This window comes from Schistocerca gregaria, chromosome 5, assembly GCF_023897955.1.
Source record: "Schistocerca gregaria isolate iqSchGreg1 chromosome 5, iqSchGreg1.2, whole genome shotgun sequence".
Lineage (NCBI taxonomy): Eukaryota > Metazoa > Arthropoda > Insecta > Orthoptera > Acrididae > Schistocerca > Schistocerca gregaria.
Window position 1 is genome coordinate 366,545,729 of NC_064924.1, and position 288,358 is coordinate 366,834,086.

Consider the following 288,358-nt stretch of genomic DNA (forward strand, 5'->3'; position numbering starts at 1 on the left):
CACACGATTGTCTTTTTTGAAACCCATACTGATTCCTACGGAGTAGATTTCTAGTTTCCAGAAAAGTCATTATACTCGAACATAATATGTGTTCCAAAATTCTACAACTGATCGACATTAGAGATATAGGTATATAGGTCTGCACATCTGTTCGAAGTCCCTTCTTGAAAATGGGGATGACCTGCGCCCTTTTCCAATCCTTTGGAACGCTACGCTCTTCTAGAGACCTACGGTACACCACTGCAAGAAGGGGGGCAAGTTCCTTCGCGTACTCTGTGTAAAATCGAACTGGTATCCCATCAGGTCCAGCGGCCTTTCCCCTTTTGAGCGATTTTAATTGTTTCTCTATCCCTCTGTCATCTATTTCAATATCTACCATTTTGTCATCTGTGGACAATCTACAGAAGGAACTACAGTGCAGTCTTCCTCTGTGAAACAGCTTTGAAAAAAGGCATATAGTATTTCAGCCTTTAGTCTGTCATCCTCTGTTTCAGTACCATTTTGGTCACAGAGTGTCTGGACATTTTGTTTGGATCCACCTACCGCTTTGCATAAGACCAAAATTTCTTAGGATTTTCTGCCAAGTCAGTAGATAGAACTTTACTTTCGAATTCATTGAACGCCTCTCGCATAGCCCTCCTCACATTACATTTCGCTTTGCGTTATTTTTGTTTGTCTGCGAGGCGTTGGCTATGTTTATGTTTACTGTGCACTTCCCTTTGCTTCCGCAACAGTTTTCTAAATTGGTTGTTGTACCATGGTGGCTCTTTTCCATCTCTTACGATCTTGCTTGGCACATACTCATCTAATGCATATTGTAAGATGGTTTTGAACTTTGTCCACTGATCCTCAACTCTATCTGTACTTAAAACAAAACTTTTGTGTTGAGCCGTCAGGTACTCTGAAATCTGCTTTTTGTCACTTTTGCTAAACAGAAAAATCTTCCTACCTTTTTTAATATTTCTATTTACGGCTAAAATCATCGATGCAGTAAGCGCTTTATGATTACTGATTCCCTGTTCTGCATTAACTGTTTCAAATAGCTCAGGTCTGTTTGTCACCAGAAGGTCTAATATGTTATCGCCACAAGTCAGTTCTCTGTTTAACTGCTCAAGGTAGTTTTCAAATAAACCACTTAAAAAAATTTCACTGGATTCTTTGCCCCTGCCACCCTTATCAGTGACAAACAGGTCAGCCCTCAAGACTCAAGCAGGAAAAAGCGAAGAAATGTGCCAGAAATAATTAACAACAGTCGATGCATAAGCAATCCCTACCACTGCAACAAGAAAAGTAGAGGTTCAATCAACAAAGGTGTCGATAATCACTATGTAACTATGTAAGTTAAACTCATAAAGAAAGGCACAAACTACGTATACATAACATAATATCAAGAACTAAGATGGAATAATCATTATAAGTTGCAAGAAAACTAGTATTTGGATGCATGTGTTTGAGCTAGGTGTGGTATTGCAAGAAAATCCCTCCATAGCCCACTGCAACTTGTCCTGAAATTAGGCATCATGACGTTGTACTCGGATCATACTTTCATTTCACAGCATGAGAAATTCCATTGCTGTTGTAGGATCAGAAAAGTGTGACGTATGTTCCGAAACATTACTATATAGTTAGTTGTTACGAAGTTCATAATACATGACACGCACTACAGTCACATGTCACTATTAAAATTTTAATTAATTTGACTAGTTACAAATATCCCACATATATGTCTCATAGGAATACATAATAAATTCATGATCTGACTCACACTGCTTTGTTTAGGGGCACATTTGTCATAGTCAACCCTGTGATAGTAGTTAAGCAATGCACTTGATCAGTCTTGGCAATAATTTGCTTATTTTCATGCTAAAGACAGCCCTCAGTTCACTAAGGGATTACAGATAATTTTATCCTGAAATCTAGTATGCACTGATTCATTATACAGACTCATATCACAATTCGTTATCCCTGGGTCATGGAAGTGTGCTGCGGACTGTTTGTAGAAAACCTCTTTTGTAATTCATTACACAGATGTTCAATAATGTTTACAGTGGTTCTTCGTACTTGCGATACATTCAATTAGAGAGTTGTCATTTTTAAATTTCAGTGTCTAGCTTTTTGTTCCCTTTTTTATGTGTACAACAATCCATGGATCATGGCTGATATTTATATATGATTATTAGTATTTTGTTATTTTAGGTGTGGTACTGCACAAGATCACAAAAATCTACCAAAGGAATTTCTTGGATGTCGTAGTAGCACTAAAAAATCTCAGATCGTTTGTGTTAGCGTTACCCATGACAGTGGCCAGTTTGTCTGAAAGTTGGAATACTAGTCAAAGGTACAACAAAGCACAAGCTAAATATTTTATGGTCAACTATGACTGTTTCTTCCTATGCTTGTGCTGTTATATTATGTGCTCAGCATTAACATACTTTGCTTGTTGAAAGCTATTTTTATGTTACTGTAGTATGTGGAAGATACATCTTGTTGCACATGATAATCATTAACAACTTCAGGCAGAGGTGATCGACATAAAAGTTGTGGCATAGGACCATCAAAGCATGCAGACACCCCATTCTCACATGAAAACATAATGGGCTCTATTTCAAATACATCTGGTTTTGAACCAAAATTTCACCCATCGGAGTAGCATAAGTTTCCACATAGGAATGTAAGATCTTATAAATCGAAATCATTTTGGCTTACCAGTGGCTAAATTACGAAGAAAAGAGTGGCAGCGTTTTCTGCTGACTGCATTCAGTTCATCCACTTAGTGAACAGTAGAAGACCACCGAACAAGATGGCTTTTCTTAAATGTTTCTGTAACTGGAAAAATGCTACGGAAAAGTCCAAGATACATGAGGACTTTTTTATCGAGTCTCTCAAAATTATTCAGTAATGTGAAAATGGCTCACCTGTGATTGCCCAAGTTGCACGAGATCTGCTGACTGATCAGGAGGAAGCTAGAACTGCTTTACTAATAATTATCAGTTCACACAGGTTCCTGGGTCTAACAGGAAATACACTGAAAGGTCATGAAATGATCTCTGGGAACATCATGACATTCCTTGATGAGAGGAAGAATGATGTACCAGAACTGAAGATATGGCTGAAATGCAGTGACATTTGGTTGGCACCAGCGATACAAAATGAAGTACTGGAAATTGTGGCTCACGTGATCCAGCAATAAATTGGGCAGCAAATAAATTCTCCATTTTATGGAATTATAGCAGAATCAATAACAGGTGTGGCCAGTCAGCAGCAGTTTACTCTTTGTGTATATCATGTTGATCCTGAGATGCTCAAAATAAAATAACTTTTCCTGAGTTTATATAATCAAACAGACTCCAAGGCACAATTGCTAGCAACGACCATTAAACATCCTTCTATGACTGTCACTAGAAATTGAAATTCTATGCACCCAATGTTTTGAGAATGAAGTTAATATATCTGAGCGGAACAAAAATGTGAAGGAAATCCTTCTTCAAGACCAGCCAAAGAGTTGTTACATCCACTGCAGCAATCATTGTTTGGATCTGGTACCGCAGGAAGTTTCAAAAAACTGTGATCCATTGTGTGATATACGGGTAAGTGTGAAATATATCTCAAATATAATTCTAGAATCCACAGAAAGGAAGGAAAGTGTATGCAGACATTGTACTAACATCTGGTGTCAATGTGTCGAACCCAAACCCAAAAGCTCAATGGCTGATTCCAATGTGTCCTACGTGATGTACTGTAAGAGTAAAATCTTTGACACATTTCAGCAAAAACTATCAACAAGTCCAGAAAACTGTGACCAAAATAGTGAATGTACCGAGACCACTGAGAGACGAAACAAATTCAGTCCTGCAGGGCTTCGCAAAGTGGCTCAAAAAGTTTGAAATTATTTTTTATTTAACAGTAGCAGCTGTTGTTTGGACTGTGTGAGAAACTGGCCATATCCCTACAGAACTGAAATTTTAATGCAGCTGAAGTGAAACATTCTGTAAAGGTTCTAAAAATACCTGTTGAAAATCTTAGGACTATGGTAGCATTTGATATGCTGTTAGAGAAGTCCAAAGATTATTCTAAAAATCTAAATGTGAAAGACCCAAATATCACACGACTAAGAAAAATATCAGCAAAATTGCAACACACAGAAACACCATCTGTTCCCAATTATCTCACGAACGAAAATTTATGAAAGATATGTTTGAAATTCTTGATCTCCTTCTGAATGAGATTGATCAAAGGTTCAACGACGAGGATCTAAAGTGACTATCCCATCTAGAAACAAACACACAAACACACACACACACACACACACACACACACACACACACACACACACACACACACAGATATATATCCTCCATCTACACAACATTTGGGCGAATTGTTTGGACTACATACAACAGACTTTAATCTGTACAGGCTTCACGCACAGCTCGAAATGCTGCAAACCATTATGACTGGTATACAGCTATGTAATGTATACTCTATTGGAAGAAAACTTATTGCTGAACCTGGTAGAGCTAAGGCACTCTTTCAGGAAATTTTGGCTCATCAATCTGATTCTGACCATTATAGTATCATCAGCATTCTCTGAGAAATCATTCAGCACCTTGAGATGACTTAAAACTTGCCTCAGATCAACAATGACTCAGTTGAGACTCACCCATCTACTCCTCTTCCATATTCATGGAGATAAGGCTGGAAAATTAATCTTATGGAAGTTATGAAAGAATATTTCCTGAAATGTTGAAAGGAAAACTACACTTGGAAATCGTACAAAATTTTTTTCAGTCTAAATAAAAACAAAACAAATGCCTTCTTTTTCCAACAAATTATGTTTCCTTTTTTCATTAAGATGTGGTGCAGAGTATTTGTAGAATAGTAATAATAACAAAAGGTTTCTCTCTGGCCGATTGATATTGCAGTCTACAGTACATATCAATTCCTTTTCGTAAACGGTCTTGAAAGAATGTAGGACCATTGTCTTCCCAGATAAAGGATTTCTTTCTAAAAATTAAAGCAAAGAAAGTGTTTCCAAGGGAAGAGTCCATATTATTATTAATGAGTTATTTCTCTCTCTCGGTAAGTATGTATTCATAATGGTTTTGCTGAAAGATGAAATAAGTAAATGGTAAGTAAATAAGTATATGTTTTTATGATGGATGGATTACACTAGACTCTTGCTAATCTGGCCATTCCTTGTGCATATGGGTGCTGGATTAGCAAAAGTGCTGGATTTTGGAGTGTGTCTTAAAATTAGTGTAAACACATAAGGATTATATTTTATGAAGTGCCAAGGTACATTCATTTTCATGACAAACTTAGTCCATGAGTGAGTACACATACATTAGTATCAGTTATCATGGAAGACTTCCCAAATTTTTAGTTGTCCAAATGACGATACGCGATGGCAGTATGTTGCATCACACAACAGCTTTACAAGCATTACGTCAGTACTACTTGTTTATTACAATTGTTGTATAATGGACTTTAGGAAGATGTCTGCAGCTTCAGCACCAGCAGCGTATGATATCTTCATGTTCTCTCCTCCTATGTTCTCTTCATCACTTTCATCCTAACTTTCCTGTACACTTTTGACTATCTCTTCATCTGTTTGGTCATAAATTGATGCTCGTCCAGCATTGTACTCAGTAGCAATGAATTTCTGTGAAGAACCTTAGTTCAGCTTATCTCTAATTTCAAGTTCCTGTTTTAAATCGAGCATAAGTTGTTTCCTTTTAGAAGCCATGAACCAAAGCGTAAAGAAAGCCACAATTTCAAAATGGATTACTGAGAGTCCGGGCTACTGAGGGTTGGATTATCAAGAGTTTAGTGTATATGCAAAGTTACTTTTCTGTACATCTTTCATTTTATACGCCTTTGTGGTGGGTGGATTACATATCCACTTACTTTTGTGTAAGTTCTTATTACTTGTAGTTTATTTTATCTGTGTAGTTGTACAAGACAGGACCATGCTCCTTGCTCTATTTGTTTCTTATAGATTGTTTTCTTGTTTTATAGACAATCTGACGATGCTCCAAAAAGGTAAAATGCTTTATTGACATTAAATAAATCTGCAACCAAGAGACAATAATGAGATACGTAAGTTCTAGGAAACTGGTAAAATTATAAGTACCCTCTGCCATTCACTTCACAGTAGTTTGCAGAGTATAGATGTAGATGCACTCCAATCTCAACTATGCTTTTACAAAGATGACAGTTCATTGACTGAACCAAAACAGTATGTAGAACTACCTAGCAGGAGGTTTTTTTTTTAGGTTCTCCCCCCTAATATACAACCAATAGGGACTTTGTATATCATTAACCATAAAATACTTTCCGTGTAAAACAGCTCTTCTGGTATCACATCTAGTAATTGTTTATAGGACTACAGAAGGTTCTCAGCAATATCGTTTTTCATTTGCATATAAGATATTAAGTTATATTTCACGTTGTCCTGATGCTGGCTCTCTCAAAATGCATAGTTTTAGTGTAGAGAACAATACGTCAACTTCAAATGAACAGGAACGTCAATTAAAAATATTTTGAAGGTTTGTAAGGATAATTAGGTTTTTTCCTTGTGTTTTTATGCACTCTTGAGAATAGTTTATTGCAGAAGAAACCAATAAAACATTCTCTCTCTTTCCTCCCTTTTTTAACAGTTGTAGCAACAGCAGTGCAAACATCTATGTTAACAGGAACATACTGAGAAATGGTACCTGAAGCATTCAGCGTTATTTAAAGTAATAAACAATGACACTCATTTTTAAAAATATGTCCACTTTTGGCCAAATTTATTGCTTACATAATTTTTCATATACAAATAGCACTATGGTCATATATACAAAAGAGTAGTTTTATGGTACATATTAAATAAAATTGTAGTTGGTAATTCCACAATTTTGGCATAACTTAACATAAGTTATTCCTTTTAAAAAATGAAAAACATAAATACTTTAACTTAGAACTCTAAATAGTACCACAAGTTTATTCTTTTGCATGATATAAAGGCACAGTCCATATATATTCTCCACATGTAATCAACAATGTGAAAATGGAACACAGCAACAAACATGTACATAACTGCAGAAGTCTGCCTTACACATATTTATGTATACATATAAATAAAATAACAAGTTTCATTGAAACTTGGCATTCACATATAATGGTACATAATTTGTAAACTTTTTTAACAGTTAAATTAATTGGCACAGATGCAATGTGAAATGAGCAAGGGAAATCTTGTCCTTTTCTTTGGAAGTACAAATCAACGAATCATTCTAGTGGAAAGAAAAGGAATGTAAACGTCAGAAAAATGATTATGAGCAAACTTCAATATTTCTGAGTCACAGCATTATGTGATGTAAATATGTGTGTCTAAACCTTGCAAAAATGTTTATCAAAACTTTGGCTTCAATATTCAGTCATGAATGTAATCTTTGTGAGAGTTACATCTGTTCTCACATTTTCTGTTGTATTACTGTAACTAACATGACAAGTATAACTAAAAATTACATTTGTACACTTACTAAATCAGGTCAGAAGTGGCTATGATGTGAAACTGACAGGCAAGATGCTGATTAAGAGCCTTTTTTTCCTAAATCATAACCACACCAAAATTGGAAACTCATAAAACAAGTATTTCAAATGTTTTACAACCTAACATGAGCTGCCAACAGAAAACCTCTCCCCCTTCCTCACAAACATTGGGTCACTTCTGCTGCTTCAGTTTCTTTGCTTAAGAATGATAATGTCCACAGCCTCACAAAACCCTTTCAAATAAAAATTGCTGTACTTGTGAAGCTCAATCAAAGAGAAAATATAAAGCTATTTTTTACTACTAGTAATATGTTACAACTATATTCAGAGATAAAACTTTGGTTAGGCCACTGTTAAAAAATAAATTATTTCTTTACACAGCACTTATAGCCTCCTAGCAATCACAGTCTCAACAGCCACTTGCACCTCTGAAAGCAGCTCACACTTATTTTCCGACAGCAGATGCATTTGCAGGTAGTGTTGCAGAGCGTTGCTGTTGGTGTATATATGGCTTAAGTGATGAACGTGTAGATTCTCTGGAAGATAATTAAACAGTCATGTCAACAAAAATTTGACAAAGATAAAACAAAACTAATTTTCACAGGGTATGTGTAAATTCTACCTGTTACACTTACATAAATTCCCAAAAATCAGATATACACAACTGATTTAAATGCTCTCTATTAAACTAAAGAATTTTGTCTGTCAAGTGGATAACATACTAAAAATAAATAAATGAAAGAACATGACATAAGCCACACACAAGAAGTATCTTTTTAGGTCTCTTCTTTAATTGGTAAAGAGGAACATAACTTTGTAATCAGATTTTTAAAAAATCTGTTACACTTTTTAATAAAATGATAAATTTATTCAATTTAATTTTGTCAGTGTATTATATTAGAAAGTAGTCAATAAAATAGTCAAGACATTGCTGCTCCAGGCTGTGCCACTCTGATAGCAGCCCTTCTTAGATTGTGCAATGTGTCAGGAAGGTTTCTGCGACAATGCAAAGCAAATTTACACTGGGTTTAAGCTTTCTCAGTCAGATTCATGAGGTGCGCACAGACTGCTAGCACATCATCATCTTGAAAGACCAACCCAGTACCAAAATACTGACTGCACAGTTGGGGGATAAAGCACAGCCCTCAAAATTATCCTCAACAGCAATGAGAGGTATGCAACATCTACACATGATACATCTGAAAACCAGAATGATCCACAATGCTGTTGAACCATTGGGACTTTGTGCCTGAAATGTGCATTGGTGCCTCAACATATCTTCTACAACTATTGTAGTTATTCGAGAATTTCTGTGTAAATTCTAGAACCACTCAGCCTTCTACCATTTCGAACACACGATATTCTAGATACAAGTGTGGGATGGAAAAATCCTACCTACTGTGCATCACACATTTGTGTGCGTGCAGGTTTAAAATCAGTCGCGGGAAGAAGGTAGATGCAGCAGTCGAATGGCACCGACAAGTACCTGTCGGGCAATCCATAAATGTGTTAGTGACCGTGTATGGAAGAACTATGGAATCTAAATGCAGCTTCGTGCTTATTGTGTCACTGACTATTGTTATGTGAAACAAGAACAGTAGAAAAAGTACTCATATATAGACTCTTGACTCAGCTTTGTTAGAGGCAAGACATTTTTTCAATCTCATTTTCTGAAAGTCATGATGTTGAACCAGACTTTCTTTCGAATGTAAATCAATTTGTTTCTAACATATGACTGTACAAGAGACTTATTGAAGTTACATATTATGTTGAAAGTGATAATTTTTATTGTGCTCGAAAGTCAAATTCATCATTGATTGACGAAATCTAAAGTTCGTATGGCTACTTATTTCACTAGTAGAAAGAGGCTTGAAAGTTCCTGTACCTAACATAATTCAATGGAGAAGAAGTCAACAGAGTTTCCAGCAGCCGGCTATCCAGTAAAGAAGAGCGGCTGTAAACCCCAAGTAAGTCATCTCGTAAAGAAGTGGAATGTGATTTGGGGAAATAAATCAGTATAACCCAGACCCACACCCACAATTTAAGTCGTCAAAACGTTAGAACATGGCGAGCACAGTAAAAATCCTCACTTTCAAAACAGGAATTTTCAGTCAAAAACGAGAAAAGAAGCAACCAAACATAATATGACAAGGGATTTACTCTGAATTATTGGAATATGTTCCAAGTATCTAATGGAGCAAATACATAGAGAAAAAAACAATGAAGACATGAAAAATTCATGATAATAAAACAGCACAGAAGATTTCAACGTATTTGTCTAAAAAGAAATACGCATAGAACGCTTCGCCAAAGAAGATATAGTGTGGGGAGAGTATACAGCTCTCTCACACATCGTGGGGACGCAGATGCTGAAACCAACATGCCGCCGGCACCAGCTGCTAATGGACTGGTGCTGACCTGCCTCCACATCTGCTCACCTATGCAACGAGAATTCTATGCTACGTGAGCGTGAAAGAAAGCTTTATTACTTTAGTACGAAGTGGTACAAGGTACTGCTGAGTGAACTTTATTTGTGTAGTTATCATATTTAAAGTTAGTTTGAAATGCTTACAAGAGCTAAAGCATACAAGAGTATGGAAAATATACAACAGGACAGGGAAACTCAAGACCCAGCTATGGCCATGACTGTTAGCAAAGAACTGGACTGAGTTGGTACATTTAAACAAAGTTCAAAGTGCGACTCTAAGTAGAGAACTAGGCTTAGTTAATTCTCAATTAAATACCCAGAGTGAAGCTTTAAATGCTCAGAGGGAAACTCTGAATATATAAATGAGAAATGTAAGTTAAAATGCATAGGTCGACTCTCAAAGCAAAGAATTTAGTAATCTGCGCAAAGGCATGGGCTTTTTGAAGACTGAGTATGGCGTTGTAACTACTAAACTAGAGAATTTAAAAGTAGATCTAAAGAATTAGTTGATAAACTCTTTGACTACTCACAAAAATCATATGTTTACTGACCTTAGTCAGGAACAGAATGATATCTTTCAGGATGTGCCAAAAAGGTTAGAACTTAACATTGAGAACAAATGTAGTAGTGTAGAATATGAACTTATAGAAAAGTTAGGATCCTTTGAAAAAGTGTACAGTATTAAGTATAATGAGGTAAGGCATGGGTTGCATACTTTGCAAGAGAGTGTAGATAAGCAGAATGAGTTAATGCCAGTCATTCAATCACAAATTACAGGTGTCAATACACGAGCAGATAATGTAGAAAGAAATTTCAAAGAGAAAATAGCTGACTCTTATATTATAAATGTAATTAGTTTGGAGGAACAATTTGGGGAAATTATAGATCGAAAAGTTACCAAGAGAATAACATCCGGGAATGTATCGCCTATTCCTTCTTCTGAACTTAATGATACCAGGAAGGGTATGGACAACCTGTAGAGAGAGATTAAGCTAATCCAAGATAAACCAGGAAAAAGGGTATCTTCACCTAACATTGTATTAACTAGTGAAGCTGTGACTGATTTACAATGGGGAGCTAATTCAGGGTTATCTAGACAATCCCCTAAATTTAAGGTGGACAGAGATGTACATCAGACCCATTTCTTAAAAAGGTTTAACCAAGCATTACCAAAAAATTGGAAAGATTCTAAGAAGATCAAATTTGCTGTGGGGTACCTTCTAGGGGAAGCCTCAGAATGGGGTACAATAAATATTCAGAATTTTTCCTCTTGGGAGGACTTAAAAAAAAAAAAAAAAAAATTATAGAGAAAGGTATTATGGCGAAGCTGTCAAAATGGTTTTTTGCGTGTCAAGAACTTAAGTTCTTAGGGCATATTGTAGGGATAGAGGGAATCAGACCAGGCCCTGAATGCTAAAAGCTATCAAAGAATGTCTGCATCCCAGAAATATAAGACAATTAAAAGGATTTATAAGCATGGCAGGACACTATCAACAGTATGTATGAGGGCAGGAGTTAAATGAACCGAGAAAAAAAGGAAGTACCATGGACTTGGGCTCAAGGTGCAAATGCTGCATTTGAAAATGTTAAAAGAGCGCTTGTTGAGGCACCCATATTACATCATCTAGTTATGGGCGAACCATTTAAAATTTCGACAGGTGCATCTGATTACGGTATGGCTGCTGAACTTCTCCAAGGAGAATGGGATCAGAGTAATGTAGAAAACAGAACCATAGATTTCGCTAGTTGTAGTCTAAATAAGCATGAACTAAATTACACAGCTACCAAAAACAAACAAAAAAGAACTATTGGCGATTTTTTGGAGTATTCAAAAGTATCAAACATCAGTATGGGGATTTGAAATCCATATTTATACAGATCACCAAGCTTTATCCTTTCTGATGAGTACTCGATTACTACACAGTAGGTTGATGCACTGGATGCTTCTCCTACAGGAGTACGATATTAAGATACGATATGTAAAAGGTTCCGAAAGTATAGTACCTGATGCATTATCGAGGCTACCCATAGGAATGAAACGTACAGAAGGGTCCAGCGTTATTTTTGTCATTAATTTTATGTCAGCAGAATATCCGAACAACAGGGTAAAAGAGATGGTTCAAAGAATAACAGAGAATATCCATCATGATCCTTATTTCATAGAAATATTTACTATGTGTATCTAGAACTCGTTACCTTCTAATCAATTGGGAAAATGGAAAATTGTAGATCATAACTTGTTTTGGAGAGAGAGTGTAACATCACAGTGTTGGCGTTTATGTATTCCAAAGGTAATGGAAGACGAACTTATATGATGTGTTTACACAGGGTATGGACAATTCAGAATAAAAAATGCATATCACATATGAATAAATTTTATTATTTCAAGAAACTATGGCATAAAATAGCACCTTTGATTAGAACCTGTGAAACTTGCCAGAACGTAAAAAAAGAGTAATACTCAGGTGAAATACAGAATGTATCCTATTATCCCTAAGTCATTACACAACCTTACAGTAGCAGATTTCTTTGGACCAATTCCACAAGGAAAGGGAGGAGAAACATATATTTTGGTTATCATAGAATGCTGGTCAAAATATGTTAAACTATATCCTATTAAGAGAGCAAACACACAGGCAGTTACACACTGTTTACAACAATACTTTCTAAGAGGAGGTAAACCAAAATGGTTTCTTACAGGTAACTGACCACAATTTGTGACCAACGAATTTAGAGAATTCCTAGCAGGGGGAAAGTATTCGCCAATTATAACCCGCCATCAAATCCATGTAAATGGGTAATGAAGGAAATTGGAAAATTATGTCGTACATACTGCCATGAAAAACATACTTCGTGGGCAATGAAAATTAAGGACTTTGAACTTATCCTAAATGAATTACCCCACTGATTGACTGGGTTGAGCCCTTAAGATGTTATAGGTAAACCTTTTGTAGGAGAACCTTTAATTTAAGTATTTTAATCGGCCTGAACAACCTAGTGTCAATTATAAAGTAAATCAGGAAATAATTTCTAAAAATTTAATTGAAAAGGCGCTACAAACAGTAAGTAAGCATAACAAAAAGGCTGCGGAACCTCAGTACCAAGTCGATGACCTGGTTCTTATAAAACATTTTCCCAGCTTGACTCTGAAGAGACTCCTAAGCTTTTTCAAAAATATGAGTGACCATACTGCGTACAAACGGCAGCCCACCCTAAGATGTTATTTTTAGTAGATCCCACAACCGGTTTAGAAAAGGGGAAATACATTGTAAAGGATGTAAAATAGTATATCCCCCAGGGATGTTAACATTCTGAGTTAATGGGCAGTGCGACGACTGTCAGATCGAGTTGTTTTCGGTGTTTCTACCAAAATAGTTTTCCTGCACTGAATTCCTTTAAAATAAAAAAAAAAAATATCCTATAATCTTACTGCTTTAAAAAACTGAATATGGCCATAAAATAGAGAACAACTTAAGAGAAATCACAAAAAAAAGTGATGTCTAGACAAAATAAATTGAATAGAGTATTATGTTTGTGGAAAAGGTAATATGATGTAACTAGCAGGTGTACTGGCATGAAATGAGCATTTTTTTTCTTTTTTTTTGTGAAAATGAAACACTAATTTTGAACTGAAAAGGAAAAACATTTTATTCAAAGTACTGACCATTGCTTTCTATACATTTTGACCACCTTTCTGGCAATTTGTGGACACCATGCCAATAGAAATGATCGTCTTTTGAAGCAAATTAATCAGACACCCAATTTATGACTTCTTCGTAGGAATCGAAGTGTTCCTCAGCTAATGTGTGTCCCATTGATGAAAACAAATGTCAGTTGGAAGCAGCCAAGTTTGGTGAATACGGCGGGTGAGGTAGCAGCTCCCAGCCAAATGTTTCGATTGTATCCTGAACCAGTCTTGCTTTGTGTGCAGGTGCATTGTCGTCTAAAAAAATTACTTTGCCATGTCTTCTGGTCCATTCTGGCCTTTCTTCGATCAATACATAGTTCAAATTGATCATTTGTTGTCTGTAGCGATTAGTATTCACAGTTTCACCGGTTTTAGAAGCTCATGATACACCACCCTTTCTGATCCCACCAAACACAGAGCATTGTCTTCTCGCTGAATCGATCTGGTTTTGCAGACGATGTTGATGGTTGTCCCAGATTAACCCATGATTTTTCCCATTTAGGATTCTTAAAATAAATCCATTTTTCACTGCCAGTAACAATTCGATGCAAAACTAATTTTCTTCCATGTCTTTGAAGCATAATTTGACGAATGGTTTTTCAATTTTCCAGCTGTCTTTCATTCAATTCATGTGGCACCCATTTTCCACACTTTTGGATCTTTCCCATAGTTTTCAAACAGTCAGAAATTGTTTGTTGTGCAACATTTAGCATTGCTGCCATTTGCTTCTGACTTAAAGTATCATTTTCATCCAATATTGCTTGCAATTCGGCGCCTTCGAACTTTTTTTGGTGGTCTTCCATATTCTTCATTTCTTACATCAAAATCATTATTTCTAAACCATTGAAACCATCTTTTGCATGTTGTTTCTGATAGAGCATGATCACCATATGCCTCGACAAGTATTCGATGCTACTCTGCAGCACTTTTTTTTTTTTTCAAATGAAAACAAAAAATTAATGCTTTCCGCAAATCATCACTTTCTGGTAAAAAATTCGACATTGTTAACACGATGAAAACATATGATGATGTTTGTTCCGTGACTTGATGTATACTAAATATCTTTTGACAGATGTCATACCAACCAAACAAAAAAAAAAAATTAAGGCTCGTTTACAACAAATGTTCCGTATCGACACATTTGTATCTTAACGCTCATTTCATACCGGTACACCTGGTAAGTGAACAATTGTTATACCGAAGTGTATAGCTTCTCTATTTTGTATCAAGTATTTTATATGTTTTACAAGATGTGATATAGATGGGAGGGTTTGTATAAATTTTGAAAGGTGTGGGTATTGTAGCTAAATGCTTGATTTACAAGAACAGATAAATCATGACTAACACAAGACACACATCACACCTTTCAAACAACCCTCAGAAACAAGTGTGCCTGATTCTTCTTAATTTGCCGTTTCCATAGGGTTGCTAGGATTTCCTTCAGGGACCTCAAAGGGTGAAGGAGGGACAAGTCCGTTCTGTAGGAGACGATTTAACACCAAACCTCCTCCGACGTCTCACTCAAGTACCTGAGAGTTAGGGATCCTGGGGAATGGGGGTGGGAAGGGTTTCTTGTCTTTGGGACTATCTTCTTTCTCTTCTTCGATCCTAGCAACCACATCTGTTTTTTCCTTTCTTACTTATCATCTTCAGGACCTGTCTGTCTTTTCCCTCTTTCCATATTCATAAACTTCTATGGCTGAAGTCGTTTCTTATTTCCAAGGTTAATAGTAACCTACATCTTATCTTTAGATAAGAAGGCTGAAGAATAAGAGTACACACACACACACACACACACACACACACACACACACACACACATCCACATATACACAAATATACACTTCTACACAAACATTAAATTATATAAGACAAAGCCTGTCACGCTGTGAGAACCACCAGGTATTGTAAGGGAAAAGTTGTGTACACAGGGAATTATGTGCATATGTATGGGGAATTATGATGGTTCTACATCGAATATACATAAGAAGAGGTGCACATGTGCAACGAACAACTATAAAGTAGTAATGAGTAATGGATAAATAAGAGAGAGACATGAGCAAAGAAAGAAAACAAAAGTAGGAGTAGAATTAGTCAGGTTGATCATTAAGCGTCAGTGCAATAAAAATCTGATGAATTGAAGGATAGCTGAACATAAGTAGTATATATAGACACAGCGTGACAGGCTTTGTCTTATATAATTTAATGTTTGTGTAGAAGTGTATATTTGTGTATATGTGGATGTGTGTTTGTGTACTCTGATTCTTCAGCCTTCTTATCTAAAGATAAGATGTAGGTTACTATTAACCTTGGAAATAAGAAATAACTTCAGCAATAGAAGTATATGAATATGGAAAGAGGGAAAAGACAGACAGGTCCTCAAGAGGAGAAGTTGATAAGTAGGAGGAGGATTTTAGGGAGTGAATGATATATTAAAGAATGAATGCTAAGTTTAAAATAGATTTATAGCTTTACCAGAATATAATTATGGTATACATGGAAATTTATATTAGGATAATGAACCATGAGGCCTACTAAGAAAGGATAAGGGGGGTGTACCCGGCATTCACTAAGTATAAAGGGCAGACAATATTTTGTAAGGGCGTACCTGCCAGAATGGAAAGAGGAAGTGCTCTCATAAGGTCAATCCACAAGTAAGGAATAGGTGCTGCTGATCCTAGGAGAAGGGGACAGTATCGTGACAAATGTCACAAATTTTATAGGAATTTTTGTGGAAAGCGTAAATTCTATGAACAACTAGCAGTATTATGTTTCATGAAGTAAATGAGTGTCAAAAGAACACTTTCACTTCGCCCAGAGTTCCTCCAAGCTACAAATAATGAAAATAGTACATACTAGGAAAAAGCTAGTACAAAAGATAAGAATAGAAAAAAGAAGATTACTCGTGTTCTAAACACCTAAAGTTTACAATTTAAAACAAGAAATTAAAAAAAAGAAAAAGAGTGCTCACAGTTACTAAGTATTAGTAAAGCAGACTAAAAGAACAACTAAATCCTCATGTCTTAATAACAAAATAAAATAAGAAAAGAGTAGAGAAAAAATAAGCAAAATACTGTACAAGAAAGGACAGAGAATTGTTACTCAAAGGAAAGATATGTATATAAACTTGTGTAAGAAATGTATCCTGTTAAGATATGAACTGTTGTTATGAGTGATATTATGTGAATAATGAGTATTTATAAAATATTGAGTGTTCGGTCTGGAGGGGAGGGGGGATATGTAGTGATTTGAGAATTTCTGTGGATATTCTAGAATCACTCAGCCATCTACCATCTCAAACACACAATATTCTAGATACTAGTGTGGGATGGAAAAATCCTACCTACTGTGCATCACGTGTGTGTGTGTGTGTGTGTGTGTGTGTGTGTGTGTGTGTGTGACTCTACAGTGTGTTAGTGAGTGTGTATGGAAGAACCGTGGAATCTATATGCAGCTTTGCACTTAGTGTGTCACTGACTATTGTTATGTGAAACAAGAACAGTTGAAAAAAATACTCATATAGACCCTTGACTCAGTCTTGTTAGAGGCAAGACATCTTTTCAATCTCCTTTTCTGAAAGTCATGGTGTCAAACCAGACTTGCTTTAGAATGTAAATCAATTTGTTTCTAACACACAACTGTACGAGACACTTACTGAAGTTACATATTATGTTGAAAGTGAGTAATTTTATTGTGCTTGAAAGTCAAATACATCACTGATTGACAAAACGTAAAGTTCGTATAGCTACTCATTTCACTAGTAGAAAGAGGGTTGAAAGTTCCGACGGAGAAGAACTCAAGAGTGTTTCCAGCAGCCGGCTATCCAGTAAAGAAGAGTGGCTGCAAACCCCAAGTCAGTCTTCTCAAAGAAGTGGAATGTGGTTTGGGGAAATAAATCAGTATAATCCAGACCCACATTCACACTTTACGTCATCAAAGCATTAGACTATCACAAGGCTTTTCTTCAAAAATCATCAGGTATTAGACAAATCTATCAAATGGTACAAATGGCTCTAAGCACTATGGGACTTAACTTCTGAGGTAATCAGTCCCCTAGAACTTAGATCTACTTAAACCTAACTAACCTAAGCACATCACACACATCCATGCCCGAGGCAGGATTCGAACCTGCGACCGTAGCGGTCACGCGGTTCCAGACTGTAGCGCCTAGACAAATCTATCAGTCATTAGTTAAGAGAACCCAATGCCATTGTTCCACAGATACTATTTCAGGTGTTCTCTTGTCCACCTTCATCATACAGAACGATGCTGGAGAGCTTTGTATTAATGATGGTGCCTAGCAGTGCTTTAAACCTATACTCACATCTGATGATCAAAATTAGTCAAATAAATCAAATAATACGTGACATGTCGCAGTTAACCTGCTCATTTATTACAACAGTTGTTGCATCCCCTATAGATCATGCCTGCATTTTCTATTTACCCCTCTGTCTACACTCATTCTGGGCATTACTGAAAACTGATACAAATGAACAATGTAACAACATACATTTCCACGCACAACAGTGAGGCTTACTAATGATTTCAGGATACAGTATTTTAAAAGTAAAATAAAAAGTCTTGGAATGGAAGGATGAGATGTTGTGTAAAATGTATATTTTCATTATAAATCTCTGTTACTATTTCAAAGTAGTTTTTCTATAAAATTTTGTGCATGAAAAAATTTAAAACACCAGTACAGGATGTGTCTCAGGCCAGATAAAAAAATATGCCATTGTTAAATCTTTCTACAAGGACATGAAAAATTTAAATAACATATCTAATTTCCTTAATGACAACTTTTTCTAAGACTCACAAATAAATACAAAAATACTGTGCATGGCACCAAATGTTGCAATTTGAGTTGCAGCCTTGAAAAGCATGTTGAAACTGAATATGACAGGCACAGACGAGATGTGAAACATGAAATTATGAAACAAAACTACATCATAAAGATAGTACCAAACTCAATGCAATGTTTCTACTAATGGTAATTAGGCTCAAGCAAGCCATATTTATTACTGAAAATGTGCAGTAGTTATAATCAAACTTTTGCTACCTGAGAGGGGCCTCATGAAAAATGAGTGATTGTAGGACAATGAAACTTTGTGAAAACATTTGTAAGAACATGGGAAGAAAAATAACAAATAAGCTATTGAAAGAAACACATTTTAATTTCCACATGAGAAGGAAACAGTTGCTAATTGCATGTCACATTTCCATTTCAGGTTACATATGTTGCTTAATGTGATGACCATGCAGCCATTAGGTTTTTACAGATACCATTTCGCAACTGTGCACAGCACTTTTCAAACAGTGGACCTTGGAATGTTCAACTGATGTGACACAACTTGTGCATTCCATAAAGATTGCACATTGCATCCAGAATTTTTAGCCATTGCAACAGTGGCATCTCCAATGATTTGTAGTGCAATTTGCCACTGGCTTCTCCTAGAAGCAATTCCCCAATCACCAGTTAATTTGAACTTCCTACTGACGTTCTTCAACACCAATGCGAAAAGAGTACATCTCCACATTCCTTCAATGCATTGTTACACACGAAGAGCAGCAGCACTATTGCTGCTGTTTTATCAAATGGCTTTATAAGTAAAAGCCCTGCTCACCTTGTCCAGACTCACATTGGCTACCTGCACTTGTAACACATACTGATGTTCTTATGTTTCAACACTACGTCGTCATACCAGTACCGATGCCTCATGGAAAGTCATGACACTAACACTACTAATTTTCGCACCTCCCGCCTAACTGTCAGAGTACTTGCAGTGGATCCTGATGGAGTTTGGAATTCCTGTGTGAAGGTCTGGATAGATGTCTGCCTGTTATATATTACGACCCTCTTCAATTGTCGGCAGTCTCTGTCAGTCAACAGACGAGGTCAGCCTGTACGCTTTTATGCTGCACACGTCCCTTCATGCTTCCACTGCACTATCACATCAGAAACAGTGTACCTAGGGATGTTTAGGAGTGTGGAAATCTCACGTACAGATGTATGATACAAGCAACACCCAATCACCTGACCCGGTTTCAAGTCTGAGAGTTCCGCAGAGTCCCCATTCTGCTCTCTCACGATATCTAATGCCTACTGAGGTCGCTGATATGAAGTACCTGGTAGTAGGTGGCAGCACAATGCACCTAATATGAAAAAAAGTATTTTTTGGGGGTGTCTGGATACTTTTGATCACATACTGTATACACAGAGCTTGGTCTTTTATGCTTAGTCTTAGGACTTGAATATTTTGACTTCATAGTTTGATTGACACACATCAGCAGACACATACTTATTGTTCTGAAGATGACCAAAAAGGGTGAAACGAGTTAGCAGTATATAAATAAAGTGAAACCACTGCTGTTTTTAATTTGCAAACCTATCATTATCACAGTTGCTAGCTTCAACCAGAATTGATTGGGAGAATGTACACACGACAAAAATATTAGACCACTTACAATTAGGTAATATGAAAACAACTTTTGAAAACATCATTTTGATGGGGCATGACTATTGTTTCCATTACAATTTTATTTGATTTCTTATTGTTCTTTTACATATCGTAATACTGGAATTATAAATAAAATAAAAACTCAAATTATAAATCAAACTTCAGCAGTCTTAATATGACCACAATATCAGAGATTGTGGTAATTACAAAGACACAATTTACTTTTTCTTAAAGTAGGATGATATTTTACTTCTTTTCTGTTTAATGTCTTCTACAATTGTAGCCACTTTATTTGATTTTTGGCTTCTCTACTTCTAATCCTTTTAACTCCATCTAGCACACACTGGGCTAGAGTGATTTCTCCACAATGCCTATGTATAATTCCTTCTTCAAAGCACTTGGTGGCTTCTTCAAGTAGTTGATCAGCAGCTTTTCCTTATTTTTTCTGCAACAAAGTTTTTGTCAACTCATTCAAATCATCAGCTGTTTTAACCTTCAACCTTCCTGTTCTCTTTCCCAATGCTCGTTATGTCAGTCTCCTTCAACATATCTTCATGCTTAATTTTTTCTTCCATGTAGCTTTTATAGATTTGGTGTGCAATTCTGGCCAATAGTAGAAGTTTGTCAATAACAGAAAGCAAGTGTGCCTGATGGCTGTACAATTTCATGTCAGATAAAATATTCAATATTGAATTTTAACCACACCATTCACTCATCTTTACCTTATCATTTGTTATTATCTGACCAGAAAGAGAACATCCTCTTTCTGCCAAAGCAATACCATGAGACAAACAAAGTATTACTTTTACAAGTTTTATCACAGTCGGATATATTAAAAATGTTTGAAGCAATCCTTGAATTAAAAACACAGGACCAGTATTTATCAACTGTCTGGGCAGCTTCAGAGGAGTTTCCACTCATCCAATAGTACAGATTCATCCACATCCAAAGGTAAAGCATTACTTAAAGTTACATGTTTGGCCCTCAGAGGAAATACTTCTAAACTCTCTAACCTTCAGGCAAAGTTTATTAAACAACACACTGCAGCAGTGAGAAGCTGCATTCAGTTTGAGACTTCCTGACAAGTACTTGCCACTTTCAACAAAATAGCATTTCAGGGCTGTATGAAAAGAGGCAGCGTCTCTCTCAATAAGGAACTCACTGGATGCAATATCATTCAAAGACAGAAAGTTTTCTTCCCGACAGAGAATTTTCCAGACTCGTAAACCCTACTCTTCAACTTCATTAGAAGTTCACTTACATGTTCATACAAAAAGTGGATGAAATGTCCTTCTGTTTGAAAGAACTGCAAGTAGGATATATCTTATCAATACAATTTTCATTATGGATATGGGCTGATGAAAATAACAGTTTATAAATGCTGAAAGATCCCAGCTCTCAAGCATTTGCACACAGCGTGACAACTCTTGAAAAACATTACATTTTTAAATCTGCAGTATCCTACGTTGTCTATGGGCTACACCCTTTTGAGAGAAATCATCTAGCATTTGCCTGAATCAAATAAGAAAAACCTACATCTGGATGGTCAGATAGGAATTTAAAACTCACTCCTCTGCAGCTCCTGTCCACTGACTAGACCAACTGAAGTGTGGTGGTGGGGCTGGGTACTTTCTTTGCTGATTATGTTACTCTGGATTTCTCCATTGACAGTGAAGGATTATGTTTCCTGCCATGGAGACCTCATTTTATTTGAGCATGTAGTCATCAATTGTTATCCTAGCCAGAAAGTCATAGCTGGTTCCCATGTTATTCTTTTAAGTGACTGTGGCATGTCATTACCCTCCAAACCTTGCGCCATGTAGAAGGTTCCTAGGCATCCACCAGGTACAGCCTTTTTCAAAGTGCACACTGTATTAAATGAAATCTCCCTGCAAATACTGAATCATTCACTCATACGTGCACAATGCCTTTCGAATATGATGATGCAGACCCACTTAACAGTCATCGAATATAACAAAAAAAATTAACTAGTCTTTTGGTTTTGTAGTTTCCACACCTCCATTTTCACAATCTAAATTAATTTTTGTTAGTGTAGTGGAAATGTGACCTCTACCTTATGACCAGATGAGAGGCAAAGCAGATTTTGGCAAGTCAGAAAGTTAATTAGTAAATCCATCAAAAATGTCTCTAAAATGAAGACAAAATACATCTAGAACATAAATAAATATTATATTGTAACAATAAAAGGCATTCTAAAGCTGTAAAATTAATATTTGCACACTTGCTACATAAAACAGCCACACAAAAATTGTTATAAAATGTAATTTATTATTTTAATTTCTTGCAAGTTTCACTCTCTATGTTGTGTATGTACTTAATGCTTGTAGATTAATCACCTTGGTGAAATTTTGGCTCCATCAATTCCACTATTGGCCTTGTATCCACATTTTTGTATTTTCTTCCCAAGTCGTTGAATCCAAAGTTTCTGGTCTTCCACATTGGAAGCCAGTATTAACAGTTCTTTGGCAGAATTTGGATCATAATGTAGTTTACACGGTGCAATGGCATCCTCCTTTTTCTCGAGATGCTCTTTGTGAACCTTAATGTGACAGCCTGTAACAAGTAAGAAGAGTGTTTTAATAAAACAAAAATGGATACACACTTAGTAGTCTTACATAACACACAAATTACATGTGTAATGCCATCCACATTTAGACTACCCAGTGCACCTTAATTTTCTAAACGTATCACATAATTCACTCATCTTCCGAATTTAAATTGCATACAATTTTTCTGTTGAATTACTATCAGTTGCTACTGCCCACTGATGATTAACATGTTTTCCTTATCTTTGTTCTTCAAAATTACTTCAATCTAATCTGTCATGCAACTGAAGTAGTTTTTGAAGGTTTATGCTGCTATAAAATTGAAAGTGGCTAAAAAGGCAGTAAACAAGAAGATAAAATAAATGAGTACAAGTTCAATATACATTAATTTTAGAATACTGGAAAGTCTGGGTGTAATTGAAACAATGTCAGGAGTAAAGATAACTACTCAGTATATGGACAAGGTGCTGAGCAATGGACATTTTCTTTAAGGGGGTATTACACGACAACCCACTGAATGGTATTGGTCTAGTGCAACAGCCATCTAGCAATAGAACGGGTGAAACTTCCACCATTTACAGACTTAAGACTTACATATGTTTTCCATATATCTATCATTCACATAGTAGCTAGTTACTTGGCTGTTATAACCAAATACTGTCAAAAATTAAAGTACAATAAATTTTCATTAAAATGGTCTATTGCACTTGTTGAGAAATTCATGGATGGAGTACAAGGAGTTGGCCACCAAAAATTCTTTTAAATTATGTTTAAATTGTGCCTTGTCTCAAACTTAACTCTGAATGGTTGTTGGTAACTTATTGAAAAAATGCGTTGCTGAATACTGGACTCCTTTCTGGGCAAGAGTAAATGATTTTAAATATTTATGTATATTGTTCTTATTCCTAATACTGATACTGTGTACTAAGCAGTAGACTGGAAAGAGATGTATTATTTACAACAAACTTCATTAAGGAATAAATATACTGAGAAGCTGTGGTTAGTACACCAAATTCTTTGAATAAGTTTCAACATGATGTTCTTGGATTTACACTACACTTTACTCTTATTATATGCTTCTGTACTCTAAAAATGTTTTCTTGGTTTGTGGAGTTACTCCAAAATATGATACAAATGAGGCAGAATGCTTTATGTGATCCCACAGGGCCTCAGACTAGAGAAAATATAATAAGCCAGAGCTCAGAATTGTAAGTTTGAAAAGGTTAGTCGACATTATTAAAATTGAGTAAGATCAAAGATGATCATTATTAGAAAGTGACTGTTTCAAAATTAATTAATTTCTGAAATGACGAATAGGATGCTTAATAAGAGGTACAAATTAATGAGTGAAAAAATTATTTGTTATCTGAATGGAAATGAGTGAAGAAAATACGCAATTGAGAGTGGAATTTAAGAAAATAACTAAATTAGAACCAAATAAATTCTGCAAACAAGAGAAAAGTTTAAACAACTGTGAGACTAAGCAGATACATCAGAGAATAATTTATAGTTTCTTGCTTCCCAAATTCTTTCAGTCTATAGGAATAAATGGTCTACAAATTTTTCTTATTGCAAATAATGGCATGCCACCACAGCTATGAAAGTACGACACTACAACACACATTATTTTTTTGATTGGCAGCTGAAGAACAATGTAATACGTAAAAACTGTCAAATACTTCCACTGGCAGAATCATCATGGACTTACTTTCCAGATTAATACTAAAAATGTGTGTGAAGAATTTCAAGTCATGGAAAGCAATGTTACAATACAGTATCGAGACTTTACAAAAAAGTGGAAAAATTAGATGATTGAAATCAGAGTTGCCTCTCTACAGGATGATTTTTACATAGTTTTATTTATATTTTACATAGTTTTATTTATATTTTTCCCCAACAGTCTTTTTTGGGGCAGAAACTGAACGTAGAAGCCTCTAATGTATAAAACCACAAGGAAGAAAGTTTTATGTCACACTATTTTTTAAGATATTGCATTTTTTCTTTAATGAGTGGCATTTCCCTTTGTACCTGTTAATAATTTTAACTCCTTGAATGTAAGAAGATTAATTTCCTCAGAAGTTCTCTTCTTATGTACTGTCTTTTCCTTTTGTTGTCTTTTAATGAGAAAGAGCATTTTTCTATGCATGTATAAATTGTTTCATTATTTCAAGATCTGCTATTCCTCCAAAGAAATAACAGCATTGAAAATTTGCTGTTGAGCAATCAATCTGACGTGATCATGTGTATGTACCTCCAATATAAGCTGATCTAGCCGACATTAGAAACAGTGTTATTGCAACAGTTACTCCCGAACATTGATCAAGGATTCAGAACAACTCACGTAGCGACTCAATGTGTGATTGGTGTTCACACTGAACAATTTTAAGAAAAACTGTTTTTGTCTCTCTTTCTTTCATTTGTTGTATTATTTACGATTTTAATGTGAATGTAATATGTGCTATGTGCTACAAAGCCTTAAAACTCATATATTCATCTTGAAACACCCTGTAGACCGCTCAGCTACATTTACATTTTCCAGCCATCTCACTGAACAAAATTTATATGGGTATATACTAGAACCTGTAGAGTTAATATAATCAACTCTCCTTGCTGGCACATCCTTAAATAAATAATGCAATGCTCATAAAAACTCTACTATATTCCAATCTGTGTTTTTAAAGCCTGCTTTAAAGGCATTAGGTGGTGTTTGTAATCCGCATGTACCAATGTTTAAATGCATTGTACTCTGGGATCGTTTTAACTCACTTGTTAACTCTTGCAATATCTTCAAAATTGACATTTGGGCCATCCATTAATAACTGTGTAACTTACTTTATGTTTTGTTTACCCAAACCACTTTTTAGCCCACTTAAAAGGCTTGGGTTGTTATGTGTCCCACAAAAACAAATGTTAAGTATCTCACAGAGACCTTGTTTTTCTTAGCATTCCAAAATCTGAGAACCAAGTACATCTGTTGCTTCTGAGCAAGTGTATTTAAACTCTCATCATAGCACGCAATAATACAGGCACTTTTTTTCACTAAAATATGGAGTAAGACCATGGACAATTGTGCATGCAACTTTGGTATGCTCCGGAAGCAGTTCTGGTGCAGATTTACTGCCAGGAAACATCACTGTGAAAAGAGAAAAAATATCTGCTATGTTGCGCAAAGACTTATGCTGAGTACCAGCATTCAGGCACCATACAATTTCAATTTTTGTTGCTTGATTAGTCTAACAGGTTCCACATGCTATCTGTGGCTAACAATGTCTCTCAACCAGATGCAGTCATTTGCCCTGTTTCAGAGGGAACCTCTCAGCCTGCAAGACATTCTACAGACACAGAGGGTGGGATTATTGGTAGTTGGGAGCTCCAATGTCAGGCATGTTATGGGGCCCCTGGTGGCATGGCTACCAAGGAGGGGAAGAAAGCCAGTATGCACTATGTGTGTGCATACCGGGTGGTGTCATTCCAAACATGGAATGGGTTCTTTTGCGCGTCATGAAGAGCACAAGGGACAGCCAACTGCAGTTGGTGGCTCATGTTGGCATCAATAATGTGTGTCACTTTGGATCAGCAGAGATTATCCATGGCTTCCAGAGGCTATCAGAAGTGGTAAAGGCTGCCAGTCGTGCTTGCAAGATGATAGGAGAGCTCACCATTTGTAGCATAGTCGACAGGACTGATTGCGAACCTCTGATACAGAGCCAAGTGAATGGTATGAATCAGAGGCTCAAACAGTTCTGCGACCATGTGGGGTGCAGATTCCTCAATCAACACCTTTGGGTGATGGGGTTTCAGTGTCCGCTAAACAGTTCAGGAGTTTCTTACAAGAGGAACCTGTTATACAGGTGGTGGGCTGCATGCCATGGACTGGCCAGTTTTTTAGGTTAGAGGGTCTTCAGGAAACACAAAAAAGACTTCAGTTTCGTAAGGTCCATGTCGAACACAGAAAGAACGTAGATTTAGGAACCACTGGTATAACAGTTCTAAATTGTTGTAGCTGTGTTGGGAAAGTACCAGAGCTCCAAGCACTTCTGCTCCAATCGTTATAAGCACTGAAAACTGACTAAAGCCAGAGATAAATTCAGCTGAAATGTTGTCAGAAAGGACAGTGGTGGTGTGTCTGTTGCTGTTAGAAGCAATTTATCTTGTAGTGAAACTGAAGTAGTTAGTTCCTGTGAGTTAGTATGGGTAGAGGTCACTTTGGCAACTGGAATAAAATAATAACTGGATCCTTTCACCAACCTCCCAACTCAAATGATACAATTGCTTGAAGGTTCAAACAAAACTTGAGTAAAATTTCAAACCTGTACCTGTCTCATACAATTATAGTTGGTGGTAACTTCAATTTATCCTCAATAAGTTGAAGAAAATCCATCTTTAAATCCAGAAGTGCGCATAAACACTTTCTCTGAAAATTATTTAGTGCAATTAGTTCAAGAGCCCACTTTAACAGTAGACAGTTGTGAGAACACGCTTTACCTCTTAGCAACTATAATGCTGAGCTAATAATGACCATCAAAACTGACACAGGGATTAGTGAACACAGGGCTGTCGTAGCAAGACTGAATACCAAACTCTCCACAAATAAACGAACGGCATGTCTATTCAAAAAAGCAGATAAGAACTCATTTGCTGCCTTCCTGAAAGACAGTCTCCACTACCAAATTAACAATGTAATTGTAGACCAGGTGTGACTTGAAATCAAAGGAATACTATCAACACCAATAGAGAGATTTATACCAAATAAATTAATAAAAGACAGAGCTGACCCCTACGATACACGAAACAGGTCAGAACATTATTGCAGAAACAACAAAAAAGGCTTGCCAAATTTAAACAAATGCAAAAACCAAAGAATGTTGATCTTTAACAAAAGCTTGAAATTTAGTGCAGACTTCACTGCGAGATGCTTATAACAGTTTCCACACAAAACTCTGTCTCGATATCTGGCAAAAAGCCCAAAGAGATTTTGGTCGTACAGAAAGTATGCCAGCTGCAAGACATGATCAATGCCTTCTCCATCTATGTAACAGCAATGGAAATACTATTGATGACAGTGCTGCTAAAGCAGATATACCAAACACAGCCTTCCAAAGTTCCTTCATCTACATCAACATCTACATCTATACTCCGCAAGCCACCCAACGGTGTGTGGGTACTTTACGTACCACTGTTATTACCTCCCTTTCCTGTTACAGTCGCGTATGATTCGCAGGAAGAATGATTGCCGGAAAGCTTCTGTGCGCGCTCGAATATCTTTAATTTTACATTCTTGATCTCCTCGGGAGGTATAAGTAGGGGGGAAGCAATATATTCGATACCTAATCCAGAAACGCATCCTCTCAAAACCTGGACAGCAAGCCACACCGCGTTGCAGAGCGCCTCTATTGCAGAATCTGCCACTTGAGTTTGCTAAACATCTCCATAACATTATCATGCTTACCAAATAACCCTGTGATGAAATGCGCCGCTCTTCTTTAGATCATCTCTACCTCCTCCGTCAACCCGACCTGGCCCGGATCCCACACTGATGAACAATACTCAAGTATAGGTCGAACGAGTGTTTTGTAAGCCACCTCCCTTGTCGATGGACTACATTTTCTAAGGACTCTCCCAATGAATCCCAACCTGGCACCCGCCTTACCAACAATTAATTTTATATGATCATTCCACTTCAAACGATCTGTACGCACACTCTCAGATATTTTACAGAAGTAACTGCTACCACTGTTTGTTCCTCTAAAACATAATCATACAATAAAGGATCCTTCTTTCTATGTATTCGGAATACATTACATTTGTCCATGTTAAAGGTAAGTTGCCACTCCCTGCACCAAGTGCCTATCCGCTGCAGATCTTCCTGCATTTTGCTGCAATTTTCTAATGATGCAACTTCCCTGTATACCACAGCATCATCCGCGAAAAGTCACATGGAACTTCCAACACTATCTACTAGGTCATTTACATATATTGTGAAAAGCAAAATATATATATTGTGAAATGCAATGGTCCCATAACACTCCCCTGTGGCACGCCAGAGGTTACTTTAACTTCTGTAGACGTCTCTCCATTGAGAACAACATGCTGTGTTCTGTTTGCTAAAAACTCTTCAATCCAGCCACACAGCAGGTCTGAAATTCCGTAGGCTCTTACTTTGTTTGTCAGGTGACAGTGCGGGACTGTATCGAACGCCTTCCGGAAGTCAAGGAAAATGGCATTTGCCTGGAAGACTGTCTCTAATATTTTCTGGGTCTCATGAACAAATAAAGCGAGTTGGGTCTCACACGATTGCTGTTTCCGGAATCCATGTTGATTCCTACAAGTAGATTCTGGGTTTCCAGAAATGACATGATACGCGAGCAAAAAACATGTTCTAAAATTCTACGACAGATCGATGTCAGAAATACAGGCCTATAGTTTTGCGCATCTGCTAGACGAACCTTCTTGAAATCTGGGACTATCTGTGCTCTTTTGCCATCATTTGGAACCTTCCGTTCCTCTAGAGACTTGGGGTACATGGATGTTAGAAGGGGTAAGTTCTTTCGCGTACTCTGTGTAGAATCGAATTGGTATCCCGTCAGGTCCAGTGGACTTTCCTCTGTTGAGTGATTTCAGTTGCTTTTCTATTCCTTGGACACTTATTTCAAAGTCAGCCATTTTTTCGTTTGTGCGAGAAGGAACTGCAGTTCGTTCTTCCTCTGTGAAACGGCTTTGGAAAAAGGTGTTTAGTATTTCAGCTTTACGTGTGTCATCCTGTTTCAATGCCATCATCATCCCAGAGTGTCTGGATATGCTTTTTCGATCCACTTACTGATTTAACATAAGACCAGAACTTCCTAGGATTTTCTGTCAAGTCAGTACATAGAATTTTACTTTCGAATTCACTGAACGTTTCATGCATAGCCCCCTTACGCTAACTTTGACATTGTTTTGCTTCTGTTTGTCTGAGAGGTTTTGGCTGCGTTTAAACTTGCAGTGAAGCTCTCTTTGCTTTCTCAGTAGTTTCCCAACCACGGTGGGTTTTTCCCGTCCCTCCCAGTTTTCACTTGGCAAGTACCTGTCTAAAACGCATTTTACGATTGCCTTGAACTTTTTCCAGAAACACTCAACATTGTCAGTCTGGAACAGAAATTTTCGTTTTGATCTGTTTGGTAGTCTGAAATCTGTCTCCTATTACACTGATAAACAGATAAACCTTCCTCCCTTTTTTTATAATCCTATTTACTTCCACATTCAGGGATGCTGCAACGGCTTTATGATCACTGATTCCCTGTTCTGAGATAACAGAGTCGAAAAGTTCGGGTCTGTTTGTTATCATTAGGTCCAAGATGTTGTCTCCACGAGTCGGTTCTCTGTTTAATTGCTCGAGGGCATTTTCAGATAGTGCACTCAGTACAATGTCACTCGATGCTCTGTTCCTACCACCCGTCCTAAACATCTGAGTGTCCCAGCCTCTATCTGGCAAATTGAAATCTCCACCTAAGACTATAACATGCTGAGGAAATTTACGTGAAATGTATTCCAGATTTTCTCTCAGTTGTTCTGCCACTAATGCTGCTGAGTTGAGAGGTCGGTAAAAGGAGCCAATTATTAATCTAGCTCAGTTGTTGAGTATAACCTCTACCCATAATAATTCACAGGAACTATCCATTTCTATTTCACTACAGGATAAACTACTACTAACAGCAACAAACACGCCACCACCGGTTGCATGCAATCTATCCTTTCTAAACACCGTTTGAGCCTTTGTAAAAATTTCGGCAGAATTTATCTCTGGCTTCAGCCACCTTTCCGTACCTATAACGATTTCAGCTTCAGTGCTTTCTATCAGCACTTGAAGTTCCAGTCCTTTACCAATGCAGCTTCGACAGTTTACAATTACAATACCGGCTACTACTTGGTTCCCGCATGTCCTGACTTTGCCCCGCACTCTTTGAAGCTGTTGCCCTTTCTGTACTTGCCCAAGGCCATCTAACCTAAAAAAAACGCCCAGTCCACGCCACACAATCCCTGCTACCCGTGTAGCCGCCTTTTGGGTGTAGTGGACTCCTGACCTATCCAGCAGAACCCGAAACCCCACCACGAGTCAAGGAAACTACAACCCACACGATCACAGAACCGTCTCAGCCTCTGATTCAGACCCTCCACTCGGCTCTGTACCAAAGGTCTGCAGTTAATCCTGTTGACAATGCTGCAGATGGTGAGCTCTGCTTTCATCCCGCTAGCGAGTCTGGCAGTCTTCACCAAATCAGATAGCCACCGGCAGCCAGAGAGAATTTCCTCCTATCCATAGCAACACACATCATTGGTGCCAACATGAGCGACCACCTGCAGATGGGTGCACCCTGTACCCTTCATGGCATCCAGAAGAACCCTTTCCACATCTGGAATGACTCCGCCCGGTATGCACATGGAGTGCACATTGGTTTTCTTCCCCTCTCTTGCAGCCATGTCCCTAACGGGCCTCATTACGCGCCTGACGTTGGAGCTCCCAACTACCAGTCAGCCCACCCTCTGCAACCATCCGGATCTTGCAGACTGAGGGGGCAACCTCTGGAACAGGACAAGCAGCCATGTCCGGCCGAAGATCAGTATTAGCCGGAGACAGAGACTGAAACTGGTTCGTCAGACAAACTGGAGAGGCCTTCCGTTCAGCCCTCCAGAATGTCTTTCACCCCCTGCCACACCTCGAGATGGCCTCCCAGTCTACCAGGGGTGAGGGGTCAGCCTCAATGTGGGCAGTATCCCGGGCAGCGACAGCCGAAGTCCGATTGGGGGGGGGGGGGGGGGGGGTGTCGGATGAGCTGGCCATCCCCAACAAACCCCCCTCCGGACCCCACAGTGATGCCCATTGGCAACAGCCTCAAGGTGTGTGACCGAAGCCAACACTGCTTGAGGCTGGGAGCAGTCCCTATCCATGCTAAATACTGTTGTGCAAAGAACGGCTGAACTAATTTACAGAGAGCACAAACAAATCAACACAAAGTTTAAATGGTTATTAAAATACAAAATTGCCTAGTAAATGCAGTAATGCTGCTACTTGCGCACTGCTGACACATTGCTCGGCGACAGGAGACTACGCAATTTTACACTATTCAATTACTAAAATTCGATGCTATAACTCTCAAATGCTATAATACGCAAGAAATTTGTGAATTAAGCAATGGAAGTACCCAAAAACATGCAAAGAAATTAAGAATTAAACTACGTAACAAATAAGTGAGCTAAGAGTATACGACTTGCTGCTGGCAGCTGCTTATCCGACAGCGGCAGGGAGCATCAAAGAACACAAAGTATTATCAGAGTATTCTGATGCAATAGCTCCATACTTATCAATCATATACAAAAGTTGCACAGGTCGCACCTGTATTCATAAACGCAATACGTGTAATCCACTAAATTACAGGCCTATGTCATGAAGCCTATGTCATGAATGCCAATATGCAGCAGGATTTTGGAAAATATATTGCGTTTGAACACTATGAATTACCTCTAAAAGAATAGTCTGTAAAACACAACTAGCTCTTTACTCACACAAAGTGTTGAGTGATATTGACAAGGGATTTCGACTTGATTCCATATTTCTAAATTTCCAAAATACTTCTGACACTGTACCTCACAGGTGGCTTATTATCAAATTGTGTCTTATGTAATAGCATCTCAGTTAAGTGATTAGATTCATTATTTGCTGTCAGAGATGTTTAAGTTCACAGTAACTGATGGAAAATTATTGAGTAAAACAGAAACGATTTCTGGAGTTCCCCAAAGCAGCGTTATAGGCCCTATGCTGACATAATCTATATAAATAATTTAGTAAACCATCTGAGCAGTTGTCTTGCATTGTTTGCAAATGATGTTGTCATTTATCACCCAGTCAAGTCATCAGAAGACCAAAGCTAATTGCAAAACAATTTACATAAGATATCTGTATGGTAGCTGTAGGAAATTTGGCCATTGACCCTAAATAATGAAAAATATGAGGTCACCCACACGAGTGCAGAAGGAATCTATTAAACTTCGGGTGCAGGATAAATCAATCAAATATAAAGGCCATAAATTCAACTAAATACCTAGGAATTACAATGATGGACAACTTAAGTTGGAAAGGACGCACAGAAAATGTTGTGGGGAAGGTGAACCAAAGGCTGTGTTTTATTGGTAGAACACTTAGAAGGCGCAACAGATCTAATAAAGAGACCACCAACACTGCCCGTGTCCATCCTCATTTGGAGTACTGCGGCACTGTGCGATATCTTTACCAGATAGCATTAATGGGGTACATGAAGAAAGTTCAAGTAAAGGCACCACATTTTGTACTATCAAGAAACAAGAGAGAGAGTCACAGACATGATGCAAGTTTTGTGGTGGAAATCATTAAACCAAAGATGTTTTTTGCTACAGTGGGATCTTCTCACAAAATCAGAATCACCAACTTTCTCCTCCAAAAACATACTTTGTTGGTGCAACCTCTATAGGGAGAAATGATCATCAAAATAAAATAAGAGAAATCAGAGCTCACACAGAGAGATACAAGAGGTCATTTTCTCCGTGCACTGTCTGAAGAGTGGAATAATAGAGAATTAATGTGAAGGTGGTTCAATGAACCCTCTGCCACACACTGACATGTAATTTGCAGAGTACGCATGTAGATACAAATGTAAATGCAGATAACCACCTTCACATTAATTCTCTACTATTCCACTCTTCAGACAGTGCACGGAGAAAATGACCTCTTGTATCTCTCTGTGTGAGCTCTGATTTCTCTTATTTTATTTTGATGATCATTTCTCCCTATAGAGGTTGGCACCAACAAAATATGTTTTTGGAGGGGAAAGTTGGTGATTCTGATTTTGTGAGAAGATCCCACTGTAGCAAAAAACATCTTTGGTTTAATGATTTCCACCACAAAACTTGCATCATGTCTGTGACTCTCTCTCTTGTTTCTTGATAGTACAAAATGTGGTGCCTTTACTTAATTATAAAAATGGTAAGATTACTCTCAGGTATACAAACACTAAAAACACTGAACTAGTGTACTGTGCATTAATAAAAGTAATACTACAACCTCATAACACAAGCACAAATAAATATTACTGCCACATATTAACTGTAAAATAGACTGAAATCCAGAACTTACTTTTCAACATATGCTGAAAAGAAAATGCTGAAACAAAATAATGAAGCACAGCTTTTATGTCACCTGGTACAAAAAGCTAACAGATGCCTGCTGCATTGTGGGACAAATACTTTGCACCACATGACATCACCTGGCTGCAAGGTTCACATGTACAGAATATTTTTTCACACCTCGGCAAAACCTGTCTTAATGAGCCATGTAATGTGAACTCTGTTTTTAACACTCACCACTAGTAGCGCAGTTCCAACATTTTAGCATGTTTTAAGTGAGATCTGTATGATATTACAAAAATGCATTGTTTTTAAAGCTATGAACTAAAATTCCAGAAAAATGAGAGAAGTTCCTGACTGTTACACGATTTTCCCAGAACTTAACAATTCCCTGATAATTTCCGGTTGCCAGGTTGAGTGGCTACACAGAAATATGAAATACTCCATGTATAGAATAATTAACAATTTTATCAAAAAATGAGAACTTACGTCTGCATTCCAAGGCAGCTGGTGGTCGAAACATGTGCCACAGTGGCTTCTGACAGACTTCGCAATTTGTTGGCATGTGGAACGAGATCTGGATAAACTCATGACCTTTGAGAGAATAGGTCCCCGGCTTATCATCCCTCAATGTAGAGAGCTCCAACTGATTCGTACCACTCTCATCTGGTCTTCTAGCTTCCCCTTCCCCAGCGTAAAGTAGCTTTGGGGAAAACACAGCCAAAATTTAAATGAAAAAATTATATTTCAAGAATGTTAGTGAGAAGTGGTGTATTTAATATCTTACCTGAAAAATTCGTGGAATATCTTTGGCATCTGCTCTAATTACATCGCCCTGTGTTACTGGACGAACGTGGAAAACTTTTCTATGAAGAGAACCAGTCAATGTTAAAAAATGGTTTTTACATCTCACATTAAATACAATAACTTCAAGAAGGACTTACTTAAGATCAAGAACAAGTGCAGGATCCGTGTTCTGCTTATCACTTTCCGAATTATAAAATATTATTTTCTTTGAGGACACTACAACATACTGTTTCTTCCAACCATGTCGCCTTATATTCTGTTTGTTAGGAACAGACAACCAGCCTTCTAACCTTGACTCTGAATAAAAGATAAATAAAAGCATTAGATAAGAGTTACACACAATTACATGAGGATTCAAATAAATTGTTGTTTCTCACCTTGGCCTATTAAGTCATCATCATTGTCAGCACTACTTAATGATGCAGTTTCACTGCTAAGAGATGCTAGCTTAACATGTAGCTGCTCTATCTCAGAGTCTTTGGAATCAAGCTCCATTTGCAGACGGATTTTCAATGTATTTTCTTCCTGAAGTTGAGCTTGTAACTCCTGCATATCCTTTTGCCATTTTGCCACCATCTGGCTGTATTTATCTCGTTCCTATGGTGGGAGGACAACACAGAACAACATTTGACTTTTCTGTAATGAACTGAAATAAAAAAAATTCTAGTTTTGGAATATTTTCTATTTTTAAGTCTTACCTGTGTTAGCTCCTGTTGAAGTTTCCGACATTCTTTCTCTCGCTTCCTGAGATCTGCTGAAGAAACTTTGTTCTTACCACGACCTGCATTGCTCATATCTTTACGATTCATTATTTCTGCTAATTTGTTCACAGCTTGCATTTTCAGTAGCTGTTCTGTTTTTAGTTGTCGGTGTAGCCTTTCCAGTTCTTCACTGTTATTATTGGCCTCATTTGTAACTGTGAACATTATAGTTCTGTTTAAGTATGGCTAAAAATATTATCTAATTGCAATAGGAAATATTGGTAGCTGAAGTGTTGAATTCTATGGCAGTGTATGAAATGGGAGAAACTTACACATCATTCACAAAAAATTTCTTGCTGTTAATTTGTCTTAGGCAGTTATAATGAACTCAACAAATATGTGAACTTTTTCATTGTGTGCATATGCAATTATTATAGAAAAATAATTTCACAAAGAGAAAGATGGATGCAACAAAACCTACTTTCAGAACACAGAACTCTCAATACAGCCTACAGCCCCACCCCCGCCCCCACCTCCAACCCCCTCTTTGCGAAGGAAGGCAGGACAGTGATTGTGAATTCCGAACATTACATTTCAAAGTTGCAAAATTTTCTGCAGCCCAGAATGGAAGGGACTGTAGACAAAGAGGGACTGAGGGACATGTGGTTCCAACAGGATGGGGCTACAGCTCACAAAGGCCGAAATTCAAGTAATGTTTTGAAGGAAATGTTTCCGGTACCTCTGCTCTCTTTGAAGGGTAGTGTGGGATGGCCAGTGCGGTCATCAGACTTTAGCATCTGTAATTTCTTTCTCTGGGAATATCTGATGGAAAAGGTGTTGGAGCATTGGCCCCACACCCTATGAGAGTGGATTACTGAATTGGTGAATGCCATACCTCATGATGCAAGTGAACAGACTGTTCAAAACTTTAGAGATCATTTCCAAAAGTATATTGGTCCTAACATCCACCATCTTGAAGACATTCTTTTTCACACTGGATGAATATAAAATGACACATGTGTAGCATAAGGATGAACCAGGTTATTTTGTGTGGCAAGGATTGTGGATAGGATGCTCCCCCACCCCACCCCTCTCCCCCAACACACACACACACACACACACACACACACACACACACACACACACTTTGTGAATACAAAATAATTACGGCATGAGCGTGGTCAGAGGATTAATTACAGGCATTTGTCTGCAAAAATCTCGGTAATCCCTTCAGCATATTGGGCACAAGATTGCTCAATACTGCAGAACAACCATCCAAAAACAGATTGTGTAGGAGAGACTTTTTAGTGAGGAAAGAATGGCAGTTATTTGGTCACGGTGGCCTCAGTTACTAACCCATATCCTATGGTAGCCCAGACGAATGTCGCCCAGAGTACAGTACTGCCCCACCATTCTGCATACATGGCGCAGTACATGTTTTGAGCGGCCTTTTATTTGGATCATTATGTTATCTGGGCACAAATGTTGATCTGGTGTAACAAAAAACATGTTCATTCGATCAGCTGACATGTTTCCATTGATTCACAGTGCCCACTGGCTGATGGCATCATTGTGTAAACTAGGGAACAGGTAGGAGTCGTCTGCTGTGGAGCCCCAGTCCAGCAATGTGATTGAATGGCGTGCCGCAAAGCTCTTGTGCCCATCGTAATTGTACTCTGTCAATAAGTCGACCACAAATCACTGCCTATCCTGCTTTACTGAGCAGGCAAGCCTCAGACATCCACATTCTATAATGAGATGTGGGTATCAAACAGCTTGTTGCCTCCTTGTGGTTTCATAGTCCTTCAACCACTTTCCATAGATGTTCACAACAGTAGCATGCCAATAGCTGACAACTTTGATGTTTCTGAGATGCTCGTTCCCAGGTGCCAGGCCATAACAATCTTCCCCTTTTCTAAGTAACTTATGTCAGTTGTTTTCTCCATTTACAGTTCATATTGTTGATAGAATGATTCCTCCTCAGTCTCTGCTCCACTTACATACTACTCTTACTATGTCAAATGCCACCCACACACCATCAGGTGGCGGTCAGTCTCCCGATGGGTACTGGTCATAATGTTCAGGTTCACTGGTGTAAGTGAAAACAACAGTAATACGAAGGAAAAAAATTACAGACACAGGGCTCTGTGGTTGTGGACTTCAATTTAGGTGGTAATAAAATTACCATAACCAGGTACTTATGTTTACTGTTGTTATTTATTTAAATGTGCAGCTAGCTTTGAATGTCTAAGCACTTATTTTCAAATGCTCAAGAGCAATTGTGTTTACTTACATCTGTTCAGTAGCTTAAGCGCATATATGAGGGAACTACAAAACTGAATGCTCTGAATTTTTCTGTAAAGATTCACACATATTATTATGTATGTATTCATTGCCCATTCTACAAACACAATGGACACATGTTCCTCCACATCTGAACATGTTTTATGCAACATATGTGTTAAGTTTCTGCTGGCTCAATACTGTGCCACTTCTTCATGTGTTTTTATAAAGAATGCTGTGTTACACAGTCTATCTTCGGACATCCTTAGCATATGAAAAGCTCATCTCAGCTACCACTTCTTCACCACCATGGCATCTCAATATGGTGTTCCTGCAACTCTCGTAGTTCTCTTTTTTTTCCTATCCTCCAGTTATTGGTTTCTTCACTTATTACAAGTTAAAAATTTTTCTTAATACTTTTCTTTAGATAATTAATAGCTTTAACTCATATTTTATACCAAATGTTGGAGCTTTACATCACTATAGAAATACCAGAATTACAGTAGACTGATATAAGTAAAGATGGCATTAAATGCTCCTTTTCTCAGAAATTCGGCATAACTGTAAAGCATCCCCTCCCCAGATGCTAGATGTGAGCATCTATTCCTATATCTGTTCAATCATCCTCACAGAAGATAATTCAGGTACTTTATGTGGTTCACTCACTTGTAGATTAATCCATCTACAGTGGCGGGTGCATCAGTTACATTTTTTTATCCATTACCAGGTTTTCTATCTTCTTTTTAACATGTATTTCTGTTTTCTCGGCAATTTTATCATACTTTCAAATCCTTCTGATTACTTTTGTTTTTCAGTTTCTTATTAATGCTACAAATTCTGCTTAATCAAGTAAAGAATGCCTTTAGGGATCTGTTTTAGCGAAGTCTCTACCAATCTTCTTTACGATGAAGTGACAACACTGGTAATATGGTGTCCTCTTGTCCCTGACCAGCAAAAACATTAAAATTATTTGACAAAGTTTCTTCTACACACATTTCAACTAATATGATTACTTTTGAGAGTTTTTCATATTGTCGAATGATGTTCACTATTAACTGCCACCACATGTTGTCACAGGCCTTTTTGAAATTTAAAAGCAGTATTGCCATAGCTACACAAAATTCCCTAATTTTCTCCTTTTTTTTTATCTCGGAATGAAGAGATGATTCAGTTTGGATCAGTTTTTGCAGAAGACACACTGGTAACCCACTGATAGTTTTTCAGTTATTGAGATCAGTGTATTTCCAAGGGACATAAGTAGGTCCTTCACTCACCATAAAAAAATTAATTTTGTCTTTCATTTCGCTGTGATACTGTCAATGAAATAGCAACTTACACAATACTGGAGATTTTTATGTTCTAGCCTACAGTCGCAGTTTATTTATTTCACTTACTGGATATTGGTTTCACTACACTGTACCATCTTTTGGTTACCATATGATCAAAGATGTCGATAATATGATTAGAACAATAATTCAAGAGCTATTTACAAAATATTAAAAATATTATCATCTATGACAGCAACATATGGTATGTGGTGCACCTTATAATATTCAGATAGCACCTTACCCCTGGCAAACAGTCATCACACTAACTTCACAAGTAGATGTGTCAAACACTAAAAGAAAAGGTCATTATTGAGCTTTAAATAGATGTAAACTGTGGTCAACAGTGACCAAAGTGCCACCTATTTACAGAGTACTCTTTCCTTTCTTTTTCTTGCTACATCTCAAAAAAGTCACATTGTAAAAGATATCTAAAAACAGCAAAAAATTTATTTTAGTATTTCAAACAATGGAAAATCCAGGATGGAATGTAACAATATTATGAAAAGGGAAGTTGCTGCTCGCCACATAGCAGAGATGCTGAGTTGCAGGTAGGCACAACAAAAGAAATGTCACAAATAAGCTTTCTGCCAACAACATCTTTGTCAAAACATACCACCCCCCCCCCCCCCCACACACACACACACACAAACACAAAGGCAAACCTGACTCTCACACATGACTGCAGTTTATGGCAACTAAAGCCACAGTTTTGCTTCAGCTGCCAGAGACTGCAGTCTGTGTGTGTGTTTATATATTTTCGACAAAGGCCTTGTTGGGCAAAAACTTATTTGTGGCAGTCTTTTGTTGTCCCTATCTGTGACAGCATCTCTGCTATATGGTTAGTAGCAACTTTCCTTTTCATAATATTGTTATTTTAGTATTTGACACGCCTACTTGGAAAATGAGAATGACAATTGCATGGCAGGGAAAAGAAGCTGCCTTACATTTAAGGTGTACTATGTACCATATGTTTGCTGTCACAGAGGATAATAGTTTGTAAATAGCTCACTGATTATTGTTCTTACTATATCATCAAATTTTCTGATTATAGGATGGACTCAGGATGGTACTGTGTACCGAAACTGGTAGCCAGAAGGCAAAATAAATAAATGGTGATTATCGATTAAAACAACTTTAAGACCTTAATGCTTAATGATGAGTGAATTTCTTAAGAAACCTAGAAAATGTTGTCCAAGAATCAATAAATAATGTGAAAAATATTTACATTGATTGTTTCATTGGTTTAAAAAAAATCGTAAAAATCAGTTAATTTAAAGGTTGACTGAGGAAAATATTATTGAAACTTCCTGGCAGATTAAAACTGTGTGCCCGACTGAGACTAGAACTCGGGACCTTTGCCTTTCGTGGGCAAGTGCTCTACCTTCTGAGCTACCGAAGCACGTGCTTCGGTAGCTCAGATGGTAGAGCAGTTGGCCACGAAAGGCAAAGGTCCGGAGTTATAGTCTCGGTTGGGCACACAGTTTTAATCTGTCAGGAAGTTTCATATCAGCGCACACTCCGCTGCAGAGTGAAAATCTCATTCTTAAAATATTATTGTTGACTTAACAATTATTGCTGTAAGATCAATGCAGTTTCAGGGTTAAATTTGGTAAAAAGTATACAATATTTTTACAGGACTGCTGAGGTATTTGTTTTCATGAAGACAGACAACCAGCATAGAGTTCATACATTCTCATTATGTGTTAAATACTTTAAGACCACTGTTGATGCAATAATGACACAAGAAACTACAGGGATAAATTGCATACTGAAAACAATTGCAGCGATTCCAAATCAGATGTATCAACAATAAACGTACCTTGTTGCATAATCTTCAGCTGATGATTTAATTCATCTTTTTCTTTCACTAACTGGTCAACAGTCTTCTTATAGTCCATTTCCCTCTCCTTCGCCTGTTTGTAACAAAAGATTCTCTCTTGTGATCTAGCATTGCATTTAAACAAATAAACATGAATAACTTTAAAATTATGCAGTTCATTCTTCAACTTCTGTTCCCAACCATTCCTTATACAATTCTCAAAAATCCCATGCTCAGTCTCTGTCGCTCATGTCTTGTACTCAGGTAACATTCTTTTTTTATTTCATAACTCCTACTCTGCATTTTAATACTACAAGATCTAGTAATGGATCAAAAAATATCATTTGTGAATTACTTACATTATCAACTAAAAAAAATGATATAGTCTGAACCAGAGAGAGGGAGAGAGAGAAAGAGACAGAGAGAGAGAGAGAGAGAGAGAGAGAGAGAGAGAGAGAGAGAGAGAGAGAGAGAGATTCATTTCTTCAGAGAAACTTTTCAATTGCTGTTACAATCCCTCAATTCACAAATTTTCCTAAGTTGCCACCTTTCTTGCAATATCTGTAATTAGTAATTTTACAGATTCATTCTTCCTTGCTCTTTAATCAGCCTACATTTATTACAACAACACAACAATAACTCTGTTCTTCAAAGCAATAAAATGTCTTTGTAAGTTACCACTATGTGCTAGTTGGCTTTGTAAACATAAAGAAATGAATAAATTGTTCATCTGTGTATTGAGAAAAACTCAAAGAACATGACATAACAAATGACACACTATTATTAAAAGCACAAAAATCATAATAATGTAATGTTAAACTAAGAAATTCCAGAATTAAAGCACAACAAAAATAATAATTAATGAATTACAACTAAAAAGTCTTAACAATGAGGAAGGAAAAGAGACTGTTTTTGGGAGAGCAAGGAAAACAAAAACTGAGGTCAGTGAACTATTTAAAAAAAAAATGCTAAATATACATTTTTGAAAATTTTTCCCATTTCTCAACAAATTTCAAGGAGCCCTAACTACAATACCGCAATTTGTACGATCTATTCACGAGCAGCAGCAGGAGAAAAAATATAAAAGATGCAGAAAAATATGAGCATTTGGAGTCTTTCTTTCGGCAGAAGGGCTGAAAGGAAAGGAAGAGGGATGAAGAAAAGCACTGGGGAGATTTACTAGATGGGACGAGAAAGAAAGACTGGTCCCTGCACCAGACCAGATAGAAAAACCTGAGAACTTAAAGGTTGAAGATAGAGTAACAAGAAAGAAAGACAATATGGGATACATATAGTGCAAGAGTCAATAAGAGCAGAAAGCTAAATGCTTTATACATTGTAGGCAGGTGACAGGGGCAGAGAAAAAGACAGGTCAGAAAAATAAAATAATAAAATGGAGCAAAGAAAAGGAATAGTTATGAAAAGAACTGTCGAGACAACATAAATTAAACTTAATTTAGGTCAGGTGGATGCCGACACCCAAGCACATGCCACCTGAGAAGTTCCGAGAAACTGGTGTCAGGAGGGATTATCCAGATGGAATGTGTAAAACATGCACCTACATAATGAATGTCATATTACAGAGCATGCTCTGTGACAGGATTGCCAGTATACATTCTCTGTCTATGCCCATTCATCCTTACTGGTAATTTGGTGCTAGTCACATCAAAATAGAACATTGAACAATGTTCGCATAACAGTTGCTACACGTGTTTTGTTTCACAGTTGGGCTCTCCCTTCGACAGCCTTCCCCCCCCCCCCCCCCCCCAATTGCATGGCTGGTGCAGGTGGTGGCAGAAGGGTGCATCGGGTAAGTCTTACAGCAAAGAGTTTCAGCAGCATAGGGGCCATAGGGTAAATAAATGGGTGCAGAAAAAGCATAGTATCTAACCAGGATACTGGAGACATTGGATGCACAATGAAAAGCTATTCTAAGTGGAGTGTGCAAAATAACAGACATGATGGAGCTTTTTTTTTTTTTTTTGCATCAGTCAACTGTGCTAACCTCTTCATCTCAGAGTAGCACTTGCAACCTACGTCCTCAATTATTTGCTTGACGTATTCCAATCTCTGTCTTCCTCTACAGTTTTTGCCCTCTACAGCTCCCTCTAGTACCATGGAAGTCATTCCCCCATGTCTTAGCAGATGTCCTATCATCCTGTCGCTTCTCCTTATCAGTGTTTTCCACATATTCCTTTCCTCTCCGACTCTGCGTAGAACCTCCACATTCCTTACCTTATCAGTCCACCTAATTTTCAACATTCATCTATAGCACCACATCTCAAATGCTTTGATTCTCTTCTGTTCTGGTTTCCCCACAGTCCATGTTTCACTACCGTGGAATGCTGTACTCCAGACATACATCCTCAGAAATTTCTTCCTCAAATTAAGGCCGGTATTTGATATTAGTAGACTTCTCTTGGCTAGAAATGCCTTTTTTGCCATAGTGAGTCTTCTTTTGATGTCCTCCTTGCTCCGTCCGTCATTGGTTATTTTACTGCCTAGGTAGCAGAATTCCTTAACTTCATTGACTTCGTGACCATCAATCCTGATGTTAAGTTTCTCGCTGTTCTCATTTCTACTACTTCTCATTACCTTCGTCTTTCTCCGATTTACTCTCAAACCATACTGTGTACTCATTAGACTGTTCATTCCGTTCAGCAGATCATTTAAATCTTCTTCACTTTCACACAGGATAGGAATGTCATCAGCGAATCGTATCATTGATATCCTTTCACCTTGTATTTTAATTCCACTCCTGAACCTTTCTTTTATTTCCATCATTGCTTCCTCGACGTACAGATTGAAGAGTAGGGGTGAAAGGCTACAGCCTTGTCTTACACCCTTCTTAATACGAGCACTTCGTTCTTGATCGTCCACTCTTATTATTCTCTCTTGGTTGTTGCACATATTGTATATGACCTGTATCTCCCTATAGCTTACCCCTACTTTTTTCAGAATCTCAAACAGCTTCCACCATTTTATATTGTCAAACGCTTTTTCCAGGTCGACAAATCCTATGAACGTGTCTTGATTTTTCTTCAGTCTTGCTTCCATTATTAGCCGTAACGTCAGAATTGCCTCTCTTGTGCCTTTACTTTTCCTAAAGCCAAACAGATCGTCACCTAGCGCATTCTCAATTTTCTTTTCCAGTCTTCTGTATATTATTCTTGTAAGCAGCTTCGATGCATGAGCTGTTAAGCTGATTGTGAGATAATTCTTGCACTTGTCAGCTCTTGCCGTCTTCGGAATTGTGTGGATGATGCTTTTCCGAAAGTCAGATGGTATGTCGCCAGACTCATATATTCTACACACCAACGTGAATAGTCGTTTTGTTGCCACTTCCCCTAATGATTTTAGAAATTCTGCTGGAATGTTATCTATCCCTTCTGCCTTATTTGACCCCCTATCTCTTCTAAACCGACTCCTGTTTCTTCTTCTGTCACATCAGACAAATCTTCACCCTCATAGAGGCTTTCAATGTATTCTTTCCACCTATCTGCTCTCTCCTCTGCATTTAACAGTGGAATTCCCGTTGCACTCTTAATGTTACCAAAGTTGCTTTTAATGTCACCAAAGGTTGGTTTGACTTTCCTGTATGCTGAGCCTGTCCTTCCGACAATCATATCTTTTTCAATATCTTCACATTTTTCCTGCAGCCATTTCATCTAAGCTTCCCTGCACTTCCTATTTATTTCATTCCTAAGCGACTTGTATTTCTGTATTCCTGATTTTCCCGGAACATGTTTGTACTCCCTCCTTTCATCAATCAACTGAAGTATTTCTTCTGTTACCCACGGTTTCCTCGCAGCTACCTTCTTTGTACCTATGTTTTCCTTCCCAACTTCTGTGATGGCCCTTTTTAGAGATGTCCACTCCTCTTCAACTGTGCTGCCTACTGCGCTATTCCTTATTGCTGTATCTATAGCGTTAGAGATCTTCAAACGTATCTTGTCATTCCTTAGAACTTCCGTATCCCACTTCTTTGCGTATTGATTCTTCCTGACTAATGTCTTGAACTTCAGCCTACTCTACATCACTACTATATTGTGATCTGAGTCTATATCTGCTCCTGGGTACGCCTTACAATCCAGTACCTGATTTCGGAATCTCTGTCTGACCATGATGTAATCTAATTGAAATTTTCCCGTATCTCCCGGCCTTTTCCAAGTATACCTCCTCCTCTTGTGATTCTTGAACAGGGTATTCGCTATTACTAGCTGAAACTTGTTACAGAACTCAATTAGTCTTTCTCCTCTTTCATTCCTTGTTCCAAGCCCATACTCTCCTGTAACCTTTTCTTCTACTCCTTCCCCTACAACTGCATTCTAGTCGCCCATGACTATTAGATTTTCGTCCCCCTTTACATACTGCATTACCCTTTCAATATCCTCATACACTTTCTCTATCTGTTCATCTTCAGCTTGTGACGTCGGCATGTATACCTGAACTATCGTTGTCGGTGTTGGTCTGCTGTCGATTCTGATTAGAACAACCCGGTCACTGACCTGTTCACAGTAACACACCCTCTGCCCTACCTTCCTATTCATAATGAATCCTACACCTGTTATACCATTTTCTGCTGCTGTTGATATTACCTGATAGTCATCTGACCAGAAATCCTTGTCTTCCTTCCACTTCACTTCACTGACCCCTACTATATCTAGATTGATCCTTTGCATTTCCCTTATCAGATTTTCTAGTTTCTCTACCACGTTCAAGCTTCTGACATTCCACGCCCCGACTCGTAGAACATTATCCTTTCATTGATTATTCAATCTCTTTCTCATGGTAACCTCCCCCTTGGCAGTCCCCTCCCGGAGATCCGAATGGGGGACTATTCCGGAATCTTTTGCCAATGGAGAGATCATCATGACACTTCGTCAACTACAGGCCACATGTCCTGCGGACACACGTTACGTGTCTTTAATGCAGTGGTTCCCATTGCCTTCTGCATCCTCATGTCGTTGGTCATTGCTGATTCTTCCACCTTTAGGAGCAATTTCCCACCCCTAGGACAAGAGAGTGCCCTGAACCTCTATCCGCTCCTCCGCCCTCTTTGACAAGTCCGTTGGCAGAATGAGGCTGACTTCTTATGCCGGAAGTCTTCGGCCGCCAATCCTTATTATTTATCAAAATTTAGGCAGTGGCGGGGGTCGAACCTAGGCCCGAAGACGTTTTGATTATGAATCAAAGACACTACCCCTAGACCACGGATCTCATTTTAGGAAGTAATAAACCTATGGATGTAGTTGACTAATACATCGGCCCAAGATAGTACTGAGTAACAAGAGGTGTACTCCTATGTTGTTTTTTTGAAGGTATCAGAAGTACCAGAATTGGATGTGATGGTCCAATAAATCTGCTTTTGCACTAGGCTGGTAGAATAATTACATACAGTGGAGGCTCAGGTGAGAATGGTGGTGTATTGCTGTAAACAGTTTTCATTTCAACAAATATATTTGCCTTGAATCACAAGGCTGAATGGAAGGGAATATTTGACACGGAAAGTATGGCAACTGTCCAAATGTAAGTACTGGTGTTTGTTTGTAAGTTTAATGTGAACTGAAGCATGTAGTTGACAGTGAGAGTGACATCTACATTAAGGAAAGTGGGACAACATTTGGAATAGGCCAATGTGAAATTTAATTGAGAGATTTATTTCGAGATTCCAAACATTTCTACAGGTCTGCCTCCCCATGTGACGATATGGGAAAAAGTCATCAATATTATATTGCAGTACCTGTGTTGTCAACAAGCACACTGCAATGGTCCTTCGGACATGCATGCATGGCTGAAGGAACAGGCACAGCAGCAATTACAGCCATTATGAAATATATTTGCAGTTGCAAATATGTACAATCATCATCTGTATGATGGAGTAATGATAACGAAAATTTTGTGCTGTATTGGAGCTTGAGCCAGGACTCACAGTTGGCGACGACAGATGGAAGTTTGGGTCTGGCTGTGAGTCATTCCCAGATAGCCTAAAGGTAAGGTGGCCACTCACAACATGCATGGAACCCAGGTTAGAGTACTGGTCCAGCACAAAGTTTCACTGTCCGCATTCCATTATACATTTGATGCTTGTCATATCCACAATTGCGAATACATTTCATGAAAGTCATCAATGTATCTATGCAAAACAAGAGACTGACGGCTTACGATCCCAAGAAAGCCCCTGAAAGTGCTCCACGAGAAGGTTGGTATAGGAAGGAGCCATCTCGGTTTGTATGGTCATACCCTGACCTGTTAGTGTTTCTGACCCTTACAGGTAGAGTAGTTGTTGGTAAGTATAAAGTTGATTAAGATGAGTAAGAGGGATGTCACAGGTTTGGAATAGGGTGAGCACTTCCCTTCCCTTCAATCCTTCAGGCAGCAGAAGGAGCCACTGGCTCCAAAAGCCCAAATGTTTCCATGTTCAGTTGGTTGTTTTCTGTTGTCATCATTCGGTGGGTAGATTTTTTTATGTATCCACATTATATTTTTAAATGCTGATTATATTTGCTCACAAGTTGCACTTTAGGTACTCACAAGAACAATGTCATCTGTTTCTTCATTAATTTCATCTTATTATATTCCAAACATAATTCAGTGGACCTTTAGTATTCTTGTAGGGAGTAGTCTGGTACAAGGAAAGTGTTCAATTATAGTTTGGAAATCTGCGGACAAACACTAACAATGTGGAATCCTACTGAAAAAGTATGTTGCAGATTGCTCAGCTCTTTTTCCACTTACTGATTTGCTTGCTACATAAAGATCATTCATCTGAATGATTATCAATTGATGGAATGTTAAAAGTTGCTTTTGAAGACATCACAGCAAATTTCATAAACAAATGGATGTGTAGGACAGTCAATTTAAGAATTTTCATTTTGTTAAACTCAGGCTTGCAATCAACTCCCTATATGAACCTAATAACCCACTTCAATGCTAACAATATTCTTCACAGCTAATGTGAGACAGCTTTAAATGTTACCTCATATAACACAAAGGAGTTAAACTGTGAAAAGTAAACAAAGTGGAAGCACGTCACTGCTGAAGGCTATGGACTTATGGACTGTAAGGCAACAGATGGTCATCAATATGCATCTCCCATGAAAGTGTTTGCACTTATTTGGCGTCTTCTGCTTTCTTATTGCACCACCACTGTATGAGAAGCGAATGCCAATGTGAACAGAAGCATGTACAAGCAACTGGATGTACATGTCCTATAATCCAACACAGAATTGTCAACAAAACTGCTTCTCTTCAAAACATAATTTGCTATATCATCCGGTTCCTAGCATGAAACACTAAGTCATATAATAAGCATACAAAACTACTTTAACATCAGCTGCTACAATTACAACAAAAACATTACACAAAATGTAACCCAGTACTATATTTCGGTTAAATGATTGTTTACTTCCAATCAAATGACTGTGTAAAGCAAGTTTCTACTTCCTTCATTTCACACAGATTGAAATAAACTGGATGTCTAATTCAAGCCCTGACTGTTCTAATTTATGCAACAATATACTGTGGTCTACACTGTAAAAAAAAACTGTGTGCAAAACAAAAGAAAATAAATAAATAAAATAAACATGGCTTTGTTTGTAAATTGTCCTATTTGCCAATGGGCCATTCCGGAATGCAAACTGTGAATTTCTCAACATTTTGTGCTCAGAAAAATAGTGAATTACATCTCCAGTTGCTAAACCAGGTCATTTTCGTAAAAAAGGGTTCAGGAAGACATGAATGAAGCTACAGTATGTCACGTAAGACTTTTGATTCAGTTCACATACAACAGATATGAAATTACCTCTATGCACCAATGTCACAGAATTAATAATTCAACCTTTCTTTTCTATTTTAATTTGGTATTCAATTATCTATTTGCAGAACTTATATTATGAGCCCCTTTCATAATATTGCCATTTCCCTATTTTTTGATAACAGCTACTGCAAATAGTTCTTGCATGCACTGAAATCTCTAACAGAATTTCTGCTTTCTTTCATATGATATTCTCGAGCCTTGTATTATTCGCATTGGCTCACAATAGGACTGTTTTATGTACCTTGGCTGAAAGCAGCTTTTATGAAGTACAAGTCCTGGATGAAAGTGCTATATTCATTACTGAAGCTGTAAGCACACACACCTCCTACCATCACCATTCATTCAAGAGGTGAAGGAATACGGTTACTGCAAGTTGGACAGCAAAACTAAATTTTTTGCATGTATATGTACTGTTCGTGAATTTTTTTTTTCTTTTCTTTTCTTTAACAATGGCTATGATAAATATCAGTTAGAGCCACCAAGGACCATAGTAACACATCTCTCACTCAGTTTCAAAAGAACTGTACATTATTTGCTCCAATGGAAAAAGGAAAAAAAGATTATGGGTTTAATATCCTATTGAAAATAAAGTCATAACACGCGGAGACACATTCAATTATCACAGAAATGGGGAAGGAAAGCAGCTGTCTTCTAACAATTGCATTAATCAACTGACAGAATCCACAGAAAGCCTAAATTATGATGGCTGGTCAGGGATTTCAGCCCAGATCCCCTTTAATGCAAGTGTGGTGCCTTAACCACTGGGCCATTCCCTGCCGAAGTTCCCACATGCCCCCACAGGTTTTGCTGAAATTGTATGTGAATATTTGCAAATGTTCCCAATGAACATTGATACAGTTTTATTTTTACCAATTTAATACTTGCAGAGATATAGTCATTTGTTTGATCCCATAGTGCAGCTATCAACAGTACACCTGTGAGTTTTCAGCAACTTTGAGGCATATCTCCAGAGATATTTTATTGGGAAAAAAAACTAAGCCATCTTGTACAACTTTCTGCACTCTTGTAAGTGAAATAATAATAATAATAATAATAATAATAATAATAATAATAATAATAATAATAATAATAATAAAGATTTCCTGAGTGATTTGCATATAGATAGTTTGAAGCAAAACTGGCCAAAAAAAGATGCTTGAAAAAATGTGAAGTTCAGCTTTGTGTGTCTCCGGAAGTTATTGTGCGATACATCTGAAACTTTGCAATAACGACTTATCAATAAAAGGCCTTAGAATCTAAATTTTCATTCAGCTACTGCTTTACAACAATTTACATACTGAGGGCAAAGTTGATTTTTCTTTATGCCAAACATGCAATTTTTGAACCACTTTTACACAAAATAGTCTTTTGCAGACTTTTTAAAACCATTTTCATTACAAAGACCATATTCTAAACCACCTAACAAACTATATTTGGTTTTCCAATGTGAGCATATAAGGCCCTAAAAAAAGACAAGGTGGAGGCACACTGAAAATGGCACCATATTCCGTTGGTACTCACAGACTGAATCTGACATCTTTTTCTATGTTCAATAATTGTCTACTACTCTCTTTGGAAGATAATGTCAAAAGTCATGACGACTAGGAAATGAGCTTGAGTCAGAAAAACTGCAAGTAAGTAATCTTTGTTTGTTTGTTTTTTATTCCCACATTTCTACAGCATTCAGCTCTAAAAAACTATTTTTATAAAAAATGAAATTGAATAAAAAATCCAACAAAAAGAATATTTTTTCTCTTTTTGCCGCTCTACTAACTTGAGGCAATCACATTTGAAAAGTGTAATTTTTTGGATTTTCTTTTATCAAAGTTTCTTCCCAAAATAATTCCCACAAGTGACGTAAAATGGCCGGCAGTGTAATTTTCCTCATGACATTCTACAGCAAATTAATGAGCCCTGTAAAAAATTCAAGTAGCTTGAAGTAAACATACACTTGAAAGAGACACTCAAAGAGACCTCTTCTAGCTTTGGCCTCTGACACTTATAGAAATGTATCATCAGCTTAGGATCCTTTGTAAAGAAATCCACATCAAGTTGAGAATATGTGGTAAAGAAACACGTCCATGGCTGCTGCTGCACAGCTATCAGGTGTGTCCCCTATGGTAATGAGGATGCCGGTTTCCTCACTTCAAAAGGGACTAGCAGTGGTTAGAGCCACCAAGGACCATAGTAACACATTTATACAATTTTTCATGTTTACTTAACTGCAAACTATGCTAACAGAATTCTATACATTAAACCACAATTAAACTAGTATATCAATAGCATTACACAACAAAAAGACGTACTAATAATTCTCTCTAACATGAATCAATTCCAAAAATTGTCTGGAAGACTGCATTGAACTTCACCAAAATTTACACAATGTGAGAGGTGTAAAACCTGCAGGCTATTCATACAATGTGTGCTGCACTTATTACGCAAAAAACAATTTCACTATCATGATCTCAACTGGCTTAGTAATGCTCAGTTAAATTGTGACGTTTGTAACGAGTTTGATTCTGTAATTATATCAGAAAAACAGGCTGAAATATTTCACGATGTGATACAAAGAAACTTCTTTTTTGGAGTTTTTCTGAGTTATTCAGTCTTCAGCTCACTTCCTAGTCATGAAGACTTTTATGCTGCCTTCCCCAGAGAATATTAAACAATTATAGAACATAATAAAAGGTGTCAGATTTGGTACCAGCAAAATATGGGCCCATTTTCAATCAACTCCAACTTCTTGTTCTTTTTTTAGTGTCTTATATGCTTGCACTGAAAAATCAAATATGGTTTTTAGGTGGTTTAGAACATAGTCTTTCAATGAAAATGGTTTAAAAGAGTTTGCAGAAGATATTTTTTTGTAAGAGCAAGCCAAAATCGCCATTTTTGGCATTTTTTTTAGAAAAATCATCTACCTTGCCCTCAATATGTAAGCTACTGAAAAGCAGTAGGAGGATGAAATTTTATATTCTAAGACCTTGTATTCGTAAGTTATTATGTACAAAGTTTCAAGTTTATCCCAGAATTACTTCTGGAGATATAAAAAACTAAACCTTACTTTCTTTTCTTTATTTTTCTTTATTTCACTGTTGGTGTGTACAGAAGAATTAAAACTAAATCTCTCATAAAAATTTCTATAGAAGCATTTGTGAGTCATTTTTTTACAACCCTAGCCTTTTAACACCTTTTAATTGACCTTCCCTGGTATGATATGATACTATACATTAGGGATATACCTATTTGTTTCTAACATTTCTTTTACTTTCTTTTAAGTTTCCTTTAACACAAATACATCTGCTATAAAGAAATGAAGCTCTTAGAAAACCTCTCTGCAGTTACCTTAAATCCCCAGCAAATCTCATTCCCCAAATTTTCAATTTTTTTAAATCTAATTTTGGATGTCTCATCAATTCCACCTGCACTTCTGTTTATTCTTTCTATCTTAACCGTCCCAAGTTTTAATCTTTTAAAGCTGTATAGAGTTTAATATTGGGTAACCTACTTCATCTACATCAGTATTTGTCTACGTGAATAAACATTCAATCTCCTCAAATCTACACAAGTAACACTTTCAGTTATCCACGTTCATATTTCAGTCTTCATCTTTTACTTTTCTTCACTATTAAAACTAAAAATTGCAAGTTGGAAGCACAGCAAATTTACAGAGTACAAAACACCTTTTTCTTTTTATGTACATCTCTTTAATATAACACACAAAGATAACATGCAAGAGCTCTAATTGCTTGCCCTTCAGTGAAAGGAAGTAGAAGGGAGGAAAAAATTGTGGTAAAAGAATATATGTAGAGAAAATCAGCATACAAAAACTCAGTAATTATATTAAGATCATAAAGGCATACCAAAAAGATGGAAATGGCAAGAAAAATAGGCTACAGACATACCGTATTTAGGGCTATTTCCTTATTAGCAAGTTCAGCTCGGTGCTTTGACATCAGATCTTTATGCTCCAATTCTTTGACAGTCTTCTCTTTCTCTAGATCAGCAACTGTCTCCTCAGCAATCGACCGAGCAAGTGCTTCACTGTCTGCTCGAGCAAGAGCCAATTGCAACTGCCTAGAAAATGAGTCTCTCTCCTCCTCAAGCTCTTGTATTGACCTCTGTTTTTCATCCACCTCCTCCCTTAGTTCCTGTGCCTGTGTCTTGTATAATGTCTAATACATAAAGAAATTTTACAGTAGTTAGAATAGCATCTTACTGATTAAACACAAATTTATTATTATGTTATAAGTATATACTGCAAACAGATATGTGGAAAAATGTATGTAAATATATTAGTCTTACCGAGAAGTATTGTTCTGCTTCAAGTTGGTCTTGCAACTCCTTCATCTGCAAATCGTCCACAGATCGAGCAGCTTTAACTTTGTGCAGCTCTTCTTCAATAGATTTTTTGCCCTCTCTTAACTGTGTTACTTCACGAATAAGCTGAGCTTCCCTTGCACGTAAGTGAGCGACTTCTGATGCCTGCACTCCAAGTTCTGTCTGCAAGACATTCTTCTTCTGCTGCTCCTGTTCTATCTGTCCATGCAGGGCTTTCACCTGAGGAAACCACAATACGATTATAGGAAGGATTGTACAGGAGCTTGTATGACTGCACGTGTATCATATCTTATGGTATCACATTCTAAAGAAATGATATTACCTTTCCTTAGCTACAAGATCGTATCCTTGCACCATAATAAAGAACCATCCTATTTGATGATTAATGTGCATGATGAAAATTTGAAAAAGTAGTAATTTGCAAATTTAGATGAAACTGAAGAGTAATAAGATCTCATGCATGCATGTATTAAACATAAAACAATCAAGACTACATTTAATTAGAAGGAGTATTTATATTACAAGTCCCTGATTTTCAGTTTTATCTGTACCACTAAAAGTACAATGAAAGTATTTTCTTCCTCTGTTTCATCAAAAGCTTCACAGCATTAGAGATATAAATAGGGAACATGCCCACATAAGCTCTACAGTCACACTAAAATAATTACAATGTGAAACAACTTCATAATACAGTAAGTATACAGTAGTACAATACTGTGAACTGTGGCTGTTCCAGTAGATTGAAAATTAACATGCTTCTACAAGAGACAAAAAGCTAAAATAACATTCCAGGACTAAACTAACTGTGGTATAAGCACTGAAATTTCACAGAAAACAAATCCAATGTATGATTAACACAAAAGGACTGGTGTAAATGATATCGTTCCTCAAAAACATTTTACAGACTAATTTTAACACTTCACATCTCAACACAAATGGAAATCAAACTGCTCATATTTTGATAACGGCAGATGCAAAACATAGGCAACTGAATAACTCATAAACTAAGAAGGATCATAGTATCATAAGATTTATGGACAGTCAATAATAGTTTATTTAATACTAAATAGCCAGAGCAAAAATTTAGCAAACAAAAGTACCAATTGGTAGTGCTCATAGGAAGCAAACTTAGTGCTCCGTTTCATTTCAAATTCGCATAAACCAACACATGGAACAGCTGACAAATTGTGAAAACCTTCTCTCAGGAGACCTGTCTAAAAAACCTTTGTATGGTTGATATAAACAATAACACAAAGGAGATGGGTGTGAGGTAATGCTAAACATGAAAATAATTCAAATGAAGGCAAAAAATTTTAATTTCACCATCCACACAAAATTCTAGGAAATAAACTATACACCATTTCTTCACCCAGAAAGAAGAAGGAAATTAACAAAGTAATTGACTCAAATCATGCTCGAATAGTAATCATGGTGCACAAATTAGATGGTGGACAGCAAAAAAGAAACCCAATGAGAGAGAGAGAGAGAGAGAGAGAGAGAGAGAGAGAGAGAGAGAGAGAGAGAGAGAGAGAGATGTGAAAACAAAGATGAAACATGTATTATTTACATTCTTCAATTGACTGGCTAAGCTTAATCAATGATCAAAATCACACAGCACACGCTGCAAATATTCTGGCTCCAATTGTAATCAGTTTAAAGAGTACTGTATGTATATCTTTCTCAACTAGGTTGCAGTTGGTATTTATTTTGAAGCTCTCGATTTCAATGGATTGGAAAAAGGGACCACACCAATCCACTGCATGTATCTGCACTGTTAAAGCAGCAAAAGACAGCTGGTGTTGCTTTGCTAGTGACTGCCACATGACTGATTTTTCCAAGTATTCGAGATATGACTCATGATGATTCTAATGGGTATAAATCTAAAACAGAATAAATGTAGTAGAAAGTTCTTGGAGAATTTCACTATTTTTTGATTAAGGAGATCACTCACTAAAAAGGCAGAAGCACTGAGTTGCCAATAGGTACACACAAGAGACAGAAAACTTCCTAGCTTTCAGGGTTAGTCTTTGATGAGCTAGAGTAAAACACACCCATGTCCACGCACATGCACGCGCACACACCTATACCCTTACACGGTGCTGGCTGGACTAACAGTGCCAATGCGGTATTTCGATATGTGGACTGGTTGTGGTTGGGGTAGTGTCACCTGGGGTAGATAGATGGAGTGAGAGGTGGGAGGCAGGGAAAAGATCTGTGGGGTAGGTGTCTAGCAGCTCAGAGGGAAGCAACTGTTTTGCAGGCTAAGAATGCAGGAGAAAAGGGTGGGAAGTAAAGCACAATTTTAGGGGCTGGTTGGGAATAGTGCACACTGAAGGCGACTTGGGAGGGGGAGGCAGGACAGAGGATAGGGAAATTGTTGGATAGAGGGTGTGTGGACAGTGGGTTACCTGAGGCTGAGGCCAGGATGATTACGAAAGGGGAGGAAGTGTTGTAAGATAACTCCCATCTGATTAGTTCACAGAAGCTGGCGGTGGAGGGAAGGATGCAGATGGCCTGGGTTGTGAAGCGCAAAAGAAGTGTTCCACATCTAGGAATAGTATTTGCCGTAATTTGTCAAGGGACAGACTCTGAGGCAGATTTTTACTCTCAATCAAAAAGACTGCCCCCTTCTACTGCTGTGGTGACAAACATTACACGCTGATTAACTACTAAGCACCTATAAATGAAAAAAATAGGAAGAACCCTTATAAGGTGGAATGTTTTTGGGAAACCTTTTAAAATGAAGTACCCCAAATCCCAAATGAAAATGACAAAGTACGGTCAGGAGATTTTAATGCTCACACTGGAGAAAAGAAAATCTTTTGCAGAATCAACAGACAACTGGGCACATAAAGAACCAACAGAAGTAGTGGCAGATTGATTAGACTGTGCAAAGTTTTCAACTTAAAACTGATGTCTACATATTTAAAAAAAGAGCCCACAGAAAATAAAAAATACATGAAGATCGTCAAATCCATATTTCAGAGTGATCCTAAGTGATCATTGTGTGATATCAAGTACAAACACTAAAGAAGCAACAAATGCCAAGGTAAAGAAAGTTGCAAATATTGGAATGGACCATTACCTGATGGTAGTTTACGGTAAAATTTATTCCCCAACACAAGACTAGGGGTCACAAGAATAAAATATTTAAAACCAACAAAGAGAAATTACAAAATTACAAAGAAATATTCCAGAACAAACTAAACAACACAGAAACTAGTGATTGGAAAAGCAACAGTACCAAAATAATAGATGCTGCGAAGGAAACCGCTCCATTGACAAAGAACGAGAAACATGTATGGTGGACTGAAGACTGTGAAGATACCTTGGAAGACAGATTGAGAGTGTGGAAAAGATGGTATTCTACAACCCGATTGTTTGCAATTCACAAACCAAGGAAACTGAACAACAAAATTTTGAGACTTGCTACCAGATATTTTGAAAAGTCTCTTCCACATGATATTGAAGAAGATTCCAGAATAACAACACAAGAATTTTTTATAGAACTTTCAAAGCTCAATCAATGAAGTATCAATTGCGAAGTCTATGTTTTAAAAGAAAAAAGGTGAACTAGCCAATAATAATAAAGAAAAATGTGAACTATTAGCTGAGTACCGTAATTACTCGAATCTAAGCCGCATTCGAATCTAAGCCGCACTTGAAAAATCAGACTCTAAATCGAGGAAAAAAGTCCCGAATCTAAGCTGCACCTGAAATTTGAGACTCGAAATTCAAGGTGAGAGAAAAGTTTTAGGCCGCACTTCCAAATCGAAACAATGTTAGTCCATTATAATATGAGACACAATTTAGGTCTAACAAATGACGATACAGCTAAAGTAGTTTGATTCGAGTCGTAAGCTTAGCTGTTAAGCTTTACCAGGTAGCCATTGCTATGTGCCAGGGCACTCCGTCCGTATTTATTCGGGTACCCTTCCTTTTTCAGGTGCTTCGTCTGGTTTGAATTGATTGCTTATTTTTCTTTGATCTGATAAGTGCCGTTCTCTTTGTTATAGGTGTTTACATCACTCTGCTCTTTTGATAATGATCAACAAGAACCAAATAACAGACTGCGTATGATAGATGATGATCTGAACGCGAGTTTGGCGAAATTTTTCTCCGTTTGAAAATCTTTGCAGACGTCTCTTTTAGTATATTACATTCTGCACCGAAAGTAGTCATCTTAGATTTAAAAATTTTGTCAATTGCCTTGCTTCATTTCTGACTGTATCACTATTAGGCATAAGAATAATACGAATATAAACATGACATGATTAGTGAATTCTTCCGCGTTTGCTGTTGTCACTCTAGTTTCGTAGTTTATTAGGCAGACAAGATTTAAATGAGATAGCTGCAACATGAAAGAATACATGACAAAATGTTTATATTCATATTATTCTTATGGTGAAGAGAATACTGCATGTGATTCACAATTCATAAAAGTTCCTATTAGAAACCATCTCTTCTCACTGGTAGGAAAAAATTCAGAACGTAGAGTTTCCCATATTGACAAACATCCCAAACAGTCTTTTCAGTCGGATTTTTGTAGTACATTGAAATGCTGCTACGTTCGAAGATGAACAATACGAAATTTGTATTTCCTTCGTTGGATAATATACGAAAATGCAGTGGTCGAAAATCGGGGCGGAGAAAAAAGCTCGTCTTCCACTTTTTTTTAAATTTATTTACTGACGCAGTGGTTTTGGCGCCAGTATTTATCTTTGCACCTGCAAAGCATGCCTGTGTCACGCTACATATATTAGACGGCAGAAGTTAGTTGTGGCGGCACCTACCAACATTTTTCAGAATTTCCGCTTACTTTGCACTCGATTCTAAGCCTCAGGCAGATTTTTGGATTACAAAAACCAGAAAAAAAGTGCGGCTTAGATTCGACTAAATACGGTACTTCAAAGAAGCTCCTCAATTTTGAGAAATAAGTGATACCTTTTAGTCAAAGTAGAATCTGATAATGTTTTTCCAAATTGAAAACCACCAGATAAATCTGAACTTCAGAATATAATTAATGAACTCAAAAATAACTAGGCTTTTGGAAGTATGTGGTAAAAATGCCAGCGGTGGACCGATCAAAACACACCCTTTACACAAGAAAAGAAATAAGTTAGCTTCTACAGGAATCTCTTTAGCGGCTGTTAAGTACAAAATCTTGTCCAACACCCTTCAAAACTGTTTGGAAGAGTAATTAGACCATCAGACCATTGAAGACCAAATGGGATTTAGAAAAGGGCAGTCCTGTGTAGAATAGATTATGATTTTGAAAGCGATCATAAGCAACTATTGACTAGGAAACAAAAATCTTGCCATAATCTTTGTAAATTTCAATAACATCTATGACTTTGTACACACAGAAACTCTCTTCAATATACTACAAGAATTTGGCAGAGCCACAAAGCTTTGGCAATAATTAAAGAAACACTGATAGAAACACAGACCAAAACAAAATACCTTGGAAAACCATTTGAAATAAAAACTGATGAAAGGCAAGGTGAAGGTCTCTCCTCATTGCTCTTCAACTGCACTTTGGAAAAGGTAGTAAGGGAATGGAACAATTAACTTCAAGAGGAAGGAATCACATTGGTAATTAAAAACTCTAAGATGATTTAGCAATATTTTCCAAAAACATCACTACAGCAACTGAGCAAATCAACCTGATGAAAGAGACAGTGGAATAGGCGGGATTACAAATTTCTTTCGAAAAGACAGAATTCATACTGAACATTAAAAAAAGCTCCTAAATTCCTAAGCAAAAGTTATGGTAGAATCGACTGACTAAATTTAAGTAATTGGGGGAAATAATACAGTCTAACATCTAGATAAAGAAGCAAACAAAAGCATAGCCCAGAAAATGGAAATGGGTTGTCAATTATCAAAGGAAAATTACAATAAAGAAATCACTCTCAATACAAACAAAATTCCAACACTACAACACTCATAAGACTCGAGTAACTTTATGCAGTGGAATGTTTACTGCTCAACAAAAAGCGAGAAACTGAAGAGTTGGAAAAAACAGAAAGGAAGCTACAACAGAAAATAGTCAGTCCAAGGAAGGTTGGGAGTATGTGAATGAGATGAAGTGATGGTGAAATCTACACCGAAACTGTAAATCTATCTATGTTCTCAGGAAAGGGAGAATTTGATTTCATGGTCACTTCATTTGAATGAACCCCAGAAAGCCTGTCTAAAAAAATATTTGACCCCTTCAACACTAATCGCAAAATGCAAATCAGTTGGATCAGGGAAGCTGGTTGTAGCAGGAATCAATGTTACAAAAGTAGAAGATCTAGACATATTAACTTTTCACAACCAGATTAGAAAGTTGAGGGGTTTTCAGTAAAAGGTCAAAGAGCACATCACAGATGAAGGAAAAGAACAGAGAGAAACAATGAACATACACTGAAAATATCGAAAATCGGGAACAAAGATAACATCATGACGAAGTCAGAGGAAGAAATAAATCTAACTTTGTTAGTCCCCTCTTACAATGGCACCTAATTTTGTATTCTGTGAAAACTCTCAGCTCAAAGAGAGTGTATTATTGTAATTGTTGTTATTGTTATCATCATCATCATCATCATCATCATCATCATTTTAGGTTTGGCTCTGTTTGTTGTTATGTGTGTCAATGTGTATTAAAGGGCACTGTTCATTTAAAAGTATCATGTTCTATTTTTGCTACAAAATGTAACCTTAGTTCACAGTAAGGGAAGTTACTTCATGTAGTCCACAGATGGCCAAAATCAAGAGAACAGTGAAAGTAGTTTACTCATCTGGACAAAGGCTGGAATTCACAAGGAGGAAGCAGAATAAAAAATCTGCACTGAGTCAGCAAAAAGAGGAATGAAGATTTTAAAGATTTTACTAGTGTAAATAAACAATAGCGAAAAAAAAAACTTTCCCTAATTAAGCAAAAAGCGTTCATTAGGCAGGTCTCAAAGTTTCAATTTCACAGATATAAGTGCGCAATGTAAGAGAAATTTTCTTTCAGTTACATAGCAATAGAAGATAAATATAGTCTACAATAAGGTAACAGATGCTCTAGTATAATATCTGACGAAATATCCTCATGTCAGAACAATTAAATAGTCAAAATACTGTGATATTATGTCCCTCATTAAATTTATACCCCCTGTGTATCAAAAGAGAAACCAAAGAAGTTTCCAACATTAAAGATTGAGAATTGCTATATGGACCTGGAAATTGACTTTTTAACACTAGAAGTAATGGACTGCATTGTACTTCATTGAAGTACCACATGGGTCATTTTTTACCAACAACACGTAACCGCTGTTATATCAGTATCTGGGTGGTGTTTTAGGTGTCACAATGTTAACAATACATTTAGGAAGTCTCTAAAATGTAACGAAAGGATAATTTGGTCTCTAAAATGAACAGCACACTACCAAAGATACATTTTCCGAATTTTTTTTTAATTTTAAATTTTTCAAAAGTGTTTCCTCAAGCTTTCATCAAAAATAATTAAAAGAAGTAAGTAAAACAATGTTACACAGTTTTTCCTTGTAAAAATATTGAAACAGAGTCAAAACATACTGTTCACATGAGTACTGATAGTTTTACTACTTTTACAGACAAATACGGTAAGTTACAAGTATTTGTAAAAGATTCTAAAATGCAGCGTGTGACTAAGGTGCTCTGCATGTTTCCTTGTTTAATGCATTCAAGGAACCAAAAAACAGAACAAATTCACTCTAGAATTATAAAGATTCAGAAATATATCGGGACAAAGAAGTGGACAGAATTGTCTAAACTAGGAAAGAGACAGAGGTGAGACATTGGACAACAGTTTTGGTTCAGCAGTTTTTGCACATATAATTGTTGCACTTTAAACATACATGTAATGTTTTAGTTCCTTTTGTTCTTTGTAGGAAGCCTGAATTTGAAAATGCTTTTCATTTTCAGGTTGGCCAGCACTAGTACCGAGTGCCTGCAAGGGGAGATTGCCTTCTCTCTGCAGCTTGTAGGGGCTAGCAAGCTCATCTGCTACTCAGAGTATAAACTGTCATTGTGAAATCTTGTTGTTGTTGTGGTCTTCAGTCCTGAGACTGGTTTGATGCAGCTCTCCATGCTACCCTATCCTGTGCATGTATCTTCATCTCCCAGTACCTACTGCAATCTACATCCTTCTGAATCTGCTTAGTGTATTCATCTCTTGGTCTCCCTCTACGATTTTTACCCTCCACACTGCCCTTTAATGCTAAATTTGTGATCCCTTGATGCCTCAGAACATGTCCTACCAACTGGTCCCTTCTTCTGGTCAAGCTGTGCCACAAACTTCTCTTCTCCCCAATCCTATTCAATACTTCCTCATTAGTTACGTGATCTATCCACCTTATCTTCAGCATTCTTCTGTAGCACCACATTTCGAAAGCTTCTATTCTCTTCTTGTCCAAAATATTTATCGTCCATGTTTCACTCCCATACATGGCTACACTCCATACAAATACTTTCAGAATTGACTTCCTGACATTTAAATCTATACTCGATGTTAACAAATTTCTCTTCTTCAGAAACACTTTCCTTGCCATTGCCAGTCTACATTTTATATCCTCTCTACTTCGACCATCATCAGTTATTTTGCTCCCCAAATAGCAAAACTCCTTTACTACTTTAAGTGTCTCATTTCCTAACCTAATTCCCTCAGCATCACCTGACTTAATTCGACTACATTCCATTATCCTCGTTTTGCTTTTGTTGATGTTCATCTTATATCCTCCTTTCAAGACACTATCCATTCCGTTCAACTGCTCTTCCAAGTCCTTTGCTCTCTCTGACATAATTACGAGGGTCGGTCAAAAAGTAATGCCTCCCATTTTTTTTCTACTTAAAAAAATTAAGTTAAGTGAAAAATTTCAATTTGGTGCCATTCCTTAAACCTTCTTCTGCAATCCACTGCAGTAGCAACTTTCTGTGTCAACAGGTGGCAGCACAGCAGAAGTTTGTAAGATGGCCGACATCGATGTTCGTTTGAGACAGCGTTGTGTGATTGAATTCTTGAATGCAGAAGGTGAAACGCCCATACGCATTCATGAAAGACTGAAGAAGGTGTATGGTGTTGTGACAGTGGATGTCAACACTGTTAGACGATGGGTTCGTCGTTGTAAGGAAGCTGAAGGGCAAACACCGTTGACTGACGAAAAGCGGAGCGGCAGGCTGGTGAGTGCAGTGACTCCACACAACACTCAGCAAGTTGATGACATCATTCGTGGTGACCGTCGGTTGACTGCAGATGAAGTGTGTCGCATTATTTCTCTTAGTAAAGGCAGTGTGATCACGATTATTAAACAACTGGGGTACTCAAAAGTTTGTGCACGGTGGGTTCCAAGAATGTTAACCGATCAGAATAAAGAGGCAAGGAAAACAATAGCCTCCCAACACTTGCAGCACTTCCGTTTGGAGGGAGATGAGTTTCTGAAAAAAATTGTGACCGGGGACGAAACGTGTGCATTTTTTTGAACCCGAATCAAAGAGGCAGTCAATGGAGTGGCGTCACACAAGCTCGCCGAGGAAGAAAAAATTCAAAACTGTGCGATCGGCAGGGAAAGTTATGGCAACAGTTTTCTGGGATACAGAGGGTGTGATTCTGGTTGATTTTTTGGAGCAGGGATGCACAATAAATTCTGTTCAATATGTCACAACCCTCAAAAAACTTAAAGCACGTCTTCAGCGAGTTCGCCCAACAAAATCAATGGCTTATGTTCTTCTTTTGCATGACAATGCAAGACCACACACCAGTCGTCACACCTCTGACGAGATTGTCAAAATTGGATGGGAAGTTTTGCCTCATCCCCCATACAGCCCTGACCTGGCACCATCAGACTTCCATCTGTTCGGGCCACTAAAAGAAGCTCATCGTCGGATTCATTTTGAAGATGAGGAGGCCGTCAAAACATCCGTGCGTCAATGGCTTAGGAAGCAGAGCTGTGATTTTTACCATGCTGGGATACATGCCCTTGTTCAAAGATGGACCAAAACTGTAGAGATGGGCGGAGATTACATTGAAAAATGACAAAATGATCCTCAATGTTGTGGTTTTCAACCTATGTAATTGCATTTAAATTTCCTGACAATTAAACGTAGAAAAAAAAATAGGAGGCATTACTTTTTGACTGACCCTCGTACAATGTCATCGGCGAACCTCAAAGTTTTTATTTCTTCCCCATGGATTTTAATACCTACTCCGAATTTTTCTTGTGTTTCCTTTGCTGCTTGTTCAATATACAGATTAAATAACATCGGGGAGAGGGTACAACCCTGTCTCACTCCCTTCCCAACTGCTGCTTCCCTTTCATGTCCTTCGACTCTTATAACTGCCACCTGGTTTCTGTACAAATTGTAAATAGCCTTGCACTCCCTGTAATTTACCCCTGCCACCTTAAGAATTTGGAAGAGAGTATTCAAGTCAACATTGTCAAAAGCTTTCTCTAAGTCTACAAATGCTGGAAACGTAGGTTTTCCTTTCCTTAATCTTTCTTCTAAGATGAGTCGTAAGGTCAGTATTGGCTCAGGTGTTCCAGTATTTCTACGGAATCCAAACTGATGTTCCACGATGTCGGCTTCTACCAGTTTTTCCATTCGTCTATAAAGAATTTGTGTTAGTATTTTGCAGCTGTGACTTATTAAACTGATTGTTTGGTAATTTTCACGTCTGTCAACACCTGCTTTATTTGGGATTGGAATTATTATATTCTTCTTCAAGTCTGAGGTATTTCACCCGTCTTGTACATCTTGCTCACCAGATGGTAGAGTTTTGTCAGGACTGGCTTTCCCACGGCCGTCAGTAGTACCAATGGAATGTTGTCTACTCCGGGGGCCTTGTTTCGACACAGGTCTTTCAGTGCTCTGTCAAACTCTTCACGCAGTATCGTATCTCCCATTTCATCTTCATCTACATTCTCTTCCATTTCTATGATATTGTCCTCAAGTACATCGCCCTTGTATAGACCCTCTATATACTCCTACCATCTTTCTCCTTTCCCTTCTATGGTTAGAACTGGGTTTCCATCTTGACTCTTGATATTCATACAAGTGATTCTCTTTTCTCCAAAGGTCTCTTTAATTTTCCTGAAGGCAGCTCTATCTTACCCCTAGTGAGGTAAGCCTCTACATCCTGGAATTCAAGTGTAGGGAAAGGGAGAGAAGGAAACGTAGTAGGTGGATATGGATTGGGGCTAAGAAATGAAAGAGGAAGCCGCCTGGTGGAATTTTGCACAGAGCATAACTTAATCATAGCTAACACTTGGTTTAAGAATCATGAAAGAAGGTTGTATACATGGAAGAACCCTGGAGATACCAAAAGGTATCAGATAGATTACATAATGGTAAGACAGAGATTTAAGAACAAGGTTTTAAATTGTAAGACATTTCCAGGGGCAGATGTGGACTCTCACCTCAATCTATTGGTTATGACCTGTAGGTTAAATCTGAAGAAACTGCAAAAATGTGGGAATTTAAGGACATGGGATCTGGATAAGTTGAAAGAACCAGAGGTTGTACGGAGTTTCAGGGAGAGCATAAGGTAACAATTAACAGGAATGGGGGAAAGAAATACAGTAGAGGAAGAATGGGTAGCTTTGAGGGATGTAGTAGTGAAGGCAGCAGAGGATCAAGTAGGTAAAAAGACGAGGGCTAGTAGAAATCGTTGGGTAACGGAAGAAACATTCAATTTAATTGATGAAAGGAGAAAATATAAAAATGCAGTAAATGAAGCAGGCAAAAAGGAATACAAACGTCTCAAAAATGAGATCGACAGGAAGTGCAAAATGGCTAAGCAGGGATGGCTAGAGGACAAATGTAAGGATGTAGAGGCTTATCTCACTTGGGGTAAGATAGATACTGCCTACAGGAAAATTAAAGAGACCTTTGGAGATAAGAGAACCACTTGTATGAACATCAAGAGCTCAGACGGAAACCCAGTTCTAAGCAATGAAGGGAAAGCAGAAAGGTGGAAGGAGTATATAGAGGGTCTATACAAGGGCGATGTACTTGAGGACAATATTATGGAAACGGAAGAGGATGTAGATGAAGATGAAATGGGAGATACGATACTGCGTGAAGAGTTTGACAGAGCACTGCAAGACCTGAGTTGAAACAAGGCCCCCGGAGTAGACAACATTCCATTGGAACTACTGACGTTCTTGGAAAAGCAAGTCCTGACAAAACTGTACCATCTGGTGAGCAAGATGTATGAAACAGGCGAAATAACCTCAGACTTCAAGAAGAATATAATAATTCCAACCCTAAAGAAAGCAGGTGTTGACAGATGTGAAAATTACCAAACAATCAGTTTAATAAGCCACAGCTGCAAAATACTAACACAAATTCTTTACAGACGAATGGAAAAACTAGTAGAAGCCAACCTCGGGGAAGATCAGTTTGGATTCCGTAGAAATACTGGAACACGTGAGGCAATATTGACCTTACAACTTATCTTAGAAGAAAGATTAAGGAAAGGCAAACCTACGTTTCTAGCATTTGTAGACTTAGAGAAAGCTTTTGACAATGTTGACTGGAATACTCTCTTTCAAATTCTGAAAGTGGCAGGGTTAAAATACAGGGAGCGAAAGGCTATTTACAATTTGTTCAGAAACCAGATGGCAGTTATTAGAGTCGAGGGGCATGAAAGGGAAACAGTGGTTGGGAAGGGAGTAAGATAGGGTTGTAGCAAGGGAAGCAGTGGTTGGGAAGGGAGTAAGATAGGATTGTAGCCTCTCCCCGATGTTATTCAATCTGTATAATAAGCAAGCAGTAAAAGAAAAACAAGAAAAATTTGGAGTAGGTATTAAAATCCATGGAGAAGAAATAAAAACTTTTAGGTTCACCGATGACATTGTAATTCTGTCAGAGACGGCAAAGGACCTGGAAGAGCAGTTGAACGGAACGGACAGTGTCTTGAGAGGAGTATATAAGATGAACATCAACAAAAGCAAAACGAGGATAATGGAATGTAGTAGAATTAAGTCGGGTGATGCTGAGGGAATTAGATTACGAAATAAGACACTTAAAGTAGTAAAGCAGTTTTGCTATTTGGGGAGCAAAATAACTGATGATGGTCGAAGTAGAGAGGATATAAAATGTAGACTGGCAATGGCAAGGAAAGCGTTTCTGAAGAAGAGAAATTTGTTAACATCGAGTATAGATTTAAATGTCAGGAAGTCTTTTCTGAAAGTATTTGTATGGAGTGTAGCCATGTATGGAAGTGAAACATGGACGATAAATAGTTTGGACAAGAAGAGAATAAAAGCTTTCGAAATGTGGTGCTACAGAAGAATGCTGAAGATTAGATGGGTAGATCACATAACTAATGAGGAAGTATTGAATAGGACTGTGGAGAAGAGAAGTTTGTGGCACAACTTGACCAGAAGAAGGGATCGGTTGGTGGGACATGTTCTGAGGCATCAAGGGATCACCAATTTAGTAATGGAGGGCAGCGTGGAGGGTAAAAATCATAGAGGGAGAGCAAGAGATGAATACACTAAGCAGATTCAGAAGGATGTAGGTTGAAGTAGGTACTGGAAGATGAAGAACCTTGCACAGGATAGAGTAGCATGGAGAGCTGCATCAAACCAGTCTCAGGACCGAAGACCACAACAACAAACCTACTCTTGCATTACCTCTATTTGATTTTGTATTTATAACCCTGTATTCACCTGACCCTAAGTCTTGTTCCTCTTGCCACAAAACTTCACTAATTGCCACTATATCTAACTTTAACCTATCCATTTCCCTTTTTAAATTTTCTAACATACCTGCTCAATTAAGGGATCTGACATTCCACACTCCGATCCGCAGAACGCCAGTTTTCTTTCTCCTGATAACGACGTCCTCTTGTGTAGTCCCCACCCGGAGATCCAAATGGGGGACTATTTTACCTCTGGAATATTTTACCCAAGAGGACGCCATCATCATTTAACCATATAGTAAAGCTGCATGCCCTCGGGAAAAATTACGGCTGTAGTTTCCCCTTGCTTTCAGCCATTCGCAGTACCAGAACAGCAAGGCCGTTTTGGTTAGTGTTAGAAGGCCAGTTCAATCAATCATCCAGACTGTTCCCCCTGCAACTACTGAAAAGGCTGCTGCCCCTCTTCAGGAACCACACGTTTGTCTGGCCTCTCAATAGATCCCCCCCCCCCTCCGTTGTGGTTGCACCTATGGTACGGCCATCTGTATCGCTGAGGCACGCAAGCCTCCCCACCAATGGCAAGGTCCATGGTTCACGGGGGGGGGTCTTGTTAAGGATAAGTAACTTAAAAACTCTGTGAACGTTGATCACGGCAAGGCCAGGAAAGTTGTCAAAGACATGCACAGGCCATCAGTAGGTGCCAGCCAGGACACTAGAGTCTCGTCATTTGGCCGACTATATCGACTCCACCTTTAGTATAACTTCACTGTTTCTGAAAGTTTATTTTCAGTATTCTCATTGACCTGACATCTAGCATGCACATTACTTACAATAGGGACTTTTTTGGCCCTTGGTATACTGTGAGAAGATTGTTGCACAACTTGTATAAGTGTGTTGCATACAAGACGTCATTTCCAATTCGCACCACAGGAGGGACCTCTATGAGTGATCTCAGAAAAGTGACAACTAAACTTGTTCCTTTTTGTTTCAGCTCATCCACCAGTTTCGACAGATTTGCACAAAAGCCAGTACTTATCTCATACTTATAAGGTTTATTCGAAATGCGAAATGTACTGTATGAATGGGCACTTGCACTTGCACTTGCCACGGATGCAGCTGCTTGTCAACAGTCATGTTCTTGCCTGTCTTTTGGCAGGCAACACAGTTGTCAGAAAATAGAATCCATATTTCTGAAACACGGCAAAATTTATTAGTTTCCTTGCATTAACTTCTTAAGGACTGCATATTTCTGCAAATCTGTTCCTTGACATGCCGCTTTGAAAGAAGCATTGTCCAAACCCCCATTTTTTCACATTTCAGGTTTTTTTGTCCTAAAATGTCGTAATATACTGCAACATCTTTGAATAACATCGAGGAATGCCCAGAAACTATTTACAGGCTGGAAATCGGTGTTACTGATAACAAATTGTGTTAAACTGTGTATGAGTAAAAAATCAGCCATGTGGTACTTCAGGTATAAGAGGTAAATTTTTCATACTTCTAGGTTGGCTACTGGGGTGATATTTTGGTGAGTTGTACAAACCCATAAATGATTAAAAGTCACAGGAGCATTTGGTCCTACGATGATTATGGAGGAGGCCAGAGTCCTCAACAACCCTCGTGGCTCAAAAATGACCCACATGGTACTCCTAATGTTAAGAAGAAATGTGAGCTTTCTGGTTTCCATTATTCACATAGTCTTCATTTTGTTTTCTTTGTGTAATAAAATTAAACTACTAAGAGAGAACTAAGAAAGAATTTTCAGTTAATAAATCTTCACACGATGTGACAACACATTTGTCCGTTCATTTGCAACAGATATGAAAAATACGAAAAGTGACAATAAACAATAAATAATTTCACAAACAACTCCTACAGACTTTTGTACATTTACTGGTGGAAAGCTTGTTTAGTAATGCTGTAAGCCTTTCAAAGTGACGCCACTTTGGAGAAGCACTGTCTGTATGGGTGGAGAGGCCTGCATGTTTGCAAGAAGCTGAGGGCTATGCTGGCCTATGCTGGCAGCAGACAACTACTGGCAGGGTTTCCTCAGTAGAAGAACTAGATGAAGGGTGTCCCACATCACCCCATCTCTCCCATATACTCTTCCACACCCCTTCCCCAAAACTCCAGATACCCAATGAAAGGTGTGAAGCGACTTCCCTCAGTAATTAGCACCGCACAGAGTTTCATGGTGTTGACCCAAGATACACAAAATGGAGAACACAGAAAACAAAAATTCAGGGACGTCATAATTCCTCATTTGGAATGGGCAACAGAGCAGTCTATGAAGTGAAAACTGTTAATGATAAGTTGGACCAGGTCAAGAGTACGAAACTCCTAAAAGAACAAAAAGAAAAGGAAGGTAAATAACGATTTCCGAAAACATAAATGGAGGGAACTAGAAGGTTTTGAACCTAAGATCTCCAGAAAGAGAGTGTCACAAGGAAAGGGGTACTCAGACCCCTTCTAACTCAAAGAGAATAAAAAAGAGAACAAAAGAGGAGTCTGGTACTATCATTTCTCAGGATAAATGGATCCAGAAAAAGCCAAGGCAGCAAATAGATATCCACTGGTCAACACCACCTCACAGTAGACAGTGTTTGCTCAGATAGCTCTCTTTGAGAAGATTGGGGAGGAACAACTACACAAGTCGAGGGTCCAAATTCAGGAGGGTTTATCTGCACAAAGGTTCTCTAATCTTTGTGAGGGAATGGGAATAGCTGAGTGGCTTGGCAGATGATGCCCATGATATCTCCACGGGAGGAAGGAAAACTGCTGGTGAAGATAGTGGCTGACCTTTTCAAGACTACAAAGGTTCTAATTTTTTGTACCAAAACTTCTTAAGGACACTCTTCCAAAGACCCTGTTCGAGAAAATAAGGGCACAGAACCAAAAGGTCTCAGCAGATGATTGGAAGGTAACCACTGAAAGGTTGTATTTGATGGCCAAACCATTACAGTAGAAGTCGGCAAAAAATCCCTGGTGGCAATGTGAGAACAGATCTGAAACTGTACTTGGGATTCTTGCAGGTTGTCATCAGAATAATCAAAGACATCAGAAGAAATCATGGCAACAGGTTGGAGGGTGCAAATGTTGCAGATAAACTTGCAACACAGTAAATAGGCAACTGCTGCCCTGCGCCATCATCTGGGATGACAGCAAGTGGACGTGGCCCTCAACTAGGAACTCTGTCTATACAAAGGGGGTGTTTCAAGTCTAGGAGCAGCTGGAGGTACATTGATTTACACTAAAAATCTAAACAAGTCCAGAATATGCATTTATGGTAAGAATGGAATTTTTTTCATGGTGATGGAAGACCTCTGTTCCAGAGACTTAATTACCACAAGGAAGAAATAATTTGAGGAAGGAACCACAAGGGAAATTTAATGGTCTCAGTGTATCTTCCTTACAAGGACAGTACTAATTCTTTCCTGGAAGTGAGGGGATTTGTAGATAGCTGCTCACAGCAGAATGAACAACTGCTGGTTGGTTGTGAAGCCAACAGCCACAACCTGATGTGGGGAAGCAGCAACACCAACACCAGAGGTGAGCACATACTTGAATTTCTTCAAGAAAATAGCCTGAAAATCTTGGACAGGGGTAGCAAATTTACTTCCGGGAATAGAAGAAAGGAAGTAGCAACAGACATAACTTTCTGGTCCACTCTAATGGGTAGTTACGTCAAACAATGTCATGTGGCCGTGGAATCTAAACACATGTTTGTTACATTTTGGGTTGAAATGGGTGTTAAACAAACCTTGGTTTACAGGAATCCTAATGAAACAGGCTGGGACCCGTATGGGAAAGACCTAAACTCATGCTCGTCCTAAGTCAGGATCTCGATTAGAAATCCAGCATATTTTGAGGAAATGGCGCACATAAAGTGACATATGACATTATGACTTCATATTTAGAAAACTGCCCAATTACCTAGAAATGCACAAACAGGAATGTATCTTTGTGGAACAAATTTATGAAAGTGCATAGGAAGTAGGTAAGAAGACTGTTCAACCTTGCAACGAAGAAAAGAGACAACCTTGTGATCAATCAAGTGAAGCTGTCTTCCTGCAAGGTATTCTGTGAGCAAGTGGAAGGTATAACTACTTGTGCTAGATTTCATAAGATCCTCACTAGAGTACCAACTAATCCAGCAGGCACTCTGTGGAAGGAGGAAGTGAGTATACAAGAACAGCAAGTGAAATGCTAGACATGCTCCTGACAACACTCTTCCCTCAATGCACTTGACACACTTTCCTCAATCCATTCCCTGGGGGACATTGTTTTACAGGTAATCAAAGGGAAAACTGGGATTCTACCAGAGAATGTGTTGATTTCAAAAAAATCCAATGGGCAGAGGGAAAATTTCAATTGTTCAGGTCACCAGACACAGATGGTATCTTTCCATTTCTACTGCAACAAGCAGGAGACGACTTATTTAGGTTCCTACATAGATGTAGATGTAGAAAATTTCTCGGCACGCGGCCTCTACCCATACTCAATGATTCTAGTCACTGTTCTGTTTCTACTGAAGACTAATCAATGTCTATATATCAGCCACTATTTCTATCTCACTTGATGATTAGAAGGCATGATGAATGTTATGCAGGAACTCCCTAGCCGGACTCGGACTGACTTACAACTTGTAGCTCCCAACATCTCTCTCTCTTGCTGATGGTGCTGCTGCTCCCGGGGGAGCGATTCTCCCAGGAAGTGTAATTGGTTTGAGTGCAGCAAATTTCCTGCTGCGGAAGGATGTCCAAGATACTTCCGGTAACAACTCTCACAAATTATTCTTGTATAGTTAATTATTACAACACAGAATCCATGGTTAGAGCTGAGGCAAAAAACAGATGAAGCTGCTGGTGCCGGCACAAATGGGGAAATCTAGACTAGAGACAGCAGTATCTCTAGGGAAGTTGGCAACAGTATTCCAGGCAGATACATCCACTATCAGAGAGTGCGCAAAGGAGAATTTGCACAGGTGCTGCAAGGATCACAGCATCTACATTTATTCAGACAGCCAAGCAGCTCTGGAATCTCAACCCCTGCAACAAGATCAAAGACTGTTGCAGAATGCCTTGGGAGACTAGAAGAAAGCAACATGTAAATCTAATCACCCAGAGATTAGTAACACTGAATAAGCTGATAGGCTGGCAAGGGCAGGCGCAAAGACTCCAATTATTTGACCATAACCTATCCTAACCATCATTAAGGCAATGATAAAATCAAAACTATCTAGCTGGATCAGGAGGCATAATATTGGACTACAGTCCAAAACAAAAACATGACAAGCTACTAATACCAAAGCTACATTTCAATAGGAATTCTGTAATCTTGATTGTGAACAGAAAACAAGACTGACCTCATGGTAGGACTCTTGACTGGCCATCAGAATTTTACAAAACACCAACATACAGTAAACACAGCAGGTATAGAGGAAGAAGCCTGTAAATGTAGTCTATGTGATGAGGAGGATGAAACTGCACCACATTAAACAAGCTGGAGTGGCTGGAGGTAGTGGTCATGTGTGCCTGAGGCGTGCTTGCTAACGTGTATATATATATATATATATATATATATATATATATATATATATATATATATATATATATTAAAAACAAAGATTCCAAGACTTACCAAGCGGGAAAGCGCCGGCAGACAGGCACATGAACAAAACACACAAACACACACACAGAATTACGAGCTTTCGCAACTGGCAGTTGCTTCGTCAGGAAAGAGGGAAGGAGAGGGAAAAATGAAAGGATGTGGGTTTTAAGGGAGAGGGTAAGGAGTCATTCCAATCCCGGGAGCGGAAAGACTTCCCTTAGGGGAAAAAAAGGACAGGTGTACACTCGCACACACACACACATATCCATCCGCACATACACAGACACAAGCAGACATATTTAAAGGCCTTTAAATATGTCTGCTTGTGTCTGTGTATGTGCGGATGGATATGTGTGTGTGTGTGTGTGTGCGAGTGTACACCTGTCCTTTTTTTCCCCTAAGGGAAGTCTTTCCGCTCCCGGGATTGGAATGACTCCTTACCCTCTCCCTTAAAACCCACATCCTTTCATTTTTCCCTCTCCTTCCCTCTTTCCTGACGAAGCAACTGCCAGTTGCGAAAGCTCGTAATTCTGTGTTTGTGTTTGTGTGTTTTGTTCATGTGCCTGTCTGCCGGCGCTTTCCCGCTTGGTAAGTCTTGGAATCTTTGTTTTTAATATATTTTCCCATGTGGAAGTTTCTTTCTGTTTTATATATATATATATATATATATATATATATATATCAGCGCGTGTGTGTGTGTGTGTGTGTGTGTGTGTGTGTGTGTGTTTTCCTTTCCGAAGAAGGTTTTGACCGAAAGCTCAATGTGTAACTGTCTCTCATTATGCACGCATGCAACTGAATACAGCAGATTATCCCTTTTATAATATTGTTGATTTTCCAGCCTGGACTTTCCACATCTTATCGTCCAAAGTGAAACTCTGAAGAGAAGACAGAGAATATTCATGTTGGTAGAGCCTGATGAAATCGTGTCTAATAAGGAACCAGTAAAGAGTCTCCTATTACTTTTTAAGGGTACCAGTTGGCTTACTAGAATCACAGGGAGCGAAACCACACATATAAACTCTGTTTCACTGCGTGCAACAGTGGGCTTAGATGATTGTTGTTTTCATCCCCCGCCATAACTCAAATCAAATCAAATCAATTCTGTAAAACTGATGTGTCTTTTTCTCAAAACTAATTCCTACTGGGCTGGTCTTTCTTAAAATGTTACATTTGACTGTCAAGGCTCCATCAGTAGAAGTTAATATTTCAAGTATAAATTACCAATGGGTTGTTCCACGAAGAACTCTTAGAAAAATTCTACAAAAGGATCATCTGCAATAAAACTTACCCAGTCCAATGTTGGAAATCATTTAGTTTTCATGAAAACCCTACCATATTGAGGAGTGTTCCTTGTGAAAATACACCACCATACAACTACTACTACCCAACTTCCTATTCTAGTACCAGTGGATTTCTTTCCTTTAAAATATATAAGAAACTTCCACATGGGAAAATATATTAAAAACAAAGATTCCAAGACTTACCAAGTGGGAAAGCGCCAGCAGACAGGCACAATGAACAAAACACACACACAGAATTACTAGCTTTCACAACCGATGGTTGCTTCTTCAGGAAGGAGAGGGAAAGACGAAAGGATGTGGGTTTTAAGGGAGAGGGTAAGGAGTCATTCCAATCCTGGGAGCGGAAAGACTTCCCTTAGGGGGAAAAAAAGGACAGGTGTACACTCGCGCGCGCACACACACACACACACACACACACACACACACACACACACACACACACACACACACACATACATACACAGACACAAGCAGACACAAGCAGACATATTTAAAGGCAAAGAGTAAGGGCAGAGATGTCAGTCGAGGCGGAAGTACAGAGGCAAAGAAGTTGTTGAAAGACAGGTGAGGTATGAGCGGCGGCAACTTGAAATTAGCGGAGGTTGAGGCCTGGCGGATATCGAGAAGAGAGGATATACTGAAGGGCGAGTTCCCATCTCCGGAGTTCGGATAGGTTGGTGTTGCTGGGAAGTGTCCAGATAACTCGGACGGTGTAACACTGTGCCAAGATGTTATGGCCATGCACCAAGGCATGTTTAGTCACAGGGTGATCCTCATTACCAACAAACACTGTCTGCCTGTGTCCATTCATGCGAATGGACAGTTTGTTGCTGGTCATTCCCACATAGAAAGCGTCACAGTGCAGGCAGGTCAGTTGGTAAATCACGTGATCTTGGCACAGTGTTACACCGTCCGAGTTATCTGGACACTTCCCAGCAACACCAACCTATCCGAACTCCGAAGATGGGAACTCGCCCTTCAGTATATCCTCTCTTCTCGATATCCGCCAGGCCTCAACCTCTGCTAACTTCAAGTTGCCGCCGCTCATACCTCACCTGTCTTTCAACAACTTCTTTGCCTCTGTACTTCCGCCTCGACTGACATCTCTGCCCTTACTCTTTGCCTTTAAATATGTCTGCTTGTGTGTGTGTGTGTGTGTGTGTGTGTGTGTGTGTGTGTGTGTGTGTGTGTGTGTGTGTGTGTGTGTGTGCGCGCGCACGAGTGTACACCTGTCCTTTTTTCCCCCCTAAGGGAAGTCTTTCCGCTCCCGGGATTGGAATGACTCCTTACCCTCTCCCTTAAAACCCACATCCTTTCGTCTTTCCCTCTCCTTCCTGAAGAAGCAACCATCGGTTGCGAAAGCTAGTAATTCTGTGTGTGTGTTTTGTTCATTGTGCCTGTCTGCTGGCGCTTTCCCGCTTGGTAAGTCTTGGAATCTTTGTTTTTAATATATAAAATGGCTCTGAGCACTATGGGACTGACTTGCTGTGGTCATCAGTCCCCTAGAACTTAGAACTATTTAAACCTAACTAACCTAAGGACATCATACACATCCATGCCCGAGGCAGGATTTGAACCTGCGACCGTAGCAGTCGCACGGTTCCAGACTGTAGCACCTAGAACCACTCGGCCACTCCGGCCGGCGGATTTCTTTCTTTCTTTCACCAAAATTAGATCTTTTGAAATAAATGTAACATGACTCTTATAGTTCTCACTCTCAAAAGACTACGACTGATTCTTTTTCTTCTGACATGAAATCATTTACCAGGAACTTCAGATTATACAATAATAAATGGGTACATAGAAAACTAAATGTGATTTATAGGTGGTTTTCCAGAAATACTGCTCTCTCTCTCTCTCTCTCTCTCTCTCTCTCTCTCTCTCTCCCCCCCCCCCTCCCCCGACTCCCCTTCACCAGCCCTGCCCCCCCCCCCCCCCCACACACACACATACACACGAACACACACTGCAATAAGTATCTAATTTTCACTCTACTTATGAATGCTGCAGCAAAAATGAACTTAAAATGGTACTGAACCACAAAAAATTTATGATGCTGACGAAGCATCAAAAGGAGCGTTAAGAGAACAATGTTGCATTCAAAATAACTTATACTAGCTTTATTTAACTGGATAGATGAAAAATCTACTCACCAAGCGATGGCAGAACACAGAACACACACGTAAAAGACTGTTGTAATTGGCAAGCTTGCGGAGGCAGTGGTTCCTACTTCAGGCAGAAGTGTTGAAGGGGAAGAGAGAAGGGTGAAGAAAAAGGACTGGATAGGTCTAGCAAAAGGGGTAGATTTGGGGAAAATTACCCAGAATCAGGGATGACTTATCTTATGGAACGAGAAGGAAAGACTGACTGTGTGGGACTGCATCAGATGATATTTGAAAACCTCAAATCTTGCCCAATGCAGTCTCCAGCAATCAGTCTTTCCTTCTCATCCCATAGGGTAGGTCTCCCCTGACCCATGGTTCTGGGTGACTTTCCCGAAATCTACCCCTTTTCCAAGACCTCTCCAATCCTTTTCCTTCACGCTTCTTCCTCCCCCTTCAACCCTTCTGTCTGAAGGAGGAGCCACTAGCTCCGAAAGCTTGCCAATTTGAACAGTCTGTTACGCGAGTGTTCTGCCACCCTTTGTTGAGTAGATTTTTTATCTATCCAATTAAATTACATTAACTTCCTCATTTTTGAGAACTCAAACAAATTTCTATCCCAACTTTACAAATCAGTAATATATCACATATTTTTAGGAACACATTAATACGGTGGAATCCATGTAATCCCGTTGTGCTCAGTAATCTTTGAATGTAGATAATAGAGAAAAGAATAGCAATCAATTGCAAAATCCACCATTTTATTACAGCAGATGTAGATTTCACCCCATGTTTCATTTAGTACTTAATATCGGTTAGTGTAGAGCACAAAGAAGTCTACAATGAACGGAACTTCATGTAAGACTCCTGTACACTCTATACCACCAACCTAATATTGCTTACGAAATGACACTCTGGACTAAATGACACCTGTTATTATATGCAGTGCAGATGACTATGTTGAAATCCAGATATGCTGCAACAAAATGATGGATTTCACGATCAATTGGTACTCATTTCTCCACAGCATACGCATTAACACAGTCATGTATGAAGTGAATTCAATATCAGACTTTGCGGTATCAGGTAAAAAACAGTTTGTGTGTGAGCTCTGTTTCTTGTTCTTCCAGTAAATGTTGCAGTAAACTAATAAGCTTTATGGTGCAGCATGCAAGGATCTGTCAGTTTCACATTTAAATCCTAATGTTGCATGTACATAATTCCATTTCATCACAATTCCAAAATTAATAAAACTACACACTGAAGGACTGTATCATACAACATAATTGTGGTAATAACAACTAAATTGTCATAAAACAAAATAACAATTTATGCAAAGAGAGGCCACTAGAAAACATGTCATTACTAATCAAATAAACACTTACCATGCAAATTCTCATTAAATTCCATATTTCACATATCTGAAGTAGGAACTTGTAGGAGGACATTAAAAATAGCAGTACCCAATAAAAAAATGTCTTTCTACACTACATTGCGCCCTAAGCAATCTAATTGTGACTTCATGCATTTCCAATTGCTACTGAACAACGTTGTTTTTTTTTCCCAGTAGTATATAACCAAGATGTTCACTGTCTAACAAAGATATGTATACATACTTCCTTAAGACAATTAACTTTGAACCATCATCAATAAGAAAAAGAAAATGTCTCTCTATTCTTTAGCAACAGAAGAAAAGGGAAGTGCACAAAAATCTTGACGTTTCTTTTTTAAATTTCTGGTGTGAGGGAGACAAGGGGTATTTTATAAGCTATTGTGTAAGCATAAATAAATGATTCCAAATTATTATGTAAATAAAACTATCACAGATTCCACATGATCATGCTCACAAGAAACACATAGGGATGACAATCAGGAGCAAAATTCACTCATTTTTACTCATCTTGATGCATGGAACACTTCTTTTACCTGAGGTACAGAATATTTTCTGGAACTGATATACAGAGCACCTAAAAGCAGGAAATGTTTGTTGATGAGACAAAAATCTGAATCAGTTTATCACCAGCTCAATTTTCAAATATCACTAGGGTAATTCAGCTATGGAAGTAGAAAGCTGAGTATCTCAGTAATATGAAATACATTTTACAACACTAATAAAGGTAATTAAAAATTTTGCATAGTATACATATAGGAAAATAAGAAATAATAAGAAGAAAACATTTCAATTTGTAACTAAGGAAACCCTGTCACTGAAACAAAATTTTTAGTAGTAACAAAACAACTGAACAACACTGGAGAGAAGAATAAAAGAATGTGGAATAAAAGAAGACACTATTAAGTGAAAAACAAGGATATTATTTTTATATATTTTCCATATAAAATAACTTATTTCAAAATGTTCTCATATGAAATGATTATAATATTGAAATTTAAGTGACAATCAACAGCAAAAAATTAATCTGCTGGCAATCTGCCCCTAGCCTTCCTGAGCTCACAGGCAATATACAGAGTATCCCAAATATTTAGGACCAAATTTATACACTTGGTATATCATAAACTGATTACTATGAGATAAAGAAATCAATATTTAAACTGTTACTGCCATAAAACAGTACACATATTACAGCAAAATACTTAAGCTCAAACTAATTCAAAATGATGAGCATCATCCTCCAGACACACACTACAAGGGTGGACGAAACTCTGCCACACACTCTCACCTACCCATTGCACATTTTATAATGAAGACAAGCATCTACAACTCTACAAACTACTTACTTTCCAGATCCTACAAGGGTGTCATGTAATAATGAAATTATGTACTCCCACAGGAAAAGTTTTTTTACAATCCAATGATGATAGTATCTGTTCTTCAGGTTCTCATGAACATTAATATCACAGCACCAAAGTAGGATGTTGCACCGTACCACGGTGTTGAAACAACAAAATCTCATGGAGATCATGAAGTATAGTTTCTCACAACCGTGACAGCACATCATGAATGAACATAAGGTAACATGAAGCATGCAAGTGAGGTGGCAACAAATAATGTCCTCCTAGTCAATCTTATACAATTCCTGAACGAAAGTCAACAAGGGAAACTTCCTGCTAGTGATCCAAGATGAGCATAATATATGGATACTCAACCACTCCATATATGGCAACTGTAACAGCCAAAAACATCATGGTTGAAAGAGCACTCATCCATGCGCAATGCAAGTTTAGGAAGATTGGCACATGCAGTAGTGTGGTGGATAACTCATCAACAGAGCAGAACTCTGGATTCAAAATTATCTGGATCTATTGCTTAACCATAATCTTTATGACAGGGGTCTAATTGCTGCCCCACCAGTATTTTTCACACTGTACTTGCAGACTGTGCAATTAGCTTTCTTTGGCTTGAACAACCCAGTTTTTCTAACTTTATATCTACTATGATAAGTTTCTCCTACAGATCTTTTATGTACATATTTGTTCAGCTTTCCAGGTACTACAATCTGCTGCACCTTATAAGAAATGGATTTCTGTATGTTATTGTAACAAGTACTGCTCCATCTTCAAATCTAGTCATGAAATGTAGACTGTGGTTAAATCATGGATATACACGACAAATGAAAGTGGTGTGATTTTTCCAGATAACCTCAATGCCAATGCAGTATACAGTTATTTCTTATAAAACACAAGCAATTTACAATCACTTACTCCATACACATAACCCATTCAAGACCTCATACCTCCTGAAATCTTCATATTATCGTGCTGGTTCTTTATCTGTATAATTTTGACCTTAAATGTTTGGAACACCCTGTATAATGAACAAAACAATAGTTATCTACTGGTCAGCCATATCATTTTAACAGCTTTTAAATGGCATGCTGATCATAACAGTGGTATATGAAGGTTATATCATTTTACACAGATTAATGTGACCACAATATGACGTACATTCTTTCATTGGTCTGTGTAAAAGTTTATCCATACTGATTTACTGTACATTTGAGGTGTTAGGTAGTAGAAGTCGACACAAACAAGACTGAACTGTAGATAAGCTTTCATCATTCAAAGTCCCTCTTCAGGGCTAAAACACACACACACACACACACACACACACACACACACACACACACACACACACAGCCCTGCAGACAAAGTGTGTTGAGTGGCAGCAGGGGGCAAAACAAGGAGAGGGGAAGGGATAACTCCAGATGGCACAGGTTGTGAAGCAACAACTGAAACAAAATATCTTATGCTCAGCACTATGCTCTGCATTTGGCCTCACAGGCAGTGCATTTGTTTAGGAGGATATCTGAATGGTTGTAATGTCCACAAACAAGGCTGAAGCGGAGTCTGTATTTGACAGATGTTTTCATATGCAAGCTTCATCTATTACGGTGTAGAATATGCCTGTGATAGTACTGTACTACGATTTCTTGAATGGACACATGGAACAGGTATTGCACCTTGAGTCTCGTAAACAGGTATTACTCATGTATCAAGAGGCTAGGAGTAGGTATGGCAGAAGGATACACTACAATATTTCATAGATTGGGTAGACAGTAGAATACCACATTGTTAAGACACTGGAAGGTTTAAAAAAAGAGGTTCCTCATTTCAGAGCACTATTAAAAGTGGTGGAGGATGATGATAAGCTGTTCCAGTCCAGAGTGATATTAGGTAATACGGAAGGGTACTTCGTTGCTGTTGGTATAGGGAGTGGTTGGAGTACTATGAGCATGTGGAGATATGACAAGGGGGGTCTGTCTGTTGCATAGGTTTGAGGAGCAGCACCTGCTGTGAAGGGACTTTCAACACAATGGGCAAAAGGATTGCTTCTCATTGCAGATGCAATATCAATAGATGGCTGGACTGTATAGGAGAGAGACCTTTTGGTGTGAAATGGATTGTAATTACTGAAATGGCATTACTGTAAGTGATTGTTAAGCCTTATGTGTAGTTATTCTTATGGTTTTATTGGAGAGGTAGTTGTCCTTGTGTCTCACTGAACTGAAGAGGATCACAGCAAACGAACAGAAAGAAAAATATTAAGCCTGTGTAGGAATGAATGTCTTGGGCCTAGGACCAGGGCATGGATATATCATCAATGAGGCTGGCATGAAAGGGATTCAAGATCCTAAGTGACTAGAAGGATTCCTCTAGTTGGCCCACACAAAGTTGTCAGTAAGAGTGGCAAGTGGGTGACCATGGCTGTCCCCCGTATTTGTTTTTATATCTTCCTCGCAAATGTGAGATAGTTGTGTGTCAGGAAATAGCTGGTCATTTTTGTAGGAATTAAGCAGTGGGTTCGGGGTCAATAGGATACTGGAGGGGGGGAGGAGAGGGAGTGTTTAATGGCAATAGGATCACAGGCATGAAGTATGTTAGTATATAAGAAGGTGGCATCAACAGCAAACAGCCAGAAGCTAGGTGGTACGGCAACTAAGAAAATGGTTGACATCCTTGATACATGACATTAGGCTGCAGGCAATGGCCTGGAGGTGCTGATCAACCAAGGTAGAGATCATTTCCATGGGAGCACAGTAAGCAGTTTCAAAGGGGCATCCAAAGTGGATAGAAGCCTGGTGATAAAATGTAATGGGCAGTGAAGAGGCAACTGAGAAAATGGTTGGTATTCTTGATACATTACATTAGGCTGAGGGCAAGAGGCTGGAAGTGTTTGTAAACAATGAAAGAGATCATTTCCATGGGAGCACAGTAACCAGGTTAAAAGGGGCATCCGAGGCAGTTGCAGTTTTTGGATTTAAAATGACAATTTCATAACACATCTGCAAAAATAATTATTGGAAACAGAACATTCATCAGTTTAGACAGATATAGTTGATTACAAGAATGAGGCTCGATACATAGCCCAATACAAGATCAATAGATCTTTTAACAGTTCTAATCTTATCTCAATTTAAAGCATGTGGATAACCAAATTGAAAAACATTCTCTTGAACATTCAGTACTTCAAAGGCCCACTCATACAGACCTGTATTTATAGGCAACTAAAGTACGATCCACGAATGATGGTCGTTCATGCATGTTGAGGCAAAGACAAGGATTGCATTATTGTCATTATTGTGGCAGTACACGCATGTGGTGGCTTTCCACTTGAAGGAACCATATATCCTGCTAATTGTGTTTCTCGCTTGCTTCTGCAGAATTTATCACTTATCACCACTATCAGCGATGACAACTCGCAACAAATGGAATAGAAATTCACTCAACAACTCGCTAAGAGCACGCTTCATGCTCATATTAGCTACGGCATTAATAGCAAAGTATGCACAATGCTACTGAATGCTCACTGGCTTTTGGATAATATGTGATTTGGATTCACAAGCCTAAACTCAACCGGCATCATTTGTGACTCCAACTGTAGTTGCCACCATCTGGCATCAACAACAGGTTTCCTGAAGACCCTGAGTCACGGAGCCCATACCACCTCAGATTCTAATAACATGCAAGCAGAACTGGAACACAAAACTGTGTTCCTGGAGAATGGATATTCCTCTCAGCAGAAATAAAATGCACTACAAACAGCACAACAAGGAAGAAGATGAAACCTTCAAGACAACAGCCTACCTGCCATGCAAGGTGGCCTATAATGATGTATACAATGTTTCAATAAAACAATGTTACCAATGTAACTTGAACATAAACACATAACTGTTATATTTTTCTTACAAGTATTTCACTATCTGTTCTCCACAGCATGGTCCACCAATGCACCATTCAAACTGATATATGCCTGGAGATGTAGAACAATGTTGTAACAAGCAGCTTGACAGACCAGTAATAATATACTGTGGAACTCTTCCATGGTAGCTTCCCGTAATTCAGCCAAGCTGTGTTTATGGTGTTGATACACTTTGTCCTTTAAAACATACCATAAGAAAAAAGTCTGGTGGTGTAAAATTAGGAGACTGAGCTGGCCACTCCACAGACCAACATCGACCAAGCCAATGGTTTGGGAATGTTTCGTTCGGTCACTCTCGTACTTGTGTGACAGAGTGTGGTGGTGGTGGTGATTCATCTTACTGCCACCGAAGGTCATTTACGTCCAGTAGTGCACACAGAAAAGGACGCCCGTGAAATTTCGGCGTCCTAAACACAAGCTTTGTTTTCATTGGTATACATACTCCAGTGCCTACCCAATCCCTTTGCATGCAAAATACTACCAGTAGCATCACATTTATTGTTTAACCTTATGACTGCTAGCACAGAGGGGCCATTTCCTCCACACTTGACTACCATCCTCTGTCTCACTTTCGCATAATTGTCTGTTGCATAATACAAATGCACATTGTTCCATAGACCAACATTCCGCCGTGCTGTCTGGCATACATTAACCAGAATTACAAAGACTACATCAGTCAAAACATTATATGCATAATTAAGAGCCACTAGGCCACACATATATTGAAAATGTTTCTGTGAAAATAGGTCGACTACTAAGAAAACATATAATTAACACGATCTTGCATCCTCCATCAAAAATCTCACCATTTCCGGGATCAGTTGCAGACAACTTAAGAGCTTCAGGAACTCAGGTGGGAGTCTCTGGAGGAAAGGAGGCGTTCTTTTCGTGAATCACTATTGAGGAAATTTAGACACCCAGCGTTTGAGGCTGACTGCAGTACAATTTTACTGCCGCCAGCTTATATTTCGCGGAAAGACCACAAAGATAAGAGAGATTAGGGCTTGTACAGAGGCATATAGGCAGTCATTTTTCCCTCATTCTGTTTGGGAGTGGAACAGGGAGGGAAGATTCTAGTTGTGGTACGAGGTACCCTCCGCCATGCACCGTATGGTGGTATGGTGAATTGTGGAGTATGGATGTAGATGTAGATGTAGATGCACAAGGCAGGTGTTTGTAAGATACCATACACTAGGGAAAAAAAGAATCACAAAACCAAGGAGGAGTTACACGACTTAAATGAAAGTTAGTAAGTGTGTTTTACACCTGAAAGATGATGTCTACTCAAATTTCACACCAGTTGCACAAGAGTGCAATAGTGTGCACTATGGGGATGCAAATCAGGTTTCCTTTAAATACACACCATAACGGTTGTGAGCATTAGTTACCTTTGAGATTGGACATGACGAGTTGCTGTTAGTGAAGAATGTCTTTTAATGTGACAAAGAGGCCATTATCAACACCTCACTGAGTTTGAACGAGGTCATGTAACAGGACTACAAGAAGCTGGATGTTTCTTCTGCAATACTGTAGAAAGGTGTAGCAGGAATGTAGCCACTGTACTTGACGGGTGGCAGTGGTCGTCATGCGAATGTATGGTAAGAAGAAGACCGGGTTCCAGAAAGCCATGTGGCACTACTAAGAGGGATGATCATTATGTTCGGCATGCGGTTCTGGTGCATCATACTGCATCTGCAGCACCAATCTGAGAGGCAGTTGTCACCACAGTGACACAACAAACTATTACAAATCAGTAACTTCAAGGACAGCTCCTAACCAGATACCCTGTATGTATATTCCACTGATCCCAAACTATTGCCATATGCAACTGCAGTGGTATCAAACTAGGTCTCACTGGAGGGCAGGGTGGAGGTCAGCTGTGTTTTATGATGAAAGCTGGTTCTGCCTCGGTGTCAGTGATGGCCATGTATTGGTTAGGAGGAGGTCAGTTGAGGGGCTGCAACCTACCTCTCTGCATGCTAGATACACTGCACCTACATCTAGAGTTATGGTCTGGGGAACAATTTCGTATGATAGTAGGAAGCAGTCCATGTTTAACCCAAGCACCCTGACTGCAAATTTGTATGTCAATCTGCTGATTCGACCTGTTGTACCGCCATTCATGAACAGCATTCCAGGAGGTATTATCCAACAGGATAACACTCACCCACATACCACTGTTGTAATCCGGCATGCTCTACAGAGCGTCAACATGTTGCCCTGACCTGCTCTATCACCAGATATATGTCCAACCGAGCGCATATGGGCCATCACCAAACAACAACTCAAGCGTCATCCAAAAACAGCAATAACCGTCTCTGTATTAACCAACCAAATGTTATTACAGGTATGGAACTCCATCTTAGAAACTGACATCCGGCACCAGCCCAACACAGCACATTTGCATGCTTGGATTCAACATTCTGACAGTTACACCTGTTATTAATGTACCAGATTCCACATTTGCAAGGGTTTATCTCGCACTTACATCAACCTGTGACTTTGTTAATCACTGAAGTATGTTACCCAGACAAATGTATTCCTGAAATTTTATTACTCCATATTAATTATTTTTTTGGCTTTGCAATTCCCCTCCCCCCACTCACCGAAAAATAAATAAATAAATATCACATAGCACATATGGCAAACAATGAGTACTGTTCACTCTCAGCTACCAAATCTGGTTTCATACAACATTGTATTTCTACTGCTTATTCAATGAAACAAAAATTGTGACCTCTACTACAAACTTTTAGAACTCTGTTATCAATTTATCAGTGGAAATAAGACTGTCTGAGGCCCTTATCAATCAGGACAGCAGTTTCCAGTTAGGTAATGCATGGAATCCTGCTATAAAAATACTCTGTATGCTGCATAGCCAGTGTCCTCCAGCCATTTTACCATGTTAAGGTGGTCGGTCTGATATTGATGGTGAACTTTCACCATGGATGGAATTCACAGCAGCCCATAGTTCTGCAGCACTGCACAAGCGGTCTAGCAACACATGCACAGCGAAAACTGGCTGTGCTAGTGGGGTGTTAAACATGGAAGCCCGGAGTACTTACGCCATTGTACACCTGAAGATGGGCAGTGAACTCTGGGTCAAAATACTGTGTCATCAAGTTATTGACATCTTGGCAGTTTACTGGAAATTTATGGGGAACTACATATGCTGGGAAAGTTTTCAGTTTCACTACATTAATTAAGTTTATTAAAGCCAGAAACCCTTTATCATCCAATGAAGACAAGGTACCATTTTTCTAATAACAAATCATTTCTGTTGGCATCTAGTGACACGCAAGCCACACCACTGCTATATGTCTGACATGCTATACGTAATGTTGCCTGTCATGACAGTTGTCGGGCCTTCTGCCTTACTGCAGCTGGTCTACACCCACACAATTTTTCTTTGTGAACATTAAATAGAAAAAAAAAAAAAAAAAATTAAGCCTGAAAACTCAAATACACCAAACAAAAAGGAACAGCGACTACCGAGAGAAATACAACTAAAATCTACATCTGCATCTCCGTCTACTCTCCACAAGCCACCTTATGGTGCATGGTGGAGGGTATCCTGTGTGCGAGCATCACTTCCCCCTTTCCATGTTAGAGGACACAAATGGTTTGCGCAAAGAGCATTTGCTGGTGAGCCTATGTGGGCTTGATCTCTCAAGTTTTAGCAACTTTAGCACCTGTAACACCTAATTAAAGACACGTAACGTGTATCCGCAGGACATGTGGCCTTTAGTTGAATAAGTGTCTTGATGATCTCTCCATTGGCAAAAGATTCCGGAATAGTCCCCCATTCGGATCTCCGGGAGGGGACTGCCAAGGGGGAGGTTACCATGAGAAAAAGATTGAATAATCAATGAAAGGATAATGTTCTACAAGTCGGGGCGTGGTCAAATGAGTATCGGGTAATATCAACAGCAGCAGAAAATGGTATACCAGGTGTAGGATTCGTTATGAATAGGAAGGTAGGGCAGAGGGTGTGTTACTGTGAACAGTTCAGTGAGCGGGTTGTTCTAATCAGAATCGACAGCAGACCAACACCGACAACGATAGTTCAGGTATACATGCCGACGTCGCAAGCTGAAGATGAACAGATAGAGAAAGTGTATGAGGATATTGACAGGGTAATGAGTATGTAAAGGGGGACGAAAATCTAATAGTCATGGGCGACTGGAATGCAGTTGTAGGGGAAGGAGTAGAAGAAAAGGTTACAGGAGAGTATGGGCTTGGAACAAGGAATGAAAGAGGAGAAAGACTAATTGAGTTCTGTAACAAGTTTCAGCTAGTAATAGCGAATACCCTGTTCAAGAATCACAAGAGGAGGAGGTATACTTGGAAAAGGCCGGGAGATACGGGAAAATTTCAATTAGATTACATCATGGTCAGACAGAGATTCCGAAATCAGGTACTGGATTGTAAGGCGTACCCAGGAGCAGATATAGACTCAGATCACAATATAGTAGTGATGTAGAGTAGGCTGAAGTTCAAGACATTAGTCAGGAAGAATCAATACGCAAAGAAGTGGGATATGAAAGTTCTAAGGAATGACAAGATACGTTTGAAGTTCTCTAATGCTATAGATACAGCAATAAGGAATAGCACAGTAGGCAGCACAGTTGAAGAGGAATGGACATCTCTAAAAAGGGCCATCACAGAAGTTGGGAAAGAAAACATAGGTACAAAGAAGGTAGCTACGAAGAAACCATGGGTAACAGAAGAAATACTTCAGTTGATTGATGAAAGGAGGAAGTACAAACATGTTCCGGGAAAATCAGGAATACAGAAATACAAGTCACTGAGGAATGAAATAAATAGGAAGTGCACGGAAGCTAAGACGAAATGGCTGCAGCAAAAATGTGAAGACATAGAAAAAGATATGATTGTCAGAAGGACAGACTCAGCATACAGGAAAGTCAAAACAACCTTTGGTGACATTAAAAGCAACGGTGCAACTGTGCAACGGGAATTCCACTGTTAAATGCAGAGGAGAGAGCAGATAGGTGGAAAAAATACAATGAAAGCCTCTATGAGGGTGAAGATTTGTCTGATGTGACAGAAGAAGAAACAGGAGTCGATTTTGAAGAGATAGGGGATCCAGTATTAGAAGCGGAATTTAAAAGAGCTTTGGAGGACTTACGGTCAAATAAGGCAGAAGGGATAGATAACATTCCAGCAGAATTTCTAAAATCATTAGGGGAAGTGGCAACAAAACGACTATTCACGTTGGTGTGTAGAATATATGAGTCTGGCGACATACCATCTGACTTTCGAAAAAGCATCATCCACACAATTCCGAAGACGGCAAGAGATGACAAGTGCGAGAATTATCGCGCAATCAGCATAACAGCTCATGCATCAAAGCTGCTTACAAGAATAATATACAGAAGGATGGAAAAGAAAATTGAGAATGCGCTAGGTGACGATCAGTTTGACTTTAGGAAAAGTAAAGGCACGAGAGAGGCAATTCTGACGTTACAGCTAATAATGGAAGCAAGGCTGAAGAAAAATCAAGACATGTTCATAGGATTTGTCGATCTGGAAAAAGCGTTCGACAATATAAAATGGTGCAAGCTGTTTGAGATTCTGAAAAAAGTAGGGGTAAGCTATAGGGAGAGGAGGGTCATATACAATATGTACAACAACCAAGAGGGAATAATAAGAGGGGACGATCAAGAATGAAGTGCTCGTATTAAGAAGGGTGTAAGACAAGGCGGTATCCTTTCACCCCTACTCTTCAATCTGTACGTCGAGGAAGCAATAATGGAAATAAAAGAAAGGTTCAGAAGTGGAATTAAAATACAAGGTGAAAGGATATCAATGATATGATTCGCTGATGACATTGCTATCCTGAGTGAAAGTGAAGAAGATTTAAATGATCTGCTGAACGGAATGAACAGTCTAATGAGTACACAGTATGGTTTGAGAGTAAATCGGAGAAAGACGAAGGTAATGAGAAGTAGTAGAAATGAGAACAGCGAGAAACTTAACATCAGGATTGATGGTCACGAAGTCAATGAAGTTAAGGAATTCTGCTACCTAGGCAGTAAAATAACCAATGACGGACGGAGCAAGGAGGACATCAAAAGAAGACTCACTATGGCAAAAAAGGCATTTCTAGCCAAGAGAAGTCTACTAATATCAAATACCGGCCTTAATTTGAGGAAGAAATTTCTGAGGATGTATGTCTGGAGTACAGCATTCCACGGTAGTGAAACATGGACTGTGGGGAAACCAGAACAGAAGAGAATCAAAGCATTTGAGATGTGGTGCTATAGATGAATGTTGAAAATTAGGTGGACCGATAAGGTAAGGAATGAGGAGGTTCTACGCAGAATCGGAGAGGAAAGGAATATGTGGAAAACACTGATAAGGAGAAGGGACAGGATGATAGGACATCTGCTAAGACATGAGGGAATGACATCCATGTTACTAGAGGGAGCTGTAGAGGGCAAAAACTGTAGAGGAAGACAGAGATTGGAATACGTCAAGCAAATAATTGAGGATGTAGGTTGCAAGTGCTATTCTGAGATGAAGAGGTTAGCACAGGGGAGGAATTCGTGGCGGGCCACACCAAACCAGTCAGTAGACTGATGACCCAAAAAAAACTACCTAATATACCTAACACTACTAGATACATTGCATGTGTAAGTGGGATCAGCCAAAGGAGAATCCTGAGAAAACATCACTCCAACGTATTTCACCCTTTCCACATTTTCATTTAATCAACAATTTCATGGCAATGACTTTCAACACTTGTTACAGCTCTCTGAATGGTATCTGTAAAAACTAGCAAGTGATATAGCACTTCTAGGCAACATTTTTGTTTCTGGATGAAGCATCATCAACAAACCATGGACAAACCAATCATTCCAATATGTACCATTGGTCAGCCAAAATCCATGAAGAAAGTAGATATATCATCACCTAGGTTGATAACACAGTGTGGGCTTTTCGGGAAAAGTACTACTGCTCCATGTTTACTGACAGCAGTCTAATTATATAGTAAAGTGTCTACAATTCTTAACAGATATGTCGCCACAGTCATTGGAAGATACCCCACTAGATGTAAGGCAGTCCACGTGGTACTAAAATGACAGATTTACCACAAAATGGCCTGTGCACTTATCGGGCTTAACACCTCTGGACTTTTATTATAAATGGTGAAAATTAAAATATGAGGTCTGTAAAGAAACACGGTAACTTCTAAAGACAAGAAGCCATAAAACAAGGGCACATGCTGCCATAAGTCAAAACGAAATTGTGTGTGCAGTATTTTTTGTCCAAAATTACTTAACGGTTTGTATCAATGCTCAAATTTAACATTTTGTGCACTTGGTAAGACCATCTTACTAATTAACACATCAATCACACCTGTATTACATGATTGCTTATATTTGATATAGAACAGCAGATGCTTTGCACCAATGTTATCTTGTTACAATTTAATAAAGTACCACACACGTTGCATTAATGACGTTCTCTTTGAAGGCTCTTTCCAATGACAGAAAAAGTTACATAGTTTCATGAAAAAAAATTTAGAAGGAAGGAAGGTTGCTGCCATAATTTGGTAGCTATAAATGTTAAAAATTGCTTGCTTATAACAGAAAATTTATCAGATTGTCCACTACAGCTCAGCAAAAACCACACCTCAATGTATTTATGTATTTTGGGTGGTCTGTCTTAGGTGCCTCATCATTTACAGTCAGATGAACATTGATCATGGATGGTTACACACATCAGTTCCTAAATATGTATGTATGTATGTATGTATGTATGTATGTATGTACCAAACCTCCTCCTAAACCACTGGGCTGATTTCAACCTAACTTAGGACACTGTCAGGAGAGGATCGCTGTGGGGTAAGAACCACCTACTTATTAAAGGGATAGGGTTGGGGGTGAAAAACTAGTGTAACTCATGGTGAATAAATTCACAGAATTTCTTCATCCAGTATTTGAAAATGAGAGCACTTTGTAACTTCCAACAGACTCAACACATAATTTCTAACCTTTACGAAACTTTTTCTTGCTGACAAATCCTACTTAACGATGAAAGGAAAAAAGTTTATCAATCACTACATTTTTGTTGTTCATGCAGTAAAACTGTCACATGCAGAATGAAGTTTAAATATATTTTAATTCTCTAAAGTTGCCTATAGCTGGCTACCATACATGGTACACACTATCTGGAAAGAAATACTGTAGGTGTAAGAACCAGCAACTTCCTATTGGGGTGGGGTGATAACATGGAGATAGATGGGAGAGGGGGAGAGGGGGGGGGGGGGGGTTAAGAGAGGCACAAGTAGAATGTGGGAAGGAGGATAGGGACATATTTATGAGGGAGGAGGAGATGGACACAATGCATGGAGGGGGAAATGGACAGCGAAAAGGGGAGAGGTTGGGATGAAAAGAGAGAAGGAAATGGGTGTAGAGAAGAGGAGGAGGAGATGGGCATACTGAGAGGTAGGAGGAGATGGACAGAAAGAGAGAGAAGTGGGGGGAGAAGGCAATAGAAAGAGAGGGAGGTGGAGGAGATGGACAGAGAGGGTGAGGAGAAGAGGGGGGAGAAGAATAAAGACCAATGGAATTGGAATAAATACTTATCCGAGCAACACTAGGTACTCAGCTAGTATCAAATAAGTAATTTGGTCATCTTCAGATTGCCTGGATGTAATCATAAAACAATGTAAAGTGAAGTCTTGTAGTAATCATTAAACTTCTGCACAAAGGTACACTAATAAATACAGCAGGGTTATTACTAATGGCAAAAGATATTCTCACTTTGAGTAAATAATACTCAGAAAAATAAATAATCATTGTGCCTTTAATACAGCACTCTGCAGTTAGCTTTATGCAACATCCACATTGGAAGAGCAACAGTAAATGCAAAGCAAAATTCACCACTGTAGCTAGACCACTTACAGCCACTAGAAAAAGAGGCACAGACAACACAAAGCCCTACAGGACCACATCCTCTTGTATTCAGGAGGTGGGGGGGGGGGCTACTGTGGGAGGCTCCAACTAGAACCCAGAAAGTATTAGGGTGCAATCAGAAGCTCCATACAAAAACCATGTAGGGTTACGAGGATGTGATGACATGCTGTGGTGTTATAAGACTTTTAAATCTTAGACAGTCATAAGGATTTGACACTGGAGGAAAGCTGACCATATAGCACACTACAGGCACAGCAAATTGTCAGCAGTTGAACAGTCTTGGTAAAAATGGCCTTGGGACAGAGGCAAATGATTCAGACTCAATTTGCTGAGAACATTAGTGAGGCTGGTTTTGTGATAGTTGCTCATCTCAAGTAGGTGTTTACCAGGTTTCAGTACTGTGACAATCCCACTTTCTCGCCATCGAGATGGGAACTCTCACTTACACTCACACAAATTGCAAGAACATGTATGGATGAAAATGGCAAGCATGTGACTTTGGTAATTATCTGACAGGTATTTGAGCATTTAGCTATGGATGTGGTCTGGCCCTGAAGCCTTATCAGGGATAAAGCACTGGGAAGTTCCCATTCACTGAATGGAGCATTATATTGCTCCAGGTAACATTTAGTGAAAGGTAAACGAATTCTCTCCACCTGCACTTTGAGGACACGAAATGCAAGCTGAAAATTCTCAGAAACAGAAGCTTGAGCATAACATACAGCAAAAACTTCAGTGACAGCATCTGGGTCAGTGTGGACAACAACATTCAGGGAGACACCAGGTACACTTGTGGAGGACTTGTGTCCACAGAGTATTTGAAACTTTGCCCAAACCTGTGAGGAAGATGTATGCAGTCCAATGGTAATAACATAACATTTCCAGCTGTCCCGGTTCTGTCATTTTATCAAGTGGCAAACATAGGCAAAGAGCCATTGATGGATATTGCTTACGACTTTGGAGAGCTCATTGGTGATTTCTAATGGCCACTGCGATTTTTTAAGCCCACCAAGGCACTGTCTTCAGACATGAGGATTCTGAGGAATCGGGGCTCACTAAGTCTGCTGCTGGTAGACCAGCTGCAGCTGTGAATTGTACAGCTGCATCAATACTTCCATGTGCAGGGTGGTAATAGAGACGGCAGAGGCAAATGCACCCCAGGCAGCATCGGTCGCCCAGATGATTGATGCTGAGGGAGGCACACGATGATCAGAAAATGATCACTGTCTCACAGACCATCATGGGCTCTCCAAGGATGGAGGATGAAGACCATGGCTGCAAATGGAAAGGTCAAGGACTGAATAAGATCCAGATTGGTTGGTTGATTTGCGGGAGGGGACCAAACAGCGAGGTCTTCAGTCCCATAGAATTAGGAAAGGTTGGGGGAGGAAGTCAGCCGTGCCATTTCAAAGGAACCACTCCACCATTTGCCTGAAGCAGTTTATGGAAATCATGGGGAACCTAAATCAGGATGGCTGGACGCGGGTTTGAACTGTCGTCCTGAAAATGAGTTGAGTGTGCCAACTCCTGCACTATTTCACTCAGTGTAAGACCCAGATGCCACACCAAATTGTGTCGAGGTGCCAGTATTCAAGGGACAAAGGTGAGCTCTGCAGGCTAAGTTTAGAAAGCTTTACTGCACCAAGTGGTTGAGGTTCCTCTCCACAAAGAGTTGTGTGCACTTAAGTCACCCGAAATGAAGAAGGGTGGGGGCAGTTGAGAAATCACTGCAGACAATGCATTCTCAGGCACTTCACCATGGAGAGGAAGGTACACACTACAGACAGTAAAATCCAGAGATGCCCTCACATGAACAGCCACAACCTCAAAAGTCACAGAGTGGCATATGTTCGCCGTAGCCTGCATCCAGAATGTACATCCGAACTCCACTCGACACACTGTCATAGTCAGCTCAATTCATAAATAGCCCCGACAGCCATGAAGTGTACAGGTTTGCAATGCTGGGAACCAAGTTTCCCATATGGCAATGCAGAAACCATGGGAAATACATAAGAAATGTCATAGCTCAGCCATGTGGTGAAAAAAACTGCTGCATGCTATCAGTATCCTGTGGGGTTTTAAAGGGACCAAGAGACAGGTCTGCTGCCTGGCAAGGGAACCACTCGAGGTGGATTCAGGTGTTTGCAAGAGCCTGTCTGCCCTAGTTTCAGGGACAGAGGAGGTACAGGAAGTCCTATGACCATCACCCTTTGGCTCCTTTAGCCTCTGGTTGGCATCCAGTTGCAGATCGTCAGAATCCTGTGAGGAGAGTGCCCAGAAGGACACATTCCTGGTGAGACACTGGAGGTTGGCGACCGACACCAATGCTCCCAAAATAGGTATGGAGGAAACAGTAAGACGGGGAGTGGGAGCCCAAACCACCATGAGGTGTAGTCTAGTGGCCCAAGGCCATGAGTCAGAAGCCAGGAAGGGTGAGGGTACCGTTGCTAGAAAGGATGACATAGCAACCATAGCAAACGTCACCATACAAACAGGATACCAATGATCATATTTCTCTTGGCCTCCGGATATGTAAGTCAGTCAAGTGTCTTGTATTCTTGGATTTTCTTTTCTGTTTGGAAGATAAGAGTAGGGAATGGTGCTCCCTGCAGTTAACACAGACATGGGGAGGGGCACAAGGAACGTTCACATGCAACTGGCATCTACAATTCCTGCAGACAGGACTGCTGTTAAATGTGAAGACATGTGCCAAAATCTCATGCTTTTGAAGCATCATAGAGAAAAGGGAACACAGGTTATCACACTGCATCAATACACCATCACCTTCAACTTTCCAGGCAACAAGTTGCCTTCAAAGCCCAAGATGAAGGCCCCAGTATCAATCCAATTGTCCTTTGTTCCCTGCAAAATGCATACCCCGTCACTCTGAACTGGCTAATAACTATGCCATTTGTCTGTAAAAGATGATGGACTCTACCATACTGACGTTGTTATGAGAGGTGATAGCAGGGCATGCCATTTAGTCAGAACTGAACCACTTTTCATTTTCGAAATTGTTGCTACTTCCGAAAACCTGTTCTCAAAGTGTTCAATGAAGGATAATGAATTTGTGGCCAAAAAGAAATCTCCATTGGTGCTAGAGAAAACTAAGCATTGTGCGGAGAATTTCTCCCTTTGTTATTCCCATGGCACAGCCAGGAAAGGAAACATTGTGGGGCCATATCTCTCTGCATTGCGGCAATCCTTTCCTTCAGAAGAACCTACTTGGGCTGTATGGCCACCAGCAAAAGAAAGTTTGAACTGTTTCACTTGCAAGTCACCCATCTTGATGCCACCTACTCCAAACAGGGGTTCTCCTCGCAGTTTCCTCATAGCTATAGCAATGGCTCCTGGTCAAGTAACAGTTGCCCATAGATCATGCACCCCAGCTGTGATGGGCACACTCCCTCGCATATGTGGGTAGTTTCCAGTGCAGATACTATTTGATGACCTACACCTCCCCCTCACCACCAACGCCCCCCCCCCCCCCCAAAAAAAAAAAGACTTGGCTACCGTGTAGTGTTTACGGTGTATTAATTTTGTCACTTCTGTAAAATTTGGAAGAGTAATGGTAGGTCGAATCCAATAATGGGGACCTTACATGGAAGGATAAAAAGTTGTATGAAGTTTGAGAAGAGAAAAAAAAAACAGTGCACAAAATCATAATCAAAATCCAAGCATGAAAACCATCCAATGGAAGTCAAAAGGGAAGAAAGAACATCAAAACGATATACTTGAAGCAGGGAAGGGAACTGACATTACAAGGGCCGGGACCCCAAGTTAACCAAGTAAATACTCATGACAGATGTGAGCTCCCCCTATGGGATTTATAAAGAATGATATAAGGAACAGGCAAAACTCATATATCCCAATAATTTTCAAAACCTTCTTGTTGACTATTTTATGGAGAAGACATATTAAAGTTGACTACCAGTCCACCTTACTGTTTATATTTAATAAGAGTATGTTGCCTTTACACCCTTGAGAGCAGCAATGTGCACTAATTGAAGCAACAGTTCGTACAGACCTCTCTGACATGGGTTACAACGCATTCTGTGCAATGCCAACATAGTAATCAAAATTCTATATCTTCATTTGAAAAGTGTATTTTCTAGCCTGAAATTTTGCAATTACATTTGCAAGCAAAGGAACAAGCAACCATTTCAACACTATGCATTGCAAACAGCACAGTGAGCCCATGTCTGTAGCCCTCTAAAACAGACATGGATGCATTTGAGCTCATCCAAAGACAACTGACAGCTGCAGGGCAGTGCTCACGGAAGGTTATGTTGATACACAAACTGGTTATGTTGATCCCTGCTCCAAGTTTTAGAAGCATTCAACATTGGGCTGAAACTGCTATGACAAACTTTAACCCTGCTCATCAAACTCTCAAGCCCTCTGACACTAGTGTATCATTGGTGGGGTTGACCAAGGACCTTCAGCTACAGATGAGTTCCTGAAACAACTGTTTTCCATCCAAGTTAAGGAGGCAGTGAGCAGAGACAATTTGAGCAATGGACCACATTTATCTACTTCAATGCCTGCCTTTGTTACATGTATTTTGACTTCAGAAAAATTGCCTTGAGTAATCCAGAGCATCTACTGCTTCTCATTTGAGGACAATATATACAGTACATTAAGGATTCGACCACTGAGAAGTTGAATTGGACAAGGAGTTAAATAACATCAAACAGAATTTAGTAGGACTATCAAAAGTGCTATGAAATAACTAACACGAAATACAGTTAAAATTAAGACAGACGTTTTATTACAAGGAAACAGAAAAAGGAGTACATTTTCTATAATGCAGTCATATTAGAAACACACGTACAGACACTTACATAGTGCCAAGGCTCATTCTAAAAATCAACAAAACATTTTTAAATTATAATGGAAAATCTTGCTAGAATATTAATAATAGAAGTGGTATACAATATTTACAGTCTTGTTTATGCGCCCTCTCACCCATTCAACACTTCAACTACACAGTAAATTATCGCAATTACTCCTCCTATTATCAATTATTACAACAAAAGATACTCCAAAGGAATGAGTGAATGAATGCAGTGTATACAGCAATATTGTTATATTCTGTACAGAAGGTACATGATCTCTATGAATAGTTACATAAACAGCAGGAAATTCAACTGCAATATGATAAATGAGGGGTTTCATTGTAAAAGTGGGACCAAAACTAAAGCACAATTCTTCTTTGTTAAACTTCGGGTACGATACTATAAATGACAAACACATTCTTCTAGAATAAAACAGAAAAAGCATTAAGGAACTGAAAGTGAAACTGATTATACATTATAAAAACTGAGTCTGCTGGCACAACTGACTTATGGCAGTAAACCATCTACTTTCAATGGAAAAATGCATAATTTCAAAACTGACATTGCTTAGAGTTCAACTGAGGGATACATGGTGAAAATTACTAGACACAAAGCCTAGATAAAGAAATAACTGTAAGGATCGCAAAACAAACTGAGTGGTAGGCTAGGAATGTAACGAAAATAGAATACAACAATAGAAAATCCAGGATGGAATGTAACAATATTGAAAAGGATAGTTCCTACTCACCATACAGCAGAGATGCCGAGTCGCAAATAGGTACAACAAAGAGACTGTCAGAAAATGAACTTTCGGCCCACAAGGTTATCACCAGAGATATAAAACACACACACACACACACACACACACACACACACACACGCGCGCAGGACCACAGTCTCTGGCTGCTGAGGCTGTGGTCTTAACGTGTGTGTGTGTGTGTGTGTGTGTGTGTGTGTGTGTGTGTGAGAGAGAGAGAGAGAGAGGGAGAGGGGGGGAGAGAATGAGAGAGAGAGAGAGAGAGAGAGAGAGAGAGAGAGAGAGAGAGAGAGAGTTGCATTTGAATGAGTGTGTGTACCTTCTATCTCTGACAAGGGCCTTGTTGGTCGAAAGCTCATTTTCTGAGTCTTTTTGTTATGCCTCTCCATTGTATGGTGAGTAGCTACTATCCTTAATATTTTTACACAAATGAAACATATGAGTGACACGTCTAGACAGGTGAATGGATAGCACATGGACTAAGGACACACTTTACTGGCTTTGAAGTGATACAGATTGAAGTGACAACCTAATGAGAGGTGGGCATTAACAAACATGCAGGAGCTACATGTATGTGTGTAGCTACAAATCATAATGCACAGGAGTCTCAAGGGCCCCTTTTTCCAACAGTTTATGTCAAATGGCTGATAATTATGTAAAAATAACATGAGCAGCAAGGACCAGCCCAAAAATGGTTCTAACAGAACAGAACTGGCAATTACATGTAACCTGAGAACAGATATACTGTACACACCTTTTCAACTTCCTGCCGATATTCTCCCTCCAATTTCTGTAACCTCTGCTGGATCTGTCTGTAGTCAACAGAAAGCATAGACATCTGGCGTTCCTTCTCCTGCCACTGTAAATCTGCCTTCTGCCGAGCACTTTTTTCTTCATTCAGTTTTGCCTGTAAAGCTGAAAGGGCATACAGCAGATCAGTAATTTAGATTTTCGGTTACATAGAATAGAAAATATTACAGCTTAAGTAAAATACAAAGGTAGTTCAAAAAGTATCTGACTTATTTATAAAATCCATCTCTATTCTGCAGCATCTACACACTTCTCCCAACACTGCTGCCCCTGCTGGAAGCATCGCTGGAAAGCCTCTTTTTGTATGTTGTGCTGCTACTCCATTAAATTCTGCATATGTATTCCCTGTTCTGAAACCTAATCCCTTTCAGAGTTTTTTTCCATTTATGGAAAAACCAGGTGTCACCTGATGCTAGGTCAGTGGAATAGGGAAGCTGACAGACCATAGCAATGTTGTGTTTGGCTAAAAAAACTCGGAATTAATTGAGAACAGTTAGCACATGTACTGTCGTGGTGGAGGTGACAAATGCCCACTGCTCACAAGTCCAGCTGTTTGCATCTCACTGCTTCACAAAGACGATGCAGAACCACTTAGTAGTGCTCCATAATGACATTAGTACCTTCTGGGGTGTACTCATGATGGACTATGCCATTGGAATCAAAGAAGCCAGTCAGCGTCACTGTCGTATTGTTGCATATCTGTCTCGCTTTTTAGGATCTCGGGGATGATGGATGCTTCCACTGTGGTAAACTGGAACTTTGTTTCTGGGTCATACCCATAAACCCAGGACTCAGCACTCGTGATCACTGTATTAAGAAAGTTGGGACTACCGTTCGCAGTATGCAGCAGTCCTATGTGACCACTAAAGGATGTTGTTTCCGCTCAGTTTTTAGCAACTTTGACACAAATTTTGCTGAGATCCTCCTGAAGTTCAAATGTTCCTTTAAAATGGAACAAATGGATCCAATACTAATTTCAACCTCATCTGCAAGTGCTCTGATTGTGATTTCTCTGTCCTGCATCACCCGAATCTTTACGTGACCAATAACAACCTCATTTGTGGATGTGAGGGCATACCTGAACGTGCTTCACTCTTCACTGATCAGCAGCCATCTTCAAAGTGGCTGAACAACTCTTTTATTTGTCTAGTCCCCACTGATTTGTCCCAAAATACTTGTCAAACATTGCAGATTGTTTCAGCTTGAGAACTGCCAAGCTTAAAATAAAATTTGGTGCAATAACATTGTTCCACTTTTTCTGTCATTTTGCCCACAACACAAACTCCAATGATTAATACATACATGTGTTTACTTGTTAACAGATAACCAGCAACTGATTGTTTCCGTAGTTAAGGAAAAATCATGCATGTGTGCTATGTACACTAACAGAAAGGGAGTTTGCACCCAAATACCAGTGTCAGTTTCAACAGTTAAAAATAAGGTTGCATACTTTTTGAACAACCCCCCCGTAGTTCAGTGGTGGTAGTCACAAAGCAAGATAAAATTAACAAATAAATATATAAACATTATGATTCCACAGCCCTCAGAATTTGATATACTTTCATCCAGCAAACACTAATGAAACTTACAGCAGGAAAGGAGCACACCGGAATTAAAAGAAGTTACCAGTTCCATGCTTGAGGGTGTGAAGCAGAACAGGATGAGAAGAATTAACATTAGAATGCACAATTTAAATTCTGGAATTAAAAGCATAAAAAAATTAGTGTATGGATAAATTGACGTAGATCACACAATGAATGAATGGAAGGATTTTGTCAGTTGGTTTGATGTTGTACTCCATCTTCTCTTATTGAGTGGCTGAAACTAATTATATCGAAATCTTCTGCAATATACTTGCAAAAATTTGACTGTGCATGATAAAGTAAACATTAACAAGGGTTTGGTGATGATGGAGATAGGGAAATGGAGAACAGAGAAAAACAGAAATGCTGAGAAAAAGAAGTAGATCACAACAGAAGTTATAGGGACTGTTCGAACCGAGGGCATATGAATTGTAGGAAACACACACAAGTTGTGGATCGACTTCCCACAGTGAGGTTCTGAAATTCTGATGCCAGGAGGAATATCAATTCACTTGTTTTCTGAAATACAAACTACGATCTCAGCTATTATGCTGGAGGGCATGTACTAACCATCAGTACAGATTCTTTCACTGTGTTATTCATTTCTAGACACAGTTTTGTTGCTATTATTCCAATGCAAAAAGTTAAACAGAATTTCACACTGGCAATACGTAATGTAATTCACCTTATAAGTAGCCATCCCTTTGATAAAGTAAGTTTTGCAGTCATAAGATTACATTTGGTACAAAGAGAATATGTGACAAAGTTTCTGTGCGTTTGTCATAACAATGTGAACACAACAAAGCAAGGCACAGTTACACCAAAAATGCACATAAGTAAATCTAAAATTCATCAATAATGATGTTCCATGGACAAGTGACTGCTGTCTACTTGTCAAAAATCCATCAAACAAAAATGCAAGACCACAGTGTTATTGATCATGTCACGTATACCCAGATAAATATAAATGGAAGTTTGCGACATACAGCAAAGAAAGAGACAAGACCACTGTTATGCAAGGAAATAAAAATGAATTTTTAATAATTGGTGATACACTATTGAAAAATACTGCTGTCCCCAACTGCAAAATTGATGTGCCACTTGGCTTTAGAATGTAACAACTTGATAAACATTTTAAAATACCAAAAATTCAAAACAAGTGACATTGGAACCAGATTCTATAAAACATAATTACAGGGTGTCATTGTACACATTGGAAGAAATTCATTAAGAAGTACCAGCAAAGAGAAATTACTAGAGACAACCAATGTAATTCATTTCACAAAAAGTGTCTAAGTGAGATCCAAGTTCATACTTGGCAGCATTCCAAAAAGATGGTCTGTAAGTGACAAGCGTATCTCCAAGATAAAATGTGCCACCAAGGAACAGTGTGATTGTCTTGGGCCAGTTTTCATAGACCTGAACAACTTTCTTTGTTAAAACTGACTACGAAAAGACGGGACGCATTTAACTTGATCGGGTCTGTAATATCTGGCAGAATGTTTACAAAAGTCTGCAAAATCATTGGAAACAAGAGAAATTACTACAATCTGATCAAGGTGAAAAACCAAGCTGAAAAATGCAAATACAAGCACTAAATAATAATAACAACAATGATAAAGATAATAATAATGCAGTACAGACTATGCATTCCGAATACAGTCCACAACATGTAAGCCAGTAGAAGGAAAATTACGTGAAAGGACTATATCAGAATATCCAACACTGTGGTAACAAAAAAATCAGTAAAACACAACCACACATATTATGCCTCACTAAACATACTAACTAAAAGTCAGATGGGTAATCTGACAAAGGACTATAACTTATCCCATTATTTTTGTAGATCCAAACCTGCAGGTGGAGAAGCCTTTTCTATTTATTTCTTCATTTATTAATTTATTGACTTTAAAAAAACACGTTAAAGACTGTAAACAACAAAAGTGTGAGACTACCCTTAACTAAAGAAAATTATTTTGAAAGTATTGGTTTTATGACAGGTGACTCAAAAGTGTTTTGTGTACAGATCACCAGATGAAAACATTATCATCTTTACAAGGAAAAAAAATTAACTTACTACATATGAATGTGAAGCGAAATATTGTTATATTTGGAGACTTAAATATTTACATGGCAAAAGTGTCAAAAACAAGACAAGATTCTGAAGAAATGCTAATATAGAAAAAAATGGAGGCAAAAATGTCTGCACCCACAAGAGTGTCAATCTCAAGTCCAACACTTACTGACAATACTATTACTAATATTTGTAGATGTGATTCTGAGTCACATGTAATTCAAACAGAAGTGTCTGATCATCGTGGGTAGCTGATCTGCTCTTGCAGAAATTATGATATACTATCAGAATCAATATTAGAAGGAAACCTACCCAACAAATAAAGTTCAAGAAATCAACTAGGGGTGATGAACTATCCAATCACATATAAAGAAGCAAGTGAACAAACAAACACTCACACCATTGCTGGACATAGTAAACAACTCTTTCAGAGATTGAATTTTCCCCGAACAACTTAAGATATGCAGGGTTGTGCCACTGTACAAGAAAGGAGGTAAGGATGACCTCCAACAATTCAGTGACATCAGGTTTCTGAAAAACCCTGGAAATACGTAAGTATACACTAGTTGTTTATCTGGACAAACAAAGTTCTTGTATCACCTCAGCATGGTTTCAGAAACGGTAAATATATACGAAATCAGCATTTGGCAGTCTGACATTTACATTATTCAGTCCTTAGGTGGAAAACGTTGTATCTGCAATGTTTCTGTAACTCTACAATGCTTTCAACACCACTGCCCATGAAATTCTAATACAAAAATTATGGCACTCCACAGCAAGCAGGAGAGTGAATACAATCATACTTACATAACAAGAAATAATATGTATTGACAGGGAACTCATACCAGTCAGAAACCAAAGCCATTAAATGTGGAGGGCCACAGGGTTCGATAAAGGGGCCATAGCTGTTTACTGCGTTTGTAGTGTTAGAGTTGCTGAAGAGAAAGAGATGAAAATATTGTATGCAGATGACATGACAATACTGAACAGCGACAAAAACATGGAACAGTTAGTGTGAAGAGTGCATACAAGGTGTGTGAGAAATGTAACGAGACTGATTTTTTCTCTACCACAATTTTTTCAAACAATATTGCCGTCTTAAAAGGAAAAATGATCTGTGTCAGTGGAAAACTTGTGCTCTTGATAAAGAATGTTCCCATAGGCCTATTTCAACTTTTCAAAGGTGACGCGCATGGATTCCTCGAGTTTAACACAAAACTTGATGGCATAACATTGCTCTGAATTCCACTGTTCCATTTTCATAACACAACAAAAACACAATTTCACTGATAGTGTTCACAAAAATTGCATGACGTCTATACAGAGCTGAAACTTTTACTGAGCATTTGGAAGGGATCAACATGCCAGTCTACTCAAGTAGAACAACACAGCAGCACCAGATCGCCTGCATTGTTGTCAGTCTCATTACTTTTCTCACACATCTCATATTTCTGCAAACTTCACAGCACAATGGCACATGGAAAATTAGCTGGTTATAAACCTGAAAAGCAGTCTTTGCACATGGATTTAGAGATGGATGACACAAAGCTGGAAGACGAAGAATCCGCTAGATTCTTAGGTACTACTGCGGGTAGTGAGCTGAAATGGAAACAGCATATTCTGTGCAGAGTATACCATGGACTCTGAACTGCACACACAAAAAAAGAGGACTTTTGAAACATATAGAAACTACTTCAAACATCTAGAAATATCTAGACATCTGAACTTTTATATCATTGTAAATATATCTATTGAAATGATGTGGGACAAGTCCTGTATAGGATATGTATATGTGACATGAATTAACATTAATGAGCACATAATTATTTTTAGTCCTATTCGTGCAACTGCACTTAATTTTTTATTTTACTGCCTACCAGTTTTTAAGTAGTTCTGCTTAACATACATTTGATAGAGTTTGTACAGTTTCCAGATAGTACATATGTCTTAAGACCAACCTGTTACAAAGATAAGGACAGAAGAAATCATCAAAACTGTGTCCCAAATAATTATTAAATGGCTGCCTGCAAATAGACACTCATAATTCCAAGGAACCAGGGTAGAATATTCAGTTCTGTACACCAAATGGAGTAACAACAAGGACAAGTGTAACACATGAGCAGGAGTCACTGAACATTTCACAATGTTACACATTTTGCTGTATGTACACTGACAATAAGTGAAACTAAAATGGTTATATTATGAAAACTATTGTGGAAACTATTAAATCATGAGACAGAATTTCTGGCTATCACTTAGCATGAACAGGTGAAATAGTTAACATTGCCAAGAACCACATATAAAAACACACACAATATCATTAGCTGTAGGAACTATTAATTCAGAAGGTTAGTGTCATGTACATTTATATGCGCTTATTAGCAGCAGAATTTTGCCTTGTAAATGTAGGTACTGGCCACTGATACCGTCTTTTAATTTAATAAGCAAATTATGAGCTTTAAGCAGGTAAATTTTGTAACTTGTCTTTTCACATGATTGCTGGTTCCATAAACAAATCGCCACTGTAACATATTTTCACTCACTTGTGGCATAACAATTTAGACGATCATGAACATAAGAGAAATTAGGGCTTGAAGGAAGCACACAGACAGTTGTTCTTCCCTTACTCTATTTGCGAGTGGAACAGAAAATGAAATGACTTTGAGTAGTACATGGCATCATGTGCCATGCATCTTATGGTGACTGAAGGAGTATGTATACAGATGTAGATGTAGTGCAATAAAGTATGTACTACACAACACTGAGTCAATGAGAATAATATCTAATTTTCATCCATTATTATAAAACACATGAAAAATTTCTCCACTATCAAGTCATAGCTTAACATTTCTATGTACCCTAATACACAATTTGTGCATCAGAAAGCTTCTGACAATGAGTATAGTTCTGAGGGGTAAAAGAAATCCGTGAGTTACTCAGGGTGTCTTTCTTCAATTTCAGTCCCTAGTTACCAATCAGGTAGTTAGATGATTTGGATAATTCTGCAGGGAAAGGGCATTCAAAGAAAAATTTTTAAGCAGTACTACTGTTGCTTTAGTTATTCCACCAATAAAATTCTTTAAAGAATCAAACTCCAATGTACGAGAAATATACTTTACAAGTGAGATAATGTGTTAAATATTTTATGTTAAGCATGTAAGTGAGAACAAGTTTAGAAAAGGTTTGAAATTATATATAAGTTAACTGCAACTCACCAAGTGCCCTCATTCTCAAATAATGGATGAATATAGTCTGGGTATCTGTGTGCTGGGAGTTAAACTGCCTCTAGACATACTATTTCTAATTGTGATACTTTGTTAAGGTATTAAACCTTTAACATAAGATTATAAGTCTAAATGAGTAGATTATGGCAGCATTTTAATTTTTTTAATTTGGTAAACAGTTTGATGAAATACTGAATGAAAACCAAATTTTTGTTGCCCCTGGACATCATGACATAGGCAACCTGAAGCTGTGGCCAGATGACCATGCACAGGGTTAGTCATTTAGCAATATAGACATGTATTTAGGATCCATAGACATGATTTTAGGATTCAGGAGTACAGCTGACAGCATAAACAGTTAGGTGCAATATTGCAGTGCCTGTTTGTTTAGAAGTACAATGAAATGTTCCTTTGGACATGCATGCATCCGTGTCCAAAGGAACAGGTGTTATGCAATACATTAAATGTATTTGCAGTTGCAAATACAGTCAACCATCAGATTTTTAATGGAATGACAACAATGAAAATTTGTGCCGGACCAGTACTTGAACCCAGATTTCCTGCTTATGTTGAGCAGTCACCTTACCATTAGGCTACCCAAACATGACTCGAAGCTAGATCCAAATTTCCACATGTCACAAGCCATATGTCTACAATTTGCACTTATACATTCATTATATATACTCCCATACAGGGCAGACATCTTAAGTGAAAGTTGCTTGCCCAGTATTGGTGGATAAATACAATATTGACAACAATGCAGTGCCTGTGTCCTTCAGAGGTATGATTCAATATTTCTTCATACATGCATGCATGCATGCAAGCACTAAGCTTTTGGTTTCCCACAGTTGCAATTGCAAATACATTTCATGTATTTCAAAATGGCTGTAGTCACCGCAGTGCCTCTTCGAAAGGAACACTGCTTCATGCTTCTGAACAACACAGGCACTGCAATATCATATTTAACTGCCAATTCCATACAAGCAACTTTCTAATAAATGACTTCCCCTGTATAGGAATACAATTCTACATAATAACTACTAAGGTAAATTAATTTGCAAGACTAGGCAGTAATGAATAACTTTGGATTCAGTACAAAAGATGATTCATATTCACAATCATAAGAGTGCAAGATATATCAGGTATTCGCCTACAAAATTATTCTGAATTATTGCAGTCATTTCTTGATGGAGAATATTTTTTTACGATCTTTCAAATTTTTTAGGAACTGAGACAATTTCAACGAATACTGTGCATCTCATACAACATTTTCACACGAGTGCACTTGCAGACATATGACTGACGATGTATGGAAGTTTCGGTCTGGCTGTAAGTCATGCTCTCAGAGCCTAATGGTAAGGCAATTGCTTGCGATAAGCAGGAAGTGCATGTTCGAGCCCTGGTCCAGCACACATTTCCACTGTCGTCATTACATTACACAGCTGATCATTGTCCATGTTCACAACTGTGAATACAATTCATGTAAACAGTTTGAAGTGTTTATCTGAGCTATACTTTCAAGATAGAAGCAGTGGCTGTTAAAGTGTGTGTTGTAAATAGCAGACTTAAATGGCAATATAAAACAATATGTCATACCTTTGAATATACAGTCCATTTTTCCTGATGCAATAGGAAAAGACAAAATTACTACATTAATTTTCCATTTTTGCCACTGTTGACAATAAGAGTTCTGTTTTAATTTACTAAAAGTTTACAATTCTACATAATAACTACTAAGGTAAATTAATTTGCAAGACTGGGCAGTAATGAATAACTTTGGATTCAGTACAAAAGATAATTCATATTCACAATCATAAGAGTTCAAGATATATAAGGTATTTGCCTACAAAATTATTCTGAATTATTGCAGTCATTTCTTGATGTAGAATATTTTTTTACGATCTTTCAAATTTTTTAGGAACTGAGACAATTTCAATGAAAACTGCACATCTCATACAACATTTTCTCTGCTATCTGTTACTTCTCCCGTTACTGAATTGACCTTACACCAAAATATTTAGTAATGGCACAGAGATACATACCCCCCACTCCCCCCTCTGTCTCCCCTTTATCACCTCCAACTCCATCTCCAACTCCCTCTCCCTCCCCCTTCCCCCCCCCCCCCCCCCCCCACACTACCCTATTACTTGGAGTATATTAATTTCTAGTATTCCACTCCACATTCATCTTCTTCCTAAAAAGTCTCTTCTGTGCAATCCTCACCCAGATATGAATTACTAAATGTCTACTGGATTTACTTTTCTCTCTTTAATTGAAGGTTTCTATTGCCTGCTCTACCACATATCCCAAAGGTTCTCTTCACAAGTTGAGTGAGTGCATAAAAACAATCTTCATTCCCACAACAGTCTTTGGTGGTGGTGGTAAGTTCCTATGGGACCAAACTGCTTCAGTTGTCAGTTCCTAGGCTTACAAACTACTTACTCTAACTTAAACTAACTTACACTAAGGACAAAACACACACACACACACACACACACACACACACACACACACACACACACACACACACACACCTGCCTGAGGGAGGACTCAAACCTCCAAGGGGGAAAGCCGCACGAACTGTGGTAAGGTGCCTCAGACCATGCGACTACCCACGCGGCAATAGTCTTTCAAGCCCTTGATAGAATAGGAGAGATTCTTTGAAGACTTAGGCCACCATAGTATTTTGTATTCAAAATTTTGGCAATGGATTAGACTACCCAAGAAGCTAGGGCTTCAATCTTATGAAAGAATTTGCTGCAGAATTTCCTCAAAAGCTTAAGTTATATTAAATGATATCCACAAACCATCAGCACATATAGAATGAGTCCAAATCAGAATTCAATTTACTATATCATTCGAGTGGAGAATACATTTATATTCTATGGCACAACTTGAAATATTTTCCCCATATTAAAATGTATCTCAAGTTGTGCTGCTAATTTTCTTATTATATTTTTCAAGAAATGAATATGAAGGCCTGACAGGGCTAATCTCACCTTTGACGACTTCTATGTTTGCTTCCTCTTTGCTCAGAAGACGACTTCGCTCTGTTTCTTCATGTGCTCTAACTTCTTGTTGATACCTGTTCTGAGCTGCTTTAAGTTCTAATTCCAAGGATGCACATTCCTTCTCCAGGCTTGAGATTTTTTCAACCATTTGACGATTGTCATCTGTGAGTTTATTCTCTCTCTGCTGAGCTCGTTCAAGTTCACCATGCATTGACTGCAGACGACCTGAAACAAAACAAAAATTCAGTAATTAATGTATTATAAAAACAAACTGTGGTATTTACACAACCACTCACATTACGTTGATTCAATACGAACTTACTTTCTTTTCAGAAAAGATTTATAGAATCTGGCAGGCTAATGGTACTTCAGTGGCAGCACAAAACACACATATCAATAGAGTTGCATCAAATACATAAATCCTAAAAATACATCACTGATTTTTAAATGGCAAAATTCACAACAACACATAGTTCATCACAAATATAGTGGGATTCTCAATACATATAGGACAACTATAATGAAGAAGAACTAAGCAGTCTACTCATCATGCTACAGCAGCTTTCAGCATAGTGGCAAATTGAAAGCAAGCATATTCATGGCCACATATGCTTCAACATCCAAACTGAACAATAAATTAAAAGTTTGAATTAAGTAACTGAAGTTTCCATTTTTCACATACAAGCCACTGAAGGTCAGAAATGATCAGTGATTAAAGACTTTTCACTGAAATAAAGAAGTTTCACTATGTCCTGTAAGGATACATTTTTAGATGTAGAAGACTGTGTTCTTCATTATCATGGATGCAATACTAATGTAATATGTTGGGTGAAATGCTCTCTGAAACACATCAATAATGAGCTTCAAATAAAAATATTTGATTTATGTTAATTGGTCAGAAACTAAAGTGGTTAGCAAGTAAAGTTAACAAATAGGTACTGTAGCACTCATTATTAAACAATAGGGCTATAATATTAATAGATAGTCACTGGCACAACAGTTTCAGCTAATAGCAGCAGCAAAGAGATTCCACTGTTTCTGATGATGAAACTATCTTTTAATAGCAACTTCTCTAAGTAAAAAAACTGTCTTTCAGACGTGCAGCTTGAGTGCAGCAATAATTCAAAATAAGGGCATTTAAACCAATGATTGGATTTGTTCTTGACAATCTTTGATACTGCTGACATCTTCCCGACTCTTCAACCCTTCCTTAAGGATATCACCAGCTACTAACCTCTTTGAATGTAGTCTCGTCCCTTTGGAGTGCAATATGATTGCAATTTTTGAGATCCTAAGCAGCAAAGGGTGCTCATGCTTTTTCAATGCTCCCGTTTCACAGCCCTCCTGCGGCGTGATGACAAAGGGGTAGGACATTGACACATGCATGAATAAAACAGCAAAGGGTACTCTAAGACACCCCCTCCCAGTTCAGCAAAATCCTTGGTGGCACCAGTCCACATTTATCAAGAATTTTAAGTGTGTTCCTTTACAGAGAAAACTTGTGAAGTAGTTGCAGGCACGCAATCGGCATCGGAGGTGTGTAAAATGGTTGACTACCTGCAGGGGCCTAGGGCTACTTCTCCGGTTTTCTCTGTACAGGCACCTTTTTAAATTCTCAATGAATGTGCATGGGTGCCATGGTGAGTTTTGCTGAACTGTGGAGTCTTAGATCGACCCTTTGTCATTTTATTATGCAGGTGTCGATGTCACACCTCTCCGTGACGCTGTCAAATGAGAGCCTGAAACTGGAACCACGCTGGGAAGTGGTCACTAGAATGTAAATTTGGAGCCACTTCCCACTGAACTGAGTCTGCAAAGCTGGAGAACAAAAACAAAGGTCAATGGCTGAGAAAGACCCTAAAGCTGTGAAGAAGTGTGTCACCTGACCCGCATTCAGAAGGCAGATATTCTCTGAATGAACAGGTCGCTCATTCACCCGATTCCTGGAGCAAGTGGTAGCCGAGCCCCACAGCACATTGTGTGCATTGAAAACCCCCACAAGGAGGAATGGGCATGGAAGTGTCCGGAAGAGTTCTGCCAGTGCATCTGCATCCAAAGCGTCATTAGGGGGAAGGTACATAGAACACACTGTGATATTAAAGGGTGTGACACCTTTCATGGCAATTGTTGGATGGTCATGATAAGAGGGACAGGAGAGGAGTGACATCTGTCATCAATGAACCAGCCATTCAGCCTTTAGCCCTCTCTCCAGTAGTATCGTCCTTCCTGTATGCATGGTAGCCCTGTAATACAGGTGTGTTGGTGACTTGAAGATGCGTTTCTTGTAAGCAGATGCAGAATGGTTTATCCTGGACCAGCAGCTGCAATTCTTCCAGGCATGAGTGATATCCATTCAAATTCCACTGCAACACAGTGAAAGTCCCTGTGGAAGCCATTTGTTAGCAATGGTTGTACTTTCCTTTCTCCCTCGGAGGTGGTGATTTACTGGGGAGGTCAGGGGGAATATTAGCTGGTTCCTTGCTCTCCGGTTCCTCCGACCGGAAGTCCATATCCTCAAAGAGCACAGTCCCCATCACAAAGGGGGAGAGCTTGCTGATCCAAGGTTTGACTACCACTTTCTTGGACTTAGAAATGTTAATCGAAGAACGTTTTTCTTAACTGACGGGAGGAAGCAGTTACCTGGGTTGTGGGGATGCCTTAGTTGGCTTCTGATGTTGGGTAATGGTATGTGGCTTAGGTGGTAAATCTGTTGCTGATGGCTTCAAATGACATTAGTTTGAAGTGGAGCATTTCATGGAGAATTTCCCCCACAGGCACATCGACAAGTGCACGTGCTCGAACTTGTGGTCTGAGTTTGTGTGGAAGCATCACACTCTGTGAATGGCGCCTTAAGGGCTGACGCAAAAGCAGTAGCAAAAACCGGTAGTTGCAAAGCTTTGAAAGCTTTTTCAGCTTCCCCACAGGATACACGTCTCTTTACTTTCAACTCCTAAATTTTCCTTTCCTCATTGTAAACCTCACACCTTCTGCTCCATGCTGGGTGATCATCAGAACAGTTCGCACATTTCGGAGGAAGTGTAAAAGAACTGCCTGATTCGTAGGCTGAGACTCCACAATTGCCACACATAGCCTTCCCATTACATCCCATAGTGGTATAGCCAAATCTTTGACATTTATAGCATCACATTGGGTTAGGGACAAATGAGTGAACCTAAAGATGGATATAGCCTGCCGCGATATATTCAGGTAATTGTGGAGTAACAAACATTACAATAAATGTTGCCCATGTTTCTAATTTGCGACTGACTCTCCTCATACAGTTCTGCACTTCTGTGACACCCATATTTTTCCATTCTCCACGTAACTCCGTGGGGTCCACCTCCATTATATCAGAGCAGGTCACTGAACTGTTCACAGTAACACACCCTCTGCCCTACCTTCCTATTCATAACGAATCCTACACCTGTTATACTATTTTCTGCTGCTGTTGATATTACCCGATACTCATCTGACCAGAAATCCTTGTCTTCCTTCCACTTCATTTCCCTGACCCCTACTATATCTAGATTGAGCCTTTGCATTTCCCTTTTCAGATTTTCTAGTTTCCCTACCACGTTCAAGCTTCTGACATTTCACGCCCCGACTCGTAGAACATTATCCTTTCATTGATTATTCAATCTTTTTCTCATGGTAACCTCCCCCTTGGCAGTCCCCTCCCAGAGATCTGAATGGGGGACTATTCCGGAATCTTTTGCCAATGGAGAGATCATCATGACACTTCTTCAACTACAGGCCACATGTCCTGTGGATAGATGTTACATGTCTTTAATGCACTGGTTTCCATTGCCTTCTACATCCTCATGTCGTTGGTCATTGCTGATTCTTCCACCTTTAGGGGCAATTTCCCACCCCTAGGACAAGAAAGTGCCCTGAACCTCTATCCGCTCCTCCGCCCTCTTTGACAAGGCCGTTGGCAGAAGGCTGACTTGTTATGCCGGAAGTCATCGGCTGCCAATGCTGATTATTTATCAAAATTTAGGCAGTGGCGGGGATCGAACCCGGGACCGAAGACGTTTTGATTATGAACCAAAGATGCTACCCCTAGACCACGGGTAATGAAGTACTCGACTCCAAATGTCCATTTCATGTAGTTCCCTTCGCAATGTTTGCTCCGATACTGGATGACAAGTACCTGCATTTACTGACAGCAGAAATTCATATCCCAAGGCATGGCACTCTTTGCTCGTCCCTGTTGATTTGGATCTTTTTACGAGCACTGCTATTACATAGTGTTATGTGACTGCAAGTGGTACACCATTTCTTGTAAACACACTGGACAGTGCACATTCATACACCAACAAATCAGAGTACTGCATTCATGCTGTGATCATGGTACATTAAAAAAAAAAATAGCTCCTTTTTGCTATTCAGGCACATCTGCACATCCCTCAGAGTCCATACAACCAACTAGCACAGTGAAAGGTAAAGGTCTCACGTTAAAGTCCCACTCTGGAAAACAGTTTTAATCTGCCCAGAATTTCAAGTTTAATTGGTACCAGATCTACACACCATCTACAGTGCTCCAAAGTGACCGGTGTGCTTTTTTAAGGTTTTTTTCAGGGGGGAGGGTGGGGGTCACCAATATCTTTTGCAGCGAGTGTACTTCACCATACACCTTTTTCTTAGGTTATTTAACTGGGACTCAGATTTCTACCTCTTAAATTCACACGATGAAGCAGATCACTTACCTATTAATTGTTAGGTATGAATAAGCAACGAAAAACCTTTCCAAACCAGTACGATACTCAGTTGAGAGGAAAGAAATAAAATAGCATGAAATGGGGAAATAAATCATTTAAACACACACACACACACACACACACACACACACACACACACACACATATATGGAGGGGGGAGGGGGCGGAGAGAGGGAGGGAGAGAGAACCACATGAGGAATCTGAATGATACTGGGCCATGCTAGTGTGGGGTGAAACACCACAGAATGAATAGAATAATTGGTAACTGAAGCAATCCTGATGCTTAAGAAAAAGTGCTAAAATTAATAAATACATACACTGCATACAATGAAGTAAACTATAGGAAATATAAAAACAGTTGAAAATGGAAACAAAAAAGGATACATCCAAGCGCTGGTAAAGAAAATGTTAAAGGATGACACAAGGATAACGGAGTTGTAAAGGTAAAAAATTAATTCATCAAGTAAAAGTTAAGAAAAATGACTGATGTGAAAGCATTCTGCTATATCCTGCTGTTAGTGCATGTGAGTGTGGAAGTGCCAAGTGTAGTGTCATCACAAGTGTACTTAAATCAACCAGCAACTGTGACAATGCGGGCCAGCCAGTAGAGGCCACCTGCAGGAAGCATGCACACGGCACAATCTCTACCGCATCATCTACCAGTGACTTCACCTATGTACACAAAAAGCAGCACTGACTCACCTTCCTGGAGGCTTTACTAGATAGTGATTAACTAGACAGAGATTAACTCTTAACTAGGTGTGCACATACAAGCGAAAATTGCATTTTCTACTGGAATCGACTCTTGTGGAAGCTTGCTGTTGTTATTCCTACAATGATCAGCAGTCCATAGACCTACTAATAATTTGTTATGGCTGTACTGGAGCCAAAATGATTACAGTTGCAAAAGGCAGCACCTTTTGAATGAAATCAGGACTATTAAGCAGAAGAGAATAAATGTTATAAAAAAGCCATTACAACATTTAGATCGAGTATTGATCATAATTTTGCTATAGTACTGTTAATCAGTACGACTTCATAATAGCAGATTCCAGAACAAGATGCAAATTCTCGTTAGTGCATACACATCCAGCTGCAAGTTAATGGGTTTAGAAATGTATTTTGTCTGCTGAGCTAAGCAATCAAGTGAGTCCAGGTCTACATTCGTGACATACAAGCAGCATGTCTTTCTCATGGGCCTTGATGTAAGCCACTGTGACGTCAGGCTCATCGGAGAGGCAATTTGTTGTTATGAAGCACTGCACAGTCTTCCTACAGCTTTTGACACATTTTGCTGTAAGCAGACACTTGTATGAGCACTGTGTTTTATTGTTGTATATCACGTATTACCTTTGCAACTTAAGTTTTATTTATTTATATATTATCTTGTTCATGTTTTATTGCTGCAGTATCGGTCTGCAGTAGCGAGATATAGTAATATCCTTTGTTAGAGTATTGGTTCTTACTAGTCAAAATTACAAAAATTTAACTGAAAACGATAACAATGAAAAATTCACATAATGCTAAAAAATTCACGGTTTTTCCCAGTTTTCTTCCAGATGAAAAAATTCCCAGGTTTTTCCCAGATCTACAGGTTGTCCCACGTTGTATACACCTGAAATAGCATGATCTTTTGAAGTTTCTCGAGCAGCAAGTAAACATGTGGGCCCGACAACAAGCAGACCAGGGCTAGCCCAAGCAGCCGCGACAACCATAAGGCCAGCATCAGTGCTCTCTGTACCCATTTTGTGCTTTCTGTTTTGTCCAAAAAGAATGTTCAGCGTGCCTTAAGTGCTGGGCTACTTGTCATGTTTGCCCGAAGAAAGGCCACATTGTCTCCATTTCTCGAGCGTTAAGGATTGCTCAGGACATGGACATGGACGTAAACTGTGAGACTCCAATGCTTGTGTCTTTTCCAAAGTTGTTTATCGAGTTAAATATTTTTTGGCAAGTGCTCCAGCTACAAATCAACACAGGTGCTGCAGTAACATTATCTATGCGAGTTTAGGTTCACCACTGTTGACACCTCTCAAGCAGAAGATTGTCAGTTATATCAAACTTTGCGCTGTTGGGACAATTTATGGCATCTGCCTCTCACATGTCAGGGGTTCATTCCATTACATTTTTGGTGGTTGCTGATACCAGTGTTTAGAACTTGTTTGGGATGGATTCATTTCAGGCATGTGGATTTTCTATCCTATCACCAACACAGCTCACCTTGTGTCCTATCACGTACCGTATTCTCAATTGGGAATACTGTGTGAGGAGTTTTCACACTTTTTTTTAACCAATAGTATAGGATGTGGTACGAGTTTTTCTGCTCTATTTCTTTGAAATCCAGAGCCCAGACTCAATTTTGTTGCGAACATCTTATTCCTGTCACTCTGACAGATCAAGTGAAAGCTGAATTGGACAGACTTCAATCTCTAGGGACAGTGCAACTTGTTATGGCTAGTGAATGGTCGTCTCCACTGGCTGTAGTTCAGAAGCCATTTGGGAAACTTTGCCTCTGTACCGACTTCAGTACTACTGTCAATGTGCAGTCGATCACGGTTCTGTATCTTCTCCCACTTCAGATGGCCAGTATTTTTCTAAAATTGATTTGTATGAAGTTTATCTGCAGGTTCCTTTGGACAAAGAGTCTCAGCAAGTTTTGGTTTTGAATACTCCTTTTGGTCTCTATCAATATTTGTGCCTTCCTTTTGGTGTGGCTAGTGGCCCTCCTATTTCCCAACAATTTTTAGATCAACTGAACATACCTGTCCTGGGTTGGATTAATTATCAGAATGATATTGTTGTCACGAGCTCTTCAATGTCCACAGGCTTACAATGTAACCTCATGAAACCACAATTATTTCAACCTCCTATTGTTTATTGTGGTTCGAGGTCTCGTGGGATGGGATTTGCCCTCTGCCAGAACACACATCCACTGTTTCTTCTATGCTTCACCCCTCATCCACGAAGGAGCTTCAGGTCTTCCTATGGAAGATAGCCTACTACCATGAATTCCTGCTGGGGGCAGCCACATTCGCCCAGATTGTGAATGTGCTTCTCAAAGGTTGAAACCCAAACTACTCTTGGCCCCTTGTTTAGCCAAATTCTCTCTGGACCAGCAGATAGTTTTGGCAACTGACACTTCACAGTATGGCCTCGGCGCAGACCTAGCACACCAATATGCCAACGGCTCTGAAGAACCTGTTGCTTTCACCTCTAAATCTATCACTACATCCCAGCTGCTTTACTCTCAGGTGGAAAAAGAGGCACTTGCAATATTCTATGCTCTCCAGAAATTTCAAGTTTTTTTGTATGACTCCAAGTTCCATCTTATTACCGCCCATAAACCCTTGATTTCCTTGTTCAACTCTTACACTTCCTTGCCTGAGAAGGCAGCACACCGCAACAATGCTAGGCCCTGTTCTCGTCTTGCTACAATTACAAAATCCATTTTCGACCTACGTCTAAACATGCCAATGCAAATGCCTTTTACTGCCTTGCTGTGGTCCTGATCCCAACTTTGATCATGAAGAATTAATTTGCTGTTTCAGACTTTCCTGAAATAAGAACTGCTTTATTGTTTCACGGGTGTCACTTTGCATAATGCTGTAAAAGCTGCACAATATTTCATTTCTTCAGGTGCTTACTGGCATGTTGCTGAAGACCTACTGTCTTGCTAGAAAAGCACAGGTACCAAGTGTTGGGACTGTAATGCCATTGTAGACAAATCATAGAGCACGGTGACATCCAGTGCCTACTGCTAGAGATACTTTTATTTCATGTTTCTTGAACACAGCCTGCCAATGTTAAAGGACATGTTACCAACATAGGGTAGAAAAATTATCCTCATGGAGTTCTCAGTTTCTTCTGGATGTTCTTTAGCCTTAGTTTGCGCATGTTGAAATGCATTATGGATCTGTTTATCAGAGTACCCATTTTGTACAAACGCAGACCAAAGATTGCTATCCTCTGCCGATAAGCTCCCTGCATCTGACGTAACTCTAGCACTATGAACCAGAGTCCGTAATATGCCACTGCATTGAGATGGGTAATGACAGCTCATACATATAGGTCTTTGTGAGTTGCTTTATGAAACACATTGTGATCCAAGGAACCATCTTCTTTTCTGCGGATCAAGACATATACGAACGGGATGTCTCCATTTTTCACCTCTTCCATGTTGAAACAGATGCTCGGGTGGAGGGAGTTAAGCTGTTCCAGAAATGCAGGAAATGCTGCTGCTCCATGTGGCCAAACTACGAATGTGTCATCCACATATCTCCAACAAACATTTAGGTTTCACCACCACTGAATTAAGTGCTCTTTCCTTGAAGTATTCCATAAAAAGGTCGGCTACTATGGGAGACAAAAGGTTACCCATAGCAACTATGTATATCTGCTCAAAATTTTGCTCATTAAATAAAAAGTAAGGTGAGATGATCACATGTTTGAATAGATGTAAGATGTCCCCTTCCAACTTCATTTCTATAAGTTGTAATGAATCCACCAGAGGTACTCATGTGTACTAAGAGACCACATTGAAACTCACTAATGCGTCAGCTGCTTTCAGGCACAAAATGTTCAGTCATCTTATAAAATCTTCCGAGTTTCGAACGTGACTGGGCAATGTGGCTCGATCAGCGATACTCCCGCCGCCAGTATGGGTCATCTTTCCAGTTGTGTGCGCAGAGCCTGCAGGGGCACCACCTACTGGGCCAATCGGGGAACGGGCGGTAAGCTCTAGCAAGTCGTGTGGAATTTTGCCTTTGGACACCTAGGAGTAACGTCATTTGGGAATATGGTGCACGGTACAGGCGGCGTGAGAGGCAGAAGGAAGAGTACATCTAAAAGGGGCTGTTACCCAGGTAACAGCGCCGTAGCAATTTTCACCAGCATGGAAGCAGTCACATTACTGGGAAGCCGTTTGTGTATTTCGCTTCCTGCATGTCTCCTGGCACTGGTATCTGTGGCAGCTGGCTCCGTCGCAAGAGGGCAAGAGGGTAAGGGCCTTGATTGTGCTGTAAATTGTGGCTGGAATCGACTACTGGGTTCAGTGCTGTTGACTTCGTTTTCTTGGCCAGCCGGTGCTACTCCTACTGAGTCTGTCCTCAAACATGTTAATTTCAACTTGCTTAGTACGCACATAAGATAATAGATTTGTACTTCTTATCTGATGTTCATTAATAGGTTGATTAATTCTACAGATGATGTGCTACAATAAATTATTGTATTTCTAGTTACTTAAGGCAAATTTCAGTCTGCTGTAGATATCCACTAGTTCTGGGATATTTCGTCCCTATTTGTGACCACTGCTGCTCCCTTTTGGGGGTCTATGCCGAGCCTCTATTGGAAACAGCTGAGTGAGCAGGTGTCCACTTCTGGACATAGTTTGTTGAATCCCATGAGGTTGCTTGGTCACATTAAATTTTATATTTAATATCCTACATTGTGTAAATAATTTTTAACTTATTTCACCAAATGTGTAATAGGCCATAAGTGCCGTGGTTTATAAATGTTTAAATTTTGATGTAACTTGCTCTCACCTAAATGGTAAATTTAAAGATGTGTTGATGGTTTTATTTGTTATTTGTCTTGTTTAAATGTGCCAAATAAATGTTCAGTGAAATTGTCGATGGTGATTGTCGGATGTGTCACTTGGTTCAGTCCTATCACCTCACAGCCTATTGTGCCGAGCTTGTGTCGTTGTGTAAAAGGTTGAATTCCATGTTATGCCAACACATCAGTGGTATTTATATTTTCCTACCAAAGGGCTTAGAAGAAACGCCAAATATTTTGGTAGGTAAAGTCTTGGGGCTCCTATATTCTTCACGATGGGGCAAAGCAGGACCCCTTCCTTGTGGATCTTATGCAGCCCACAAAGTTGTGGTTGAGCTGGCACTTGTACCCTTAATCTCTTTTTAAAATGTTCAGTAAACTGGCTAGACTTGAGAAGCGCAGATGTCTTCTGTTGTACACCAGTTGGATCCTTCTGAAGACAACGATATGTCGAGTCCTGCAGTAAATCCATCATCTTGCCGAAGTAAGATGTTGCAGGCAAAAGAACAGTAATGTTTCCCTTGTCAACAGGTGAAATCAGTATTTCTGTGTCTTCTCTTAAAGAATGGAGAGCTTTCCTTTCCTCATTGTTGATGTTCTGCTTGGGTGCAGGCATCCTGGTTAGGGTCCTACAAGCCTCTCCCCTTATTTCTTCAGCAGTCTCACTCTGATGTTTCAAGACACATTGCTCAACGGCACTGATAAATAACCCTCGAGAGGCAAGGTCTTCGAAGTGGGTGCAAAGTTCAGTCCCTTTTCCAACACCAATATCACAGTGTCACTCAGCTGTTTATCTGTGAAATTAAACACATTACTTCTACGTGGTTAATGTTCATGTGATGACTGGGGTGTAAAGCAATGGAACTTTGAAGTTTGACATTCCATGGCCTGTTTCCGTGTCCAGTCTGAAAGCGACCATGTTTTACTGTCCACCCTCTCCCAGGAATTATCTCCCAGCCACGATGAGATATTCAAACGTAGTGAAAGCAAGTTCCTGGAGACTAATTCTCACCTAGTGTAACAGATTCTTTCTCTCACCAACACCATGCTGGCTCACTGTTTGATCCTCGTGGTGGTCGCAGAGTCTATATAATTAGTACACTTGGCAAATGTCGGTATAGTTTGCTGCTCCTAATATCTCAATAAAAAGGCAAGAGAGCACAACAGTCTGTTTCTCTTGTTGAAGAGTTCATCGAACTCACGTATTCTGTTGACTATCACCTTCCAGTAGAGGTACCAGATGTGCTGTTTGAGACTTCCCTGACCTAGTAATTACTTCACTGGTTTATGGGCACTGCATCAGATAATGTTGTAGAAACTGTACAATATTTCACAATACAACTGACTATTAGTAAGCACCTGAAGATGACAAGCAACTGTCATGTTGAAATATTGTACAGCTTCTACAACATTATCTGACACAACAGCCATGAACCAATGAAGCCAGGACTGCTTTGCTTCCATCTTGATATTGAAACCCAGGCTGCAGCCAAGGGTTTCCTAACTACGAGCTCACGCATAGCAGCTGCCATTGCCACCGAAACGGTTCTCTGACAGGTGGTTTGGTTTGTTCAGCAGGGCTAGCCACATAAACCAACAGAATGGGCTTCGGTCACCCTGCAAAATTTGTTTTCCTGATGGTAGTGCCTCTCTGTCTTTAATGGTGTTTTGTTGTCATCCACGGAAGGCCTCTTTTCTAGAGTAGTCATTCCTATCACGTTATGGCCATAGGTTCTGCATCTTCTCCACCAGGGCCACTGGGGAGTTTCACAAACCAAGCTATTGACTAGGAGACCTGTTTTTCGACCAGCGATTGGCTGCAAGATTTTTTGTTTTGTTATGGCTTGTGAGCAGTGTGCCTGACAACATGCAGCTCCCAGAGCGTCTCTGTCCTCTTGGTCCACTTCACACTAACCCTGGGAATGCATTCATGTAGACTTTTCGGGTTCCCTCTTGAATGCCTATTGGCTCTAAGTTGTGGGTGCATTTTCCTAGTTTCCTTACTTTCCCCAGTGTGCGTCGACATTGGCATATGTCACAATTCATATGCTTTTGAGGGTCTTTTTCTATTAAGGGGTTGTCTTGTAGCTTAGTTTCAAATAATGGGCCCCAGTTTGTTTCTCAAACCTTTCAATTTTTTTGTTCCAGTCATGGCCTTCGTCATATTACGGCCCCGCAACTCCGTTCTCAATCAAAGGGTGAGACGAAACAACCAGTGCATATGTTCAATTCCCAAATGAAAATGTTTGTTGCGGATTCTTCGCCAGTTGATGCCATTCTCCATTTTCTGAGCACCTATTCCTTCACACCTACGGGAGAGCAGAGTCCAGGAACGCTGTTGCACAGTCAGCAGATGTGCACGTTCCTCCACCTTCTGCAGCCTGAGCCGCACCTGCTGCGGGTGGGTTCATCCAACTGCTTTGCACCAGTATTGTAGGTGTGGGCGTGAGGGTTCAGTCGTTTGCAGAAATTGATACCAGCCACTGTTGTCTGCTGCCGGGAATGCCATCTCGCTGATGTCCTTGTGGCTGACGGGTTAGTTGCATCCCACTTTGATCAGTTGCACACCTTCTCCCCACCAGAAGCTACCCGTTCCCGGATATGGACTCCATCACCCTCCGCCTCAAGCCAGTTGTCGCCTGCTGTGGAGGCACTCCCATACCATTGGCTGCCTCCTTCACGTGTGGTGCCATGGGGTCACAGCTTCCCAGAGCCATGTTCTGGTCTGTCTCCGGCCTAGGGTCCATTGTCACAGCCTACTGTTCCCGTAGGTCTGCCTCCACTGGGCCCTTCACCATCATTCATCGTCTCAGCTACCGTCACCAGTGGGTCCAGCCCCACATCCTCCACACTAGGACGTGCCTGCTGATGACAACATAGAGACGGCAATGGCACCCTGCTCCCTGGTGCTGTCGTCGGGCACAGCACGGGCCCACTACTGTCGGGTATGCCCATGTCTCCATGCGTTCCGGTCCTATGGTCTGGTGCCTCCGCTGTTGGCATCAGCTGCCACCATTCCGGATCCAATGGATGTATCTCTCATCGGGATGTCGGTAGATCCCCGGCACTCTGGTGCCCTTTTCAAACGGGAGAGGTGTGCTGCATCCTGCTACTAGAGATGTGAGTGTGAATGCATCAAGTGTAGCATTGCCACGTGTGCTTAAATCACCCGCCAACTGTAACAGTACGGGTCAGCCACTAGAGTCCACTTGTAGGAAGCGTGCACACAGTACAGTCTCCACCGAGTCATCTACCCGCAACTCACACCTATATACATGTACTCACACTCATTATGCTCTTTTAGTTTATACTGCTCACATTAGTCATTGTATGTATCACTTATATTGCACCTTCTGTACGATTCTTTTATCTTGTTATGAGTAGACTTATTAGAGGCATATTCCCGTCATTATTGAGAGGTTTATAAATAAAGCCATATTTTTGTTACTTGGATCAGTTTTGTGTTTTACTTGGTTACTCACATTCAAATGGCATAACTGGTGGAACAAACACCTAAATAATACTATTATGTTTTACAGTGTGTTCATAACACTGGGACACAAAATTGTATCACACCAGCCTTGAAAGTTCAGTAAATCATTTCGCTACAGAATTTTCAAATAGCATAATGAAATAATACAGTCTCAAGACGCCTGCTTCACCAGCCTCTCCACTTAGACATCCTCAAGAGAGTTATTTCTGAACACTAGAGATCAAAATTGGCACTCTCAAATTTCTTTGGCCTCAATATTTGCCTGGTCTTATGCTGGTTTTATTTTTGCTCCTTATGAGCCTCTGTCATGACTCAAAGAGTCCCAAGTGAATTTTCCTTCACTAGATCATTTCTTTCAATGAAGGAGCCATCGGTAGTAACATCTAGAGATACTACCTCTGCTTGTGTTAGTCCTGCACTGTTCGCTTCTGTTTTGGCAATAAGTATGAAGTCTCCTTTTATATACTGTGATTGTTTATCTTAAATTATGCTAGAAATATTTCAAGTAAACATACCTTCCAATTCCTGCTGCAAGTCAGAAGCCTGGCAACGAGAACTTCTTTCCTGTGATAGCTGTCCTTCAAGAGTTGCGACCTCTTGCTGTAGATTCTCTCTTTGCAACTGTAGAGATGTTAACTTGCTCTGCAATTCACCTTGCACCTGTTCTGCAGTAGATTTTGCTAATGTCAACTCTGCAACCTGCTTCCGGAGACGAGTATTGCTTTCCTGCATGTCTGTCAACTAAATCAAAAAGGTCACAGTGAGTTGGACATCTTGGAATATTTATCTTTAACTGATTAAATTTGCTTGTGTGTTCACTTGCCTGTTTTTCTAAGACATTTATCTTGTCATTAGTTTGTTGATTATTGTTCATTTCTCTTGTTCGTTTATTCTGCTCATCTTCCAATTTTCGTTTCATTTCCTGGAGAACCACTTCAGTCTTTCTCCGGATATCAGCTTCTGCCTCAGCTTTCCGCAGCAACTAGAGTGGCAAAACAACAGAAACATTTGTTATCTAATTCGATAAACACTACATGTTATTCAATAGAACATTTTTCTACTCTAAAAAGTATGATCAATTTGAATGGATGCATACTTTTATAATATATAAAATGATTTCACCTCTTTGATTTCCTGTTTATGGAGGGTTATCCTCTTCTCCAACTGATCATTCATCTCTTCTATTTCTGCTTTCCTCTGATTCACTTCTTCCAGTTGTATGTACACAGATGCGTGTTTAGCTTCAAGACACTTCACAAGAGAACGCTGGTTTTCTAGTTCTGCCTCCAACTGAGTAACTTGTTCAGCAGATTCCAATATTGTCTTTGCTGTTTCAGCTTCACTCTAAACAAAAGGTACATTATGGTCAATACTCAGATGTATGCCATTTTACACAATGCAGTAGCAGCAGAACATAGAACTACAGTCTCAGGCAAATGAAATAGGTTTCAGTTGTCTGAGATTGCAGACGTGTGTGCAAGTTGTGTTTGTGTGAGTGAATATTTTGTAGTGGATTCTCTCTTTGCAACTGTAGCAATGTATAGTGTCAAAAGATTGTTGATGTTGGGTGAAATACCTCCATACATACTGAATGGAGAAGCAGTGCATTACTTCAAAATAATTCTTATTATGAATCACCATAAACAACCTTAAATACTGCAGTAAATTGTGTGCAAAACAGTAATCCTGGTAAGCCATATCAGTCCATACAGTATTTACGAGACTGCAGCTACCACTCTCACAATGTGATTCCCTTTGCCTTCTGCCCTACACAGCTTAAGCTGTTAGTTTTACCACTGTCAGTGACAATTGTCAGACATATTACAGTTTTCACTTCAGAAACAGACAAGCTTGTTCATACTCTATGAGTAGCATTGTATCATGCTGATGGCTTTCGATACATTTCCTGTAAGCATAACTGGCCCAGTACACATATCGCTCAATATATGTGTAAACTGGTAACTAGCAACTGAATGTCTCTTCAACAGAAACTACACTTACTTGGCAGAATGACATGGCTGCCAAACTATGGAAATGTAGTTGCCATCAAGAAGAGACTTACAGTCGACCACTAATATCCCAACTATATCATTTTCCCTGTTCCACATCAATCACAATGTGGGTCAAAATTGAAATGAAGTACAGCTACTACTGAAGTTCAAAAGATGCTACAGGTAAAATCAGAACTTTAGGCAAAGACTACCTGCTAACTGAAAAAATCATATCTGCCAAATGTATAGTGTGAGTCATAAAATACTTTACAACTTTAAAATGATATATAAATTTATTGAGGTAACTTACAGAATCGGTGGACATGTCATTTTGTAGCAAACAACCTCAAGTTTCATATAAAAGTGTCAAGTTTCATTCTGGTTTGAAGCAGCACTATTTGCAGTGTTGCAAACATCCCACCAGTAATCAATGTCTTCCCAAACCTGTTGCAGTAAATCAGGTGTAACGTGTGCAGTGCAGGTCAGATTTTTTCAGGTTGGCTGAACTGTTTGGTGACACACAGTCTTTAATGAAACCCCAGAGAAAGAAATCCATTGGTGTCAAATCCGAGGAGTGAGGTAGCCATGCAATTGGCCCTTTAGACCCAATCTCCCGACCTGCGAGGAATTATCGAGGAAACCTTGAACTTCTGTGAGGAAACGAAATGGTTCACCGTCTTGCTGGTAGTAAACCATCCCATCTCAGTCACTCTCATCAATCTGTGGAACTGAAAGGTTTTCAAGCAAATTCAGATACACAACACCAGTGACAGTTTTCTGAATGGAGAAGAAAGGACTATACACTTTCAAATTTGCTAAGGGCACTAAACACGTCAACTTTGGGACTGTCATGAAAGTGTTTCATAGTTGCATGTGGACTTTCACTGCACCATATTTACACCAAACAGTTGCTGCAGAGTTTGTTTTATGAAACCAAAACAAACAGCAAGCATGCTCCACACCAGTGAAAGTAGCCATTTTAACAGTGCACTATGCTGGTGCTCCTGGTAGTGGAATGGGGTAATGACGCACTACATGTAAATCGAAGTTCACAGACTGTTTTCTGCAAAATGACACATCTACTGATTCTATACATAATCTCAAAAAATTTCTGCATCATTCCAAATTTGTCAAGTTATTTTTGACTCAACTTTAAAAAAAAAAAAAAAAAAAAAAAAAAAAAAAAAAAAAAAAAAAAAACAAACAAACAAACAAACAAACAAACATCCTACTAAACGTATACCCTTTTCTTAACCGTTTCCAAGTAAACCAATGAAAACTACTAGGAACGGGAAATATGTAGTGTCGTTCTTACTAACTGTGTCAGGACACAGTTCACTTGCGCATGGTGCAGTTGTTTACCTCAGGTCTCAGTCCGACAGTGCTTGTAGTGCACGGTACTACATGTTGCTACATGAACAACGAACACAGTTTTGTGTAGTGAAAATGCCATGGATCTTCACACATGCACAGTATGCTGACATGGTGTTTGTCTATGGTTTGTTCAATGGGAATTCCAGAGCTGCTGTGCGAGAATACCAACAACGGTTTCTGAATCGCAGAGGGCCAGATAGCAGGGTGTTTCACGGATTGCTTGAGCATGGTACATTTCCCAGCGTAAATGTTGTCCTGAATGTCCCGCACAACAAACTCTTAATGGAGTTGAGAACATTCTTTAAGTAGTAGAACACAGCCCTACTATTAGCTCTAGAAGAATTGTTGTCCAACTTGGTATTCTTCAAACATGAGCATGGTCTGTATCCCTTTCATCGGCAGAGTGTACAACATCTGCAAGAAGTAAATGCTGCCGCCTGGCAAAAATTCTGTCAATGGATCATTGCCAATGAATGATTAATTCCACGTATTCTGCTCACTGATGAGTCAACGTTTACCCGCAACAGAATCAACACCACACGCAGCTCTCTTGTATGGGCAAATCAAAATGTGCACGCTACTGTGGAAATGAATTTTCAATGATGGTTCTCAGTCAACGTGTGGTGCAGTATTATTGAAGACCAACTCATCAGTCCAGTTCTTTTAGACAACCACCTTACTGGGAGACAGTATCTTGAGTTACTTCAAAATGTGTTATCACAGTACATGGAGGATATCTCTTTGGCAACACGAGCTCCTATGTACTTTCAGTATGACGGAGCTTCTACCTATTCCGTATGGCCAGTGACACAATATCTCAACACAGCGTATCCTGGTCACTGGGTCGGTCGCCATGGAGTCATTGCTTGGCCACCGAGGTCACCCAATCTTACCCCATTGGATTACTGTTTGTGGGGGTAGCTGAAGAGCGATATCTACAAGTGCAGAGTGGATGCAAGGGAGGAACTTCTCGCTCATATTTTACATGCTTGTGCGCAGGTAAAGGAAGCAAAACTGAACTCTGATTAGAGACACACCACCTGTCTATAAGAGCAGCAACATGCACTGAAGTTGACAGTAGACTGTTTGAACATCTGTGATGAAACGTACACAACTAAACAAACCATAACATAACAGTATCTTAATTTATCATCACCTGCAACTTTCCTGTTCCTAGCTGTTTTCATTGGTTTACCCAGAGACAGTTAAGAAAATGGCATATGTTTATTAGAAGTTTTTTGTTCAGAATCACCAGTAGTATTACCCTCAAAGCATGTACCTTTCCTCCTGATTCACTCTGTATAAACATATAAGGGGTTTAGAGGGAAAAGATCAGACAATAAACATAAATTACTATTGAACACAGAGACTACAATCAAGTACAGATAACATTACATTAACTAATGCTTTTGCACTAAATACAGGCCAAATATAGGTCGACAGACTGGTTTTTTTATGTGTAAGTGGCAGTCAAATGAAAACAACACACTACGTAATACGTCCAATGCAGGTACTGGTAAGGCAGGTATGTGTGCAGATGTGCTCTCAAATGAGAATCAAGAAGGAACAGTGGGAACGTTCACTAAACCTACATCTACATTTATACTCCGCAAGCCACCCAACGGTGTGTGGCGGAGGGTACTTTACGTGCCACTGTCATTACCTCCCTTTCCTGTTCCAGTCGTGTATGGTTCGTGGGACGAACAACTGCCGGAAAGCCACCGTGAACGCTCGAATCTCTCTAATTTTACATTCATTATCTCCTCGGGAGGTATAAGTAGGGGGAAGCAATATATTCGATACCTCATCCAGAATCGCACCCCCTCAAAACCTGGACAGCAAACTACACTGCGATGCAGAGCACTTCTCTTGCAGAGTCTGCCACTTGAGTTTGCTAAACATCTCCGTAACACTATCATGCTTACGAAATAAACCTGTGACGAAACGCGCAACTCTTCTTTGGATCTTCTCTATCTCCTCTGTCAACCCGACCTGGTACGGATTTCACACTGATGAGCAATACTCAAGTGTACGTCGAATGAGTGTTTTGTAAGCCACCTCCTTTGTTGATGGACTACATTTTTTAAATGACTCTCCCAATGAATCTCAATCTGGCACCCGCCTTACCAACAATTAATTTTATATGATCATTCCACTTCAAATCGTTCTGTATACATACTCCCAGATATTTTAGAGAAGTAACTGCTACCACTGTTTGTTACGCTATCATATAATCATACAATAAAGGATCCTTCTTTCTATGTATTCACAATACATTACATTTGTCTATGTTAAGGGTCAGTTGCCACTAGTTGGACCAAGTGCCTATCCGCTGCAGATCTTCCTGCATTTGCAGATCTTCCTGCATTTCACTGCAATTTTCTAATGCTGCAACTTCTCTGCATACTACAGCATCATCTGTGAAAAGCCGCATGGAACTTCCGACACTATCTGCTAGGTCATTTAAATTTATTGTGAAAAGCAATGGTCCCGTAACACTCCCCTGTGGTACGCCAGAGGTTACTTTAATGTATGTAGATGTCTTTCCATTGAGAACAACATGCTGTGTACTGTTTGCTAAAAACTCTTCAATCCAGCCACACAGCAGGTCTGATATTCCGTAGGCTCTCACTTTGTCAGGTGACAGTGCGGGACTGTATCGAACGCCTTCCGGAAGTCAAGGAAAATGGCATTTGCCTGGGGGACTGTCTCTAATATTTTCTGGGTCTCATGAACAAATAAAGCGAGTTGGGTCTCATACGATTGCTGTTTCCGCAATCCATGTTGATTCCTACAGAGTAGATTCTGGGTTTCCAGAAATGACATGATACGCGAGCAAAAAACATGTTCTAAAATTCTACAACAGATCGATGTCAGAGATACAGGCCTATAGTTTTGCGCATCTGCTAGACGACCCTTCTTAAAATCTGGGACTATCTGTGCTCTTTTGCCATTATTTGGAACCGTCCGTTCCTCTAGAGACTTGTGGTACATGGATGTTAGAAGGGGGCAAGTTCTTTCGTGTACTCTGTGTAGAATCGAACTGGTATCCCGTCAGGTCCAGTGGACTTTCCTCTGTTGAGTGATTTCAGTTGCTTTTCTGTTCCTTGGACACTTATTTCGAGGTCAGCCATTTTTTCGTTTGTGCGAGAAGGAACTGCAGTTCGGTCTTCCTCTGTGAAACGGCTTTGGAAAAAGGTGTTTAGAATTTCAGCTTTACGTGTGTCATCCTGTTTCAATGCCATCATCATCCCAGAGTGTCTGGATATGCTTTTTCGATCCACTTACTGATTTAACATAAGACAAGAACTTCCTAGGATTTTCTGTCAAGTTGGTACATAGAATTTTACTTTCGAAATCATTGAATGCTTCACACATAGCCCTCCTTATGCTAACCTTGACATTATTTAGTTTCTGTTTGTCTGAGAGGTTTTGGCTGCGTTTAAACTGGCAGTGAAGCTCTCTTTGCTTTTGCAGTTGTTTCCTAACTTTGTTGCTAAACCACAGTGGGTTTTTCCCGTCCCTCACAGTTTTACTCAGCACGTACCTGTCTAAAACGCCTTTTACAATTGCCTTGAACTTCTTCCATAAACACACAAGATTGTAAGTCTTGGAACAGAAATTTTTGTTTTGATCTGTTAGGTAGTCTGAAATCTGCCTCCTATTACTCATGCTAAACAGATAAACCTTCCTCCTTTTTTTTTATAACCCTATTTACTTCCATATTCACGGATGCTGCAACGGCCTTACGATCACTGATTCCCTGTTCTGTGCTTACAGAGTCAAAAGTTCAGGTCTGTTTGTCATCAGTAGGTCCAATATGCTATCTCCACAAGTCGGTTCTCTGTTTGCACTGCTGTGCCATTCGTCCATTACAGTGCTCAAAGTGAAGTCAGCAGCTTTTGTATGTGCTCAATTTCATGGAGGACAAGAAAGAGGAACAGCAAGGTACAGTGCAGTTTTTAACTGTGGAAAGAGAGTTGGAAAATGAAATTCATTCCTGAATGTCTGCTGTTACGGTGAACACAGTATGTTACACGCACAAGCTTTTGTGTGGAACGAACGTTTTCAAGAAAGTCAGATGTCACTGAATGACAGCACTCAGTCAGGACAGGCTCATTGTGTCATTACCACTTCTGTCACTGCTGTAATAGATGCTGCTATCAGAAGTGACCGATGGCACAAAACATTTGGCTGATGTTGGGCACCAGTCACAGTACCGCTCACTCCATCATGACAGAGCATTTGAAGTTCTGGAAAAGCAGTGTGCAGTGGGTTCCCCACAGCCTGACGAAAGAGCAGAAGTTGAACAGAATCTCAATAGCACTGCAGTGCCTGGAGTGGTATCATGATGAAGACTATAGTTTCCTATCCCATATGGTCATGGGAGATGAAACAACACAGTGTCATCATTCTGAGCCACGGAATAACCATCAGAGAAAACTACGGAAGAACATGGATTCACTATTACTGAAAAAAATATGAAGCTGTGCACGTATCTCCTGAAAATGTGATGATAACCTTTTTCTTCGATTGCAAAGGCCGGCAGCTCACTGACTTTCTGGAGCATGATGCCACAAATAATGCACAGAGGTATGTGAACACACTGCAAAAACTGAAAAAATATCAAGTCCAAATGCCCAGGAATGTTGTTGTAAGGCATCATTCTGTCACAGGATAATGCCCATCCACACGTTGCCATGGTTGTTTTGATTATGCTGCAGAAGATCCACTGGGAAGCCCTTACACATCCTACGTACAGTCCCCATCTCTTCTCTTAAGATTTCTTTTCAGAGCCCAGAAGAAAGACATCCATGACCACTGATTTGATTTGAATGAAGAGATGCACGCCTGGGTACAATCATTGTTCCATAGGACACCACAAATATTTTTCCATGAAGGCACTGATTTCTTGTCTCATAGTGGGATAAATATTTTAACAGTTATGGAAATTACTTTTGAAATAATAAACAGTTTACTTACTGCTTTGCCATATGTCTCATTTTCATTTGACTTCTCCTTATGTTAAAAGGAGCCAACGTTTCTTATATGTGGGTATCTTACCATTCAGTTGAGTGATGCCTTAAACAATGGAACACTACAAATATTAGACACATAGTGCTTAAAAGCTTTGCGAGATTTGGCAGTCAGACTCTGCACTTATACTATAAGACTTCAGTCTTGACTACAATGATCATAAATCTGTAATACTTCTAGAAAGTCCGACATGGAATAACAACTACATGGGAAGGATAGAGCACTACTAACCATATAGAAGAGGTGTTGAGTCTCTGACAGGCACGATGACAAAAATCTGCCAAATCTTTAATCCTTTCTACAGCAGTAAGCCATTTTCAAAAGATAGCCATTAACCTATAAGGAACGCTTTCCTTATATGTTCACAGCAACACTCCCTTAGAAAATGGCTTCATGCGGAAACCCATAAGGATTAAAGAAACATAATAAAGAATCATGGTCAAGCCAAAAATTTATTATAGCTAATAATATTAGTCAGTGGAAGTTCAATATGACAATGTACACAAGTGAAAGAACTACATTTCAATGACAAATTTAATTCTTATTTTATTTTTTTGCATAGTTATGACAAAAAGAGCCAAGAAATAAAAATGTGATAATTCTTATTAAGGAAACTGACTTTTAGCTTGATTGGAAATTTTAAATTAACTAATCTCTTTATCTTTTGAAGAAAAATGAAACTTTCAGTTGCTAATATTTCATATGAAATTTTAGTTACTAAAATGAGCCTACGATTTTGCAAAGGAATTTAACATCTGAATGATAATGAGATTTTTAGAGGCAGAACTCGTGTTCAGACAGGACGAGGATGTACTTCAGAGGAACCATTTCAGAATTTGCCACACTTGATCAAGGAAAAATCTAAATTCAGGTGGTTGGAAATAGACTTGAACCTAGCTCATTCAGTTTATGAGCCCAGTGCTTTAAACATAGCACCACATTACTCCATATATAATTCCACTGCCACTTTAATGATCTCACCGATGCCTCACACTGTATCCACAGCTCACTAACCTCAGTGATATCACGTTTAAAATTTCAAACACACAAGAAAGTTTTTCACACTACCAACAAAAACATACCAAAAGCCTTCAAAATGTCACAGCTGTTTCTCTAGTAGGATGTAGGTTACCTAAATGAATCAAATTTGGAAATCAGTACTCTCCCTAAAATAAAAACACATTAATAAAGCAACTGAATGAGGAAAAACAATTGGTCACAGTACAAGGGAAGCACTCATCATGTGGACTAGGTACATTAAAAGTGTTTACTATTTTAGACGATTTAGCAAACTTATATGCACATCAGCAACCTGCATCTTAAAAACTTTTCTCCTTTCTAATGTGCTTGTCTGCTACTCGATACTTCTTCTTTAAGGATAACCATCTAATCAGAATTTTCTACTGGCATATCCCTCTAATCATACTTTACCAACACCATATACTTGTGATTAATAATGTAAAGAAATTAAGTACTCAGTAACGAGATTTTTTTTTTTTTTTAAAAAGTACTGCCAACTCACCTTGTCAACCTGCACGACACCAACATGGCAACACCATATGAAAAAGGAACAATAAAATCTAATTAAAATCTGCTTTAATTAATATTGCTGAAGTCAGAAGAAACACTAGCAAGTTAACAAATTTTGTCTTCTAGTTTGAAATCTGTCTGATTAATTCAAGAATGAAAACATATGAAACTAAAAACTAGCAACACTCATATTTTTGGTGACCTGGTACACTTAATGTATTTATCTCTCACATATTGTGGTACATAGTTTAGAAGATACAGAATATGAAATATTTTAGTTTTTTAAGAAAACAGTTAAGGCATTTAATAAAAAGTGATTTAGACTTTTTATTCTCTCTTTCTAGGTGGGGGAAGGGGGCAGGAGAACAATTTCACTTTAATTTCCTCCATCTCAGACATAGAACAAGTTAATAACTGTCACAGTAATAACAAATGACACAAACACTAACTGTATAGTCCTTGTATCTGTGACACCACAGAAATGGACACAACATGTTTTAGACAGTGTGTAGCCATTATGATATGTGTTAGCTGGCTTCTTTCAAGAGTTATTTCATAAAGGTAACACAAATTTAAGAAATGATGGATCTATTTTGGATAGAGTCCCTTATTTGGAAACAATTGGCTACTAAAAACAGTAAACAAACAATTTATCAAACATGTCATGTATATAAATATCTTTGATTTGACAATGGTTATTGTGTGCACTGCTGTTTCTTGTATTTAAAATAGAATCATAAATCTCTCAATGGAAAGTCCAGAAATGGAATATCAACAATATTATGATAAGGATAAACTACTACTCACTGTAAAGATGGCATGTTGAGTTGCAGATAGGTACAATGAAAGAACTGTTACACATTGACCTTTCGGCCAAAGTCTTCTTCACACAAGAAAACAAACACACACACACACATTCACACATGTAAGCACAGTTCATACACACATGACCACTATCTTCAGCCACTGCAGCCAGAAATCTGGAAGTGGCATTGGCAGACAGTGGCGAGAGAACGTGAATTGGGAGGAGGTGATAGAACAAAGGGGGCAGACACTGTTAGGGGTTCCAGTTAATTTACAGGGAAGAAAATACACAGCAGAAATGCAGAGAGACAAGTGAAGCAGAAATAAAGTTTTTAATAGGTAGCCTTGGATAAACTTTCTTAGACATACAGAGAAACATGAGACACACACACTTCCCTCCAATATTTCAACAAAGGCTTAATCAGTCTTATATCAAACAATTAAATATTATATGTGGAGATACTAAATCACAGGAACAAATGAAATAGCGCTTCGCATCACTGAAATTTGCATTTATTGTAACACTTTATAACAGACCAAGAAAATGTCACATGTTACACTTGACAGATAATAGCACTAGAACAATAACAAATACCTGATCCAGTTTTCAGCACTTTAGTTATAGTTCAACAGGCAAACACAATTTAAGTTATCCCATAAATATAAATATGCATGTAGGTGTGTTAAAGAACTGGTTATGAAACAGTCACTTATAACATCAAGGCAGGCACACTCCATTTAAAAGGAAAAATAATTATCAAGTTTACACATTGACTAGAACATTAAGGTGAATAACAGGAAAGTGCACCATCCACAACACCTTATGGTGACAGTTAACCTCCAATAAGTTCCTTTCTTTAAAATATGACATTAAGTACAGCTCAACAGTAATAAAGAAAAATTTTAGATTCCACTGATATATATATATGACACACACACACACACACACACACACACACACCGTGTAATCAAAAAGTCAGTATAAATTTGAAAACTTAATAAACCACAGAATAATGTAGATAGAGAGGTAAAAATTGACACACATGCTTGGAATGACATGGGGCATGGGGTTTTATTGTATTGCTAGACACTTGAAAGATCACTTGCGTGCGTCGTTTGGTGATGATCATGTGCTCAGCTGCCACTTTCGTCATGCTTGGCCTCCCTGCTCCCCAGACCTCAGTCCGTGCGATTAATGGCTTCAGGGTTACCTGAAGTCACAAATGTATCGTGATCAACCGACACCTCTAGGGATGCTGAAAGGCAACATCCGACGCCAATGCCTCACCGTAACTCAGGACATGCTTTACAGTGCTGTTGACTACACTATTCCTCGACTACAGCTATTGTTGAGGAATGATGGTGGACATATTGAGCATTTCCTGTAAAGAACATCATCTTTGCTTTGTCTTACTTTGTTATGCTAATTATTGCTATTCTGATCAGATGAAGCGCCATCTGTCGGACATTTTTTGAACATTTGTATTTTTTGGTTCTAATAAAACCCCATATCATTCCAAGCATGTGTGTCAATTTGTACCTCTCTAACTACATTATACCGCGATTTATTCAGTTTTCAAATATATACTGACTTTTTGATCACCCTGTATATATATGAGCATAAGCACGATTAAAACTGGTGGAAAAACACTAAATCAGAAATTGACAAATCTATACTCTAAGGAGCCGCACTCCATCAAAACACCCCAAAAATAGCAACTTACTGTCTGCCTAGAGTAACAAAATTAAGAATAGCATGCTTATAAATTGGGTAGAATAAAGGAATAAATAACACATATACGGCTTCTGACAGCCGACAAATTGTGTTGGGCTATTGAGCAGTGATTAATTTAAGCTAGCCACAACACACACTAACCAGGTTAGCGGTGTATTTAATGACAAGCGTTGAGCAAGAACCCTGGTCAGAAGGTAATGGAACAAGTACTAATTTACAACTAACTACTGCATTGAAACCAACTGATGACAGATTGACCATTACCGATGTGACATACAATGGACAGTCAATAGACTGAACAGTCAGCTGAAACCCAAGTACAATGCTGAGGGGCGAAATGCCCAGCCCAAAGCATGTTTAGGTCTAACACCTAGTTTGAGAACAAAGCAACCATGAAACAACAGGATGATTTGCTGCTTGTAGTACAAATGCCACAGCCCCAATATAGCCTTAACTCAAGACAGGACTAAAGCACACTAGTTTCTCATTCAATTAAAGTTTCCAAAACAATCAAAACTAGCAGGATTCCCTTACACGGCAGACATGGCAACACTTCCGTTCATACCCCAGAATCAACTAGCACAACATAAATCACTGACACATTTCAGATAATATTTTAAAACAACATATATAAATTCCTTTGTTTACCACAAACCTTAATTAGTTAACTGGTTAGGCTCTGTTACTGATGCCACACAAATGAGGTAGCAAGTTAAGGTCCACAATTCCACTGTACCATTTAACATGTGTCGTGATGAGGAAAGAAAGAATCCAGCTAATTAACTGAAAGTAACTACTTGGATTCAGTATTTGACAACACACTTAAAATCAACAGACAAAGGTGAGAGTCAAGTTTACACTCGCAAGCAGCACAGGCAGAACACGAACATTAAATAAACTGCTCGTTGTTCAATCATTTACACACCGACGAAACAAATAATCTTTGCCGAATTATTGCACATGCCGGAATCCAAAGTCGTTTGAAAATGACGCAAATAATCGTCAAAACGTCTCAAAAAGTCCGATGACATCTGTAGGATATGAGTTTCAATGGGCAACCAGACCTCATTCCTTGGATCCACATGCAACCAAAACAGTACACTGGCTGCTATAACCACTTTAACGATGCATCACACCTGACACGAGTCACGCTAAACCATCAACAAAATGGCGTGGCCTCCTGTACGATTCCAGACGTCCACAGTCAGAGTTCCTCCTCCCCCGGCACTCTCCTGAAAACATGGCAGGCAGCCAGCCGCAGCAACTCCACAACTCCCTCTGGCTAGGGCAAGAAAACAGCAGGGCGCGAAGCGAGAATTTCGAAAGGAACGCACTACAGACAAGGAGGAAACACAGCGGGGCGAACCAGCAGTGACATTTCACCAAGGCTCAACAGGTTGATTGACTAATGATGTACTTACAAGTGCTCACACAACATTAATAAGAGGAAACATTTATTTAAGATGGGAACTTAAAGTTGAGCCACTACTGAGCACAATAAAAACAAACAAAAGATAATATGAACATTTGGAGAAAATGTCATGTACTCATCACTAGCCATGAACTATGCTCTTAAAGAAAACGAGAGGGGGGGGGGGGGGGGGGTATAGGGAGACCAAGGAAGAAACAGGAAGTCTCTGTCTTCACATAATCCTTGAAGAAGAGGACGAGGAGATCGGTGTTTAGTATTACAGTGTGTACAGTTACAGTGTCAAAACCTCCTAGCATAATAAAACTGTTTGCTGGATTTGAATAAAGAACACTGCATATTTGTAGACAATGGTCTTACCAACTGAGCTATCCAGGCCTAACTCATGATATGACTTCACAAATTCACTTCTACCAGTATCTCTATCCTACTTTCCAATCTTCATGGAATCTTTCCTGTATACTGTGCTAAAATAGCATTTTCTGAAGAAAGTATATTGCCTAAAAATGACTTTGAGCATACGAGTTATTTCCACAATAAATCTTTCACTCTGCAGCAGAGTGTGCACTATTTTGAAACTTCTTGGATGATTAAAACTGTGTGTCTAGCCAGAAAGCAAACCCAAAAATTTGCCATTCATGGGAGTTGTTCTGACCGCCTTGGCTGTCACGCACAATTCAGAACATTATACTTTTGATAGCAAGTAGGAAGTATACAAATGACTATACATGTAAGTATATCTGGCAAGCTGTTCTGATCAAAATCTGTTTCATAAACTCAGTCTTTAAAAAAGTAGTCGCATTAGTGTTATCCCCTCAACTGTAGATTAGCCAAAAATGTTTCATTTGTAAATTTACTGTATATTTATCTGGAAAGATATCTATATAAAATGTAATGTCACCCTCTATAAATTGTAACAGCAGTATCACATTCAAATGCAAGTTATGAATTGTGTATCGTCACCACAGCTGGGAGGTTGTGATCAACAGTACAGATTTGGTACCCTTTCTTATCTGAACAGTGAAATATTGACAAGTCTAGGATTTGGAATTCGATTCTATTGACCTTAATATGCTTACATGCACCTGTTAATAAGCAGTAGTTCAACCACAGTTTTTAAACATGTATAATTTATATGAAATAATATTCATTCAATTAACCCACATTGAGATATTAAATATTTTAAAATTTGTTATTTATAAAACTCAAAAAAGTTCAATTTCAATTCTGGATTAAAAATGCAGAATTCCCTGAGACTTTATTAAGTTCCTGGAATTCCTTGAGATTTCCCTGATTTTTCCAAGTAAAATGTAATTCCATGACAATTCCAGGTTTCCAAAAACAATCACCACCCTACTTAAAGACAAGAACAAATCTCCAAATTAGTACTTAGCACTTCGTAAGCTCCATGAAGAACAGTTTCATAAGTCTAGCTCAACAACAGTCACCACTAGTGCATTTCACTACCAGAATGAAATGCACTACCTACATTAGTATCCAAGGTATATTCCTTTACACAATGGAAATGTAATTAAAAAGACTCAACATGATTTATATATCAACTCGGTAAGTTCTGTAGATGAGCAGTACATTTGCATCTTACACATAAAACTTTGTCAATTTACTGTTCCTGAACGAGAAAAGAACTGCAGGATGATGGAATCTCATTGAAGAAGTATGTACATGAACAGTTAAGGTGTGATACACTAAGATGTATATTAGGACTATTTCCTTTGCAGAAACAACCAAAACTAATCATCTGTTCACATTAAATATGAAGGCAGGGTTTCACAGCAATATACAGGGTGGTCCATTGATTGTGACTGGGCCAAATATCTCATGAAATAAACGTCAAACGAAAAAACTAAAAAGAACGAAACTTGTCTAGCTTGAAGGGGGAAACCAGATGGCACTATAGTTGGCCTGCTAGCTGGCGCTGCCATAGGTCAAACGGATATCAACTGCACGTTTTAAAATAGGAACCTCCATTTTTTATTACATATTTGTGTAGTACATAAAGAAATATGTATGTTTTAGTTGGACCACTTTTTTCGCTTTGTGATGGATGGCGCTGTCATAGTCACAAACACATAGCTCATAATTTTAGACGAACAGTTGGTAACAGATAGGTTTTTTAAATTCAAATACAGAATGTAGGTATGTTTGAACATTTTATTTCGGTTGTTCCAATGTGATACCTTTGTGAACTTATCATTTCTGAGAACGCATGCTGTTACATCATGATTACCTGTAAATACCACATTAATGCAATAAATGCTCAAAATGATGTCCGTCAACCTCAATGCATTTGGCATTACGTGTAATGACATTCCTCTCAACAGCAAGTAGTTCGCCTTCCGTAATGTTCGCACATGCATTGACAATGCGCTGACGCATGTTGTCACGCGTTGTCGGTGAATCACGCTAGCAAATATCCTTCAACTTTCCCCACAAGAAATGTGGGAACATCAGAACCGGTGAACGTGTGGGCCATGGTTTGGTGCTTCGATGACCAATCTACCCGTCATGAAATATGCTATTCAATACCGCTTCAACCGCACGCGAGCTTTGTGCCGGACATCCATCATGCTGGAAGCATATCACCATTCTGTCATGTAGTAAAACATCTTGTAGTAACATCGGTAGAACATTACGTAGGAATTCAGCATACATTGTACCATTTAGATTGCCATCGATGAAATGGGGATCAATTATCCTTCCTCCCATAATGCCGACCATACATTAATCAGCAAAGGTTGCTGCTGTTCCACTTGTCGCAGCCATCATGGATTTTCTGTTGCCCAATAGTGCATATTATGGCGGTTTACATTACCACTGTTGGTGAATGACGTTTCCGCGCTAAATAGAATGCGTGCAAAAAATCTGTCATCATCCCGTAATTTCTCTTGTGCCCAGTGGCAGAACTGTACATGACGTTCAAAGTCATCACCATGCAATTCCTGGTTCATAGAAATACGGTACAGGTGCAATCGATGTTGATGTAGCATTCTCAACACTGACGTTTTTGAGTTTCTCGATTTTCGCGCAGTTTGTCTGCAACTGATGTGTGGATTAACCGCAACAGTAGCTAAAACACCTAATTGGGCATCATCATTTGTTGCAGGTCATGGTTGACGTTTTACACGTGGCTAAACACTTCCTGTTTCCTAAAATAATGTAATTATCCAACAAACGGTCCGGACACTTGGATGATGTCGTTCAGGATATCGAGCAGCATACATAGCACATGCCCGTTGGGCATTTTGAACACATTAGCCATACATCAACACGATATCGACCTTTTTCGCAATTGGTAAACGGTACATTTTAACACAGGTATCACGAAGCAAATACTGTCCGCACTGGCAGAATGTTACGTGATACCACATATTTATATGTTTGCGACTATTACAGCACCATCTATCACAAAGCGAAAAAAGTGGTCCAACTAAAACATTCATATTTCTTTACGTACTATCGAATATGTAATAAAAAAATTGGGGTTCCTTTTTTTAAAAAAAAAAAGAGTTGATATTGATTTGACCTATGGCAGCGCCATCTAGCAGGCCAACCATAGCGCCACCTGGTTTCCCGCTTCAAGCTAGATAAGTTTAGTTCTTTGTAGTGTTTTCGTTTGACGCTTATTTCGTGAGACATTTGGTCCGGTCACTATTGATGGACCACCCCGTATATTGAAAAAAATTTTCTCATGCTTCCAGTGGCATCAAGTGGTTAAAACACTAACTGCCTTGTGTTTGAGAAACTTTGTGTGTGTGTGTGTGTGTGTGTGTGTGTGTGTGTACGCACATGCATGCTAATTGTGTCCTACAGCTCAACTGCAGGAACTGTTGAGTAATTCAACAATATTCTTTATTCAATAACTTTAATTTAGCCTTAAATATGATAATATGAAGATACTTTGGATGAAATAATATCACTATAAAGTTTAAAAAAAGTCGCAACATATAAAGTAATAACAGGAAACTAACAACTAAAACAGCATCATTTGCCCACATTCAGTCAAACTAACAGGAAGAAGCATCTGTCACTTTAACTTCAACATCACCATCACAGTGTATTAGATCTACTGACCTGTTCCGTCTCAAAACTGTTAACTTTATATTTTTAACGGATAGCCAATATTTATTTTTCCTCTGGAATTATGTAGCTTGGTAGCTGTACTGATTCTCTTGTTCTGCATATGTTGAACATGACCCTTCTAGTTTATTTGGTAGTTCTTTATGAGGTATAACTGGTACAGACTTTAATTCCTGACTAATATCACTGTTCACTTTATGATTTCGAAGCATGTGGCTGATACATAGTGGAAGAACCCCATTTCAGATCATTCACATTGTCTTATTTGGTCAGAAGTTAAAAGACTCCAGCTCAAAGAGCAATGACTTTTTAAAGTTTGAGTAGGGTTTCCGTTCAAATGTTACGTATTAATGTTCAACACATTATGCCACAGAAATGCCTAAATCTTTGAAAATTTATTTCAACATTGTCCAATTTTGTATATTTGAGATGACATGACATGTCTAAATTCACTTACGTATTCAATTATTTTTCAATTTATTAGAATGTTTGATCTTATTAACTCCAATCGTTGAAATGCCATTACCTTTACTTTTATTTGTGGAAACTGTAAAAAACCACATATAGCTGTATCAGGATCACTATATGTACTGCTCTCTGTATTTAATTTTCAATAATACCAATTATGGCCTGATCCTCAACAAACAGTAAAGATGTAAAATTTACAATGTTCGTAGTGAAAGCCTCATTTACTGTTTTTTTTTATGACCATGTCCATACAGATATTGAAAACTGCAATGGACATTCCTAGTAATTGTAGATAATTTAAGGAGTAAAGGTAACAATTCAATGAACTGGAGAGGCACTGAGTCATCGAAAGGCCACCCCTAGAGTTCATGTAGTAAAATGTTGCTGTACTAGTTTGTGTGTGTGCGCTCTTCCTTTCTCTCTCCAATGCTAGGTCAGAAAATTTTGCAGAGAACCAACCTTACCCATGTTAAGTTATTATTATGATGAGGTTGCCAATCTCAAGGATTTTTAAAGCTACTGCCAGCAAAAACCCCCTCCACAGGAGGGAATCTGTGTACTACTCCTCTCAGCATCTAGTGTAATCATATGATCACATGTAATATCATTTTTCAAAGTGTTGTATATCTGAGGTGGAATGTGAAAACCAGCCCTTTACTTACCCCTGTGTATGTGGAAAACCACAGGCACACTGGCCCCCGTCATTAATCCATGACATGGGCACTTTGAGGCAGGCTCATCCAAACTGTGCCCCTGGGGCACTTGCACCCACTATCACCCGAGGCCAGCCCCCAGAGCGAATTCATATGTTGTACCAGTGGCCGAGCCATATAGCTCAGCTAACCACGCGGTGTGCCTGCCGCACCTCGCCAAGCCACTGTACACGCGTTTCGTACAGAAGACAGACCACTACAACAGCAGTGACGAAAAGCATTGATACGACACAAAGTCGTTAGCCAAGAAACATAAGGCTACACTGGATCAACATGGATCATGAACAGCAGCAGCTAAACGATGTCAAAGTTAGCGTAAGGAGGATTATGCGTGAAGTGTTCAGTGAATTCGAAAGTAAAATTCTACGTACCAACTTGACAGAAAATCCTAGGAAGTTCTTGTCTTATGTTAAATCAGTAAGTGGATCGAAAAAGCATATCCAGACACTCTGGGATGATGATGGCATTGAAACAGGATGACACACGTAAAGCTGAAATTCTAAACACCTTTTTCCAAAGCCGTTTCACAGAGGAAGACCGAACTGCAGTTCCTTCTCGCACAAACGAAAAAATGGCTGACCTCGAAATAAGTGTCCAAGGAACAGAAAAGCAACTGAAATCACTCAACAGAGGAAAGTCCACTGGACCTGACGGGATACCAGTTCGATTCTACACAGAGTACACGAAAGAACTTGCCCCCTTCTAACATCCATGTACCACAAGTCTCTAGAGGAACGGACGGTTCCAAATAATGGCAAAAGAGCACAGATAGTCCCAGATTTTAAGAAGGGTCGTCTAGCAGATGCGCAAAACTATAGGCCTGTATCTCTGACATCGATCTGTTGTAGAATTTTAGAACATGTTTTTTGCTCGCGTATCATGTCATTTCTGGAAACCCAGAATCTACTCTGTAGGAATCAACATGGATTGCGGAAACAGCAATCGTATGAGACCCAACTCGCTTTATTTGTTCATGAGACCCAGAAAATATTAGAGACAGTCCCCCAGGCAAATGCCATTTTCCTTGACTTCCGGAAGGCGTTCGATACAGTCCCGCACTGTCACCTGACAAAGTGAGAGCCTACGGAATATCAGACCTGCTGTGTGGCTGGATTGAAGAGTTTTTAGCAAACAGTACACAGCATGTTGTTCTCAATGGAAAGACGTCTACATACATTAAAGTAACCTCTGGCGTACCACAGGGGAGTGTTACGGGACCATTGCTTTTCACAATAAATTTAAATGACCTAGCAGATAGTGTCGGAAGTTCCATGCGGCTTTTCACAGATGATGCTGTAGTATGCAGAGAAGTTGCAGCATTAGAAAATTGCAGTGAAATGCAGGAAGATCTGCAGCGGATAGGCACTTGGTCCAATTAGTGGCAACTGACCCTTAACATAGACAAATGTGATGTATTGTGAATACATAGAAAGAAGGATCCTTTATTGAATGATTATATGATAGCAGAACAAACAGTGATAGCAGTTACTTCTCTAAAATATCTGGGAGTATGTGTACGGAATGATTTGAAGTGGAATGATCATATAAAATTAATTGTTGGTAAGGCAGGTGCCAGGTTGAGATTCATCGGGATAGTCCTCAGAAAATGTAGTCCATCAACAAAGGAAGTGGTTTACAAAACACTCATTCGACCTACAATTGAGTATTGCTCATCAGTGTGGGATCCGTACCAGGTCGGTTTGCAGAGGAGATAGAGAAGATCCAAAGAAGAGTTGCACGTTTCGTCGCAGGGTTATTTCGTAAGCGTGATAGTGTTACGGGGATCCAAAGATCCATAGAAGAGCGGCGCGTTTCGTCACAGGGTTATTTGGTAACTGTGATAGCGTTACGGAGATGTTTAACAAACTCAAGTGGCAAACTCTGCAAGAGAGGCACTCTGCATCGCGGTGTAGCTTGCTGTCCAGGTTTTGAGAGGGTGCGTTTCTGGATGAAGTATCGAATATATTGCTTCCCCCTACCTATACCTCCCGAGGAGATCACGAATTGAAAATTAGAGAGATTAGAGCGTGCATGGAGGCTTTCAGACAGTCGTTCTTCCCGCGAACCATACGAGACTGGAACAGGAAAGAGAGGTAATGACAGTGGCACGTAAAGTGCCCTCCGCCACACACCGTTGGGTGGCTTGCAGAATATTAATGTAGATGTAGATGTAGACAAAAAAAAAGGAGAAGCGTCACATCTGTATTATTTAAACCCAAGTGGGAAATTAATTTCTTCTGTACTGCTGACAAAAAAATCATGCCAAATGTTTAGTATGTCATCAGATCCTCACATATTTAAAACAGTACTCTACTGAATAGCACCTTAATAGGTGACACAAAGATCTGTTCGAAAATTTGTCACAAGTGGACAACAATCAAGGCTTGAAGAACTGAAAGAAAATTTCAAGCAGTATTACAGTGAAGTGTTTCCTATCGTATGACACTCTATTTATAAAGATGATAAATAAAACTATATTTTATAATCTGATATGTGTCTTAGCAGTGTGCAAGTTATCGAGTATCAGGGTTGTCAGTAATTAGGAACAGGTATTTTTGGTTAATTTTTATATTTGGGTTGCATTAAATAGTGCTGTACAGACGTAAGAAAAAGTTTCAAGTGCATTGTTTTTTGCCACTTTCTGAAGAGTCGACACATATGTTCTCTCATGCCATTAAGAGTCATTCTTTTTTTGTGTATGTGTGTTTTGATGGATGGGGAAACATTTGTTGTAATTTGATCTTTGTCCTCAATTAATTAAAATGCAAATATTCCAATAGATAAAGATTTATTTTGCAACCACATTTCACTGATGTTGCTAGCGTCTATGACCACTTTTCAGAGGACTGGGGGAAAACGCACCTAAAACCAATTTTTTTGTTTGTTTTTTATTTGAGTTTCAATGAAAGAAACAATTAATTGTTAAAATGATGAAAGTGTTATAAAAACAGGACTGTGCAAAATTAATTGTAAGGTGTTTCTCTTCTCTTTTTTTTCCTATGGTAGGAGCAAGAAACAGTTGCACAAAGTATGTGCGCAAGTTACAAATGCTCATCAACGATTGCCTGGCCAACTTGGCAGCTTTTATTTGTCCAGCAGATCTCATGGAAAAATTTGAAAAACTAGCTCTTTCGCCTTGAACTGTTGCTCACCCAGTCGAAGATATGGCCTCAGATATGGAGCAGCAATTAAGGGAGAGAGCGGCAAACTTCATTTCGTTTTCTATCGCTCCTGTCGAGTCCATGGACGTTGCGGGCATCTCCCAGCTTGCCATATTCATTTGGGGTGTCGACAACAATCTGAGTGTCACCGAAGAATTTCTCGACCTTATATCATGAAATATACAACCACAAGATTGGATATTTTTCTAGCTGTGGAAAACATATTCGAGTCAATGGATTTAAAATGGGAATGCCTGACCAATGTAACAACAGATGGAGCCCCCTGCGCTATGAGGGATACACACTAGATTCCTGGGTTACCTGAGGTCAAAAATGGCTAAAGTCGGTTCTTCCTTATTCACAGGAGTCCACTGTCTGATACACCAAGAGGCACTATGGGAAGACTGTCAACATAAAGAATGTTATGGGCATAGTTGTTTGAACGGTTAATTATCTTCACTCACATCGACTAACATAACGCAAAATTAAAGAATTTCTGGTTGATATCAAAGCAAGGAAAAAAAATTCCCGATTTTTCCTGGATTTCCCAGTTAAAAATACACTTTCTCCCAGGCGATAACACACTTCTTCCGTGTTAAGTGACAGTATATTTTCCCTGAAAAACTTATCGATCCTTTGAATGGTTATGGGTTTATACACAGGCGTTGAATTTCCCGGCCGGAAAATATCTGTGATGTACAGCAACATGTTCGCTGCGTATTTTCGTATTACGAAAGCATACACTGGAATTCCACCAAACACCACATGTTACTTTCTGAATCATTGAAATCAAGATTGCGATGCACTTTTGTAAGCCAGTTATTGCTCATGTCACGTGATCTCGCCAACCGATGACAGCGGATATTCAGAGCATAGGACAGGTGACGTAGCCAGCCAACAGCAATGTCACTGTTAAGAGGGAATGTTAATAGTTTAAATTAATATACATAGTGTTGCTACAAGAAAAGCAAAGCATTCACATATAATATTGGTCTCTGAGGTTAATAGGCTACAACAGAACCTAAGCTTTCGCATATAATGTTGATCTTTTTTGCGCGTGTTACACTATCAGATACATCACACAAATGTGCCAGTAAATATATTAAAAACAAAGATTCCAAGACTTACCAAGCGGGAAAGCGCCGGCAGACAGGCACATGAACAAAACACACAAACACACACACAGAATTACTAGCTTTCGCAACCAATGGTTGCTTCTTCAGGAAGGAGAGGGAAAGACGAAAGGATGTGGGTTTTAAGGGAGAGGGTAAGGAGTCATTCCAATCCCGGGAGCGGAAAGACTTCCCTTAGGGGAAAAAAGGACAGGTGTACACTCGCACACACACACATATCCATCCGCACATACACAGACACAAGCAGACATCTGTCTATTTTTTTTAAATGTGCCAGTAAAATTTTTAATAATGACATAAATGTCAGGGTTCGAAATTCTTCTAAATGGCTCATCATCAAAGAGTTGCTTTTTAAATGAGAGTCAAATGCTCTGTGATTTAATAAATTCATGGCACATTCTCGCACATAGTTCAACTTACGCAAAAGGATATTTACTTTGAAAGCAACGCTTTTCAAACCACCATTCACAATAGTTTCGCGCGACCTGTTAGAAATAGGTTCATTTCCACAGTTACCAGAGAGCGCAGATAACAGGCGACACCGCACTTGCGCAGCTACCATGGCGTAGGAAGCCCGTATGTACGTACGAGTAAAACCATTGAAAGATCATACATTATGTCATAAAAGAAACAAGACATCAGAGGCTAATCCAAGAGCATCGGAATTTCATGAACCATACTAAAATGCGCACATTTAAAATGCATACTTCAAGTGCACATTTGTATAACCAGATTCCCAGTGAAGTAGGCCTCAACCTTACATTAAGCTTTTGAGTGTGGTTTTCGGGATGTAAATTTTCTTGGAGCACCAGTACTGTATTTCATCATGTTTGGTTCTTTATTATGGCATAATGCCGTATGTGCTCGAAGATGAAAACATGCACTTGAAATGCTGCGAATAGATGAAACCAGCCAGTACTGTGGAATTAAACATTTTGTTTGAAATACATTGACTGCCTCTGCCGAAAAGGTTAATAAAAGTCAAATTTCTTTAGCAAACAGATAAAAATAAGTTCATTGTTCTGCAAGGTGATTAGTGCTTGACTGTCAGAAAGGTGGAAGTAAAATAAAATCTGAAACTAATAACATATTTTAGCCTTCCGTAATTAGTAAATGGCCGGCCGGAGTGGCCAAGCAGTTCTAGGCGCTACAGTCTGGAACCGCGCCACCGGTACGGTCGCAGGTTCGAATCCTGCCTCGAGCGTGGATGTGTGTAATGTCCTTAGGTTAGTTAGGTTTAATTAGTTCTTCCAAGTTCTAGGGGACTGATAACCTTAGCAGTTAAGTCCCATAGTGCTCAGAGCCATTTCAACCATTTTTGAATTAGCGAATGTGTTTTAATTCATTTGATAGCGCCTGGCCACAGATATACGTTTTGTTTCATTTGACGTTAGAGTAAACGAAAGTGAAACAGCAAAATCACTAAATTTACACATGGGTCACGTGGAGACTACCCACTAAACTCAGACTGCTCTGCACATCATCCCCCGATCTACAATATTTGCTAACCGGGTCAATACTATAAAAAAATTGAATTTTCAAAAATATGTTCATCTTGTAGCGCACATCTTCCTGAAAAGTCAAACATAAAACATATCTGTTCGAGGAAATGTAAGACATGTTGTTTGTCTTAAGTGTGTCAAAGTGCAGTGCCACACCTCTTTAGACAGCATTCTTCTATTGCACGTCACTGTATTTCGTTCCATGGAATTTAAACGTGTATATTTAGTAATGGATGTCCGCCACTCGTGGTCTCGCAGTAGCGTTCTCGCTTCCTGAGCGGGGTCTGGGATTTTCACTTGCCTCGAGATGACTGGGTGTTGTTGTCGTCTCATCATCATCATCATCATCATCATCCAACCCCATTACGGTCAGAGGAAGGCAACGGCAAACCATGTCCATTAGGACTTTGCCTAGTAAGACAGTGCGGGTCTTCCGCATTGTTCCCCAATGCTCTGTAAAGACACATAGGACTTCATTTCATTTAGTAATGGATGCCATCAAACTATATTCAGGGCAGTGGAAATTGAAATGTCCTGTGGTGCCTCTCCTGCTCCCATTCGGCTGGTTTCACAGCCTGGCCCTCCAATATTGCAGCAATTTTGTAACACACACCAAATAAACGAGACTGTTTTGGCACAAATAGCCATTTTTATAACAAGACAGAATATAATTCACGAAGTACCAATATCAAATGCTTATTAGGCCTCTACAAGCAATAAGCTTAATGTTAGGAAATAGTTTCACATTTCATTCACACGCACCAGTTTCTCAAGCATGAGATCAAAAAGTAGTATTATGAAATTGATACATACATTTGGAATCGTGTTATTCTTCCATAATTTGTATAATGTGCCCGTTTCTTCTCCTACCACATTCTAACAAACAATCTAGTCATCACCAATTGTGTAGCTATTCCTGTCATGGTAAAAATTTGTTCGCCGATTAATTTCACTAATCCTGCTAGATTCACAGGTTTAGTTAGCCCGCAATTATTCTTTGGTTAGGTGCTGTTACGTATTTGTACAACACATTTTCCGCATTACTTCCAGAATAGAACTTAAGCAGCTGCTAGCCGGGGACTGTACAACTGGTCCTTAGTAGTGTAGCAATCTGGCAAAATAATTTCTGTCAAAATTTCATTTTCTTGGATACACCGAGAAGACGATATGTAATCTTTCTCACCTGTTATTCCTATTAGTCATTTATGTCCATTCTGGTGGTCTGAATCTAAGGATTTCGCTAGTAATTATAATAACGCTGATGATTCGCAAACCCAATCAATCACATAATCAGACGGCAGTTGGCATTCATCCGTTTGGCTTTACTCCGCTCAGCTCGTATAGCCCTGTCCCCTTTGTCCGAGGAAAGTTTATTTCTAGATGTGATGAGGATGTGTTTAAAAATGTTCAAAAACCAACAGGGATGCGTTTCAGAATCATATGAATAATCGATAGACCAACGTGCGCTGGTTACTAAGCGCTTTGTGAAACAAACTTTTTTTCCTCAAGAATATGAATTTGGTCCCCCGTTTTCCCGGTAGCATCTAGCTGCTTGTTGCAACTGCTTGCACAGCCAACCACATTCCTGTAGCCACAAAGGGGACAATCTACTGCTCAAACGCGACTCCCCGCACGAGTCCACTCGTAACTGCTAAAACGAATCTCATGTATACAGTTGTGATTTCACGCTCATCGGAAGCAATTTGTTGTTATGAAACATTGCATAGTCTTCCTAAAGCCTTTGACACATTTTGCTGTTGGCACATGCTTGTATGAGCACTGTCTGTCGTTGTTGTATATAGCACATTTCCTTTGCAATTTAAGTTATTTTCATTTTTTTCTCTCGTTTATGTTTTATTGTTGAAGAGTTATTCTACAGTATGGGAAAGAGTAATATTCTTTGTCAGAGTACTGGTTCTTACCAGAGAATGTTGCAAAAATTTAACTGAAAACTAAAACAAGGAAAAATTCCCAGCTTTTTCCCGGTTTTCTCCCAGACGAAAAAATTCCCGGGTTTTTCCCAGATCTCCCAGTTGTCTTGGGTCCTATACACCCTGAGGACATTCCCTACCATGCCGAAGTAAGATGGCTGAGAAAAGGGAAGGTGCTTGGTCAGTTTTTCTCCTTGAGGGATGAAAGCAATACCTTTTTGGAAATGAAAGGACGTCCAGAAGAATTGCTTCGTGATCCTAAGTGGGTGGAGAATTTGGATTTTTTAGTGACCTAATTGGTCATTTAAACACTCTGAACATTTCACTCCAAGGAGTACAACACTCTGTTACTGATGTAGTGGAAACAATTCAAGAAAATTTAAAAAAGCTTATTTTGTGGGAAAAGCAGTTGCGAGAGGAGAATTGTGGACACTTCACTGCATTAGACAGTGTTAAAGAAGATATGAATTTTTCAGCTTATGTTCAAATCATTTGTGAATTACTAGAGGAGTTTTAAAACAGATTTTTAGAGATGAATGAGCTTCAACCAGCCTTAGATGCATTTGCTCGCCCATTTACCCTTCGGGCAGAGGACATCTCACTAAAGTTTCAACTAGAGCTGATTGACCTGCAATGTGATATCTGCCTGAAGAACCACTTTCAGGGTGTATACATCGACAAGGAAAAAAAATTCCCGGATTTCTCCCAGGTTTCCCGGTAAAAGTCCACTTTGTCCTGGGTGAAAACATACTTTTTCCCTATTAACTGATGATATACTTTCTCTCGGAAATGTATAACTTATCAGTCCTTTGAATGATTATGGTTTTATACTCGGGCATAGAACTACCCGGCGCTTTAGAAAACAAAAGACGGGGGAAAAAACAACTTTTGGAAAAATCTTCGATGTGCCGCATATTTTCGTATTATGAAAGTATAAATTTGAATTCCACCAAACACTGCATGTTACTTTCCGAAGCATTGAAATCGAGATTGCCATACGCTTTTGTAAGCCAGTGATAGCTCATGTCACGTTATCTCGCCAGCCGATGACAGCGGGTATTCAAAGCTTAGAGCACGTGATGTAGTCAGCCAATAGCAACATCACTGTTAAGTAGCGCGAGGACACAAACAGGAAAAGTTAATGGTTTAAATTAATATACATAGTGCCGCTACACGAAACGCAAAGCTTTCACATATAATATTGGTCTATATGATTAATACGTTGCAAGATGTTGGTCTATTATGCACCTGTTACAATTTAAGATATATCACACAAACGTGCCACTAAAATTTTTACTAACGTCATAAATGCCTGATCTTCTGGGCTTGAAAATCCTCTAAATAATTTTTAAGTGACAATCAAACCCTCGGTGATTTATGAAATTCATCTTACATTCTCGCACATAGTTCAACTTGCGTAAAAAGAAATTTACTTTGATGGTAATGCTTTTCAAAGCGCCATTCGGAATATTTTCCCGCGACCTGGTAGAAATACACTCCTGGAAATTGAAATAAGAACACCATGAATTCATTGTCCCAGGAAGGGGAAACTTTATTGACACATTCCTGGGGTCAGATACATCACATGATCACACTGACAGAACCACAGGCACATAGACACAGGCAACAGAGCATGCACAATGTCGGCACTAGTACAGTGTATATCCACCTTTCGCAGCAATGCAGGCTGCTATTCTCCCATGGAGACGATCGTAGAGATGCTGGATGTAGTCCTGTGGAACGGCTTGCCATGCCATTTCCACCTGGCGCCTCAGTTGGACCAGCGTTCGTGCTGGACGTGCAGACCGCGTGAGACGACGCTTCATCCAGTCCCAAACATGCTCAATGGGGGACAGATCCGGAGATCTTGCTGGCCAGGGTAGTTGACTTACACCTTCTAGAGCACGTTGCGTGGCACGGGATACATGCGGACGTGCATTGTCCTGTTGGAACAGCAAGTTCCCTTGCCGGTCTAGGAATGGTAGAATGATGGGTTCGATGACGGTTTGGATGTACCGTGCACTATTCAGTGTCCCCTCGACGATCACCAGAGGTGTACGGCCAGTGTAGGAGATCGCTCCCCACACCATGGTGCCGGGTGTTGGCCCTGTGTGCCTCGGTCGTATGCAGTCCTGATTGTGGCGCTCACCTGCACGGCGCCAAACATGCATACGACCATCATTGGCACCATGGCAGAAGCGACTCTCATCGCTGAAGAAGACACGTCTTCATTCGTCCCTCCATTCACGCCTGTCGCGACACCACTGGAGGTGGGCTGCACGATGTTGGGGCGTGAGCGGAAGACGGCCTAACGGTGTGCGGGACCGTAGCCCAGCTTCATGGAGATGGTTGCGAATGGTAATCGCCGATACCCCAGGAGCAACAGTGTCCCTAATTTGCTGGGAAGTGGCAGTGCGGTCCCCTACGGCACTGCGTAGGATCCTACGGTCTTGGTGTGCATCCGTGCGTCACTGCGGTCCGGTCCCAGGTCGACGGGCACGTGCACCTTCCGCCGACCACTGGCGACAACATCGATGTACTGTGGAGACCTCACGCCCCACGTGTTGAGCAATTCGGCGGTACGTCCACCCGGCCTCCCGCACGCCCACTATATGCCCTCGCTCAAAGTCCGTCAACTGCACATACGGTTCACGTCCACTCTGTCGCGGCATGCTACCAGTGTTAAAGACTGCGATGGAGCTCCGTATGCCACGGCAAACTGGCTGACACTGACGGCGGCGGTGCACAAATGCTGCGCAGCTAGCGCCATTCGATGGTCAACACCGCGGTTCCTGGGGTGTCTGCTGTGCCGTGCGTGTGATCATTGCTTGTACAGCCCTCTCGCAGTGTCCGGAGCAAATATGGTGGGTCTGACACACCGGTGTCAATGTGTTCTTTTTTCCATTTCCAGGAGTGTTGGTTCGTTTCTGCAATTGCTAGAGAGCGCCAGATGACAGGCATCACCATGCTTGCGCAGCTACCATGTCGAAGGGAGACCGGAAGTTCGTATGTGTAAAATATTAGAAGATCTTACATTATGTCATAAAAGAAACAAAACATCAGAGGACACTCCAAAACCATAGGATTTTCTGATCCATACTAAAAAGTGCACACTTAAAGTGCACATTCGTATCTCCACATTTCCAGTGAAGTGGGCCACGACTTGATATTAAGCTTTTAAATGTGGTTTTCGGGCTGTAAATTTTCTTGGAGTACCAGTAATGTGTTATCTCACGTTTGGTTCTTTACTATGGCATAATGCCATAAGTGCTAGAAGTTGAAAACATTTAAAATATATTGTTTGCCTCAGTGTAAAAGATTAATAAAAGAAAATCTCTTTAGCAAGTCGACAAAAATATCATTATTGTTCTGCAAGGCAATTAATGCTTGACTGTCAGAAAGGTGGAAATAAAATAAAATCTGCAACTAATAACACATTTTAGCCTCCCATAATTATGTGAATGTATTTTAATTCAGTTGATAGCTCCCAGACAAAGAAATCTGTTTTGTTTTCATTTGATGTGAGAGCAGTGAACGAAGAGTAAACAGCAAAATCACTGAATGTAAATACGGGTCATGTGGTGACTATCCACTTCCCCACTATAACTCAGACTGCTCTGTGCATCAGCCCTGTATCTACCATATTTCCAAACCGGGGCAATACCCAGCCACTTCCTTGAGCGTTTGAGATAGGTCGTCAAAAATTTTAAAAAATCTAATTTTCAAAAATATGTTCATTTTTTAGTGCACATCTTTCTGAAAAGTCTGATGCATGAAACATATGTGTTGGAGGAAATGTAAGACATGTTATTTGGTCGTAAGTGTGCCAAAGTGCAGTGCCTCGCCTCCTCACACAGCATTCTTCTGTCGCACGTCACTGTATTTCGCTCTGTGGAATTGAAAAGTGTATATTTTGTAATGGATGCCATCAAAGCATATTCTGGACAGTGGAAATTAAAATGTCCTGTGGTGCTCTCCTGCTTACAGTCGGCCAGTTTGATATCCTGTCCCTCTTTTTTTTTAAAAAAAAAAAAAAAAAAAAAAAAAAAAAAAAAAAAAAAAAAAAAAAAACAAGAACTCTCAAGAACTCTTCAGAAAATTTGCACTCTTTATTGCCTATCAGCTAACAACTTGCTGTTTTGTGTGACATAAAATTAAATATAGGATACATAAACCCAGTAAAAACATGAGACAAGCAAGGCAATACACATTTCTTCAATCCTTAGCTCCTAGAATTTTATTCTCTCTAATATTGCCACAGTTTTACATGGCGTGCTTTCCTTTCTTTCGCAGTTTTACATTGCGTGCTTTCCTTTCTGCAAAAGAATCTATTACCTTATCAAAGTTCATCAAACGTTTTGCTACATGAAAAATCAAAAAATCGTTGTCTAATACTGAAAAAGCTGTTAACACAATAGGACCCAAGACTGGTGTCGTTTCCCAATCTGATTACGTCTATTATGTCACTGTCTGCTAGATAAAAAAATAGGACTTTCTAATGCTACAATAATTGTACACACACCAAATAAACGAGACTGTTTTGGCACAAACGGGCTCTTTTGTAATGACAGAATATAATTCACAAAGCATCAATATCAAATGCCTATTAGGCCTACTACAAGCAAAAAGCTTTACGTTAGGAAATAGTTTCACATTTCATTCATACACTCCAGTTTCTCAAGCATGAGATCCAAAAGTAGTAGTACGAAATTTTTATACAAACTTGGAATTGTCATAGTGTTTCATAATTTGTGTGATGTCCCTGTTTCTTCTGCATGCTCGTTCTAACAAACAGTCTTGTTATCACTAATTCTATAACTATTCCTGCCAATGTCAAAGCTTATTCACAGGTTAACTTCACTAACTCTGCCAGAATCACCTGTTTAGTTCCCCGCGGTTATTCTCCGGGTAGGCATTGTTACAACGCTCGTACAGTGCGATTTCTGTGCTTCTTTCAGAATATAACTTAAAGCGGCTGCTAGCTGGGGACTGTACAACTGGCCCTTACTAGTATAGTGATCTAGCCAAAAATTTTCTGTCGAAATTTCATTTTCTTGGATACACCAAGAAGGTAATACGTAATCTTTCTTACCTGTTATTCGTTTATTTCGACTCCTGTAGTCTGAATCTATGGATATTGCTAGTAATTATAACAACGCTCATCATTCGCAAAGCCAATCAACCACACAATCAGACAGTGGTTGGCATTCATCCATTCGGCATTAACTCCGATGAGCTCGTATAGATCCTTTTGTCTATAGAAAAGTTTGTTTCTACATGCAACGAGGATTCCCCTGACAGAGACATCATGTACTTTATGCACACATTCACAGATCAACTTACGATTCATTCATAAATCAACTTAGAATGTGTTCAATAATGTTCGAAAACGGACAGGGATGTATTTCAAAGTCATATGAATAATCGATATGCTAACATGCGCTGGATGCTGTCGCTTTGTGAAACAAGGTTTTTTTCCCCGTAAGAATATGAATTTGCCCCCCCCCCCCCCCCCACTGTCCCCCTCCTAGATCTGGGCCTGCTGCGCATGCATAAATCTAGCAGCATGGGTGCTCCAGTAAAATTTTTCCTGGTATCATCTAACGGCTTGCTGTGACTGCTTACCCAGCCAACAGCCACATTTCTGTAGCCAGAAGTGGGAGAAGGTATTACTCAACTGCGCATGCGCATGATCCTGCTCGTAACTGCTAAACCGAACCTCATGTAAACAGTTGTGACGTCAAGCTCATCGGAGGCAATTTGTTGTTACAAAGCATTGCATAGTCTTTCTAAATCCTTTGACATATTGCTGTTGGCAGATGTTTGTATGAGCACTGTGTTTTGTTGCTGTATATTGCGCATTTCCTTTGCAATTTAAGTTTTATTTTCGTTTTTTCTCTTGTTCGTCTTTTATTGCTGCAGTAGTAGGATACAGTAATATCCTTTGTTAGAGTATCGGTTCTTACCAGTCAAAATTACAAAAATTGAACTGAAAACAAAAACAATTAAAAATTTCCGGAATTCTAAAAAATTCCCGGGTTTTTCTCGGTTTTCTCCCGGATGAAAAAATTCCCGGGTTTTTCCCAGATCTCCCGGTTGTCCTAGGTCGTATACACCCTGACTTTCTTATGCGTAAAACTTTGGACGACTTTTACAGCTGTTTTCTGTGAGAGACGTACCCTCTTTTGCACAAGCATGCAGCCAAAGTTCTGTCAATGTTTGGTTCCACGCATATTTGTGAGTGCTTTTTCTCCCTTTTAAAGCTTGCTAAAACTAAGAAACGTTCACTAATTAGCGATAAAAATTTGACTAATGCTTTGATGTTAGCAGTCTCCCGGAATATTGTACCAAACTTAGACGAAATCATTTCCTTGAGAAAGAAAAACGTATAAAATGCAAATTGTCTTCTTTAAAAATGTTGACTGTATGGATTACAGGTGTTTTATAACCTTAATTCCGTTTTTTAAATAAGTTTTCAAACTTGGTCAATTAAAATTATTGCGTACAAAACAGCAAACTAAGAATCTGATGTCTAAACTCGGAAAAAAGAATACAAAAAGCTGTAGCATGAAGTACAGCAAAAAATATTTTCTTGTAATTACTAACAGTAGAGTTTCATTCTTACAATCACTAACAGTAAGAATGAAACTCTATACCCCTTACGTAAAATGATTTCTAAAATAGAATATTTATGACACTAGTTCATTTAAGAAATTGATATATCTTTCAGAAGATGCCTACTGGGCATATGACGTGTGAGCATGTGCAATACTAATAGAATCAAACTGTGGGTCGGAAAACTACTAAGTTATTCTCAGACTTTTGTTTTGGATATTGTTTTCTAAGACTCTGCATAGTAATTATGCCACACAAACACTAATTTTTACCTAAACAGCAAATGGTTTGCTTGTTTTACCACTCATTGTTCACTTCTACAGAGCTGCACTTCCTCTGTTACTTTGTTTACGTTGGGCCTGAATGCAGGACAGTTTAGCACTGAACAGTGCTGTGTGGTCTCACTCGCTCCACAGGTAATTATCTCGCTCCTATGCCAGCACTAGTGACACAGAGTCACATACGGGATGCTGAATTACACTGCCTTGCACCCACGAAGTTGTGAAATTCTTGGATGAGCCCGCTTTAAGGTGTTCAGCCATCTGGATGCATTACGAATACACGATAGCTCTGGGAAAGCATTCATCCACATGCTAACAAAGTTTTCAGTCTTGTTTATATGCCTTTCAAATATTCAGTGGCTCTACTATTTGGTGGGTTGTTACCTTTAGTCCTTAAATTATAAATATTAATAATAAGTGTAAATAAAATAGAAAGAAACTTCCACATGGGAAAAATATCTTAAAAACCAAGATTCCAAGACTTACCAAGCGGGAAAGTGCCGGTAGATAGGCACAATGAATAAAAACACACACAAACACACACACACACACACACACACACACACACACACACACACACACACACACACACACACACACAGAATTTGAACTTTCGCAAACGGCGGCTGCTTCGTCAGGAAAGAGGGAAGGAAAAGGAAAGATGAAAGGATGTGGGTTTTAAGGGAGAGGGTAAGGAGTCATTCCAATCCCAGGAGCGGAAAGACTTACCTTAGGGGGGAAAAAGGATAGGTATATACTCGCGCAACACACACACACACACACACACACACACACACACACACACACACACACATCCATCCGGATGGATATGTGTGCGCGTGTGTGTGTGTGCGTGAGTGCGCCGCACGAGCGAGTGTATACCTATCCTTTTTTCCCCCTAAGGTAAGTCTTTCTGCTCCCGGGATTGGAATGACTCCTTACCCTCTCCCTTAAAACCCACATCCTTTCATCTTTCCTTTTCCTTCCCTCTTTCCTGACGAAGCAGCCGCCAGTTGCGAAAGCTCAAATTCTGTGTGTGTGTGTGTGTGTGTGTGTGTGTGTGTGTGTGTGTGTGTGTGTGAGTTTTTTATTCATTGTGCCTATCTACCGGCGCTTTCCCGCTTGGTAAGTCTTGGAATCTTTGTTTTTAAGATATTAATAATAAGTGTGATTGAAAGTGGACACCCTCATCTGGACCCTTGGTTGATGTCTGCTGAGGATGAATTCACATAAGGGGACTGAACAGCACAGATTAAGTGCAATGGAATTCCCATATTTTCTGGTGTTTCCCATAATGAGTTTTGTTTCACACTGCCAAATGCCTTCTTATTATCTACAAACACATAATAAGTGGATAAATTACATTTCTTTTAATTATTTTGCTGAGTGAAGAAATACAATTTGAAACTTAGAATCAACAGTTTAGATAATTAAAAAAGTATATATAATACCAGGAAAAGATCACAAAAATAGCCCATTTCTATATTCAATCCATAATGAACTGTTGTAATGTACTATTTCACATCCATATCTGGATAATAAGATACTTGCCAAAATATGTTACAACAAAATTAAATTTAGTGCGGGTGACTCCTCACATCTCAAAAAAACATCTATACACAAGTCACTAAACTACAGGTTCTCCTTACAACTCCTTGAAACGAAGTATTAAGAAGCTGAGTGATTGATACAAATATAATTTTTTATGGTATGAATTCAATTGATTAAATATTTGTGCCTAAGACTGCCCACGTGTAATACAGAGCAAGATCTTCACTTTGGAAATGTATCTCTACGATTTAGAAACAGCCTATTAAAATTGTGGAAGAAATAGAATGATGAAGATTTATAACAGACACCTACAGTCAATTTTCGCAAGAACAAAGAGCTTGATTTTACAAAGACTGTTAAAACTGGCAACAGGAACACTATGAAGTCAAGAACTTTGTTTAGAAATAATTTGCAGCTAATTTCCAGTTCCAAACATCAAACAGCTATATATATCAAGAGCAACTTTTAATGTATCAAATAAAAACTCACCACATCCTGAATTAGCCTTCTGTTGCCAGACAGTAACCTATAAACAAAATGTACAAGATCAGCTTATTTGAGGAACAGGTTATAGATCACAATAGCTCTGCTATTGATATTTTTATACATCTTTATCTTTATTCTCATACTCAATCAAGTAACAGCACATAACTAAACAAGCTGGTTTCACACAACTACACTACAGGTTTCTGAACAACCCAAATGCATTTCTCCACACAACACTTAATCAGTAAATACATATTTTACTGCATTTAAATATATGTTTTATTTACCAATTCAACTAATCCCAGACTTAACTATACTGGACACAAAAAATTACACAGAGGGACTAAACAATGTTTCACCATATAGCCAGAGAGAATGGGTACAACACACAAAAAATGAACAAATTAATCAACAAAACAAAACAAGCAAATTAAGAGAGAACATGCCAAGAATAAATTACCAGCTGCAACAAAAAGTTGAAAGTACACTCCCCCTGGCAGACACAAAACAATTTCTCATCAAACATTCCAAATTAGTGCCACACTGCACAGAAATAAAACCATGTACAAGTGAGCAGTGATAGTAATATAGAATCTTTCAATGCGTGTGGCAACATTGTGTTTGCTCAAATCTAATTTTTGTGTAAAAATTGTGTGGAAACAGGTGATAGTGAAGCATAAAAAGGCGTGGAAAAAATGAAAGTAATTACAAAAGAAAAATAAAGTAATACTAAAGATGAATAATGGGACAAAAACTTAAGTACAGGTCATACACAACAACTACTGTCGTAAAAGTACTTCAAAATTAAAAAGCCATTAGGCAAATTCTTGAGACTACTTCAGATAAGACATGCTGTCAAATGATATAAAAAGCATAAAGACCAAGCCAACCTACACAAATCCACTTTCAAATTACTATAGTTTAAGTGAGCTGTCAAAACAATACAAAAATCCATAAGTCATAGTTTTTAGTCATAAAACAGAAAAACAACAATAGGCTTTGTGTAATATTTTTACAAAAATAGATTGATATCCACAGAAGGCTGAGTTTAAAAACTCAAATTTATTTATACTGTTGGAATTACTGTTGAAGACTCATGCAAACATTTGCAAACAGAAATTCTGAAGCCAGATGTATGTAGAAAATAAACAATTTAATTTTCTTTTTTTAAAATAATACATAGACATTGGAAACTTGGAATACGTAAAAACTTAAATAGGGGCTGGGGAGCGCATTCCATTCTTAATTCATCTGTTTTATTTTTGTCCTTGAGATTAACCCAAGCATGTAACAGTATTTTCTTTTTTACCTATGAATAAATCCGTGAGCGTACATCTACAGAGACAGTCTCGTATTGAAGAACTGCATTATGAAGATGCTATAAAAAAATTCAAACATAATTTGGGAACAAGTATTTCAGAAACGTAAAATTTATTTATTTACTTATCATATCACTACATCACAAAACAAATAATACTACAGTTATCTCAAACTACCATCTACTATCCAGGCCACAAATATGATCTATTGACCCGTCATCACAAAGAACTCTGTTGGATCGCCAGGAAAAGCTCTCTGAGGACATTCTTTAATTACATGGTGACAGCCTGTTTTTCAGTGCCACAGTCTCAACTTAGTAAAGCTATTTTCATACACTTGTGCAAAGAGTAGGTACAGCTTCCAGTGTTGGCTCTTATTCAGTTAAGAACAGACCAGATTTTGTATGGCAATTCCATCCATTCCATTCAATAATCTCTTCATGGTGTGTCGTATAGATTTTCCAGAGAAGGTTGTCTCGAGTTTTAATTTTCTTAATGGATGTTGTTTGTAACTGAGTGTTCTATCAAGAGTGACCCCTAGATTATGTTTGAGCAACCTTCCTTCAAGGTGCAGACTGAGCTTTTTGCCGGCCATCTTACTGTTAAATGTTGAGACTTCTGTTGCTTACAACCATATCTTTAATTACCCTGCACGTCTACTGGATGGTGATACACAAGCAGCAAAATACTTGCAATCAGACAATCGTTGAGATATCCTGGTAAATGTTACAACACAATCAGAGAATGACCGAGTTGACAAATGGTTCTTCCAAGGGCTATCCCTCTGGAAAGCTAAGACACTGAAAGAATTTGTCAGTTGAATACTGAAAGCATTAGTGGAGTAAAATGCTAAGTGCTACATAAGATCTTAGTTGACAACACAATAACGGTCTCAAAACTATAGTACAAATGCAGATTTCTAAATTACTATAGTCTGACTGAAATAAGTTTATGACTACAAAATGGGGACACGTGTGAACAGATTGCCAGAAGACGTACTCTGCCAATTCTGACACAGTTTCATTGCCATATTTATCTTTATAGAGTCAAGTATGCTGCAAGCATGATCACTCTGACACATACACTATGCCATCAAAAGTATCCGGACACCTGGCTAGAAATGAATCACAAGTTCACAGCAGCCTCCATCGGTAACGCTGGAATTCAATATGGCGTTGGCCCTTCCTTAGAACTTAACAACAGCTTCCACTCCAGGTATATTTTCAATCAGGTGCTCGAAGATTTACTGGGGAATGGCAGCCCATTCTTCATGGAGTGCTGCACTGAGGAGAGGTATCGATGTCAGTCGGTGAGGCCTGGCACGAAGTTGGCGTTCCAAAATATCCCAGAGGTGCTCTATAGGATTCAGGTCAGGACTCTGTACAGGCCAGTCCATCATAGGGATGTTACTGTTGTGTAACCATTTTGCCACAGGCCACACATTACAAACATGTGCTCGATCATGTTGAAAGATGCAATCGCCATCTCCAAATCGCTCTTCAACAGTGGGAAGCAAGAAGGTGCTTAAAACATCAATGTAGGCCTGTTCTGTGATATTGCCATGTAAAACAACAAGGGAAGCAAGCCCCCTTCATGAAAACACCGCTGCCTCCGAATTTTACTTTGGCACTACACACGCTGGACGATGACATTCACCAGGCATTCACCATACCAACACCCTGCCATCGGATCGTCACATTGTGTACCGTGATTAGTCACTCCACACAACATTTTTCCACTAATCAATCGTCCAATGTTTATGCTCCTTACACTAAGTGAGATGTCATTTGGCATTTACCAACATGATGTGTGGCTTATGAGACCCGCTCAACCATGAAATCCATGTTTACTCACCTCCTGTCTAACTGTCATAGTACTTGCAGTGGATCCTGATGCAGTTTGGAAGTGCTCTGTGATGATCTGGATAAACATCTGCCTATTAAAAATGGCTCTGAGCGCTATGGGACTTAACATCTCAGGTCATCAGTTCCCTTGAACTTAGAACTACTTAAACCTAACTAACGTAAGGACATCGCACACAGCCATGCCTGAAGCAGAATTCGAACCTGCAACCGTAGCAGTCGCGCGGTTCCAGACTGAAGTGCCTAGAACCACTCCGCCACAACGGTCGGTGCCTATTACACATTAGGACCCTCTTCAATTGTCGGCTGTCTCCATCAGTCAACAGACGATGTCGGCCTGTACACTTTTGTGCTGTATGTCTTTTCACGTTTCCACTTCACTATCACAGCAGAAACAGTGTACAAAAACATAGTACAAAATCTGACAGCCCTAAATTGCTTTAAAATTCCAAATGACCATAGACAAATAAGATGCATTCGTCATGCAGTAAGTCACAAACAATGACTATGAAAATTGATAAATTTTCAGTTTCTCGCCTTAAATAACTATCACAAAACATTAAAGATTATAATCAGTTGGTTTTATTAAACTGAAAAATAACTGAAGACAACTGAGCACAGAATAATGATGGCAGCAAACATAATTTTTATCTTTGTACTTATTTTACATAAATCGCAGATATAAAATTGAAATAGGACTCTCAACACCCTCCTCAATTCAATGACTTTACATTTAACATTAACAAAAATTCAGATAAATCTAACAAGTTTCTCCAAGCTATGAATCTAGGAGCTGATAAACCTTTGGTAAAGATGTCAAATGTAAACTTTCACGGCCGGAACTGTCATGATTAATAAAATTCTTTTCCGGGCTATTATGCCGTGGTCTGATGGATTTCGCATTGTAACCCAACGTTTCGTAGCCATCTGCGGAGGACATCTTCAAGGGGGTTCGTAGCTTCTGTTAACTTCCGAAACACACACTGTCTCACTACTGACTGCAGCAAATTTTTGTTTTCGCGTGCTCCCGCGCATAGGCGTGACGTCACATGTTTTGAATACGCGAGCGCAATTGGCCGTTGTCGGTTGCCGCCGTCCGCTGTTGCTATCATCCCATGGCGGAAGACTGGTACACATCTTCTTCAGCACCGGCATCCAGATGTCATTCAATTTCACGCCCTCCTCCTTCCTATTAAAATTCCTGGGGTGTTTCATAATCTCTATAGCCTCTCTGTAAAGCCTTTCATGATATCCGCTTGTGGCTGCCAGTACTTGAGTTCTATCAAAATAAATGTGGTGGTCTCCTGACTGCAAAGCGTGTTCCGCAACAGCTGATCTATCAATCTCTCCCCTTCTACAATTGCCCTTGTGCTCCTCTAGACTGATGGCGTGGCAATGGGGAGCCCCTTAAGCCCGGTTATAGCTAACTTTTTCATGGAAAAATTCGAGGCGCAGGCTCTAGAAACTGCCAACAAAAAACCGAATATCTGGTTCCGCTACGTAGATGATACGTTTGTGTTGTGGAGGCATGGCAGAGAGGAACTAGGCCGTTTTCACAAACATCTAAACGGTATTAATCCGAAGATTCAGTTTACTATGGAGGAGGAGGCAGAAGGGAGACTAAATTTTCTGGATGTGCTAGTTTACAAGAAACAGGATGGTAGCTTAGGCCATGCAGTTTACCGGAAACCCACGCACACGGATCGTTATCTACACCGGGATTCGAACCACCACCCACAAAAAAAGCGAGGCATAATAAAAACGTTGGCGGATAGAGCGAGGAACATCTGTGAACCTGGGCTACTGGATACGGAACTGGAACACCTCACTGATGCATTACTCAGGAATGGTTACTCGGCTGCTGAGATAAAAAGAGCGTTAAGACCGCAGCGTGAAAATCATAGCAATGCACAAGCGCTTGCAAAATTGAAAGTTTTCCTGCCTTTTATTAAGGACGTCACTGACCGCATAGGGAAAATATTGAAAAAACGGAATATCGCGGTGATTTACAAACCTACCCGGAAGATACAAGAACACCTGAGATTGGCTAAGGATGCTCGTAAACCGCTGGAAAAAGCAGGAATTTACAGGATCCTGTGTAGTTGTGGGGAGGTATATGTGGGTACCACAAAAAGAACGGTCAAAAAACGACTAGAAGAGCACAAGGGCAATTGTAGAAGGGGAGAGATTGATAGATCAGCTGTTGCGGAACACGCTTTGCAGTCAGGAGACCACCACATTTATTTTGATAGAACTCAAGTACTGGCAGCCACAAGCGGATATCATGAAAGGCTTTACAGAGAGGCTATAGAGATTATGAAACACCCCAGGAATTTTAATAGGAAGGAGGAGGGTGTGAAATTGAATGACATCTGGATGCCGGTGCTGAAGAAGATGTGTACCAGTCTTCCGCCATGGGATGATAGCAACAGCGGACGGCGGCAACCGACAACGGCCAATTGCGCTCGCGTATTCAAAACATGTGACGTCACGCCTATGCGCTGGAGCACGCGAAAACAAAAATTTGCTGCAGTCAGTAGTGAGACAGTGTGTGTTTCGGAAGTTAACAGAAGCCACGAACCCCCTTGAAGATGTCCTCCGCAGATGGGGACGAAACGTTGGGTTACAATGCGAAATCCATCAGACCACGGCATAATAGCCCGGAAAAGAATTTTATTAATCTTTGGTAAAGATGTCTGCAATCTGGTTCTCTGAATGTACATTCTCGGCGTTGATTATTTTGCGGTGGTGCAGCTGATGGGCAAAGTTATATTAACATTATTGTTCCTCAACTGACAGTTTTCCCATTTCTTCAGTAATCATATACACAATTGATTATCCTCAAATATACGAACTAGTGGCTGGAGTGGAATTTGAATGACGTCCAGCAAGTATTTAAGCCAGAATATACATATATTGCTACTATTTGGTCACAAACAATAGTATTGGGTCACAAAAAAAACAAGTAGAGATATGCTCTTCTATTTTTTAATCTCTCTATATTCATCTGTTTGTCTCTATATGTGATAGCGGGCAGACTTATTACAAGTCCCGATGAGTTAATACTGTTAAAAAATCTGTCTGTCTCTATAAGTGATAGCGGGTGGACATATGACGAATTCCGCCGAGTTAATATTTTTAAAAAAATGTTTATTCCAATTGTACATTAAAAGGTGTAAATAAAAACTGATCGAGATAGAAAAGTATGTTCGTACATTAATGAGGACCATAGCCAACTTCATAATTCCGCGAAGTGCTGAGAATCCTGAACCAAGAGGATCGAAGCAGACAAGAATAATTTATGTGGGCAGAAGAGGGGCAATGCGGAACCAGTATTGTCATACCAAGCTCTGTGTACAGTGGCAGTAACAAGTAAAATAAGTACATTAAGTTAAATGCTGAATACATCCATTGAATATTGAGGGTATGTTGATATTAGTGCTAGTTAAAGTTAACTCAGGATATGTGTACCTTACAATTTCTTTCAATTATTCTTTCAAAATTTCCCTTTATTTATTTAGGCAGCAAATTTTAATATCACATTTTAGTCCCCCCTCCCGCCACTATTCACGGAGCTAAATATTTTGCCTCTGTAGAAGACAAAGCAACACTAGTCTGTATCTTCATTGCCCAACAGACAGTATTTCCAAACAACTAATAGACAACCAGAGGTAAATCTTGCATATTCCTTTTTATTCCAGTTTGTATCAGCGTAGGCTAGAAGAGCTTCTTGATTCCATTTCCGTTAACGTAGTTTCATGTTGATGGTTCCTTTGATGTATCTCAAAACTCTTTTCAAGCATACCCAGAGTTCTTCCAATGGACTGTTTTGGTATCTGCTTAAGAAACTGACTACAGCACACAAATCAGGCCTTGTTGCTGTCATTGCATACATCAAGCATCCAATCAACCCTGTGCATGACTTGTCAATTCTTTATCCTTCCTTAATTTCCAGTTTAACATCCATAGGTGTTTTGACTGGGTTACAATCTTGCATTTTGAATCACTGTAGCAAACTTCAAATATGATGTTTGGCTCAGATACATTTCTCCTTTATTGCTTAAATCTCGATTCCCAAGTATGATTGTGCCTCTCCTAGTTCCCTTATTGCCAACTTCTTCTTTAACTTAAATTTCGATCTGTCCATTTGCTCTGTATTATTTTCTGCCATCAGAATGTCTTCAACGAAGAGCACAATGTAAATGACAACCTCCTTTAAAATCATATAGTAAACACATTTATCTGCTTCTGATTGAGTGAATCTTACATAGATAAGAAACATATGAACAGAATGATTCCACACTAGTGGTGCTTGCTTGAAGCTGTATAAAGACTTCTATAACCTGCAAACCAAACCAGTTGAGCCTTTCTTCAGCTCTTCAGGAATAATATGTATATTTACTCCTCGAGTAATCCATGAAGAAAAGTACTGGCAACAACTAGTTGTTTCACAATCAGCCCTTGTTGTACTGCAATAACTAGCATTATTCTAATAGTTGCAAGACAAGTCACTGGTGTATACACTTCCTTGTAGTCAAATCCTTTTGTCTGTTATAGACTCAGTTTCATCCAATATATCTTTATATCAGTATTCCTTATCTTCATGAATAGCAAGTTCCTTATAACTTTTCAGTACATCATTGACAAATGATACAGCATTCAGTACAAGAACATCATAGTCATCTAAATATTTAAGTTTCCTCTTCCTGTTCTAATGTCAAGCAGCTTCACTTTCAATTTACTCTTCATCACTGGTCGATTCTGGTATGGGAATTCTTTCATTATCTCCTTCACTTGATTTAACATCGTCTTCGGTGAACACTCCTTCATTAACATCTTTCTGTTTCTTCTCTGATGATTCCTGTACAGATTCTGGAACCCAGCCCACAACTGTTATACGTTCAAGTCAAACCTTCCTTCATATAAAACAATGTTCCTTCCTGTGACAATTTTTCCTTCCTCTGGACACCAAAGTCTGTAGCCATTAAGACAGTAGCCAGTGAAGTAGCACTTCAAAGATTTGTTGTCAAACTTCCCTGTTCTCAATCCCTTTGGTACCAGTACATAAGCGATACATCCACAAACTCTCTGCATACTCAAGTTAGGTTTCTTGTTGTACCACAAAGCTGCAGGAACCTTTCTTCCAAAGCCGCTGTAGAACTTCTGTTTAGTAGGTATACAGCAGTGCGAGCAGTTTCTGACCAGAACGTCTTACTCAATTTACACCAAAGTATCAACTAGAGAGCTTTCTCAATAAGAGTTCTGTTCATTTGTTCCAACATGCCATTTTGCTGAGAATATCTGATTGTGAACTCAAACTGTACTTCTTGTCCAAAAAATTGCTTCAACTCATTTGACATGTTTTCACAACCATTGTCACTCTGCCATCAGCTGATCTTCAAGTTGAAATGAGCTGAAGCCATGGTGCAAAACATCTTCAGATAGCAAGTTACCTCTGAATTCAATTCCAGGCCACAGGCCGCTGGGAAATGTGTGAAGTCATCAATAAATGTGAGAACATACTTCCTTCTGTTGAACAATTCTGGTGAGACTGGCGCACACAGGTCACTATGGATCCACTCAAGAGGTCTGGTGGCATGTTTCCTAGTGTGATTGTATGGCGGCTGTGATTATTTTCCTTCAACACAATCTGAGCATCGTTCTGCAGGGATTGTTGATGTGTACAACTCCATAACATCAACTTGCGACTGAAGGCGTTTAAGCTATCGTAACTCAAATAGCCTAACTTGCAATGCAACAGATTCACATTAGTTTCAGTTGAAGCAGCTGACAACGCATTACGTTGCAAAAAATTTACATTTAGCTGAGATTCATTCCTATTTGCAATGGAAATGTTTTCTTTTCCCTTTCTAATTAAACCTTAAGGTTTTTCAAACAAGATACTAAAACCATGCATTTCCAATTTTCTAAATGAGAGCAAATTATAATGAAGATCAGGCACAGATAATACATCTCTTATCATTATCTGAATTTCCTTTCATCTTACAACACTAGTGACTTTAATTTCCCCTTTTACTTTAGCCTCAAGAAAAATGCCTGACTTAGTTACTTTAACTTTTAATTGGTTGATCCAATTTCTTTAAATTAGTGAGAGAAATCTTACTATTAATCTAGTGTACCTTTGCTCCAGAGTCTAAGAAACAATCTGTGTTGTTCACTAGTTGACCTTCACTTGACGCTGCAAAATAAAAACTATCTTCCTCCATGACATTAGCCACGACCACTGAATTTCTGATTCCTGAGTTCTTGTTTGGTAACTTAACTCTGCAGTTAGCCCTTTTGCAACCCGGCTTTCCACAACGACGGTAAGTATAAAGCTGAAAGGCTTCCCTGAAGTTCCCTGCAGATTTATTGTTTTACTGATGTCTGCTGAACCTTTTTTTCTGATACTGTTAATCTGAAAAGCTGTACGAGGCAGTATATCTACATTTTTGTTTTTTGTCAATGATGTCCTTCCATTTCAACTATACTTCCGCAGCCAATTTTTCATGAAGCTCAGTGTCAAGTATTTCATTGACAGCATTTCGACTACAGTGACTGCTATGTTGTATTTTGTAGCCATAGTTAAAAAGGAGATGGCATATGATGTAGGCTTCTTCGACAGTAGTTCCAGTCAAATGTAAATCTCAAATCAATTTATCAAACTTAATAAAGTGATTAAATAGCATATCATTTATTGCATCAAACTTCATGTCTGTAGTCCTTGGTACACAGCTATGTCGCTTCATCACAGCATCTATCTGAGTAACTAAACCCAAATGGTGCATTAAATTGATGTGGAGATGGGATGCGCCATTTTGTTTCAGCTCCTCTTGCAACTTGCTACGGTACAACGGAGAACAAATTTCAGTGTGTGCCTGTAATGTAGATATATACTTGCAAACATCCAAAAAAATTAATTATGTAACTTTCCAACTTTTTAGGGAGTGGTAATTAAAATTCCCCCCCCCCCCCCCCCCCCCATAAACCATGGACCTAGCCGTTGGTGGGGAGGCTTGCGTGCCTCAGCGATACAGATGGCCGTACCGTAGGTGCAACCACAACGGAGGGGTATCTGTTGAGAGGCCAGACAAACATGTGGTTCCTGAACGGCTGAAAGCAAGGGGAAACTACAGCCGTAATTTTTCCCGAGGACATGCAGCTTTACTGTATGATTAAATGATGATGGTGTCCTCTTGGGTAAAATATTCTGGAGGTAAAATAGTCCCCCATTCGGATCTCCGGGTGGGGACTACTCAGGAGGACGTCGTTATCAGGAGAAAGAAAACTGGCATTCTACGGATCGGAGCGTGGAATGTCAGATCCCTTAATCGGGCAGGTAGGTTAGAAAATTTAAAAAGGGAAATGGATAGGTTGAAGTTAGATATAGTGGGAATTAGTGAAGTTTGCTGGCAGGAGGAACAAGACTTTTCAAGTGAATACAGTGTTATAAATACAAAACCAAATAGGGGTAATGCAGGAGTAGGTTTAATTATGAATAAAAAAGATAGGAGTGCAGGTAAGCTACTACAAATAGCATACTGAACGCATTATTGTGGCCAAGATAGACATGAAGCTCACACCTACTACAGCAGTACAAGTTTATATACCAACTAGCTCTGCAGAGGACAGAGAAATTGATGAAATGTATGATGAGATAAAAGAAATTATTCAGGTAGTGAAGGGAGACGAAAATTTAATAGTCATGGGTGACTGGAATTCGTCAGTAGGAAAAGCGAGAGAAGGAAACATAGTAGGTGATTATGGATTGGGGCTAAGAAATGAAAGAGGAACCATCTGGTAGAATTTTGCACAGAGCATAACTTAATCATAGCTAAAAATTGGTTCAAGAATCATAAAAGAAGGTTAAATACATGGAAGAATCCTGGAGATACTAAAAGGTATCAGATAGATTATATAATGGTAAGACAGAGATTTAGGAACCAGGTTTTAAATTGTAGGACATTTCCAGGGGCAGATGTGGACTCTGACCACAATCTATTGGTTATGACCTGTAGGTTAAAACTGAAGAAACTGCAAAAATGTGGGAATTTAAGGACATGGGATCTGAATAAGCTGAAAGAACCAGAGGTTGTACAGAGTTTCAAGGAGAGAATAAGGGAACAATTGACAGGAATGGGGGAAAGAAACACAGTAGAAGAAGAATGGGTAGCTCTGAGGGATGAAGTAGTGAAGGCAGCAGTGGATAAAGTAGGTAAAAAGACGAGGGCTGCTAGAAATCCTTGGGTAACAGAAGAAATATTGAATTTAATTGATGAAAGGAGAAAATATAAAAATGCAGTAAATGAAGCAGGCAAAAAGGAATACAAATGTCTCAAAAATGAGATCGACAGGAAGTGCAAAATGGCTAAGCAGAGATGGCTAGAAGACAAATGTAAGGATGTAGAAGCTTATCTCACTAGGGGTAAGATAGATACTGCCTACAGGAAAATTAAAGAGACCTTTGCGGAGAAAAGAACCACGTGTATGAATATCAAGAGCTCAGATGGCAACCCAGTTCTAAGCAAAGAAGGGAAGGCAGAAAGGTGGAAGCAGTATATAGAAGGTTTATACAAGGGCGATGTACTTGAGGACAATATTATGGAAATGGAAGAGGATGTAGATGAAGATGAAATGGGAGATACGATACTGCGTGAAGAGTTTGACAGAGCACTGAAAGACCTGAGTCAAAACAAGGCGCCCGGAGTAGACAACATTCCATTAGAACTACTGATGGCCTTGGGAGAGCCAGTCATGACATAACTCTACCAGCTGATAAGCAAGATGTATGAGAAAGGCGAAATACCCTCAGACTTCAAGAAGAATATAATAATTCCAATCCCAAAGAAAGCAGGTGCTGACAGATGTGAAAATTACCGAACTATCAGTTTAATAAGTCACAGCTGCAAAATACTAACGCGAATTCTTTACAGACGAATGGAAAAACTGGTAAATGCGGACCTCGGAGAGGATCAGTTTGGATTCCGTAGAAATGTTGGAACACGTGAGGCAATACTGACCTTACGACTTATCTTAGAAGAAAGATTAAGAAAAGGCAAACCTACGTTTCTAGCATTTGTAGACTTAGAGAAAGCTTTTGACAATGTTGACTGGAATACTCTCTTTCAAATTCTGAAAGTGGCAGGGGTAAAATACAGGGAGCGAAAGGCTATTTACAATTTGTACAGAAACCAGATGGCAGTTATTAGAGTTGAGGGGCATGTGAGGGAAGCAGTGGTTGGGAAAGGAGTGAGACAGGGTTGTAGCCTCTCCCCGATGTTATTCAATCTGTATATTGAGCAAGCAGTAAAGGAAACAAAAGAAAAATTTGGAGTAGGTATTAAAATTCATGGAGAAGAAGTAAAAACTTTGAGATTCGCCGATGACATTGTAATTCTGTCCGAGACAGCAAAGTACTTGGAAGAGCAGTTGAACGGAATGGACAGTGTCTTGAAAGGAGGATATAAGATGAACATCAATAAAAGCAAAACGAGGATAATGGAATGTAGTGAAATTAAATCGGTTGATGCTGAGGGAATTACATTAGGAAATGAGACACTTAAAGTAGTAAAGGAGTTTTGCTATTTAGGAAGTAAAATAACTGATGATGGTCGAAGTAGAGAGGATATAAAATGTAGACTGGCAATGGGCAGGAAAGCGTTTCTGAAGAAGAGAAATTTGTTAACATCGAATATAGATTTATGTATCAGGAAGTTGTTTCTGAAAGTATTTGTATGGAGTGTAGCCATGTATGGAAGTGAAACATGGACGATAACTAGTTTGGACAAGAAGAGAACAGAAGCTTTCGAAATGTGGTGCTACAGAAGAATGCTGAAGATAAGGTGGATAGATCACGTAACTAATGAGGAGGTATTGAATAGGACTGGGGAGAAGAGAAGTTTGTGGCACAACTTGACTAGAAGAAGGGATCGGATAGTAGGACATGTTCTGAGGCATCAAGGGATCACAAATTTAGCATTGGAGGGTAGCGTGGAGGGTAAAAATCGTAGAGGGAGACCAAGAGATGAATACACTAAGCAGATTCAAAAGGATGTAGGTTGCAGTAGGTACTGGGAGATGAAGAAGCTTGCACAGGATAGAGTAGCATGGAGAGCTGCATCAAACCAGTCTCAGGACTGAAGACAACAACAACAACAACAACAACAACAACAACAACAATTAAAATTTTATGACTGCCACTCAATACCATATTATTCTGTTTAGTAAAGGATCCACATCTGCTGAGTGATATTCTAGGATGGGTTCCACCTTTGTAGGCTGACAGCATTTTACCACTGTCCTACAAGTGAACAGAAGTGCTCCATATGCTTTACCAACAATCGAGCCTATGGGATCACTGGATATTGCATCCGTACTAATGATTACATACACATATTTGTATAAATTAAATGACTTAACTTTGGACTAATTAATATTGTAGTTGTAGGACGTAACCTTTGTACATTTTGTGAAGAGCACATATTTACATGTCTGGACATTTAAAGCAAGTTGTTAATCTTTGGACCACTCTAATATTTTATAAACATCTAACTGGTTATTTGTGCAGCTGTATTCAAGTATCAATTCATTATAGATAACTGCATCATCAACCAGAAAGTCTGGAGGTCATATTAATATGTCCGCCGTGTTATTAATATATAACATAGAAAGCAAGAGTCCCAATACACTCTCTCGGGACACACCTGGAATAACTTGTACATCAGTCTATGACTATCCATCGAAGGTAAATAGCCACATCCTTCCTACCAAAAAATCCTTAAGCAGTCACAAAGTTCTCTTAATACCCTTTAAGATCAAACTTTCAATAATATGCATAGGTGTAGTACTGAGTCAGATGCTTCTACCTAATTGCTCAGATTTATGACTTTCGATGAAATTTAAGAAAATCACAAATTTGGTTTCGCATCACCAACGTTCTCGGAATCAATGTTGTTTGACATGCACGAAGCTGTTCTCTTTAAGATATCTCATAATGTTTGAGTTTGAATATATTCTAAGATTTTACAACAGATTTATGTCAATAATACTGGATGATAGTTTTGTGGCTCATTTCTGTTATCTTTCTTGTAGATGCACATCATCTGTGCTTTCTTCTTGTTCAGTTTTGCAAGTTTCTTAATACCACAGTCATTAATATTTATATCACTGATCTTTGCAGAGGTGCAGTACTCCAGTATCTTCCTTTATAAAGGAACATCTGAAATTTGAATTCAGCATTTCTACTTTTGCTTTGTTGTTCTCAATTTCAGTTCCTGCATCTTTCATGACTGTCTGTTTGGCACCTCTGTATGTGAAGCCTGAAGTTTTGTTTTACACCTCTTATGCAGTCTGGTGATGCTGAGGGAATTAGATTAGGAAATGAGACACTTAAAGTAGTAAAGGAGTTTTGCTATTTGGGGAGCAAAATAACTGATGATGGTCGAAGAAGAGAGGATATAAAATGTAGACTAGCAATGGCAAGGAAAGCGTTTCTGACGAAGAGAAATTTGTTAACATCGAGTATAGATTTAAGTGTCAGGAAGATATTTCTGAAAGGATTTGTATGGGATGTAACCATGTATGGAAGTGAAACATGGGCGATAAATAGTTTGGACAAGAAGAGAATATAAGCTATTAAAATAGGGTGCTACAGAAGAATGCTGAAGATTAAATGGGTAGATCACACAACTAATGAGGAAGTACTGAACTGAATAGGGGAGAAGAGGAGTTTGTGGCACAACTTGACAAGAAGAAGGGACCGGTTGGAAGGAAACGTTCTGAGGCATCAGGGGATCACAAATTTAGCATTGCAGGGCAGTGTGGAGGGTACAAATCGTAGAGGGAGACCAAGAGATGCATACACTAAGCAGATTCAGAAGGATGTACGTTGCAGTAAGTGCTGGGAGATGAAGAAGCTTGAACAGGATGGAGTAGCATGGAGAGCTGCTCTCAGGACTAAAGACAACAACAACATGCAGTAGCCATTATTTCTTCAGAAGTTTCTTTACAATTACTGTATGTCATGGATGGTCCCTCCCACCACAAACTGTTCTACTAGACACGTACATATCAAATGCTTGGTCAACTGTTCTTCTAAACTTGAGCCAGTTCCTCAGTATATTTGCATCCAGAGCTAAATGTATCAAGTTACTCCTTGAGATACTCTCTTTCTACCTAGTTTACTGAACGCAGAGTCACGCAAGGAGAATTCAAATGGTCGAACTACTCTCACGATCCCTGCAGCAAATAGTCAAATCCTTGGAAGGCAAAATAAAAAAGGAATTCATGTTAATGGAAAATAACCAAACCATATTTGTTTTGACGATAACATGATATTGTTTGCATCTAATTCAGAAAATTTTTTGGCAAGAAATGGAAGACATGAAAGTAACCTGGAAATAAATTACAAGGAGACTAAAAGATTTTACAATCAACATACTGAAAAGAAATTAGTACAAATCAAAAATGATGTCACGGAAACAACTGATGAGTTTTTTGTTGTTAAATTAGTAAAAGACTAACAAATGGTCAATAAAAAAGATATAAACAAAAGAGTGGAGTGCTCTTGGTAAACTAAATATCATTTACAAAACCATATCATGGACTTATAATGCAAAAACCATTCGAAAACTAAGAGCTGCTCAGTGAGCAATTGAGAAATATGTGTTGGGTATTATTAGGCGAATGAGGGTAGATGGAACAAGGAAGATCTTCATTGGATTCCAAGCAGTAGGAAAAGACAGACAATCAAAGATGGGTAGATGATGTGCAAGAGCGATACAGATATGCACAGCAGAAGACAATAATGCGTGGAAAAGTCTAGATGAGGTCTTTATCCAGCAATGGATGTCAAATGGTGGTTGTTGTTGTTGTTGTTGGTGGTGGTGGTGGTGGTGCTGGTGCTGTGAGTGCTTTCTATTTGTTACAATGTTGCTATTTCTATGATTAAGTGCTGGAAATGGTGTGTGCCATCAGTTAAGTTTAACTTTTTAATTCTGTGGGTTGCATACTAAAACATGTTTAATTCTTAATATTACATATTGTTCAAAAGTAGAGAAAATTTGTTTCTCCCGACATTTTTATTCACGTTAGTGAAAGAAAACTTATTTTACAACATCTTTTGATGTCTTTACTATTTTTATACATACCATGCATAGAAATCTGAACATTTGTTGTAGCACTTCTCTATGCCTTCAGCATACCTGCATGCTGCAAAGTTGCTGAACAAGGCACTAACACCGTGTTTCAGTTTGTTGTCGTTTCCACAGCATTTTTTCACAAAAAAAAAGAAGTTTGACTTTGGAAAACACATGGAGATCACTCAGGGCCTAATCCAGTCTATAAAGCAGATGTTCAAAAACTTTCCCCTTAAATTGCCACAGAAAATCCTTCATCAATTCAGCAGAATGTAAGCAAGCATGTCATGAAGAAGCACAAAGTCACTAGACAACAATTCATGATGTCTGCTTTGAATGGCATGGTGCAGTCTGGTAAGAGTCTGACAGTAGACCACTATGTTTATGGACTCCCCTCCTCTAGGCATAAAGTCAATGAGTAGGAAGCCATTTCAATCCCAGAACACTGTGGCTATAACCTTTTTGGTACCCAGGATTTGTTCAGCTCTTTTTTCTTTCCTTTTGTTGGGGATTGTGAATTATGCCATTCAACTCACTGGCCTTCTCTTCCTGGACTTTTAGGCAAAACACAAGTTTCTTCACCAGTAAAACAGTAGTTCGAAAACTCCTAGTGATTATTATTGTATCGAGAGAAGAATGTCAGCGCAGTTCTCATTTGTTTCTTGTGTTGATAAGTAAAAAGTACGAGAACCCACCTGGCATACTATTTTCAAAAGCACAAATCACCACTAACCACAAATAATGAACTGATCATGAAATTTCAGGCAACAACAATGAAATGCCTGTCTTGTTTAACTTTTAACTTCCTCCACACCCCCCCCCCCCCCCTCAGTTTTTGATTCGAGTTCGTCAGTCACAACTGAATACTGGACTGATCATTCATCATGAATATTCATTAGTCCTGAGTATTCATCATGAATAGTCATTAGTCTGCTACTGCCATTAAAAATGGTACATTTTCCAACTATTGCTTCATTCATCACATTCCAAAAACTTCAGTTATATGTCTGTAAATTTTGATAGGGCAGATGTTTTTGCATTCAAAAGTACTCTATGAAGCACACACTTTATGGGATCATTAATTTTCTCACACTTATTAACAGTAAAGGACCTGTTCACTATTAGCATCATACTGATAACAACGATGACACAGTAGCAAAGGTGGCGGGAGAACAGCGTAGCTTGTCAGATCGAAACATTCTTTACTTCTCTTTTAGAATGACCCTTATACAGTAGATGAAGGTTTTAATAAAATGTATTACTTACTGATAATCCCTTGAGTATGTGAAACCCACAAACGGCAAATGGTTTCCTGCAAAAGTTTTTGGCGTAGCGAAATTTTCTTCTGGACTTTCATCTTTATCTACATCATCAAAATTACTTGTATCATCATCACCCATTAGTTCTGGAACAACTGGTGGAACACCTGCAGAAATATTTAAGAGCTGCTTAAGTGAAGGAAAAACTGCATGCACAGCCATAAATATCAGCATTTCTGCTAAGCATATCTTTTTACAGTATTCTGTGCAACATTTACTAACATCTTTATCAATGTCTTCTAGAACTGTGATATCACTTACACAACCATGAAGTGGATAAGGAAAGTTAACTTTCAGAATCATTCATTGTCAAAAAGATGGAGGGCACTATTATAAAAATAACAACATGGCAATGACATGCCGAATCTCAGAATTTCTGTTGAAGAGGCATATGATATTTCTGTAAAGCACATACTGTAAGCAAGGCCAGCATTGCAGGGTGGGTGTTCAAAAAGTTTCTAGCAGAAATGTGAAACTTATCCTTGGTACGGACAGAAAATATAGATGCACATTGTCATGGACAAAGATTATGCCAAATCTTGCAAACAGTTTGCAATATCAGAGTTTTCTGCGTGAGTTGTGTTAATGATAGAATCCATCAATGTAAGTGCTAATTGTCAATAATTAGACTGCAGGCTTTGGTAAGACCGAAGCGCCTAGAACCACTCTGCCACACTGGCCGGCGGATAATTTAGTAAGTCTGAATAGTAGACCTGCCATTCCTCTCTTTATCATGCACATTTGTACAAGGACTATTAATACCTCAATAATACTACCTAATGTTTCTTTTATTCTAATATCAATGATTAATTAAAACCACTGCAGATCTATTATATTACACTTTTTCTTCTTTCTTTCTTTTTTAAGATCATCACATTGTTGAGCTTTGTTACTATATTGATACAAATGGTCTTGTTGTGTCCTAAGAATGAAACCTGTTTAGTAACAGAGTGACAGCAGTTTTTGTTAATCAATGATATTAGTGTCAATCAGCTATGGTGCTCAACATGGTGAGCATTATCTTCTTGATCATTACTGTAGACCCATAAACTATAAATAAGTTCTGATAAATCTGAGCAGCTCTATATCCTTTTGCACATAAACGTCAGTTTACAGCACACAATTAGCAACTAATATGAGCAATAATTTTCGAAGCCATGAATCAAGTAACTGCTTTGTATGAAATCACTACATTGTGTTGCCTTCACAAAACTTTGTTCTGATCTGCCAACACTTAAATAAAGGCAGTGGTCCTTCCTTTTACAATATACTTAATATTTTTTCTGTCCAAATAAGAAAATTATACTGCTACTTTCAGTGTCTCATTCTGTTGTGCAATTCCCTGATCATCATCTGATTTGATTCAACTACATTCAATTATCATTGTTTTACTTTTGTTGATATCCACTTTGCAACTTCTTTTCAAACATCTTTCTATTCTATTAATTGACTTTCCAAGTCCTTTGCCATCTCTGACAAAAATAGTGTATGAACAGCTTGATTTTTTTTTTAAATTTCTTCTCCCTGAACTTTTATACTTTTCCCAAATTTATTACTTTCCATTACTGCTTAAAAAATATTTCCCATACTGCTGCAACCTCTGAAAATCTTAACTTCACAATATCATCTCCTTCCATGATTGAAATTGTGAACCACCTGGGCATGCAAAGTCTTGGTCACCACTGAGCTATGTCACTTCCCAGAAATGTCAGTCATTGTCCCTCTCTGTACGTAGACACCTCCTGAAAGCCACCTGGTATCATGTGCCAGAACTGTTAATAGTGCACTATATGGTCCAATCCTTATCTGCATATTTCAGCCTTCTCTTTCAACTAAACTTTCATGTAATCCTCCTCTCCAAAATGTAGCTAACACTAAGTGTCGCCTCTGAATCTCTTCATCTCCCAGCATATACATTTCTTAGGATGTACAAGCCAAACAAGCTCAGTGGGGGATACAAACAATCTAACCTCAAACTCAAACCTTTAATCACATTGAACCCTGGCAAAGGAAAGTAGGCTGAATTCATGTTTATTGAAATAAGTATACAGAGTTAGAAGTGCTTAACTGGTGTTGTCTACAAGCCAAAACACAGTTCAATGACTGCCTTTCAGAGTCAATATGAACACACCATTGTAATGAAAGACAGAGAATTGTTGACACACACACACACACCCTCCATAATAAATATAAGAAGACTGTTTCCTTCCAACAACTTGCACATTCTTCCTTTATAGTCCCAACAACATAAGGCACACAGTATGTAGATGTACCCACAACAAAACAAAGATTGACAAAGGAAGAGATATAAGTCAACCTTGAGCTCCATGTTTCTCAGCATGTGACGTAATATTCCTGGTCTACTTCCCGCAGCCCCTGAAGTTCACATTACATCTTGTAACTTGTAGGAACATCAAACATAAGGATCATGATGTTCCTGACAGAAAACTAGTAGCACCAAATAACCAGAGCCTATAGTTATTGGCAAAAATCCATCAACTCACTGTTCTCTACGACAAATATGCTCCTGTACGTACATTCTATGTAAGAAAAACTTCTGCTCCCTAGCTGACAACTGATTACATCAAATGACAGACAGCAACACTGCTGCTCATAGACATTTCAAGGCAAATCCAAAACCCGAATGTTACAACAAAAATATAAAACTGCGAGACTGCGTAAAGCAATGAGTTTGCAATTTCAAAATCAGACAAATTCCTTAATATGTGTACAGCAATATAACACCCACAACTCTGCAGAAAAATCTCCGTAGCTTGGGTGCTGTGGAGGCAAAATCAGAAACTGCTTTCAGGCCTTAACTGATGGACTGAATGAATTTTTCTCAGCATCAGTCAGTCCTCTGCAGCAAAGGACTATCTCCCACAAGAAGTCCCAGACTAAATAACTAACCACAAAATTTTCCTCCTAAAACACGTAACAAAAATACAAATAGAAAAGCACTAATGAGAATTTATACTGTCATGATAGGCAATGTTGGTATCAGGATAGTCATAATCAAGAATGTTTCCAATAGCTTAGTGTTTTCTTAGCAGATGTATTTAATTTTTCTCTCATGACTGGAACATCTCCAATTCCATGGAAAGGACTCATAGTCTGACCTATCTTAAGACCAAAACCTCACAGTAGCCTTGTGATTACCAACCAATCAACACATTACCCATCACATCCAAAGATCAGGATTATATTTTAATAACTAAATCACAGAACACTTAGGCAAATTCAACTTATTACAATAAATATCAGTTTGCATTTTGTAAATGCCATAGTACAAACAGTGCATTACGGTGAATGATGACCACAACTCTCCCTCCTCTCCTCCCTGATCCACAGCCACCCAATGCTGTGTCTGTTGGCAGCCTAGTCCCTGCATGCTTCGCCACAGAGCACTGATCTCTCCCCCAGCCCACCCTCCCTTTACTGATATCCCTTCCCCCTCCCCGCCCTCTCTAGTTTGCTACTTGTGTTCTACGTGGCGGTCCAAGCTGCCAGTGATGGAGGTCATGTGTGCTTGCTTGTATGAATGAATGTGTGTGTGTGTGTGTGTGTGTGTGTGTGTGTGTGTGTATGTGTGCGCGCGCGCGCGTTTGCTAGAGAGAGAGAGAGAGAGAGAATTACATATTGTAAATTACAGCCAATATTATCAAAAGTGTTACCAAATCTTCAAATCTCGGTTCTCAGGTAAGCCAGAGAGAATTGTTTCGACCTTTCTACACAAAGTGATCTTCCCCAAGATCAGCTTGTACCAGTTGTTCCATTCTTTTGTATATAGTTTGTGTTAGTATTTTACAACCACAACACATTAAACTGACAGTTCAGTACACACCATTCAGCATCTGCCATATTTGGTATTGGTGTTCTCACATTTTTCTTAAATTCTGGGGTGCTTTTCCTTCTCATATGTCCTGTAAACCAGATGGAACCATTTTGTCGTGGCTGATTCTCTCAAGGATCATAATCATTCAGATGGAATGTTGTTTACCCAAAGTGTCTTGCCCCAACATATGACGTTTCAGATGTCTGAGAAATTATTCTTGCAGTATCTCAGTATACATCACACTTTCATCCACTTCCTCTTCTCTTTCCATAATAACGGTACAATTTATTTTTCCTTGAACAGCCCCTCTATATACCTCTTCCACTTCCCAGTTGCTGCTTCTCTACTTAGAATAGAACTGCCACTCGAGCTCTTAGTGCACGTTTAACTGCTTCTCTCTTCTCCAAGGGTTTCTTTAATTTTTCTAAACACAGCACCTATCTTTCCTACAGTCATTCATATCTAAAAATCTTTGCATTTGTTCTGTAGCTATTTCTATATTACCAGCTTGCACATCCTGTCAATATCGCTTTCTGGAGATTTATATTTAATTTTGGGTGTTTCATTTGCTGCTTTTTCTCCTTTTTTTTATTCACCAGTCACATTTCATATCTTCTAAATAGTCCAAGGATTTATGCTGAAGATTGTCTTTTGCTCAGTTTCTTCTCTAGTGCCTTCACCTCAAAGTTACTCATTCCACTAGCATCGAATTCCTCTCCCCTTCTTCAATTAGTCAACCCCTATGCTCTCTTTGAAGCTGTCAACCATTTTGATTGTTTCAAATTATCTAGGGCTAACCACCTTCATTACCTACTTCCCCGAAATTTCTTCAGCTTCAGTATACATGTTATAACCAATAAATTATAGGCACAGTGCACACGCATCTCTGGAAAAGTTTTTCAGTTTTCAACCTAAATATATATAAATTTTTGTCTTGCCATTATATAATCCATTTGAAACCACCTTGACTTCAAGTCTCTTGTCATGTATGCAACATACTTCCACTATTCTTAAACCAATTGTTTGCAAAGGTAATTCATACTCTGTGCAAAATACTATCAAGCAGTTTTTCTTTTTGTCTGTTTCTTCCTGCTGCTCTACGACAATATTTTCCACAACATTGAACTTCAATCTATCCAATTTTCTTTTCAAGTTTTTCATAGTATCTAACTTACCTAACAATTAAGGAAGCCAAATACTTCAGTCCCAAATTTAAAATGCCAGTTTATTTTTCATTTATATCTAATGACACCAAGCAGATTAATTCCCACTCAGAGATCTAAAAGTGGGAATATTTAAACTCTACAATATTTTACCTAGAAAGTTGCCATCATCATTAAACCAAATAGTACCATTCCGCATCTTCACGAAATATAGCAACTATATAGTTTCTCCTTAATTTCAGTCATACTGCAGTACCAACAAAGCAAACCTCTTAACAAACATTACAGAACAGAACAGTCAATCATCGTGACTGTTTCCTTTGAAATTTCTAAGAGTACTGTAGCCTCTCTTCAGGAACCATACATTAGTCTGGTCTCTCTAAAGGCACTCCTCCAGTTAACTGCAGTGTAGATACCTTTCCAGTTTGCTGCAGCTATGGGTCAATTATCTGTATTGTTGCAATACCCAAGCCACCCCATCTCATCTAGACCCATGGTTCGTGGGGAAAATTCCCATCAGCCACTAAGAATATCTGAACACATCAAGAAACTAGCCCGCCTCTACCAGTTTAGAGGGTCTTTCCCAAATATGAAATTTTGGTATTAAAGTTTTATCTTACTGCTTAGGCTTAGCTATTTACCTCAAGAGGCAAATAATTCTTTCCAAGAAGGTACTTCAGGTAGATCTCCCTGAAGAAACTATTCCTCAGTTCTTGTCACATTTAGCAACTTTATCTCACCATTTTTCACATACGATCCCACAGAAAGAGTACTACAGGTATGTGCCAAGATCGACTATACTATAAATAAACTTACAGTCTCGTAAATTATCAAATGTCCACTGGTCATTCTGGAAGAATGGATGAGATTTTATTTCTTCAACTCCATTTCTTCCTAGGCGCCTTGTTCTGAAAGAGTGAACAGTGCAATCCATAATACAGAAGGGATAAAACACAGTAGGTTATCTACCTTACATATATTTAAGAAAAGAGGAGGTATAACATATTCATTTCCTCTAATAAAACTGTTTTTGTTATTGTTCCATAAAATTTTGGGCATGCAGTCGTATACATTCAGCTTCTTCTTCTAATACTTTGGCTGAATACTGTCCAGCCATTTTCATGGCACGTATATGTTACTCCTATTTGCCACCTATCAATGTCTGTGGCGCCTTGTGTACCTTTCGCCGCATACGCAGTGGTTTGGTCCTCGAGTTTGAAAGGACGGAGCAACTGCTGGAGCATTAGTCACCTTGGCTTACCCTGAAGATGGTTGGATGGTATTCAGCCGAAATATTAGAAGAAGCTGAATTTATGTGGCTGCATGCCTGAAATTTTATGGAACAGTCTTTATGCCGCGAAAACATTAAAATGTTTTTGTTATTACCTGTCTGTGAGAAAGCCACAAATTAAGGCTTTAGCATCTTGACTAATTTCTACATCTGTTGGAAAATGAAGTGAATTGCGATGATCCATGATCTTGCTGTATGTACCAACAAGGCTATCAGCATAAAATGGAGTGTCTCCAACTAACATTTCATAAAGGAAGACACCCACACTCCACCAATCACACTCACGACCATATACACCTTCTCCACCTTGGGACTGTAGCACCTCTGGTGATATGTAATCAGGAGTACCTACTGCTGTATCTGACCGCACTAGACCATCCTGTGAACAGAAATTATGAGTGGCTGGTCTGGAACTGTAGTCTCACAATGTACATACCAAAAATTTATTACAGTAATAACTAGTAACATTTCTGGGATATATTAAGTCATTTCTTTACTTCACAACAGTAGAAAAAGACTTCACATTAGGGGAAAAAAGAGCACTGACATATGTCCTTCAATTAATCAATTTTTGAAGCATTTTAATATTAGCACTGGCACATTGACTTCAATCAATCAATTAATTTTGAAGCATTTTAAAATTCTTCTGCAATAATGTTAACTAATGTCCACTGGTGGTGTTAATGTCGAACTGATTTGAAATAACAATCCACTGGCATAAAGTATTCATAACAAAGTTATTTTTACATGTGTATTAATTATCTGCTTACATCATCCATCCTCATGCAAGTACCAAAATCTGCTAACTTGAGGTGACCATGCTTGTCCAGGAGCATATTATCTGGTTTCACATCTCTGAAAACAAAGGATATTTCAGAATGTATTTCTGAATAAATGACTACTACACAAAAATATTTCAAAGAACACTCACCTATGAACAAAACCCATTGAGTGAATGGCATCTAAAGCTAAAACAACTTCAGCACAATAAAATTTTGCCCATTTTTCAGGCACATCATAGTTGGACATAAGGTTAACAAGATCACCACCTGTAAACCAATAATCAAAATTAGCACTTATCTCTTGAATTGAGTACATAATGCAAGGTTTGCTGCATGACATACCAGGCATGTAATCCATAACCATGTACAGATATTTAGCATCTTGAAATGCAAAATGCAGCTGCACTATCCATTCGGAGTTAGCATGGGCCATTATATCGCGTTCTTCCCAGAAGAATGCCGAGTCTGACCGTTTAATCTATAAATGGTTAAGAAAAGTACTGCTTTAATATTTATAGTGTATTAAAAACAATATTAAGACAGATTCAATGTAACATGAGAATGCAGTATCTTTGATAACATACCATTTCAAATTTGCTTAATAGCTTCATTGCATACACTTTTTGAGTAGATCTATGCCGTACCTGCAACAATATCAAATCAGTGTTATTATTACATTTATAAAACAATAATACTGTAAAAGTGACCGCCTTTAAGAAAAAGTTGGCCTACAGCATTCAGAACATATTACAACTGAAAGATTACACGTTCATATGAAACACAGAATAACAGGAAAGGGGAATGGATGAAGTGTTTGTTAGTGGGTTTCTTAGAAAACAGAATGTGTCCATTAGGAAACCACTTAAAAGGTTTAGTAAAATATATTTTTGGAAGGAAGGAGACGGATCAGGGTTTAATGCCTTATTGACAAAGTGGTCACTAGAGATGGAGACTATCTGAGGGTACAGCTCCACTATTCAGATAAAATGGAACAGTAAGTGCCTATATTGGCACTAATGGCACCTGCCATGCACTACACACACATATAACGGGCAGGACAATTCAACTAACTTTTCATTGAGAGAAAAGTGTGTGTTCATTACTCATGATTTTGGGATGTATTCGGAAAAAAAGGGATATATCAAAAACCATCTATTGACTGTACAGTATTATTATTATTATTATTATTATTATTATTACTACACAGCAATAAAAAACTATGTCAGCACAATGACATTGATTTACAAATATTTTGTTAATTTTCGAAATGTTTTCGTCAATATGTTAGTTACAAAAATTTTTGTCTTTTCCACATCATCAGAAAATTTTACTCTTGAATGAAATTTTCACTCTGCAGCGGAGTGTGTGATGCTATGAAACTTCCTGGCACATTAAAACTGTATGCCAGACCAAGACTCGAGCTTGGGTTCGGCACACAGTTTTAATCTGCCAGGAAGTTTCAATTTCATTATTGATTATCTACATCCATACTCCGCAAGCCACCTGACGGTGTGTGGCGGAGGGTACTTTGAGTAACTCTATCGGTTCTCCCTTCTATTCCAGCCTCATATTGTTCGTGGAAAGAAAGATTGTCAGTATGCCTCTGTGTGGGCTCTAATCTCTCTGATTTTATCCTCATGGTCTCTTCGTGAGACATATGTAGGAGGGAGCAATATACTGCTTGACTCCTCAGTGAAGGCATGTTCCCAAAACTTGAACAAAAGCATCTCTCCTGAAGAGTCTACCACTGGAGTTTATCTATCATCTCCGTAACGCTTTCGCAATTACTAAATGATCCTGTAATGAAGTGCACTGCTCTCCGTTGGATCTTCTCTATCTCTTCTATCAACCCTATCTGGCACGGATCCCACACTGGTGAGCAATATTCAAGCAGTGGGCAAACAAGTGTAGTGTAGTGTAACCTACTTACTTTGTTTTCCGATTGCATTTCCTTAAGATTCTTCCAACGAATCTCAGTCTGGCATCTGCTTTATCAACGATCAACTTCATATGATCATTCCATTTTAAATCACTCCTAATGCGTACTCCCAGATAATTTATGGAATTAACTGCTTCCAGTTGCTGACCTGCTATTTTGTAGCTAAATGATAAGGGACCTATCTTTCTATGTATTCGCATCACATTACACTTGTCTACATTGAGATTCAATTGCCATTCCGTGCACCATTCGTCAATTCGCTGCAGATCCTCCTGCATTTCAGTACAATTTTCCATTGTTGCAACTTCTCGATACACCACAGCATCATCTGCAAAAAGCCTCAGTGAACTTCCGATGTCATCCACCAGGTCATTTATGTATATTGTGAATAGCAACGGTCCTATGACACTCCCCTGCGGCACACCTGAAATCACTCTCACTTCGGAAGACTTCTCTCCATTGAGAATAACATGCTGCGTTCTGTTGTCTAGGAACTCCTCAATCCAATCACACAATTGATCTGATAGTCCGTATGCTCTTACTTTGTTCATTAAACGACTGTGGGGAACAGTGTCAAACGCCTTGTGGAAGTCAAGAAACACGGCATCTACCTGTGAACCCGTGTCTAAGGCTCTCTGAGTCTCGTGGACGAATAGCGTGAGCTGGGTTTCACACGATCGTCTTTTTCGAAACCCATGCTGATTCCTACAGAGTAGATTTCTAGTCTCCAGAAAAGTCATTATACTCTAACATAATACGTGTTCCAAAATTCTACAACTGATCGACGATAGAGATATAGGTCTACAGTTCTGCACATCTGTTCGACGACCTGTCTTGAAAACAGGAATGACCTTTGCCCTTTTCCTACCCTTTGGAATGCTACGCTCTTCTAGAGATCTAGGGTACCCCATTGCAAGAAGGGGGCAAGTTCCTTCGTGTACTCTGTGTAAAATCGAACTGGTATCCCATCAGGTCCAGCGGCCTTTCCTCTTTTGAGCAATTTTGATTGTTTTTCCATCCCTCTGTCATCTATTTCAATATTTACCATTTTGTCAACTGTGCGACAATCTAGAGAAGGAACTACAGTGCAGTCTGCCTCTGTAAAACAGCTTTGGAAAAAGACATTTAGTCTGTCATCCTCTGTTTCAGTACCATTTTGGTCAAAGAGTGTCTGGACATTTTGCTTTGATCCACCTACCGCTTTGACATAAGACCAAAATTGCTTAGGATTTTCTGTCAACTCAGTACATAAAACTTTACTTTCGAATTCACTGAACACATCTCTCACAGCCCTCCTCACACTACATTTCTATTTCGCATAATTTTTGTTTGTCTGCAAGGCTTTGGCTATGTATATGTTTGATGGCCTTCTTCTTTCTATGGGCACTTCAATCAAAATATTGATCAACTAGTTTTCTTCTTTCTTATGTATCACAAATCAAAAACATTTGCTGGCTTTCAGTCTACTTTTCCAGTTACTTTTGAAAACCTGCCTCAGCCTACCACGTAAAGCCTTTCTTGCCTGCAAAACAGGTCCCCTTTATTTTATGGATTATTGTTCCACTCTGAATCTCAAGTTGTGTGTACAATACATCTGAATTTATCACTGTTCCCAACCGCAATTCTGGAATACCAACTTGCTGCAGTTGTTCTGTGCATTGTTGAAAGAACTGAAGATTACTTTTCCTTTCAGTTTATGGAGTTACAGAAACACTTAGCCTGTCAGGCATGATCCATACTATGCATTGCACATAGAACTTTAATCTTCTCTTTCTAGATGGTTATTAATGGTTCTAAATTTCTGTAAAATTCTTAACTACACCTGTACATCAATTCACCTGTTGCTCAATATTTTTCTCAATGTCTTGAATTTCTTTTTTATCAGTCAGGTGACTGCCTTGTGGTGTAGCAATATGCATTCATGCTCTGTGGCTTTTAATGTGCTTCCATGTTGGCGACAGTGCCATCTGTCATTTTGTGCTTGCTTGCTGTTGCACGTCTAGTATTGCACATACACTCTAGAAGCCTCATGGCTCATATTCCTATAATAGACCTAGATGCATGATATGTCCCATACATCCTCCCACCACCAAGTCCACTGCAGTTGCAAACATCACCTATTCCATCAAAGGTGGGGGTTACCTATGAAAGCTCAGTTGTGTGATCTACAAGCTAAGCTGCAACCATTGTGCACGACAACCAACAAGCTGTTTGTCCACATGAATGGCCACTGACCAACAAACTGTGGCCAAGAGACAGCTGGACCACTCAGTTGCTGAGCATGCTGCCCAACACAATGTTCTTTACGTCAATGATTGCTTCACAGCCTGTGCCATCTGGATCCTTCGTATTAACATCAGATTTTCTGAATTGCACAGGTGGGAACTTTCTCTGCAATATATCCCATGTTCCCATAACTCCCCTACCCTCAATCTCCACTAGTCCCTGTCCTTCACCTACCTAGCTGCTTTCCTGCTCCCACTCCAGCACTACATAGCCTTCTATTTCACCATCACACCCAGTGTCTTTTCTCCCTGCCTTTATCTCTACCTCCCTTTCCATTCCCCTTTCTCCCCCCTCACCCCCTCTAACACCCCAACTGCACCCAGCAGCCTTAACCTGCCTCCAACACATTCCTGCATATTGTCACAAGCAGCACGTTACCGTCCCCCACCTCACCTCCATATACCTATCCCTCCCCACTAGAACCTTCTCCTTACACCCACCATCCAAACTGCTTCTCCCATCATGTGCAGCTGCTCAGTCTGACGTCAGCGCCCGGAGACAGTGGTCATATGTGACAAGTTGTACTTGCACAAATGTATGTGTGTTGTCTCCTCCACAAGAAGGCCTTTTGGCCAAAAGCTCACATCTTTAGCAGTCTTTTTGTTGTGCCTGTTTGCGACTCAACACCTCTTCTATATGGCAAGCAGCAATCTATCCTTTTCATAAGATTGGTCCAACACATGAGAGTATTGGTTACAGTGGGTCAAAATTGAAGACAACTGGCTACTGTGTTACTCAGCCAATCAGAAAAGAGACCTTCTGCACACAGGAGAGGAATTTTGAGCATAAGTTGAAAGGAGTCCATGGTCTCCTCCTGTGACAAAAGATCATGTAGCCCATAACTCTAAGGATTTTCATAAAAGAAATTCTGGTTCTTTCAAGAATATGAATTATTAGTAAAGGTTTATCATCAATTGTGGATGACATCTGTGAAATATTTAATTTTTAAGTAAAAACTGACACTTTCCTTTTGGAGAGTATAAATTCAGCATGGCATGGTGAGCAGTCATAACCAAAAACTTTCAAGATTCTAAAAGAGATCATTGGCATAGTATTTGAACAAGTATTCAAAACTATTACACGCCATATGCTTTTGCACACTGTTCTCCGATGAAAAATGTTGCTCTTTCTGTATGAAGTCTGAGTTAAAACCTTAAATTGGCTACTAAAGTCAGTACTTTCTACGTTATTAGGAAGTCAGAGCATTAACTGCACACTCACATGCGGTGTGTTTTACTTTGGGAAAAGAAATTATTTTATATTTGGAATTAAGTAAAGCTGTTAAGAGTTCAGAACTAGAAGAAGAAAATGATGGACGAGGAACAGTGAAGCAAAGTGAGCAAATGATAGAAAAGCAGTGAGACATAAGAATAAAAGAAGATACATGTGGCGAAAGTCGTTCTTTACTAGATGCTGCTGGGAGGTATAAATCATACAGCCGAAGAAGCAGTGTAACATGAGCTGTTGAGCAATTGGCTGAACGGGGAGGGGAGCTGACAGCATCCATAACAGGCCGGTGCTTGGGTTCTGGTATTGCACCGTGCATTGTTCAAATTCACAGTGACAGTATGTTGGATACTGCAGCCTACAAGTTTTGTTTATTTTGTCTGGTGCTTTCTGGAGTTAAATAAATGTCAGTATAGAAGGGAATGATAATTCAATGGTAGTGAAGCATGGGGAAGTGGTGTGTTGCAATGTGGGTGCAACCTGAACTAGCTCTCTAAGAAAGACACGGGGAGAAGAGATAGAAGAAGGAAATGAGGCTTCTGCTGAAAATGTAAAGCAATTATGTCCAACTGTGAGGGTAGAATTGGAACAGGATGTATCAATTAATACAACTACAAGTGATAGTTTCAATTTTGACAATAATCACCTGATGGACACCAGTTATTCTGAGGTGGCTTCCACTCATCAGATTGATTTATATGAACAGGAAACAATGGAAGAAAATATCAAATATGATTTCTTGCCCATTAAGAAGGAAAAATAGGAAATAGCGTCTGAAAAAAGGAGACTGGAACGCATCCACGAAATGTTTGCCACACTAATGTGCACTAAGGGGGAAAAAAAGAGAGAGAGATATATATTATGATGTCAATAAAAATTTTAAGGATGCAAATTAAAACGTCAATCACAAAACTGATCCACAATCTAGTAAAATAAGTTGCTTGGATAATGAGCTCAAAAGCTTCAAATCTTTCAGATACTGATAAGTTAACCTTTTGACTTAAAGTTGGAAAAAAAGAGTTGCAGGTGATGTTTCATAGCAAAATCAAGGAAGGAATTTCTTGAGTTGACACAAAATGCAAACAGTCCTCAGAAAATGTAAATAGTGAAATCACAGAGGGGAGTAAATTAGTAGCTAATGAAAGCAAATAAAGGATAAATAGAGTAATTGTATACAAAAAGTAGTGTAGAAGGTTAAGGTTGTTGAATCTGTTTGTAGAAGTAAATATGAAGCTTTGAAGAGTAAAATTATTGTTGAAAGTGAGAAATGTGAACCATTTGAAAAGAATGTATCTGCTCATGTGAATGTAGTGGAACCTAATGTGGATCAGCTGACTAGTCAGCTTAATGCAGTAGAAAATAGACTGCATGGAAAAGAGCCACCGTGGTACAACAACCCAGTTAGAAAACTGCTGCGGAAGCAAAGGGAACTTCACAGCAAACATAAACATAGCCAAAGCCCTGCACACAAACAAAATTACGCGAAGCGAAATGTAGTGTGAGGAGGGCTATGCAAGAGGCTTTCAATGAATTCGAAAGTAAAGTTCTATGTACTGACTTGGCAGAAAATCCTAAGAAATTTTGGTCCTATGTCAAAGTGGTAGGTGGATCAAAACAAAATGTCCAGACACTCTGTGACCAAAATGGTACTGAAACAGAGGATGACAGACTAAAGGCCGAAATACTAAATGTCTTCTTCCAAAGCTGTTTCACAGAGGAAGACTGCACTGTGCTTCCTTCTCTAGATTGTCGCACAGTTGACAAAATGGTAGATATCGAAAGAGACGACAGAGGGATAGAGAAACAATTAAAATCGCTCAAAAGAGGAAAGGCCACTGGTCCTGATGGGATACCAGTTCAATTTTACACAGAGTACGCGAAGGAACTTGCCCCCCTTCTTGCAGCAGTGTACCGTAGGTCTCTAGAAGAGCGAAGCGTTCCAAAGGATTGGAAAAGGGCACAGGTGATCCCCGTTTTCAAGAAGGGACGTCGAACAGATGTGCAGAACTATAGACCTATATCTCTAACATCGATCAGTTGTAGAATTTTGGAACACATATTATGTTCGAGTATAATGTCTTTTCTGGAGACTAGAAATCTACTCTGTAGGAATCAGCATGGGTTTCGAAAAAGACGATCGTGTGAAACCCAGCTCACGCTATTCGTCCACGAGACTCAGAGGGCCTTAGACACGGGTTCACAGGTAGATGCCGTGTTTCTTGACTTCCACAAGGCGTTTGACACTGTTCCCCACAGTCGTTTAATGAACAAAGTAAGAGCATACGGACTATCAGATCAATTGTGTGATTGGATTGAGGAGTTCCTAGATAACAGAACGCAGCATGTTATTCTCAATGGAGAGAAGTCTTCCGAAGTAAGAGTGATTTCAGGTGTGCCGCAGGGGAGTGTCATAGGACCGTTGCTATTCACAATATACATAAATGACCTGGTGGATGACATCGGAAGTTCACTGAGGCTTTTTGCAGATGATGCTGTGGTGTATCGAGACGTTGCAACAATGGAAAATTGTATTGAAATGCAGGAGGATCTGCAGCGAATTGACGAATGGTGCACGGAATGGCAATTGAATCTCAATGTAGACAAGTGTAATGTGATGCGAATACATAGAAAGATAGGTCCCTTATCATTTAGCTACAAAATAGCAGGTCAGCAACTGGAAGCAGTTAATTCCATAAATTATCTGGGAGTACGCATTAGGAGTGATTTAAAATGGAATGATCATATAAAGTTGATCGTCGGTAAAGCAGATGGCAGACTGAGATTCATTGGAAGAATCCTAAGGAAATGCAATCCGACAACAAGGGAAGTAGGTTACAGTACACTTGTTCGCCCACTGCTTGAATACTGCTCAGCAGTGTGGGATCCGCACCAGATAGGGTTGATAGAAGAGATAGAGAAGATCCAATGGAGAGCAGCGCACTTCATTACAGTATCATTTAGTAACCGCGAAAGCGTTACAGAGATGATAGATAAACTCCAGTGGAAGACTCTGCATGAGAGACGGTCAGTAGCTTGGTACGGGCTTTTGTTAAAGCTCCGAGAACATACCTTCACCGAAGAGTCAAGCAGTATATTGCTCCCTCCTACGTATATCTCGCGAAGAGACCATGAGGATAAAATCAGAGAGATTAGAGCCCACACAGAAGCATACCGACAATCCTTCTTTCCACATACAATACGAGACTGGAATAGAAGAGAGAACCGATAGAGGTACTCAGGGTACCCTCCGCCACACACCGTCAGGTGGCTTACGGAGTATGGATGTAGATGTAGAACATGACAGTAGATAGTGTAATGTAAAAAAGAACATTAGAACAGATACTAATAATACAGAATGCAATTTTGTCACAGTAATGTGATATGGCTTCTGTGACTAACAGACAATTTTTGATATTGGTCCTGTCAGTAACATTCACCCAAAAGAGTTTTGGGACAGTTTTTCAAATGTTTTGCCTTGATTAAAAACTGACTGACATAAAATTGGATACATTATTTCAGAATTTTTGAGGGAAGCGAGAACATGAACAGTTACTACTACTGACAAGTGTGATACTTTGGAAAAATTTGAGTGTGCTTTTTTCAGAGTATATTGGAGAGGCAGACAAATCCAAATCCAGTGGAAAACAGTTTCTGAATTGGCAAAAATTTCAATCCTAGAAAAGAAAAGTGTAAAGAAGTTTGCTTTAAAATAGATGATAAATCTGTATATTTAACTAATAAAATGGATCCAGAGAAAAATGTAATGGGTCTGGATAGGAAACTACTCATGAACTAGCAAAACAAAATCATTGTAGCTCCTAGGCATGACACTGGAAAGTTTATTGATTATTTAGAAAGGGTAGAAAAATAAAAGCAGAAAGAGAGGCAGGTGAACCAAATTTTGGGAATCAAGAAAATACAGGAAATGCATAACTGTTGAAGTCAAGGGGATACGCATGTATCGGAACAGATATAATAATGGGGAAGGGGTGTGTGGGTGTGGCAAGAAGTTAGCACAATTTTCCAGTACCAAGACAAAGTAACAGACAGTGAGAAACTATTTATAGACTATCAGCGCCAATACATGGCAACACAGACCTACATCCTAAACAGCAGGTGGGGATATGAACTGAAAGTGGAGCAGGATTCCAGAATATGGGGAACTAAACCTATAAATCATTTGTAGAATGGGAAATAGTAACTTGAATCCACTAGCCACACATTTTAAGAACAGGAACTGTGGGACGAAGAGAACATGTAGGTAAAGCAAGTAAAACTACAACCGAGAAAAGCAAAATGAGTGTAGTTAAAACACAAATATTTAATGAAGGTTTGAAAGACTTCCTGAAAGAAAAGTAATGAGACTATTTTTTTTATCTACCAAAGTTTTTTTTTTACCCAAACAACAATACTGTCTCCTTCAAAGTAATTCCCTTCAACAGCTATACACTGGTAGAGTCATTGCTACCAGTCTTGGTAGCAGTGCTGAAAGGCTTCAATTGGTAGGGCCTTTAACATGTCAGTCACATTCTTTTCAATGTTCTCCAGAGTCCCAAAATGATGGTCTTGTAAGACAGTTTCAAGTTTAAAAAAAATGCAAAGATTCAAATCTTGTGAACAGAGGGGCTGTGGAACAACAGATGGCTCTGAGCACTATGGAACTTAACTTGTGAGGTCATCAGTCCCATAGAACTTAGAGCTACTTAAACCTACCTAACCAGAGGACATCACAAACATCCATGCCCGAGGCAGGATTCGAACCTGCGACTATAGCGGTCACGCGGTTCCAGACTGTAGCACCTACAACCACTCGGCCACTCCGGCTGGCTGTGGAACAACAGGAATCCCTTTTGGGGTCAAAAATTCCATGATGGAAGTGGCTGACAGTTTGTCCTGGAGGAACAAATTCTTTGTGCTTGATATCCTTACTGTTAAAAAAGCAAAGCAGCATTGTTTTGATTTTTGATTTGCTCATTCAAGCTTTTTCCAATGAAGTAGATGTCACAGTCTGCAACTTTTCACTTTGTGCTTTGTCTCAGGACTGTACTCAAAAATCCAGTGTTCATTACCTGTGATGACACAAATGAACCATTCATGGTCACTGGCAATGCTCTCAAGATGATCAACTCACATGTTTCTTCAATTGTCCTGCTCAGTTGAGAGATTTTTTTGGCACCATTTTGGCACAAACCTTTTTCATGTGCAAAATGTTCGGCTTTCGGTCAAAATTTGATATACAGTGAAACTGTTTAAGTTTAGCAGGTCACCCATCACCATTATTGTTAATCATTGGTCTGATCTCATTAGAACATACACATGTTTGATGTTTTCATCAGTTTTCAAGGTTGAAGGTCTCTCTGAGTGAGGTTCATCTTCAGCATGTTCTCAGCCTTCCAAACTTAATTTGTGCCAGCAAAAAACTTGTGCTCTTCATAAGGAATGTTTCCCATAGGTCTGTTTCAACTTTTCAAAGGTCTCACTTGTGTATTCTCCAAATTTAATACAAAACTTGGTTGCATAATGTTGCTCTAAATTCTGCTGACCTATTTTTGTAACACACAACAAAAACATAGTTTCACTAATGACACCTTCAGAAACCATGTGATGGCTTGTACATAGCTGAAACAACTCTTGACTGTTCATCAGGAAGGAATGGACCCACCAGTCTACACAAGTAGAACAACACAGCATTGCAAGATCACTCACAATGTTCCCAGTCTCATTACTTTTCCCACATTACTTTTTCATAATTCCTAGGTTAAATGTTGACACACTGATATGTGCAGGTTCTTTTTATTAAGCATAACAGAAAACTGGGTTTTGCTGAGGATTCTATGACTTTGGACATATACAGAAGGAAATTAAGAGTATCATTTCAGGTAAAAAGAAACGGATGCCAGACGAAAAGGACATGATTCCCATAAGACATTGCAGAAAAGATGAATTGTTTGAAACGTATAATGATTTTGGGTATACAATACTAGTGAAACCATGTGAATCAGAAGTCATTCATAATTACATAGACTGTAAAGATAGGTGCACTATGATTAGAAGTTGGGGATAATGGCCTCAAGGGACTTGCATTCTTTGCAATGCCAGGTGACTGATGATTGCCAGATGCCCCAATTACTCGCAATAATACTGTATTCTCTTTTTCTGCTGTCACACTTCCTCTTCTGACATTCTGAACTGCATCTATTCATCTTTAACATTCTTCATACTTAGGAAGGTATGTTTAAGAGAAATGAGCTACACACCATTCGGGATTGTACGAGTGTTGGAACTTAAATAGCGGCAACTATTTATTCACAATCGATACAAAAGAGTTACATGTTTGCACGTGTTACCGTCCTTCAAAGTAGTCACCATGGTTGTGTAGAACCCGTTACCAGCGAAGTGGAAGGTGTAGTATACCGTTAGCAGAGCCTGTTCTGTTGATGGTGCAAATGGAGTGATCTACTGCCTGTCAAATCTCTGGAACAGTTCTGAAGCGAATGCCATGAAGTGGTTCCTTCATCTTCAGAATCAAATCAAAGTCACAAGGACTTAAGTCCGGGGAGTATGGTGGATGGTACAGTACTTCCCAGTCCGATTGACCAAACAGAGCATCCACAGCTTGCGCTGTATGCGCCCACACATTGTAGTGCAAAATGATGGGTGGGTTGCGCAGAAAGTGTTGCCACTTCTTTGGCAAAGCTGGTCGCAGGTGATGATCCAAAAACAAACAGAAATACTGTGCACTGACGGTCTGCCATGGAGGAACGTAATGCATTAGGATAGCACCATCACAGTCGTACATGAGAATCACTATAACTTTAGACCGCTCCATTTGCATCATCAACAGAACAGGCTCTGCTACTGGTATACTACGCCTTCCACATTGCTGGCAATGGGTTCTATGCAGCACTGGTGGCTACTTTGAAAGACAGTAACACGTGCAAACATGTAATTCTTTTATATCGATTGTAAATAAATAGTTGCCGCTATTTAAGTACCAACCCTCGTATATCAGAAAGCATGATGGATTTTGTATAGTAGTAAGTATATGACGAAAAGGTTATCAGTGGGGGAATAAGTATGTCAGAAACACTTGGTGCTGAAGAGTACAAAATGTTGTGGAAACACGTAGCAGTTCTTCAAGTAGGTAACTAAAGACTACTGGGTTTGGATTGAAGTAGAGAGAATGTAGGAAAGACGATGTGGTTATGAAAGTATTTTGAGAAGTATACTGTGCTATTTTGGAAAATATATCGTGAAGAATCTTTTGAGGAAGTAACCAGAGATTTGAAGCAAATGTAAGTCTAGGCTTCCGTAGCCGTTGTCAGTCAATAAAAGAATTATGGGAATGTGACAGCATTGTCGTTCTGTAATATTCTCCGACTTTTCAGCCACTGTTGCAAATGGTCCTCCTAAGCGTGTTTTAGTTAACTGCTGAATGAGAGAAGTTTTGGTTGTTATATACTGGTGGTGAGATTGTTACCACAATCTGATATGGTACTGAGCATGAGGAGGAGGGATTTTACATATCCTGCTGTTTACTTGCTGCCTAGTGCTAGCTGAGGCATTGCAGTATTGTGTGTACCTGTGGCCGCTGTGGCCTTCGTGCACCTGCGTATGTGTATTGCTTCAGATGAGCTACTGTTCTGTAGCACTGTTACTGCTGGCAGCCAAGATGCCAGTCCTCTCTGCTTATGTTGATGAGTCACTTGGCTATTTCTAACACCTCTCTAACCTTATCCCTGAAAGTAAGAGGCTGTTTCGTCAGTATGCATGCTTCTCAGAAGCCCATCGTTTTGCCACATTTGTCTTCGTGTTCTGCCACCACTAACTTGGTGAGTTGTCTTAGTCGGATATGTCTTCCATGTTCAGATATCCATGTGCTGACTCGTCACCACATCTTGCCTACATACACTAGTCCACACTTGCACCCAATTTCATAAATTCCAGCAGCATGTAGCTTGTCAACTGCATCGTTCATTGAGCAAAGAAAACATTTTATTCTGTTGCTGCTCTGAAAACTCGGCCTGATACCTGTTCAGCAGAAAGTTTGCCCATATAGTCAGTGATACCTTCAACATATGTTCTGTCCTTCCTTCTGCTCTTCCCTATTGCCTACATCCTTTGACGCCAGTTTTATCTATCACCTTCATCCGATAACCATTGGCTTTAAAAATGGATCTGAGGTTTTCTAGTTCTGCCTCCAGATGTTCATCGCCAATCCTGTGGCTCCTCTTAGCTAAAATGTTCAGGCAGATTCCATCTGCACAGGGTGGTTGTGGGAGGAGACGTGTAGCTACCTGTCCATGACAGTGGACTTAAGGGGGATCCAATAGCCAAGGTAATCAAATCAACACTGATGATGAAAATTAGAATTAGCTTTGACACAGATAGAAGCATCATCCCTAAAGTCCCACAGGCATTAGGAATATACGGTGTACCAAAGGTCCACAAAGAGGCTTTCTCTTTAAACCCACAGTGAATAACATTAATTCATCGACCAAAAGACTAGTGAAAGAACTGGCTCTGAAGCGCTGACATTTAGTGAGCCACGCAGAGTCTTACAGTAAGGGTTCCACCCATTTTGTAGCACTTTTAATTAACAGAAAAGTGTATTTCGGCTATAAACTTAAGGGTCAGATTTGATGCGAAGTCCTTATTCACAAATAAAGCATTGTCACAAACTGTGAACAACTTAGAGAACGCAAGGCACCCAATTACTGGGATCTACTGTGCCACTGTTTAATGACCATCTCCTTCAGCTGAAAAAGTAAATTCTATGAACAGATAGATGGTGTTGTTAAAGAAACTGCACTCCAATCCACTTCATTATGCTCAGACTGCTGGCTCCAATATGTGGATGACACTGTCGTTAAGTCATCACATGGAGAAGAAGAGTTACAGAACATCTACCAGCATCTCAATCAGCAGCACAGCAAAACTGAATTCACTACAGAGAGAGAAAAGAATAGATTGCTGCCTTTCTCAACATGGAAGCTAACCGAAAGCTTAATGGTAAACTTGACCACAGAGTACATATACTGAAGAGCCAAAGAAATTGGACACCTGCTTAATATCACATAGGGCGCCCACAAACACGCTAGAAGTTATGCAGCACAACGGCATGGACTTGGTTAATGTCTGAAGTACTGCTAGAGGGAATTGTCACGATGAATCCTGCGCTGGCAGGTCGATAGATACACAAACATACACACAAAATTCAAGCTTTCGTAACCAGCGGTTGCTTCTTCAGGAAAGAGGGAAGGAGAGGGAAAGACGAAAGGATGTGGGTTTTAAGGGAGAGGGTAAGGAGTCATTCCAATCCCGGGAGAGGAAAGACTTACCTTATGGGGAAAAAAGGACAGGTGTACACTTGCGCGCGCACACACACACATATCCATCCGCACATACACAGACACAAGCAGACATTTGTAAAGGCTTTACAATTGTCTGCTTTACAATTGTCTGCTTGTGTCTGTGTATGTGCAGATGGATATGTGTGTGTGTGTGCGAGTGTACACCTGTCCTTTTTTTCCCCATAAGGTAAGTCTTTCCGCTCCCGGGATTGGAATGACTCCTTACACTCTCCTTTAAAACCCACATCCTTTCGTCTTTCCCTCTCCTTCCCTCTTTCCTGAAGAAGCAACCGTCGGTTGTGAAAGCTAGAAATTCTGTGTGTGTGTTTGTGTGTTTTATTTATTGTGCCTGTCTACCGGCGCTTTTCCGCTTGGTAAAAAACAAAGATTCCAAGACTTACCAAGCAGGAAAGCGAAGGTAGACAGGCACAATAAATAAAACACACAAACACACACACAGAATTTCTAGCTTTCGCAACCGACGGTTGCTTCTTCAGGAAAGAGGGAAGGAGAGGGAAAGACGAAAGGATGTGGGTTTTAAGGGAGAGGGTAAGGAGTCATTCCAATCCCGGGAGCGGAAAGGCTTACCTTAGGGGAAAAAAGGATAGGTACACACACACACACACACACACACACACACACACACACACACACACACACACACACACACACAAGCAGACATATTTAAAGGCCTTTAAATATGTCTGCTTGTGTCTGTATAAAGTGTTCTGTTTCAATCTCACTCTGTGTCATGTTGTTATGGTCAGCAAGCTGAAGCCTTTGTGTCCTATCTACATTCCACTAAAACCCCTGAAGATGACACCCTCTAAGCAAGTGTACCTTTCTTCCATATTGTGAAAACAGCTTTCTTCCTTCCAGCACCACTATGAACTTTATTTCATCCAGGTGTGTGATATCCTTGTCAATGTGTAAAATTCTTTGACGTTTCGGCCACTGTTGCAAATGGTCTACCTCAGAGTGTGTTTGCCGCTGAATGAGAGAAGTTTTGGTTCTTATGTACTGGTGGAAGAGGCTGTTATTGTAATGTGATAGGGTATTGAGAGTGAGAAGGAGGGATGTTAGTTGTCTTTATTGGTGTTTGAATTACTTCTTTTCATTGGTGGAAATACACATTCTTGATTGATGTTTGCTTAACTGCTTATTGCTGCTGTTCTGCAGTGCTCTTATTACTCATGGCAACAAGATGCTGGAAGTCAGTACCCATCCTCCCTATTCTTGTTGGCAGATCGGTTGGCTTTTCTATCACCTCTCTCTAATCTTCCTTGTGAAGGTAAGAAAGTGTTTCGTCAGTCTGTGGGCTTTTCGAAATTCTTCCTGTTTGCTACTCTCATCCTGATGTTCTGCCACTGCTGACTTTATACGTTGTCTTACCCAGATATATCTTTCATGTTCAGATATTCGTGTGCTGATCGGTCGCCCTGTCTTGCCTACACTAGTCCACACTTGCATCCAGTTTTGTAAACTCCAGCAGCATATGGCTTGTCAGTTGCATCTTTCATTGAGCCAAGAACATCTTTTATTCTGTAGCTGCTTCAGAGAAATCGGTTTGATACATGCTCAACAGAGCATATTGTCCACATGTTCATTTACCCTTTGAACACCCGGCAGCGGGCGATGTTTAGTTCTTTCTTCTGCACTTCCCTAGTGCCTTCATCCTTTGCATCTCTAGTTTCATCTGTAATTTTCATCTCATAACCATTGACTCCAGAAATGGTCCAGAGGTTTTGTAGTTAAGCCTTCAGATGTTCTTCAGGCTAATTCTGTGCACCCTCTTGGTTAAAATGTGCAGGATGGATTTCTTCTGTGTAGCGTGTTGTTGGGAGGAGTTATATAGGTACCTGACCATGCTGCTGGTTTTTTTACACTGCAGTGCCAGAGTAACTGGTGCAGGCATGCGTATTCAAATACAGAGATATGTAAACAGGCAGAATACAACACTGCAGTCGGGGGTGCATATATAAGACAAGAATTGTGTGGCACAGTTGTTAGATCAGTTACTACTGCTAGTCCAATGGCAGCTTATCAAGATTTAAGTGAGTTTTAATATGATGTTACAGTCAGTGCACGTGCATGGGACACAGCATCACCGAGGTAGCAGTGAAGTGGGTGTTTCCCCATATGACCACTTCATGAGTGTACCATGAATATCCGCAATCCAATAAAACATCAAATCTCCGACATCACTGCTGCTGCAAAAACATCCTGCAAGAATGTGACCAACGACAACTGAAGAGAATCATTCAACATGACAAAAGTGCAACGCTTCCACAAATTACTGCAGATTTCAGTGCTGGGCCATCAACAAGTGTGTCTGTGTATGTGCGGATGGATATGTGTGTGTGTGTGTGCGCGAGTGTACACCTGTCCTTTTTTTCCCCTAAGGGAAGTCTTTCCGCTCCCGGGATTGGAATGACTCCTTACCCTCTCCCTTAAAACCCACACCCTTTCATTTTTCCCTCTCCTTCCTTCCTTCCTGACGAAGCAACTGCCAGTTGCGAAAGCTCGTAATTCTGTGTGTGTGTGTTTGTGTGTTTTGTTCATATGCCTGTCTGCCGGCGCTTTCCCGCTTGGTAAGTCTTGGAATCTTTGTTTTTAATATATTTTTCCCATGTGGAAGTTTCTTTTAAAACACACACACACACACAGAATTTCGAGCTTTCGCAACCGGCGGCTGCTTCGTCAGGAAAGAGGGAAGGAAAAGGAAAGATGAAAGGATGTGGGTTTCAAGAGAGAGGGTAAGGAGTCATTTCAATCCCGGGAGCGAAAAGACTTACCTTATGGGGAAAAAAGGATAGGTATATACTCGCGCGCGCAACACACACACACACACACACACACACACACACACACACACACACACATCCACACATATACAAACACAAGCAGACATATTTAAAGGCAAAGAGTTTGGGCAGAGATGTCAGTAGAGGCGGAAGTGCAGAGGCAAAGATGATGTTGAATGACAGGTGAGGTATGAGTGGCGGCAACTTGAAATTAGCGGAGATTGAGGCCTGGTGGATAACGAGAAGAGAGGATATATTGAAGGGCAAGTTCCCCATCTCCGGAGTTCGGATAGGTTGGTGTTGGTGGGAAGTATCCAGATGACCCGGACGGTGTAACACTGTGGCAAGATGTGCTGGCCGTGCACCAAGGCATGTTTAGCCACAGGGTGATTCCCCACTCCACCAAGAGTGTCTTTCCGCCGTCCACCTAACCTTCATAACCTCTTGGTTCATCCCTATGAAATCCACAAACCACCTTCCCTACTCTCTGGCTCCTACCCTTGTAACCGCCCCCGGTGTAAAACCTGTCCTATGCACCCTCCCACCACCACCTACTCCAGTCCTGTAACCCGGAAGGTGTACACCATCAAAGGCAGAGCCACGTGTGAAAGCACCCACGTGATTTACCAACTGACCTGCCTACACTGTGATGCTTTCTATGTGGGAATGACCAGCAACAAACTGTCCATTCGCATTAATGGACACAGGCAGACAGTGTTTGTTGGTAATGAGGATAGGAAAGTACTTGGTTCCTTGCTCAGGATAACTGTTGTTACAATCTATGTAATTGGTTTGTGTGTTGATACACAAGGATGGTAGTACACTATCCGACTAAGCTTACAAAGTCGAACTCTGAAGTTCCATCAGTCACACACCCAATCAAATAGGACTTTCACATCCCCAAATAAGCATTTTGCAGCTGTACTTAAAAATGTTCCTTATAGCTTATTTCATAACCAGTTTCTAGCCTGGGAAACAAATCTCAAACAAAAACAGGAAAGAAGATTATGTTTCACCATCAACAATTGGGGCATTAGAGATGGAGCACAAGCTCAGATTTTCGAAGGATGGGGAAAGAAATCGGCTATGCCTCTCTGAGAGGAACCATTCCAGGATTCACCTAAAATAATATAGGGAAATTACAAGAAACCCAAATCTGGATGGTCAGATGGCAATTTGAACTGCCATTGTTCTGAATACAAACTCCCTGCACCACTTCAGTTGGTCACAATGCTCTATCCACACAAATTGTTCACCTTGAGTATGATTAGTTTTTCAAAGAATTTTATTTTCGCAAACTCAACATCAAACAACTAACATCCTCAATCACTGTAAAATGAACTATTTCATTATCAAATTGAATGGTGTCCTCTGGCATCATCAAACTTGAATTCACAAAACCCAAACAACTAAGAGTATCAGAGATACATGAAATGCTAAAGACTACTTGAAGGCATTTGCAGATTAATGTAAGCTATATACTCAAAAAGAAGCAGCTGTGGTCTTACTGCAAAAACCATAACTTCACCATTAGACAGAAAAATTAACGGAAACCACAGACAGCCTAAAGTAGGAACACCCAACAGGGACTTCAACCTCCTCCTGGATGACTTAAGAACTTTTTACATTCATTACACAATTACAATTATTATCAGTGTTATCTTGTTGTTGTTGCTTTAAGATACAAAACATCTTAGTTCATACATAAAATTAAGTGGTCAATTACCAGATGGAGATGAAGTTGATAATATTCAGAGTCTAATAGACTGGAGTAGAGGAATAGTCAAAAGCTTTTACTCTTTAATGAGTATGCTCAAGCTGCTTAAGTTAAATTTCCTTCGTCATATTACTATGATGAATAAAAAATAAAATGTGATCTACAGCTCATGCTGCATCCGCTACGATATCTTAATAATTCAGATGGCAAAAACACACACACACACACACACACACACACACACACACACACACACACACACACACACACACACCTACGCCCTTGCATGATGTTGGCTAGACTAACAGTGCCAATGCTATTTTTCAGCAGTTGAAAGAAACCACTGGCATTGTTAACTCTAGCCAGCACTCAATTAATTAATTGAATAAATAAATTGTTAAGTATATATCTGCTGCATACTTAACAAACAAGTGTAAGTGTATTCTTTCTTAATTATGTGGGCAATGGTTAAGTACGTATTCTTCACTGAATACAAACAAAAAAAAACCTCCAAACTGCTTATCACAGGCACCACTAATCATGTATGCATGATTCTAATTAATATAAAAGATTAAGTAATAACATTCACATAATTTGCCTGTCATGAACATTTTTAACTCTGTAAATTAGAAGTACACAGCATATGAAGTTCAATTTTTATAAAATGCATTGTTCTTACCAACTGGACTTCACCAAAGGCTCCTCTACCAATGACTTTAATAAGAGAAAAGTCATCTGTCTTCATACGTAACCTACAAATAGTGGCTGCCACAGAATCATCTAGAAGTATCAAAATTACACGAAAATTACAATTATTAAGCAGATAACTAAATAGCAAATACAATGTTATAGTAAACAAGTATATTTCCATTGTTGCTTAAAATGTAATAAACACAACCTGTAACGAAGCAGGTAGTATTTTCTGCCTAACATGTAAATATAACAAATCAACACACAAAACAATGGAATGAATCAACCTAACTGACCTAAAACATAATACTGCAATACACAGCAGCTGATCAATAGCTATAGACAAAACAATGGCAGATCTCAATAGGAAACTGTTGATATCTTGCTTCTCTATAAGAATTAGCTGGTAGGAAAAGAAATGAGAAATCCAATAAAGGAGCAAGAGACACGACTGAATAACAACATATGCACAATTTAAGACACAAATTCGTAAGGTTCACAACTGACTATGAATGAAAGCTAGAAATTCTTTAAATGTACACTAGGGTCATTCCATATCAAATCACCCAATAAAAAATAAATTTTACACCCACCTCCTTAGACTTTCATGAAATTTGGCTCAGATGGTTCTAATACCATCCTAACAAGACCTGCAAAATTTTTTTTGCTGTATCTCTTATAGTTTTTTTTATATAAATTTTTAAAGTTTTTATGTTTTGCGTTTTCCAAACCTTCAGAAATGGTAAATTTAATTTGTATTCAAAACTTTAAAATTGCTTACCTTAAAAACTCTTTTAGATAATATCATGAATTTTTGCAGCAAGTTTATTTATTATACATATTTGAAGATAAAAACGAAACTATTAAAATATATTAATATTTTCTATAAAAAAATATATATGCACTTTTTTTTAAGGGATGTTTTGTTTTATAAGAATTGCAATATCTAGAGTCTCAGACCTGATTGAATGCTCAAATTTGTTTTAATTTACTCTTAAACATATAGGCTACTTGATAAAACAAAAATAATGACTTTTTAACATGTTTATTAATCATAGTAGATTACATTAGAATCATGTATAAAGATAGTGTACTTACGACACTTATGTATAACCCAACAGATTGCTTGAAACATTGAATTTTTTGAGTAATTTTGTCTTTTTAATAAACATTAATGTTGATTCAAACTGTTTTTCCACTTCATCCAAGAGCTTTCAGTTCTTTTGATACAGTCTTTCTTTGAAGAAATACATTCTTCCAGTGTCACTTCATTGAGGTACATCTACTACAGTACATCTACTACACAGACTATGTGCTCCAAAGGCACTATGCAAGAATCTGCTCTTTCAGGAAAATAAAATGATGCAGCTGGTCCTGAAGGATGTAGAAATAGAATTTCTGCATCTTCTTCATAATTGAATATTGTTTTTACCAGTCCAAAGTGCCAGTTACTGTCATAATCTGCAACCACATAGCTATTTATGGATGGTTCAACAGGAACCCAATCAGAAGAAGAATGGAATGAAAAGACTAAGGAGGGTTTTACTCTATCTGTAGTCCTTCTAATTTCAAGGTTGATTGTTGGAAGTGGTTTGAAGTTATGAAAACTTCTTGTTCCAGGAATGGTTCGGGTTGCTGAAAAAGTTTTTCTAGTTTTAACCGTAGCAAATCAGCTTCTTTTTTGTCAATAAAGTGAAAATGAATGTTTTCAGTATTTTTTTCACAAAACTTGAACACATCAATTGCTGTCATTATTTGTTCTTCGCCTGAAAGCTGTAGGCTGGCTTTCCTTAAAATTCTTTTAATAGTTCCTCCTAGGCCATCACAAATTGACTTCCCATAACTTGTTGCAAAAAAAGAGTATTGGGCCTTTAAATTAATGTCTCTCAAGTGTTCAGTCAAATTTTTAAAACTGTTTCTATTTTTGTACTGCCCAGCACAACCATCTGTACAGTAGTGAACTGAGTCAATGTCAGTATGATGTAGTGACAGCCACTTTGTAATTTCTTTTTGTACAAATTTAACAAAACCAGTGTCATGTTCTTGGTCATCACTAATAAAACAGCAGTTGGAAACAAAAACATTGTTTTCCTCATTTCTTAGAAAAACTCCAACTGGGTGCAGAGTACAGCCACCTCTATTCCCGTGGTAACTTTGGATCTCATTTTGTATAACAAACGAATAATTTTCACTAAAATCCGTCGCAATAATTGCTGTTTTGGGTGATGGGTTTTCTTTCAATCTTTTAAAGGCTGCTGACTGGGATTTTGCTATAAAGAAGTGCGGGGTGAGCTTTTCCAATGACCTAACCAATAAAGAAATGTAATCTTCAACACTGAGAGACTGATTGATCATTTTTGCCCTGTCTGTGTTAACCCACTGACTGTTTACAATTTCTTCACTTAGTTTTTCAGTTAAGTACTCAGTGCAGTATTTGCTGGACAGCTGTCGCAATGATGCAGCATGCAGTTTTGGTTTTCCGTGTTGCATACAAGCATCTTAATTAGGTCTTTATAAAATTCTGGTGGATACTGCATACACATACAGTGTGTGTGCTTGAAGCACCAGCAGGGATACACCATTTAGGTCTCAAGAAACAAAATTTTGAAAATCCTACTTCTACCTCGGCATTCTCCCATTTGAAAGAATAATAGAGTTCTCTCAAGTTACACAAAAAAAGTCTCTTTTGCATGTACACATTTTTTTGAACACTTACTTTGCCTTTTGTTCCAGGTAGCACTCTGGAACTTTCATATTTTTCATAAAAATCTGTTACAGGTCTTACTGTATTTTCAGACAGAGTTTTACCTTTTTTTGGACCAGGAGTTTCCAAAATACCCTTTTCAGATTTGAGCTTTCTAGCTTGTCGCACCATGTACTCACTTACATTAAATTCTTTCATCACTTTATTTCGACTCCAAGAATCTGGAGCCAAGGTCAGAATCTGGATTTTTCTAGACCTCCCAACAGATGAAATCTTCTCTTTCATAAGAGAAATCATTACATCAAAATCCTTTGCTTAATCAACCACACTTGCATCTTCTTCGTCATCATCAGAACTTGGTGCATCATATTTTAATGCTTTTGAAACCACCTTTTTTGCAGTCTTTTCAATACTGCTAACCTTCCTTTTAAAATAAGACCCTTTACTTTGTTCAGACAAACCACGAAGCTTTATCGGTGTTAAACCTAAATTATCAAGAGCAATGTTTGTTTGTACAAGGGCTTCATTTCTGGATTCCAATGATTCTAATTCAACCATGACTTCATCATCTGTTTCACTTTCATTGACTTCAACTCTTAATTTTTCCTCACAAAAGTTACGGCATGTTGAGCAAAGCTTTTGTCCAGGTTTTATGCTAATATTTTTTGTCAGTAATTGTTTAGAAAGATCCAACCCTACACTTCTCAACGATTTTTTGATGGCCTTTTTGTATTTTTTTAGTGGGTCTACACATGTTGTTTGATACTTTTCAAAAACATTTAAAAAGTAGTAGCTGCAGTGTGAACATATATTCTTAAATTCACACAGGTTAATTCCAGATCATAAGTGGATCAAATCTTTTTCTTCCTCACTCAATTCAGATACCGGTTGTAACTTTTTTGAAGGTGTGTAGGTTGTTTGGAAACAGACAGATTTTTTAAATAACCCTACGCTACAAGTTTGAATATCTGACATACTGATTTCACTTTTGGTCTGATTGCTGTTCTGGTTACTTTTATAGGATATTGGAAAAGAATCTCTGTAAACTAAGTAACACTACTTACTGAAAGTTCAAATAAACTTAATAAAATACTATCCAATCACTATTTAACACTGTAATAATTTTTTACTTCAAAACACAGGAGTAACAAAACAAAATCCAAGCATACATTGTTACTCCAAGAAGACAAAAACTTATTTTCGGTGTCTAAGACACTTGGTACTTTTTATTTTAAAAACATAATTATTATTATTTTAAAAACTAGATAACTATTAAACAGGTTAAAAAGCCAACATAATTTTTCTTTTATCTAATAGCCTATACAATTAAGAGTATTTTAAAACAAATTTGAGCTTTCTATCAGGTCTGAGACTAAATATTGCAGTTTTTGTAAAACTAAACATCCGTTAGCGACCAAAAAAAAACCTTTTACATTTTTTTTTCATTTGGAAGATTTTAACATGTCTTTATGGTATTTTTTTTAACATTTAGATATAATCACAAACTTATTCCAAAATTTCATACTGATATATTGAGTATTCTTTAATATACAATTTTTTTTAGTTGTGAGGACACCTTTAAGTTACGATTTCCGACTGCTGAAACAATGCCAAATCTAAAAACTTTAAAAATCCATTTAAAAAAAACTATAAGAGATTGAGCAAAAAAATTTTACAAGTGCTTTCAGGATGATAAAAGTAGTAATTGTACGAAGTTTCATCAAAATCTGACATGGTTGGTGTCAAGGCCTGGGTGACTTGACATGGAATGACCCACAAAGAACTTAAATTTTTCCAGCTTTGTGTAGCAATTTCTCATAATTTTCCTTCGCTAAAACCTTCAATCACCAAATTTAGTTCTGCATGTGTGAATTACAACTTAACAATATTCCACACCTCAGTTTCTGTCTCAAACCTCTACTGGCTTATATTCCATGACAGTCATGACAATTGCCACTCTGCAGCCTGCTGTCACTTATGTACATTATGAATGAAATACACGCAACACTGGAGTAATATTCTACAATATTTATTATTTGCTGCATGAACCAGTTTTCAGCTGTTACACCATCATCAGGTACAAAGCTAAGAATAACTGATGACGGCAGAACAGCCAAAAATTTGTTCCTGTAACAAATAATAAATGCTTTAGAATATTACACCAGTGTTGTGTGCTTCATTCATAATTAACAAAACATTCTACCACAAACTGATGGAACAGTGAATCCATGCAATTTTTTTACATTTTATTAAACTTATTAAATTAATGAACATCATTGATATGCTAAGCTAAGGTTAATATCTCACTCACACATTACCAAATGTATTTTATGCTTGAAAAGTTTAAAACTCAACAATAAAAAACAGAAATTACATCAGAATATTACTCACATCTATTCATATATGCTTCTATATTTTTCATTCGTTTGACAGCTGGGTGATCACAGTCCGAAACTAAGGCCTGAACTGTATCCTGAAATTAAATCAATGTAAACATGAAAGAAACTGTGTAAAGCAAAATGGAAAGAAACAGAAATTGGAATGAAAGGTAGCAAGAAACTTAAGAAGTAGTACAGAAGTAATTTAGGTACAAGGGGTGACTGTATGTAGACCTAATTAATAAAGGATTAAGAGTGAGAATCAGGCATCAGAGTTTAACAGAAGGCTTGAAGAATTAAACTTACCAACAAGCAGTCAACATTTGCAACACTACGAGGATCTTGAATCTCCTCTTCCAACTGACGCAGTCGTCGTTTGCGATCTTCATCTTGTATACAGTCCATTGTAGTGCTAAAATATGAAGTGAAGCATGAGTTCACAGATCACATTTTCACAAATTACAGCATCTTACACTAAGACCATGTATCAAAATATAATTAGAGCCACAAACTAGTTTATATAGATAATGTCAGTATATGTACGTAATATGCATCAAAATACTCATCAGAGGCTTGTCCATTATTGTATATACATTTCTGAACTTAATTTTGGTTTTAGTTTTGAGACGAAAAACCTGTTAAATATGCCAAAGCGTGTTTAAATACGAGACGAATGTAAACTCTAGGCTAAATTACAAGCTGTTTTGTCATAACAAGCTTTATCTGGCATTCACATTATCTACTCACCAAGCAGATGCAGAACACACACATTAAGACTGTTGCGATTGGCAAGCTTTCGGAGCCAGTGGCTCCTTCTTCAGGCAGAAGTGTTGAAGGGGAAGGATGAAAGGTGAAGGAAAAGGATTTGAGAGGTCTAGGAAAATGGGTAGATTTTGGGAAAGTCACCCAGAACCGCAGGTCAGAGGAGACTTACACCATTCAGGATGAAAAGCCCACATGGTGTGTCTCCCCTGACCTGTGGTTCTGGTAACTCTCCCAAAATCTACCCCCCCCCCCCTTTTCCTAGACCTCTCCAGTCCTTTTCCTTAACCCTTCTTCCTTTCTCTTCAACCTTTCTGCCTGAAGGAGGAGACAATGGCTCCGAAACCTTGCCAATCACAACAGCCTTTTACGTGTGTGTTCTGCAGCCACTTGGTGAGTAGATTTTTTTTGTCTATTCAGTTAAATAATTTTATTAATAACCGATTGTTTTTGTTGTTACAAAAGTTTAGTTTGCTCTACCTTGCCTACCGACTTCTGTAGATGTGTTATATTTATTGAACGAACTGCATTCCTTGCAGTAGAAAATTGGGTGTATTGTGCTCCCCCCCCCCCCCCCCCCCCCAAAGTTTACAGCAAGCCCATTCCAAAGACATTATTTGCATCATTTTCTATTGCAGCTTCTTTTACTGGATTAATAATGATGCTTGTATCATCAGCAAACAGTGTCAATTTAGCTTCTTGTTTCAGATAAGAAGGGAGGTCATTCACATAAGAACAGAAGGGGAGCCATGGTCAAAACCTGTGGAATATCTAATGTAATTTCATACCAATAAAATAGAAAGAAACTTCCACATGGGAAAAAGTCGAGGCAAAAGTGCAGAGGCAAAGATGATGTTGAATGACAGATGAGGTATGAGTGGCGGCAACTTGAAATTAGCGGAGATTGAGGCCTGGTGGATAACGAGAAGAGAGGATATATTGAAGGGCAAGTTCCCATCTCCGGAGTTTGGATAGGTTGGTGTTGGTGGGAAGTATGCAGATAGGCCAGACGGTGTAACACTGTGCCAAGATGTGCTGGCCGTGCACCAAGGCATGTTTAGCCAGAGGGTGATCCTCATTAACAACAAACACTGTCTGCCTATGTCCATTCATGCGAATGGACAGTTTGTTGCTGGTCATTCCCACATAGAAAGTGTCACAGTGTAGGCAGGTCAGTTGGTAAATCACGTGGGTGCTTTCACATGTGGCTCTGCCTTTGATCGTGTAATTTCATACCAGTTAGATGAAGAGGGAAACTTCCTTAAATCATTTAAACCATATACAGAAACTTTTTGCTTCCTGTTCTGCAAATATGACTTAAGCCACTCATATGCTGTTACATTTATACCATAGAATTGTAATTTCTGTAACTTAATATGGTTCACACAACCAAATGCTTTGGGCAAGTCACAGAAAATTCCTATTTGTGATATTTTACTATTTAAAGACTCTGTTATGTTGGCAGTGCAATTGCATACTGCTGTCTCTCACTTCCCTGATCATTTGTCAGAAGATTATCAAGATATGTGAAAACACTACAATAAACTGGAACTGCTCATTTTTATAGAATTCACACACTGTCAGAATAAAACATGGAAAGTACCTAATGTTGACTGTTGTGACCAAGTGCTGTCGAAACTGAAATCTAATAGACATTTTTACTTAAGTTGGTCTAACAGTCCCTGTTAAGCTATTCATCTATACAGTAGAAGGTGTTGCCTACCAAAAAGTGTTCCAAATTCTGGTTTAACTGTGCTTTACGTAAAACCAAGTTTTTAATGGTTGATGGCAATTTACTGAAAATGTGGACCCTTTTTGGAGAAAGGTAATTGATTTTAAGTCTCAATGTATATTGCTCTTATTTCTAGTATGGATATTACATATTGAGCTATTGGTTGGAAATAGAGACACATTATTTGCAACAAATTTCAATAAAGAATATATATACTGAGAAACAGTGGTTAGAATACTCATTTCCTTGAACAGGCTTCTATATGATGTTGTTGAACTAACACAACAAATGAGTCTTATTACACACTTTTGCCCTCTAAAAAACTTTCAATTGGTTTGACAAGTTACCCTCGAATATGATCCCATATGACATAATAGAATGAAAGTAAGCAAAGTATGGATGCAAGTTTTTTCATATTTCTCTCTCCTACAAATGACATCATTTGCATCGCAAATACAGACTTGTTTAGGCATGTCAGCAATTCTGTGGTATGCACTTCACAAGTGAATTTGTTATCAAGTTGTAACTGTCAGCCTCTTCTATCTGCAGATCTTCATACATTATACATGTGCTGGAAGCTAATGACTTACATGTTCCAAATACAGTGGGTCTTTCCAAAGTCTGATGATGGTGAATTAATTTTAAACTACTTATTAATGTAAGTGGAAGTTTGATTAGAGGTCCTTTCTAATTCTGTACTTTACCTGCTCTTTACTGCAATGTTGGTGTTATCTGCAAACAATATTATCATCTGGCAATGTAATATATGAGAGGTTATAAATGTACACAACAAAAAGCAACAGACCTAAAATGGAGCCTCCAGGAACAGCACATGTAATTAATTACCAATCAGGTGAAGATCGACTGATTACTCCACAGGCTTTTGCAATGTCACAGTTTGTTCCCTATTAGCTAAGAGTTGAAGCATTCAGCAGCACTGCCAGTGACACCATAATATTCTAATTTACTTAAGGGGACATGACCCTGAACGGGCAGCATTTATAGCATTATCTTCATCATCATAGTGCAACTGTTCTATAAATGAGAGATAGCTCAAAATTCTTACACACAATTAGGACCATTAGTCAAAGCTTTTCTCAAAAAATCATTGAGATAATTATTACATTTTGGTACTGACCACAATATTTATAATAGTATAAAAAACGGAACACTATTTCAGTGTGGTACCATTTTCTTTGGAACCACTGACTGCACAGTTTGGAAAAAGTCAGAGTACAGACATTACATAGGCCTAAGTGTTTTATGCCTCCAATTTTCTCCCCCGATGATGCTCTGTGAAAAAGACAAGTAATTTATTTTACTACAAGAAAAATATTTAAAAATGTAACTCAAATATCATCGACATCATCATCCTGTTATAAATTTTTCAAGAAATAATAGGTAAGGGAGGTAGTGGAGGACATTCTAAATATCTGTACCAATTGTTGAGAGTTTAACTTCAGTCATTTAGAAGAAAAGTGTGCCTGAATGATGAAAATTCAAGTTTTTGGTAAATCACAAAAGAAGATTTACAGTTTTATTAACTTACCAATATGCTCTTTTAGAACAGTCAAGCAGCCTACTCCAGTTGTCCTGTTTCCTTATCCTCCAAACTCTCTCTCTCTTCATTCTTTTCTTTATCCTTGACTCCTTGGTAGCAGAAGCAGCTTCTGCAGCTGTCTCTGTTTAAGTTGCTTATCAATAGCAGTTAGAGCTGAAGCCATATTCCAATCTGGATATTAGATTTCTTCATAACACTGATTCTTGAAATTGCACCATCACTGAATGTTATTATTGCATCCATTACACCAATCTTCAGCACTGTCAGACCAACAAATACAGTTTTGGGCATTCTCTCCCATTTATAGCTGTTGAAGCTTTCATTTGCATTCTGAGAGACCATGCATACATTTCCTAAGTAGATTTTAATTTGCCAGATCCCTATATATTGGCCTAATTGCCTCCATTACAGCAAATGGTAAGGGATACTTGTGGGTATATTGTAAGCCTGTAGCACTGCTCAACCAGTACTTGAACACTTTGGACACAAACTATGCTGTGGGATTTCATCTGTTGACACATTGTGAAACCATGTTGCCCAAACAGTGCGGCCCATATTTTCCAAATCTCCTACGTTTCTCCTTATTGCTAGTCCATAATATTGAGTCAAAGAATCAATTTCACTTTTTGTAAGACGATCTGGACCACCTATGTGTTTTCTGTCTAAGAGTTTTTTTCCGCTGGAGTCTTTACACAATTTTCTCAGACGAGCTCCCATTCTTTTTTGTACATGCCCAAGACATTCAAGCTTTTCTATCAGAGTTTCCCCATATGGTCTGTCATCTACAACAGTAGTGTGTCCTTTACAGTCTCCATCCCCAATGTAGCCTATATACCTCACACCACAACTGACCTCTAATCTTCTAAAACTGTTTAGAACTCCTTTTGTTTCCATGTTTTCACTTGGGCCATCAACGTTCTTTACACAAACATGGGTGTCAATAAATTTACTTGAAATACGTTTCAATAAATGTAGCAGTTACAATTCCATTCAGAGAAGTATGAGCTCTCTTCTGCAAAGATTGAGCAAATGCTGTTACAATGTCTGTATTCTCAGACAAGGCTACTGCTTCTTCTGCTGCTCTATTCACTGATGTTCACTTGCAGCACATAAAGCCTTATGTATTTATTCATTGTATCTCTCAACCCTCATTGGAGGTGGAGGCAAATCCATCACTGCATAAACGGTCTGGGCAGCTCTCCTTCCCCTTCCAATACTTCGCATTGCATATGCAAGCTAAACATTTACACCGTAATGTCGACTATCAGTTACTGGCGATGTCATAGTATCACTGTGCATCTTACACGAGTTACAGGCAATCATTAACCAACTTGAAAGACCCTTCCTTGCTGAAATGTCCTCAGAAATGTCAATACTATCTTCACAATTGCAGTACTTACATTTCACAACACTCTTCAAAAGTCTTGACAGCATACTTAGGTTCACAATAACATTTCCGTCATTATTGCTGCTCACAAATCTACTAGGTTTGTTAATATACATTCAGAAACCGAAAGTTTATGTCCAGAAGCACTGCCTGTAGACACTGTTTCCGCAGGTGACTATTGAGGCAACTAATGTGTGTTATTTGGTTGTGTTTGGAACTGGTTGCTGCGAAATTTTCGTTTGGGGCTAAATTTCTTTACTCTTGGCATTTGTAGCACAGGAAACATGCACACAGAAACGAAACAAAACAAAACACAATAACTACATAACCACACGTGTATGAAATTCTGAAATTGTATATTCTCAGATCTTTGTTAACATTAGAACCATAGCCTTCTAGACATGTCTATACTTTGGTTCCAGGAGTCACTGCCTTCTAGAATACACCTGTGTTAACGATCCATAACTAACGATGGAAAAAATGGAAGAACAAAATAATGCATCACGTATTCTGATGTAATTCAAACTGACAGGTGGGCGTGGCCACTGTGCAACATTATGTTCAACCTCAATTTTAGAACGAACGGAAAATGATAATGCCCATAAACTATACATTTTTTATATCAGCATGAAATGCTCTTTTCTATGGATCAAGAATACTTTTTTCAAATTTTTAGTCATTTTCATGAGCATGTCCCCTTAACAGAATGCTGTGATTCACACAGTCAAAGGCTTTTGACAAGTCACAGAAAATGCCAGTAGACTTTATTATCTAATGAATTAAGTAAATTCTCACTGTACGTGTAAATTCTCTGTATCGGAATCCTTAAGGAACCCAAACTGTGACTTGGGCAATATATTATGTGGAGTCAGATGCTTAAGAAGACACTTGGATACAACCTTTTCATATATTTTTGAAAAATCCAGCAAAAGGGATGTTTGATGCTATTTCTCTATCCCCCTTCTTGTAAAGAGGCTTAGCTTCAACATATTTTAACCAGTCTGGAAATGTTCTGCTGATAAGAGATTAATTACACAAATAACTTAAGATAGAACTCAACTCACATGAACACTGTTTGACTAACTTTGTTGATAAGCTATCATAACCACTTGAATCCATTATGATTTTAAGGACTTTATCATGGATGCTACTTCTTTGGGAGAAGTGAGTGTCATTTCCATTTCACTTAAGTTAGTTACTAGACATTGGTCTCAAACATTCCATTGCACTGTTTACTGAACCTGAAAACCCCAGGCTGCCAGTAACAGAAATAAAGTACTTGTTTAAGAGGTCTGTAACACTACATGCACTTATTACCAATGCCACATTTATTTTTAAAGCTATCTATTCCTCTCCCTTTCAGGTCCCAGCTGTCTCTGTCTTCACTATACCCAACACGGTTTTTATTATGTAATGTAATTATCTTTTTCTCATAATGAGGCTGCTTAGATTTCTGGATTACTTGTGTCAATATTTTGCAGTTGTCTTTGTCATGCATTACAATGATAACATCAGAGCTGTTTCTAGATAATAGATAGTTTTCTTTTTGTCCCATACAATAGGTTTATTCCTTGTGTAGTCCATGATTTATTTTTGACTTCTGTTTGAATTGAGTTACCTTTAGCAGGCAACTATTTTCAAATGTGAAAGTAACTTTATTAATTAATGTTCTGTATTTTCCACTTCAGTCAGAAGTATTGGCACCACCTATCCCATTCATGTGTATGAGTTATCTTAAAAAATTCTCGATTTCTGACTGATTTATCATCCTCCTGTACTCATCTTTAATAGATTTTATATCCTGACAAGTTTCAACATTTAACATAACATGCTGCATGTCATGATCAAATGACCAATTTACCACTGGGTTTGTAACATTGTTTCCCTAAATTTGTCGACAAAGATGATATAAATAGCAGTCTCAGAGCATTTACAGCTTTTATATAACCTAGTTGCAAAGATCACAGTAGGAATTACATTGAGTAACACTGTTACAGACAACTCTTTCCCATTATCACTGACAATAAAGTCCTAAACTTTCACTCTTCCTTCAGGTCCATCAGAAGGAGAGCACAGTTTGCATTTACCTACGACAGCAGCAAACATCTGCTTTTGACAAAACCATTTCATCGCGACATGCATGTCAACAAGCTTGATTTGTACAGGCAAAAACCTAAAATTTTAACAATTGAGCATTTATCAACTTTTGAAGAAAAGCTACGCGATTAAAAGTGTACAGGTATTCAAAAGGGAACTAAAAACCATTCCTTATGGAACAAACTTTTTATAAAATAAATGAAGTCTTTTAGGCATCTTATACTGGAAGAGTAGAGGAAACCAGTTGGGTATAAACACTCTTAAAAGAAAAAATGTGGTACTTTTACTTTTGTCATGAAGTCACAATTTTGTATTTTAACTTAAAAGATGATGATAAAATGAAATTCATTTATGTCATTATTCTACAATGTGTACTTTCAATCATTCTACTATATTAACCATCCATAAAACTTACACTGGCCAGTAAACTGCTGGTTGTTAGATTACATGCAACCAATTGCTCATAGGATAAAAGTAAAATCATAGGCTATATACGATATATAAAATGTTCACAGAATACTGTATTATTTCATTTGGCTTGCCCAGTATCACTAGTATGTAATCAACAGGATCAAATAAAAATTAAATGAGTTCAAGACAGAAACGTGCTACATATACTATGTCAATGAAACACTGATATGACATTGTTCATATGTTTCATCAACAGTGAATTATCACAGCAGAAAGTGAACCATATCCAGTGAATTAGATTAGTAACAAATTTTTTTATCTGGTTGTGTTTTCATCAATTATTATGTGTCTATTTTAAAATTATGTGTGTGCTCAATTTGTAATTGACCCTGCAACTGAAAGTGTATTGATGTACCCAGTATTACTCAACACAGTGATCAAAGAGTGAACATTAAAAAAAAATCACAATTTATGGGACAGCTGCTGATTATCTGATCCCTCCCTATGTGACATACAGAGATGAGCATAATCAAAAGTTCACAAAACTAAATGGCCCCAACGGCTGGCCTTGCAACTAACCATACTGTCATGCTGATGTCCAATAAAGTCATACTGAACATAATTGAATTGATATGGCAACATTTACAAACTGGTTTGAATCCATCTTCCCTCCAACATGTAAAGTGTCTGGAAGGTATTTAAGTTCTTCTACAGACGGTTTCCTACCTTACAATAGTCCAGTAGTTCTCGGGCTCTGTAGTGTTTATGATACAGAATTAACTACCATGCCACCAATTCCAAAAAAAACTATATAAACCTTTCAACATTAATGTCTTTAGACCTATTCAAATGGCATGGGGGAGATTATTAAACATGTACAGAGCTATATACAGGAAATCTGGACTATTAAAAAAAAAAAAAAAAAAAAAAAAAAAAAAAAAAAAAAAATCTTGCCTCTTGTCTAAAACCCTGAAAAACATGCATGAAATTTCTTCAGAAGTGTCAGCGCAAAATTACTGGTAAGTGCAATCTTATTGCTAGTTTTGCAGCCTGAGGTTTAGTGTAATTTATAGTTATAAACATTTCACCTTCTATGATTTATAATTTTTAATGCTGTCAATTCAACAAAATTTAAATAAAATATCTAGAATTATTTAGTATAATTAGTGCCAAATTCTTTTAAAAAAAGACCTTGCTTTCTTCTTGGCTTAAACACAAGCCCAGTCATGTAGTTATGGATAATGTAATCTGAATGACAGGCTGATTTGATGTCTCCTACACACAGAAAGATTTTCTTGATTTTCAAGGATCGCTAAGTTATTGGGCCTACAACAAATTCTGGAACCGAATAGTGCTTCACTTTTGACCATTCTGATTGCCCGACACTGCAGACACACAGACAGACATCAAGATGGAAAAGGAATACAAGTACACTTAAAATTTTAGTTTTGAAATATAACCACACAATATCTTGGGAATACAATGCAAATGACTACAACTTCAAATCATAAACACACACTAGGATTTATAAATAGCCAATACTGAACAACAGGAAATGAGGTTTTAGTTCCAGACTTTAACACTGCTGTGGTCTTTCATAAGCAGTTTGTGAAAACGCTTAAGGCACAATAAAATTACACATGGATGGTAAGAGGATAGAGCTGCTGGTTAACTGCAGACGGGACAATACAATCTGATTAACACAGGGCAAAAAGTAAGAGTTATACGCAGTAACCATCGCGTATTATTCTCCCCTCCGACGTATAGGCCCTACAGGACATTCGACAAATCTCATCCCTGGAACACTACTACGTTTATATTGAATTCGTTTCAAGCAGTCGTGATATACAAAACGGAATGAGCGTCTGTATTTAGTAAAACACCTCTGTGTTAACTGCGCTGGAAAAATTAGACGCACAACGTGAAAGTTAACATATAGCTAGTGTTTGTCCACAACATTTCTCTACCTACAACGTAAATGTATCGGTAAACATATTTACAATCTATCATACGGAAGAAATGCTGCTGCTGATGCAAAACATAAAATGTGCAAAATTTCCAGTTTTCTACTTCAACACTAACCTTAAACAGCTGTCGTTCCTTTAATAAATAAAGTGCCTTTTCTTACACCACTTGTCTCTGGTTGCAGGGTGTTATCCAAGAGATGCACTGCTGTCTTTCGCTGTTCTTTCGTTTTACTGATTTCGTGCGCCTTCTCAGCGTCATAACCTCAATAACATTCATTCTACAATAAACACTTCACTAAAAAACATCACACCTTATTTTAAGAACTGCATACTTGACACCGATCACAGTAAGTCACAAACCACTGGCACCTGGAAAATAAACTAACGTCTCGAAAATAACTGTCCGTTCTTGAAACAAAATAACTGCTCCTGCCCACAACCGTCATTACAAAAATGACAGCTGTTCTCGTCGTAACACAATAAAAATCTTGTGTAACTTCGTAAGATCCTCCATTCTAAACAGAACTACATAACGAAGGTTCGCCACAATTTCACTTTCCATAACTGTCTGTGCTACAACATTGATACGTTAAACAACAGCAAAATGTCATACATAAAAATAAATTCATTTTCCAAGTATCTTTTTTTCCGTTTACCAAAGATGTAAATTATTTCAATCTTTGCTTCCCAAACGGAATCTGCAAAGATGAAACTCTAGCCTACCAAAGGCGTGTCGTAGCAATTTGTGACCAGCTCCATTGTGCCCCGGCCGCGTTTTCACATAGCTCTCAGAAAAAGGAAGTACAAGATATGAGAGATATCAAGAAAATGAAAGACAACCATCTGCCACTTTTAGTTAAGCTTTGCTGTAGTCCAAATAAACAGACAGTGAAACATGCTGACAGGAAATCAGAGAACATTTGCTTAATGACAAGAAGACTTGATGAGAAGTGACATGGTCCCTTTGAAGTGATCAGTGATCCAAATTTTGTCAATATTTGAAAATCACAATAGCCTACAATCGCAAGTATTTGTTTACAAATAATGCGATCATAGTGTTCTGGTTTCTACATGTTGGCAGTAAATCTCGGCTTGTATACTTATGATAATCTTTAACTCTATGTTTCATCGTCGTGTTATGATTTATGTCATTTAGTGTCGCACAAAAATTAAAAAGGTTTAGTTAAAGAGTGGAAACAATGTTCATACAAAAAGAGAAACTAATGGAATATCATGTTGCTGTGATAGAGTACAGATACTACAATAGTCAGTCAATCGTTCACTATATATTACTGGGTCGTCAGGTACTCGTATAATGTAAACGCCAGAGTAAAAAATAAAATATTTATTGGTGTCTCGGCATAGTGAGATTATTCAGGAAAGACAACATGCCATTCTGTGTATATACGACTGTATTGCAGTTATAAACGCAATGTCTTCTGGACCATACATACATATACAGAGGGGGTTCAGAAAAATGTAGACTCTCTTCGTAACAAAATGACATGTCGCAATTTCGTGAGGTAGCGTAGTTCACTGCTTTCTCAACAGATCTCGGCACGCGTTTTCTAGCAGATGACAGTCCACCAATGACTGAAGCAATATCGTCGTTTGAGCAACGCAAGACAACATTGAAGTGGTACTGGAAGTACAACAAAGTGATGCAGGTACAATGGCAATGGCATACTGTGTGCGGAAACCAGCCATCAACATGTACAACAATTTATCATATTCGAGATAAATTTGAAGCCAACGGGACTGTTCAGATCTGGCAGAAAAAAAATATCGACAAGTCGAGATTCCAACGCTGCTGTGTTGCAAAATTTTATTAGAACCTCAAAAATCTGTGAAGCAGGGTGAATGTGAAAGTGTACAACAGATTCTGAAGACTGCGAAGTGGACAGTGTACACTCCAATATCGATGTACACTACGACCGAGGACGACACAGATCGAAGGATGGATTACTGCGAGTGGCTTGAAGGTATGTTTCACGAAGATGAACAGTTTGTAGCAATGGTTATCTTGTCTGATGAGACACAATTCAAGCCGAATTGTACTGTAAAATGCCACAAATTCGTATACTATCCTGAAAATCGTCGTGTTCACATGGAAAACATATTGATCTACATGATGCGTGGTGTGGTGTGTCATCACCTGGTTTGATTGACTCATTCCTCTTTGAAGTTACCCCAACTAGTGGGATGTATCTTCATATGCTGCAAACATCGATTTTATCTGCCATCTCAGAGATGTTTTTGTAATGAAAGATTTTACCTACAAGATGGTGCTCTGCCTCACTACCGAAGAGATGTGAGAGCCTACTTGTATAAAAATATATCTCGTCGATGGATAGGTCAAAGGGGAGCTGTTGAGTACCACCATGGTCTTCAGACCTTACATCTCTTAACTAATAACCTGAGGGGGACACTGAAAAATGGAGTTTATCAATAGAAACGAGCTACACTGAGTGACCTATGAGAAACCATCGAGGCATCCTATGCCTCAACTCTGACAGCTGAAGTTCGGTCAACAGTTCAGTGGAATCGACGTTGCTTGGCTGCTAATGGGTGTCGCTTTGAACAAGGAACTTTGAAAAGGCATTTCAAAAAGTATGCATATATGTATCAATATCTCACAAAAAACAGATGGATAACATCTGGTATTAAGAAGTCCTCCCAAACACATAACACCTCAGTTCCATGAAAAAGATTCGCAATAATCCAGAAGTCTTAAATTTCTATCATAGATACAAAAAGATATATAGGAAGGTTCTCATTGCTGCAAAAAGTCATTTAATGACAAAATAATGTATAATGAAGAGAGTAAAAGCAAAGCAGTTTGGGATGTTATAAAAAGGAAACAGGGAGAGGCAAATAAAAGCAGAATAACATACTGCTAAGGGAGGGGGAGAAAGTAATAAACGACCCACAGCAGTTGTCAAACTATGTAAACGAGCATTTTTCAAGTATTGCAGAAAAGTTACAACAAAAATTCCCCCAAAGTATAACACCTGTAAATAATGTTGCACTAAGTACAATGATGTTACTTCCAACCACAGAGAATGAAGTCAGTAAAACAATTCCAAAACTAAAAAACAAAAAGTCAGTAGGTCAGTAGACTTAGATGAAGTACCAATGTGTGTACTGCAATAATGCATAACGATTATACAAGGCCCCTTAACAAATATAATAACAATCCTTCACATCTGGGACATTTACAGAGCAGCTTAAACAGGCAAGAGTTGTACCTTTGCTTAATAAATGTAATGCAGAAGACATAGAAAATTACCAACCCATTTCCCTGCTGTCAGCATTCTCAAAAATAATAGAAGCAATTATGAAAGACAGATTAATGAATTACGTGAATAAATGCAATATTTTAAGCGAATCACAGTTTGGTTTCTGAAGTGGCAAAAATACAGAGTCAGCCATAGCAAAATTCACAAAAGTTTTACTTGATGCCCTTGATAAAGATGAGTGTGTGACAGGCTTGTTTTTGGATCTTTCAAAGGCGTGTAATACAATCGAGCACAAGATTCTATTAAATAAATTAGATGCATTAGGAATAAGAGGGGTAGCTAAAGACTGGTTTCGATCATGCCTAGCAGATAGGGTACAAAGAGTAGAGATACCACATACTTCAAATAGAGCTAAACATTTTCTAAAGCACTTATCAGAACCAAAATACATTAATATAGGGGTTCCGCAAGGTAGCATATTAGGACCAATACTATTCCTGATATACAGCAATGATTTTCCCAGTAGTGTTACTCATGGTGAACAAATAGTCTTCGCTGATGACAGCAATATTATAGTCACTGAGAAAACAAGAGAACTCCTTGCCGAGAAAGCAAATTAAACTCTCAAGGAAGTTTGTGATTGGTCAATAAGTAATAAACTGACATTAAACATAAAGAAAACTAATACCATGAATTTCAGTTTGAAGAGAAAAAGTGACAACGTTAAATTAAATGTAGATGGCACCTCTATAGACTGTGTAACAAATGCAAAATTTCTAGGAATTAATATTGATTCTCAGTTGAAGTGGTGTGAACACACAAAAGTACTTGCAAACAGAATGTCATCAGCATATTATGCCCTTAGAATCATCAGTGTGTACCATGTAGTGTCTTTTAGTTACATATTACTCATATGTACACTCAATTCTTAGCTATGGAAGTCTTTTTTTGGGGAACAAAATATGAACACAATTTTCAAACTGCAGAAAAGAGTATAATAATATTCATTGCAAAGTTATGTTCAGAACACTGGGGATTTTGACTGCTCCATGTGAATACATTTACCAGTCAGTTGTACACATCAAAAATAACATTGGTAATTACTGCACAAACAGCTCTGTCCATGACGATTCAACAAGAGATAGACTCAACTTACATTTACCAAGAAAAAATAAACATAAAACTCAAAACAGAATTTTCTACCAAAGAATAAAACTGTACAATAAATTACCAAAAGAGATTAAAGAAATTGCCAAAATACACTTACTTAAGAAGACAGCTAAGAAGTACCTGTTGTGCAATACATTTTATGTTTTGAAGGAGTAGGGGTTTGATAAAGAATGTTATACAAATAAATAATAATAATAATAATAATAATAATGATTATAAAATATCCAACATTTTGCATTACACCTTCACTTTATGTTTTTTCCCTTCTTTTTTTCCTTTCTAGAAATGCTTACCCCCAAGCTTTGTGTAGCACAGCACTAAAACCTCTTCCTCTTTCTGAGCTCAACATCTCACACATTCTGGAGGGATGCTGACTCAGCTTTTCAGGATAGCAAATGGGAAGCTGTGGTACAGAAAACGGTCCAGATTTCACTAGTCTGTGTGTGTGTGTGTGTGTGTGTGTGTGTGTGTGTGTGTGTGTGTGTGTGGTGTGTGTGTGTAGTGAGTGAAGTGTTATGAAATAATGTGTTTATAGTGTGTGCAGTGATTGATAGTAGGATATGAGTGAACAATGTGGCATTACATTATTTAATAAGTTATTTGTAAAAAAAAGTATTGTATACTCTAGCTAGAAGTCTGTAAATATATGTGTATACGAATTAGCTTATTTTAAATTGATCTAAATTTGTAAATACTTTGACCTGTCCTATATCCTTGTAAAAAGAGATCTACAGATAAATAAAGCTACTATTACTATTACACAGAATAACAAGTTTGCTTGACTGATAACCATCCCCCCCCCCCCTCAGCTCCCCCCCCCCCTGCAATGCAAGAATTGTAACAGTATGTCATTTTTTTCCATTAGTATTGACTATCAAAGAGAGTCCACATTTTTCTAGACCCCTATGTATTTATTCATCCAATGTGCTTCATATATCCCATTAAAAGAATAGGACACCCTGTGATATGGACCAAATCGACATAACGTTTAACAAATGACAGCAAAACAATCGATAGTTAATCGATATACTTGTTGTTGTTGTTGTTGTGGTCTTCAGTCCTGAGACTGGTTTGATGCAGCTCTCCATGCTACTCTATCCTGTGCAAGCTTCTTCATCTCCCAGTACCTACTGCAACCTACATCCTTCTGAATCTGCTTAGTGTACTCATCTCTCGGTCTCCCTCTACGATTTTTACCCTCCACACTGCCCTCCAATGCTAAATTTGTGATCCCTTGATGCCTCAAAACATGTCCTACCAACCGATCCCTTCTTCTAGTCAAGTTGTGCCACAAACTTCTCTTCTCCCCAATCCTATTCAATACCTCCTCATTAGTTACGTGATCTGTCCACCTTATCTTCAGTATTCTTCTGTAGCACCACATTTCGAAAGCTTCTATTCTCTTCTTGTCCAAACTAGTTATCGTCCATGTTTCACTTCCATACATGGCTCCACTGCAAACAAATATTTTCAGAAATGACTTCCTGACACTTAAATCTATATTCGATGTTAACAAATTTCTCTTCTTCAGAAACGCTTTCCTTGCAATTGCCAGTCTACATTTTATATCCTCTCTACTTCGACCATCATCAGTTATTTTACTTCCTAAATAGCAAAACTCCTTTACTACTTTAAGTGTCTCATTTTCTAATCTAATTCCCTCAGCATCACCCGATTTAATTGGACTACATTCCATTATCCTCGTTTTGCTTTTGTTGATGTTCATCTTATATCCTCCTTTCAAGACACTGTCCATTCCGTTCAACTGCTCTTCCAAGTCCTTTGCCGTCTCTGACAGAATTACAATGTCATCGGCGAACCTCAAAGTTTTTACTTCGTCTCCATGAATTTTAATACCTACTCCAAATTTTTCTTTTGTTTCCTTTACTGCTTGCTCAATATACAGATTGAATAACATCGGGGAGAGACTACAACCCTGTCTCACTCCCTTCCCAACCACTGCTTCCCTTTCATGCCCCTCGACTCTTATGACTGCCATCTGGTTTCTGTACAAATTGTAAATAGCCTTTCGCTCCCTGTATTTTACCCCTGCTACCTTTAGAATTTGAAAAAGAGTATTCCAGTCAATACTTATCTAAACAAAAAACTATCGCTATACTGCTCCATGTTAATCATACAAATCAAAACAATATGAAATTTAGTAAATAAGAATAAACAAAAGTCATTATAAAAATTTAGCATATAACCACTAATATTACGAACATAATACTTAGCAACACGTTTTGGGAGCCAAATTTCCATCATATGGCTGTCTAATTTAGTTCTACAAAATCATGCACTTCAAAAGCACACAAGGTCAAATTACAGAAACAAATTAAATTATTTGGACATTTATTTTGAACTTGTGTGCTTTTTAACTACATGTTTGTATAGGATTAACAGCCAGATGATGGGAGCTTGAGTCCTGAAACGTGTTGTGAGGAATCTGTCCCTAACATTAGTTGTTATATCCTAAAATCTCTGTAACAATTATCCTTACAATCACAACGTCCAGTCTTTTAGATGGGTATTATTACAACAAACAAAAATGTTAGTGATAAAGATGACATTGTTTTAAAAGATGGTCGGACAGTGTTACTTACAAGGGAATGGTCAGACTTGTCATGTCTAAACCTGTGTGGCTTCTTTTACCACTGTGAGTCAACATTGCAAGAAGTCTGTATGCAGAATTTTAGCTGCTGATATGATCTGGAAGTCTGTAAACAATTTTATGAAGTTAGACATTATTGTTGCATGGTTTCCGCGCTTATAACTGTACAACCCTGTCCTCTCTTTACGTTATACCAACGCCATCTAGGGACAAGGTGGCGTTAGCTACGCGCCGCTCTCTTGCCACAGCAGTGAGAGAGCTGATTCCCCCAGTGAAAGCGATCGTATGATAATTAAACATTCGTTGACAAATGTGGCTGATATTTTACCTACAACATTCATTCCAAATAGCTATTAAATAGACACAAATGAACATTATGTTTAGAACGCGTCTAAATTTTATTTCTTGTAATTACCGCAAAAATGCGGAATATTGATACACTGTTCAAAACATAGGTTTTTTTGTGCACCAAGAACATACAAGCAAAGACGACATATGACAGCCCTGCGAATCACAGACGTTGTTAGATGTCCGTAGACAAAACTGGGCTGGTGTTAGGAATGAATCAGACCAAGTATCAGTATATTTCGAGGAGTGCCACGCATATTTAATCAAATTCTGAAACCATGAGAAAGAAAATTGATAGTGTACTACTAATTGCAGCTTGAGAATATTGTCACGGTGATAGACAGGAAATTGCAGTGATCTGCACACAATAATATTCTCTGTTAGTTTTCTGTAAAATGCCTTCCACTGAAGGAAAAATTCTCTGTCTAAAGGTTGAATTACCTTCGTCGTGCAGGGTGGAATCTGAAGTATCTCTACTTCCTTGTCAGGGTGGGCTCTAAATACAGCTCTTAATGAATCATACCTTTTATGACCTGACCACGAATCTAGAAGGAGAAGAGATTTGTTCCCGCAGAACGGAAGAAAAGCATGACGCATGAAAAGTGTAACGTTTTCATTTCCCATTTTTCCAGACATTGATGAGTTTACCACAAGATTGTTTGCGTAGAACATTGTTCTTTTGACACGTCGTCCAAAACGTCCAGTTGGGTCTTGAAGACACACATATAGTTTAGGCAGCAATGAACCACCCAGACTAATTATGGGCATTATAGTGTATGAATAGGTGAGTGTAGTCGGGGACAGCGCAATAACCTCAATATGTTTTTCCCCTTTGAATGAAAGTGTTCTTTTCGCAAGCATTTCTTTTTGAAAACCTGACTGATCTGCATTCTACACGCACGATTCACTAAAACGAGCGATCTTATTTTTTGCATCCGTAAGAAAAGTTTCTATCATTTCGATTTGTGTCACTTCAATTTCCGAACTGTTTCTCGTTACAAATTTTGTTATTTTTCTTGCCACACTTTTGTGTTATCTTTTGAAGCGACTAAACCAACTTTGATAAGCTGTAAATTCTTTAGCGCCTATCGCGTTGGCAATCTCTAACGCCCAATCACGCAAAGTTGTGTCGCTGACTGTTGTCTGGCATAGGTAAATAGCTCAAAAAGTCGCGGATTTATCTCCGTCGTAATTTCCAGTCCACTCTTACGTCGCCCAGCGGCTTCCTTTTTCCATCTATAGAATTCATATTCAGTACGGACAAAGCGATACTTATTTTGAACAGTACTGACAACATAGGCGTTTCTTACCACTTTCGTTCAACCAATACGTCACCGCTTTTTCTTTGTCTGATAAGGTAACTGTAGTTGCTGATGTTACTTTCGGAGATAATTGATGATGGTACGTGGCACTATCACTCGAAGAGTCTTCATGAGTGCAACTTTCGTCGGTGTCTTCTCCATCTGTAGATTCACAGTCTGCAATATCGAGTGTTTCAGTTGTTTCTAGCCACGTGTCTGCGCCATTTACATGCTCGACTAGAAGTTGGTCGCACAACACATAGTCTTCACGCGTGTTTTCTGTTGATTGCTTCATTTGGCGTCTGTAGTATATCTCCATGGCAAGCAGAAAAACATGTACAGGGTTCGCCATCACCTGTGAGGGGAAATTGAACGTTCACGGTAAAGTGGCTTGCGGAGTATAGACAAACATGTACAGAACATCTTTCACATCTCTAACCACTTTCAGGACAGTATGCTTGGAAATACGTACCAGAAATTAAAAGAACGTGCATGCCACAGAAACGAATATTCGTTTCTCATTTCCACCAAAATCGTGCAACGATATTCCTCTTTAGTGAACGCCGCGATAAGACGGCAGCACTTCCCAACCATGCGCACAACGCTCGCGACTCGCCATTTCCAGGTGTGGCCAGCCGTCACTGCAAGAGCCAAGCACGAAACACAGCCATGTTCGTGATTTTTTTTAGGTGACTTCCAGTTCATGTCAGCAACTACAATTTTGCATACGGACCTTTTGCACAGTTTAATAACAGTGCTAAAAAAGCAATATACGTTTCGGCATGACAAGTCTGAGCATTCCCTTGTTACAAACCTAACTCTAACAAAGTACATAAATGACTACTGCAGAAATACTCCAACCAGGATTTGTAGTGAGTGCTTTAGGGTCAGTAAAACCTCGGTTCCTGGAGAACAAAGTATTAAGTAAACATTGCTAAGCCGCACAAACAAATTATGAGTTCTTAGAGTCACATAAACAGTGAAGAATAAAATATCTTCAAACATTGGCTACCTGTCTCAATCATAACTTAATGTGCTAGTTTTGAGTTAAATTGAACTGCTTTCTTTGCCTGTAAAAAACTATTATGTTGTATAAGACATCATCTGAACATACATAATTAAACAAATGGTTATACAAATGGTTAACATGTATAAATATTATTACAAAGATATTGTTTCTCTCGTACTTATTACATAATTAATTTTGTCAAACACAGTACTTAGACCATAAATTAGATGGCATGCAATAAGTTAAACTTTCGTTTGTTCACGATCTCATTTATATTAAAAGTTCATCATTTTTCATTTGTGCTATAAGATGCTTTTTCTTTCAACCATGTCTCTATCACCACTTTAAATTTATTGTCAGGTTATGCCCTTGTGTCATATGGTGCATAGTTGAAAATATTTTGCCCGTATGTATAAAATTTTTCGATTTTATGTAAACTATTCCAAGACGTAACTTCCTGTTTCTGGTTCCTTTTGAGGCACATCCCATCTGCTTTCATGCTTGTAGGCATTCTACTTGGCATGCATAAGTACTTTTACGGGGTATTGAAGGATTTTGTGTTCAATAAGTTACTGGCTGCAGGAAGTTAAGCTACTCAAACCAGAAATACACCTAATAGCTTTCTTTTGACAGAGGAAAATATCCTTCAACCGAGCAGAGTTTCACCAAAGAAGTATTCCGTAATGCAAAGCACGAGCAAATTACCACGCAATCCTTCAGTTTCCTAAGGAGATATAAATCTCCTGTCAACTTACTGCACAGTTTTTTTACATCTACATCTATACTACTCAAGTGACCTTATCACGTATGCCGGAGGGTACGTTGTATGCCAGTGTCACTTCCCCATTTTCCTTTCCCAATCGCTAATTTTCTGTGGGATGAGTCACTACTGATAAGCCTCCATGTGGGCTCGAATATCTCTGATTTGGTTGACTCTTCTAGGAATGTATGCTCTCGAAACTTTAACAGTAGACAATAGTGATGCAGAACGCCTCTCTCACAGCGTCTGCCACTGAAGTTGGATGAGCATCTCCATGAGACGTTTGCATTCATTAGATGAACCTGTAACGAAATGTGCTGTTCTTCATTGGGTCTTCTCCATTTTCTCTATCACCCTACATTGTGCACATCCCATACTCAGCAATGTTAAAATGGCTTAAGTTTCTTTGTTTATCTTTGTTATTTAGATTTCTGAATTGCAAGCAGTGAGGTAGTAAAGTACAATGTGTTCCTGATGTACTGACAGTTGCAAGTTTTGTTCTAGCAGTCAATATGCGGAGGTAGGAGAAATAAAAAGTTAACTCTGCTTATTCATTGTTTTTTATTTTGGATTGTTGTACATTAAATGATAATTTGGCTATATTGGAATCTGAATTTATTCATTTATTTCCACATTTTGTTTCAGTTCAGAGTGTTTATCAGATGAGGAAACACACAGACTACTTGAAGAAAGTGATAACGGAATCTTTTCAGACTTCTCAGACCCGGTGGAAAGTTATATGGATTTGAGTGGTGAAAACATTGAATATGAGAGACCTGAAAGTCAATCTGAACAGTAAGGTGTAAAAGTGAGTGCACAAAACATCAAAAACCATCAAGAAAAACGTTGTGGAAATTGTGCCAGGTCCAAAGATTAGTGTGATGGTTATAACTGATGAAGCTAGTGCCTTTCGGAAAATAATGGACTTTGATATTACTGATTGTAACGCCCCAAGGACAGAAAATCCCAATTAACAAACATTGTGGAAACTTAAAGTAGGGAAGTGAGTCGTCTTGACAGTGACAGCAACTATTTACGATAAAATCTACACTGGTAATATTTTGATTAACACCTATATTATTCAAATACTGAGAATAGCAAACAAAAAGTGGAGATAAAAGGAAAGAATTATCCAAGATTCTTTATCGAACATCTATAGAAGAAATTCAAAATCAAATGAACGAAGGTTAAATCCAAGAAAGTAATTCAGTCAAAGATAACATTTACCATTGTAGCTGCATCGAAAAGGAAATTCAATGTGACTACAATGTACTCGGATATGGAAATGTTCAGTTAGTTAGTTGCTCTTGAGTCGCTCTAGTGTAGTTTTACGATAGTTGCCTGGACGCAAACGTTATTAGATTGTTTCAGTTTTGGATGTTTGATAATTCGTGAGATACAGACTGAAGTCTTGCCCCATCGTTGGACTGATGAAAGTTAATTTGTACCATTCTCAACACGACGTTATAGTAAGACGAGTGTTAGACTTTGATTGAGTGATATTGGTTTATTGGACTTAGCCTTCGTACTGATGAACCATTACAAACTTTAAGAGCAATGGATCAACGACAGAAAAACAATTCGTAGTCTTGAGTAGGACACAGTAAAACGAAGACATGAAGAAAGACAAGTACCCCAATTAGTCCAAAGTTGTTGTAAACGTAACGATTACTGACCTGAACAGAAGTTAATCTTGAATGACATATCGGTGTGCATATGTTGTAGGGATAAACAATTAATTACCGAAAGAACAATAAAATCTTAATCAAAGGATAAATCTTACGTGGCGTCTAACTCTTTAAGCATTTTAAGTGACTAAGTGAGTACATGAATAACGGACAGTGAAGAGTGATTAGCTTAAACTAGTATTACAGCGTATTAAAAATAGAAAAACAGCATTTACTCCAACATAAGTTATCTCTGGAGTTACATTGGACTGTTGTTAATAACTGGACGTAGCAACGGTATAGTAGACAGCAAATTCCATCCTCGCTATGTATGATGTAAAAAACGACTGCAATGATGAAATCAAAAACCAAGATTTTATTTCATCACGGGTCTAACCAGGCATAAAAATGAAAATAAACGATTGCCGTTTACCAGTTCGCACAAACTGAGAAGGCTATTGCGGACAGATAATAGAATATTTCTAAACCACGCGAGGAGTTGTGTTCTTACGAAAGTTACAGGTGTTGTCCCACGTCACACCGACGGCGACGAACATCGTTACGAGTCACGTCTCCTCCTGGCGAGTGAGGAAGAAGGGAAGGGACGTCACATGATGAAATCATAAATTATATAAATATGTGTACAAACAGACAGTGAGGCGCACACAGCAATTCTCATATGAACCGGGTAATAAAGTGACATCAAGATGCAAAATAATGTCTGTGCTGGGGATTCTTTTTTTGAACGGAACAATGTTAGGGCGTTATGCTAATTTAGCGGATCTCTGGGCAGTAGGTGGAATAGGAATTCGACTGTTCAAGGGTGCAATGACTTACAAAAAGTTTCTGTTTCTTCTACATTGTCTTCATTTTAATGGTAGGAAATCGAGGAACAGAAGGAGAAAAACTGATAAGTTGGCTGAAATTCCTACAGTATTTGAAACTCTTGTCGCTAATTGCCAAAGTTCTTAGAGTCTGGTTGAATTCACCATATTAGGTGAATGCTTTACCCTTTCAGAGTTCCCTGTGGGTGGATTCAGTACATGCCCAGCGAGCCAGCTAAATATGGGATAACATGTTTGCACTATGTGATGAAAAACTTTTATTGCAGCAATCTGAAATTTTATTGTGGAATCTAATCAGAAGGACTACATTGGATACCTATTGCTACTGATAACATAGTGAAGAGGCTTGTGATGCCTATAAAAAATTGTAACAGTAATTTAACAACAGACAATTTGCACACAGCTACCTCGTTTCTGAATATTTACTGCAGAAGAAAAAAATCACTTGCATTGATAGAATGAGGAAGAACATATGTGAAATTTCTCCAGAATGTCTCCAAAAACAAAGCAAGACCGATTTGAAGAACGATATCTGAATTTCAGAAATACAAGACCTTTGTTTCATATGTTCCTAGTACAAACGGTGCTGTCAGGGTTTTGTCTACTATGCATTATTATGAATCACTTATACAAATGTATTAGAACAACGACGCTGTGCCAAGTAAGTGACAGCAACTTCCTTTAATCTGTATTTAAGAAAACAAGAGTGAACTTTAATTTGAACAGATTGGTTTTTTAGAGAGGAAGAGAACAGGCCCTTTTTTTTTGCTAGTCTCCATCAGAGAAGTTTCCTCGTTAATCAGCCCTAACGCAGCTGGCCAATGCGCTGATCAGAAATTGGGTGACAGATACGCATTCATCATTCTCTGCTACCTCACGATAAATTTCGGGAACCAGCACAAGCTCAGGCACTGTCTGCAGTAATGCCAGTGGTCCCAACACAGCTGGGCATCACACTGATTCGAGTTTGGATGACAGATATTCACTAAATCTATCATGAGTAATGGAACATTTAAGAGTTGAATGCTTGCATGTATTGACAGTTGAACTGCAAGAAAAGTGATAGCCAGAACGATCCTGCACATGGACGAATTCCGTCGACTTAGAAATTCTCTTTAAGCAGAACTGTCTTTTGTTTTGTCCAGATTCATACACTTTTAATAGGATGCCAGTGATCATTACTCAGGAGAGAAAACAGTATTGCACTAAAGTGGTATCCAACATGACTATCATGCTATCTTGAAGGGACAATTTCAAATCTAGACGGTCAGAGAGTTCACCAATTGCAGCAGGGTGGAGCAAAAGAAAATTTTCTCCACATAATAAATTTTATTCCATCTCTACGAGATATCGACTGGTGGTTTGAAACTCTCACACGTACTATGGTCGAAATGCATCAATTTTGATTCCTAAGGAATTATTTGTTTTTACTAAGCACAAACTCTTAATCTCCTATTATATAACAGATCTGACAACGATTCACATTAAACTTCCAAGCTCAATAAAATTACTCTGAATTGCTTAAAGCTAGGTAACTTCATGGTGGTAGTTGCAGAGCATTTTCAGACAGATAATTCTAATTTTCAAGTTAAATTTTATGTAGAATAGTTGGTAGATTAGAAGGTCCATCATGTGACAGTGTTTTATTGTGAATGTACAGATTTTCCATATATATTAATTAATTATGTATAGTGTTTAGTGTGGATAGTGTTTAATTCTTGCTTTGTATCTTGCCAACTTAGAGTCTGCTAAAGCAGTGATAACACATACAGTTGAAAATGTCACTAAACAAAATATCGAAATTGTCACCTTTCAGGTTTTTGCTGTTGCTACAAAACAAGATGAAATGTCAAAAGAGACTGTCCAACTGCACCAACCTCAAGAGCAATTTCCAAGAAAACTGCAGAAAATTTCACAGCAGTTCAGGTTCTGAGCAAACAACAGAGTATGGCGAAATCTAAGATCAGTCAACTGAATGTGACCATTAGCAGCAGCTCATCAGGCTATGACGAGCTAATTGCAAATAAGTATGATGTGCACTGAGAACAATTTTCAAATAAACTAGAAGAGTGTGAAACTGTCCTGTAGCCACCTTTCATTAGTAAAGTAGCCCATTTTCGCTAGCATTTCTCTTTCTTTTCCTTGTTTATCTTGTCTCATAACTCATAGTGTTATGATTGAATGAATGTGGTTGTGTGTCACGCTGCTAGACAGTGGCGTAGTCTGCTGCAGAAGGTCTGCGATAGTGATACAGATTCAGCAGCAGTTGTACAGAATAGCCAACTCTAGTAGTGGTCAAGTAGGCAAAGAGGTTTGCGCTACTTGTGAGAAATCCGCTTGCGATAGGTTGGTGGTGGAAATGGCATCTTTGGGTTTTCAGGGCCACGCGGAGCGTGGGGGAAGCTGGAGATGAAAAAGGTAGGCAGTCTGCCGCCAGTACGGGCACTCGCTTCTGGATGAATGTCTGTTTGCCTTCAGCTGTGCCTGTATAAGCTTTCATTTTTCTAAATATTAATAGCTTTGCGTTCTCGTAAATTTGCCTTGCTTTATCTATCTTTCGACCATAGGGATGCATCCACATGGTTGAACATTAAAGTTTGTTGGGATACCGTCATCACTAATTGTCCGGTCTCATGTTTGTCTTAAAGAATGTTAACTGTTCATAATTGTGTGATGAGATATTGTTGCAACTTGGCCATGATACCTAGAAATTGCGTCTCCACAAACCACGTAGGCACACGGGTGTACTGCAAAACATGTACTGTTTCACGAGTTACTGCGATCAGTTATCAGGCAACAGCAGTTGTATGAATGATTCACAACAATGATTTTAGATGTAGATTATAACGGTGTATGTTTCGATGCTTTTCTTTAACGTTTTAGGAATTAATGTTATCAGGAATTCTGTACTTGCCTCACATCCATATCTTAGAAATAAATGATTTTATACACAATTTTCTCTTTCATTCTAAGGTTACGTTTTTACACCTAAGCCACTCACCTCGTAGATTTCCTGTTGGCACATCCAATGCGTTTCCTTATGCACGGGTTCAGTGATTAGTTTCCGCTTTTATTTTAAAACAAATGCTTTAGATTAAGTCTTATTTTCAGGTGTGTTGCTGGGAGCTGATCTTCTGCACAGTGTTCATGCATGTAGTATTTTATTTTGAATGGTTGATTCTCGTGGACAGTGCACGGTAAATACGATTAATTACATCACATCCCCTATGAGCGATATCACGACATACGTATTTTTATGAGTTTTTGGTCTGTGATCAAATTAATTTATTTTCCGACTCGGCCAAAGCTTTGATTAGTTGTAGAGTTATAGTCGGTGGCGACAAACCTTTGATTAGTTGTATAGTTATAGTCGGTGGCGACCCAAATCTTCTCATGTTAATTTCACAATTAATAAACATTTCCATTCCCACTCTTAACATAATAACCTGTAGAAACAGGGTAGTTATGCATGGAGACCCTGCCAGGATGTCAGTAAACCAGAGATCTTCTGATGCGCAGTGAGGATTAGCTATTTTCGGTTGGATGTGCTAATTAGTATATTGTCTTTGAATTTATGAGATAGGTGTGCATTTTCTTAGATGTTTTATCTTGTTTATGTATTACTGTATAGACATTGTGACTTAGTATTCAGTTGTGTTACAAGTGTGGTTTGATTCTTGTCCCGTGTTGTGTATCGGTGTCATATAGTAAATCTTGGGTGCTTTATGGGGTCTGTGAGTCCATTAGGAGACTTTGCCATTATTCTTGTATTTTGGAGCACGAAGTAACTATCCTTATGATGGAGACATGTAGCTGTTCAGGGAGCCGTGGTCATAAAAACTAGCCAGACAGTAACCCTGAACAAGGACGAGGTCGAAACGTCGATTCCGACCAGGAACGAAACGCAGAAAACGTAAGTACAAGTGTTGTCCATCCTGAGCCCGCTGTAGTGATTTCGAATCATTCAATAGATGCAAATTCATTACAGACTATGCTACGACAATTACTAGACAGTAACAGGAGACATATCGAGGAAGTGAATAAAAAACAAGCAGAACAAAATAGGAGGCATATCGAGGAATCAAATAAAATATTGACTAGTGAAATACTATAGGGTGTTGGGGAGAAACTGGCGATGATTGATCAACGCATCTCCGCCTTAGAAGAGGGGCAGCAAGTCATTAGTCAGCAAGTGATGGAGCAAGAAGAAAGGTTCGCTGGGAATATATGTATGCTAGCAGAACAATGTCAGAGTGAACAAGCGGCTCTTGTGTCCCGAATAGAGGACACTGCAGCTAAGTGCCCGGTCCACCTTAGCGCGCAGTTAGAAACCCTCAGCCAGGCAATAATAGCTCTCTCGAGAGAGAAAGGGCTTATGCAAACACAACAAGACACGGCCCACCAAGAGATGCGAAAAGAAATAGCCAGAATCTCAGACGCAGTGGCGCTTAAGTCTGACAATAATAGGGAAACGATTACCTCGTCATCAGCGGATGCAGACGAAATACGGTCGATAACGAAACGTCCGCCTGGACAGTGTGAAATAAATATACAACAAAGAGGGGTTACCGAGGGACTATGTGAGCGCATGGCTCGTTTAGAACTTCACCTGAAAGGGTGTACGGCCCATGAAGTTGAAAGAAATGAACGAAAGGGCCATTATTCCGACGATGATTCCGGGAACGATGGCGAATTTGATCATCGTCACGATCAGGGATCCCGTACCAGGTGGGAACAGTGCGGATACCCTCAGGAATGTTCGCCAAGGGAAACTCACGAATTTGACTTTAATGGTTTTCTGACTGTGAGGAAGTTTGAAGTCTTACACAACTCGGCTACGGGATTCACCCACAGGCCTGGTCACAGCAGTTCGAGTTCTCCCTTCCTCCTACGTGGCCCAGTGCGCACAAAATAGTATATGTGCGGCTACCTCAAAGGTGAGCCAGCAGCGCGGATGAGGTCAATTGCATGCAACTGCTACACTGTCGGGGAGTTTCGACAACACTTCCTGTCGATCTATTGGTCAGTGGCAGCACAGAGTCGTGTAAAACACGGACTCATTATGCTACCGCAGTTAAATAAGTCGAAATTCTCCAGCCCTGTGCTGATGTTCGAACACATGTTGCAGGCGAATGAACATCTTGACGATACTTATGGACCTGCGGAAATTATTCGCATTTACCTGGGAAAGTTTCCAATGCAGTTGCGGCACTTTATCCTTGCAGGACGATGTAAGGATGACATAGAGGGGTTTCACAATCTCCTTTCAGAGCTTGAGAGCGATGCGAAAGACACCACGCAGAATTACGGTCGGAGCACCTACGAGCAGCGACCGCGAAAGCTAAGCAGCAGCCGTAGAGACAGGTGGCACTCCAGACGTAACGGGTCACCTGAGAGTGACAGAACGCGCGAACGTCGGCAGCGTCGCGACTCCTCATGGACCGCGGGCAGAATGAACGATTCATTCGCTTAGAGGAAATCAAAGACACCCCCGGGAGTTTAGAAAATATGGTGATGAGCAGAGATTTAGGCGCAATTATAACGGACCTAGGAACGGTAGTCGTGACAGACCACAGATAATTATCGAACAAGCAAGAACTGTGGTGCTGTAAAGAGTACCGGTGGTCCGCCAGTGGGTGTTGAAATTCGTCCCGCAAACCCGCGGCACAATCCGCCACATGACCCTAATCAAAGGGAGCAATGACTAACGGCTGACTCGGTTGGCGTCAACCTAATGAGGACCGGTGCTATTGATGATACTGATGTGCATTTGATAAAGAAAGACGTTATTATGGAAGATTTCTTGAGGAAGGGCCACAGTATTGGTAGGCCTGTGGTAAACCCAGTCATGTCTGTTTACTACAATTCCAGTGAATATTTTCCAATGTTTTGATTCACTCTGGTGTGATTAAAATTAAAGTGTATATTTTCTATGAGTTGTAAAGGGTCCCCCAATATAAGTGTAGTTATTTCTTCTTCTGAGCAGGAAAGGTAGCGTTGTGCAGCTTTATAACATCTGAATGTGAATAATTATGAGGGTTCATATGTATCGTTTCCTATTACAGTAAGATGGCTTTTGTTTCTTGATGACTAAAAAGGTATCAGATGTGTTGGCGTGGCGAGTCATTGGTTGTAAGGTAATTCTTGATGATAAATTACAGTTGTAGTGTTCTTATTCCCCTTAGGTGAGCATGATTCAGTGAGGATTTTCAAATGTACTGTGATGTTGATGAAGCGATTTGGTGACTTGTAGGTGAAGGATTTGTGTATGAAGGGAGATGAACAGTGTTTGATTTTCAGAGTTGCCATCTTATAAGATATTTGGAAAGTGTAACTTGCCTCCACATACTACTAGGTATGGTTGAGGGCACCAGAATGTGAAGCCCCAGAAGACGTATATTGAAACAGATTATAAACTCAAGTAGCTTGATATTTAATAGAGAATCAATGTGACTACCTCCAAGCTGAAATAACATGACTGTAGGTGAGGACCCCTGGGGACATGTGGTGAGTAATTGTGTAATCATTATTATTATATTATGACAGCAGTAATTTGGGTACTCGTGGCTCTGAACAATGGATTTCTTTTGAGTCTTTTGTATGCACTTATAGAACGAAGTGTTTGTGTGTTTGCTAATAGTATAGAATGATTTTTATTTCCATTTTTATGCCCACAGACCTTTTGCATTAGTCTGATGAATAGATGTTGAAACATTTACCATTCCAGATGTGGCTTGAATGAACCTTCGGTGTCTCATTAATCATAACTTATATTATGCAATGTCCATAGAAAATAAGTCTCGGAAATGTTTCACAGATCAGCAAATGTGTGCTGCAAACCTTGGAGTAGAGCATGTTTTGGGCTGGACTAAATGGTTGGGATGATCATGTGATATTTCTAGGGGGCACAGATCGATTGCGGCGTCGCAAGTAGGTCAGGTTGAGTTTCTCGCTGCAAGCTACGTCGTAAGATTACCTTGTCTTGAAATGAATAAGAAGATAATCGTGTGTCTCAAGTCCTGTGTCATATTGTTGCGGCCGGCCGCGGTGGTCTCGCGGTTCTAGGTGCGCAGTCCGGAACCGTGCGACTGCTACAGTCGCAGGTTCGAATCCTGCCTCGGGTATGGATGTGTGTGATGTCCTTAGGTTAGTTAGGTTTACGTAGTTCTAAGTTCTAGGGGACTAATGACCACAGCAGTTGAGTCCCATAGTGCTCAGAGCCATTTGAACCATATTGTTACACAAATGTCAATCTCAATGTCGCGTGTGACATTGGGCCATTCAAAGCGCGAATAAATGATGTTAGCAAATGGTGTTCCAGTTGTCCTGTGGAGTACTGAAATGTTTTAGACCACAAGAAATACCGTTCGGCTATCATATAATGTTTTTGTTTTTTGTATAACAGAATAGAGTAATTTTGTGAATTGTCATTTTCATGTTTTCAGGGAACATTTCGTAAGAATTTTTGTCTTAGTTATTAGGGTTATTCTGAATCCTAGGGTAATTGGTACAGAGTAATGTTTGTCCAAGTTCTAAACTTGACTAGTGAAATATTTTGAGATAAAATTTAATGTGATGATTTATCTTACTTCATTCTGATGATGTTAATGAATTAACCCTTTTAAGACATGTACTTAAATCTAATTAAATGATGGAAAGCATATTGAGATAAGTTGAAGTTAAAACTTCAGGGTCTTGCCTTGCTAATCTGATGTATTTATCTCGTTGTCATTTTGTATATGTTGAAACTATCATGAAAACTATTTATTTGTGTGGGCTTTCATATATTTGGAAATTCCTTTAGCAATCAAATTATGTCAACAGGCTAAAACATGTAAATTGAACTACAACCTATCTAACTCTGTAATTAAAATTGCTTGATTCCTCGTAATTGATTTTGTAAATAGATTTTTCGTGTTATTGTTTTTGATACTGTCACTATAGTTTGCAATTCAATTAAATTCCCCTTCATGTTTCTTCAACATCTTTCAATGTTGTTGTGGTACCTTGCAAAAAAAGAATCAATGTGATTTTGCGAACGAATGAGGTCATTATTAGCTTCACTAAATTGGTACCACAAAGTAAGAGCCAATCTAATTGTTTTAGAATTTAAGGTGGTGGTATCTTAGATATATTTGGATATAACAGATTAATCAATTCTTTTGTGCTTCTGTTTGCCTGTTGCAATTGTTACTCGTTAGATCATGTTTGTTTCGAAGACTGTTGGCGAATCTCCTAGCATGGCTAGAAAATTCTCGGCACAGTCTTCTCCGGGACGTTTGGGGTGATGAAAGATTCCTGTAGCCACCTTTCATCAGTCCAGTAGCATATTTTCGCTAGCATTTCTCTTTCTTTTCCTTGTTTATCTTTTCTCATAACTCATAGTGGTGTGATTGAATGAATGTGGTTGTGTGTCATGCTGCTAGACGGTGACGTAGTCTGCTGCAGAAGGTCTGCGATAGTGATACAGATTCAGCAGCAATTGTACAGAATAGCCAACTCTCGTAGTGGTCAAGTAGGCAAAGAGGTTTGAGCTACTTGTGAGAAATCCGCCTGCGTTAGGTTGGTGGCGGAAATGGCATCTTTGGGTTTTCTGGGCCATGCGGAGCGTCGGGGAAGCTGGAGATGAAAAAGGTAGGCAGTCTGCCGCCAGTACGGGAAGCGTCCACAGCTGTGCTCCAGTCGAAGAAGGGTGAGTTAGACTGACCACGTGGCGCGTTGTTACTTGGCGAGGGGAGAGCTGTTAGCTTTTAGTCTCGCTTTTCAACTCTGAAAGATTGCTTTGTCTTGTCACAGCAAGGAATGCAAAAGTTTGGCAGGTTTTTCTTTTAGTAAATTTCTATAGCAGACTTGGATCCACCGGAAGAGCACCACACAACGGTGTCGATAAGAAGTGAGCACTCGCTTCTGTATGAATGTCTGTTTGCCTTCAGCTGTGCCTGTATAAGCTTTCATTTTTCTAAATATTAATAGCTTTGCCTTCTCGTAAATTTGCCTTGCTTTATGTATCTTTCGTCCATGGGGAGCCGTCCACGTGGTTGAACATTAAAGTTTGTTGGGATACCGTCATCACTAACTATCCGGTCTCATGTTTGTCTTAAAGAATGTTAACTGTTCATAATTGTGTGATGAGATATTGTTGCAACTTGGCCATGATACCTAGAAATTGCATCTCCACAAACCACGTAGGCACACGGGTGTACTGCAAAACGTTAACCGTTTCACGAGTTATTGCGATCAGTTATCAGGCAAAAGGTGTTGTATGAATGATTCACACCAATGATTTTAGGTGCAGATTATAACGGTGTATGTTTCGATGCTTTTCTTTAACGTTTTAGGAATTAATGTTATCAGGAATTCTGTACTTGCCTCACATCCATATCTTAGAAATAAATGATTTTATACACAATTTTCTCTTTCATTCTGAGGTTACGTTTTTACACCTAAACCACTCAACTCGTAGCTTTCCTGTTAGCACATCCAATGCGTTTCCTTATGCACAAGTTCAGTGATTAGTTTCCCCTTTTATTTTAAAACAAATGCTTTAGATTAAGTCTTATTTTCAGGTGTGTTGCTGGGAGCTGATCTTCTGCACAGTGTTCATGCATGTAGTATTTTATTTTGAATGGTTGATTCTCGTGGACAGTGCATGGTAAATACGATTAATTACATCACATCCCCTATGAGCGATATCACGACGTACGTATTTTTATGAGTTTTTGGTCTGTGATCAAATTAATTTATTTTCCGACTCGGCTAAACCTTTGATTAGTTGTATAGTTATAGTCGGTGGCGACCCGAATCTTCTCACGTTAATTTGACAATCAATAAGCATTTCCATTCCCACTCTTAACGTAATAACCCATAGAAACAGGGTAGTTACAAGTGGGCAAAGTTCAAGGTGGAACCGATTTTAGATTGTGGTCATAGGGGCACTAAAGATATGGTTTCAAATTGGTTAGTTAGTGACCTGCCATTGAATGAACAGCATGAAGCCTAATTAAAGGAAGTTAAACTCCAGTAGAGGACACATATAGCTCAATGACCGAAAATTTTTAGAAAATTATCAAAGAGGCTCGAGAGGCAATAAATGACAGTCACGCAAGTAAGTGGAAGGAGAACATACAACAAACTTTGAGCCCCATCTCACATAGCGAATCCTCACATGCAAACCACATGTGTTGCTCGAATAATCCAGGCTCTGCGAACGGAATTTTGTAACAGACTAACCTCTTTATGAATCTTCTGATGATAGCAAAGCTGCTTCAATGTAGACAGTTTTAGCCTTTCTCAGCAGACAGACGACCGATCAATCCAGTTGTCTTCATAAGGGGATTCAGAGGCGTTTCACCAAATACGTGGTCAAAATATCATAAGATCAACTACGTCACAGGATAATTCCAAGTAGATGCCACACTTTGAGCTACCAACATGATAGATATCTATAAATCATATAAGGAATCTGAGCAGGCATTTTTCTGCAAATACTGGTCAGGTTGAATGCAAGAAAGATTGAAAGGGGAAGTCTTCAATGCCATGCGTTTTTCGTCTAATTTTTGCATTCTAAGGAAACATTTTGAGAAGTACGTAAATAAAGTCGATTATTGGGATGAACAGAAAACATATAAAGACCTCTTGCAAATAGTAAAGGTGAAACTGCCACTTGACATATGGGAGAAAGTGATTCATGAAAATGAGGATAATGTGGAGGAATTTATATCAGTCTTACACTCCATTGACCTTATTCAGGAAGATAAAAGTTTAAGACATGGGCAAGGGAATGAAGATACACCAGGTTAGAGCACATCACATAGGCATGAAAATAATTTCAATCTGATGAAGGATCAGATGACTAATCGATAAAATTCAGAAAAATGTTCAAATTTGTGTGAAATCTTATGGGACTTAACTGCTCAGGTCATCAGTCCCTAAGCTTACACACTACTTAACCTAAATTATCCTAAGGACCAACACACACACCCATCCCCGAGGGAGGACTTGAACCTCCGCCGGGACCAGCCACACAGTCCAAGACTGTTGCGCCTAGACCACTCGGCTAAGCCCATGCGGCCATAAAATTCATCACAATAGAATAATTACTGAGGCAATGCTCAGAATGACTACAATAACAATAACAGGCAAGGATGACAAAGCAGACTGGATGGAAGATTCAGTCTCATCTATAACAACAATCCAAATGCAAGCTATAACAGTCAGTGGAATTAGCCAAATTATCAGATTAGGTCTGTAAGGAACAGATATCTCACATCTAGTGAGTACGCAGCTGGCAAACACAGGGCCCTGAGCTAAGTCTTGGCATTGCTTCCCCTTACTCATACCAGGCTCCTCACTTTTATTTTTCCTATCTGGCCATCCTTGGCCAACTCTTGTTCTTTTCTGACACTGTTGTTATTAGGTTTTGAGAGCTAGGAGTCTTTCATTTTCCAACAAATACCTCTCATGCAGCCTCTGACCCAGAGTGAGCAACTGCGAAATGTGTCTGTAACCCATGTTAGGGGTGGCCTCCAGAACTGTGGAAGGCAACAGAATACCACCCTAGATTATCTTCCCTTCAAAATGCAGTCTCCATTTTATGCACAAAAATGGCTTCCTCTCATGTTAAATCAAACAGCATAATGAACGCATTATTGTGGCAAGATAGATATAAAGCCCACACCTACGACAGTAGTATAAGTCTACATGCCAACTAGCTCCGCAGATGACGAAGAGATTGATGAGATGTATGACGAGACAAAAGAAATTATTCAGATAGTGAAGGGAGACGAAAATTTAATAGTCATGGGTGACTGGAACTCGACAGTAGGAAAAGGAAGAGAAGGAAACGTAGTAGGTGAATATGGAATGGGAGTAAGGAATGAAAGAGGAAGCCACCTGGTAGAATTTTGCACAGAGCATAACTTAATCATAGCTAACACTTGGTTCAAGTATCATGAAAGAAGGTTGTATACATGGAAGAAGGGTGGACATACTGAAAGGTATCAGATAGATTACATAATGGTAAGACAGATTAAGGAACCAGATTTTAAACTGTAAGACATTTCCAAGGGCAGGTGTGGACTCTGACCACAATTTATTGGTTATGACCTGTAGGTTAAAACTGAAGAAACTACAAAAAGGTGGTAAATTGAGGAGATGGGACCTGGATAAACTTAAAGAACCAGAGGTTGCAGAGAGCTAGGTAGCAGAAGATCAAGTAGGTAAAAACATGAGGGCTAATAGAAATCCTTAGGTAAAAGATATTAAATTTAATTGATGAAAGGAGAAAATACAAACATGCAGTAAATGAAGCAGGCAAAAAGGAATACAAACGTATCAAAAATGAGATCGACAGGAAGTGCAAAATGGCTAAGCAGGGATGGCTAGAGCACAAATGTAAGGATGTAGAGGCGCATATCACTAGGGGTAAGATAGATGATGCCTACAGGAAAATTAAAGAGATCTTTGGAGAAAAGAGAACGACTTCCATGAATATCAAGATTTCAGAAGGAAATCCAGTAATAAGCAAAGAAGAGAAAGCAGAAAAGTGGAAGGATTATATAGAGGGTCTATACAAGGGCGATGTTATTGAGGACAATATTATAGAAATGGAAGAGAATGTAAGAGAAGATGAAATAGGAGATATGATACTGCATGAAGAGTTTGACAGAGCACTGAAAGGCCTAAGTCTAAACAAGGCCCTGGGAGTAGACAACATCCCATTAGAACTAATGACAGCCTTCAGAGGGCCAGGCCTAACAAAACTGTACCATCTAGTGAGCAAAATGTATGAGATAGGCGAAGTACCCTCAGACTTTAAGAAGAATATAATAATTCCAATCCCAAAGAAAGCAGGCGTTGACAGATGTGAAAATTACCGAGCAATCAGTTTAATAAGCCACAGCTGCAAAATACTAACACGAATTCTTTACAGATGAATGAAAAAACGGATAGAAGCCGAGCTCGGGGAAGATCAGTTTGAATTCTGTAGAAATGTTGGAAAACGTGAGGCAATACTGACCCTATGACTTATCTTAGAAGAAAGATTAAGGAAAGGCAAACTTACGTTTCTATCATTTGTAGACTTAGAGAAAGCTTTTGACAATGTTGATTGGAATACTCGTTTTCAAATTCTGAAGGTGGCAGGAGTAAAATACAGGGAGCGAAACGCTATTTACAATTTGTACAGAAACCAGATGGCGGTTATAAGAGTCGATGAGCATGAAAGGGAAGCAGTGGTTGAGAAGGGAGCGAGACAGGGTTGTAGCCTCTCCCCGATGTTACTCAATCTGTATATTGAGCAAGCAGTAAAGAAAACAAAAGAAAAATTCGGAGTAGGAATTAAAATCTATGGAGAAGAAATAAAAAGTGTGAGGTGCGCCGATGACATTGTAATTCTGTCAGAGACAGAAAAGGACTTGGAAGAGCAGCTGAATGGAATGGATAGTGTCTTGAAAGGAGGATATAAGATGAACATCAGCAGAAGCAAAACGAGGATAACGGAATGTATTCGATTTAAATCGGGTGATGCTGCGGGAATCAGATAAGAAAACGAGAGGCTTAAATTAATAAATGAGTTTTGCTATTTGGGGAGCAATATAACTGATGATGGTCGAAGTAGAGAGGATATAAAACGTAGACTGGCAATCGCAAGGAAAGCGTTTCTGAAGAAGAGAAATTTCTTAACATCGAGTATAGATTTAAGTGTCAGGAAGTCGTTCTGAAAGTAATTGTATGGAGTGTAGCTATGTGTGGAGGTGAAACATGATCGATAAATAGTTTGGATAAGAAGAGAACACAAACTTTCGAAATGTGGCCCTACAGAAGAATGCTGAAGATTAGGTGGGTAGATCACATAACTAATGAGGAGGTATTGAATAGAATTGGAGAGAATATAAATTTGTGGCACAACTTAACTAGAAGAAAGGATAGGTTGGTTGGGCATATTCTGAGGCATCAAGGGATCACCAATCTAGTTTTGGAGGGCTGTGTGGAGAGTAAAAATCGTGGAGGGAGGCCAAGAGATGAATACACTAAGCAGATTCAGAAGGATGTAGGTTGCAGTAGGAACTGGGAGATGAAGAAGCTTGCACAGGACAGAGTAGCATGGAGAGCTGCATCATACCAGTCTCTGGACTGAAGACCACAACAGCAATAACAAGAGTTGGATGTTTACAAGTATAGACTGTTGGACTCCAAGAAAAGTGAGTGCCGGTATGGGCCTGCACTCCATCAACTTAGGAATTCTCTTTAAGCAGAACTGTGTTTTGTTTTGTCCAAATTCATATACCCTCAGCCAGATACCACTGATCATTATTCTGGAGAGCAAATAGTATTGCACTAAAGTGGTATCCGACATGTCTACCATGCTACCTTGAAGAGGCAATTTGAATTTTAGAAGGTCAGAAAGTTCACCAGCTGCAGAAGGGTGGAGCAGAAGAGGGTTTTCGAGGTGTGGCTACTATTATTTTAGCTGTATGAGATATCGATTGGAGGTTTGAAACTCTTACACAAACTATGGTCGACTTGCATCTAATCAGAAATCATAGATCTGTTTACTGGTTAATCAGAGGTTAAAAGTGAACATTTCATACAGTTTTGGTGCCTAAAGACTTAATTGTTTTCACTAAGCACAATTTCCTCTCCAGGGGACACCAACTTGAAGCAGCACTGTCCATCAAGGTGGAAGGCCGGTGTGTTTGCGTGAAGCTGAGGGCTATGCTGGCTGTGGGAACTTAAGGTTGATAAGGTGTTACTGATGGACCAGACTAAATGTTTCCCAACAACGGCCTGTCAGTAGTGGGACATACTATGTTGTGGCACATTTTGTTAGTGCAGGTTGACTACATCAGGGGCAGGTATGCACTCAGGGGCAAACCTATTGTCCTCCTTTGATCGACAGGTCATTAACCTATTGCTCTCCTTTGACTGGCAGGTACTTAACCTATTGTTCTGCTCAAAGGATCCTTCATTTTGATTGACAGTTCATTAACATATTGTTCTGCTTAGACAATCCTTACTTTTGATTGACATATTGTCCTGCTAAAATCATCCTTCCTTTGGATTAACAGGCCCTTAATCTATTGTTCCCCCCCCCTCTCTCCCCCACCATTCAGAAACATCCAACCCACCCCCTCCCCCTCACTGCTACAGTTACACTTCCAGGTCGGAGTCATTGGAATACTCCTCTCACTCTTATAGAATTAATTCACTACTTAATTAAACTGATCAATTAATTAACCTCTCTCCCTCTGCTCAACCCCCACCCCTCTCACTCTCCTACCCGGAAATTGGCGGGGAAAAGGAGACAATTGATTGGTCATGTCGAGGAAATTCGATAGCAGTGTATGGAATATTGTTTAAACAATTTAGACAATGTGTGAAATATTGTTTATTTAAACAATTTATGGGATGCAAAGCCGTGTATGGAATACAGTTTATTTATTTAAAAAAATTCTGGAAATCAATCACCCTCCCCAATAGCCCATTCCCCTTCTCCTCCTCTCCCCCTCCCCTCTCCCCCACCCCTCCTCTACCTCGTGACTGCCGGATCTGCGGTTTAGAAGAAGGATCTCACGTAAGGAAATTCAAAGACATATTGTTTATTTATAAAAAAAAAAATAGTTTGTGGGATTGGATTTCTCTTGCTCATCATTCGCTGCTGTTTGGAAAGATGCTGGTCTTGTAAGAAGTAATTAAATCGATCACCTTTCTTTTTATTCCAATCACGCAAGGAATACTGTCATGAAACACGCATCACATGTAATTAAACAATTTAAAATCTTTCGATCGCTAAGCACGCACCGCCTACCATCCCATGTCCACTGGACCGCACAGAACACCACTGCACACACTCCCAGGAGTCTGGATCACCAGCAGCCCCGCAAAACGACGACGCGGCTGTCAGCTGCCGAATCACGTGCAGGTATCAGTTTGGGTCTCGCAAAGATGAGGTGGCAGCATCCCTTTCATACTTGATACCTGAGAAATACCACTCGAAATACGTGGTAACCTAGGCACTGTTACTTGCGCAATGACACATAGCCTTTGTATCTGCATTCCAGTGCGATGTTCGCATAGTGGATCACCCTCAGCAAGATGTTTGCATACTGGCTCACCCTCACAGGCACAGCTAAAGGGTTGTCAGTGTTACATTGATGCCACATGTCTATTTAAATATGAGCCAAGTCTCCATCTAGAAAATCGTAAAGTGTTGCAGGAAATAGTTAATGGTCGCTTTTGTTGTTGTAGGAATTTTCTTGATGTCTCAGCTTTTCTGCATGAAAATTCTTGCCCTAATAGGACCTGATTACGAAAACAGCCCAGAATAACACCGAATGCTTTCTCCCTGATGGTCCTTAGAGGCATCACATGCTACCCTTCCTGCAAATCGTGACGTCCTGCTTTCAACATATGTCACAGAAATGGTAAACGTTCTCACTGCTAAAAGGCTTCATCGTGTATGTGCACACTTGGAAAACACAGTTAATTGTAAAACATTCTTGTTGATTGGAAATATAGCACTGTCTAAGCACATTTGGGAAAATCAGAACAATTTTGCAAAGAGAATTCGAAGTGCTGTCCTACAGAAGAGAAAAATACCTGGAATTTTCGGTCTCCTACAGCTGTTGGTATTCAGATGCCACAATGGCAGATGACGAACAGCATCCTGCCAGAGATGGATGATCTGCTTCAACTTGTCTGCAAACACTTGAACACTCTCAGATGTTTCTATAGATACCTTGCCCCCACCTTGTTCAAACCAGTCTGTAGAGGCTCGTATGTCACAGCACAGAGGATGTCTTGTGAATGAATGGAGCATTCTAACTGGCTCTTACTGAATTTACCCTCCAAATTACTGATGCTGTGTGGAAGCACTATCCCCCTTTTTTTCTGCAGACGAAACTTTCAGCAGTAACTCTATTTTGTATAGACTACCATATTGCACTGATAGTTAAGACCTGCAAAGGTGGCCTACAGATCGTCAAATATGGAAAGACACTTCCTCAATTACACTGCTCCGCCACTGACGACAGGTGCTTGAATATTTCAGCGTGAAACCGATCTCCAACCTGGCTATATATCACCACATACTGTGTCGATGTAGTAAACACGCAATTCGTATCCTGCGCCATACAAAATCAACACTTCTGCATCCTGCATACAGCTAATAACCACCAGACACTCGTACACATACCATGCAGACAGATAGAATAAGCATATTTACCATATACAGTCCTCACAGCACTAGGTATTTCCCTTGAGGTCGGTAGGTCATCCACCACAGCTTACCGTCACGAATCATGTGCCCCTGCTCACAAACACTGGCCTGACACATGACCAGAGCACCCTCAGCGGACCAAGGTCACTCTTCCAACTGTTTTATAACGGCTGGGTCGGTTCCCCTCAGCACAAAGGCGTTACAGTTTTGGGTCCCGACCTGCTTGTTTACTTGCTTTCTACACCCATTTCCAGATTCTGGGATTACAAGAACATATGTATTTTCAGATGGTTTGTCAGAATATCATACTATTTACGTGATACTTCTTGAAATCAAGCCCATAGCAGTACGCTACCGATCGCTTGCCCAGTATAATTCCCAAGATATAGACTGGAAATTAATTCTCTAGAAACCCGAAACTTCAGCGAGGTGGAGCGTACTGTAAATCACTGAGTAACTAGAAACATATCTCATCTGCGTAGACCTTTACGTGAAAACTCGAAAGCATATAGGAAACTCTTATTTCCACTCGCGAATACCGATGTCGGTGATACAACATATTCCAAATCAACCTTATAACTTACAAAGTCAACTATGGTGTTCCTCATGTCTAGAGAATCAGCAAACGTGTCTACCCCCGTCTTTCACCTGCAAGATGCACACAACACACAGCACAATCGATGTTCTCCCAACCAAATAAAGATGGGAAATGTCAGAAGCAGTCAACCGTACATGGGAGGGAATAATGGTCCAGCACAACCACACGTCCATATTGAAACTTCTCAAATTTTCACGGAGAACACACTCAGTCACTAAGGCTACCCAACACATACTGAGTATTAGTTCGCTATTCATCAGTCTAGAGGACGACACGGTTAGGTCAGGTACATTCCTGTACTCCAACAGGCTTTTCCATTCAGACAGCTCCCGCCTTTAGCTGGAAACGTGAATCACTCCCACCAGAGGCCATCGTTGTCGCGCGCCACGCACCCACAGACAGAATCGTCCTAGGAAACCGGCCACATACGTATTTGATTGCTATACTTGCAATTAAATATTACGACTGCGATCTCAACTGGACAACATTCGACAATGACGGAAATACCCCCTGCTGACGGCTGCGGCTCTGAAAAATGAAACACCTGTACCATGCTTATGACTTGACATATTTTTCCAAGTAAAAAAAAATCTTTCATTCCCTTTTCCAGCTATCGCAGTATTCCACGTCAAATCTATACCTTCCCTTACGACTTGACATAATTCTTTTCTTGCACGTGTTGGAACACACACACACACACACACACACACACACACACACACACACACACACACACATTCACTCTCTCTCACACATCCTTTATAAGCCTGATGCTCAAGGCGGACCTATCACGTTTTCCCTACTACTAAGTATAATATTCCGCTAATAACTGATTGCTCGTGATACGAAGTAATACTGAGCAGAAATCAGCGATAGGTGGACATTTCCCATAAGGTTTTCTTGCAAGTGGTACCACAGTGTCTTAGAAAGAGTGACATAATCGTCTTACAAGCCGCCAGATGTTAAAAACACGATCGCAACGACTATATTTCTGTCAAAGGCTGTCTTGGGCTACAGGTGCTCACAAGTGTCGCTAATGATATTCATGTTAAAAACTATACAAGTCTTGTAAATCGTGGTATGGCATTACCTCCGAATGAAGTTTTTTTTCCACATAAATACTGCGACACTGAATATAGACGGTGATCGCCGGAGTGTATATTAACGGACTGAAAGTGCGGTTACACGTCGCTGATAGTGTAAGATCGCAATAAAATCATCGAATTTAGAAAGTGATTCGGCTAAGGAACGCAGTATGAAGCCGGTATTTGCAGCTCCCTCATGCCGCCGCTAGATATTCCTCCAATATTTGTAATGAATTCTGTCTCGATGCCATTTCAGAGATTTTGCAATATATCCACTGGCTTATAGGGGATGGTTGGTTGAGAATGATTACAAAAAGCAGATGGTGTACTGATTGAAGTTGTAAGAAATGTACACAGGCTTTTCAGATCACTAGTTCCACGCTTTCCAATAGAAATGCTGTCTGTGATTTGGAATCAAGTCTTTCCATTCAACCGTGTACCTGCGTTTGGATCCTACGGAGAAGCCTTTTAATGAATACTTCCACTAGTGAATCATATTTCTGGCACTCTCTTATCTCGAAACGAGTCACCTTTTTCGAACCTATCTGCAACAGTGAAATTTTAGATAGTTTCGATGCATACTGCAACTGCTCCACACACTCTGCGCTGCCACCCTGCAGCGTTGAGCATGTGATCCTTCCAATTTAAGTCAGAACTGATTAGGAGTCGGAGAGACCTGTACCTACCGCATTCTGCAATCTGTGCAGAATCAAGGTAAACTGAGTTAGTGTGACAGGACGGTGTTTTGACCATTCGAAAGAAATGGGAACATGTTGTTGCAGCTCTGCCAACCATGTACAATGTGTAAGGTCAGCGCCAGATTAAGCCCACTCCTGCAACATGAGGTAGTAAAAAGACAGTACAAACAGTTATGGTGGTGTTTCTTAGTGGGAAAATTAGGAAGACTCAACATCATACAGGTACTGCAGTCCGAAGCAAATCTGCGTCCCTCAGGGTCCATTCACATCTATCACCCCAACATTCTAGTTGACAGTTATTGGAGGCAAATCCTTCTATCCGCCCTTGTGGTTTCCTGACCTGAAATGTTCATGTTGGTTCAGTTACTCTAAAATCTGAGTTTGACTTCTAAAGCAGTAAGGACTTTTGGTTCTGCAAGTGGTATAGTGATTATGTCTTGGTGTAATTCAACAGTTGTTAACTGACATAATTTTTCCAACTTATGTCACTTGGCTGAGATACCAGTAACTTAAATTTTATATCTCAGACTTGCCTCCTGCTTAATTTTGAAAACGTGATATAATCTTTTTTGTCATTTTCAGACTTGACTTTATGGTGTTTAGCTAATATATTAACGCATGAGAAAGTTTTCTTCATAATGTGAACATTATAACACTTGGTTGATCGGCCCAAAGAGGCATTTCACTTTGTTTATTTATCGACATGGGATATGCATAACACGATAAGATATTTGTGTACCCTATTTCTATGTTTTCATGTTCATGTACTAATTATGTTTGAGCTGCCACAGACATCAGAGGAACACAGTAGTTCTGTGCCTCGGTTCAGATTTTTCATGTTTATGTATCAGTTATGTCACAGGTTTCTATATTTTTATATGTTTGTAATTAATTATATTTGATCTCAACCAGATATCAGAGGGACTGTAAGTAAGTCAACTGCTTGTATTAAGGCATTTCTTTCTTGAATTAACCAACTGAACGTTAAATATGTCAGTTACTCTGTCTTACAGAATGTTAATTGTTTAGCCTTTGTGGACCAGTCAATAAGGAGTGTTATGGTTAATTTTTGGGGACTGGGAAGGTGAAGCTGTGGCAAGTCCATTCTGCAGGGAATGCCAAAGACTCTTCTCCCTCTGGCACCACAGTGAAGTACTGGAACTGTAGGGGTCCTGGGGAGAGGGGTAAGGGGGTTCCAATATTTGGGGTCTGTCATCTTTCCTTCTTCAGCTCGTCTCCAACACTCCAAATCTTCAATTTCATTTCTTATTTCTCAGCAGAGTACCAAACTGTCCATTCCTCTATCCATATGCATATGTCTCTATTGATGAGACCTTTCTCATTTACCATGTCAGCTTCATTAAGTGACTAATGCCTATTATTTAGGAGGATCCAGGAAAACAGCTAGCATTTCTGCACTATTGAAGATACTGAATTTACTTAAATATGTTTTAAACGAATTGCTCAAAGCAACTTACAAATGTATAATGCCTATTCATATTTTGTTATGATGTACCAGTCACTTATGATATATTTATTGTGTATTCACACCCAAGTGGTGAACACTTACCTATGTATAAGGCCCAGCCACAAAACTGATGTGATGTTTCAATCATTTATAAAACACAACTGATATGATCTATTAGTCACTGATCCAAGTTATTGTATATTGTCACTCAGAGTAACATGTAACCGCATTCTTATGTGTCATTCCATTATATGCTAGCACTTACTGTGAAGGGAAAAGCAACAACTGTGTTGGCATATATTCCTAAAAATATACATTAATTAATGTTTGAATGACTGTAAAGATGGAAAGGAGGCGTTGGAAGTGTCTCGACAAATGAAAAATAATAAGATTGGTCATTGGTCAGACATTTCATCCTATATAGCAGTCTGCGTACTGTAGGCCTCAAGATTTTCTACAAAGCAGTCTGCTTACTGCAAACTTCAAGAGTCTACAAAGCAGTCTGCATACAGCGAACTTCAAGATTTTCCATAAAGCAGTCTGCATATTGCAAACCTCAAGATTTTCTATAAAGCAATCTGCGTACTGCAAACTTGAAGACTCTTTACACAGCAGTGTGCATGCTGCAAAGTTCAAGATTTTCCATAAAGCAGTCTGTGTACTGCCAATTCCAAGACTCTCTACAAAGCAGTCCTCATACTGCAAACTTCAAGATTTTCCATAAAGCAGTCTCCGTACCACAAACATCAAGACTTTCTACAAAACGGTTTATATATTGTAACCTGATATTTTATGTAAAGTACAGAGATTAGTGCATTTACACTTAGGAATTTTACACTAGTTTTGAGACTCAAAGTTACGTGTTACTTCATACAGTTAAGAAATAATTTGTTCTTTCCTTGTACTGTTGAGTAATAATTTTTGCATAATGCTTCATATTAATTACACATTTAATCAAACAAGGGTTTATCTCATACCATAAGTAAAAAGCTTTTTCCTCCAATTTATTGTAAAATGTATACTGTTACATAGATCTGTCAGAAAAGTTTTGTTCAACTTTCAGTTGCACAAATACTTTTGGGGATTGTTGAGACGTAACAGACTAAATGGAACCTACACTCCTGGAAATGGAAAAAAGAACACATTGACACCGGTGTGTCAGACCCACCATACTTGCTCCGGACACTGCGAGAGGGCTGTACAAGCAATGATCACACGCACGGCACAGCGGACACACCAGGAACCATGGTGTTGGCCGTCGAATGGCGCTAGCTGCGCAGCATTTGTGCACCGCCGCCGTCAGTGTCAGCCAGTTTGCCGTGGCATACGAAGCTCCATCGCAGTCTTTAACACTGGTAGCATGCCACGACAGCGTGAACGTGAACCGTATGTGCAGCTGACGGACTTTGAGCGAGGGCGTATAGTGGGCATGCGGGAGGCCGGGTGGACGTACCGCCGAATTGCTCAACACGTGGGTCATAAGGTCTCCACAGTACATCGATGTTGTCGCCAGTGGTCGGCGGAGGGTGCACGTGCCCGTCGACCTGGGACCGGACCGCAGCGACGCACGGATGCACGCCAAGACCGTAGGATCCTACGCAGTGCCGTAGGGGACCGCACCGCCACTTCCCAGCAAATTAGGGACACTGTTGCTCCTGGGGTATCGGCGAGGACCATTCGCAACCGTCTCCATGAAGCTGGGCTACGGTCCCGCACACTGTTAGGCCGTCTTCCGCTCACGCCCCAACATCGTGCAGCCCGCCTCCAGTGGTGTGGCGACAGTCGTGAATGGAGGGACGAATGGAGACGTGTCGTCTTCAGTGATGAGAGTAGGTTCTGCCTTGGTGCCAATGATGGTCGTATGCGTATTTGGCGCCGTGCAGGTGAGCGCCACAATCAGGACTGCATACGACCTAGGCACACAGGGCCAACAACCGGCATCATGGTGTGGGGAGCGATCTCCTACACTGTCCGTACACCTCTGGTGATCGTCGAGGGGACAATGAATAGTGCACGGTACATCCAAACCGTCATCGAACCCATCGTTCTACCATTCCTAGACCGGTAAGGGAACTTGCTGTTCCAACAGAACAATGCACGTCCGCATGTATCCCGTGCCACCCAACGTGCTCTAGAAAGTGTAAGTCAACTACCCTGGCCAGCAAGATCTCCGGATCTGTCTCCCATTGAGCATGTTTGGGACTGGATGAAGCGTCGTCTCACGCGGTCTGCACGTCCAGCACGAACGCTGGTCCAACTGAGGCACCAGGTGGAAATGGCATGGCAAGCCGTTCCACAGGACTACATCCAGCATCTCTACGATCGTCTCCATGGGAGAATAGCAGCCTGCATTGCTGCGAAGGTGGATATACACTGTACTAGTGCCGACATTGTGCATGCTCTGTTGCCTGTGTCTATGTGCCTGTGGTTCTGTCAGTGTGATCATGTGATGTATCTGACCCCAGGAATGTGTCAATAAAGTTTCCCCTTCCTGGGACAATGAATTCACGGTGTTCTTATTTCAATTTCCAGGAGTGCATGTAAACACGTAAATTTTAACCACAAACGGTAATTTCTGACATAGAGGTGTATGAAAATATGTACTTGTAGAGAAGTTACGAAGAAAATAATTATGGAATCGTAATTACACTAATGTGTAGAAGTCATTTAATTGGTAGGAACATTTTATATGGTGTGAATCTTCTGTAATTAATAAATATAACAAGTATATTGTTAGCATTTGATACCTAAGCGTTTCTACACGCTTAAATTAATGTGCACGCTAGAATTCACTCACGAGTTTAATATATAGAAGTCAAGGTAATTATTGAAATGTGTCATTGGATTTAGGATGAAAGATTTAATTACAATTTTGTTAAAGAGCACATCTTGGAACTATACCTAGAATTAGGAATGTTTAAAAGATATATTATGGGAATGATGTTGGCATGAGGGAGTCAGTACTTTGTGTGAAGTCAGACGGAAAGCATGTAGCTTGTTGAGTAAGATTCATTTCATTATTGTAAGTATGTTACTACTTATTTAAGTTTTGTAAAGATGCTTTGATTTTCTTTGAGATCGTAATAAACACTCTGCTAAAACATTATACTTGATCAAATATTCATTTAACTTTATGTTAAATTTTACAGTAGCCATGGCTGCGACAGATTATGATGAGTAAGAAATAAAACCCCCAATATTATTTTTAACAGCTAGCTTGTAACTTTAAATCCCCCACAACCTAACTCGCCTGATGGCGACCTCTTCCTAGGAAATGGCTGGGAGAGGACTCAGCCTGTGCTGGACATGAGTCTTTATTTAGCAGGCTGACTTTATTTAAACAGTCTGAGGCAGTAGCTCCATCCAGTGAGTTCTCCACGAGGTCTGGACTACAACTGAGCTAGTACACAGTACCACCACCAGAGGGTGCACTCATCTGTGATGTAATCCAAGATGGTGGGGGAAAATAGCGGAAAACAATGTGGTCGCCATAGGGTCTGGACTCCAACTGACCTAGTATACAGTACCACCAGTAGGGGGTGCTGTTTTCCAAGATGACGGACATGATGTCAGCTGATGATGCAAGTACTGTTATCCAAGACGGCGGGAAACAGTGTGTTCACCACAAGGCCCAAGTGATCTAGCGCACAGTACCGCCACTAGAGGGTGGGGGAAATGGTGGGAACCAATAGGAACCCTTAATCCAGTCACATGCTCGACTTCAGCCAGTAGGATGGTAGTGTCTGGCGACGTCACTGTAGGAGATATAGGCGAGGTTCAGCAGCTCTGGGATCTCAGTCGTGTCCAGTAAGCCAGCAGCAGCAGAAGAAGAAGAACCATGAAGTGCCAACAGAAGTCGCACCCCAGCACAGTCATGCAGAACAGAATTAAATGGAAAAGTAAGCATCCCATTTCACATCTTTCTATGCTGTTAACCTTAGTAATATTATTACTAATATCATTAAATGTTTTTGCGTCTTGGTCCATGTCTAATGCTCCCTCGTCTTTGTTCAACAGAGTCGAGCACCAACATGCCAAGCTCTGCTGACGCATCTGGACCTCAACTGCCATCTTGTCAAGACTTGCAACAACAGCATCTACCACATCTGATCCAGTAACAGTCACTTGGGATACTGTAGCGCACATAGCCCACTTTATGGGGCAGGACAAGGAGTTACTGTTGTCTGCCCCACACACCAATTTGTGTGATGAGGACATACGATCTACCCCAACACATCGAATGCTCCTGCTGGCGGTGTTAATTAATAAGATGGAGGTCAGTACGGGTCGCCAACATATGACCCATCCCAGCAGAACACCCCTGTGATAGCGCAACCACAGAGTGCAGATACTGTGGATAAGAAGGCGTCGAGTGTACCTACACTCTTCACCTCCACATACAATTTAACTCCCAGTGGATTGAAACGTATGAACATTGCTATAGAAGCTCATCATGTCAGGGGTTGCATGCGAGAATGGAGATTGAAAATGTATCCAGATGTGTTAAAGTGCAAATTTCCAAGTTCGAATGGGATGAAATATGTCGTGCAGAGAGCTACATCAATCAACAGATGACTACAGAGTATTATCGAATTCGTTCCCCCCACCCACCCCACCCCCACCCCCCATCCCCACCCCCCAGGACATTCATCTTACTGGTGTGACTTTCTATTACAACAGTGTATGATGACTGTGCATTATGTGTGAAATCGGGTGACAACTGTGTTTATCTAAGACATGCCTCAGTTATGAAGATATATGATCTGGACACTGCCATAGTCTTGCACTTGACAGACTGAATCGTTGGTTACCTAGCATAGACTCTGCATACGACGATGTTGTAAACTCCCTACGTGGGCATAGTATACATGTTGATGATCTTAAGCAGCATCTTTGTTCTCACATGGACGGTAAACCTAAGAGAAATATATTAAATGTGTATGTGTGTGAAAAACGTGAGTACTGTGAGGCACCTATTGGCTTGAGAGAGATACACCCTGAATTTTTTACATGTCAAAATGCTTTATTTGGTAAATACTGTACAGGTTCGAAGAAGAAGATACATACAAATTGTAATAATATTCCTGAAATACTTCATCCCATGTATGATATTTAATAAATAATTTATGTATATATAATCTCAAACTGTGTTTGTGTTTTATTTCATACCTTTCTCATTATAATCAAAGTATTACAATTATTAATTTTTTTCAATGCTATACGAGTTATTGAGATGATCATTGCTCAAGTTACTCTTCATGGGTAAAATATATATATGTTTTATCTGTGTAGTCAATATAACTCAGTTGGTTAGGTAATGGAACTATAGTGACTACACATACTATTATTATCCTTTCAAGTCTATTTCTCTATATATGCCAACTACTTGTCTGTACCTGGCGTAGTTAGTATTATGGCAGGCTGGGTGAACCACCATCACCACAAGAACTTTGTTGTCGGTGACTGGTCCTGTGAAGATGCAAATGAAGACCTGAAGAAGAACGGAATTCTCCTTCCTGATAATATACGAGCAATTATTGTAGGTCAAACCAATTGTAGGAAGACCAATGTCCTCATGACTCTGCTAACACACGTAGATGGGGTCCGATTTGAACATGTTTGTGTATTCCCAAAAACACTGTTTCAACCCAAGTATCAGTTACTGCAGGAGATATTGTGCGATGTAGATGGTGTTACATACATGACATTCAGTGAAAGCGGTGATATTCCTAAATCTGAAAGAGCAATGCCAAACAACTTGTTCATATATGATGACATTGCTGTGGAAAACCAAGACCAATTCGGAAATACTTCTGTTTCGGCTGTCATATGGGTGCTGATGTATTTTATCTATGTCAAACATATTCCAGAATCCCCAAACAGTTGGTTAGGGATAACACAAACCTCATTATAGCCTTCATACAAGACAACCTGAATCTAAAACACATTTACCAGGCACATATCAGAATGGACACATCGTTCAATGATTTTGTAAAGATATGTACAGATTGCTGGAATCATTCACAGTATGGGTTTCTCGTTATTGATAAAACAAGAAAACTAAGTGATGGTAGATGCAGGCGAACCTTTTAAGAGTTTTTGCATATATATAGTACAGTTAGAGAGGTTGGTACATCAGTCTACACTACACCATGGACAAATTCACGAGTATGTATACCTCTCAACCCGAGAGGATGGGTGTACACAGGACATTCCCCTTTACATGGATGTGAAAATTCAGGCTATTGCGCATAAAGTTGCAGGTATGTGCAGGGAACTAGAGAAGTATTACCAGACTCTTCTGAGAATGGTGAATGCGTTAAATGAGCTAGTTAATCAGGTCAGTAAGAAAGTAACTGCATTAACTGAAAAGGTCTATGCTATTCAAGGGAAAACAGATGTAGAGTTCCTTGTTGTTGAGAAGGTGGAGCAGGTTTATAGTAAGAGGAAGAAGAAAATGACTGGATGTATGTTGACGAAACAGAAAGTGATTCAAGCGTGGAAAGCAGTTCGTGAGAAATTATGATTGCTAAGGTTAGGGCATATGGATCGATAGCAAACACTATGAGAGACCTTTAACCCGGTTACTGAATTTCTCCAACAGCTCTCAGCAAAAACAAAAAAACACATGATAACGAGGATGTTGCCATTGATGAATTCATTATTTGTCACACCCATTGTCAGATAGAAAAACATACGGCGTTGGAAGGGGAAGACCATAGATGTTGGGTAGGCATCCTATAACTGTAACTGATGACACAATACAGATTGGTGATAGACGGTTTGAGAGAACACCTGGCTTAATAAATCTTATTTTCGTAAGACCTACCAAAAAACCTATAAATTATTCAGTTACAATTAATGATAGGGAAACATAACGTGAAATACTGCACATGACTCGTGTACAAAAGATCACGAAAACCCTGAGCGACAAGAAATATAAAATCATTATAAAACCAATACTTGAAGGTGAAAACAACAACGGCAGCAGCAGCGGTGATGGTGTTGACATTGAACATAAAGCAGTGAACAGTCGAATCCCACAGTATATATATATATATATATATATATATATATATATATATATATATATATATATATATATATATATATATATATATTATGACGACCCCAACGAGCTAATACATTGAGCTGTTCATAGGATCAACTGCTGCAGGTAATACAGCTCATTCGAATGAGGATGTTTCAATAATCTCAGAGATTAGAGAGAGAGGGATCATCGAATAAGTATGGAGACAGTAGTTCGAGCACTGCACAAACCAACACGCAAAACATATCCTCATAGGCATGTTATGAGTAAAGGGTTGGATGATTTGTGGCAAGCTGATCTTGTAGATATGAGGGAATATTTACATGAGAATAATGGATTCAAATGTATTTTAATGGTTATTGATACATACTCCAAATTTGCCTGGTCATTACCTGCCAAAACAAAAATGGGCAGAAATTTCACGGATGTTTTTGAGCATATGCTACAGACAGAGACGAATTTATGCCCAAACAACCTCCAAACCAATCACGGTGGGGAGTTCTACAATAGGTATTTCAAGACCATGATTCAGTGGTACAGAATACATCACTACACAACATTCACTCACCTGAAGGCAAGTATCGTGGAGCGACTGAACAGAACAATAAAAGGTTTAATGAGGATGCATTTTAACCTTTATGACTCATACAAATAGACAGACATCCTCCCAGAAATAATTGCTCATTCTAATCGAGCCAATCATAGCACAATAAAAATGAGACCAACTGATGTTCGTGATAATGGACTCATGGATATGATGTACTATCGCATTAAGATGCTAGATCCACCCAAACGGAAATTTAATGTAGGTGATTTGGTGCGTATCTCAAAACACAAGATGGCATTTGAGAAATCATACCTACCGAAATGGTCAACTGAGATATGAATGAACGAATCCTAGAACTTATATATTGAAAGATAGTAAAGGTGAAGAAATTGCATGCTGCTTCTACACTGAGGAGTTACATAAAAGCTCAGAGCCGGATGTTTCTCTCGTGGAGAGGGTCATAAGACATCAGGGAAATAAAGCATTAGTCAACTGGCTTGGTTTTCCTGCTTCACCAACTAGCTGGATTGATGTCGACGATTTGCTGTATAATGGGCGAGCATATCCCACAACCCCCACATTAACATAACATGTGTGCGAGGAGAAGCATTAGAGGAGGTGGTGGTATTCTACACAAACTGCCAGTGGAATTACACATCCCTGGGTAGAACTACTGTGAACCCGGGACAAAGTTTCAGAAACGCTTGGCGCGAGGTGTTAAGAGGGTTAATCTGCTCGACGAAGCGTGTATGGAACACGACATTGCATATGCTGCAAATAAAGATCTATCAAGTCGTCATATTGCAGATAGGATTTTAGCTGATAAGGCTAAGGCGACACAGAGATGGAAGGATATTGGTGTAAGTCAACGCATCACAGCATTTGCAGTTGATAAAACCATGCATGGAAAAACCAAGTTGGGTTTAGGAGTGATGAATTTCAAGCGAGCTATGAATGCTGCACATTGCTCACTAAACAAGAAGGGTTGTTTGAAGAACTGTATCCTCACAGCGATGTATGTAGGTAAAAACGCACTGAAACTGAAAGGTGCCGGAAGATGAAGAAGAGGATTGGTTAAAGCACCTCGAGTTCTACCAACACCCAAGACATCCAGTGGTTTTATTCCTTTTCTCGTCCTGGCCCTCTCCGCGCTCTCAGCGGTAGGTTCCTTTGCCGGTGATGCTGCAGCTATTGCTCAAGCGGTCAAGAACGCGCAAAACTCCCAAGCACAGTCAGAAGAGGTGAGAAGATATAACTTCATGATTGAAGCTGTAGCCATCGGAAAAGAACTATGCTTGAAACTGTACAGGAAAGAGCTTGATCTATTCATAAATAAATGAAGCCCATTTGCGGTCCTACCAGATCAACCACTCGAAATAAAGATCTTCTTAAGTTTGTTACAGCCAAATTCAAGATACCAAGATTACATGATGTGTTTATGCGGGACATATTACCGAAGACTATGTGAAAAACTGGTGAATGAGGTATTGTGAATTTAGATGTTGCTGGAGGCCCCGGCACCCACTGGGTGTCATATGTTATGAAAAATGCGGATACCATCTACTACTTTGACTCATTTGGTGACCTGCAACCAGCAGAAGAATTACAACGATACTTCACTCTTAGAAGACGTGAGCTCTACAATTATGGACGCTATCAGGACTTTAATACACAACTCTGGGGACATATATGCATCATGTTTCTCTTGACATTCACAAAGAAGAAGAAGAAGCATCCTATATAAGGAGGAGGCTTAAACACTCATTCACCAGTGGAGGTTCAGAGACAATGTTGTACACTTTGATATTAAAAGAACAATCATCTGGATTGTGTGCAATTTACTTCCCGCCAATTGATTTGAGTATTGGTGTGTGGAGTATTGCATTGATTGGACTGGAGACGAACAACAGCATCCCAAATATCACTGAGACTAACAATAAACTGCATCGGGATATTAATGGTGAAAAAGATATTGTGGAAATAGAACCGGGTGCATACGACATCGGTGATTTAAACAAAGTCTTAAAGCAGTCTGGAAAAGGTACTGAACTACGTGCAGACACCAATGCACTTAAATCTGAAATAAGGACTATCTGGGGCCGCGTAATGTGGATCAGAATAATCAACTTGTTGACTTCCGTGGTGAGGCAATCATTGTATGCAGGATGGGTGTATGGTATAAAACAAGTGCACACAATCCACAGCATGCCACTTTGCTACCGAACAGCAAATTGATAACATGTTCGGACTACGAGTTTCTTAAATCTGCTGGCGGGAAGCCACGCAATGACGTCCTCACTCAATATAACCAGTCCAGTAGAGTATGATGAGAGAATTATACGGCAGGTATAAACCTTACACTTCAACCACGTTTAACAAGAACGATGAAATCATCTAGCACCAAGAGACACTCACACTTCCATGCAAGAGTTTCGTATATCTAGAGAGGTCATTCAAGAAAACCGACAGCAGCGATACAGTGGGATCCAAGCTGACTCGTAACACTTTAGCATTCCTGGTCCAAGAGATATGCTATGAACTCAATTGGTCTGAGATCGACCTTACATGCAATGTCGGCATAACATCAACTGTTAAAACATACGTCACCAGATTATTTGCATAGTTCAGAAGAGGCAGGATGGTTCATAGACGATCCAGAGGATAGAACAGTTGCAGAGTGCAAGCGATTTACAGCCTGCATTACTCTAAAAATGCTTATGGGGTACTTTGAGAAATTGAGACAGATTATTATGAAGGCTAAACAGGAACTCATTCTGGTGCGGAGTGCAATGGACAATAACTCATATGTTCAAGAAACTCAAGAGGAGAATATGGGCACAATCAGCAACGTAATATGGAAAATGTGTCACAACAGTGTATCAGGCAAGGAGAGTTTAACCTTTTAAAAGTCCTGAATTCAGGTACATTTCTGGCACTGGCGTTTCGCTTGTGGGAGATTTTCGAGTACCCTGTGTTACCGATTGCGAGCAGACAAACATGGGCTATTAAAACGTCCAGCCATCTAGAGACACCTAGATTCATCAAACTAGCGTTTCAGAGTGATAGAAGAGGTAATAGAGCAGATGATTCAACCATGTTCGACAACTGCAAGTTAAGTAATGCCAAAGTCTACCTCAGTTCAGAATTCTGCCCATATGACAATTTACATCTGCAGCGGAATCAATATGTATACAATCTAGCGAACGATATGTATGCAAGTTTTCTTGCTTCTTACTATGAGATTGCCAAAGGAGAGGGAGGAGGGTGTCTACTCAGTCCATGTAAGTTCAAAGAACTTTCACCGATCATTGTTATAGACGGCCAGAAACGGAATAAGATAATTAAATCTGGACCTATAGATGTGCGAATTGAATTTGAATCATTGACAAATTTCTCAGAACACACTGCCACATATGCTCTAGTTCTACATGACCATTTGATCAACTACTGCCCACTCACCGGTGTTGTGCAGCTAGCTGTATAAATTAATAGGTACAGCACCATATATATATATATATATATATATATATATATATATATATATATATATATATACTCCTGGAAATGGAAAAAAGAACACATTGACACTGGTGTGTCAGACCCACCATACTTGCTCCGGACACTGCGAGAGGGCTGTACAAGCAATGATCACACGCACGGCACAGCGGACACACCAGGAACCGCGGTGTTGGCCGTCGAATGGCGCTAGCTGCGCAGCATTTGTGCACTGCCGCCGTCAGTGTCAGCCAGTTTGCCGTGGCATACGGAGCTCCATAGCAGTGTTTAACACTGGTAGCATGCCGCAACAGCGTGGACGTGAACCGTATGTGCAGTTGACATACTTTGAGCGAGGGCGTATAGTGGGCATGCGGGAGGCCGGGTGGACGTACCGCCGAATTGCTCAACACGTGGGGCATAAGGTCTCCACAGTACATCGATGTTGTCGCCAGTGGTCGGCGGAGGGTGCACGTGCCCGTCGACCTGGGACCGGACCGCAGCGACGCACGGATGCACGCCAAGACCGTAGGATCCTACGCAGTGCCGTAGGGGACCGCACCGCCACTTCCCAGCAAATTAGGGACACTGTTGCTCCTGGGGTATCGGAGAGGACCATTCGCAACCGTCTCCATGAAGCTGGGCTACGGTCCCGCACACCGTTAGGCCGTCTTCCGCTCACGCCCCAACATCGTGCAGCCCGCTTCCAGTGGTGTCGCGACAGGCGTGAATGGAGGGACGAATGGAGACGTGTCGTCTTCAGCGATGAGAGTCGCTTCTGCCTTGGTGCCAATGATGGTCGTATGCGTGTTTGGCGCCGTGCAGGTGAGCGCACAATCAGGACTGCATACGACCGAGGCACACAGGGCCAACACCCGGCATCATGGTGTGGGGAGCGATCTCCTACACTGGCCGTACACCTCTGGTGATCGTCGAGAGGACACTGAATAGTGCACGGTACATCCAAACCGTCATCGAACCCATCATTCTACCATTCCTAGACCGGCAAGGGAACTTGCTGTTCCAACAGAACAATGCACGTCCGCATGTATCCCATGCCACCCAACGTGCTCTAGAAGGTGTAAGTCAACTACCCTGGCCAGCAAGATCTCCGGATCTGTCCCCCATTGAGCATGTTTGGGACTGGATGAAGTGTCGTCTCACGCGGTCTGCACGTCCAGCACGAACGCTGGTCCAACTGAGACGCCAGGTGGAAATGGAATGGCAAGCCGTTCCCCAGGACTACATCCAGCATCTCTACGATCGTCTCCATGGGAGAATAGCAGCCTGCATTGCTGCGAAGGTGGATATACACTGTACTAGTGCCGACATTGTGCATGCTCTGTTGCCTGTGTCTATGTGCCTGTGGTTCTGTCAGTGTGATCATGTGATGTATCTGACCCCAGGAATGTGTCAATAAAGTTTCCCCTTCCTGGGACAATGAATTCACGGTGTTCTTATTTCAACTTCCAGGTATATATATATATATATATATATATATATATATATATATATATATATATATATATATAAGAAAATTTTTGTATTGGCTGTGGTCCAGTGATAGTGACTGGGCCAAATATCTCACGAAATAAGCATCAAACGAAAAAACTACAAAAAACTAAACTCGTCTAGCTTTAAGTGGGAAACCAGATGGGGCTATGGTTGGCCCACTAGATGGCGCTGCCATAGGTCAAACGGATATCAACTGCGTTTTTTTTTACGTAGGATTCCCCATTTTTTATTACATATTCGTGTAGTGTGTAAAGAAATCCTCTCCCCATGAACCATAGACGTTGCTGTTGGTGAGGAGGCTTAAGTGCCTCAGTGGTACAGATAGACATACCGTAGGTGCAACCACAACGGAGGGGTATCTGTTGAGAGGCCAGACAAACGTGTGGTTCCTGAAGAGGGGCAGCAGCCTTTTCAGTAGTTGCAGGGGCAACAGTCTGGATGATTGACTGATCTGGACTTGTAACGCTAACCAATACAGCCTTGCTGTGCTGGTACTGTGAACGGCTGAAAGCAAGGGGAAACTACAGCCGTAATTTTTTCCCGAGGGCATGCAGCTTTACTGTATGGATAAATGATGATGGTATCCTCTTGGGTAAAATATTCCGGATGTAAAATAGTCCCCCATTCGGATCTCCGGGTGGGGACTACTCAGGAGGACGTCGTTATCAGGAGAAAGAAAACTGGCGTTCTATGGATCAGTACGTGGAATGTCAGATCCCTTAATCGGACAGGTAGGTTAGAAAATTTAAAAAGGGAAATGGATAGGTTAAAGTTGGATATAGTGGGGATTAGTGAAGTTTGGTGGCAGGAGGAACAAGACTTTTGGTCATGTGAACACAGGGTTATAAATACAAAATCAAATAGGGGTAATGCAGGAGTAGGTTTAATAATGAATAACGCAATAGGAATGCGGGTAAGGTACTACAAACAGCACAGTGAACGCATAGTTGTGGCCAAGATAGACACAAAGCCCACGCCTACGACAGTAGTACAAGTCTATAAGCTTACTAGCTCTGCAGATGACGAATAAATTGAAGAAATGTATGATGAAATAAACGAAATTATTCAGATAGTAAATGGAGACGAAAAATTTAATAGCCATGGGTGACTGGAATTCGATAGTAGGAAAAGGAAGAGAAGGAAACATAGTAGGTGAATATGGATGTTAAGAAATGAAAGAGGAAGCCGCCTGGTGGAATTTAGCACAGAGCACAACTTATCACAGCTAACTCTTGGCTCAAGAATCATGAAAGAAGGTTGTATACGTGGAAGAACCCTGGAGATACTTAAAGGTAACAGATAGACTACATAATGGTAAAACAGAGATTTAGGAACCAGGTTATAAACTGTAAGACGTTTCCAGTGGGTAGATGTGGACTCTGACCACAATCTATTGGTTCTGAACTGCAGATTAAAACTGAAGAAACTGCAAAAAGGTGGGAATTTAAGGAGATGGAACCTGGATAAACTGACTAAAACAGAGGTTTTACAGAGTTTCAGGGAGAGCATAAGGGAACAACTAACAAGAATGGGGGAAAGAAATACAGTAGAAGAATGGGTAGCTTTGAGGAATGAAGTAGTGAAGGCAGCAGAGGATCAAGTAGGTAAAAAGACGAGGGCTAGTAGAAATCCTTGGGTAACAGAAGAAATATTGAATTTAATTGATGAAAGGAGAAAATATAAAAATGCAATAAATGAAGCAGGCAAAAAGGAATGCAAACGTATCAAAAATGAGATCGACAGGAAGTGCAAAATGGCTAAGTGGGCATGGCTAGAGGACAAATGTAAGGATGTAGAGGCTTATCTCACGAGGAGTAAGATAGATACTGCTTACAGGAAAATTAAAGAGACCTTTGGAGAAAAGAGAACCACTTGTATGAATATCAAGAGCTCAGATGGAAACCCAGTTCTAAGTAAAGAAGGGAAAGCAGAAAGGTGGAAGACTGTACTAGAAGGCAATGTTATAGAAATGGAAGAGGATGTAGAAGAAGATGAAATAGGAGATATCATACTGTGTGAAGAGTTTGATAGAGCACTGAAAGACGTAAGTAGAAACAAGGCCCCGGGAGTAGACAACATTCCATTAGAACTACTGACAGCCTTAGGTGGGCCATTCCTGACAAAATTCTACCATCTGGAGAGCAAAATGTATGAGACAGGCGAAATGCCCTCAGACTTCAAGAAGAATATAATAATTCCAATCCCGAAGAAAGCAGGCGTTGACAGATGTGAAAATTACCGAACTATCAGTTTAATAAGTCATAGCTTCAAAATACTAACGCGAATTCTTTACAGACAAATGAAAAAACTGACAGAAGCCGACCTCAGGGAAGATCAGTTTGGATTCCATAGAAATGTTGGAACACGTGGGGGCAATACTGACCCTACGACTTATCTTAGAAGAAAGATTAAGTAAAGGCAAACCTATGTTTCTACCATTTGTAGACTTAGAGAAAGAAAGCTTTTGACAATGTTGATTGGAATACTCTCTTTCAAATTTTAAAGGTGGCAGGGGTAAAATACAGGAAGCAAAAGGCTATTTACAATTTGTACAGAAACCAGATGGCAGTTATAAGAGTCGAGGGGCATGAAAGGGAAACAGTAGTTGGGAAGGGAGTGAGACAGGGTTGCAGGCTCTCCCCGATATTGAGCAAGCAGTAAAGGAAACAAAAGAAAAATTCGGAATAGGTATTAAAATCCAGGGAGAAGAAATAAACACTTTGAGGTTCGCCGATTGCATTGTAATTCTGTCAGAGACAGCAAAGGACTTGGAAGACCAGTTGAACGGAATGGACAGTGTCTTGAAAGGAAGATATAAGATAAACATCAACAAAAGCAAAACGGGGACAATGGAATGTAGTCGAATTAAGTCGGGTGATGCTGAGGGAAGTAGATTTGGAAATGAGACACTTAAAGTAGTAAAGGAGTTTTGCTATTTGGGGAGCAAAATAACTGACGATGGTCGAAGTAGACTGGCAATGGAATGGAAAGCGTTTTTGTAAACGAGAATTTTGTTAACATCGACTATAGATTTAAGTGTCTGGAAGTCGTTTCTGAAAGTATTTGTATGGAGTGTAGCCACGTATTGAAGTGAAACATGGACAATAAATAGTTTGGACAAGAAGAGAATAGAAGCTTTCGAAATGTGGTGCTACAGAATAATGTTGAAGATTAGGTGGGTAGATCACGTAATTAATGAGGAGATATTGAATAGGATTGGGTAGAAGAGAAGTTTGTAGCACAACTTGACTAGAAGAAGGGATCGGTTGGTAGGACATGACCTGAGGCATCAAGGGATCACAAATTTAGCATTGGAGGGCAGCTGGAGGGTAAAAATCGTAGAGGGTGACCAAGAGATGAATGCATTAAGCAGATTGAAAAGGATGTAGGTTGCAGTAGGTACTGGGAGATGAAGGAGCTTGCACAGGATATAGTAGCATGGAGAGCTGCATCAAACCAGTCGTAGGACTGAAGACCACAACAGTAACAACATGTAAAGAAATATGAATGTTTTAGTAGGACCGCTATTTCGCTTTGTGATAGATGGCGCTGTAATAGTCACAAACGTATAAGTATGTGGTACCACGTAATATTCCGTCAGTGCGGACGGTATTTGCTTCGTGATACATTACCCATGTTAAATGATCGGTTTACAAAATGTGCAAAAGGTCGATAACGTGTTGATATATGGTTATTGTGATCAAAATGCCCAATGGGCGTGTGCTATGTATGCTGCTCGGTATCCTGGACCACACCATCCAAGTGTCCGGACCGTTCGCCAGATAGTTACGTTATTTAAGGAAACAGGAAGTGTTCAGCCACTTGTGAAACATCAACCACGACCTGCACCAAATGATGATGCTCAAGTAGGTGTTTTTGCTGCTGTCGTGTCTAATCAGCACATCAGTAGCAGACAAATAGCGCGAGAATCGGGAATCTCAAAAACGTCGGTGTTGAGAATGCTACATTATCATCGACTGCACCTGTACCGTATTTCTATGCACCAGGAATTGCATGGCGACGACTTTGAACATCGTGTACAGTTCTGCCACTGGGCAAAAGAGAAATTACGGGACGATGACAGATTTTTTGCCAACGTTCTATTTAGCAACGAAGCGTTATTCACCAACAGCAGAAACGTAAAATGGCATAATATGCACTACTGGGCAACGGAAAATTCACTATGGCTACGACAAGTGGAACATCAGCGACCTTGGCGGGTTAATGTATGGTGCGGCATTATGGCAGGAAGGATAATTGGCCCCCATTCTATCGATGGCAATCTAAAAAGTGCAATGTATGCAGATTTCCTACGTAATGTTCTACCGATGTTACTACAAGATGTTTCACTGCATGATTGAAGGGCGATGTACTTCCAACATGATGAATATCCAGCACATAGCTCACGTGCGGTTGAAGTGGTACTGAACAGCACATTTAATGACAGGTAGATTGGTCATCGAAGCACCATACCATGGCCCACACGTTCACCGGTTCTGATATCCCCACATTTCTTTCTGTGGGGAAAGTTGAAGGATATTTGCTAGCGTGATTCACCGATAACGCGTGACAACATGCGTCAGCGCATTGTCAATGCATATGCGAAGGCGAACTACTCACTGTTGAGAGGAATGTCGTTACACATATTGCCAAATGCGTTGAGGTTGACGGACATCATTTTGAGCATTTATTGCGTTAATGTGGTATTTACAGGTAATCACGCTGTAACAACATGCGTTCTCAGAAATGATAAGGTCACAAAGTTACATGTATCACATTGGAACAACCGAAATAGAATGTTAAAATGTAGGTACGTTCTGTATTTTAATTTATAAAACCAACCTGTTACCAACTGTTCGTCTAAAATTGTGAGCCATATGTTTGTGAATATTACAGCACCATCTACCAAAAAGCAAGAAAAGTGATCCAACTGAAACATTCATATTTCCTTACGTACTACACGAATACGTAATAAAAAATGGGGGTTCCTATTCGAAAAAACGCAGTTGATATCCGTTTGATCTATGGCAGCGCCATCTAGCGGGCCAACCATAGCGTCATCTGGTTTTCTCCTTCAAGTTAGACAAGTTGCGTTCTTCGTAGATTCTTCGTTTTATGTTTATTTCATGAAATCTTTGGCCCGGTCACGATCAATGGATTATATATGTATAAAAGTAGATGTATTTACTCATGCATACAAATTTTACACACACACATATGCACACACATTCATACATATTTTTACACTCCCACATACACACACACTCACACCACGCAACACACCCACCCACCCACCCACACACACACGCACAAACACACACAGCCAATAATTACACTATGATAAAAGAGCCATACTATGTGATACATAAACCCCCCCACCACATTCACGCACTCATTCTCTCTCTCTCTCTCTCTCTCTCTCTCTCAATCAGAATGCCCCACCCCTACTTTCGCTTCAAGTAAATAGTGTGAGTATGGTAGGGTTTCCACCCCATCCTCACAAATGTCTCTTTCATCTTCAGAGGAGACAATTCGTCTTCAGACTGCAGTACAGTGTACACTTTGTGACCTCGCAATCGAATACTAGTTTACTGAACGATGTGTGGAGGAGCGCCTTGAACGCTGCGACCATTCGGGCACTGCAAATAGTCTTCCACCGTGAGAGCGCGAGATGCCACACGTCTAACACCCTTTGCCCGCTTCTGGGTGCCCCCGTCTATTGTACAATATGCATACATTTGGACCTCAATCCCACAAACTCTACAATCGGTAAACCATTCGCGTCGTCTTTCATGAGACTGATAACCTTCTTGTTCGTAGGAACAATACCATAAGGATTATCGAACTCATAAGAAGACGTGTCGAGTTCTTTAACGTGGCACCTAATTACTTAATATGGATCGCAGTTCTTGATCCGGTAGATAAAGCTGTCTGTATCCATATAAAGCAACTTTGCTTCTACGAAATGAGGTCTCGCAAACTCGTAGTGGAAGCAGTACATGTAGAATTTGGAGCTATCCAGTATGCACATCCCCAAATAAATAGGCTTCATACTCTACTGCAGTCTTCGGCATCTCCACAGCAACAAAGTTTTCATTGAAGATGGTGGCACACTTTGGCCTGGCGATAGACTTTCTCACGCCATAATGACCTTCTGATGCAGTTCTAATCAAAATATCGCGTTCATTTCTTACATTCTGCATAGTTTTCCCGAAAATGGAATTGTTCAGTAATTTATTAAAATCTTTTTCAAAATCATTACTCGCAACCTCCCTCTTTTCGGTATTTAGTTCAATATACTCCTTCAACCGGGGGAATTACTTGAAAGAGATAGCCCAGGTGATTCTAACAAGCTTCATCCCTAAGCTGAGGCACTGTTGGAGATTGCAGTAATGAATAATATATCTTTGCTTATCTCCAACAGTTTAGGGATGGTGCTTCCTTGCGGAATTGGTTGCTCTGGACATAGCAGCAAGTCGCTTGTCTCTCCATGCAAATTATTAGGATATGTGATGTCTGCCATGCCCACATACCCTACATCAGAATCGGCCCCAAGACCCATTATTTTCCCACCTAATCCTGTCAATTCGTCTTCGGTCACCCACCGAAACCCACCAACTGGCAGTGGCTGCATCATGGCGTGCCCGTATAAGTTATTAGTATCTAAGTACATAATGTAAGTCGAATCAAGGGAAACGTTAAACCTCACGCCGATCTGTGGGTTATTTGCCTTGGCATGCCTGTGAACACATTGACAAAGTCTCCCACGGACAGCGCACTCAAAAAATAGAAGCATTGGCGCGTCAGTGAAAAGTTCGATGGAGCGCAGCGTTTTTTTTTTTTTATGAGGATAGCGTCCCAGGACAATCCAGGTGCCATGTAATAAAAGGTGGGGTCCAGGGAGTACGGAACTTTTCGAAAACATCTGCAAGCAAATGCACATCTGTGTCCATGTATTGTCTTGCATATTCTCCCAAATTGGGGATGTTTAATTCCCGCCAGACATTCCCAGCATGCTCATAATCTGCTGTAGTTATGGCATCGCCTGTGAGAGTACTCGTAAATGCGGACATGTCGGGAAGCCTGGTTTCATTGAGTTTTGCGATACAATCAACGTACTCGTATCGAAAAACTCCCTTCCTAGTCGGAAGTTGGAACTTTTCCTCGTGAAGAAATGCAGATCAAGTGATACGCATATCATTCCGAGGTAAAGTTTCAACGAGTTTCTGGAGTGAAGCCTGCATAAAGCGTAAAGAATCAAGGAAGCAGAGCCTAAATTTGGCGTCATTCGTTTTGAGAAAGAAATGTACTTCTCAACACTTTCAAGCACGACACTGACCTGATCATTCTTTATACCGAAATTAGCCAAGTGTACAACGCGAGAATGATCGTCATACTCTCTCAAATTATGAAAAAAGACAGGTAATTGCCGTGGTAACCTATACTTCCATTTGTATGCGTTATGAGCCGCACCACCGAACTTTCCCATAAGATGGCAATGATATCTAAGGGGAGTTTCCGCTTTTCTACCTAACGGTAGCCCACAAATACGACAATTAACCGCCTTTTCATACAATTCATCATCTTCCTTTGATTTGGGGTCATGGGATTGTTGGTGCTGTAGAGCTTATCAACTTCCCATGAACGTTTTTCAAGCTCAGTGAGAAGCCAAAGCGCAGGATCATCCCCTATATATGAATCGTATGTTTAGAACCATATCGACATACAACTAGGAATGCTGCCGCATAAGGTACATGTTTTTGTGTGAAGGTCGTATATGATGCTAAGGGGTTCCCTTCACAGCCAACAGGCATTCATAGTCGGTGTATACTATAAAAGGACATCGCTGCTGGTGGTGAGCATTTTGAAATTTAATGAAGTTGTTTTCCTCTGTGGGCATAATAACACATAAGGGTCCTTGGGAGCACAGTTTAATCGATGTATCGCTAATAACTATTCTGATGAAAAATAATTCAGACACCTTAAACAAATATGCTTTTTACACCGTTTGTTACTTAACTGGGAATAAAGGAGGTGGGACATGTATTTGATCCAAACATAGCGATAATTATCACCTTCAGAGAAGAGCAGCATGTTTACATGCAGCTCTCACTCACCTGCAAATTTTGAGAAATGGAGGGGGCCAACAATGGTGTGCTTGTCTTGCACATCTGACTTGTCGTTATTCTTCTCCAGACCATAAATGTGAACCGATATGCTGGTATTCTGCACCTGAAATTTAGCTATGTCCTCGGTCTTTACGGGAAACTCTATACCATCAAAGTTATAATATGTCTTAATATCACGGACTTTGTAAATGTTCGGTCGCTCAGGATGATCTCTGTAATTGTACTTTCTTTCGCAAGCCAGGATTGACCATGCAAAACATTATCATACTGATTTTCGACATCAATGCATGTACCCTTGTTAGCTAATCTTCATGGAGATTGATATAGCTAGACCCTCCATTTACTGGATCATAGACAGGTATATGGATGTCAAGGTGTGGTATATGGCTGAGTGCTTTAGCGGACCAATGTATTTCCATCTGGGAAAATTAGGTCATAATAGCGCTCAAGATGGATTCATGATACCACTCAGCAATGGATGTGCTCCAAGAAATAACGCCATTATCATCCACAATATATAGTGCAGAGGTGTAGGCTCTGCATCACCTTGATGTTTAAGTGGGTGATCCAACTGACAGCACAGTACTGCACTGCATTTAATGGAGTTAAATCTCGGATCGTCTAGGACTTTGAGGAGTTCAGTCTTCCAAAAACCCGACAGGGTCGCGATACCTCCTTCCAGGATTCTCTCAATTCTTGTGAATGAGTTGCGCCCCTCAGAAGCCCTGGCAACTGCTGTGTATTCTAGAGGGGTCATTATACCGTTATTTTGATGTCCTTCACTATTAATAGGATAGGAAAGAGCACTACTGCTGGCCATAGGATAATCAATATCACTATTACTACTACTACAGCTAGGAGTCCATTCCGTCTATGACGGGGCTGGTGAGGTTACGTCAGCTGTAGGGAGGGGTATGCGCCTTGGTACACACACCTTTTGTTGACATTGGGGGCGAGCTGTATGAGAAGGCGGAAGCGGTGATGGTGCTGGGAACAACTGGGCTGTGGCAATGGTCCCCGACATCTGATGTTCTCATTACCGACCAGTGAGGTGGGAGCAGATGCCCTTTTTCTTCTTCTTCTACTAGCTGTGTTGCTCATGGGCGCCAGAGGGCTTGCGGTGTGTGGGGGCAGGTGCTGCTGCCGCCTCTCACGCAGCTCTTATCAGTGCTATACACGGCGCTGCGTATCTATGACGTGTAGGGGTAAGTCCTGCTCCCGCAACCACGGCTCTAGGTACAAGATGTACTTCATGTGACAAGAAAAAATCATTTTAGTGATCTAGATTTAAAACGTAGATTAAAACTGAAAAAATTGCAAAAAGGTGGGAATCTAAGGAGATGGGACCTGGATAAACTGACTAAACCAGAGGTTGTACAGAGTATCAGGGAGAGCATAAGGGAACAATTGACAGGAATGGGGAAAAGAAATACAGTAGAAGAAGAATGGGTAGCTCTGAGGGATGAAGTAGTGAAGGCAGCAGAGGATCAAGTAGGTAAAAAGACGAGGGCTAGTAGAAATCCTTGGGTAACGGAAGAAACATTGAATTTAATTGATGAAAGGAGAAAATATAAAAATGCAGTAAATGAAGAAGGCAAAAAGGAATACAAACGTCTCAAAAATGAGATCGACAGGAAGTGCAAAATGGCTAAGTGGGCATGGCTAGAGGACAAATGTAAGGATGTAGAGGCTTATCTCATGAGGGGTAAGATAGATACTGCCTACAGGAAAATTAAAGAGACCTTTGGAGAAAAGAGAGCCACTTGTATGAATATCAAGAGCTCAGATGGAAACCCAGTTCTAAGAAAAGAAGGGCAAGCAGAAAGATGGAAGGAGTATATAGAGGGTATATACAAGGGTGATGTACTTGAGGACAATATTATGGAAATGGAAGAGGATGTAGATGAAGATGAAATGGGAGATATGATACTGCCGGCCGCGGTGGTCTCGCGGTTCTAGGCGCGCAGTCCGGACCCGTGCGACTGCTACGGTCGCAGGTTCGAATCCTGCCTCGGGCATGGATGTGTGTGATGTCCTTAGGTTAGTTAGGTTTAAGTAGTTCTAAGTTCTAGGGGACTAATGACCACAGCAGTTGAGTCCCATAGTGCTCAGAGCCATTTTTTGAGATATGATACTGTGTGAAGAGTTTGACAGAGCACTGAAAGACCTGAGTCGAAACAAGGCCCCGGGAGTAGACAACATTCCATTATAACTACTGACGGCCTTTGGAGACCAAGTCCTGATGGTTCAAATGGCTCTGAGCACTATGGGACTCAACTGCTGTGGTCATCAGTCCCCTAGAACTTAGAACTACTTAAACCTAACTAACCTAAGAACATCACACACATCCATGCCCGAAACAGGATTCGAACCTGCGACCGTAGCAATTGCACGGTTCCAGACTGCGCGCCTAGAACCGCGACACAACCGCGGCCGGCAGCAAGTCCTGACAAAAGTCTTCAAGAAGAATATAATAATTCCAATCTCAAAGAAAGCAGGCGTTGACAGATGTGAAAATTACCGAACTATCAGTTTAATAAGTCATAGCTTCAAAATACTAACGCGAATTCTTTACAGACGAATGAAAAAACTGACAGAAGCCGACCTCAGGGAAGATCAGTTTGGATTCCATAGAAATGTTGGAACACGTGGGGGCAATACTGACCCTACGACTTATCTTAGAAGAGAGATTAAGTAAAGGCAAACCTATGTTTCTACCATTTGTAGACTTAGAGAAAGAAAGCTTTTGACAATGTTGATTGGAATACTCTCTTTCAAATTTTAAAGGTGGCAGGGGTAAAATACAGGGAGCAAAAGGCTATTTACAATTTGTACAGAAACCAGATGGCAGTTATAAGAGTCGAGGGGCATGAAAGGGAAGCAGTAGTTGGGAAGGGAGTGAGACAGGGTTGCAGGCTCTCCCCGATATTGAGCAAGCAGTAAAGGAAACAAAAGAAAAATTCGGAATAGGTATTAAAATCCAGGGAGAAGAAATAAACACTTTGAGGTTCGCCGATTGCATTGTAATTCTGTCAGAGACAGCAAAGGACTTGGAAGACCAGTTGAACGGAATGGACAGTGTCTTGAAAGGAAGATATAAGATAAACATCAACAAAAGCAAAACGAGGACAATGGAATGTAGTCGAATTAAGTTGGGTGATGCTGAGGGAATTAGATTAGGAAATGAGACACTTAAAGTAGTAAAGGAGTTTTGCTATTTGGGGACCAAAATAACTGATGATGGTCGAAGTAGAGAGGATATAAAATGTAGACTGGCAATGGCAAGGAAAACGTTTCTGAAAAAGAGAAATTTGTTAACATCGAGTATAGATTTAAGTGTCAGGAAGTCGTTTCTGAAAGTATTTGTATGGAGTGTAGCCATGTACGGAAATGAAACATGGACAAAAAATAGTTTGGACATGAAGAGAATAGAAGCTTTCGAAATGTGGTGGTACAAAATAATGTTGAAGATTAGGTGGATAGATCATGTAACTAATGAGGAGGTATTGAATAGGATTGGGGAGAAGAGAAGTATGTGGCACAACTTAACCAGAAGAAGGGACATGTCTTGAGGACATGTCTTGAGGCATCAGGGATCACAAATTTAGCATTGGAGGGCAGCGTGGAGGGTAAACATCGTAGAGGGGGACCAAGAGATGAATACATTAAGCAGATTCAGAAGGTTGTAGGTTGCAGTAGGTACTGGGAGATGAAGGATCTTGAAAAGGATATAGTAGCATGGAGAGCTGCATCAAACCAGTCTCAGGACTGAAGACCACAACAACAACAACAGCGCTGTTCCAGACTGAAGCGCCTAGAAACGCTCGGAGACACCGGCCGGCCAGATGATATACACACAATCCGTTAAAGCACACAGCAGTCTGTGGACTGTGACTCAAACGACTATTTGAACACGGAAAAAGTACTTACCAGGTAATTGATCTTCATCTCCTCGGCAACGCTTGCCAGTGCTGCTGCTGCTGCTGTCACTGCTGCTGCTGTTAGTACGCTTCATGATGAAAATACAAACGATTGACCTCTGGGAAACTCGTAGAAGTACAGAAGCAGAATGACAGCGAGTTAGGTTGTGGCTTGGCTTATACAGCTTCTATGATGTCGAACCACGTCACTGATGCAGTAGCCAACAGGAGCGCAGCATTCTAGGGGTGAGGGATGCTACATGATGAATGAACTATGAGTGTGCTCCTAGTCGGAAAACCTCGAACTTCTCATTTGATTACTGAATCTCCAAGTGATACTTTCAGTTATCAGCTATCATTAAAATCAGATTCTAATTAAGTACATACATATGTATGTATGTACATACATACATACGATATGTGCGTAATGCGTCGCATGTGTTCTGTTAGGATCGCTAGCATATTTCTAGAAGGCGATCTGTGACGTCAGTATGAGCGCGTGGGCTAGAGGCCGTGACTTCAGCATTCGCACACTCACGGCCTATACATGTGGCACATGCCCCGTTAGAATCGCATGAGAGAGAAAGCATTGCAACATCTCTCTATCAGCACTTGACTGCAGGTAGGGAGGGGGTGATGGGATTTCACATACTGCGGACGACAGCGCTCTCTGGTGGTGGTACTGTGTACTAGTTCAGTTGGAGTCTGGACCCCATGGTGATCACACTATTTTCCACCATTTCCCTCCACCATCTTGGATTACATCACAGATGAGAGCACCCTCTGGTGGTGGTAATGTGTACAAGCTCAGTTGGAGCCCGGTCATCATGTAGAACACATTGGATGGAGCTACTGCCTCAAATTGTTTAAATAAAGTCAGACTGGTAAATAAAGACTTATTTCCAGCACAGGCTGAGTCGTCTTCCAGCCATTTCCTAGGAAGAGGTGGTGGTCGGGGACTTAGGTTTGTGGGGGTAGCCCAAGTGATATATTTTCCCTCTACTTTCTTAGGTTATTAGAGATAACTGAGGTGTGATGCATTATCCTGTTGGAATTTCAACTTCCCGCCATTCTTCTGGGGGAGGCGAGGGGGAGGGGGGGCCTTAGGTTAGTGCAGGTAGTCCAACTGACCTATCTTCCCATCAAAATTCAAACTTGCCACCGAGCGAGGTGGCGCAGTGGTTAGCACACTGGACTCGTATTCGGGAGGACGACGGTTCAATCCCGTCTCCGGCCATCCTGATTTAGGTTTTCCGTGATTTCCCTAAATCGTTTCAGGCAAATGCCGGGATGGTTCCTTTGAAAGGGCACGGTCGATTTCCTTCCCAATCCTTCCCTAACCCGAGCTTACGCTCCGTCTCTAATGACCTCGTTGTCGACGGGACATTAAACACTAACCACCACCACCATCAAACTTGCCGCCAAAAGCAGCAATCTTGGATGACGTCACACCTGCCGTTTTTGATGAATCACTGCCTCCATCTTGAATGACGTCATCGTCACCATCTTCGATAACGGTAATTCGGGGTGATGTCCCCCTTGCCCAATACTCATGTTTCCAGCTAACGGCAGAAGCTGTGCGAAAGGAAAGGCCTGTTGGGGTACAGAAATGTACCTGACCTAATCGTGTCGTCCTCTAGATGGCTGAATAGCGAACTAATACTCAGTATGTGTCGGGCAGCCTTTGTGATCGTATGTGTTCTCTGGGGAAATTTGATAAGTTTCAATATGGACATATCTTTGGGCTTACCGTTATTCCCTCTCATGTATGCTTGACTGCTTCTGCATATTTCCTGTCTTTATTTGGTCGAGAGAACATCGATTGTGCTGTGTGTTGTGTGCATCTTGCAGGTGAAAGACGGGGGTAGACACGTTTGCTGATTCTCTAGACATGAGGAACACCATAGTTAACTTTGTAAGTTATAAGGTTGATTTGGAATATGTTGTATCACTGACATCGGTATTCGCGAGTGGAAATAAGAGTTTCCTATATGCTTTCGAGTTTTCACGTAAAGGTCTACGCAGATGAGATATGTTTCTAGTTACTCAGTGATTTACAGTACGCTCCACCTCGCTGAAGTTTCGGGTTTCTAGAGAATTAATTTCCAGTCTATATCTTGGGAATTATACTGGGCAAGCGATCGGTAGCGTACTGCTATGGGCTTGATTTCAAGAAGTATCACGTAAATAGTATGATATTCTGACAAACCATCTGAAAATACATATGTTCTTGTAATCCCAGAATCTGGAAATGGGTGTAGAAAGCAAGTAAACAAGCAGGTCGGGACCCAAAACTGTAACGCCTTTGTGCTGAACGGAACCGACCCAGCCGTTATAAAACAGTTGGAAGAGTGACCTTGGTCCGCTGAGGGTGCTCTGGTCATGTGTCAGGCCAGTGTGTGTGAGCAGGGGCACATGATTCGTGACGGTAAGCTATGGTGGATGACCTACCGACCTCAAGGGAAATACCTAGTGCTGTGAGGACTATATATGGTAAATATGCTTATTCTATCTGTCTGCGTGGTATGTGTACGAGTGTCTGGTGGTCGTTAGCTGTATACAGGATGCAAAAGTGTTGATTTTGTATGGCGCAGGATACGAATTGAGTGTTTACTACATCGACACAGTATGTGGTGATATATAGCCAGGTTGGAGATCGGTTTCACGCTGAAATATTCAAGCACCTGTCGTCAGTGGCGGAGCAGTGTAATTGAGGAAGTGTCTTTCCATATTTGACGATCTGTAGGCCACCTTTGCAGGTCTTAACTATCAGTGCAATATGGTAATCTATACAAAATAGTGTTACTGCTGAAAGTTTCGTCTGCAGAAGAAAAGGGGGATAGTGCTTCCACACAACATCAGTAATTTGGCTGGTAAATTCAGTAAGAGCCAGTTAGAATGCTCCATTCATTCACAAGACATCCTCTGTGCTGGGACATACGAGCCTCTACAGACTGGTTTGATCAAGGTGGGGGCAAGGTATCTATAGAAACATCTGAGAGTGTTCAAGTGTTTGAAGACAAGTTGAAGCAGATCATCCATCTCTGGCAGGATGCTGTTCGTCATCTGCCATTGTGGCATCTGAATACCAACAGCTGTAGGAGACCGAAAATTCCAGGTATTTTTCTCTTCTGTAGGACAGCGCTTCGAATTCTCTTTGCAAAATTGTTCTGATTTTCCCAAATGTGCCCAGACAGTGCTATATTTCCAATCAACAAGAATGCTTTTACAATTAACTGTGTTTTCCAAGTGTGCACATACACGATGAAGCCTTTTAGCAGTGAGAACGTTTACCATTTCTGTGACATATGTTGAAAGCAGGACGTCACAATTTGCAGGAAGGGTAGCATGTGATGCCTCTAAGGACCATCAGGGAGAATGCATTCGGTGTTATTCTGGGCTGTTTTCGTAATCAGGTCTTATTAGGACAAGAATTTCCATGCAGGAAAGCTGAGACATCAAGAAAACTCCTATAACAACAAAAGCGACCATTAACTATTTCCTGCAGCACTTTACGATTTTCTAGATGGAGACTTGGCTCTTATTTACATAGACACGTGGCATCAATGTAACACTGACAGCCCTTTAGCTGTGCCTGTGAGGGTGAGCCAGTCTGCAAACATCTTGCTGAGGGTGATCCACTATGCGAACATGTCACTGGACCGCAGATACAAAGGCAAGTGTCATTGCGCAAATAACAGTGCCTAGGTAACCACGTGTTTCGAGTGGTATTTCTCAGGTGCTGCCACCTCATCTTTTTGCGGGACCCAAACTGATACCTGCACGTGATTCGGCAGCTGACAGCCGCGTTATCGCTTTGCGAGGACTGCTGGTGATCCAGATTCCTGGGAGTATGTGCAGTGGTGTTCTGTGCGGTCCAGAGGACATGGGATGGCAGGCGATGCATGCTTCGCGATCGAAAGCTTTTTAACTGTTTAATTACATGTGATGTGTGTTTCATGACAGTATTCCTTGCGTGATTGGAATAAAAAGAAAGGTGATCGATTTAATTACTTCTTACAAGACCAGCATCTTTCCAAACAGCAGCGAATGATGAGCAAGGGAAATCCAATCCCGCAAACTATTTTTTTTAATAAATGAACAATATGTCTTTGAATTTCCCTACGTGAGATCCTTCCTCTAAACCGCAGAGCCGGCAGTTTCGAGGTAGAGGAGGGGAGGAGGAGAGTGGATGGGGAGAGGGTGAGAAGGGGAATGGGCTGTTGGGGAGGGGGATTGATTTCCAGAAAAATTCTTTAACTAAATAAACTGTATTCCATACACTGCTCTGCATCCCATGAGTTGTTTAAATAAACAATATTCCACACATTGTCTAAATTGTTTTTAACAATATTGCATACACTGCAATCGTATTCTTTCCACATGATCGATCAATTGAGTCTTTTTCCCTCCAGTTTCCAGGAGGGAGGGTGGGAGGGGAGGTGCTTTACCAGAGGGAGAGAGGTTAATTAATTGATTAGTTTAATTAAGTAGTCAGTCAAACTAATAAGAATGAGAGTTGGTATGCTAGTATCTCAGACATGATAGTGTACCTGTAACAGCGAGGAGGAATGGGTGGATTGGAGGATTCTTGAGCACCATGGGGAGGGGGGGAGGCGGGAGGAGTGGGAGCAATAGGTAAAGGACCTGTCAATCAAAGGAAAGGATCCTTTTAGCAGAACAATAAACTAATGACCTGTCAATCAAAAGTAAGGACTGTCTTAGCAGAACAATAGGCTAATGACCTGTCAATAACATAAAATCGTGTGACAAGGGCCTCCCGTCTGTTAGATCACTCGCCAGTTGCAAGTCGTTCGATTTGACGCCACTTCGGCGACTTGCGCATCGATGGGGATGAAACGATGATGATGATTAGGACAACACAACACCCAGCCCTCGAGAGGAGAAAATCTCCGACCCAGCTGGGAATCGAACCCGGACCCTTAGGATTGACAGTCTGTTGCGCTGACCACTCAGCTACAAGGGGCAGACATGACTTGTCAATCAAAAAGAACGATCCTTTTGGCAGAACAATAGGCTAATGACATGTCGATCAAAAGGAAGGATCCTTTTAGCAGAACAATATGTTAAGTACCTGTCAATCAAAGGAGAACAATAGATTAATGACCTGTCGATCAAAGGAGAACAATAGGTGTGCCCCTTAGTGCATACCTGCCCCTGATGTAGGCAACCAGCTCTAACAAAATGTGTCACAACATAGATTGCACTTCTACTCCTGTTATCCCACATCCATTCCTTGTCCTTTCCCAACTCCTCAACACCCAACCCAAGGTGTGATGTGATCTGCATGGCACTTGGGAAGATGTGTCGTGAATGGAGGCTCACGTATACTGGGCGACCTCCCTGTGTAATTAACCTTGCACTGCATGCGGTTTCTGTGGTGTGGACCGATTAGATACCCAACTCTTGTGGGACCAAAATTGACACTAAAGAAAATAGCAATGCTGAGGGGTAAGTTGAGACCTCAACACCCAAACATACCCTCAGCTGAACAGGGGGACACACCTGCTCAAGCAGTGAAAATGGTTACTAAGAAGTTGCACCAGGTTAAGATCAATGACTTGTCTGGGGCACTGAGGAGGAAACTTCTTAGAGAACAAAAGCTAAAGAAAAGATAAGAGCGGCTTCCCAAACAAAAGTGGAAGAAACTAAAAGGACTTCAGCTTAATACCTCCAAGGAAAGACTGTCCCAGGATGAAGGGTGTGTACAATCCCTTTTACATTGAAGGTAGGCAGTAAGAGAACAAGGGAGGAATCTAAGACTCCCACTTCTTAGGCTAAGAGTATCCAGAAAAAGCCCAGGCAAGAAATAGGGATACAGATCTGTAGTACTGCAGTCTCAGTTTTTAGGATGGTGGTTATACAGCAAGGCTATCCACTGGTCAAGTTCACCTCATAGCAGGAGGAGCTCATGCAGATAGCTCTCTTTCAGGAGATTGGGGGGACGCTGGTCCAGGACCCAAATTCAGGAGTGTCTATCTGGATCATGGTGCTCTCATCTTTGTCTGTGTTGGGGTGGGTACAATGGACTGGCTTACAGAAACGTTGCCAATAATATCACTGTGGGAGGATGCAAAGCTGCTCCTAAAGACTGCAAAGATATTAATCTGGGTACCAAAACCCCTTGAGGATACATCTTATGATACCTCTCCAGAGACTCTGATGTGGCCTGATTCAGGAACCCTATTTGTATAAAGGGGGTGTATAAGGCCTCAGCTGCACTGGAGGTAAGCTGATTTACGATAGAAATATAAGAAACAACAGAATGTGCTTTTATGTAAAACATGGAATCCCCTTCACACCAATGGCGTACTTTTGTTTTAGGGACTTAGTGACCACCAGGATGTAGCAAAGTGAGGAAGGTATCACGAGGAAGTTTGTAATAGCCCATGCATACCTTCCTTACAAGGACAGTGCTCCTCCTTCTCAGAAGGCGAGGAGACTGATGGAAGTCTGTGCACAAGAAGGTGACCAACTATTGGTTGGATGTGACACCAATGACCACAACCTAGTGTGGGGGCAGCACCAACACCAACAATAGAGGTGAGTACCTTCTACAATTTCTTCTAGCTAATAACTTAGAGATCCTCATGAGGGGCAAGGAACTGACAGATAGGAATGTAAGAAGGGGCAGGAATGTATGAATGGGTAATTGACATAACCTGTGGTTCCACTTTAATGGATAGTTATGTCAAACAACAGCATGTGGCTTTAGAGCCATCCTCATCAGACCACATGTATATGAAGTTCGAGGTTGAAATGGGCATTAGACAGACCACGTCCTATAGGCATCCGAGGAAAACGGGCTGGGAGGCGTATAGGGGGGACCTCGACTCAAGTCTGTCGGAAGTCACTACTTTGATAAGGAATCCAGTAGAGTTTGAGGACGTAGTAGAGGAAGTGACCTCATACTATGACAACTGCTCAATCACCAAGATGTGCATGCTGCACACATAGGAATGTATCTTGGTGGAACAATAACCTGTAATCACAGAGCAAATAGGCGTGAAGACTGTTTAACCTTGTGAGAAGGAAAGGACAATGGACAGAATATCATGAGGCCCTTGTCAAATACAGTTTTGCAATCAAACAAGCAAATCAGGTATCCTGGAAGATATTCTGTGAGGAGGTAGAGGATACAGCTGTGCAGGCCAGACTTTGCATAATCCTCACTAGGATAGTAACTAGTCCAAGAGGAACTGCAAGGAAAGAGGATGGGGGGCATACAAGGACAGCACATGAAACGCTGGAAATACTCGTCAAGACTCTTTTGTCCTCAATCTACTCTGACATACAACATAGACCAGGACGAAATTCCTATGAGATATCGGTTTTCACGCATTCGAAAGTAGAACTGGAAATTTTCCAGTGAATGTGTTGATCATAGTAAAATGCAAAGCTTAGTGCGAACATTCCAACCGTTCAAGTCACGTGGCCCAGATAGAATTTTTCCAACGCTCCTGCAACAATCAGGAGTGAACTTAATGAGATTCCTACGCAGGTTATTTAGGACTGGCCTAGCAGAAGGAATCGGAATAACGTCTGGAGAACAATGGAGGTTGCCTTCATTCCAAAACCAGGGAAAATTGATCATACCAAGGTCAAGAATGTGACACCAATCAGTCTGTCCTCCTTTCTTTTTAAAACATTACAGAAACTGGTCAACGTCCTTGTTAGGGAGAGGAGATTAACTAGGGTCCCCCAACACATAAACCAACGTGAATACCAACCAGGAAAATCGGGTGAAACTGCACTCCACCTGCATATTGGGAATGTGGAGAAAGCACTACACTTTCAGGAAATAGCCCTCTGATTCTTCTTAGACATTGAAGGGGCTTTTAGCAACACAGCCTTCGAATCCATGGTTAAGGCAGCAGAGGTGCATCGGTTGGATAGCACCGTTTGCAGATGGATTAGAGCCATGATTATTGGTAGAAAGGTAGAAACCACCATGATACAAAGAAAAATGGTAATCAACACCACCAGACGCTGTCCTTGAGGAGGGGTCCTGTCCCCTCTACTGTGGAACCTTGTAGTGAACGAAGTCGTTGTGGAATTAAACTCTAGACAGTACTTTTGCCATGGACACGCAGACGATGTAGTCACAGTAATACTTCGCAAATTTTCAAGTACAGTCAGAGCTATGGCACAAGGAGCATTGAACACTGTGCAGAAATTCTTACAGGAAACAGGATCTAACGGTCGGTCCCAAGGAGACTGTTATAGTACCATTTACGAGGAAGCGGATCCAACACACATATTGGAATCTCAAGCTTCTTGATGAAACTCTACCACTGAAGGGGACAGTGAAATATCTAGGGATAACCCTGGATGAGAAACCATCTTGGACCCCTCACATAAGGAGCACATGTTCCAAGGCGAAAGGTACTCTAATGAGTACCATGAGAGCTTGTGGTAAGAACTGGGGCTTAAGCCCCAAGGGTATGTACTGAATATACACCATGGTAGTAAGACCTGTGATCACTTATGGGGCTACAGTCTGGTGGAAAAGGGTAGAACAGCAGGTAACCGCTAAGGAGCTTGCTAAGGTGCAGAGATTGGCCTGTTTAGCCACTGCAGGTGGAATTAGCAGCACATCCCCTGCTGGAATGGAAACCATGGTGGACATGCTCCCATAAAACCTGTGGCTAAAGATGGAGACAGCAGCTAGAGCGTACAGGTTAAAGAGTGGCAAAAACTGGAACTCACTAGGGTATCCAAGATCTCACACTAAAATAGACATGGGTGTAGTTGGGGAAATGCCGGTCGATTATATAATAACTTCCAACTGCTTCAACAAGCCTTTCAATGTAGTAGTTGGATGTATAGAGCTCTGGGAGAACAAATTTCGACACAGTACTGGGACATAGTCTGGTTCACTGACAGTACAAAAAGAGGCCAAGGTGTTGGGTTGGGGGTATATGGGGTGTCGCCAAGGCTGGAGAGTGCAATCTGTCTAGTGAAGATGGCCACTGTGTTTCAAGCAGAGATATCTGCTATCAGGGTGTGCATGGGAGAGGATTTGCGGAGGTACTACAGACACCCAAGCAGCCTTGAAAGCTCTGGCAGCCTCTGCAACAAGATCAAAGATCGTGGCAGAATGCCTCAAAGTACTTGTGGAGTTAGGGGAAAACAATAGGGTATACCTGTTGTGGGTCCCTGGCTACGCTAGGATTAGTGGTAATGAGAAAGCCGATAGATTGGCCAGGATAGGGGCTATGACACCATTTATTGGACTGGAACCTGTCCCGACAATCACCAAAGTAATGATCAAAATAAAACTACAGAGTGGACAAGGAGACAGTAAGATCTGAAAGCAAAAACATGGCAAGGTATTGCTGCCGAAGCCATGTTCTACGAGAAGTCTCTCAATCCTGGGCTTGGACGGGACAGAAATGAAACTCATCGTTGGACTATTGACATGTCATGGTAATTTCAAAAAGCTACCAACATACAATGGGGATAATAGAAGAAGACCTCAAATGTAGGATGTGTGATATGGGGGAGGAAACCGCATCACAACTGATCTTCAAATTCAAGGCATTGGAGATTAAAAGACAGCGAATATTCAGATCAACCAGACCTGAAGAAATTGTGTCTACTGATTGACTTCAGTAGAGACACAGAGACGAAGAGATGAATATACTAAGCAGATTCAGAAGCATGTAGGTTGCAGTAAGTACTGGGAGTTGAAGAAGCTTGCACAGGATAGAGTAGCATGGAGAGCTGCATCAAACCAGCCTGAGGACTGAAGACAACAACAACAACAGTGCAAGGTTGTCTAGAGTGATGTACTTGTTAAGAAGTGTAAAAAATCACGTACCTTTGCTTTATGTAAGAACAGTCTATTTTGCTTTTTTTCACAGTATCATATCCTATGAACTATTACTTTGTGGTAATAATACGCACATTCAGGATATTTTGTTACTACAAAAGAAAGTTATTAGGATAATTACAAACTCAGAAAACTGTGCCCACCACAGGCCATTCTTATTGATCTAAAATATTAACTGTAATAAACTTATACATTTACACTGTTCTCTTATATACAAAAAAATAACTTACCAGAATACCAGCTTAGACAGGATCTACCCTCCTGCTGCACTACAAATAACAGGCATATTGACATCCGTTAATGAAGATTATCGAAAACATTGAAGAGCTATGAAGTTATTTCTATGAAAATGTTCAACAAACTGCCTGTAGAATAGGTAGAAACTATATTCGATTTATTTAAGCACAGATTATACAGTTGGTTATTGATTAATCCTTTTTACTCAAGTAATGAATTTTATGAATGTGAAAATTTTATGTCATAGAAGTAACTGTTGGAGAGGGTATCATAATTTCTATAATGCTGTTAATATAGGATGCTTTATTCACGTTTTTGTAACCCTGACGTTGTCTATTGCTGTAATCTGTTGAATGACAAAAAACATTTAATTTATTTTATTATTTATTTATTCACGTGGGCAATATATGGTAACAATGTTTTTATGTGATTCTATTGCAAATTAACAATTTCCGAATTTTTTCTTTTATGTTTTTTATGAATCTTTGATCCTTGCGAAATGTTGTAGGTCTAGGTCAAGGTGAAGTGTGCTATGGGTTTTGATGAGTGAAATTTGTGAAATTACTGGCCATATCTTTTTATTGCATTGACTTTAATTTTTTACACTGCTGAGGGACCGTGGATGTTAGCACATGACATCAATTTAAAACTTGATACCTCTACCCATTTCTGAGAAAGAAAGGGATCTTAACGCATGTACTCACAGATATAAGGACATTAAATGGCAAAAGGTATTTTTTGTATGACCAAATCACAAATTTCGTAATTTTTTCTTTGCTTTTGCTGAGAAACCTTGTTTCTCCTCAAATTTCATTGTTCTAGGTCGACAGGAAGTACCCAATAGGTTTTGATAAGTGAGTCTGAGAGTATCAAAGTATGTGATGTAAATGGCTATATGTTTTGATTGCGCTGATAAGTGGTCATATGTTTAGTTATATTGACTTAGAAGCTTAATTTTTCACACCGCTAAGGGACTATACACATTTGCTTATGACTTAAATTTCAGTTTAATACCTCTACCAGGGTTCTTAATGGTTGAGCAGTCATAGAGACAGACAGCAAAGTGATCCTACAAGTATGCCATATTTGTGGAGAGAGGTACAGAACTCTAAAAATAACTGTGTGTAAATTTTACAATGTGTACCTGCTCATGCGATAACATTAGGTGTGTCTGCTGGAATGATCATGATACATGCAAGTGGTAGTGAATATTCAAAAGAAATTCATCACCTGGTAAAACAAACTACAACTCAGAACAGAAACCAAAGAAAAGACTGATATGTCTGGAAAAGAACTAAAATGTAGCTTCATTTCAGCCATTTACAAAGTACAATAGAAATTAGTCTTCAACTAAAGTAAGAGTTTCCACAATTAAAGTTCTACATTCAAAACGCTGTAGAAAGAGAACCACTGGTTAGCATGACACCAAATTTGAACAGCATATTATTGACACTGGGCGAAACGTCGTGGAACAAATACATTAACGAAAATTTGACCAAAAGATGGCGCTATAGGTATCAGAATATTCCCACCGTAATACGCATGGCACACGCTCTTTCTCAGTTAGCGTCAGAGATGTCTAACATTACTGTCTCCATGAAGGATAGCGCACTGCTAGTTAAACTCTTTACAAATGGTGACTGTGCGCCAGTAGTCCTGCAGAAATTCCGTACACTCAAGGGTATGAAAAAAGGCATTGGTCTGATATCTGTTAAGGGCCTGGAAAAAGACTACAAAATTCGAAAAGACAGGTTCTTTAAAATGCAATGTGACAGAGGGAGGAAAACAGTCTGTCGAAGACGTGGCTGCAGCACTGTACTGTGGGTCGTGTGGAGGGTAGGGTAGCAAACATGCAGTGCATGGGGAATAGCCCAAAAGTTGGATATTCATGCAAGCATGGTGCATAAAATCCTATCTACATCTACATCTACATGACTACTCTGCAATTCACATTTAAGTGCTTGGCAGAGGGTTCATCGAACCACAATCATACTATCTCTCTACTATTCCACTCCCGAACAGCGAGCGGGAAAAACGAACACCTAAACCTTTCTGTTCGAGCTCTGATTTCTCTTATTTTATTTTGATGATCATTCCTACCTATGTAGGTTGGGCTCAACAAAATATTTTCGCATTCGGAAGAGAAAGTTGGTGACTGAAATTTCGTAAAAAGGTCTCGCCGCGACGAAAAACGTCTATGCTGTAATGACTTCCATCCCAACTCGTGTATCATATCTGCCACACTCTCTCCCCTATAACGCGATAATACAAAACGAGCTGCCCTTCTTTGCACCCTTTCGATGTCCTCCGTCAATCCCACCTGGTAAGGATCCCACACCGCGCAGCAATATTCTAACAGAGGACGAACGAGTGTAGTGTAAGCTGTCTCTTTAGTGGACTTGTTGCATCTTCTAAGTGTCCTGCCAATGAAACGCAACCTTTGGCTCGCCTTCCCGACAATATTATCTATGTGGTCCTTCCAACTGAAGTTGTTTGTAATTTTAACACCCAGGTACTTAGTTGAATTGACAGCCTTGAGAATTGTACTGTTTATCGAGTAATCGAATTCCAACGGATTTCTTTTGGAACTCATGTGGATCATCTCACACTTTTCGTTATTTAGCGTCAACTGCCACCTGACACACCATACAGCAATCTTTTCTAAATCGCTTTGCAGCTGATACTGGTCTTCGGATGACCTTACTAGACGGTAAATTACAGCATCATCTGCGAACAACCTAAGAGAACTGCTCAGAATGTCCCCCAGGTCATTTATATAGATCAGGAACAG

At 39.5% G+C, this 288,358-nt stretch overlaps 1 protein-coding gene across 1 annotated transcript; it reads right to left on the minus strand.

The window, feature by feature from the left end:
* Positions 1-6,757: 6,757 nt before the first annotated feature.
* LOC126273344 (rho-associated protein kinase 1) lies at positions 6,758-217,579 on the minus strand. Its single transcript, XM_049976891.1, has 48 exons — positions 216,916-217,579; positions 207,190-207,295; positions 206,897-206,978; positions 201,791-201,891; positions 182,370-182,429; positions 182,128-182,263; positions 181,935-182,052; positions 181,774-181,858; positions 181,099-181,382; positions 180,529-180,620; positions 174,662-174,821; positions 157,082-157,118; positions 156,661-156,717; positions 156,493-156,555; positions 155,225-155,302; positions 154,932-154,994; positions 154,325-154,515; positions 143,373-143,519; positions 140,550-140,614; positions 139,931-139,984; positions 139,764-139,834; positions 136,765-136,870; positions 136,132-136,224; positions 134,897-135,043; positions 134,397-134,531; positions 134,081-134,159; positions 133,852-134,035; positions 133,700-133,806; positions 132,414-132,499; positions 130,774-130,807; positions 129,669-129,686; positions 123,241-123,336; positions 122,706-122,826; positions 122,362-122,583; positions 122,063-122,221; positions 121,755-121,980; positions 107,464-107,700; positions 97,528-97,688; positions 52,870-53,124; positions 52,470-52,739; positions 40,749-40,842; positions 35,316-35,533; positions 34,995-35,214; positions 34,755-34,914; positions 34,598-34,676; positions 34,300-34,513; positions 22,468-22,684; positions 6,758-8,072 (listed from the first exon to the last, which is right to left on the minus strand). Exons 2-48 carry the CDS (start codon positions 207,286-207,288, stop codon positions 7,982-7,984), a joined length of 6,072 nt encoding a protein of 2,023 aa, XP_049832848.1. The 5' UTR covers positions 207,289-207,295; positions 216,916-217,579; the 3' UTR covers positions 6,758-7,981.
* Between the last annotated feature and the right edge of the window lie 70,779 nt (positions 217,580-288,358).

Excerpts from the sequence above, each read along its gene's own strand:
- LOC126273344 (XM_049976891.1), bottom strand. The coding sequence starts at position 207,288 with ATGGACTGTATACAAGATGAAGATCGCAAACGACGACTGCGTCAGTTG. Across the intron at positions 35,215-35,315 it reads TTCAACAGGAGCTAACACAG|GAACGAGATAAATACAGCCA; the intron begins GTAAGACTTAAA and ends CTCCCACCATAG. Across the intron at positions 22,685-34,299 it reads AGCTGCCTTGGAATGCAGAC|GCTGTCACATTAAGGTTCAC; the intron begins GTAAGTTCTCAT and ends TACTTGTTACAG.